This window comes from Salmo salar, chromosome 14 (genome assembly GCF_965601325.2).
Source record: "Salmo salar chromosome 14, fSalSal1, whole genome shotgun sequence".
NCBI classification, from domain to species: Eukaryota; Metazoa; Chordata; class Actinopteri; order Salmoniformes; family Salmonidae; genus Salmo; species Salmo salar.
Genome location: NC_138304.1, coordinates 36,900,034 through 37,110,000, shown reverse-complemented (window position 1 = coordinate 37,110,000; position 209,967 = coordinate 36,900,034). Strand labels below are relative to the sequence as shown.

General features: G+C 42.6%; 6 protein-coding genes across 13 annotated transcripts; 4 read left to right on the top strand and 2 right to left on the bottom strand.

Moving 5' to 3' along the window:
• Window positions 1–9,907: 9,907 nt before the first annotated feature.
• On the top strand, window positions 9,908–20,459 carry LOC106569364 (DDB1- and CUL4-associated factor 8). Its single transcript, XM_082960947.1, has 13 exons — window positions 9,908–9,931; window positions 10,760–10,830; window positions 10,992–11,081; window positions 11,375–12,003; window positions 12,178–12,318; window positions 12,623–12,717; window positions 12,888–12,998; window positions 13,092–13,222; window positions 13,469–13,576; window positions 13,731–13,861; window positions 14,039–14,158; window positions 14,290–14,406; window positions 17,526–20,459. Exons 2-13 carry the CDS (start codon window positions 10,794–10,796, stop codon window positions 17,631–17,633), a joined length of 1,818 nt encoding a protein of 605 aa, XP_082817073.1. The 5' UTR covers window positions 9,908–9,931; window positions 10,760–10,793; the 3' UTR covers window positions 17,634–20,459.
• A 678-nt stretch (window positions 20,460–21,137) lies between these two features.
• Window positions 21,138–64,777, top strand: LOC106569366 (complement factor B). 3 transcript variants are annotated; one of them, XM_045694265.2, is made up of 18 exons: window positions 21,138–21,306; window positions 21,644–21,835; window positions 33,561–33,746; window positions 34,454–34,627; window positions 34,747–34,839; window positions 34,965–35,107; window positions 35,515–35,647; window positions 35,781–35,921; window positions 37,815–37,910; window positions 55,990–56,127; window positions 56,236–56,345; window positions 56,467–56,590; window positions 59,750–59,891; window positions 59,977–60,053; window positions 62,732–62,832; window positions 63,189–63,312; window positions 63,704–63,753; window positions 64,056–64,777. In XM_045694265.2, exons 1-18 carry the CDS (start codon window positions 21,249–21,251, stop codon window positions 64,236–64,238), a joined length of 2,265 nt encoding a protein of 754 aa, XP_045550221.1. In that variant the 5' UTR covers window positions 21,138–21,248; the 3' UTR covers window positions 64,239–64,777. The 3 variants fall into 3 exon arrangements, with proteins under 3 accessions (XP_045550221.1, XP_013996149.1, XP_045550219.1); XM_014140674.3 differs by having other exon boundaries at window positions 21,644–21,847; window positions 35,781–35,906; XM_045694263.2 differs by having other exon boundaries at window positions 21,644–21,847.
• Window positions 64,778–73,254: 8,477 nt separating this feature from the next.
• On the top strand, window positions 73,255–129,612 carry LOC106569365 (complement C3). Its single transcript, XM_014140672.3, has 40 exons — window positions 73,255–73,406; window positions 85,704–85,881; window positions 86,691–86,853; window positions 87,137–87,207; window positions 91,103–91,194; window positions 94,211–94,296; window positions 94,415–94,502; window positions 98,815–98,926; window positions 100,284–100,407; window positions 100,920–101,035; window positions 101,843–102,196; window positions 102,292–102,489; window positions 105,252–105,413; window positions 105,498–105,624; window positions 105,827–105,901; window positions 105,987–106,181; window positions 106,329–106,440; window positions 106,836–106,924; window positions 115,414–115,553; window positions 116,125–116,331; window positions 116,437–116,497; window positions 117,168–117,248; window positions 121,134–121,337; window positions 121,729–121,807; window positions 122,229–122,385; window positions 122,599–122,691; window positions 123,053–123,215; window positions 124,255–124,412; window positions 124,552–124,725; window positions 124,832–124,891; window positions 125,055–125,139; window positions 125,290–125,347; window positions 125,710–125,797; window positions 125,961–126,050; window positions 126,584–126,695; window positions 127,739–127,828; window positions 128,437–128,517; window positions 128,912–128,998; window positions 129,114–129,255; window positions 129,360–129,612. Exons 1-40 carry the CDS (start codon window positions 73,336–73,338, stop codon window positions 129,463–129,465), a joined length of 4,929 nt encoding a protein of 1,642 aa, XP_013996147.1. The 5' UTR covers window positions 73,255–73,335; the 3' UTR covers window positions 129,466–129,612.
• A 14,337-nt stretch (window positions 129,613–143,949) lies between these two features.
• LOC106569367 (heterogeneous nuclear ribonucleoprotein C) lies at window positions 143,950–149,316 on the top strand. 2 transcript variants are annotated; one of them, XM_014140677.3, is made up of 9 exons: window positions 143,950–144,112; window positions 145,893–146,044; window positions 146,942–147,207; window positions 147,413–147,485; window positions 147,626–147,676; window positions 147,800–147,960; window positions 148,144–148,257; window positions 148,447–148,589; window positions 148,701–149,316. In XM_014140677.3, the coding sequence occupies exons 2-9, from the start codon at window positions 146,040–146,042 to the stop codon at window positions 148,803–148,805; spliced, it is 918 nt and encodes a 305-aa protein (XP_013996152.1). In that variant the 5' UTR covers window positions 143,950–144,112; window positions 145,893–146,039; the 3' UTR covers window positions 148,806–149,316. The 2 variants fall into 2 exon arrangements, with proteins under 2 accessions (XP_013996152.1, XP_013996151.1); XM_014140676.3 differs by having other exon boundaries at window positions 147,413–147,497.
• Window positions 149,317–149,745: 429 nt separating this feature from the next.
• Window positions 149,746–154,381, bottom strand: LOC106569421 (ferric reductase 1). The gene is made up of 7 exons (XM_014140765.3): window positions 154,237–154,381; window positions 153,933–154,033; window positions 152,321–152,527; window positions 152,031–152,135; window positions 151,805–151,943; window positions 151,586–151,693; window positions 149,746–151,448 (listed from the first exon to the last, which is right to left on the bottom strand). Exons 2-7 carry the CDS (start codon window positions 154,029–154,031, stop codon window positions 151,405–151,407), a joined length of 702 nt encoding a protein of 233 aa, XP_013996240.1. The 5' UTR covers window positions 154,032–154,033; window positions 154,237–154,381; the 3' UTR covers window positions 149,746–151,404.
• A 25,941-nt stretch (window positions 154,382–180,322) lies between these two features.
• On the bottom strand, window positions 180,323–196,423 carry apol1 (apolipoprotein L, 1). 5 transcript variants are annotated; one of them, XM_045694262.2, is made up of 13 exons: window positions 195,634–196,423; window positions 191,679–191,763; window positions 191,250–191,330; window positions 191,103–191,162; window positions 186,638–186,718; window positions 186,469–186,522; window positions 186,241–186,357; window positions 185,790–185,849; window positions 185,553–185,609; window positions 184,812–184,886; window positions 184,589–184,628; window positions 184,445–184,496; window positions 180,323–184,304 (listed from the first exon to the last, which is right to left on the bottom strand). In XM_045694262.2, exons 5-13 carry the CDS (start codon window positions 186,704–186,706, stop codon window positions 183,329–183,331), a joined length of 1,500 nt encoding a protein of 499 aa, XP_045550218.1. In that variant the 5' UTR covers window positions 186,707–186,718; window positions 191,103–191,162; window positions 191,250–191,330; window positions 191,679–191,763; window positions 195,634–196,423; the 3' UTR covers window positions 180,323–183,328. The 5 variants fall into 5 exon arrangements, with proteins under 5 accessions (XP_045550218.1, XP_013996153.3, XP_013996155.3 ...); XM_014140678.3 differs by having other exon boundaries at window positions 191,698–191,763; XM_014140680.3 differs by having other exon boundaries at window positions 191,698–191,760.
• Between the last annotated feature and the right edge of the window lie 13,544 nt (window positions 196,424–209,967).

The following is a 209,967-nucleotide window of genomic DNA, read 5'->3' as shown; positions in this document are numbered from 1 at the left end:
CCAGGAGGCAGGGCTACCGACGTGAAGGCTAATCTGAAGATGGTGCTGGCTAAGGCTAAAACTGGCGAGTATAGAGATATTGTTATCCACTTCGGCACCAATGATGTTGGATGAAACAGTCAGAGGTCACCAAGCGCAACATAACTTCAGCGTGTAAATCGGCTGGAAAGATGTGTCGGCATCGAGTAATAGTCTCTGGCCCCCTCCCAGTTAGGGGGAGTGATGAGCTCTACAGCAGTCTCACAACCCAATCGCTGGTTGAAAACTGTTTTCTGCCCCTCCCAATAGATAGAATTTGTAGATAATTGGCCCTCTTTCTGGGACACACCCACAAACAGTACCAAGCCTGGCCTGCTGGACGGACTCCATCCTAGCTGGAGGGGTGCTCTCATCTATGATCATAGACAGGGCTCTAACTCCTCTAGCTCCACAATGAGATAGGGTACAGGCCAGGCAACAGGCTGTTAGCCACCCTGCCAGCTTAGTGTAGTCAGCTCAGCTACCCCCATTGAGACCGTGTCTGTGCCTCGATCTAGGTTGGGCAAAATGAAACATGGCGGTGTTCGCTTTAGCAATCTCACTGGAATAAAGACCTCCTCCATTCCTGTCATTATTGAAAGAGGTTGTGATTTGTCACATCTCAAAATAGGGCTACTTAATGTTAGATCCCTCACTTCCAAGGAAGTTATAGTCAGTGAACTAATCACTGATCATAATCTTGACATGATTTAAGCCAGATGAATTTACTGTGTTAAATGAGGCCTCTCCTCCTGGTTATACTTGTGACCGTATCCCCCCCCGCATCCCCATAGCAAATTTCAATTTACCCCCCAAAAATGACTGCGTTTTCGTCTTTTGAGCTTCTAGTCATGATATTTATGCAGCCTACTCAATCACTCTTTATAGCTACTGTTTTACAGGCCTCCGTGGCCATATACAGGGTTCCTCACTGTGTTCCCTGAATTCCTATCAGAACTTGTAGTCATGGCAGATAATATTCACATTTTTGGTTACTTTAATATTCACATGGAAAAGTCCACAGACCCACTCCAAAAGGCTTTCGGAGCCATCATCGACTCAGTGGGTTTTGCCCAACATGTCTCCGGACATACTCACTGCCACAATCATACTCTGGACCTAGTTTTGTCGTGTGGAATAAATATTGTGGATCTTAATATTTTTCATCATAATCCTGGACTATCGGACCACCATTTAATTACGTTTGCAATCGCAACAAATAATCTGCTCAGACCCCAACCAAGGATCATCAAAAGCCGTGCTATAAATTCTCAGACAACACAAAGATTCCTAGATGCCCTTCCAGACTCCCTCCACCTACCCAAGGATGTCAGAGTACAACAATTGGTTAACCACCTATCTGATGAACTAAATTTAACCTTGTGTAATACCCTAGATGCAGTCGCACCCTTAAAAACAAAAAATATTTGTCATAAGAAACCAGCTCCCTGGTATACAGAAAATACCCGAGCCCTAAAGCAAGCTTCCAGAAAATTGGAACGGAAATGGCGCTACACAAAACTGGAAGTCTTCCGACTGGCTTGGAAAGACAGTACCGTGTAGTATCGAAGAGCACTCATTGCTGCTCGATCATCCTATTTTTCCAACTTAATTGAGGAGAATAAGAACAATCACCCCAAGAAATTTGAAACTGTCGCAAAGCTAACTAAAAAGCAGCATTCCCCAAGAGAGGATGGCTTTCACTTCAGCAGTGATAAACTTATTTGAGGGAAAGGTCATGATCATTAGAGGGCAAATTACGGACTCTGCTTTAAAGCTCAGTTGTCCTGGGTCTACACAACACTGCCAGGACCTAGGATCAAGGGAGAAACTCAAGTTTTTTAATGCTATATCTCTTGACACATTGATGAAAATAGTCTTGGCCTCTAAACCTTCAGGTTGCATATTCCAACTAAACTACTGAAAGAGCTGCTTCCTGTGCTTGGCCCTCCTATGTTGAACATAATAAATGGCTCCCTATCCACCGGATGTGTACCAAACTCACTAAAAGTGGCAGTAATAAAAACTATCAGCCTATATCGAATCTCCCATTCCTCTCAACAATGTTAGAAAAAGCTGTTGTGCAGCAACTCACTGCCTTCCTGAAGACAAACAATGTATACGAAATGCTTCAGTCTGGTTTTAGACCCCACCATAGCACTGAGACTGCACTTGTGAAAGTGGTAAATTACCTTTTTACCATCGTCAGACCAAGGCTCTGCATCTGTCCTCGTGCTCCTAGACCTTAGTGCTGCTTTTGACACCATCGATCTCCACATTCTTTTGGAGAGATTGGAAACCCAAATTGGTCTACACGGACAAGTTCTGGCCTGGTTTAGATCTTATCTGTCGGAAAGATATCAGTTTGTCTCTGTGGATGGATTGTCTTCTGTAAATTTCGGTGTTCCTCAAGGTTCAATTTAAAGACCAGTATTGTTTTCACTATATATTTTACCTCTTGGTGATGTCATTCGGACATTTGAACATTCAAACTTTCACTGCTATGCGGACGATACACAGCTGTACATTTCGATGAAACATGGTGAAGCCCCAAAATTGCCCTCCCTGGAAGCCTGCGTTTCAGACATAAGGAAGTGGATGGCGGCAAATGTTTTAATTTTAAACTCGAACAAAACAGAGATGCTAGTTCTAGGTCCCAAGAAACAAAGAGATCTTCTGTTGGATCTGACAATTAATCTTGATGGTTGTACAGTTATCTCAAATAAAACTGTGAAGGACCTTGGCGTTACTCTGGACCCTGATTTCTCTTTTGACGAACATATCAAGAATATTTCAAAGACAGCTTTTTTCCTTCTTCGTAACATTGCAAAAATCAGAAACTTTCTGTCCAAAAATGATGCAGAAAAATTTATCCATGCTTTTGTCACTTCTAGATTAGACTACTGCAATGCTCTACTTTCCGGCTACCCGGATAAAGCCCTAAATACACTTCAGTTATTGCTAAACTTGGCTGCTAGAATCTTGACTAGAACCAAAGAATTTGATCATATTACTCCAGTGCTAGCCTCTCTATACTGGCTTCCTGTTAAGGCTAGGGCTGATTTCAAGGTTTTACTACTAACCTACAAAGCATTACATGGGTTTGCTCCTACCCATCTTTCTGATTTGGTCCTGCCGTACATACCTACACATACGCCGCGGTCACAAGACGCAGGCCTCCTTACTGTCCCTAGAATTTCTAAGCAAACAGCTGGAGGCAGGGCTTTCTCCTATAGAGCGCCATTTTTATGGAATGGTCTGCCTATCCATGTGAGAGACGCAGACTCGGTCTCAACCTTTAAGTCTTTATTGCAGACTCATCTCTTCAGTAGGTCCTATGATTGTGTGTAGTCTGGCCCAGGGATGTGAACGGAAAGGCACTGGAGCGACAAACCGTCCTTGCTGTCTCTGCCTGGCCGGTTCCCCTCTCTCCACTGGGATTATCTGCCTCTAACCCTATTACAGGGGCTGAGTCACTGGCTTACTGGTGCTCTTCCATGCCGTCCCTAGGAGGGGTTTGTCACTTGAGTGGTTTGAGTCACTGACGTGATCTTCCTGTCCGGGTTGGTGCCCACCTTGTGTTCGTGCCGTGGTGGAGATCTTCGTGGGCTATACTTGGCCTTGTCTCAGGGTAGTAGGTTGTTTGTTGAAGATATCCCTCTAGTGGTGTGGAGGCTGTGCTTTGGCAAAGTGGGTGGGGTTATATCCTGCCTGTGAGGCCCTGTCCAGGGGTATTGTCGGACAGGGCCATAGTGTCTCCCGAACCCTCCTGTCTCAGCCTCCAGTATTTATGCTGCAATAGTTTGTGTCGGGGGGCTAGGGTCAGTCTGTTATATCTGGAGTATTTCTCCTGTCTCATCCGGTGTCTTGTGTGAATTTAATTTAATTCTCTCTCTCTTTCTCTTTCCCCTCTCTCTCTCTCTTTCTCTCTTCTCTCAGAGGACCTGAGCCCTAGGACCATGCCTCAGGACTACCTGGCCTGATGACTCATTGCTGTCCCCAGTCTACCTGGCCGTGCTGCTGCTCCAGTTTCAACTGTTCTGCCTGCGGCTATGGAACCCTGACCTGTTCACTGGACATGCTACTTTGTCCCTGACCTGCTGTTTTGGACCCTCTCTCTACCGCACCTGCTGTCTCTAACTCTGAATGATCGGCTATGAAAAGCATTTACTCCTGAGGTGCTGACCTGTTGCACCCTCTACAACCACTGTGATTATTATTATCTGACCCTGCAGGTCATCTATGAATGTTTGAACATCTTGGCCATGTTCTGTTTTAATCAGGTGGCCAGTCCTCAGAGCCTGGTTCCTCTCTAGGTTTCTTCCTAGGTTCCGTGCTTCTACATCTGCATTGCTCACTGTTTGGGGTTTTAGGCTGGGTTTCTGTACAGCACATTTGCTAAAATTTCTAAACCTTTTTTTGCTTTGTCATTATTGGGTATTTTGTGTAGATTGATGAGGAAAATATTAAATTAATCAATTTTAGAATAAGGCTGTATATAACAAAATTTGGATACAGGGCAGGGGTCTGAATACTTTCCGAATGCACAGTATATGAATGTGAATAGTGTGCATAGACAGTATATTAATAGAAAAGGTGTATGCAGCATTAGCTCTACATAGGATGAGCCATGACTAGAATACAGTATATGAAGTGGTAAAACAGAATGTAAATGTTATTGAAGTTACCAGTGTTCAATGCAGAGCTCCAAAAGTATTGGTACCATGACACATGCTTTCTTGTTTACATATACGTGAATTTGTCCCAATACTTTTGGTCCCCTAAAATGGGGAGGACTATGTACACAGAGTGCTGTAATTCCTAAATGGTTCACCCAATATGGATGGAAATATCCTCATTTTAAAGCTGACAGTCTGCACTTTAACCTCATAGTCATTGTATCATTTAAAATCCAAAGTGCCGGAGTACAGAGCCGAAACAACAAAAACTGTGTCACTGTTCCAATACTTTTAGAGCTCACTATACAGTTGAAGTCGGAAGTTTACATACACTTAGGTTGGAGTCATTAAAACTCATTTTTCAACCACTCCACAAATTTCTTGTTAACAAACTATAGTTTTGGCAAGTCGGTTAGGACATCTACTTTGTGCATGACACAAGTAATTTTTCCAACAATTGTTTACAGACAGATTATTTCACTTATAATTCACTGTATCGGAATTCCAGTGGGTCAGAAGTTTACATACACTAAGTTGACTGTGCCTTTAAACAGTTTGGAAAATTCCAGAAAATTATGTAATGGCTTTAGAAGCTTCTGATAGGCTAATTGACATCATTTGAGTCAATTGGAGGTGTACCTGTGGATGTATTTCAAGACCTACCTTCAAACTCAGTGGCTCTTTGCTTGACATCATGGGAAAATCAAAAGAAATCAGCCAAGACCTCAGAAAGGAAATTGTAGACCTCCACCAGTCTGGTTCATCCTTGGGAGGAATTTCCAAATGCCTGAAGGTACCACGTTCATCTGTACAAACAATAGTATGCAAGTATAAACACCATGGGACCACACAGCCGTCATACCGCTCAGGAAGGAGACGTGTTCTGTCTCCTAGAGATGAACGTACTTTGGTGCGAAAAGTGCAATCAATCCCAGAACAACAGCAAAGGACCTTGTGAAGATGCTGGAGGAAACAGGTACAAAAGTATCTATATCCACAGTAAAACGAGTCCTATATCGACATAAGCTGCAAGGCCATTCAGCAAGGAAGAAGCCACTGGTCCAAAACCGCCATAAAAAAGCCAGACTACAGTTTGCAACTACACATGGGGACAAAGGTCGTACTTTTTGGAGAAATTTCCTCTGGTCTGATGGAACAAAAATAGAACTGTTTGGCCATAATGACCATCGTTATGTTTGGAGGAAAAAGGGGGATGCTTGCAAGCCGAAAAACACCATCCCAACCGTGAAGCACAGGGGTGGCAGCATCATGTTGTGGGGGTGCTTTGCTGCAGGAGGGACTGCTGCACTTCACAAAATAGATTGCATCATGAGGCAGGAAAATAATGTGGATATATTGAAGCAACATCTCAAGACATCAGTCAGGAAGTTAAAGCTTGATCGCAAATGGGTCTTCCAAATGGACAAAGACCCCAAGCATACTTCCAAAGTTGTGGCAAAATGGCTTAAGGAGAACAATGTCAAGTCTATCACAAGCCCTGACCTCAATCCTATAGAACATTTGTGGGCAGAACTGAAAAAGTGTGTGCGAGCAAGGAGGCCATCAAACCTGACTCAGTTACACCAGCTCTGTCAGGAGGAATGGGCCAAAATTTACCCAACTTATTATGGGAAGCTTGTGGAAGGCTACCCGAAACATTTGACCCAAGTTAAACAATTGAAAGGTAATGCTACCAAATACTAATTGAGTGTATGTAAACTTCTGACCCACTGGGAATGTGATGAATTAAATAAAAGCTGAAATAAATCATTCTCTCCTATATTATTGTGACCTTTCACATTCTTAAAATAAAGTGGTGATCCTAACTGACCTAAGACAGGGAATTTTTACTAGGATTAAATGTCAGGAATTGTGAAAAACTGAGTTTAAATGTATTTGGCTAAGGTGTATGTAAACTTCCGACTTCAACTCTACATAGGGCAGCAATCTTTTTTTTAAATTTATTTTTATTTCACCTTTATTTAACCAGGTAGGCTAGTTGAGAACAAGTTCTCATTTACAACTGCAACCTGGCCAAGATAAAGCACAGCAGATTGACACATACAACAACACAGAGTTACACATGGAATAAACAAACGTACAGTCAATAATACAGTAGAAAAAAGAAAAAAAGTCTATATACAGTGTGCACAAATGAGGTAAGATAAGGGAGTTAAGGCAATAAATAGGCCATGGTGGCGAAGTAATTACAATATAGCAATTAAACACTGGAATGGTAGATGTGCAGAAGATGACTGTGCAAGTAGAGATACTGGGGTGCAAAGGAGCAAGATAAATAAATAAATACAGTATGGAGATGAGGTAGTTGGATGGGCTGTTTACTAATGGGCTATGTACAGGTGCAGTGATCTGTGAGCTGCTCTGACAGCTAGTGCTTAAAGCTAGTGAGGGAGATATGAGTCTCCAGCTTCAGTGATGTTTTGCAGTTTGTTCCAGTCATTGGCAGCAGAGAACTGGAAGGAAAGGCGGCCAAAGGAGGAATTGGCTTTGGGGGTGACCAGTGAGATATACCTAAAGGGAGCGCGTGCTATGGGTGGGTGCTGCTATGGTGACCAGTGAGCTGAGATAAGGCGGGGCTTTACCTATCAGAGACTTGTAGATGACCTGGAGCCAGTGGGTTTGGCGACGTGTATGAAGCAAGGGCCAGCCAACGAGAGCGTACAGGTCGCAGTGGTGGGTAGTATATGGGGCTTTGGTGACAAAACGGATGGCACTGTGATAGACTGCATCCAATTTGTTGAGTAGAGTGTTGGAAGCTATTTTATAAATGACATCGCCAAAGTCGAGGATCGGTAGGATGGTCAGTTTTACGAGGGTATGTTTGGCTGCATGAGTGAAGGAGGCTTTGTTGCAAAATAGGAAGCCAATTCTATATTTAATTTTGAATTGGAGATGCTTAATGTGAGTCTGGAAGGAGAGTTTACAGTCGAACTAGACACCTAGGTATTTCTAGTTGTCCACATATTCTAAATCAGAACCGTCCAGAGTAGTGATGCTGGACGGGCGGGCAGGTGCGGGCAGTGATCGGTTGAAGAGCATGAATTTAGTTTTACTTGCATTTAAGAGCATTTGGAGGCCACGGAAGGAGAGTTGTATGGCATTGAAGCTCGTCTGGAGGTTAGTTAACACAGTGTCCAAAGAAGGGCCGGAAGTATACAGAATGGTGTCGTCTGCGTAGAGGTGGATCAGAGAATCAGAGAATCAGAATCAGCAGCAAGAGCGACATCATTGATGTATACAGAGAAGAGAGTCGGCCCGAGAATTGAACCTTGTGTCAGTGTGAAGGGACCATTTCAGGTCGAGGAACTTGAAACTTTTGACCCTCTCCACTGCGGCCCCATCGATGTGGATGGGGGCGTGCTCTCTCTGCTGTCTCCTGTAGTCCACGATCAGCTCCTTAGTTTTGTTGACGTTGAGGGAGAGGTTATTTTCGTGGCATCGCTCAGCCAGGGCTCTCATCTCCTCCCTCTCGTCGTTGTTGGTAATTAGGCCTACCATTGTTGTGTCGTCAGCAAACTTGACGATGGAGCTGGAGACGTGCGTGGCCATGCAGTCATGGGTGAACAGGGAGTACAGTAGGGGGCTAAGCAGGCACCCCTGTGGGGTCTCTGTGTTGAGGATCAGCGTGGCGGAGGTGTTGTTGCCTACCTTCACACCCTGGGGTCAGCCGTCAGGTAGTCTAGGACCCAGTAGCACAGGGAGGGATTCCGACCCAGAGCTCTGAGCTTAATGATAAGCTGGAGGGCACTATGATGTTGAATGCTATTCTTACATAGGTACCCCCCACCCCCCCATCCCTTCTGTAATTTCCTTCAAAGGTACACACGCAGTTCACAGAATGCAATTGATTTATTCAGCCACTCGAGGTCGCCCTTGACCTGTTTACAACAGAAAGGAGAAGCTCAGAGTCCCGTTCCACCTAACCACCACTCTCATTGAGCGGATTTGATTAAGCTGACTCGGGTTATACAAAGCCATGGCCTCACGTGAACGGGCAAAGCTGGTGAAGCTGGTGTGGAAGGTTCACCCTGCACAAATCGAACAGCAATCTGTCATGTTGTCAACAAGGTAGCATGATGCATCATTCAGAAATGTACAACACCTCTTTTCCATAAAATCCTAACCTTTTCCTAACCTCAACCTAATTATCCTATCCTGCTAAGTTAATAATCCTACCCTGCTGTGTTAGTTATTCTAACCTGCTATGTAAAATCCTTTCAGACACAACCGTAGATGCCATTAGTTACCGAGAAACCATCAGTGTCACCACACATGTTCCAGAATGCAATCACTTCACCCGATGCAAACTACACCCAACCCAGTGCCCGGGTGAGATTAATCGAATACCCTCAATCTTCTCCGCCGCCTTAGACTGTTAATTTAAAGGTTGGTGGTTTGAAACCACCCAGGCCCGAAAGCTTTAGTTATTCAATTGTAATAATAAATGACATAACAATTGATAGGGTATAATTGGTATGTGGTTTAATCAATCATGCGTATAAGATGCCATTTTGAGTGTCCTACAGGTGGGAAACAATTTTCACCTAACTTCACTTTTTTACATTGTAATGGGAATTTTAATGTTTGTTCCTTTTCTTATAACTAATTTCTGTGTTCTATTCATGTGCTGTTCTATAAACCAATTTCTGTGTTCATGCAAGTGGCTGACTGAATGAATCCTCCCTATCAGTAGCTGCAATTTGGCAGTACGCCCAGACCTTGTTTTGAGAATGAAAGATATCTCAGTTTCAAGGTCTCAGCTTAGAGAGAAGCCTCTTGAGCTATTGGTCTGCCACATGTTATGAACCTGTATTGGTCGGACACATGAATTAAACAAAATGGTCATACTTAATTAATTATGCTAAATCATGCAAATATAGCTTGTCTGTTATAGCCATATATAAGGCAACTGCTGGGACTGCCCAGGGAGAGCTCCTGATTGACATGTGTACTATGGTGCATTGAGTTGGTTGGAACCTCTCCAGCGCGCTGACAAATAAACAATGATTCATTTCAGATTTACTTTGAGTGTCCCTGTGTAAGAATTTCCACAACAACGTATTCACAATATTTACATTAGATGACACGGTTCATTATTTATACACAGACCCACATTTCCGGCGAAAGAAATCCTTCGCCGGAAAAGGAATGACCGAAAACAGAAGCTGAACTGTCAAAACATAAACAGAGCTAGCACACACTCGTGAGCGCACGTAGGCTTTAATTTGACTGTTTCTTTTTGACACGCATTCTTCATGTCGTGTGTTTTTACTCCAAGATTTTATATCCAAGGTGCTATAGTTAGCTAAGTAACGTTAGTATAGTAGGTTGAAGACAATAAATCTGCGCCTAAGATTAGAACAAACGACGTACTGTTGCTAGCTACGCTCGTCGGGCCTACGACTTGTAGTTAGAGGTAACAGCTTTAGCTAGCAAGCCAGCCATTGCTGTTTACTTCTTTTAACTGGCGTGAAATTGGTCAAACTCCTGAACAAAGTTGAACTAAATGTACCAAAATGTGTACATTTGCTAATCCAATCAACTAACAGAATAGGTAGTTAACATTATCTCTACAGCAGAATGGACATGGTGGCCAGTCAGCTGTTTTGACTTTTGTTAAATGTCAGTGTTGCTGCAGCAGCTAGCTAAGATTAGTTTGACAGCTAACGTTAGCTAGCTAACTTACTTCCAATTCCAAACTACAGGCTGCAAGTCCTATGTTGGCTAACTAGAGACTGGCAGCTAGTTTCATGTGTTACTGTGCACTCGATTTAATTTAGTTGCTGATATGTTAGCTAACTTGGTTGGCTAGTTTGCAAGATTTCCAATCATACCGTGACTTGAGAACATAATTTGTTAATCAGTCACAGCTAGCTGACTTGTTGAGTGACATGTCTTGCTACCTTGCTTTAACGAAGGCCATGTCAGTTGTTTGGACATATTGCAATTATTGGCAATATATATATTTATTATTATTATTAGGAGTCTTCAAAAGCAGCCGGCAGACTAATTCATTTGACCCTGCCTCGGTTTCATTCCAGGCTCTCCTCCAATCCACACGAAGAGAGAAGCAGGATGGCTGAGGCAGATGGTAAAGCCAGTGAGCTTAATGGTGAGGGATCACGTAGCCCTCACTGATCACCCAGGCCTCACTGTTGGCCGACTGGGAATACGAACATACATTGTTGTTGAACTACTACTAGTAAGCCACGCTACCAGAGCTAGCTATGTAAGACTAATGTGAATGTGTCGCCAACTCTGTGTGTTTGTCAGGTGGGTCTGAGGAGCCAGATCCAGGAGAGGACCAGCGTGGGGAGGGAGATGCTTCCACAGCCACAGAGGGGCAGTCTGGCTCTCAAGCAGGTAATCATAGACTCACACCAGAGGGACAGTCTGGCTCTCAAGCAGGTAATCATAGACTCACACCAGAGGGACAGTCTGGCTCTCAAGCAGTTAATCATAGACTCAAACCAGTGTAGTATAAGAGGACTGTTGCTGTCATAGTCCAACATGTAGCCACAACACACAGGACACCATGACTTTGACATTATACACTCTACAAACTATTTGTTTTACAGTGGATAAGTTTCCTCCCTGCTTCTTGACAGTAGCACTTTTTTTGTCAATGTGTGACAACTTCCTCATCTTTCCCTCAGCTCCCAAAAAGGCAGGAGACAGCGCTAAGGACAAGCCAATGCCAGATGCAGAGGGTGAGAGGGTGCCTGGCGAGGGAGAGGAGGAGGAAGACACGGACAGTATGGACGGCAGCGGCCTCTACTCCCTGAACGAGGAAGGGGAGCGAGATGGTGAGGGGGGTAGAAGAGAGAGAGTGAAGGAGAGAGATGCAGTTAAGAGGGCCGCCAGAAAGAGGAACCGCCCGAGCGATGGCACCGCTCACCACTCCTCCAGCTCTGAATTGGAGGAGGAGGAGGAGGAAGAGCAAGAAGAAGAAGACGAGCAGGCCATGGACGTCTGGCTGGGGGCGGAGCTGCGTGATCTTGGCAGGCCATCATGGCGGGCGGTGCCCTCCCTGCGGTTGAGGGAGATTGGCCGTGGCTCGCACCAGTTTGTGAGACGTGTGTGTGGCGCGCGGGGGCTGGTCCAGAGGCTGGAGCTACAAGGGCGCCTGGAGAGACATACCGGCTGTGTGAACACCCTGCACTTCAACCCCTCAGGCACACGCCTGGCCTCTGGCAGTGATGACCTACGAGTGGTGGTGTGGGACTGGGCACGTCGTCGGGCTGAGCTGGAGTTTGACAGTGGGCATAAGAGCAATGTTTTTCAGGTGAGGAGGAGAGCACAATCAAGCTAGGCGAGGGTGAGACCGTAGAAAGGATGGGAATAATTATGGTGTTATTGATAACCATTGAGAAACCATGTGAAAAATAGGAAAAGAAAGCTAGAAATACGGTTCAGGACCTTTTGAGAGATGTTGAAATGTACCTTTCTTTCTCCAAAGGCCAAGTTTCTTCCCCACAGTGGAGACTCAACTCTGGCCATGTGTGCCCGTGATGGTCAGATCAGAGTGGCTGAGCTCTCTGCCATGCAACGCTGCAAGAACACCAAGAGAGTGGCTCAGCATAAAGGGGCAGCACACAAGGTATGGAGACCGTGTGTATACCACACAAGGTATGGAGACCGTGTGTATACCACACAAGGTATGGAGACCGTGTGTATACCACACAAGGTATGGAGACCGTGTGTATACCACACAAGGTATGGTTGTATCGAGTTAATGAGTCTGGCTACTGGTCTTACTGGCCCGACTTTGGCGGCGTCTCAAACAACACCCTTTCCTTCATACCTTGGGGAATGGGTTGTCATTTAAGATGCGGCCGTTGTAAGCCTTTTTAGCTGAAAGCTGAGTTGATTTAAGTGTGTTGTGTCTACTCTGTGTGTGTCAGCTGGCCCTGGAGCCAGACTCTCCCTGCTGTTTTCTGTCGGCTGGGGAGGATGCCGTGGTGTTTGGCATCGACCTTCGCCTCGACCGGCCTGCCAAGTGAGTGACATCACGTCTGTCTGATATGCAATTGTTAACGCCATTACTGCAAGATCACCTGGACGTTACTGGTGATCTGACCAGTCTGGGAAAAACTTAAGTCCCAATGTAGAACATAAGTCTTTTAACCCTTTTTCTACTATTTGTTTCCTCTTTTCCTTTTCTCTCAGTAAACTGGTGGTGGTGAAGGAGGGGGATAAGAAAGTGGGGTTGTATACCATCTTTGTGAACCCTGTCAACACACATCACTTTGCTGTGGGAGGGAGAGATCAGTATGTCAGGTTAGACTCAAATCCCTCTTGTGTCCGTAAAGCAGAGGAAGTGCATTGTCTTGGATTCTCTCTCTTACCTCTCCTCACCTTCTATCTCTGTAGGATCTATGATCAGAGGAAGATAAATGAGAATGATAATAATGGCGTACTGAAGAAGTTCTGTCCATCTCACCTGGTGTCCAGCGAGTCCAAAACTAACATTACCTGCTTACTGTACAGTCACGATGGAACAGGTAAAACACAAGGACTCAAGCACACTTTTATTCGAAGTCGGAGTTCCTCTGACTCTTGCTGTTATGACTGTCCTCATGTTTGTCCTCCCCATCAGTGACCAGGGATAGAAATGCCATGAATAGAGCAGAGGTGATTCCTTATTCTACATATGAGAGGAATGTTTGTTCTACATAGAAATAGCTTATCTGTACGTTCCAAAATGTTGCGTCCAGCTGAATGCGCCCCATGTCTGTCTATCTCTTCAGAGCTCCTGACTAGTTACAATGATGAGGACATCTACTTGTTTGACTCCAGCCACAGTGATGGTGCAGATTACTGCAGGCGATACAAGGGCCATCGCAACAACGCTACAGGTACTGGGTTAAAAGGGGAATGAATGATTATGAACTAGTCAATTATAAGTAACATGAACACTGGTGTTTTACCATGCTATAACTGTGACTTCCAGTATAATACTCTCTCGCTGTCTCTTTCCCTTCCCCTCTATTCTATTTTTCCATCTCACAGTGAAGGGGGTTAACTTCTATGGTCCTAGCAGTGAGTTTGTGATCAGTGGCAGCGATTGTGGACACATCTACCTGTGGGACAAGGTCTCAGCTTGCATAGTCCAGTTCATGGAGGGAGACAGAGGAGGAGTGGTGAGAGGGAGAGATGGTGTGTGGGTGGGAAGATGTATGATGGCCAAAGGAAATGGCTTGATAATGGGCAGGTGCAAGTAAAACCCTTAAATGAAATTGAACAGTATCAGTTTCACAGTTTTATGCTCACTCACTAATCTGTCTCTCATTTGACTTTATCTCAACCTCTTCTCCTAGGTGAACTGCCTGGAGCCCCACCCTCACCTCCCAGGTCTGGCCACCAGTGGTCTGGATCATGATGTGAAACTTTGGGCCCCCACTGCCGAGAACCCCACAGGGCTCAAGGGCCTCAAAGACGTACGGTGGTTCATACCATTGATTCCACACACACAAACCTCAACATATCCCAAACATCCCACGGCATATAGGCTTGGATTCTGCATACCAAAGCTGTGAGTTTTGATGTGACTGGTGTTGTGGTCGTTCAGGTGATGAAGAAGAACAAGCGTGAGCGTGACGAGGACACTGTTCGACATGGAGATCAGTACGACACACAGCTCCTGTGGTTCCTCATGAGACACATGAGAAACAGACGGTCCCAGAGGGTGAGTGGAACACACCATAACACTGCAAGGGGTGTGTATGCTAGAGCCAGACCGATATAGGATTTTTGGATCCGATTTTAGTGGAAATGTTTACCGATAACTGATCTATTTTTCTTAATATCACTGGATAGCACAAAATATGATTTTATTTTTTAATGGAAAAACTGTTACTCTAGTGAAAGGAGGATGAACTGCACTGATTCCAGCAAAAAATGAGCCTCTGAAGACTGAGCTGCCTCATGCTATCCAGCTGGAAAACGACATACCCATACATTGACAATGTGTACTATCTAGCTTCAGTATGTGTTAATCGATTGTAGGGCAGTAGCTACTGAATTCTGTTGTCACTTGAAAGGAAAAGCATAAATCAAGCGCTACTTTGAACCTGATATGTTTTTGTAGTGTCTCTGAAAACATTTGAATGACAGAGCTTGAGGATTACCCTTCGCAAAGAGCAAATATTTCACAGGCTTCACTAAAGGGTTGTAACGTTAACACTACTACAGAATTCAACGTTCTTAGCACGGCACTTGCTTTACATTTGGGCATAGCATCCATTGTTTGTCACGACGCCAACACCCTACTATTACATGTAACCGTATATGGCCAGTGCTAATTTTGGTCAGTTTGAGCTGACAAGCTTCTATCCTCTCAGCATTGACTAGAAGCAGTAACAGTTAGTTCACAGTTGTTCACTCTGACTGGTGTAGTTGTGTTGGCTGATAGTGTCCTGTCTTGCTGTAGCGCTCCAAGGCATGATCGCCTTATAGCCATGTAAAGTGTCCTCTCCTGGACAAATAATACTAACACATTTTTTTAAGTCTAATTCTGTAAGTGTTTTCTCTTTCTTATATCACTCCTTTTAGGTGGATTTGATATCAGTCAACCGATTAATCGGTCGACCTCTAGTACTTATAGTTGATTCTGGGTTGTCATTTATGAGCAACACTAAAATTGGTTCTTGGTTGTAAGCGGTGAAGAGGGTAGGGGACCTAAAGAAATAAGGTTGGTTAACAGGTCTATCAGTCTGCCCAAAATCTACATTAAGGAGGACAGATTTAGGCGTGTTGATAAAGATGTTATCAACGAGGGGTTTAGCGGAAAACAGTGGAAGCTGTCTGTTCAATGTCTAGAAAGGAAAAGGGCTAATCCCTCACACTTATTAGAAAACCGATCTCTCGCCTCAGAGTTGACATGGATTGGAGTCACTGCATTCTGAATTCAGTGAATTCACGCACATGTTTACCATCTGTACTTGGGCGTTGTCATGGGTCCTAACCAATGATGTGTATAAACCCTGGATGACTGACAGGGGGCGCTGTATTAAAGCCACAGGGCTGCCGTCTTGGCGGCACTCAATCGTTTTTGACATGTTTGTTCTACTTCAGACACCTTAATTAATGCATACATTTAAAATATATTGTGAGCTAAACATAAAAAATCAATCATTTTCCTGAAGGTATTTTTTATTTTTTTGTACTAATGTTACTGTTCTCACTACAACAACAAAAATAAATACATGTAATTTTGTCCTTAACATTTAATTGAAATAGTGTAGAATTCCATTCTTTCCCTTGGAGGACTGCTCATACTAGGGAGTGCCAATATGGCCAACCGGCACCTTCAATACAGAATCAGCAATTCAGGGTTTATATATGTCATTGGTCCTACCTCGACAAATTCTGACAGAGGGAACTTTGAGTGCTGAATGCAGGTTGACTACGAGGACCGTACCCTCAAGTTTTACGAACAAGATTAAAAGAACACACACAACCATTAATTATTTTATGCCTAACCAATACGATTCTGAGTCTACCTAAAATGCAGTTCACCCCGCTGGAACTCTTTCTGAGTTGCTTTGTAAAGGGTCTGTAACTGGTTAAAATGGGCAGCAAACTATGCAGCTTTTGCCTCTTTAGGGACATCTTGCGTCATCTGGCCAATGGTCTCTTAAGTCGTTCCTGAGAGGCTATACCCCTGCAAGAGTTGCTTGTACACATAAAAGAGCTTGTTGGCTCTGGGAAATACATATACAAAATGATGAATGGTTCTGCATTGGGTCTGTACTGTAAATACAAAGGGCTTTATGGGCTTGGAAAAGGTGTGCCCCAATTATATTGGGTGGCAGTAAGAAATCACTAATTGAGTTCCAGTCAGATGGTTGAAATCAAAAAGGGAAATTAGATCAATGTTAATAACTAAGACTCATATGGTATGCGTAGAGATTAGTGTTCACTTAAAGTCTACGCCTACAGACTGGGAAAAGAGTGGGTTATTAACCATATGGGTTAACCTTATCTGACCTGGGGCAAATTGGGTGACAAGTGGTGGTTGTGTACTCTGTGACGCATAGGTTTTGATCACTAACAATGCTAATATGGTCCTGAAACAAAAACAGTACGCCTTACTTAAAGAGCAGGGCACTTTCAGACATAATAGTGTTAGATTTTCACCTAATGTAATTGTCAATCTAAATGATGGCTCAAGATCAACTTACACTAGTATGGGCAATTGAGGTTGAGCAGTGTCATTTGCTAGCAGAAAACCATTAGCAATACCAGTGGACCTCGAATATTACTTGGGTAAAACAATGTAACACCTAATTCAAAGAGAAGGTTATCAAAATTCACAGCTTATCACTTTCTATTAGAACATTTTAATTATGACTTGGTCTACTGTGGTCTCTGTGGTCTCGGCGAGGGAGTTTTTCACTCAATTAGCAAGGGGACTGAAACGTTATCATTGGTAGGATCACACCACACGGGAAAACGTTTAAATAATAGCGTTAGCTCATTCATCACCAAAGCAACAATTTGATTTGTTATAGCAAGCCAAATCTTATGCAGTTTACAGACACAAAAATGATTAAGGATGACTAACTTCTAGGGTAAAACCTTAACACGTCACAAGAAAATGTAATGAGCCTACACTCTGGTAGGTGAGTGGCTGAGACGGGGAGGGAGGATCCTCCTCTGCACCACCCAGCACGTCTCTTCCAGTAATCAAACCAGTGCATCTCTCTCTCCAGGAGTATCTACAGGGACTTTTGTGTTGAGTATTCTGTCTCTCTTTCTCCCGCTTTATTTCTTTCCCTCTTTTTTTCCCTCTCTCTTTCCTAGACACGTCGGGAGGGTGCAGAGGGAGACACTGATGAGTCATGGAGCTCTCCAGATTCCTCTGATGAAGAGGATGGAGGGCCAGACCACGTCCAGTGCATGTCCTCCTGAGCCAAAGAGATAAAGCCAGCCAGCCACACACACACACACACACTGCATTGCCCTAGTATTGATGCATATATGCAGGCACTATTGGCTCACACATGAACACTGGGAGACCATGAAGTAACAGTAAAAAGGTACACACACACACAGACATACAAACAACTGAGAGGGAGGGTGACTAGTATAGACAGACACAAAACCTCACTTCTAATCAGACAGGGAGTGATTGTAGACAGTTGTGTTCATGCACAGTCTGAGGGGAGGGGGCTGATACACTCTCAACCCTGATTTTGTTCTAACCTGTGTTCTAGGGAGGCTGATAAGTGCTCACATCCTTACACAACCAGTTAGACTCATCTAAACCCACATGTATGCTCTGCCAAGCCAGAGAACACAAGAACTTCAACATCACACACATCTCACAATCAGTTGGCCGTCATCTGCAATGCACACGTTACTCCACTCTCTTTCCCCTCTACTTTTCTGTTGGGGGATTTGAAGAGAGGGGGGAAAGAAAGGGGTTGATGTACATTCTGACCTTTTGATCAACCCTAAAATGTGATTCACTCCATTTTTTTTTTTTTTTTCAAGGGCCAAACCAGAGCCCCTAACAACCTCTAGGGTTAGCCTCAGAACATCCGCATGTGGTCAATCAGCTTAGCCTGCAGATGGCTCATACCTGGTGACTGCATCCCTTATATTCTGCTGTGTTTTTTCACTCTCCCTCAGCCCAATGCCTTCCAACATCCCCCCCACCTCCCACGCTACTGAGTGCACTTTAATCAGGGATGTTTGGGTTTCTTAGACAAAGTATGCGCTGGGGGGGCCAACCATGCATTGTTATGAAACATTGGCTATGTTGACTCCCCAGAACACCTCAGTAAAGTAAAGGTGCGTTGTAAAATGAGACAGGTATTTGACTAGTTGTTTAGTTTGGGATATGCACTTAGCAGGAGTGTCTTGAACAGAGCTCCAGCTGAAAGATTCCCTTTCCTTCCACCAACTTAACCCCCTCCCTCCTTTACACTCCTGGACGAGCACCCTGACCTAAGCCTCTACCTCCCTAAAAGCCTTCCCACGCTGTACGTCAAAATCTGTATTTTACCATTATTACATGTCACACTGTGCGATGTTACCAAATTAAAATCTTGATATCAACCCGGCCAGATTGTACAATTTGCTTCAGTTCTGTCGTCACGTTCTGCGATTGGCTATTGCAACTGCAGCAGTGTATTTGATCTGTGCATGTACCAGCAGCGCAAGCCTCCCAAGCCAATTCGGAGAAAATTAAAGTATGCATCTTAGAAATAGTTTTCACATACAAACGTATATATGTCTGAACTCAGAATCAAATAGGCTTCCCAAAAATAACATGGTCGTTGTGGTGGAACCTTTATTTTGATTGGCGATTTTGTGCATTTATCAAAATCCCATCAAGTAGCCTGGTTTCAGATGTCATGTAAACAAGATTATTAGGGAAATCGTTTTTGCAAAGCATGTAAATGTTTAAATCAAACTATTATATTAATCTGACTTAATGTGTGCATAATCAGTGTCAGCCATGTTCTTATTAGTCGTTACAGCAGCCACACAACACGATAAAGGCCCAACATTTCTGACACGGCTAGAACTTTGTCGAAGCCATAGACCCTGTAACACTGAATGACCCAAGATGCCCGACAATTGTTTACGACCTAAGGATTTCACCACCATGTGGATATTTTGGCTGTGATTGCAATATTGTGGCATAAGACGGCTGAAATCGTAGTCTGTGCGAGCCTTAACCCATCTTTCTCTGAGAGTACACGTTATTGAGCTGGAGGGCTCCTGAGGAACACCTGAATGGTCTCATTGTATATACACAGTAAATCCTAAAGGATTCTCATCTTTTCTGTTTGAGGAACCCTGAATATACCTACATCCATGGCTCATGCCAGCTGTCAGTCTCTGCCAGAGTTCAGACTCCGTAAAGGAGAAGCGGGTGTTTGATCAGTCTCTGCAGATCAAAGCATCTGGGTAGCAGTGTTGATCTTGGATCTGTTCATATAATCTTATTCATTATGATCTGAAACTGATCCTGGATCCGCACTCTTACTTTAAGATGCTTTGTGGATACGGCCCAGATTTAGAGACGGCTGTTTGGCTCTCTTTGTGACCTTTGTGGGATTTAAGAAGCCGTTCCTCAATCTGTATTTGAGGCCATCTACCCTGTCAGACCTTCCGGGGGGACAGGAGGAGGGAGGATCGATCTGCTTGCCAGTTGTTTTTGTTTGAGAGCGATAAAGTCCAGCTTTTTCTCTTTTTGTATGAGATTATAAAAGTTTGATGAATTCATGTACATATATTAAAACTGTATAGAAATAATCTTTAGCAATGTTTGACTTAAGAAAATGTAAAAATATTTGATTGGTGTTGATGCAGAGGTTTATATTCTATATGAGGACGAAGTACTTTTAAAATGAAGATACGAGGATGGCTTTAGTTTGTCTTCTGTAAATGGCATCCCCAATTGTTACAGTATATCGGTAGGATTCAGTTAAACAATGAATCAAGTTTGGTTCCTTCTCATTTACAATTTTCTCTGTCCCGCTGGCTGTTTTTATTTGTTCTTGTGTATATATATATTTCGGCTTTTGATCAATGATTTATCCCACTGCTGCCTAATATTGTGTTCTACCGGTTCAGTTGGAAACATGTATGATTTGTGCAATAAACAGAAGACTGTCCCTTGTTATTTTGACATTGGTTGTTTTTAACTTGTTCAGGCATCAGGCTCTGTTATCCAACAACTGAAGACACTTTTATAAAGATTCTTTTAATGTATGATTTTAATGAGTTATATTGTTTTCATTCTGTCCTTGTTTATTACTTATTTTGTTTTATGATGTGAAGCACTGTTACTTCTTTTGAAAAGCACTGTATAAATGAAGTTAACTAGGAAGGAACTAAATTATTTAGAGCGAAACGGTAGATAATTTCATTAAAATGCTTACGTTACACATGATTGTATAGTGGCTTTTGCCTAAGCTTGCCCGAGGTATGGGGAACCAAACAAGTATGGATATATGATAGACCAGCTGGCTTCCAGTAAAGTTAGTCTGTGTGCTTTAGCCATTTCTTCTAACTTCTGTTATTTGTTGAACAGTGGAGGAGTTGCCTAATGCACAAACTGATCTGGCTAGTGGGCTAGAGACTACCCACATACTTGCTCAAATAAAAATCCACACACCCTTCAGCAAACCACTGGCTCTTTCTTGTCAGTAAGATAAAGACACAAATGAAGAAAATATTTGAATCAATATCTTCTTCACTGATGAATACCTGGGAGACTATGTTGGCAAATAACTATGGGTCATTACCTTGTCTCAGAGCTCTCCTTTTCCTGTAAAAGCAAATCAATGAGTGATGGGTCCGAGCCAAAGTCAAGTTTATTGCTGTGTGTGTATGTTTAACAGTGGCCTAGTTAAACAGTGACCGCATTATTGATATAATAGTGTTTGCTACCTTTTCGATTCTCAGCATAAAATCTCAGGCTCCATATTTATGCCCACAAATAACGCACATTCCCAAATGCTCAACTCTAAACCTTGTCTCAATTACTGCAACTCTTAAGACACAGGGATGGGACCTGAAATATTGACTTTGATATACTCCTTAATTCTCTGCCTTGTCTGCACTGGTAAGTCCTTGGTATATGTTTGTATTTATGTTAGGCTGTCTTACTCCTTAAGGTGTTGAGCAATATAATCATACTTTGATCGAAAATAAAAGTATAGCAATAGTGTGTATATGACTATTAGTAAAGGCAAGAGTGACAGTTGTTTTTTTCCTGAATCCTAGCTTTGCCTCAGACCTCTACAGAGCCATAGATACTTGCCTTTATGCTGTACCTATAATGTTATGTTCAAACTATCTTGCACACTTCTGCCAATTACACAAGCACTCTCTCTCTCTCTCTCTCTCTCTCTCTCTCTCTCTCTCTCTCTCTCTCTCTCTCTCTTTCTCTCTCTCTGTAGTCTCGTCTGGAGTTTCTGTCTGCAGTACTGATGGCATGTCAATTCGAGGAGGGGAGTACAGTCTCTCAAATGGATCAAATGTGGGCAGTGAGCTGTTGTACCACTGTCCTGATGGTTATTACCCTTACCCCAAACGTATGCACAGATGTCTGGGCCATAATCGCTGGTCCCCAAGCCCCAGTCGACGAGGCAGTGAGTGCAGGGGTATGGTGAATATATATGCAATTTGGATAACTTAATTCTGTACTCAGATCTTTCTGCTGTTCAAGATAACACACAACGTTGCACCTCCACCCCTGAGGGTCTTTGACAACCATCCCCAAAAGGTCCACCACCCTTGCCCAATCTGCCTTCTCATTCAAAGCAACAAAGAAATGGAATGGCCTTCCCTCCTCTCTGAAAGCGTGTAGTAGCTTCCAAGCCTTTCTTGTCTGAGGCAAAAAATGGTACATTCTAATCAGACATGCTCACATTGATCTAAACCTAAAAGGTCACTGACTTGTTTTTATGCAACAGAAGACACATTAAAACCAGACGACTCACTGGACAGACGTTTTACATTTTCAAATAAAATGTTTGTACCTCCAATAAGAATGTTATGCTCGGTTTAGAAATGCAACAATGGTATGGTTAATTAAGACAGAAATAAAAGTAGGGAGGTTGGTCGGGGAGGATGGTTGGGCGTGTACTGCGACCGTCTAGCAATCCAAAGGTTGCATGTTCGAGTCTCGTTGGGGACAACTAACAATTTAGCTAACCCTTCCCCTAGCCCAGGTTTTCCAAACTCGGTCCTGAGGACCTCAAGGGGTGCACATTTTATCATCAAGTTTTCATTGTTTTAATCAGCTGTGTAGTGCTAGGGCAAAAACCAAAATGTGCACCCCTTGGGGTCCCCAGGACCAAGTTTGGTGAACTTAACCCTAACCCTTATTCTAACCTTAACCCAATTCATATAACCTGCTATGTAAAATCTCCGTGCCTTTGTTATTAGTTCTCCTTAACCTTAAATTGTCCTTGTAATTCTCATTTATGACTCCACAAGCAGCCGGGTCTCAGAGAAAGACGTAAAATATTATACATCCTCCAAGACTCGAAGATGTATGATAGGTGGGGTCATCCAAGTAAAGGCCCTTTCTCACCAAGTCCATTATTTTCTTCAACTCATATTAGGAAGGTGTGCCTAATGTTTTGTGTATGTGTACAGTGGGTGAAAAAAGTATTTGATCCCCTGCTGATTTTGTACGTTTGCCCACTTACAAAGAAATGATCAGTCTGTCATTTTAATGGTAGGTTTATATGAACAGTGAGAGACAGAATAACAACAAAAAAAAACAACAGAAAACCGCATGTCAAAAATTGATTTGCATTTTAATGAGGGAAATAAGTATTTGACCCCTCTGCAAAACATGACTTAGTACTTGGTGGCAAAACCCTTGTTGGCAATCACAGAGGTCAGACGTTTCTTGTAGTTGGCCACCAAGTTTGCACACATCTCAGGAGGGATTTTGTCCCACTCCTCTTTGCAGATCTTCTCCAAGTCATTAAGGTTTCGATGCTGACGTTTGGCAACTCGAACCTTCAGCTCCCTCCACAGATTTTCTATGGGATTAAGGTCTGGAGACTGGCTAGGCCACTCCAGGACCTTAATGTGCTTCTTCTTGAGCCACTCCTTTGTTGCCTTGGCCGTGTGTTTTGGGTCATTGTCATGCTGGAATACCCATCCACGACCCATTTTCAATGCCCTGGCTGAGGGAAGGAGGTTCTCACCCAAGATTTGACAGTACATGGCCCCGTCAAATGATGCGGTGAAGTTGTACGGTCCCCTTAGCAGAAAAACACCCCCAAAGCATAATGTTTCCACCTCCATGTTTGACGGTGGAGATGGTGTTCTTGGGGTCATAGGCAGCATTCCTCTTCCTCCAAACACGGCGAGTTGAGTTGATGCCAAAGAGCTCCATTTTGGTCTCATCTGACCACAACACTTTCACCAGTTGTCCTCTGAATCATTCAGATGTTCACTGGCAAACTTCAGACGGGCATGTATATGTATTCTTGAGCAGGGGGACCTTGCGGGCGCTGCAGGATTTCAGTCCTTCACGGCGTAGTGTGTTACCAATTGTTTTCTTGGTGACTATGGTCCCAGCTGCCTTGAGATCATTGACAAGATCCTCCCGTGTGTTCTGGGCTGATTCCTCACCGTTCTCATGCTCATTGCAACTCCACTAGGTGAGATCTTGCATGGAGCCCCAGGCCGAGGGATATTGACAGTTCTTTTGTGTTTCTTCCATTTGTGAATAATCACACCAAATGTTGTCACCTTCTCACCAAGCTGCTTGGCGATGGTCTTGAAGCCCATTCCAGCCTTGTGTAGGTCTAGAATCTTGTCCCTGACATCCCTGGAGAGCTCTTTGGTCTTGGCCATGGTGGAGAGTTTGGAATATGATTGATTGATTGCTTCTGTGGACAGGTTTCTTTTATACAGGTAACAAGCTCGTTACCTGTATAAAAGACACCTGGGAGCCAGAAATCTTTCTGATTGAGAGGGGGTCAAATACTTATTTCCCTCATTAAAATTCAAATCAATTATTACATTTTTGACATGCGTTTTTCTCAATATTTTTGTTGTTATTCTGTCTCTCACTGTTCAAATAAACCTACCATTAAAATTATCGACTGATCATTTCTTTGTCAGTGGGCAAACGTACAAAATCAGCAGGGGATCAAATACTTTTTTGCCCCACTGTATATTAGCCTATAGGCCTGCTAAAGTGAATCTTTGGCGACCACCTGTGCTATAGGCAATCCTAAAAGACAGACAAAAAAGTATCCGCTGGAGTTTACCCTTATGAATAAGTGGTTGCACTGATTTAGATAAAGCACCCAACCAATTAAAATGTTAAAATGTCAAAATAACCACCCATTTCTTCACTAAAATGTAATAACGGCTGATCATTAGGCTATGGGCAGTGCTGATCATTAGGCTATGGACAAGTTGCATGCCTGTATTTCTTTTTTTTTAAATGGTTGTCAATTCATCTTCATATAGTCTATATCACGGCTTTGATGGAAACTTTTAGGTGGGTGGGTTTGTGTACGAGTTCGCAAATTTTCTATGTCCATTCAGAAAGTTTCCTAAAATAGGCCTAGCTTGTCTAGACTTCATCTCTTTAATCAGATCGAAATAAAATTATAGGCAGCAGCAAGTGGAATGATAGTCAGCATATATGTTCGAGGAATGACGACTGGTGGCAGTTTTGCATTTCCTCTCTTATTTAATGGGGTGCAACTGAATGAAAACGTAGCCTTTCATGATTCATCCTACAGTATAGAATGAATGGCCTATCAGAACTTTTTTTTACAGTAGTATATGATTTTTCTCTCATTACTGCGTCCTCTCTAGCCACTTTGAACAACATATTGCCACTGAGAATGAACGCAGCAGTGTTGGTGACGTTCTGCGAATTTGTCTGAGAAGTGGAGTGAAAAACTCCTAGGACTTGGTGTGAATGGTATAGTGCATCAAAATCGGAATCTGTATTCTTTCAGAATTTGAACGAAAGGATCTCAGCGCAGTTGTGAGTAAAGGCCTTAAGACTTATGACACTAATTTGTACGATATTGTATGACCGCTATTCCATTTGTAATGTAAAGTTATATATCATACTATACAGAGAGAATAACATTTACTTACCAAATCCTACAAATCCTTAGAATTGATTAAAACACAGTGCAATTTCAGTAGGTGCAATAACTGGGATATGTGTGTTGGTCAATTTCCTCAACAAATGATCAGGTCTATATAATTATCAAACATACATTAGTAATGGAAAGGAAACATAGACTCTTTGTTTAAGTATTAAAAAAAAGACTCCTTTAGTAATACAATTTGTAGGCAGAAGTTGGTACAGACTACAGTATAACAGTATATGATAGTTTCTCCCCCAAGTTCTGCAAAATGTCTAAGACATCCTGTAACTCATATAGCCTCCCCAATCTCCTTATGTAACTTTCCCTAGCAACAACATTTTAATAAATCTAACCTCCCCCTGACAGCAGGAACCACCTTATCAGCAAGTAAAAACTCAGAAATGGGTTTGACCGAAACTTGACCTTTCATCACAAGTATAGAGTCATAACAATGTGAACAAGTGTAAGCATCTTCTGACAGGTGGCTGGTTTCATCAGGTCTGTGGCAGCCTTGTGTTCTCAGAAAACCAGATAACCCCGGTGGGATCCAGACAGGAGTCTGAATTAGAGGTCGACCGATTATGATTTTTCAACGCAGATACGGATTATTGGATGACCCCCCCAAAAAAAGCCGATTCCGATTAATCAGCCGATGTTTTTTATTTCTTTGTAATAATAACAATTACAACAATACTGAATGAACACTTATTTTAACTTAATATAATACATAAATACTATCAATTTAGCCTCAAATAAATAATGAAACATGTTCAATTTGGTTTAAATAATGCAAAAACAAAGTGTTGGAGAAGAAAGTAAAAGTGCAATATGTGCCATGTAAAAAAGCTAACGTTTAAGTTCCTTGCTCAGAACATGAGAACATATGAAAGCTGGTGGTTCATTTTAACATGAGTCTTCAATATTCCCAGGTAAGAAGTTTTAGGTTGTAGTTATTATAGGAATTATAGGATTATTTCTCTCTATACGATTTTTATTTCATATACCTTTCACTATTGGATGTTCTTATAGGCACTTTAGTATTGCCAGTGTAACAGTATAGCTTCCGTCCCTCTCCTCGCTCCCACTTGGCCTCAAACCAGGAACACATTGACAACAGCCACCCTCGAAGATGTGTTACCCATGTAGAGCAAGTGGAACAACTACTCCAAGTCTCAGAGCGAGTGACGTTTGAAACGCTATTAGCGCGCACCCGGCTAACTAGCTAGCCATTTCACATCGGTTACACCAGCCTAATCTTGGGAGTTGATAGGCTTGAAGTCATAAACAGCGCAATGTTTGAAGAATTGCAAAGGGCTGCTGGCAAAACGCACGAAAGTGCTGTTTGAATGAATGCTTACGAGCCTGCTGGTGCCTACCACCGCTCAGTCAGACTGCTCTATTAAATATCAAATCATAGACTTAATTATAATATAATAAACACACAGAAATATGAGCCTTAGGTCATTAATATGGTCGAATCCGCAAACTATCATCTCGAAAACAAAACGTTTATTTTTTTCAGTGAAATACGGAACCGTTCTGTATTTTATCTAACGGGTGGCATCCCTAAGTCTAAATATTCCTGTTACATTGCACAACCTTCAATGTTACATCATAATTACGTAAAATTCTGTCAAATTAGTTCGCAACGAGCCAGGCGGCCCAAACTGTTGCATATCCCCTGACTCTGCGTGCAATGAATGCAAGAGAACTGACACAATTTCCCCTGGTTAATATTGCCTGCTACCCTGGATTTCTTTTAGCTAAATATGCAGGTTAAAAAATATATACTTCTGTGTATTGATTTTAAGAAAGGCATTGATGTTTATGGTTAGGTACAGTTGTGCAACAATTGTGCTTTTTTCGCAAATGCGCTTTTGTTAAATCATCCCCCGTTTGGCGAAGTTGGCTGTCTTTGTTAGGAAGAAATAGTATTCACACAGTTCGCAACGAGCCAGGCGGCTCAAACTGCTGCATATACCCTGACTCTGTTGCAGAGGTGACACATTTTCCCTAGTTGCTCCAACGTGTACCTAACCATAAACATTTACATTTACATTACATTTACATTTAAGTCATTTAGCAGACGCTCTTATCCAGAGCGACTTACAAATTGGTGCATTCACCTTATGATATCCAGTGGAACAACCACTTTACAATAGTGCATCTAAATCTTTTAAGGGGGGGGGGGGGGTTAGAAGGATTACTTTATCCTATCCTAGGTATTCCTTAAAGAGGTGGGGTTTCAGGTGTCTCCGGAAGGTGGTGATTGACTCCGCTGTCCTGGCGTCGTGAGGGAGCTTGTTCCACCATTGGGGTGCCAGAGCAGCGAACAGTTTTGACTGGGCTGAGCGGGAACTGTGCTTCCTCAGAGGTAGGGGGGCCAGCAGGCCAGAGGTGGATGAACGCAGTGCCCTTGTTTGGGTGTAGGGCCTGATCAGAGCCTGAAGGTATGGAGGTGCCATTCCTTTCACAGCTCCGTAGGCAATCACCATGGTCTTGTAGCGGATGCGAGCTTCAACTGGAAGCCAGTGGAGAGAGCGGAGGAGCGGGGTGACGTGAGAGAACTTGGGAAGGTTGAACACCAGACGGGCTGCGGCGTTCTGGATGAGTTGTAGGGGTTTAATGGCACAGGCAGGGAGCCCAGCCAACAGCGAGTTGCAGTAATCCAGACGGGAGATGACAAGTGCCTGGATTAGGACCTGCGCCGCTTCCTGTGTGAGGCAGAGTCGTACTCTGCGAATGTTGTAGAGCATGAACCTACAGGATCGGGTCACCGCCTTGATGTTAGTGGAGAACGACAGGGTGTTGTCCAGGATCATGCCAAGGTTCTTAGCACTCTGGGAGGAGGACACAAGGGAGTTGTCAACCGTGATGGCGAGATCATGGAACGGACAGTCCTTCCCCGGGAGGAAGAGCAGCTCCGTCTTGCCGAGGTTCAGCTTGAGGTGGTGATCCGTCATCCACACTGATATGTCTGACAGACATGCAGAGATGCGATTCGCCGCCTGGTTATCAGAAGGGGGAAATGAGAAGATGAATTGTGTGTCGTCTGCATAGCAATGATAGGAGAGACCATGTGAGGATATGACAGAGCCAAGTGACTTGGTGTATAGCGAGAATAGGAGAGGGCCTAGAACAGAGCCCTGGGGGACACCAGTGGTGAGAGCACATGGTGCGGAGACAGATTCTCGCCACGCCACCTGGTAGGAGCGACCTGTCAGGTAGGACGCAATCCAAGCGTGGGCCGCGCCGGAGATGCCCAACTCGGAGAGGGTGGAGAGGAGGATCTGATGGTTCACAGTATCAAAGGCAGCAGATAGGTCTAGAAGGATGAGAGCAGAGGAGAGAGAGTTAGCTTTAGCAGTGCGGAGAGCCTCCGTGACACAGAGAAGAGCAGTCTCAGTTGAATGCCCAGTCTTGAAACCTGACTGATTAGGATCAAGAAGGTCATTCTGAGAGAGATAGCAGGAGAGCTGGCCAAGGACGGCACGTTCAATAGTTTTGGAGAGAAAAGAAAGAAGGGATACTGGTCTGTAGTTGTTGACATCGGAGGGATCGAGTGTAGGTTTTTTCAGAAGGGGTGCAACTCTCGCTCTCTTGAAGACGGAAGGGACGTAGCCAGCGGTCAAGGATGAGTTGATGAGCGAGGTGAGGTAGGGGAGAAGGTCTCCGGAAATGGTCTGGAGAAGAGAGGAGGGGATAGGGTCAAGTGGGCAGGTTGTTGGGCGGCCGGCCGTCACAAGACGCGAGATTTCATCTGGAGAGAGAGGGGAGAAAGAGGTCAAAGCACAGGGTAGGGCAGTGTGAGCAGGACCAGCGGTGTCGTTTGACTTAGCAAACGAGGATCGGATATCGTCAACCTTCTTTTCAAAATGGTTGACGAAGTCATCCGCAGAGAGGGAGGAGGGGGGGGAGGGGGAGGAGGATTCAGGAGGGAGGAGAAGGTAGCAAAGAGCTTCCTAGGGTTAGAGGCAGATGCTTGGAATTTAGAGTGGTAGAAAGTGGCTGAAGGAGGCAGAGAGGAATGAGTCAAAGGTAGACGTGGGGAGGTTAAAGTCACCCAGAACTGTGAGAGGTGAGCCATCCTCAGGAAAGGAACTTATCAAGGCGTCAAGCTCATTGATGAACTCTCCAAGGGAACCTGGAGGGCGATAAATGATAAGGATGTTAAGCTTGAAAGGGCTGGTAACTGTGACAGCATGGAATTCAAATGAGGAGATAGACAGATGGGTCAGGGGAGAAAGAGAGAATGTCCACTTGGGAGAGATGAGGATTCCAGTGCTGGCTCGATGCTCTAGGGGTATGCGAGAACACGTGGGCAGACGAAGAGAGAGCAGTAGGAGTAGCAGTGTTATCTGTGGTAATCCATGTTTCCGTCAGCGCCAGGAAATCTAGGGACTGGAGGGTAGCATAGGCTGAGATGAACTCAGCCTTGTTGGCTGCAGACCGGCAGTTCCAGAGGCTGCCGGAGACCTGGAACTCCACGTGGGTCGTGCGCGCTGGGACCACCAGGTTAGAGTGGCAGCGGCCACGCGGTGTGAAGCGTTTGTATGGCCTGTGCAGAGGGGAGAGAACAGGGATAGACAGACACATAGTTGACAAGCTACAGAAGTGTTGTTTCTTGTATTATTGTCTCTTGTGTCTTTAGAGAACTGTTTCACTTTGATATCCTTTTTCTTCTGTCCTGATTTTCTCTTTCTTTTCTTCTGTTAACTAGATATTCTTTGTTGTTCTTCGTTAGCTAGCTAGCTTCTTCCAAAAGAGTCCCTAGCAACTGCTTAGCAACTGGTAAACAATTCAGCTAGCTAAGATAACTACAATTTTATGAAAAATAGTTATTTTTCAAAAGCCTATCTTCTTTGTTTGTTGCTTGTTTTTTCTCCTATTCAGTCTTGCAGTTTTCTTTTGCTTTTTTCCGATGTACTTCACTCTAAAAACCATGTAAATTTCAATATTTGTAGGAGCTCATTTTTCAGCTGCTGCTGCTCAAATTGGAGTTCCGCTGCTCGAGTTTTGCTGCTCAAAACATCAATGCCTTTCTTAAAATTAATACACAAGTATATATTTTTAAACCTGCATATTTAGTTAATATTGCCTGCTAACATGAATTTCTTATAACTAGGGAAAATGTGTCACCTCTGCAACAGAGTCAGGGTATATGCAGCAGTTTGGGCCGCCTGGCTCATTGCGAACTGTGTGAATACTATTTCTTCCTAACAAAGACAGCCAACTTCACCAAATGGGGGATGATTTAACAAAAGCGCATTTGCGAAAAAAGCACAATTGTTGCACGACTGTACCTAACCATAAACATCAATGCCTTTCTTAAAATCAATACACAGAAGTATATATTTTTAAACCTGCATATTTAGCTAAAAGAAATCCAGGTTAGCAGGCAATATTAACCAGGTGAAATTGTGTCAGTTCTCTTGCGTTCATTGCACGCAGAGTCAGGCTATATGCAACAGTTTGGGCCGCCTGGCTCGTTGCGAACTAATTTGCCAGAATTTTACGTAATTATGACATAACATTGAAGGTTGTGCAATGTAACAGGAATATTTAGACTTAGGGATGCCACCCGTTAGATAAAATACGGAACGGTTCCGTATTTCACTGACAGGAAAAACGTTTTGTTTTCGAGATGATAGTTTTCGGATTCAACCATATTAATGACCTAAGGCTCATATTTCTGTGTGTTTATTATATTATAATTAAGTCTATGATTTAATATTTGATAGAGCAGTCTGACTGAGCGGTGGTAGGCACCAGCAGGCTCGTAAGCATTCATTCAAACAGCACTTTCGTGCGTTTTGCCAGCAGCCCTTTGCAATTCTTCAAGCATTGCACTGTTTATGACTTCAAGCCTATCAACTCCCAAGATTAGGCTGGTGTAACCAATGTGAAATGGATAGCTAGTTAGCCGGGTGCGCGCTAATAGCGTTTCAAACGTCACTCGCTATGAGACTTGGAGTAGTTGATCCACTTGCTCTACATGGGTAACTGCTTCGAGGGTGGCTGTTGTCGATGTGTTCCTGGTTTGAGCCCAGGTAGGAGCGAGGAGGGGGACGGAAGCTATACTGTTACACTGGCAATACTAAAATGCCTATAAGAACATCCAATAGTGAAAGGTATATGAAATACAAATCCTATAGAGAGAAATAGTCCTATAATTATTATAATAACTACAACCTAAAACTTCTTACCTGGGAATATTGAAGACTCATGTTAAAAGGAACCACCAGCTTTCATATGTTCTCATGTTCTGAGCAAGGAACTTAAACGTTAGCTTTTTTACATGGCACATATTGCACTTTTACTTTCTTCTCCAACACTTTGTTTTTCATTATTTAAACCAAATTGACGTTTCATTATTTATTTGAGGCTAAATTGATAGTATTTATGTATTATATTAAGTTAAAATAAGTGTTCATTCAGTATTGTTGTAATTGTCATTATTACAAATAAATAAAAAAATCAGCCGATTTAATCGGTATCGGCCTTTTTGATCCTCCAATAATCGGTATCGGTAAAAAAAAAAAAAAAAACATAATCGGTCGACCTCTAGTCTGAATACTTCCGAATGCACTATATTTTGTCTGTTTGTATGTAATGTTTTCCTGTTTATATGTTCACCTGCCCAGAGAATGATGGAAATGAGCTGTTAGCTAAATCTGGTGCAAAGCATCATTTATCTGCTTTTTTTTTGTACTTATTTTGTTGTTGTACATTGTCCCTGTCCAAATAAATAATACAAAAATATATCACAGCTGCCCATCCCTTAAAGTTGATGATGTGGTTGTTACTGACAAGAAGCACATGGTTGAGCTTTTTAATCACCACTTCATTAAGTCAGGATTTCTATTTGACTCAGCCATGCCTCCTTGCCCGTCCAACATTTCCTCATCTCCCACCCCTTCTAATGCGACTAGCCCCGATGCTCCTCCCTCTTTTTCCCCTTCCCCTGTATAAAGTCAGAACATCTGCTATCTCACATCAACAACATAGCTCAGGCAGTAGGAAGCTCTCTCATCCATTTATATGCAGATGACAGTCTTATACTCAGCTGGCCCCTCCCCAGATATTGTGTTAAATCCTCTACAAAAAAGCTTTCTTAGTGTCCAACAAGCTTTCTCTGCCCTTAACCTTGTTCTTAACACCTCCAAAACAAAGGTCATGTGGTTTGGTAAGAGGACTGCCTCTCTCCCCACAGGTGTGATTAAGACCGCTGAGGGTTTAGAGCTTGAGGTAGTCACCTCATACAAGTACTTGGGAGTATGGCTAGACAGTACACTGTCCTTCTCTCAGCACATAACAAATCTGCAGGCTAATGTTAAATCTAAACTTGGTTTCCTCTATCGTAATCACTCCCCTTTCACCCCAGCTACCAAACTAACCCTGATTCAGATGACCATCCTACCCATGCTAGATTACGGAGATGTAATTTATAGATTGGCAGGTAAAGGTGCTCTCGAGCGGCTAGATGTTCTTTACCATTCGGCCATCAGATTTGCCACCAATGCTCCTTATAGGACACATCACTGCACTCTATACTCCTCTGTAAACTGGTCATCTCCGTATACCTGTCACAAGACCCACTGTTTGATGCCTATTTATAAAACCCTCTTAGGCCTCACTCCCCCTATCTGAGATATCTACTGCAGCTCTCATCCTCCACAAACAACACCCGTTCTGCCAGTCACATTCTGTTAAAGGTCCCCAAAGCGCACACATCCCTGGGTCACTTGTCTTTTCAGTTCGCTGCAGCTAGTGACTGGAACGAGCTGCAACAAACACTCAAACTGGACAGTTTTATCTCAATCTCTTAATTCAAAGACTCAATCACGGACACTCTTACTGACAGTTGTGGCTGCCTTGCGTGATATATTGTTGTCTCTACCTTCTTGCCCTTCGTGCTGTTGTCTGTGCCCAATAATGTTTGTACCCTGTTTTGTGTTGCTGCCATGTTGTGTTGCTGCCATGCTATGTTGTCGTCTTAGGTCTCTCTTTATGTAGTGTTGTCTCTCTTGTGGTGATGTGTGTTTTGTCCTATATTTCTATTTGTTTTATTTTTAATCCCAGCCCCCGTCCCCGCAGGGGGCCTTTTGGTAGGCCATCATTGTAAATCAGAATTTGTTCTTAACTGACTTAAATAAAAAAATTAAGAATATCCACTAATGCTACCAACTACACTCTCTCATTGTTGCTCCCTCTATCTCGCTCCCAACAGTCATGACATGCCCTGATCCCAGTGTGCTGAGAAATGGTGAGGTGTCTCCTGTCCTATTGCAGTATGTTGTTGGGGACCAGACCACTTATGAATGCCATGACGGTTACGCTTTCGCCGGCTCCGCCTCCAGAGTCTGCAAGAGTAATGGGAAGTGGAGTGGCGACACGCCTATCTGTGATCATGGCTGTAAGTGAAATGATCTCTTTGGTCCAACCTCTTACAAATCCCTTTACCAACCCCCAGAGATCCTGAAAGGCCCTGTGCAGTCAAAAACATTTTCCTGTCTTTTATGTATATTTCCACACTATTATGCTGGAATAACACTGTGAAATTGTGATAATGATGATGATGCCCTTTTAGTGTAATTGTTGATTGACAAAACCACCTGATATTTCTGCCTGTTTTGGTGGGATGGAGTTTTGGCCTTCCATGGTGACATCACCATGTGGTAAATTACTTAATAGACCAATAAGAGAGTTCCAAACCTCTCTGCCAATACCAACACATGTTTGGTTTTCCTCTCCCCACTCAGACCACTCCCAGACAGTCCTAGCAAAATTCTTGCTTGAGAAATTGCTCTTTGCTAAGAAGCCATTTGTGTTTATTTTTGACCATTTCAATTGAAAACAATCACACTAAGGTACTTAATTGTTACGGAGAAATTACTTGTAATGAGATAAAAATGGCTGCATCGGGCCTTTAAGGGTTGGTTAGGTCATGAGGACTGTAAGACATTGGGGACGTCTGCATGTCAGAGCTGACTGTGTTCCAAATGGCACAGAGCGTTAGTCTATTGGAATAACGTGTTTTCTAAAGGTAAAGTTTTTGTATGTAAAGGTAATTCCTCCGGTCCATTGTTTCCTTATCTTACTCCACCTTATCCCACACCCTAGCTGGACATTGCCGTGACCCTGGCGTTCCACCGGGGGCCAAGCGCAATGGAAATATGCTTGATATAGGTGACCGGGTGACCTATGAATGTTCTTTAGGACTGATGCTGCTGGGATCGAAGGAGCGGATATGCCTGGAGGGTGGAGACTGGTCAGGAACTGAGCCTGTCTGTTACAGTGAGGAACCATAAACCCATCCCTCACATTGTCAATAAATCCATGTAACACATAATACACAGATGCAGTTAGAAGCTGCTAAACTAGATACGTAGAGTTTGAACATTTACATTTTACAGGTAAACACTACTATGACACCCCAGAGGAGGTGTCCAAGTACTTCTCTACATCCCTCGAGAATCGTCTGGCAATATCTGGCCTGGATGACAATAGTGAGTTGCCAAGACCCATATGTAGTGAACGACATTGTTCCTCTTTTTGTTTTGTTTTATACACCCCATGCTACATTTGTTTTCCTTTGAAATCTGTACCATGTGAATTGAATATTGTTTTACAGCTGATGGGCAGCAAGTACAAAGGTCCATCCAGATGAGGCAGGGAGGCAAGCTCCACATCTACATTGCCCTGGATAATTCAGGGAGCATAAGCAGAGATAATTTTACAGTGGCCAAAAACTGCGTTAAAGCCCTCATCAACCAGGTACAGTATTACTAGTATTAAGACAAACAGAGAGCTCAGATCTGTTGTACAATCTTTACAATACATTTAGGGCCCTATTCAGACTTGAGGTAAGTTTACTTAACATGGATTTAAGTAATAAAATGTTGACTTGAGTCCATGTTTTATTGACTTAAGTCAATGTTAAGTCTACTTATCTCAAGTCTGATTAGGGCCCTTAGTAATATATAATAGTATATGCCATTTAGCAGATGCTTTTATCCAAAACGACTTACAGACTTGTGTGCAATACTTTACTTTCTAGTAACACTATTGCAGTACAAATGGTCAGTTATTTGTTTTGATATCAAGAAACTTTTGTTTTGTTATGCTTTGGTTGTGTTTCTTTTCTCTCTTACACTTCCTCCTCTCCATTTTTGACTGGGCAGATATCTTTTTTTGAAGTCATCCCGAGGTACGGAATTCTGAGCTTTGCATCTGAGGTCAATGAGATTGTTGATATCTTCTCTCCTTCCTCACACTCAGACATGGTTTTACATAACTTAAATAAGGTCACCTATGGTAAGAACATGGTTTTTATTATTTGACCATCACAATCTACAGTATGTAAATAAATTATTGTTTGTTGTTTTTTCTTTCCAAACATGTTGGTGGCAATGCATAGTTCTCAGAGTAAGATTTCCTCCTTCAACAGGTAAATTAAATGGTACTGGAAGTAACCTCTCAAGGGTATTTAAAAAAATCCATGAAAAGATGGCTGTCTTTAAGAAAAGAAATGAGCTTGAAGACACACAGCAGGCCATTATTATGTTTACAGATGGTAATGTTGTTGTGTGTGAGTATTTGGTTTTACTATCCTTGTGGGGAACATAAGTCCTCACAGTTAGTGGGGACATTTACCGGTCCCCACAAGGAAAAAGGCTATTTTAGGCTTAGGTGTTAGGTTTAGGGTTAGGTGTTTGGGGTTAGGTCTAGGGTTAAGGAAAATATGATTTTGAATGGGAATCAATTGTTTGGTCCCCACAAGGATAGTAAAACAAGTGTGTGTGTGTGTGTGTGTGTGTGTGTGTGTGTGTGTGTGTGTGTGTGTGTGTGTGTGTGTGTGTGTGTGTGTGTGTGTGTGTGTGGGGGGGGGGGGGGGGGGTCTGTGTGTGTGTGTGTTTGTGTGTGTGTGTGTGTGTGTGTGTGTGTGTGTGTGTGTGTGTGTGTGTGTGTGTGTGTGTGTGTGTGTGTGTGTGTGTGTGTGTGGGGGGGGGGGGGAGTCTGTGTGTGTGTGTGTGTGTGTGTGTGTGTGTGTGGGGGGGGGGGTGGAGTCTGTGTGTGTGTGTGTGTGTGTGTGTGTGTGTGTGTGTGTGTGGGTGGGTGGGTGGGTGGGTGGGTGGGTGGGTGGGTGGGAGTCTGTGTACAGGTGTGTGTCTGTATTGTACCAGTCAAAAGTTTGGACACACCTACTCATTCAAGGCTTTTTATTATTTTCTACATCGTAGAATAATAGTGAAGACATCACAACTATGAAATAACACATATGGAATCATGTAGTAACCAAACAACTGTTAAACAAATCCAAATATATTTTCGATTTGAGATTCTTCAAAGTATCTCTTTGCCTTGATGACAGCTTTGCACACTCTTGGGCCTTCTTTCAACCAGCTTCATGATGTAGTCACCTGGAATGCATTTCTATTAACAGGTGTGCCTTGTTAAAAGTTCATTTGTGGAAATTATTTCCTTCTTAATGTGTTTGAGCCAATCAGTTGTGTTGTGACAAGGTAAGGGTGTTATACAGAAGATAGCCCTATTTGGTAAAATACCAAGTCCATATTATGGCAAGAACAGCTCAAATAAGCAAGAGAAACAAGAGTCCATCATTACTTTAAGACATGAAGGTCAGTCAATACGGAAAATTTCAAGAACTTCGAAAGTTCTCTTCAAGTGCAGTTGCAAAAACCATCAAGCGCTATGATGAAACTGGCTCTCATGAGGACCGCCATAGGAAAGGAAGACCCAGAGTTACCTCTGCTGCGGAGGATAAGTTCATTAGGGTTTCCAGCCTCAGAAATTGCAGCCCAAATCAATGCTTCACAGAGTTCAAGTAACAGACACATCTCAACATCAACTGTTCAGAGGAGACTGCGTGAATCAGGCCTTCATGCTCGAATTGCTGCAAAGAAACCACTACTAAAGGACACCAAGACTTCTTATCATTTGTTTTTTCAACAATGACCCAACACACCTGCCGGTGTAATCGCTGTAAGGGCTATTTGACCAAGAAGGAGAGTGATGGAGTGCTATATCAGATGACTTGGCCTCCAATCACCCGACCTCAACCCAATTGAGATGGTTTGGGATGAGTTGGACCACAGAGTGAAGGAAAAGCAACGAACAAGTGCTCAGTATATGTGGGAACTCCTTTAACACTGTTGGAAAAGCATTCCAGGTGAAGCTGGTTGAGAGAATGCCAAGAGTGTGCAAAGCTGCCATCAAGGCAAAGGGTGGCTTCTTTGAAGAATCTCAAATATAAAATATATTTTGATTTAACACTTTATGGTTTCTACATAATTCCATATGTGTTTCATAGTTTTGATGTCTTCAATGTAGAAAATAGTAAAAATTAAGAAAAACCCTTGAATAAGTAGGTGTGTCCAAATTTTTGACTGGTACTGCATGTGTGAATGTATAATACAATTCAAGGTAGATTTAATGTATTTAATTCTCGCCATTCCTGCAGGCAAAACTAACATGGGGGGAAGTGCAGAGCCCACTGTTATCAGGATTAGGAACCTGATGGAAGAAATACATGGCAAAGACTGGCAGAAATATCTGGGTAAGATCAACTGCTGAACACTCTTGTCATAAATGTACTCTATTCACCTTATGTAGCCCCAGCCACTTGACCCAGTTCTTGATCGAACGCTTTTGTCTTTCAAACAAACAAAGCAAAATAAGCAAAACCATTGTTACAGTGCCTTCAGAAAGTATTCACACCGCTTGAATTTTTCCCCATTTTGTTGTTGTTACAAAGTGGCATTATCCATGGATTGAATTGTCATTTTTTGGTCAACAATCTACACAAAATACTCTTGTCATGAAAAATAATAAGAATATATCTTGATTAGATAAGTATTCAACACCCTGACTCAATACATGTTAGAATCACCTTTGGCAGCGATTACAACTGTGAGACTTTCTGGGTAAGTCTTTCCACACCGGGATTGTGCAAAATTTGCCCATTTATTATTTTCAAAATTCTTCAAGCTCTGTCAAATTGGTTGTTGATCATTGCTAGACAACTATTTTCAGGTCTTGCCATAGAGTTTCAAGCAGATTTAAGCTAAAACTGTAACTCGACCAAAACTAACTCAAACCTTCACTGTTTTCTTGGTAAGCAACTCCAGTGTAGATATGGGCTTGGGTTTTAGGTTATTGTCCTGCTGAAAGCTGAATTAATCTCCCAGTGTCTGCTGGAAAGCAGACGTAACCAGATTTTCCTCTAGGATTTTTCCAGCGTTTAGCGCCATGGTTTGTTTTTTTTATCCTGAAAACATCCCAGTACTTAACGATTACGAGCATACCCATCACATGATGCAGCCACCACTATGCTTGAAAATATGGAGAGTGGTACTAAGTAATGTGTTGTATTGGATTTTCCCTTAACATAACACTTTGCTTTCAGGACAGAAAGTTAATTGCTTTGCCACATTTTTTGCACTATTACTTTAATGCCTTGTTGCAAACAGGATGCATGTTTCGGAATATTTTTTAACCTGGACAGGCTTCCTTTTCACTCTGTCAGTTAGATTAGTGTTGTGGAGTAACTACAATGTTGTTAATCCATCCTCAATTTTCTCCTATCACAGCCATTAAACTCTCTAACTCCCATGGTGAAATCCCTAAGCAATTTCCTGCCTCTCCAGCAACTGAATTAGGAAGGAAACCTTTTGTCTTTGTAGTGACTGGGTGTATTTATACACCATCCAAAGTGAAATGAATAACTTCACCATGCTTTAAGGTCGATGTCCGTACCCCCGCAGAAATTGAATTAGCATAATAAAAAAATCCCCATAAAAATCTGTCAGTTTAAGATAGAGATATCTGCATTGCATGCGTCTCAATCCACCGCATCCGCCTATGTCACACTTCCGCGTCTGCGGTGAAAGGTGACAGAGAAAGAGGGTGTTTGTCAGACCATGAGTCATCCCAAAAATCGGTCTTCTTACAAAATCTGTATCGTGACCCCTCTCTTGAATGATGGGACTCTCACGAACACGATGGTGTTCTCCATGTTCGCCTACGACCCCCACAAGCTACTCGTCTGAAGTCGGTACAGACGATTTGCTAACTTCTGTCCGTATTGTCCGAACAGTGTTGTATACACACTAATATGAGCAAAGATGAGACTCTCACGAATGTGTCGGTTGTTTTGCTCTAAGACACCCACAGGCCTCACAAGACTTGTCTTAAAGTCCCCTGGTACCAGTTGAATGGAAGTACAGTGACTTCGGAAAGTATTCAGACACCTTGATTTTTTCAATATTTTGTTACAGCCTTATTCTCAAATTGATTAAATCTTCTTTTTTTTCAGCAGTCAACAATACCCCATAATGACAAAGCGAAACAGGCTTTTAGATTTTTTTGAAAATGTATTTAAAAGAAAATTGAAATACCTTTACATAAGTATTCAGATCATTTGCTATGAGACTCGAAATTGAGCTCAGGTGCATCCTGTTTCCATTGATCATCATTGACTGGAGTCAACCTGTGGTATATTCAATTGATTGAACATGATTTGGAAAGGCACACACCTGTCTATATAAGGTCCAGTGGTGGAAAAACAACCCAATTGTCATACTTGAGTAAAAGTAAAGATACCTTAATAGAAAGTGACTCAAGTAAAAGTGAAAGTCACCCAGTAAAATCCTACTTAAGTAAAAGTTAAGTATTTAAAAAAATATATGCTTAAGTATCAATAGTAAATGTAATTGCTAAAATATACTTAAGTATCAAAATGATTTCAAATGACTTATATTCAGCAAACCAGACGGCACGTTTTTCTTGTTTTTTTAATTTACAAATAATCAGGGGCACACCAACACTCAGACATGATTTACAAAAAAGCATTTGTGTTTAGTGAGTCTGCTAGATCAGAGGCAGTAGGGTTGACCAGGGATTTTCTCTTTAAGTGTCTGAATTAGACCATTTTCCTGTCCACCTAAGCATTCAAAATGTAACGTGTACTTTTGGGTGTCAGGGAAAATGTATGGAGTAAAAAGTACATTATTTTCTTTTGTAATGTAGTGGAGTAAAAGTGAAAGTTGTCAGAAATATAAATAGTAAAGTAAAATACAGATACCCCCCAAAAAACTACTTAAGTAGTACTTTAAAGTATTTTTACTTAAGTACTTTACACCACTGATAAGGTCCCACAGTTAGTTGACAGTGCATGTCAGAGCAAAAACCAAGCCATGAGGTCAAAGGAATTGTGCATAGAGCTCCGAGACAGGATTGTGTCGAGGCACAGATCTGGAGAAGGGTACCAAAAAATGTTACCAAGAACACAGTGGCCTCCATCATTCTTAAATGGAAGACGTTTGGATCCACCAAGACTCTTCCTAGATCTGGCCGCCTGGCCAAACTGAGCAATCGGGGGAGAAGGGCCTTAGTCAGGGAGGTGACCAAGGGCCTTCGTCAGGGAGGTGACCAAGAACCAGATGGTCACTCTGACAGAGCTCCAGAGTTCCTCTGTGGAAATGGAAGGACAACCATCTCTGCTGCACTCCACCAATCAGGCCTTTATGGTAGAGTGGCCAGACGGAAGCCACTCCTCAGTAAAAGGCACATGACAGCCCGCTTGGAGTTTGCCAAAAGACCACATTTTTTAAAATGTAATTTCATTTATTAAGTAGACAAGTCAGTTAAGAACAAATTCTTATTTACAATGTCGGCCTACCAGGGAACAGTGGGTTAACTGCCTTGTTTAGGGGCAGAGCCACAGATTTTTACCTTGTCAGCTCTGGGATTCGATCCAGCATCCTTTTGGTCACTGGCCCAATGCTCTAACGACTAGGCTACCTGCCGCCCCTAGATAAATACTCTCAGACCATGAGAAACATTCTCTTTGAACTCTTTGGCCTGAATACCAAGCGTCACGTCGGGAGGAAACCTTGCACCATCCCTACAGTCAAGCATGGTGGTGGCAGCATCATGCTGTGGCGATGTTTTTCAGTGGCAGAGACTGAGAGACTTGTCAGGATCGAGGGAAAGATGAACGGAGCAAAGTACAGAGAGATCCTTGATGAAATCCTGCTCCAGAGCACTCAGGACCTCAGACTGGGGCAAAGGTTCACCTTCCAACAGGACAACGACAAGTCTCTGAATGTCCTTGAGTGGCCCAGCCAGAGCCCAGACCTGAACCCGATCGAACATCTCTGGAGAGACCTGAAAATAGCTGTGCAGCAACATTCCCCATGCAACCTGACAGGGCTTGAGAGGATCTGCAGAGAAGAATGGGAGAAACTCCCCAAATACAGGTGTGCCAAGCTTGTAGCGTCATATCCAAGAAGACTCGAGGCTGTAATCGTTGTCAAAGGTTCTTCAACAAAGTAGTGAGTAAAGGGTCTGAATACTTATGTAAATGTAATATTTCCGTTTTTTTTATTTGTATAAATTTGCAAACATTTTTAAAAACCTGTTTTTGCTTTGTCATTATGGGGTATTGTGTGTAGATTGGTAAGGGAAAAAAAAACAATAATACATTTTAGAATAAGGCTGTAATGTAACAAAATGTGGAAAATTCAAGGGGTCTTTATACTTTCCGAATGCAATGTAAACTCAGCAAAAAAAGAAACTTCCCTTTTTCAGGACCCTGTCTTTCAATGATAATTTGTAAAAATCCAAATAACTTCACAGATCTTCATTGTAAATGATTTAAACACGGTTTCCCATGCTTGTTCAATGAACCATAAACAATTAATGAACACCACTTGTCACAGGCCGGCTCATAGCCTGTGGCAAAAATAAGGGGACATGAACAACAGGTATAGGCCAATCAAAAGGTTCTTTATTGTAAACCAAAAACTATTAACTTTAAACAAAGAAAAAGGAATGAGGTGTGGAAATGTCATAATGTAGGGTGTATGTAAGGTGCATGGATGCATGAATCTGTGTGTGTGAACATGACTGAGTGGAAACTAAGTAAACCTACAAAGGAACAAACAAAACAGAATCATACCTGGAGGAGCAGGGAGAGAGAGAGCGAGTGGTTAGTGAAGCAGTTTTATACCCTGAGCCCAGGTGGCTCCAATCATGCCAGCTCCAATCACTAACGACCCTCCTCTGCCTGCAGGAGGAACCACCCCTGCACTGCAGATGGGCCGTGACACCCCCCTCCTTAAAATGAGGGTCCCACCCTCAACCCAAATTACGACCCAACATATTTAAAACAATCCAAAATTCCCCCCCAAAAAACAGATACCAGTCCCAGCTCCTAGCAGTAGCCCCGTGTCCCCTAGCTGACTGTCCGCCCCTCAAACTCGGCAGCCCTGGTACCTGGGGAGCAATTTAAGAGGAAAGAGGCGCAGACAGCCCGCAGGGGTCAGCAGAGAGAAAATACAAACTAGGTTAAAGGAGCACGGGACAGAGCATCAGCAATGATATTATCCTTACCACTAATGTGTCTAATATCCAGGTTGAATGGTTGCAAGAACAAAGCCCAACGCATCAGGCGCTGGTTGGGATTTTGCAGGGACTTCAGAAAAATAAGTGGGTTGTGGTCAGTGAACACAGTTAAAGGGGTCAAACCAGAACCAACATAGACTTCGAAGTGCTGTAAAGCCCAAATGAGACCTAAAGCCTCCTTTTCAATTACAGAATAGTTTTGCTGATACTTATTACATTTCCGGGAAAATAAACTGACTGGACACTCAACATTGTCATCATTTTCCTGGAGAAGCACAGTCCCAGCACCGATTTGACTGGCGTCTACCTGCAATTTGAAAGGTTTCCCAAAATGTGGTGCTACCAACACGGGTGCCAAACACAAAAGAGCCTTAACTGCATCAAATGCCTCTTGACACTGGGTGGACCAGATAAATTCAGCCTTGGCCTTCAACAGGGGGGACACTACTACCGAAAAGTTCTTATAGAAAGCACGGTATTACCCCGCCATTCCCAGGAAGCGCATCAGTTCTTTCTTTGTGGAGGGCTGTGGGAACTGCTTCACAGCCTGAACCTTGGCTTCCATGGGACAGACAACACCCTGACCAACAACCTTTTCTAGGTATGTGACTGTAGCTTTGGCAAACTCACACTTTGCCAAATTGATAGTCAACCTGGCCCACACCAGTCTTTCAAACAGGGCTTGCACTCTACAGACATACTCCTCCCAAGAGTCTGAGTAGACGACCATGTCGTCCAAATACACGGCACACCCTTCCAGACCTGAGACCACCCGATTCATCAGCCTCTGGAAGGTGGCTGGAGCATTCCGCAACCCGAAAGGCATCACTGTATAAGAGAACAAACCAGATGGAGTTATAAAGGCAGCAATCTCACAAGCTCTTTTGGTAAGGGGTACTGGCCAATATCCCTTTAAAAGATCAAATTTGCTAACATACTTTGCTGACCCAACTTGCTCAATACAGTCCTCCATCCTAGGAAGAGGGTAAAGGTCTGCTTTAGTAACATTGTTAACTTTTCTATAATCAGTGCAAGGTCGGAAAGTGGAATTGGACTTTTTGACCAGAAGACAGGGTGAAGCCCAATTTGAACAACATGGCTCCGCAATACCATTGTCAAACATATACTGCACCTCTGTTTCCAATTGCAGTCTCTTCTCCTGAGATACACGATAAAATCTGTTTGATAGGCTTAGCATCTCCGATGTCTATGTCATGCTCAATTAAGTGGGTTTTCGATAGAGTGTCAGAAACTGTGGAACGGTCATTAAGACACTAGCAGCTTACAGACGGTAGGCAATTAAGGTCACAGTTATGAAAACTTAGGACACTAAAGAGGCCTTTCTACTGACTCTGAAAAACACCAAAAGAAAGATGCCCAGGGTCCCTGCTCATCTGTGTGAACGTGCCCTAGACATGCTGCAAGGAGGCATGAGGAGTGCAGATGTGGCCAGGGCAATAAATTGCAATTTCCATACTGTGATACTCCTAAGACAGCGCTACAGGGAGACAGGACGGACAGTTGATCGTCCTCGCAGTGATAGACCACGTGTAACAACACCTGCACAGGATCGGTACATCCGAACATCACACCTGCGGGACAGGTACAGGATGGCAACAACAACTGCCCGAGTTATACCAGGAACGCACAATCCCTCCATCAGTGCTCAGACTGTCCGCAATAGGCTGAGAGAAGCTGGACTGAGGGCTTGTAGGTCTGTTGTATGGCAGGTCCTCACCAGACATCACCGGCAACAACGTCGCCTATGGGCACAAACCCACCGTCGCTGGACCAGACAGGACTGGCAAAAAGTGCTCTTCACTGACGAGTCCCGGTTTTGTCTCACCACGGGTGATGGTCGGATTCACATTTATCGTCGAAGGAATGAGCATTACACCGAGGCCTGTACTCTGGAGCGGGATCAATTTGGAGGTGAAGGGTCCGTCATGGTCTGGGGCGGTGTGTCACAGCATCATCGGACTGAGCTTGTCATTGCAGGCGATCTTAATGCTGTGCGTTACAGGGAAGACATCCTCCTCCCTCATGTGGTACCCTTCCTGCAGGCTCATCCTGACATGACCCTTCAGCATGACAATGCCACCAGCCATACTGCTCGTTCTGTGCGTGATTTCCTGCAAGACAGGAATGTCATTGTTCTGCCATGGCCAGCGAAGAGCCCGGATCTCAATCCCATTGAGCACGTCTGGGACCTGTTGGATCAGAGGGTGAGGGCTAGGGCCAGGGCCATTCCCCCCAGAAATGTCCGGGAACTTGCAGGTGCCTTGGTGGAAGAGTGGGGTGACATCTCAAAGCAAGAACTGGCAAATCTGGTGCAGTCCATGAGGAGGAGATCCACTGCAGTACTTAATGCAGCTGGTGGCCACACCAGATACTGACTGTTACTTTTGATTTTGACCCCCCATTATTCCATTTCTGTTAGTCACGTCTGGGAACTTGTTCAGTTTAAGTCTCAGTTGTTGAATCTTGTTATGTTCATACAAATATTTACACATGTTAAATTTGCTGAAAATAAACGCAGTTGACAGTGAGAGGACGTTTCTTTTTTTGCTGAGTGTATATATATGGTGTGCCAAAACAAGAGGTTAAATAAATGTACAAAAATAAGTTAACTGATCTTTCTTATGTCTCTCACATATACACCACCGATCAAAAGTTTGGGGTCACTTAGAAATGTCCATGTTTTTGTCCGTTAAAATAACAGCAAATTAATCAGAAATACAGTGTAGACATTGTTAATGTTGTAAATGACTATTGAAGCTGGAAACGGCTAATTTTTAATGGAATATCTACATAGGCGTACAAAGGCCCATTATCAGCAACCATCACTCCTTTGTTCCAATGGCATGTTGTGTTAGCTAATTATTATTATTATTATTATATATTTTTTTGATTTAACCTTTATTTAACTAGGCAAGTCATTTGAGAACAAAATCTTATTTACAATGATGGCCTACACCAGGTTATCTGTAGTGATGTCTCTAGCTTAGACCACTGCGCCACTTGCGAGCCCAAGAGCCTAATCGAAGTTTATAATTTTAAAAGGCTAATTGATCAATAGAAAACCCTTTTGCAATTATGTTAGCACAGCTGAAAACTGTCCTGATTAAAGAAGCAATAAAGCTGACCTTTCGACTAGTTGAGTATCTGGAGCATCAGCATTTGTGGGTTCGATTACAGGCTCAAAATGGCTAGAAACAAAGAACTTTCTTCTGAAACTTGTCAGTCTATTCTTGTTCTGACAAATGAAGGCTATTCCATGCGAGAAATTACCAAGAAACTGAAGATCTTGTACAATGCTGTGTACTACTCCCTTCACAGAACAGTGCAAACTGGCTCTAACTAGAATAGAAAGAGGAGTGGGAGGCCCCAGTGCACAGATGAGCAAGAAGACAAGTACAGTCGTGGCCAAAAGTTTTGAGAATGACACAAATATACATTTTCACAAAGTCTGCTGCCTCAGTTTGTATGATGGCAATTTGCATATACTCCAGAATGTTATGAAGAGTGATCAGATGAATTGCAATTAATTGCAAAGTCCCTCTTTGCCATGCAAATGAACTGAATCCCTAAAAAACATGTCCACTGCATTTCAGCCCTGCCACTAAAGGACCAGCTGACATCATGTCTGTGATTCTCTTATTAACACAGGTGTGAGTGTTGACGAGGACAAGGCTGGAGATCACTCTGTCATGCTGATTGAGTTCGAATAACAAACTGGAAGCTTCAAAAGGAGGGTGGTGCTTGGAATCATTGTTCTTCCTCTGTCAACCATGGTTACCTGCAAGGAAACACGTGCCGTCATCATTGCTTTGCACAAAAAGGGATTCACAGGCAAGGATATTTCTGCCAGTAAGATTGCACCTAAATCAACCATTTATATGATCATCAAGAACTTCAAGGAGAGCGGTTCAATTGTTGTGAAGAAGACTTCAGGGCGCCCAAGAGAGTCCAGCATGCGCCAGGACCGTCTCCTAAAGTTGATTCAGCTGCGGGATCGGGGCACCACCAGTACTGAGCTTGCTCAGCAAGTATGAGTGCATCTACACGCACAGTGAGGCGAAGACTTTTGGAGGATGGCCTGGTGTCAAGAAGGGCAGCAAAGAAGCCACTTCTCACCAGGAAAAACATCAGGGACAGACTGATATTCTGCAAAAGGTACAGGGATTGGACTGCTGAGGACTGGGGTAAAGTCATTTTCTCTGATGAATCCCCTTTCCGATTGTTTGGGGCATCCGGAAAAAAAGCTTGTCCGGAGAAGACAAGGTGAGCGCTACCATCAGTCCTGTGTCATCTTGAGACCATTCATGTGTGGGGTTGCTTCTCAGCCAAGGGAGTCGGCTCACTCACAATTTTGCCTAAGAACACAGCCATGAATAAAAAATGGTACCAACACATCCTCCGAGAGCAACTTCTCCCAACCATCCAGGAACAGTTTGGTGATGAACAATGCCTTTTCCAGCATGATGGAGCACCTTGCCATAAGGCAAAAGTGATAACTAAGTGGCTCTGGCAACAAAACATCGATATTTTGGTCCATGGCCAGGAAACTCCCCAGACCTTAATCCCATTGAGAACTTGTGGTCAATCCTCAAGAGGCGGGTGGAGAAACAAAAACCCACAAATTCTGACAAACTCCAAGCATTGATTATGCAAGAATGGGCTGCGATCAGTCAGGATGTGGCCCAGAAGTTATTTGACAGCATTCCTGGGCGGATTACAGAGGTCTTGAAAAAGAAGGGTCAACACTGCAAATATTGACTCTTTGCATCAACTTCATGTAATTGTCAATAAAAGCCTTTGACAGTTATGAAATGCTTCAGTATACTTCAGTATTCCATAGCAACATCTGACAAAAATATCTAAAGACACTGAAGCAGCAGATTTTGTGAAAATTAATATTTGTGTCATTATCAAAACTTACGACTGTACATTAGAGTGTCTAGTTTGAGAAACTCCTCACAAGTCCTCAACTGGCAGCTTCATTAAATTGTACCCGCAAAACACCAGTCTCAATGTCAACAGTGAAGAGGCGACTCAGGGATGCCGGCCTTCTAGGCAGAGTTCCTCCGGCCAGTGTCTGTGTTCTTTTGCCCATCTTAATCTTTTCTTTTTATTGGCCAGTCTGAGCTATGGCTTTTTCTTTGCAGCTCTGCATAGAAGGCCAGCATTCCGGAGTCACCTCTTCACTGTTGACGTTGAGACTCGTGTTTTGCAGATACTATCGCCTGGAATGGCCTTCATTTCTCAGAACAAGAATAGACTGATGAGTTTCAGAAGAAAGTACTTTGTTACTAGCCATTTTGAGCCTGTAATCGAACCCATAAATGCTGATGCTCCAGATACTCAACTAGTCGAAAGAAAGCACGTTTTATTGCTTCTTTAATCAGAACAACAGTTTTCAGCTGTGCTAACATAATTGCAAAAGGGTTTTCTAATGATTAATTAGCCTTTTAAAATGATAAACTTGGATTAGCTAACACAACGTGCCTTTGGAACGCAGGAGTGATGGTTGCTGATAATGGGCCTATGTAGATATTCCATTAAAATCAGCCGTTTCCAGCTGCGATAGTCATTTACAACACTAACAATGTCTACACTGTATTTCTGATCAATTTTATGTTATTTTAATGGACCAAAAATGAGCTTTTTTTTTCAAAACAAGGAGATTTCTAAGTGACTCCAAACCTTTCAATGGTAGTGTTGGACAGACACTTAAGAACAAACTTCCTTTTACATTTTTTTGGGGGTGGACTATCTGGTTTTCCATGTCGTGAATCTGTTATTCAATGCGTTTATATGGGCTAATAGCAGTAAAATAATCATGAAATAGTTGTTTCATTTCTTTTTGGGATGATTCAAAAACAAATACCTAAATGATCCTTTGTATGACTTTCTTAAAACAATTCCATATAGCTTAGTAGAACCCCCCCCCTCCCCCTTAGATTTTTATTAAAGGGATATTCAATGTCTGCTTGTTATGTTATTTATACCCATCTACCAATAGGTGCCGTTCTTTGCGAGTCATTGGAAAACCTCCCTGGTCTTTGTGGTTGAATCTGTGTTTGAGATTCTCTGCTCGACTGAGAGACCTTACAGATAATTGTATATGTGGGGTACATAGATGAGGTAGTCATTCAAAAATCATGTTGAACACTATTATACAGAGTGAGTCCATGCAACTTATTATGTGACTTGTTAAGCACATTGTTACTCCTGAACTTATTTAGGCTTGCCATAACAAAGGGGTTTCAGCTTTACATTTTTTATTCATTTGTAAAAATGTGAAAAATAGATTTCTGCTTTGACATTATGGGGTATTGTGTGTAGGCCAGTGACATATTTTTATTTACGCTGGACTGGTATATGTGCAGATGAGGATGTGCAAGTAGAAATACTGTTGTGCAAAAGAGCAGAAAAACAATCAAATATGGGGATGATTAGGTAGTTGGTTGGATGGGCTATTTACAGATGGGGTGTGTACAGCTGCAGCGATCGGTAAGCTGCTCTGACAGCTGACGCTTAAAGTTAGTGGGAGATATGTCTCCAACTTCAGTGATTTTTGCAATTCGTTCCAGTCATTGGCAGCAGAGAACTGGAAGGAAAGGCGGCCAAAGGAGGTGTTGGCTTTGGGGATGACTAGTGAAATATATCTGCTGGAGTGCCTGCTATGGATGGGTGTTGCTATGGTGACCAGTGAGCTGAGATAAGGCGGAGCTTTACCTAGAAAATACTTTTAGATGACCTGGAGCCAGTGGGTTTGGCGACGAATATGTAGCGAGGACCAGCCAATGAGAGCATACAGGTCACAGTGTTGGGTAGTATATGGGGCTTTGGTGACAAAACGGATGGCACTGTGATAGACTGCATCCAATTTGCTGAGTAGAGTGTTGGAGGCTATTTTGTAAATGACAAGTGACGCCGTCAAGGATCGGTAGGATAGTCAGTTATACGAGGGTATGTTTGGCAGCATGAGTGAAGGAGGCTGATTCTAGATTTAACTTTGATTTGGAGATGCTTAATGTGAGTCTGGAAGGAGAGTTTACAATCTAGCCAGACACCTAGGTATTTATCGTTGTCCGCATATTCTAAGTCAGAACCGTCCAGAGTAGTGATGCTAGTCGGGCGGGCGGGTGGGTGCGGGCAGCGATCGGTTGAAGTTCATGCATTTAGTTTTACTAGCATTTAAGAGCAGTTGGAGGCCACGGATCAAATCAAATTAAATGTATTTATATAGCCCTTCTTACATCAGCTGATATCTCAAAGTGCTGTACAGAAACCCAGCCTAAAACCCCAAACAGCAAGCAATGCAGGTGTAGAAGCACGGAAATGCTTATTGAAATTCTCGATTATCGTGGATTTATACTTGATGTGGAATAGAGTTCCATGTATTCATGGCTCTATTTAGTACTGTGCACCTTCCATATTCTGTTCTGGACTTGGGGACTGTGAAGAGACCTCTTGTGGCATGTATTGTAGGGTATGCGTGGGTGTCCGAGCTATGCGCCAGTAGTTCAAACAGACAGCTCGGTGCATTCAACATGTCAATACCTCTCATAAATACAAGCAGTGAGGAAGTCACTCTCTCCTCCACTTGAGCCAGGAGAAATTGACATGCATATTATTAATATTAGCTCTTGGTGTACATCCAAGGGTGCTGCCCTGTTCTGAACCAATTTTTCGAAGTCCTTTTCTGTGTCACCTGACCACACGACTAAACAGTAGTCTAGGTGCGTCAAAACTAGAGCCTGTAGGACCTGCCTTGTTGACAGTGCTGTCAAGAAGGTAGAGCAGCGTCTTATCATGGAAATACTCCCCATCTTAGCTATTGTTGTATCAATCTGTTTTGACCATGACAGTTTAAAATCATGGGTAACTCCAAGGAGTTTAGTCACCTGAACTTGCTCAATTTCCACATTATTCATTACGAGATGTAGTTGAGGTTTAGGGTTTAGTGAAGGATTTGTCCCAAATACGATGCTTTTAGTTTTAGAAATATTTAGGACTAACTTATGCCTTGCCACCCACACTAAAACTAACTGCAACTCTTTGTTAAGTGTTGCAGTCATTTCAGTCGCTGTAGTAGCTCACGTGTATAGTGTTGAGTCATCCACATACATAGACACTCTGGCTTTCCTCAAAGCCAGTGGCAATTCATTAGTAAAGATTGAAAAAAGTAATGGGCCTAGATAGCTGCCTTGGGGAATTCCTGATTCTACCTGGATTATGTTTGAGAGGCTTGCATTAAAGAAAACCCTCTGTGTTCTGTTAGACAGGTAACTCTTTATCCACAATATAACAGGGGGTGTAAAGCCATAACACATCAGTTTTGCCAGCAGTAGACTATGATTGATAATGTCAAAGGCCGCACTGAAGTCTAACAAAACAGCCCCACAATCTTTTTATCATGAATTTCTCTCAGCCAATCATCAGTCATTTGTGTAAGTGCTGTGCTTGTTGAATGTCCTCTATAAGCATACTGAAAGTTTGTTGTCAATTGTGTATAGCTACGTTTGCTTGCTAGCTAGTTAGCAGCAAAATCTCCTCAACAAACTGCACTTTCAATTTAGGTGTCTACAATCTCATTATGTTCAACCTGTAGATCGATGTGCCTCACAGAGTGGAGTCTGACATTCATATCGGCACCATACAATGCACCTTGGACTGAAGAGACAGACAAATAGGAGAAATGTGTTTGACCCTCTGTTAAATTACACATTTCTCGAGGTAGGAATATGATCAGTGGCTCATTCGAGAGAAGACAACCTCCCGAGTTATGACATCGGGCAGTATTAAAATTTGATATGATGAGAGATGTTTTTGTGATCTAAAAGTCGTATTCCTATTAACTTCCAGTGTAGTGAGAGGGACTTTTCACAATGCTACATCATACGGGTCGAATTTCTGCCTGCTTGAAAGCCAATAACTCAGATACACATGAAGTCATGAAATGGCCCAGGGAATCAATAGAACACCACTCAGAGATGCACAAAAAACAATATAACATTTAAAATGGGTGAATGTTTCCTTTATGACACTGCTCAAACTCTGAGCCAGGAGTAAAATCCTCTCATAAAAGTTTATCTCATCTGGGAATCTCGACAGTTTGAGGTACCGAAAAGATAGTGATGATGCTCAATGACATTGTTGCAAATAATGGGGAATAACCAATTGCGATGAGGCATTGCCAGCTGTGAACTCTATAGCATGCTTCAAACAACCACAGTGACTGTCACTGTAAATCAAATATTGAAATGGTAAAACGTTTGATAACTAGAATTTTCGCCTGACACGATAACTTTGCCTACTCGTCATTTTTGCCTAATATGTTGGCATGCATAATGTTATTTAACCAATTCTGACATTTTGAATGAAGTGGTAGGCATTACGCTGAGTCATACAGTATTATACCGGTTGAAAGTGGAATTTTGATGATATTACCATTATATTAAAACACTTGTCACTCCTGTTCAACAACTTTGTAAATAGCTTTTGCATAAGCTCTAAAGGGATAAAGTGAAATAACATGATATAGGTTCATGAAAAAATTGGATTATTTATTAGCCTAGTGGTTATACGTATTTAGACATATGTGAATTAGGCCTCATGTAAAATCATTGTCAAAAGCGCAAGAGATACTGTTGCATGTAGGTCTAGGTTATTTATGGGTTGATCATATAGAAATATCAAAACATTATTTTAACAACTCCAAAGCAATTGCCTATTTGTGGTGCGGGAACCACTGACTCTCTGCCTTTTTCTATAGTCAAGACACCTGCTGGTTAGTCTGAACAGCTCATGAGATCTCCTAAATATCTGTCGACTAGGTGGAACTCTTATGAGAATTTTTTACCCATAAGAGTATGAGTAAAATGTCTTTATTCTCAGCATATACGACCAATTTTGTACTCTGAGACGCTTTGTGGATACGGGCCCAGGTTAGGATGTTTTTCGGACTTTCTCAGGACGTTCAGTGTATTAGTTGTCAGGATGTTACCTGATGGTCCCAGAGAAAGGTTCCCCCGAAAAAATAAGCTGACTACCTAAATTATTCAAATACTGAGCTATATTGTATGTTCAAAACTATTTGGAAATTATATAATTTTATACTAAAACAATTGCTCAGAGAAAGAAATTTTGAGGAAAAACAAATTACTTTTTAAACAAAAGGGTAGGGGTCAAAATGATTGACGCCCCTAAAGATTATTATTAATAAAGTAGTCAAAAGTTTAGTATTAGGTCCCATGCTCCTAGCACGCAAAGACTACATCAAGCTTGTGACTCTACAAACTTGTTTGATGCATTTGCAGTTCGTTTTGGTTGTGTTTCAGATTATTTTGTGCCCAATTAAAATGAATGGTAAATAATGTAAAGTGTAATTTTGGAGTCACTTTTATTAGAAACATATTATATTCTTATTTATAAACAGTTCTACATTCATGTGAATGCCACAATGATTATGGATAATCGTGAATAAATTGTGTATAATGATGAGTGAGAAAGTTACAGAGATTCAAAGATCATACCCCCAAGACATGCTTACAAGGGAGTTTAGCATGTCTTTGGGGTATGATCTTTGACCCTCTAACTTTCTCACTCATCATTATTCAGGATTCATTCAGGATTATCTGTAATACACTCACTATTGAAAGGAAAGAAGAGGGCGCTCAACCAATGTGAGTCGAGGTTCGACCAAAAAATTGAATCATCATTGCAAAGGAAAAGGCACAACACTCGCTTACCATTAGCACAACTTCCTCCAGCTAGACTAAGGTACTTAATGTTGGAACCAAAGCACAGAGAGAAAATCTGTCTGCACATTTTAATTCACAGGCAATAAAGATACATCTCTGTCTTATTATCTATTCTGAATTCAATTTCGAATCACACACTAGGAATGTGACCAAAATAGCTTTTTACCACCTGAGGAACATTGCAAAGGTTTCTCTCTCAGGCTGATACAGAGAGACTAATCCATGCTTTTATTACAAGCAGGCTTGACTACTGTAATGCTTTCCTGTCTGGTCTACCCAAGAAAGCCATTGGTCAACTGCAAAACATACCGAATGCTGCAGAACGGGTACTGACCAAGACCAGACGGAGAGCACATTTTACACCGGTTTTAAGGTCTCTGCACTCGCTGTCTGAGTTTTAGAGTACATTTTAAGATTCTTCAATTGGTTTTTAAATCAATCCATGATACATGTCAAACATGCTTTTAAGTTATGTACCCTGTAGGTCCCTCAGGTCCTCTGGCCTTTTAACTATCCCAAAGCCTACCAAGAGGCAGATTAACTGATTTAGCAATGCGGATGGCACTCTTTTGCTGCAGAAATGTGTTCTAGGTAATAAATGTGTATGGGACTTCTGAGAATGCTACAGACTCTGTGGTTCTGCAGAAACATCAGTGTACTCCAAATCCAGAGGTTGTGAGTTAAAATCCCAAGTGGGGTCATATTGAAAAGTCAGGTCCTCCAGAGAACGTTCCCTTAGGACCATCACGCAACGTCCTAATGACTAGTCAAATTACTGTCCTGAGAACGTCCTAAAAAAAGTCCCGACGCCTCAGAATCACCTTAGGTTGCCAAGAACATTTACACATACCCAGATTTTACTTGGTGATATGGTGCTGCTACTGATTAACAACATAAAGAGACAGAATACAGACAGTGGATTTTAAACAAAGTTTACATACATTATTTACAACTAGTGATTATACACAACTCAGTGACTTCCTGGTAACTTACAGGGAACTAGGTAATGGTCCCCCAGAGAACGTTCCCTTGGGACCATCATGCAACGTCCTAATGATTAGTCAAATTAATGTCCTGAGAATGCCCCAAAAAGTCCTGACATGGTCTTCAGTGACGTCCTGGTAACTTACAGGAAACTAGACAAAAGTATTCCAGAGAATGGTTCCTTGTGACCATCATTTGACATCCTGAGGACTGGTACAGAGTGTCCTGAGAACGTTCTAAAAACGTCCTTTATTTTAAAAAATAAATAAATTGTGGTATCCAATTGGTAATTACAGTCTTGTCTCATCGCTGCTACTCCCGACTCGGGAGAGGCGAAGGTCGAGAGTGGTGCGTCCTCCGAAACACAACCCAACCAAGCCGCACTGCTTTTTTGACACAATGCCCACTTAACCCGGAAGCCAGCCGCACCAATGTGTCGGAGGAAACACCGTACACCTGGCGACCGTGTCAGCGTGCACTGTGCCTGGTCCGCCACAGGAGTCACTAGTGCGCGATGGGACAAGGACATTCCTGCCGGCCAAACCCTCCCCTAACCTTGACGACGCTGGGCCAATTGTGCGCCGCCTCATGGGTCTCCCGGTCGCGCCCGGCTGCGACAGAGCCAGGACTCAAACCCAGAATCTCGAGTGGCACAGCTAGTACTGCAATGCAGCCTTAGTCCACTGCGCCACTCGGGAGGCCCCTCTAAAAACATCCTTGATGACATGTCTGGAACATACCCCTCTTGGGGACCATGACACAACGTCCCGGTGTAAGCAAACTAGGACATGCATGGAACATGCTTGTGTGGTCGTTGAATGTCATGATAAGAATGTCCTGTCAGAGCCAAACAGGGTTGTAAGGGTCATTCAAAGACCTTATTATAACATTCTATCGGAAGGAAACCAGGGCCTGTACTGGATGTCACCTTGTGTTTGCTGAATATCCTGAATATAATGTCCTATTGGAACCTCCTGGGGATCTTTTTGTAATATTCCCTAATGGTCATGCCACAACCTTAAGTGAAGTTCCAGCTGTAACAAGTCAGGACCTGTCTACAATGTCCCCTTGTGGTCATTGAATGTCTCAAGGACAACATCTTGTCAGAACCAAATAGGAACCTATTTGTAACGTTCCCTAGTGGACTTATTATAACGTTATACTGCTACCAAACCGGGACCTGTACTGAGCGTCCCTTTATGGTCCCAAGGTTAACTTCATGTTTTAATGTTCCTAGAACGTTCTCAGAATGGATGGGATAACAATGGGATAACTTCTCGCTGAATACCTAAAAGGAACCTCATGGGAACATGGCCTTAGGACGTCCCCTGTTTGCTGGGTGCAATGTAGGAACTCAACCAATGTGAATACTTAAACTCAAGGAGAAATTTTAAAAAAGATCAACACACAGGAAATAAGAGGTGAAGGACACGTGTCATAGATAACATAAGCTGCCTGTCGCTTCTCTTTCAGATATTTATGTTTTCGGTGTGGGTGCAGAAATGAACGAGGAGGAAATCAACAAGTTGGTGTCGAAGAAGAGTTCAGAAAAGCATTTCTACAAACTAAGAGATGACACCAAACTGACATCCTTGTTCAAGATGATTATAGGTTAGTGTAGAATAGCATTGGTGTTCATGTAGTCTGTACAGTTATAATTAGTGCACATTGCTGTACATGATCATAGGTGTGTTTTTTTCTCTCTCTGCTTCTCTATAGATGAGAGTAACAGTGTAGGCCTGTGTGGTCTATCCTGGGACCGTGATGGTGATGATTCCACTTCATCCAAACGGCAAGAATACCCTTGGGTAGTCACAATCTCTGTCGAGGTGAGTCGATGAAGAACAAATAAGAGATCTTAGAGACACATTTTACATTCAAGAGGAACTACTATGCAGCTAGTGTGTAGGTATGCTACAGTATTTATCTATTTCTCCTTCTTCCATTCAGGTCGGCAATGAGCATAGCTCTTGCATGGGTGCCCTCGTTACACCTAGATTTGTCCTTACAGCTGCTCACTGTTTCAGGGAGAAGCAGATAGATAGGATTAAAGTGAAAGTCTTCAACCAGGAAGGTACTGTGCTTCTCTGAACTTCTCTGGGCAATGTGTACAATTCAATAATGGTGCCAGAGCGGAGGGCTGCCGTTTTACAGGCTCCTAACCAACTGTGCTATTTTGTTAGTTTTTTCGCATTGCTGTAAACTCATTTTGTACATAATGTTGCTGCTACTATCTCTTATGACTGAAAAGAGCTTCTGGACATCAGTACAGCGGTTACTCTCCTCAAACTCAACAAAGATTTTTTCTTTAATGAGTCCGACGCGAAGGATATACTGCTTTGTCGAGACAAGGACCAAATCCCCGTCATCAGCGTGAAGAAAAGACAGAGAAAAAGGGGGAGGAGGGCGGGGTGCCTTGTAAGAATTTACAGACGAGTAGGTAAACCACCACTACCCTCAGTATTATTGGCCAACGTGCAATCATTGGAAAACAAACTGGACGATCTACCATTGACTATCTGACCAACGGGACATTAAAAACTGTAATATCTTATGTTTCACAGAGACTTGGCTGAACAACGACGCGGATAATATAGAGCTGGCTGGCTTCTCCGTGTTTCGGCAGGACAGAGCAGCTGCGTCTGCTAATATGAGGGGTGGGGGTGTGTGTCTATTTGTCAATAACTGCTGGTGCGCGATGTCTAATATTAAAGAAGTCTCGAGGTATTTCTCACCTGATGTAGAATACCTCATGATAAGCTGTAGACCACACTATCTACCAAGAGAGTTCTCATCTATATTATTCGTAGCTGTCTATTTACCACCACGACCGATGCTGGCACTAAGAACGCCCTCAACAAGCTGTATATGGCCATAAGCAGACAAGAAAATGCTCATCCAAAAGCGGCGCTCCTAGTGGCCGGGGACTTTAATGCAGGCAAACTTAAATCTGTTTTACCAGCATGTCACATGTGCAACCAGAGGAAAAAATCTCTAGACCATCTTTATTCCACACAGAGAGATGCATACAAAGCTTTCCCTCGCCCTCCATTTGGCAAATCTGACCATAATTCTATCCTCCTGATTCCTGCTTACAAGCAAAAACTAAAGCAGGAAGTACCAGTGACTCGCTCAATTCGGAAGTGGTCAGTTGACGCGGATGCTACGCTACAGGACTTTTTTTTAGCACAGACTGGAATATGTTCCGGGATTCATCCAATGGCATTGAGGAGTATACCACCTCAGTCGCCGGCTTTATCAATAAGTGCATTGACGACGTTGTCCCCACAGTGACCATGTGTACATTTCCTAACCAGAAGCCATGGATTACAGGCAACATCCGCCCTGAGCTAAAGGCTAGAGCTGCCGCTTCCAGACACTTATAAGAAATCCTACTATGCCCTCAGGCTTACCATCAAACTGGCCAAGCGTCAGTACAGGACTGAGATTGAATGGCTTTGACGCTCGTCGGATGTGGCAGGGCTTGAAAACTATTACGGACTACAAAGGAAAACACAACCGCGAGCTGCCCAGTGACGAAACCCTACCAGACGAGCTAAATGCCTTTTATGCTCGCTTCGAGGCAAGCAACACTGAAGCATGCTTGAGAGCACCAGCTGTTCCGGACGACTGTGTGATCACGCTCTCCGTAGCCGATGTGAGCAAGACCCCATAAACAGGTCAACATTCACAAAGCTGTGGGCCAGACGGATTACCTGGACATGTACTCAAAGCATGCGCGGACCAACTGGCAAGTGTCTGAACTGATATTTTCAACCTCTCCCTGGCCGCGTCTGTAATACCTACATGTTTCAAATAGACCGTCGGCATTTGCCCAATAAAGCAAAGTTAAAATGCCTAAATTATTACCGCCCGCGAAGCACTCACGTCTGTAACCATGAAGTGCTTTGAATGGCTGGTCATGGCTCACATCAACACCATCATGCCAGAAACCCTAGACCCACTCCAATTTGCATACTGCCCCAACAGATCCACAGATGACACAATCTCAATTGCACTCCACACTGCCCTTTCCCACCTGGACAAAAGGAACACTTATGTGAGAATGCTTTTCATTGACTACAGCTCAGCGTTCAACACCATAGTGTCCACAAAGCTCATCACTAAGCTAAGGACCCTGGGACTAAACACCTTCCTCTGCAACTGGATCCTGGACTTCCTGACGGGCCTCCCCCAAGTGGTAAGGGTAGGCAACAACACATCTGCCACGCTGATCCGCAACACTGGGGCCCCTCAGTGGTGCATGCTTAGTCCCCTCCTGTACTCCCTGTTCACCCACAACTGCGTGGCACATCACTAACAAATTGTCATGGTCCGAACACACCAAGACAGTTGTAAAGAGGGCACAACACTTTTTCCCCCTCAAGAGACTGTTAAGATTTGGTATGGGTCCCCAGATCCTCAAAAAGTTCTACAGCTGCACCATCGAGAGCATCCTGACCGGTTGCATCACCGCCTGGTATGGCAACTGCTCGGCATCTGACCATAAGGCGCTACAAAGCGTAGTGCGTATGACCCAGTACATCACTGGGCCGAGCTTCCTGACATTCAGGACCTATATACTAAGCGTGTCAGAGAAAAGCCCCAAAAATTATCAAAGACTCCAGTCACCCAAGTCATAGACATTTCTCTATGCTACCGCACGGCAAGCGGTACCAGAACGCCAATTCTAGGAGCAAAAGGCTCCTTAACAGCTTTTACCCCCAAGCCAGAAGACTGCTGAGCAACTAATCAAATGGCCACCCGGACTATTTACGTTGATCCCCTCCCCCCTCCTCAATTTGTTTTACACTGCTGCTGCTCTCTGTTTATTATCTATGCATAGTCAATTTACAAATGACCTCGACTAACTTTTACCCCCGCACATTGACTCGGTACCGGTACCCCCTGTATATAGCCTCGTTATTGTTATGTACTTTTCTTGTGTTACTTTTTGATTGTATAGATTTAAAAATATATATTTTATTACATCTATTTCTTGAGCTGCATTGTTGGTTAAGGGCTTGTAAAGAAGCATTTCACGGTAAGGTCTACACCTGTTGTATTCGGCGCATTTGACAAATAAAATTTGATTTTATTTGGTAATTCATTGTAATGCATTTGTTAAATTCAATTGTAGTTTATCCTCTGATGCCTTGATTTCAGCACATGGTCAGGTGTGAGGCTAACACCTGACTAAAAAATAAGATAATATATTTGTCTGTTGATTCAGATATGACGTTGGAGCAGAAACCTATAATTCATTCAGAATATGATGTCTTTAAGAAGAAGGACAAAGGGGTTTCAGAGTTTTATGACTACGATGTGGCACTCTTGAAGTTGAATAGTGATGTCCAAATGTCTAAATATACCAGGTAAGTCAGGACATGGCAAGCCCAAAATATGGCAGGGTTTATGAGGACAGAGGACAACTCTGAGAAATGTAGCTGTATTTTGCAGGCCCATCTGTATTCCTTGTACTATATCCTCCATCCGTGCATCAGGTCTCCATACATCAACAACCTGTAAGGCGCAAGGTGAGTGACATAATTTATCTAATGTAAGTGTGTCATAACTACCCAAACATAAGCACACAAAATGAGCTGAAACGATTTCTAGCACCAATTATGAATAGGCAGAGGCTGCGCATCCATATTGAACCGTCCCGTCCCACCCCCACAGGACACCTCTTTCCTTTTTTTGTTTTTTAAATAAATATATTAATTCATATAAATACAAATCTGTTTTCAATCAATACATGGGGTTCATTGTTAGGCTACTTAACATGATTTACGTATTTAATAGTGTCAATGGATGTTTTTGTAGGTCAACTTGTTGACCAGCTTCTTCTTTTTAATTCTGTTTTTAGTTGTTTAGTAGATCTTGTCTTCCAAATCTTATTGTCCACCATAGATCTTTAGTACGCCTCTTTCCCATAGCCAAACAACCAAAGTATAGCGTTTTGCGCATGTGTTTCTTTACGCACACATTTTTTTTACATAGCTCCTGCTCACCCTCCCCCTCCCCCTCACTTCTCGTTTCTCATTTTACTCCCACTGTTCTTAACCCTTCCTATAATCTTTAAATTCTTGCGGGTCTTGATTGTTGACCAATGAACAATCATCAGCATTGGCATGCAAAAGCAGTCTCACATATCCAGATTAGGGACGGATCGAAATTTACTGGGGGCAGGGGTGGTCCAAAATAGGGGAGGATGGTCGAACTTTTGTTTTTACTTTGGGAAGGGTTGTGTGATGTTTTTTATTGGGCACAGGGGACGATATTGCGTTTTTTCCCTAGTTTACGTTTGCTCTTTTGCCGGTTTTACTATATAATTTCTTCCATCCTATCCAAATTTCTCGATCGAACATTAATAGTAACATTGATTGGAGATTCTCTGAACTCTTTGGCCTGAATACCAAGCGTCACGTCTGGAGGAAACCTGGCACCATCCCTACGGTGAAGCATGGTGGTGGCAGCATCATGCTGCGGGGATGTTTTTCAGCGGCAGGGACTGGGAGGCTAGTCAGGATCGAGGGAAAAATGAACGGCGCAAAGTACAGAGAGATCCTTGATGTAATCCTGCTCCAGAGCGCTCAGACCTCAGACTGGGGTTAAGGTTCACCTCCCAACACTACAACGGCCCTAAGCACACAGCCAAGACAAAGCAGGAGTGGCTTCGGGACAAGTCTCTGAATGTCCTTGAGTGGTCCAGCCAGAGCCCAGACTTAAACCCGATCGAACATCTCTGGAGAGACCTGAAAATAGCTGTGTAGCAACGCTCCCCATCCAACCTGACAGAGCTTGAGAGGATCTGCAGAGAAGAATGGGAGTAACTCCCCAAATACAGGTCTGCCCAGCTTGTAGTGTCATACCCAAGAAGACTCGAGGCTGTACTTGCTGCCAAAGGTGTCTTCAACAAAGTACTGAGTAAAGGTTCTTTACTAGAATAACAAAACAAACAAAAACTTTTATTCAATGAACCTTTAATAACGCTAATCAAAATATTTACTAACATAATGAGAATGATCATGAAGAAGTAGGAAATAGAATGAAAGATAAGAGACCTGGAGATATCTGACTATTAGGAATGTTATATTCAATCGGTGAGGAAAGTCTTTGATCATTGTCTCTGGTCAGGCAACATGGAGGAGAACAAAGGCAGAAGATGGCTGTTTGTCCTTGGGTCCAGAGTTGAGTTTCCTCTGTGCTCTTTTTCCCCTCAGAGTTGGGGGCTCCTTTATCCTTCTTTGGGTTGTGTCCCTTGTTGCTCTGTATTTTGCTTACATAACAACCTAAACTAGCCTACATGTAGGGTTTGTACTTTCTAATGTAATCCATTACAGTTACTAGTTACCTGACCAAAATTCTAATCAGTAACTTTTGGATTACCCAAACTAGTACTGTAATCTGATTAATTTCAGTTACTTTTGGATTACTTTCCCCTAATGAGCATTAGAAGAAGACAAAAAGGATCCATCAAACACATTTGCTGTGTCATCATAGTGGTTTCAGGTGGAACAAACTTAAAAGTGCACCTTTTTTTAACACTGAAATTCATTGAGATAACAGAGGATACATAATCTATTTTTTTTCTGCAAATATCCTTTCTGAATTTAAAAGTAATCCAAGAAGTAATCATATACTTTTTCAAAAGTATCTGTAATCTGTTTAAAATATTTTTACTGGTAACGTAACAATTACAGTTACAGGTTTTTTTGTAAACAGATTACAATACTCCCCAACAATGCCTACATGTAGCCCAGCCCTGTCTGCAAATTGCATTGGGGCAGAACAATCTGCGATTTAACAATAAATAACATACAATTGTTAGTTCGCTTCTCAATGACCAAGCAACACTGCACTATTTGATGGACAGCACATCATTGAAATTCGCCAGAGTAGCCTACTGTTCCACCTCTGTGTAACATGTCAATCATGTTGTTTATTATCAACAGACAAAGGTTGTTTATAGTTAGAACAGACAAAGAAGTTTGTACAACATGTCAAAGTTTGAACAGCAGACAAAGAGATCATTGCCATGAGAGGTGAGGGGAACAGGAAAGAGGGGGAAGCAGCAGTGGAGGGATCAGCAGCTACGTGTAAAATTGTGTCCATATAGCAGCACATGCTCAGAAGGTACGGTTGTTTAGCTATCGTTATAATTATTCAATGTAGTATGCTATCTAATGGTAGTTGATCTTTCTTTGCCCAGAGGAATTCCTATTGAATCAGAATTCTGTACCTGCCAGATTCATGTCTGAGTGGAAGGGTCAGATGTACGAGAAGGATGTTCAAATCAAATTGAAAGAAAAGGTGAGAATGTTTGTGTGAAAACCGTCTCGCCAGCAGATTCAAACAGATTTTTCGAATCATGCTTTGAGATGGCCATGAGCAGGCTGGAATTCAATCAGACATCCCATAGCAATGTTTATGCAGTGTCTAGGCTTACAAACTTTCACCCAAACACATATCTACTTTTTATTCAGAAATCTGTAAGCATCTGCCTGTGAGGATGATCTACTTGGTAATAAAAGTAGTAGTGAGTCTAGAAAGTACTTTAAACAATTCCACAATCTGATTCGTCCATGGCTATAAGAATAAGAGTTACGATGTGAATACCACAATGATGGGTTCTGTGAACTCTGACAGTCTCTGTTACTTTTTCACAGAGGGAGAGCTGTATTAAGGATGCAGAGGAAGCTGAGGGCATTAAAAACTACAAGGAGGCTGTGACTAAGAACTTCCTGTGTACAGGAGGGACAGAAGACAAAGTTGAGGACGTTGCCTGCAAAGGTACGTTCAATCAATGTATCAAGGAAATGTATCACTATGGAAACTAAACACAGTATTACAGGAAAATTCTGCATACAGTCATTTTTATATTTTCTAGCACATCCCATTGCTGTGTAATATTTATGTGTGTGGCTCAGTTGGTAGAGCATGGTGTTTGCAACGCCAGGGTTGTGGGTTCGATTCCCACGGGGGACCAGTACGGAAAAAAAAAAAAAATGGATGAAATGTATGCATTCACTACTGTAAGTCGCTCTGGATAAGAGCGTCTGCTAAAATGTAAATGTACATTTAGAAATGGTCTTTTACATGTACGATGTCTCACCTGGCAGTGTGCACATACAGGTAGGCTATATGACATTGTATTACATGTACAGTATGTGTACATTTAAAGGTGACTCTGGTGGTGCCCTGTATCTGAAAAATCAAAAACGTCGGATTCAGGTGAGTGTATTTAACCTATACTTTCACGTTTAAATACTATGTTTCTTTTATCAGCATGGTGCTGGTTGTATCAAGATAAACAGGAAATCGCACCGGTGACATTCTCGTAAAATGTGCAGGATTAGGTTTCTCTTGAAATGTTGAACCTCTCTAGATATTTTAAGGCCTTTTTAGTTCAAACTCTCAATTTGTGATGTACTACTATTCCTTTGAATGTGTTTTTGGGAGTTAAACTTGGCCACGTTAAAATAACAATTCACTGTGTGTATATTATTAAAGTAATCAACTTATTTTTGTCTTAGGTGGGTGTGATCAGCTGGGGGGTTAAGGACCTGTGTATGGGTAATAATATCCCAAAGCCTCTTTCAACTGCAACTACTAGAGATTACCACATTAACCTATTCCGAATGCAGAAGTTCCTCAAGATGCACCTGGGAGAAAAAAAAAATGAAACTAATTATGAGCCTTTAAAATTTGTTGACTGAAAGTCATATGTGTAACTTGCATACATACGTGATAAATACAGTAGGCCTATATCAACAATTCAAATAGAATGTAGAAGTTGTGCCCATGCAGAAGTTGTGAAATGTGAAGAGTAGTTCATTATTTTCAGTCAATGTGATTTTGTTTGTATGTTTATTGTAGGAAAATGAAATTAATGTCTGCAATGGTTTAGATTTTTACTACAAATTAACAGGATTTGGTTTAGTTAAAATGTGTATTTGTTGACAGTTCAGTCAAATATCTAATGAAAATCTGCTGTCTTTGACCTGTTGTGTAATTGGTTACGCATCAAAACACAATGTTTGTCTTTGGACTTTACTTTGGTCAAGACCCAAAAGATAGTTTTACGATAAGGGGCATGTCCTGGTTAATTTTTAACCCAGTCAAGTGTTCCGAGAAATTATTATGAATTTTGCCAGTGGAGATGACAATGATGTTATGTGTGTCATTTTTAGATTACAGTGGCTTTTGGGCATGGCATATTTTTTAAATCCAATAAATGTTTCATTTTTTATTTCAATCTATGTGGGTACATCTTCTCATTCTAAATCAGGGACGGGCAACTTTGATGGGGGTGGGGGCCACAAATATCCGGAACTCATCATGAGGAGCCACAGTAGTTCGTGGGTCTGCATACCCACATCCATACTCCCCCCTCCACCTTGCGAGAAAAACATTTTAGCAGCCCCCCCTCATCAAATCAAATTTTATTGGTCACATACACGTGTTTAGTAGATGTTATTGCGGGTGTAGCAAAATGCTTGTGCTTCTAGTTCAGACAGTGCAGCAATATCTAACAAGTAATATCTAACAATTTCACAACAAATACCTTATACACACACATCTAAGTAAAGGAATGGAATTAAGAATATATAAATATATGGACGAGCATTGTCAAAGCGGCATAGACAAAGATACAGTAGATAGTATAGAATACAGTATATACATATGAGATGAGTAATGCAAGATATGTAAACATTATTAAAGTGACATTATTAAAAGGGACTAGTGTTCCATTTATTCAAGTGGCCAATGATCAGTTTTGTTAAATACTTTACTCTTCAGATTGTGCGGCTTTCCCCTCTTCTTGTAATAATTGCTCAACTAGTTTGTGACCGCAGTTGCCGTTCCGATTAACTTTTTTTTGTTTGAGCACATGCCCCTCAAAAGGTCTGTGCATGGCCCTGGACAAAATGGTGTTCTAAGAGGACCTGACTTGTGAGTTATTTTAATAATACTAATCTATTTTAATAATAATCTATAAGACTAAAATGTATAATAATAGTAAGAAATTTATTCATCTGATGGTATGAATTATTTGGTGTTCTTTACCAAAATAACAAAACAAACACTTTATTTTTTATTCAATCAACATTTAATAATGCTAATCAACATATTTACAAACATAATGAGAATGATCATGAAGAAGTAGGAAATAGAATGAAAGATAAGAAGAGACCTGGAGATATCTGACTATTAGGAATGTTATACTGAATCGGTGTGTTCTCCATGTGGCCAAGGATCGAAGGGAGAAGATAGCTGTTTGTACATTGGTCCTGAGTTGTTTCCTCTGTGCTCTTTTCCTCTTCCTCAGAGTTGGGGGCTCCTTTATCCTTCTTTGGGTTGTGTCCCTTGTTGCTCTGCATTTTGCTTACATAACAACCTAAACTAGCCTACATGCAGGGTTTGTACTTTCTAATGTAATCCGTTACAGTTACTAGTTACCTGACCAAAATTCGAATCAGTAACTTTTGGATTACCCAAACTAGTAATGTAATCTGATTAATTTCAGTTACTTTTGGATTACTTTCCCCTAAAAAGGCATTAGAAGAAGACAAAAAGGATCCATCAAACGCATTTGCTGTGTCATCATAGTGGTTTCAGGTGGAACAAATTTAAAAGTGCACCTTTTTTAACACTGAATTGAATGTCATTGAGAAAGCAAAGGTTGCATAATGTATTTTTTCTGCAAAAATTCTTTCTGAATTTAAAAGTAATCCAAGAAGTAATCATATACTTTTTCAAAGGTATCTGTAATCTGATTCAAGTATTTTTGCTGGTAACGTAACAACTACAGTTACAGGTTTTTTTGTAAACAGATTACATTACTCCCCAACAATGCCTACATGTAGCCCAGCCCTGTCTGCAAATTGCATTGGGGCAGAACAATCTGCGATTTAACAATAAATAACATACAATTGTTAGTTCGCTTCTCAATGACCAAGCAACAGTGCACTATTTGATGGACAGCACATCTGTAAGGTTCCTGTGTGTAGCTGGTGTAGAGAGTCAGGCGCAGGACAGCAGATATCAATGTACTTTACTCAAAAAGACAAATTTACAAAGTAACATCACGAGCCCACAAAGACAGATCGAATTACAATAAACAATCACTCACAAACACAACATGGGGAACAGAGGGTTAAATAATAAACAAGTAATTGGTTGAGTGAAGCCAGGTGTGTAAGACAAAGACAGAACAAATGGAAAATGAAAAGTGGATCGGCGGTGGCTAGAAAGCCGGTGACGTCGACAGCCGAACGCCGCCCAAACAAGGAGAGGGACCGACTTCTGCGGAAGTTGTGACAGTACCCCCCCTTGAGCCGCGCGCTGACACCGACCTCGAGGACGACCCGGAGGACGAGGCGCAGGGCGATCCGGATGGACACAGTGGAAATCCCGCAGCAACGAAGGGTCCAGGACGTCCTCCACCGGCACCCAGCATCTCTCCTCCGGACTGTACCCCTCCCACTCCACGAGGTACTGAAGGCCCCTTGCCCGACGCCTCGAGTCCAGGATGGCTCGAACAGCATACGCCGGGGCCCCCTCGATGTCCAGAGGGGGCGGAGGAACCTCCCGCACCTCAGCTTCCTGGAGTGGACCAGCCACCACCGGCCTGAGGAGAGACATATGGAATAAGGGATTAATACGATAATTTGGGGGAAGCTGTAACCGTAGCATACCTCGTTCAGTCTCCTCAGGACTTTAAATGGCCCCACAAACCGCGGACCCAGCTTCCGGCAGGGCAGGCGGAGGGGCAGGTTTCGGGTCGAGAGCCAGACCCGGTCCCCCGGTGCAAACACCGGGGCCTCGCTGCGGTGGCGGTTGGCGCTCGCTATTTGCCACCTCACGGCCCATTGTAGGTGCACATGGGTGGCGTCCCAGGTCTCCTCCAAGCGCTTAAACCATTCGTCCACCGCAGGAGCTTCGATCTGGTTCTGATGCTACGGTGTCAGAACCGGCTGATACCCCAGTACGCACTGGAAAGGAGAGAGGTTAGTGGAGGAGTGGCGGAGTGCGTTTTGGGCCATCACTGCCCAGGGGATGAACGCCGCCCACTCCCCCGGCCCGTCCTGGCAATATGACCGCAGAAACCTACCCACATCCTGGTTTACTCTCTCCACCTGCCCGTTACTCTCGGGGTGAAAACCTGAGGTGAGGCTGACCGAGACCCCCAGACGTTCCATGAACGCTCTCCAGACCTTGGACGTGAACTGGGGACCTCAATCAGAAACTATGTCCTTAGGCACCCCGTAGTGCTGGAAGACGTGTGTGAACAGGGCCTCCGCAGTCTGTAGGGCCGTAGGGAGACCAGGCAAAGGGAGGAGACGGCAGGACTTAGAAAACCAATCTACAACGACCAGGATCATGGTGTTGACCTGTGAGGGAGGAAGATCCATCAGGAAGTCCACCAACAGGTGCAACCACGGCCGTTGTGGAACGGGTAGGGGTTGTAATTTCCCTCTGGGCAGGTGCCTGGGAGCCTTGCACTGGGCGCACACCGAGCTGGAGGAAACATAAACCCTCACGTCCTTGGCCAAGGTGGGCCACCAGTACTTCCCACTAAGGTAACGCACCGTCCGACCGATGCCAGGATGACCAGAGGAGGGTGACGTGTGGGCCCAATAGATCAAACGGTCGTGGACAGCAGACGGAATGTACAGACGCCCAGCTGGACACTGGAGGGGGAATGGGCTCTGTTCGTAACGCCCGCTCAATGTCCGCGTCCAGCTCCCACAACACCGGTGCCACCAGGCAAGAGGCCGGAAGTATGAGTGTGATCCATGGACCGCTCCTCTGTGTCATACATCCAGGACAGTGCGTCTGCCTTAGTGTTCTGGGAACCTGGTCTGTAGGTTAGAGTGAAAACAAAACGGGTAAAGAACATAGCCCACCTTGCCTGGCGAGGGTTCAGTCTCCTCGCCGTCCGGATGTACTCCAGATTGCGGTGGTCAGTCCAGATGAGAAAAGGGTGTTTAGCCCCCTCAAACCAATGTCTCCACGCCTTCAGAGCCTTGACAACAGCCAACAGCTCCCGGTCCCCCACATCATAGTTTCGCTCCGCCGGGCTGAGCTTCTTCGAAAAGAAAGCACAGGGGCGGAGCTTTGGTGGTGTGCCCAGGCGCTGAGAGAGCACGGCTCCTATCCCAGCCTCGGACGCGTCCACCTCCACTATGAACGCCAAATAGGGATCCGGATGAGCCAGCACGGGAGCCGAGGTAAACAGAGCCTTCAGGTGACCAAAAGTCCTGTCCGCCTCAGCCGACCACTGCAGCCGCACCGGTCCCCCCTTCAGCAGTGAGGTAATGGGAGCTGCTACCTGACCAAAACCCCGGATAAACCTCCAGTAGTAGTTGACAAACCCTAGAAACCGCTGCACTTCCTTTACCGTGGTGGGAGTTGGCCAATTACACACGGCTGAAATTCGGTCACTCTCCATCTCCACCCCTGACGTGGAAATGTGGTACCCTAGGAAGGAGATGGACTGTTGGAAGAACAGACATTTCTCAGCCTTGACGTACAAGTCATGCTCCAACAGTCGACCAAGCACCCTGTGCACCAGGGACACATGCTTGGCGCATGCAGCGGAGTATATCAGAATGTCGTCGATATACACCACTACACCCTGCCCGTGCAGGTCCCGGAAAACCTTGTCAAGAAAGGCCTGGAAGACTGATGGAGCATTCATCAACCCGTACGGCATGACGAGGTACTCATAGTGCCCCGAGGAGGTACTAAATGCAGTCTTCCACTCGTCCCCCTCCCGGATACGCACCAGGTTGTAAGCGCTCCTGAGATCCAATTTTGTGAAGAAGCGCGCCCCGTGCATTGACTCGATCGCACTGGCGATGAGGCAGCGGGTAGCTGTACCTCACATTGATCTGATTGATACCTCGATAGTCAATACACGGGCGCAGACCCCCCATCCTTCTTCACAAAAAAGAAACTCGGAGGCAGGTGAAGTGGAGGGCCGAATGTATCCCTGCCCCAGGGATTCGGAGACATATGTTTCCATAGCCACCGTCTCCTCCTGTGACAGAGGATACACGTGACTCCTGGGGAGTGCTGCGCCTACCAGGAGATTTATCGCACAATTCCCCCATTGATGAGGTGGTAATTTAGTCGCCCTCTTCTTACAGAAGGCGAGAAACAAATCGGCATATTCTGAGGGGATGCGCACGGTGGAGACCTAGTCTGGACTTTCTACCGTAGTCGCACCGATGGAAACCCCCACACACCTCCCTGAGCACTCTCGTGACCACCCCTTGAGAGCCCTCTGTTGCCACGAAATAGTGGGGTCATGACAGGCCAACCAGGGTAAGCCCAGCACCACGGGAAACGCAGGAGAATCAATAAGGAAGAGACCGATTCTCTCCTTATGACCCTCCTGCATAACCATGTCTAGTGGAGCGGTGGCCTCCCTAATCAGCCTTGACCCTAATGGTCGACTATCTAGGGCGTGCACAGGGAGGGCATATCCACAGGAACAAGGGGGATCCCTAAACTATGGGCAAATGAACGGTCAATAAAATTCCCAGCTGCGCCTGAATCTACTAGCGCCTTATGCTGGGAATGCAGGGAAAACTCAGGAAATGAAATAAACACATACATGTGAGCAACAGGGGGCTCTGGGTGAGCCTGGTGCCGACTCACCTGGGGTGACACGATAGTGCCCTGCCTGCTGCCTCAACTCCCTGAGGAACCCCCCCAGCACCGACCAGCAGTGTGGCCTCTGCGGCCACAGATGGTGCAGGGAATGGCCCCTCCTCCGGTCAACCTAAGTGCAGCACCTCCCAGCTCCATGGGCGTCGGAGCAGAGGTGCTGGGGAATGGAACTGACAGACCCCTATCCGGACGGCCGAGGGCAGTCAGCAGGTTGTCCAGCCGGATGGACAGGTCCACCAGCTGGTCCAATGTGAGGGTGGTGTCTCGGCAGGCCAACTCCCGATGGACGTCCTCGTGCAGACTGCACCGGTAGTGATCGATCAGGGCCCTATCGTTCCATCCCGCGCTGGCAGCCAGGGTCCGGAAGTCCAAGGCGAAATCCTGGGAGCTCCTCGTCCCCTGCCTCAGGTGGAACAGACGTTCACCCGCCGCTCGACCCTCAGGCGGGTGGTCGAACACTGCCCAAAAGCGGCGGGTGAACCCTGCGTAATGGTCCATCGCCACGTTTCCCTCACTCCATACGGCGTTGGCCCACTCCAGGGATTTGCCTGAGAGGCAGGAGACGAGGGCGGACAAGCTCTCACGCCCCGAAGTGTGTTTGTGTGAAAACCGTCTCGCCAGCAGATTCAAACTGATTTTTCGAATCATGCTTTGAGCGGGCCATGAGCAGGCTGGAATTCAATCAGACATGCCATAGCAATGTTTATGCAGTGTCTAGGCTTACAAACTTTCACCCAAACACATATCTACTTTTTATTCAGAAATCTGTAAGCATCTGCCTGTGAGGATGATCTACTTGGTAATAAAAGTAGTAGTGAGTCTAGAAAGTACTTTAAACAATTCCACAATCTGATTCGTCCATGGCTATAAGAATAAGAGTTACGATGTGAATACCACAATGATGGGTTCTGTGAACTCTGACAGTCTCTGTTACTTTTTCACAGAGGGAGAGCTGTATTAAGGATGCAGAGGAAGCTGAGGGCATTAAAAACTACAAGGAGGCTGTGACTAAGAACTTCCTGTGTACAGGAGGGACAGAAGACAAAGTTGAGGACGTTGCCTGCAAAGGTACGTTCAATCAATGTATCAAGGAAATGTATCACTATGGAAACTAAACACAGTATTACAGGAAAATTCTGCATACAGTCATTTTTATATTTTCTAGCACATCCCATTGCTGTGTAATATTTATGAATGGTAATTTACATATATGGTATCTCACCTGGCAGTGTGCACATACAGGTAGGCTATATGACATTGTATTACATGTACAGTATGTGTACATTTAAAGGTGAATCTGGTGGTGCCCTGTAACTGAAAAATCAAAAATGTTGGATTCAGGTGAGTGTATATAACTTATACTTCCACATTTAAATACTATGTTTTTTTTATCAGCATGGTGCTGGTTGTATCAAGATAAACAGGAAATCGCACCGGTGACATTCTCCTGAGATTTGCAGGATTAGAAGTTATTTTTAGTTCATTCTGTTTACTTGTAACGTGCATGTATTATGTCTTTATGTAAGGTCAGGTACTACTGTTTTTTTTGTGTGTTAATCTTGGCAACTTAAAAGAAAAATGCAAAAATTATCTCTGTATTATTAAAGCAATCAACTTATTTTTGCTTTAGATGTGTGTGATAAACTGGGGTTTAAGGACCTGTGTACGAGTAGTATTCGGCAACCCCCTTCAAGTGCAGCATCTCGAGATTACCATATTAACCTTTTCCGAATACAAACGTTCCTCAAGGAGCATCTGGGAGAAATAAAAAGATGAAATCGAGTATGAGCCTTTAAAATTTGTTGACTGATAATTTTTGGTGTAACCTGCATACCTACTACAAACAATTGGTGCATATAACACTTCTGTCACGTCCTGACCATAGAAATATGTTATTTTCTATGGTAGAGTAGGTCAGGGCGTGACAGGGTTTTTTTCTCTATGTTTTTTATTTCTATGTTCCGGTTCTAGTTTTGTATTTCTATGTTGGGGTTTTGTTTGGGATGATCTCCAATTAGAGGCAGCTGGTCCTCGTTGTCTCTAATTGGAGATCATACTTAAGTAGGGTTTTTTTCCACCTGGGTTTTATGGGAGATAATCTTTGAGTCAGTGTATGTTTCACCTCTGCATCACGGTTTGTTGTTGTTGTCGTCATTCAGTTTATTTATGTATTGCATAGTTTCACAGTGTAAATAAAATGTGGAACGACACACACGCTGCACTTTGGTCCGCTTCTTCCTTCGACAGCAGTGACAACTTCAAATATTATTTAGCCCATGCAGAAGTTGTGAATTATTTTAAGTTTGTGATTTTGTATGTGAATTGTAGGAATATGAAGCAAATTTCTGCAACAGTTTCAGTTTTTACTACAAATCAACATTAGGATTTGGTTTGTTGACAGCTCAGTCAAATATCTCATTGAAATCTGAGATCTTTGACCTGTTGATTATGTGTCAAAACACAAAGATTGCCTTTGGACTTTGCTTTGGTCAAGAACCAAAAGATAGTTTTACGGTAAGAGGAATTTCCTTGTAATCATTATCCCAAGTAAGTATTGCGAGAAATAATTAGGGATTTTGCCAGGGTGAATGACAGTTGTGACAATTATCTTTTGTTTTACAAGCATCTTATTATGTAGACTACTGTGGAAATTGGATAAATACTTCTGTGTCATAGTACATCATGACACTGGTTGTAATGTGAAACCCACATTACAACCAGTTACAAATAGGCCTTACACTGTAAATATAATTATTTGTCAAATAAACTGTTTACCGGCATACAAAACTACTTTTTCAGTTTGTGTGTGTGTGTTAGTGAGAGAGAGAGAGAGCTGCTGCATCATTTGGGATTATACTTTTTGACAATCAACAGTGATTTTTGCAGTACGTGGTAGATAGAATGAATCCATCAGACTTCATTTTTGGACACGTAAGATTTTTTTGTTGTTGCAATTGTTGAAAATTGTGGGTGCATGTTTCTGTCTGTCTCAGTCTGGTCCAGGTCATTCTTCCCTTGCTATGGTAAACAGTCGTAGCTTAGGTTCTCACTCCAAGTTAAAAATTAACACTGACTGACTACATTAGAGGGGACTAGGCACTTCATCTGGACAGTGGTTACATTGCTGACAACATGGGGTGTTCAAAGCTCCTTGCAGCTCTCCTTCTCATCCTCTCCCTCTGCCGTTCATCTCTGGGTCAAACGTAAGTCTCTTGACCTTGTTTTGTCTCTCGGGTAAGTGGTTACATGATGACTTAGTTATGATCTTATACATTTCTATAATATATATAAAAAACAAAAACTAAGTTTTAAGTGAGAATAGGCATTGGTCTGAAGCCGAAAAAAGAAATACAATTTACACGAGCACCACAATGCCTACTAGGGTTTTACAGCACACAGCTTTGACCTACTACAGTAGCTATGTTGGTATTGTACTTCAAGCTATGTGTAAGCATGTTGCTTAGGATTCAAACCTTCTCAAACAGCCTAATTCATACTCTAAAGATGGATAATGGACTTTACAGTGTCCTGCTATTAAAATTATGTATACCTGTGTGTGTGTGTGTGTGTGTGTATATACACACACACACACACTACATGACCAAAAGTGTGGACAGGCTCATTGAACATTTCATTCCAAAATCATGGGCATTAATGGTCCCCCCTTTGATTTTGGAACATTGCTGTGGGGACTTGCTTCCATTCAGCCACAAGAGCATTAGTGAGGTCGGGCACTGGTGTTGGACGATTAGGCCTGGTTCACAGTTAGCATTCCAAATCATCCCAAAGGTGTTCGATGGGGTTGAGTTCTGGGATCTGTGCAGGCCAGTCAAGTTTTTCCACACCGATCTCAAAAAAACATTTCTGTATGTACGGGGACATTGCCATGCTGAAACCGGAAAGGGCCTTCCCCAACTGTTGCCACAAAGTTGAAAGCACTGAATCGTCTAGAATGTCATGCTGTAGCGTTAAGATTGACCTTCACTGGAACTAAGGGGCCTAGTCCAAACCATGAAAAACAGCCCCAGACCATTATAACTCCTCCACCAAACTTTACAGTTGGCACTATCCATTTGGGCAGGTAGCGTTCTCCTGGCGTTCGCCAAACCCAGATTCGTCCATCGGACTGCCAGATGGTGAAGCGTGATTCATCACTCCAGAGAACGCGTGTCCACTGTTCTGGAGTCCAATAGCGGCGAGCTTTACACCCCTCCAGCCGACGCTTGGCATTGCGCATGGTGATCTTATGCTTGTGTGCAGCTGCCCGGCCATGGAAATCCATTTCATGAAGCTCCCGACTAATAGTTATTGTGCTGACATTGCTTCCAGAGGAAGTTTGGAACTCTGTAGTGAGTGTTGCAACGGAGGACAGATGATTTTTACGCACTATGCGCTTCAGCACTCGCCAGTCCCGTTTTGTGAGCTTGTGTGGCCTACCACTTCGCAGCTGTTTCCACTTCACAAGTGGACTTCACATTTCCACTTCACAATAACAGCACTTACAGTTGACCAGGGCAGCTCTAGCAGGGCAGACATTTCACAAACTGAGTTGTTGGAAAGGTGGCATCCTATGACGGTGCCACATTGAAAGTCACTGAGCTCTTCAGTAAGGCAATTCTACTGCCAATGTTTGTCTTTGGAAATTGCATGGCTCTGTGCTCGATTTTATACACCTGTCACCAAAGGGGGTGGCTGAAATGGCCGAATCAACTAATTTGAAGGGGTGTCCACCTGCTTTTGTGTATGTATATATACACACATTACCAGTCAAAAGTTTGGAGACACCTATTCATTCAAGGTTTTTTCTTTATTTTTACTATTTTCTACATTGTAGAATAATAGTGAAGACAAAAAACTATGACATAACACATGGAATCATGTCGTAACCAAAAAAGTGTTAAACAAACAAATCAACATATTTTACATTTGAGATTCTTCAAAGTACAGTAGGCACCCTTTGCCTTGATGACAGCTTTGAACACTCTTGGCATTTTCTCAACCAGCTTCATGAGGTAGTCAACTGGAATGCATTTCAATTAACAGGTGTCTTGTTAAAAGTACATTTGTAGAAAGTTTTGTTAAAAGTGAATTTGTGGAATTTCTTTCCTTCTTAATGCATTTGAGCCAATCAGTTGTGTTGTGACAAGGTAGGGTTGGTATACAGAAGATAGCCCTATTTGGTAAAAGACCAAGTCCATATTGTGGCAAGAACAGCTCAAATAAGCAAAGAGAAACAACAGTCCATCATTACTTTAAGACATGAAGGTCAGTCAATACGGAAATTTTCAAAACTTTAAAAGTTTCTTCAAGTGCAGTCGCAAAAACCATCAAGCACTATGATGAAACTGGCTCTCATGAGGACCGCCACAGGAAAGGAAGACCCAGAGTTACGTTCATTGGAGTTAACTGCACCTCAGATTGCAGCCCAAATAAATGCTTCACAGAGTTCAAGTAACAGACACATCTCAACTGTTCAGAGGAGACTGCGTGAATCAGGCCTTCATTGTCAAATTGCTGCAAAGAAACCACTACGAAAGTACACCAATAAGAAGAGACTTGCTTGGGTCAAGAAACACGAGCAATGGACATCAGACCGGTGGAAATCTGTCCCTTGGTCTGATGAGTCCAAATTTGAGATTGTTGGTTCCAACCGCCGTGTCTTTGTGAGACGGAGAGTAGCTGAATGGATGATCTCTGCATGTGTGGTTCCCACCGTGAAGGCGTTGAGGTGTGATGGTGTGGGGGTGCTTTGCTGATGACACTGTCAGTGATTTATTTAGAATTCAAGGCACTCTTAACCAGCATAGCTACCACAGCATTCTGCAGCGATATGCCATCCCATCTGGTTTGCGCTTAGTCCCACTATCATTTGTTTTTCAACAGGACAATGACCCAAAACACATCTCCAGGCTGTGTAAGGGCTATTTGACCAAGAAGGAGAGTGATGGAGTGCTGCATCAGATGACCTGGCCTCTGCAATCACCTGACCTCAACCCAACTGAGATGGTTTGGGATGAGTTGGACTGCAGAGTGAAGGAAAAGCAGCCAACAAGTGCTCAGCATATGTGGGAACTCCTCAGCATATGTTGGAAAAGCATTCCTCATGAAGCTGGTTGAGAGAATGCCAAGAGTGTGCAAAGCTGTCAAGGCAAAGGGTGGCTACTTTAATATAGTGTAATGACCCTGGGTTTATAAGCGCAGATATCGACTCTGCCACTCGAGCATGCTTTTGGGGCACAGTCCATAGCGCGCTGGACTTCGGGCTAGAAGGTCAAGGGTTCAAGGCCTGCTCCCTGCCTGTTTCATTACAATATATTTTGCTTTAACACTTTTTTGGTTACTATATGATTCCATATGTGTTATTTCATAGTTTTGATGTCGACACTATTATTCTACAATGCAGAAAATAGTAAAAATAAAGAAAAACCCTTGAATGAGTAGGTGTGGACTGGAAACTGGAAACACTTATCTCCCTCACTAGCTTTAAGCACCAGCTCACAGATCACTGCACCTGTACATAGCCCATCTATAATTTAGCCCAAACAACTACCACTTCCCCTACTGTATTTATTTATTTTACTCCTTTGCACCCCATTCTCTATTTCTACTTTTCACATTCTTCTACTACAAATCTACCGTTCCAGTGTTTTACTTTGCCACCATGGACTTTTTTTGCCTTTACCTCCCTTATCTCACCTCATTTGCTCACAATTTTTTGTACATAGACTTATTTTTCTACTGTATTATTGACTGTATATTTGTTTTACCCCATGTGTAACTCTGTGTTGTTGTATGTTGTCGAACTGCTTTGCTTTATCTTGGCTAGGTCGCAATTGTAAATGAGAACTTGTTCTCAACTTGCCTACCTGGTTAAATAAAGGTGAAATAAAAAAATAAATAAAAAGGTGTCCAAACATTTGACTGGTACTGTATATAGTGTATATGTGGTTCATAACTAGCTTACGGTTTCTTAAACGCTATGGGCTATGTGGGACGCAAGCGTCCCACCCCTGGTACACCCTATCAACAACAGGTGAAATATCAAGAGCGCCAAATTTGAAAACAATTAAATGTCATAATTCAAATTTCTCAAACATACAACTATCTTACACCCTTTGAAAGATAAACATCTCCTTAATCTAACCACGTTGTCCGATTTCAAAAAGGCTTTACGGCGAAAGCATAAAGTTAGATTATGTTAGGACAGTACATTGAAAATAGCTGTGTGTAATGTTTTGTCAATGCAAAGACACGCGTCACCAAAAGCAGAAAACCAGCTAAAATTATGCACTAACCTTTGACAATCTCCATCAGATGACACTCCTAGGACATTATGTTAGACAATACATGCATTTTTTTGTTCTATCAAGTTCATATTTATATCCAAAAACAGCGTTTTACTATGGCGTTGATGTTGAGGAAATCTTTTCCCTCCAATACCGCCAGTCAAATCAGCACAACAAATTAAATAATTACTATTCGAAAACATTGGTAAAATATTATATTGTTATTCGAAGAATTATAGATTTACATCTCTTGAACGCAACCGGATTGCCAGATTTAAAAATAACCTTACTGGGAAATCACACTTTGCAATAATCTGAGCACTGCGCCCAGAAAAATACCCTTTGCGATACAGACTAACCGCCATGTTGGAGAGATCTAAAATCGAAAATACTATGTAAATAATCCATTACCTTTGATTCTCTTCATCAGATGTCACTTCCAGGAATCCCAGGTCCATAACAAATGTAGTTTTGTTCGAAAAAGCTCATAATTTATGTCCAAAAAGCTCCGTGTTGTTAGCACATGATCTATGCCTGCCGGACTTCTCTTCATGAACGAGGGGAACAAAAATATTTAAGTTCGTTCAAACATGTCAAACGTTGTATAGCATAAATCATTAGTGCCTTTTTCAACTAGAACATGAATAATATTCAAGGCGGACGATTGCATTCTCTTTTAAAACGTATTGGAACGAGAGTACCCAACATGAACTCGCGCGCCAGAGTCTAATCAGCCACCACCGTTCCAAGGCTCTTGTTCGTTCAGTTCTCACAGTAGAAGACTCAAACCACTTTCTAAAGACTGGTGACATCTAGTGGAAGCCATAGGAAGTGCTCAAAGATTAATAAGCCCCTGTGTGTTTCAATGGCATAGGTTTAAAGGTAATTCAACACATCAGGTATCCACTTCCTGTCAGAATTTGTCTCAGAGTTTTGACTGCCATATGAGTTCTGTTATACTTACAGACACCATTCAAACAGTTTTAGAAAATTCAGAGTGTTTTCTATCCAAACCTGAACAATAATATGCATATTCTAGCTTCTGAGTTGGTGTAGGAGGCAGTTAAAAATGGGCACATATTTCTTTCAAAATGCTCAATACTGCCCCCTAGACCTTAACAAAGCAAATTGTTTTCTCCGTTATGGTTTGTGTTGTAGTCTTGGTTGGTCTTAGTCGAGGAAATGTAGCGTAGCTAACTGCAATATCTTCCCTGTCACAAATCTGGCTACCTCGTCTTACCGTGGCTTGGTCTGTGCAATACAATTGAATGGGAGCAGCATGGCAGTTCCCCCAAGTTCGGTGGGTTTAAACTTAACGTAGCTAATGTTAACTAGCTATGTTTTGTGTAAGAAAGTATGATATATTGTGGTGCATACACGTTAGCTAAAGTTAGTCTTACGTTGGCTAACGTTACCTAGGTAGTTAACATTAACTTGCTTTCATAGCAGCCAAGGACATTCGCTATCATATTTGTTTGTGCTCTAATTTCAGGGAAGTGTCTAGATCAGCAGTTTACACATGGTGACTTCAGCCTTTATATGAAAAACGTTACTTGGCAAAAATATTGCTAGCTAGCTTTCCTTGTTTGTTGGTTAGCTACCTAGCCAACGTTAGCTCTCATCTGACTGGTATAAGGTATAATGTTACGTTCGCTAGCCAGCTAACTAATCAAAACAAAAGCACATTCATTGGCTTATTTGCCTGTTCGCTAGTAGTTAGCTTTCAGGTGACTGCTGTTTCCTAGCTACAGAGGCTAGCTGCTGGACTTTCTAACGTTCGCTAGTTAACTACCTAGCTAATTAAAATATATGGTGCATTTATTAACTTAAGCTTGAATACCACCATATAGCTAACTATATACAGTAGCCTAGGTTTGTTCGCAAACAATTCTTAAGACTGGCGGCATGGCGCAAACAGCTGTGTTGTTGCCAAGCAACCGACCCGGTGTTAGAACTCTGAGATTTGGCTGAAAATATGTTTCAGAAATGTATCAGAAATGCTACATAATGGTAGCACATTTTTGGTTCTTAACAGACAAAAATGAGAGAGAAATTATAAATGTAATCAAAATTACAAACGTATTCAGTCCGAAAGCTGGCAAGTCTAATGGTCACTTTATGGATGCTGTAGTCTCGACCGAGGTAAAAGATTCAGGTTGGATATTCGCCTGTAGTTTTCCTTACGTTCTCTAACAGCAGTTAGGGACCGTCAACATAGTGACAAATCTAATTTTTCAAATTTCAATAGCTCTAGCTAACCCAATGGCATAGACACACACTGCACACACTTTTTTGTTGTTGATTTACACCTCGCACTATTTTAAATCATTTATTTACATTTTTGAATTTCAGTAGCTCTTTGGTCATTTGACCTACTGACTTCAAACAAGGTTCAGAATGTATCAGTGGGCCTACACATTGCACACCCTTTAGTTTGTCCATTTTCTTCTCATGCAATTTTACATTAATTTTCTATGTTTTTCAATGTTTCTATTTTCAATAACTCCTTGGTCATGTGACCTACTGACCTCAAACAAGGTACAGAATGTCCACTGACTAACCTTCTGTATTGCACACCCTTTAGTTTGTCCGTTTTCATCTCACACGATTTTACATGAATTTTTCAAACTTTCGAATTTCAATAGCTCCTTGGTAATGTGACCAACCTACCTCAAACAACTTTCAGAATATCCACGGAGTGGCGGTCACGGGCTCATGAGGCATCCAGTGCGGTAACGTGACCGATCCCGGAGAAGCTGGCGGGAGCCCACGGGGAGAGTTCTCTTTTCTTTGTGAAGGGCAGGGCGCCATGGAATGGGTTCGCCCCGAGAGAGGGGCCCAAGCCCTGGAAAGCGTTGCGATTTCAGTGGCATCTGGTGAGTTCTCCCTGGCCCTTGAAAATCCGGGGGAGAGGGTTTAAATCTCACGCCGGGCCGTACCCATATCCGCAGCAGGTCTCCAAGGTGAACAGCCTCTGGCATGTTACAACAATGTAGGTAAGGGAAGATGGCAAAAAAAGATCCATAACTTCGGGATAAGGATTGACTAAGGGCTGGGTCGGTCGGGCTGGGGTGCGAAGCGGGGCTGGGCCAGTGCCGCGGTTAGGGGAGCAGTCGCTCCATCACCCTCCTCTCACCACCATTGGAAGTTTGTTGTGCGGCCCATCTCGCGGTCTCTCGTATGTGGTCTCGCAAGGGGCTGCGTGCGGGGGTTCATCGGAGTAGTGTCCGTCGGCGGGCCGAAGGCGGACCGGTGGGGTGTTGGGTCCGGCGGTTGGCGGTGGCAACTCTGGACGCACGCAAGGCCCTTATCAAAGAAAAAAAAAGCCAAATGAAACTAGTTCAGACAGGACAAACCGTTCAGTAAGGGAGAGCAATGGTTAAAAAAAACTAATCTCACTTAAAGGGAATGTTTTCGATTATGGGGGAGGGAAGAGCTTAATCTCCCCAGCTACGGCGTTCGCCGGCCCCAAACAATGTAGGTGGGGAGGTCTCCTCTACGCTCACTAGACTTGAGGCGGAGACTAAACCCATTGGCCCCGCATTGATAAGGCATTGCATGGATCTGGCTCATGCCCTACGAAGTGGGGAGGGGTATCTACAGCTTGTCTGGGGAGGGAGGCCTACATCTGATGTGGGTAGTACCATCCACGCCCATTGATTTGCTGCGGAACCATAAAACGGACGGAAGAAGCTTAGGTTCCCACTGGGCACGGATCACTGAATGTCAACTTGATGAAATTCAAAGGAGCGTACCCACCTGTTGCGGTCACACTCAAATCACCCATGGGGTGAGTGTGACCACCCCCCCCCCCATGTCAAAGTGAAGAATATCGATGAAGCGCTGGTAAAGGTGGTTCCTATGGTTCTGTCCCACAGGGCTAAATCATGCTCTTCAATCGATCGCTACCAGCACCTGCCCGCCCGTCCAGCGTCACTACTCTGGACGGTTCTGACTTAGAATATGTGGACATATACAAATACCTAGGTGTCTGGTTAGACTGTAAACTCTCCTTCCAGACTCACATTAACCATCTCCAATCCAAAATTAAATCTAGAATCAGCTTCCTATTTCGCAACAAAGCATCCTTCACTCATGCTGCCAAACATACCGTCGTAAAACGGACTATCCTACCGATCCTTGACTTCGGCGATGTCATTTACAAAATTCCTCCTTTTGGCCGCCTTTCCTTCCAGTTCTCTGCTGCCAATGACTGGAACGAATTGCAAAAATCACTGAAGCTGGAGACTCATATCTCCCTCACTAGCTTTAAGCACCAGCTGTCAGAGCAGCTCACAGATCACTGCACCTGTACATAGCCCATCTGTAAATAGCCCATCCAACTACCTCATCCCCATACTGTTATTTATTTTTTTGCTCCTTTGCACCCCAGTATCTCTACTTACACATTCATCTTCTGCACATCTATCACTCCAGTCTCTATTACTCCAGTGTTTAATTGCTAAATTGTAATTATTTCACCACTGTGGTCTATTTATTTCCTTACCTCCCTTATCTTACCTCATTTTCACACACTGTATATAGACTTTTCTCTCTTGTCTTTTTGACTGTATGTTTTGTTATTCCATGTGTAACTCTGTGTTGTTGTTTCTGTCGCACTGCTTTGCTTTATCTTGGCCAGGTCGCAGTTGTAAATGAGAACTTGTTCTCAACTTGCCTACCTGGTTAAATAAAGGTGAAATACCTTTTTTTTTAAAGGGCTGACTGGGCAAGCAAATTATTGAAAGGGGATGATTATTTTCTGTTGCTTCTTCCGACACCCGGTTGATGGTGCTGCTAGATACTGCGAGGGGTATTTGGTTCTCAAGCTTATAAGTATTGCGCTGGCACTTGATGTTGATTGGATGTAAAAACCCAGTTAAAGTCTGCTGAAGGTTAGTAGCGGCAACTGATGTCCAGTTTGTAAGACAGAAAAGCCTCTGATGATACCACCGGGCGTTACTCGGGCTGGGGTCAGCACTCAGGCTGTGGAGGTTGGGTTGGGGACTTAGTCTCTGAGCGGATAAAAGCGGAAAGGTCAACAGGTGCACAGAGCTTGTTTCAGGTTACCAGGTGCACAAGGAGGCCTCCATCAAGGCAGGGGGCACTCCGAGTCCAAGCAAGGGCAGCCGGACTCGGGGGCTGGGGGCAGCACTCAGGCCATGTAGGTTGGAGTGGGACTTAGACTGTGAGCAGAAAAATGCGGCCGGGTCACCAGGAGCACAGAGCCTGTTTCGAACTCCTGACAGCGGGACTATAGACATTTTAGTAATTCCAGGGAGTAAGCTATACTCCAAGGCCAAGGGAGAGGGGTGTTGACCGGATAGGGAGAGTAGAGGTGGAGGTCTGTAGTTCCAGGGAGTAAGCTATACACTCTCAGGCCCAGGGAAAGGGCAGGCAGGCGGGCAGGGAGTGTAGGCCTAGAGGCCAGGAATCAGAGGTCACCAGGTCAATGGGGGCCTGCCTGGAGGTCAGGAAGACCCCAGGGAGAAGGCCCAAGTGAATAGGTGTGTGAGTGACACTGCCTTTCAGGGGGGCAAAGCAGGCAAATTAATGTAAAATCATGTGAGATGAAAATGGACAAACTAAAGGATGTGCAATTTGTAGGCCCACTGAGTGTACATTCTGAACCTTGATTGAAGTCAGTAGGTCACATGACCAAGGAGCTATTGAAATGTTAAAACCTCTTACATCTAGACGTTCCGCTAGCGGAACACCTGCTCCAATATCCAATGATGGGCGTGGAGCGAAATACAAATTCCTCGAAAATCCCCAAACTTCAATTTTTCAAACATATGACTATTTTACACCATTTTAAAGACAAGACTCTCCTTTATCTAACCACACTGTCCGATTTCAAAAAGGCTTTACAGCGAAAGCAAAACATTAGATTATGTCAGCAGAGTACCCAGCCAGAAATAATCAGACACCCATTTTTCAAGCTAGCATATGTCACAAAAAAACAAAACCACAGCTAAATGCAGCAGTAACCTTTGATGATCTTCATCAGATGACACTCCTAGGACATTATGTTATACAATACATGCATGTTTTGTTCAATCAAGTTCATATTTATATCAAAAACCAGCTTTTTACATAAGCATGTGACGTTCAGAACTAGCATTCCCACCGAACACTTCCGGTGAATTTACTAAATTACTCACGATAAACGTTCACAAAAAAAACATAACAATTATTTTAAGAATTATAGATACAGACCTCCTTTATGCAATCACGGTGTCCGATTTTAAAATAACTTTTCGGTGAAAGCACATTTTGCAATATTCTGAGTAGATAGATCGCCATCACGGGCTAGCTATTTTGACACCCACCAAGTTTGGTGCTCACCAAACTCAGATTTACTATAAGAAAAATTGGATTACCTTTGCTGTTCTTCGTCAGAATGCACTCCCAGGACTTCTACTTCAAAAACAAATGTTGGTTTGGTTCCAAATAATCCATAGTTATATCCAAATAGCGGCGTTTTGTTGTGCGTTCAAGACACTATCCGAAGGGTGACGCTCCCGGCGTGTTTCGTGACAAAAAAAAATCAAAATATTCCATTACCGTACTTCGAAGCATGTCAAACGCTGTTTAAAATCAATTTTTATGCGATTTTTCTCGTAAAAAAGCGATAATTTTCCGACCGGGAGTCGTTTTCGTTCAAAGACTGAAAATGTAAACATGGAGTCGTCTCGTGCACGCTCGCACCAGTCTCATTGTTCTCAGATCGACCACTTACCAAATGCGCTACTGTTTTTCAGCCATGGCCTGCAAAGTCATCATTCAACGTTCTGGCGCCTTCTGAGAGCCTATGGGAGCGTTAGAAAATGTCACGTTACAGCAGAGATCCGCTGTTTTGGATAGAGATGACAAAGAAGGTCAAGAAATGGTCAGAGAGGGCGCTTCCTGTTTGGAATCTTCTCAGGTTTTGGCCTGCCAAATGAGTTCTGTTATACTCACAGACACCATTCAAACAGTTTTAGAAACTTTGGAGTGTTTTCTATCCAAAGCTAATAATTATATGCATATTCTAGTTTCTGGGCAGGAGTAATAATCAGATTAAATCGGGTACGTTTTTTATCCGGCCGTGAAAATACTGCCCCCTATCCATAACTAGTTAAAGATTTAAAAATTAATGTAAAATCGCGTGAGATGAAAATGGACAAACTAACTTGTGTGCAATGTGTAGGCCCACTGGTTGTACATTCTGAACCTTGTTTGAGTCCAGTAGGTCACATGAGCAAGAAGCTATTGAAATTCTAAAGTTTGAAAAATGCATGTAAGAACGTGTGAGATGAAAATGGACAAACTAAAGGGTGTTTAATATAGAAGGGTAGTCAGTGTACATTCTGAACCTTGTTTGAAGTCAGTAGGTCACATAACCAAGGAGCTATTGAATTTGTTTATTTTGAAAAATGTATGTAAAATGGTGTGAGATGAAAATGGACAAACTAAAGGGTGTGTAATGTGTAGGCCCACTGATTGTACATTCTGAACCTTGTTTGAAGTCAGTAGGTCACATGACCAAGGAGCTATTGAAATTCAAATGTAAAAAAAGTTTGTACTTTGTTTACGCTCCCTAACTAATGAAACTAGGAATACAAAATGCTGCTCACATTTCCGCATGTTTATTAGCTTTGCAAAGCGAATTAAGGTCCAAATCGTGAAAATAAGACCTGTGCAATTTTTCCAACATCATGACACTAATTTGGAGTCTGTGGCTCAAGTGGTTTGAAAGCGCGAATATCCGTCTGGCTTTACCTCGGTGTAGTCTCATTCTTATCCAAGGCTAGATATTGAGCTCATTCTGGGCAAAACATTGTCTGACAACCCTAACACTAAGGACTCTGTTTAAAAATCCGGTATTTGGTTCTCGGTAATGGACAGAAGGTTCATGACGAGAGGCGAGGAGTGTGTTGTGTATCTCTAATCAAGTTGATTTGCGAATTGTCATCAAGATTGGTGTCATATTGGTTTAGATATGATGGTAGGGAGATTTGAACACTGAGCTTCAACCAATGCCTATATTATTCACCATAAAGCAATGCTGAACTGATCAATGGTTTGCAATTATCATCATATTAAAAAAATGAATTGACAACATCTGTCAAAATGTCACAAATATTTTGCTGTTTTCATATTTTATTTCAAGCCCACCTACATTATAAACTATGAGTACTATTTTGGTAATGTGTCCGTTTGTTGTTGCAGGTACATAATGGTGGCCCCAAACATCCTTCGGGTTGGCAGTGAGGAGAACATATACTTGGAGAGCTCAGTGGGTGGTGAGGTGGACCTTACTGTGATGGACTTTCCTTTGAAAAGATCTAAGCTCTATGGAAAAAAACTGATCCTTGGAGATAACAACCAGGCTCTGCATCAGCTAAAGGTAAGATATTTGATTTGGATGAGTTTCACATGCTCACAACACAGACCTAAGCCAAATGTATACCTTACGCAAGTTAACATTTGTGCTGCTGCACACTTTGCATATTTTTGTGGCGCAAGTATGCAGGGAAGACATTTTGCATGGCTGTGTTCTTGCTTTGCTTACTTACAGGATGTATACATTATTATTTTAAATGCCATGCATTGTTTACAGTATATCTTTCTTTTTTCTTTTTTTAACACATCACTTCTCTCAAGGTAAGAATACAATTTAGATTGGGGTAAAAATCTCAAACTATTCCTTTAATTGTCCCTGTAAGGCTTTAAAGTAAGGCACCCTTTATAAAGGCTTCATACAAGATTTATAAGTGGTTTATAGATTGTTCACAATTATTTCATTTATAGTTTATAAATCAGTTATAAATCCTTATTACAGCATTTAGCAAACTCCTCAATGGGTGCTCATTTTGGGGTTTTGCCCAAGCACTACACAGCTCATTCAAATAATCAAATCTTGATGAGTTGATTATATGAATCAGCTGTGTAGTGCTAGGCCTTTGGGGTCCACAGAACCGAGGTTGGAGAAACGCTGCCTTATTACATATTGTTTAGGTTATTAACAAATGTGTGCTTGTCATTTTGGTCCTTTGAAATAGTGAGATAAAACATAATAAAGGGTACCTTATGTGTAGTGCTACTGTTACCATTGTGCATTTGGGGAAAGTGTTTTGTTAGCTATTAATAATTATCATGCTTTCGTACAAGATTCACTAACATCCATTCTCTCTCCCTCGCTCTCTCTCTCGGAAGCTTGATCAAAAAGACTTCAAAAGCAATGTTAGAGGCAATCAGTATGTGTACCTGAAAGCAACATTCAGAGGCAGACAATTGGAGACAGTTGTTTTGGTGTCCTTCCAGTCAGGTTATGTCTTCCTCCAGACAGATAAGCCTATCTATAACCCTGGAGAGGACGGTAAGTATGCAGCAAACCCATCCCGTGCCTCATTTAAAGTGCTCCATCATTTTGCATATACAATATTTGTTTTTTAGTTTATTCAGTCAACAATGGCAGAATGTCTTAACACATACATCACCATTTTATTAAGGTGTAATGTATACAAAAAATAATCATAGGCAGTTATGAAGCCTACAAAGGTAATTCATATCAAGAGAGCTTCACATTAGGTTTCATTTTAGACTTTACTTGAATAATCCTCCCATTTGTGCACAATAAAAATGTGGTTTCCCCTTTTCAGTTAAGTACAGGCTATTTGTCACAAACCTTGAAGCAAAGGCAGCAAAAGGTATTGTTGGTGTTGGTTTAAAGGTAAGATAAAATTATGCAATAGCCTACTTTACAGGTATCAAATATTTGGAAAAGCACAGTGAAATATACACTGCTCAAAAAAATAAAGGGAACACTAAAATAACACATCCTAGATCTGAATGAATGAAATAATCTTATTAAATACTTTTTTCTTTACATAGTTGAATGTGCTGACAACAAAATCACACAAAAATAATCAATGGAAATCCAATTTATCAACCCATGGAGGTCTGGATTTGGAGTCACACTCATAATTAAAGTGGAAAACCACACTACAGGCTGATCCAACTTTGATGTAATGTCCTTAAAACAAGTCAAAATTAGGCTCAGTAGTGTGTGTGTGGCCTCCACGTGCCTGTATGACCTCCCTACAACGCCTGGGCATGCTCCTGATGAGGTGGCGGATGGTCTCCTGAGGGATCTCCTCCCAGACCTGGACTAAAGCATCCGCCAACTCCTGGACAGTCTGTGGTGCAACGTGGCGTTGGTGGATGGAGTGAGACATGATGTCCCAGATGTGCTCAATTGGATTCAGGTCTGGGGAACGGGCGGGCCAGTCCATAGCATCAATGCCTTCCTCTTGCAGGAACTGCTGACACACTCCAGCCACATGAGGTCTAGCATTGTCTTGCATTAGGGGGAACCCAGGGCCAACCGCACCAGCATATGGTCTCACAAGGGGTCTGAGGATCTCATCTCGGTACCTAATGGCAGTCAGGCTACCTCTGGCGAGCACATGGAGGGCTGTGCGGCCTCCCAAAGAAATGCCACCCCACACCATGACTGACCCACCGCCAAACCGGTCATGCTGGAGGATGTTGCAGGCAGCAGAACGTTCTCCACGGCATCTCCAGACTCTGTCACGTTTGTCACATGTGCTCAGTGTGAACCTGCTTTCATCTGTGAAGAGCACAGGGCGCCAGTGGCGAATTTGCCAATCTTGGTGTTCTCTGGCAAATGCCAAACGTCCTGCACGGTGTTGGGCTGTAAGCACAACCCACACCTGTGGACGTCGGGCCCTCATACCACCCTCATGGAGTCTGTTTCTGACCGTTTGAGCAGACACATGCACATTTGTGGCCTGCTGGAGGTCATTTTGCAGGGCTCTGGCAGTGCTCCTCCTTGCACAAAGGCGGAGGTAGCGGTCCTGCTGCTGGGTTGTTGCCCTCCTACGGCCTCCTCCACGTCTCCTGATGTACTAGCCTGTCTCCTGGTAGCGCCTCCATGCTCTGGACACTACGCTGACAGACACAGCAAACCTTCTTGCCACAGCTCGCATTGATGTGCCATCCTGGATGAGCTGCACTACCTGAGCCACTTGTGTGGGTTGTAGACTCCGTCTCATGCTACCACTAGAGTGAAAGCACCGCCGCATTCAAAAGTGACCAAAACATCAGCCAGGAAGCATAGAAACTGAGAAGTGGTCTGTGGTCCCCACCTGCAGAACCACTCCTTTATTGGGGGTGTCTTGCTAATTGCCTATAATTTCCACCTGTTGTCTATTCCATTTGCACAACAGCATGTGAAATTTATTGTCAATCAGTGTTGCTTCCTAAGTGGACAGTTTGATTTCACAGAAGTGTGATTGACTTGGAGTTACATTGTGTTGTTTAAGTGTTCCCTTTATTTTTTTGAGCAGTGTAGATCAACGCAGAACAATATTTGAAAAAAATCTGATGAATGTAGGATTATTTTATGAGAGCGATTTTGTAAGTCATTGTTGTTACTTCTAAAATATGTTGAATCAGTTGTTTGGAATCAGAAAACAAATTGATTATCTACCTAGCAACTACTTAGCTCTATTCTGATTGGTCAGATGTTTGTTAATTGTTGCAAGAGAAAAGGAAGTAGGGCAGTTAATTCATGACTGAAACAGGGTATTGACTAGATGGTAGTGCTGAGCGATAAATGCTTTTTGAAGTCAGTATGGTTTAGGTTCGACTCAATAAAAAAATCTCGGTTTTCAATTTCGGTTTAGATTAGTATTTTTTAAATTAAATGCACTATCATTATGTGTGTTAAATTAATTAATAAAATCCCATGATGGTAGTGACTGCCCATTACTGTAAAGCACTTATTAACCATCATTTATTCACATTACTTTACTGTACTTTAATCAAATATTTCAGTTGTGTATATTACATTTGTTTTTTTTAATGACTTTATTTAATTCCAAGTCAACTTATCTCTGTTGAGCTGCTGCCTATGCTGTCTGAAAAATCACAATTTTAGAAGATCTTCAAAGTAAATAAGGCATACTTGACTGCTGAATGAATATAAATCACTTAGATCATGTATTTTCAGGTAGAGATACCTCGCGAAGCAACTGCTCTCTATCCCTCTTGATTTAAGCGTTCTTCTGTCTTCTCTATGTGTCTGCCCCACACAGACTGGACAAGAAGGCGCGCAATGGATTTTGGTCTTTGTAGTTAATTACCACATTTTTTTTGCACTGAACTATGGAGACTATTAGCCTGTTGGAAACTACAACTCCCTACTACATCGCACAGATCGGGCATAATCTTATTTACAGTGAGCTCTAAAAGTATTGGGACAGTGACACATTTTTGGTTGTTTTGGCTCTGTACTCCAGCACTTTGGATTTGAAATTATACATTGATTATGAGGTTAAAGTGCTGACTGTCAGCTTTAATGTGAGGGTATTTTCACTCATATCGGGTGAACTGTTTAGTCCCCGCCTTTTAGGTGACCAAAAGTATTGGGACAAATTCACTTATTTGTATTATGTGTGGCTCAGTTGGTAGAGCATGGTGTTTGCAACGCCAGGGTTGTGGGTTCGATTCCCACGGGGGACCAGTATGGGGAAAAAAATGTATGCATTCACTACTGTAAGTCGCTCTGGATAAGAGCGTCTGCTAAATGACTAAAATATAAATATAAATATAAAATATAAATATAAATATAAAAGTTTTGTATTTGGTCCCATATTCATAGCATGCAATGATTGCATCAAGCTTGTGACTACAAACTTGTTTGATGCATTTGCTGTTTGCTTTGGTTGTTTCAGATACATTTTGTGCCCAATAGAAATGAATGGTAAATAATGTAATGTGTCAGTTTGGAGTAACTTTCATTGTAAATAAGAATAGAATGTTTCTCAACACTTCTACATTAATGTGGATGCTACCATGATTACGGAAAGTCCTGAATGAATCGTGAAAATGATAAGTGAGAAAGTTACAGACCCACAAATATCATACCCCCCAGATATGCTAACCTCTCACCATTACAAGCAAAACATTTTTTGGGGGGTATGATATTTATGCCGGAGTAACTTTCTCACTCATCACTATTCATGATTGATTCAGGATTATCCGTAATTATGGTAGCATCCACATTAATGTAGAAGTGTTCCGAAGCATTACATTTACATTTTAGTCATTTAGCAGACGCTCTTATCCAGAGTGACTTACAGTAGTGAATGCATACATTTCATTTCATGCATTTGTTTTTGTACTGGCCCCCCGTGGGAATCGAACCCACAACCCTGGCGTTGCACACACCATGGTGGTGTTGCAAACACCATGCTCTACCAACTGAGCCACAGTTGGTGGACATCCCTGCAGTCAGCATGCCAATTGCACAACATTTTAGAGAAATACGCTTTTTGTGCGTATGGAAAATGTGTCTGGGATATTTTATTCCAGTTCATGAAACATGGTACCAGCACCTTACATGTTGCGTTTATATTTTTGTTCAGTGTTACACGAATATCACTACACAATTGTTCTGATCTCTGAACAGTTCTGAGCTCATTGTAACTGTCGGCCTACATATATATTGTTTACCGGATCAGCTGGTGTAAGAATCATTTCAAGGTGCTCCTTAAAATATTTTTGTAATGTTAATAATTTTATTTTCTGCTTTTCAACAGAGTGTTGATGGCACTATAGTCTCGCAGACCAAAATGGGTCTGAGTGTCAATGGACTCCTTGCCAAACAATTTTTGCTCCCAGATATAGTCAAGTAAGATTAATCACCTTGTGTGTGTGTTTGTGTGTGTGTGTGTGTGTGTGTGTGTGTGTGTGTGTGTGTGTGTGTGTGTGTGTGTGTGTGTGTGTGTGTGTGTGTGTGTGTGTGTGTGTGTGTGTGTGTGTGTGTGTGTGTGTGTGTGTGTGTGTGTGTGTGTGATGTATATATATAAAGTACTTAAGTAAATATACTTGAAAGTACTCCTTAAGTATTTTTTTCGGGTATCTTTACTTTACTATTTATATTTTTGACAACTTTTACTTTTACTCCGCTACATTCCTAAAGAAGATAATGTATGTTTTACTCCCAAAATTTTCCCTGATGCCCAAAATTACTTGTTACTTTCGAATGCTTAGCAGGACAGGAAAATGGTCCAATTCACACCTTTTCAAGGGAACACACCTGGTCATCCCTACTGCCTCTGATCTGGCGGAATTATCAAATTATTTGTTTGTAAATTATGTCTCAGTGTTGGAGTGTGCCATGGCTATCTGTAAATATATATATTGTTTTACAAATTCTGCCATCTGGTTTGCTTACTGTAAGGAACAGGAAATTATTCATATTTTTGCTTTTGATACTTAACTATATTAGAGCAATTACATTTAGACTTTTACTCAAGTAGTAAACTCAGCAACAACAAAAAACGACCCTGTCTTTCAAAGATAATTCGTAAAAATCCAAATAACTTCACAGATCTCCATTGTAAAGGGTTTGAACACTGTTTCCCATGCTTGTTCAATGAACTCATAAACAATTAATGAACATGCACCTGTAGGTAGGCAATTAAGGTCACAGTTATGAAAACTTAGGACACTAAAGAGGCCTTCTACTGACTCTGAAAAACACGAAAAGAAAGATGCCCAGGGTCCCTGCTCATCTGCGTTAACATGCCTTAGGCATGCTGCAAGGAGGCATGAGGACTGCAGACGTGGCCAGGGCAAAACATTTCAATGTCCGTACTGTGAGACGCCGAAGACAGCGATACAGGGAGACCGTCCTCGCAGTGGCAGACAACGTGTAACAACACCTGCACAGGATCGGTACATCCGAACATCACACCTGCGGGACAGGTACAGGATGGCAACAACAACTGCCCGAGTTATACCAGGAACGCACAATCCCTCCATCAGTGCTCAGACTGTCCGCAATAGGCTGAGAGAGGCTGGACTGGGCTTGTAGGCTTGTTGTAAGGCAGGTCCTCACCAGATATCACCGGCAACAACGTCGCCTATGGGCACATACCCACTGTCGCTGGACCAGACAGGACTGGCAAAAAGTGATCTTCACTGACGAGTCGCGGTTTTGTCTCGCCAGGGGTGATAGTCGGATTTGCGTTTATCATCGAAGGGATGAGCGTTACACCGAGGCCTGTACTCGGGAGCGGGATCAATTTGGAGGTGAAGGGTCCGTCATGGTCTGGGGTGGTGTGTCACAGCATCATCGGACTGAGCTTGTTGTCATTGCAGGCAATCTCAATGCTGTGCGTTACAGGGAAGACATCCTCCTCCCTCATGTGGTACCCTTCCTGCAGGCTCATCCTGACATGACCCTCCAGCATGACAATGCCACCAACTATACTGCTCGTTCTATGCGTTATTTCCTGCAAGACAGGAATGTCAGTGTTCTGCCATGGTCAGCGAAGAGCCCGGCTCTCAATCCCATTGAATACGTCTGGGACCTGTTGGATCGGAGGGTGAGGGCTAGGGCCATTCCCCCCAGAAATGTCCAGGAACTTGCAGGTGCCTTGGTGGAAGAGTGGGGTAACATCTCACAGCAAGAACTGGCAAATCTGGTGCAGTCCATGAGGAGGAGATGCACTGCAGTACTTCATGCAGCTGGTGGCCACACCAGATACTGACTGTTACTTTTGATTTTGACCCTCCTCCCCCTTTGTTCAGGGACACATTATTCAATTTCTGTTAGTCACATGTCTGTGGAACTTGTTCAGTTGATGTCTCAGTTGTTGAATCTTATGTTCATACAATGTTAAGTTTGCTGAAATGAAACGCAGTTGACAGTGAGAGGACGTTTATTTTTTTGCTGAGTTTATTTTGCTGGGTGACTTTCACTTTTACTTGAGTCATTTGCTATTAAGCTAACATGTGGAATTTTAAGATGGTCATACCAAAGATCATTTAGCTATTTAATTTTGAATTTTAAGACCCCTCAAGTTATAAAAGAAAATACATAAAAAAATGATTGGATGCAACATTGAATTTGGCATTACTGATATTAGCCAATAGAAACACATTGAATAACAGAGTCACCACATGGAAAAACAGATAGTTCCCCCCAAAAAATCTAAAGCAAGTATGTTCTGAAGTGTCTTTCCTATATCTGAGAGATATAAGATCAGGAAACAATTAAAACATTTATTTTTCAAAATGTATTCATCCCCTTATTTTAGTGCCTAAAATATCTCCATATATACTTCCATTCATTTTTAAACTGGTACCTGGACCTTCAGATTAGGTTTGTGGGCGTCCTAGTGCAAAATGGAGAACACCATCGTGTTCGTGAGAGTCTCAGCTTTCAATAGAGTGGTCATAGTAGGCAAAACCGTTTGTATGCTACAGACATGTTCGTGAGAAAAAAAACGATTTTCGGGATGTCTTATGTTTTGACAAACACCGCTCTAGCTCTGCCACCTTTCACCCCAGATGTGGAAGGGTGATATTGGAAGATGAGATGGATTGAGACGCAGCCCATGCAAAGAAAAAACATATCTCTCGCTTAAACATAGATTTTTAGGAGATTTTTTTTGTATTATGTTAATTCAATTTCCGCCAGGCGTGACCATTGTATGCCAATGGTTAAGGGTATCTTTACTTTTACTGAAGTATGACAATTGGGTAATTTTTCCACCAGTGTGTGTGTGTGTGTGTGCGCCCATGAATGTGGCAAAAAAGTGTTCAATTTATTTTGTTACTGCATTTGCAAATGTGAAATTAGAAGTGGAACATTATTTACAATGTGTAAATAATCTAATGTATTCTATTCCCTTCAGGGAGGAAGGAACGTGGACCCTGGAGGTGAAATTACAGAGTGAACCTGACAGGGTCTTTAACACCTCATTTGATGTGAAGAAACATGGTGAGACATCCATTCAAACACAACATTATAGATTATCGATCTAACAGCAGGAATTTTTTTTCTTCATTTTTTACTGTCCGCTGTCATTATGTCATTGTATTTTTTGTTGTTGTTATAGTGTTGCCAACATTTGAGGTCACATTGAAAACCAGGAAGCAGTATTTACATGTTCAGGACCATGACTTTAAAGTGGATTTAGAAGCTAGGTGAGTTTGAAAAACAATATCCAGCCTGGGGTGCTTGATCTGATGCCCTCTGGGAAATGTATTTTATTTGACATTTAATTTGACAGATAGTGAGCGAAGATAACAATGGGGAGAGATAGATAGAGGTTGTGTCAAAGGGCAGTAGGTGAGATTTGAACCTATGCTAACACTGTAGACATGTCAGGCTAATATACAGTGCATTTGGAAAGTGTTCAGACCCCTTGACTTTTTCCACATTTTGTTACGTTACAGCCTTATTCTAAAAATGTATTCAATTGTTTTTTTCCTCATCATTCTACATACAATAACCAATAATGACAAAGCAAAAACAGGTTTTTAGAAATGTTTGCAAATGTGTTTTTAATAAAAACTGATATCACATTTACCTAAGTATTCAGACCCTTTACTCGGTACATTGTTGAAGCATCTTTGGCAGCAATTACAGCCTCAAGTCTTCTTGGGTTTGACGCTACAAGCTTGGCACACCTGTATTTGGGGAGTTTCTCCCATCCTTCTCTGCAGATCCTCTCAAGCTCTGTCAGGTTGGATGGGGAGCGTTGCTGCACAGCTCTTTTCACGTCTCTCCAGAGATGTTCGATCAGGCTCAAGTCTAGGCTCTGGCTGGGCCACTCAAGGACATTCAGAGACTTGTCCCGAAGCCACTCCTGCGTTGTCTTGGCTGTGTGCCTAGGGTCATTGTCCTGTTGGAAGGTGAACCTTCGCCCCAGTCTGAGCTCCTGAGTGCTCTGGAGCAGGTTTTCATCAAGGATCTCTCTGTACTTTGCTCCGTTCATCTTTCCCTCGATCCTGACTAGTCTCCCAGTATCTGCCACTGAAAAACATCCCCACAGGATGATGCTGCCACCAAATGCTTAACCGTAGGGATGGTGCCAGCTTTCCTCCAGTCGTGACGCTTGGCATTCAGACTAAATAGTTCAATCTTGGTTTCATCAGACCAGAGAATCTGATTTCTCATGGTCTGGGAGTACATTAAGTGCCTTAGCAAACTCCAAGCGGGCTGTCGTGCCTTTTACTGAGGAGTGGCTTCAGTCTGGCCACTCAAATTAGCAACAATTTCAAAAAAACTGTTTTCTCTTTGTCATCATGGAGTATTGTGTGTAGATTAATGAGGAAATGTTTATATTTAATCTATTTTAGAATAAGGCTTTAACGTAACTAAATGTGGAAAAGGTCAAGGGGTCTGAATACTTTACGAATGCACTGTACGTTTTATATTTAAATAATCTGGTCAATGGTCATTTCAATTCTTGTTAATTACCCATTGATTTAAAAAATAATAATAAACTTGCCATGAGCTTAGCACACATTTCTTTCTCCATCATAACCCAAAGTAAGTCTTTACAACAATATGCCATTGATAATATACTGAAATAAACGTTGTTAATATTGAAGTATACATTATATGAAGCATTGGAATTGTATTGACTTTAATGAAATTCTATAATAAATAAAACATTGACATCCTATAGTATTTACTCTATTTCAATTTTAATTCAAGAAATAAATCTCAATTGACCCTTCACTAAGCCCCGCCCCAGACTTTTGGGAAACCAATCACAGTGCTCCAATACATACCAACTCTTGTCTAGTCCGACACCTCGAACAAGCTTATGTTTAAATCGCATAAAAGCTAGTGAGGGCTATGGCAAGAACGGAGTTTCCTTCAAAAAATAAAATGTTTAAATTACTAAATAGTTGAACAGTGCATGTTGTGGAAAATCTTGAGTCAAATACACTGCTCAAAAAAATAAAGGGAACACTTAAACAACACAATGTAACGCCAAGTCAATCACACTTCTGTGAAATCAAACTGTCCACTTAGGAAGCAACACTGATTGACAATAAATTTCACATGCTGTTGTGCAAATGGAATAGACAACAGGTGGAAATTATAGGCAATTAGCAAGACACCCCCAATAAAGGAGTGGTTCTGCAGGTGGGGACCACAGACCACTTCTCAGTTCCTATGCTTCCTGGCTGATGTTTTGGTCATATTTGAATGCTGGCGGTGCTTTCACTCTAGTGGTAGCATGAGACGGAGTCTACAACCCACACAAGTGGCTCAGGTAGTGCAGCTCATCCAGGATGGCACATCAATGCGAGCTGTGGCAAGAAGGTTTGCTGTGTCTGTCAGCGTAGTGTCCAGAGCATGGAGGCGCTACCAGGAGACAGGCCAGGACATCAGGAGACGTGGAGGAGGACCGCTACCTCCGCCTTTGTGCAAGGAGGAGCAGGAGGAGCACTGCCAGAGCCCTGCAAAATGACCTCCAGCAGGCTACAAATGTGCATGTGTCTGCTCAAACGGTCAGAAACAGACTCCATGAGGGTGGTATGAGGGCCTGACGTCCACAGGTGGGGGTTGTGTTTACAGCCCACACCGTACAGGACGTTTGGCATTTGCCAGAGAACACCAAGATTGGCAAATTTGCCCTGTGCTCTTCACAGATGAAAGCAGGTTCACACTGAGCACGTGACAGACGTGACAGAGTCTGGAGACGCCGTGGAGAACGTTCTGCTGCCAGCAACATCCTCCAGCATGACCGGTTTGGCGGTGGGTCAGTCATGGTGTGGGGTGGCATTTCTTTGGGGGGCCGCACAGCCCTCCATGTGCTCGCCAGAGGTAGCCTGACTGCCATTAGGTACCGAGATGAGATCCTCAGACCCCTTGTGAGACCATATGCTGGTGCGGTTGGCCCTGGGTTCCTCCTAATGCAAGACAATGCTAGACCTCATGTGGCTGGAGTGCGTCAGCAGTTCCTGCAAGAGGAAGGCATTGATGCTATGGACTAGCCCGCCCGTTCCCCAGACCTGAATCCAATTGAGCACATCTGGGACATCATGTCTCGCTCCATCCACCAACGCCACGTTGCACCACAGACTGTCCAGGAGTTGGCGGATGCTTTAGTCCAGGTCTGGGAGGAGATCCCTCAGGAGACCATCCGCCACCTCATCAGGAGCATGCCCAGGCATTGTAGGGAGGTCATACAGGCACGTGGAGGCCACACACACACTACTGAGCCTCATTTTGACTTGTTTTACGGACATTACATCAAAGTTGGATCAGCCTGTAGTGTGGTTTTCCACTTTAATTTTGAGTGTGACTCCAAATCCAGACCTTCATGGGTTGATAAATTGGATTTCCATTGATTATTTTTGTGTGATTTTGTTGTCAGCACATTCAACTATGTAAAGAAAAAAAAGTATTTAATAAGATTATTTCTTTCATTCAGATCTAGGATGTGTTGTTTAAGTGTTCCCTTTATATTTTTGAGCAGTATATTTACACAGATACCGGAACTTGTGAATTCAATTTAGACTTTATTACAAACGTAACAGAGCCGAGCCCTTCCATGGAAAAGACTAAATTGTCATATTACAGAGTCCTGCCTTTATAGTATTCTGTCTTTGCATAACGTATAGAGTCCCCTCCCTCTATATGAAAATAGCTTCCCTTGACCTTTCTCCACCATTATCGTTCCATCTCAGTTCTTGCTTGTTAACGCCCACATCTGACAGCTGTATAGGTTATAATGGTAGCAGGACCTGGTCCTGAATGTTCCATTCCTTATAAAGCCATTCTGTCTCAGCTCTTCAAAGTGGGCAGCCTAGATGCCGCTAATAATGGAAATGTAATCATAGTCATGAGTTTTGCTCCCATATGCACCAGAAGTACTTGCTCCTGTGATTCCTGATTCCTGAAATGCAGAGTCTGTTGGAGTATTTTTGGAATCCAAAATTATACTTTTGTTACATTACTTGCTAAGTCAGCTGGTTATTTAGCTAGCTCCCAGTCTCATTGACCTCCAAACATTGCAAACGCTAGCTAGCCACTTAATATAACTTGTTTTCTCAAAATGTATGTTAGCTAAGTTAGCAATGCTATGAATACAACTCCCATTTGCTGTCAACATCAGGATACAATTAGAGAGCACTAGTTAGCTCCTAAGTGGTTATAGCTTTGACTGCATGCATGCTGACGGTGAATTCAGAGCAATTCAGTGGCTAGCCACACTACAAACATAATTTGACAAGGTTCACGTGAATATATTGTAATGACAGTCCACCACAACATAAGCAAAAGTTTCCTGATTAGCAAGAGGTAGTCTGTGTTTAATTTCATTGTGTATTAGAAACACAGCTTGAGATCATTGGGAGGGCATTTCGTCAATGGTTGAATGGGGAATTGGGTTTCCCGGGAAAATGTTGTCTGAGGTTGCAACAGTAACTAAGGCGGCGGGGCTTAGCGAAGATTCAATTCCATTTATAACACTGCTACACACTTGTTTCTCAGGTACTTCTCTGGAACGGAGGTTGTAGGCTATGCATATTTCATGTTTGGATATGTGTGCAAAAATGGCATGAAAATCCAGTTACCCACCTTACTACAAAGGCACCAATTACAAGTAAGTTTTTCTTGAACTGTGCTTTACTGATGATGCCCTTACAGCAAAGTTATTATGATCCCTGAAATGTTTCCACAAGGTATGTTATGTATTATTTGGCAGCATATTATTGATCAAGTAATTGTAAGATCTCTCAGCAATTCAAAGCAGTGACTTAGGGCAGGATTTACAATACCATGAAAAGTATTTGCCCCCTTTCTGATTTTCTGTGTTGTTGCATATTTTTGATACTGAATGTTTTCAGATCTTCAACCAAAACCTAATATTAGATAAAGGGAACATAAGTTTACAAATAACACAAAAAAAGTATACTTATTTTATTTAGTTAATTAACAAAGTTATACAACACCCAATTCCCCTGTGTGAAAAAGTAATTGCCCCTTACACTCAATAACAGGTTGTGCCAACTTTAGCTGCAATGACTGCAACCAAATGCTTCCTGTAGTTGTTGATCAGTCTCTCACATCGTTGTGGAGGAATTTCGGCCCACTCTTTCATGCAGAAATGTTTTAACTCAGCGACATTGGGGGTTTTCAAGCATGAACTGCTCGTTGGATGACATTTGGCGAAAACCAAACACTGCATTCCACAGTAAGAACCTCATACCAACGGTCAGCATGGTGGTGGTAGTGTGATGGTTTGGGGATGGTTTTCTGCCTCAGGACCTGTACGACTTGCCTTAATAGAAGGAACCATGAATTGTGCTCTGTATCAGAGAATTCTGTAGGAGAATGTCAGGCCATCCGTCTGTGAGCTGAAGCGCAGCTGGGTCATGCAGCAAGACAATGATCCAAAACACACAATCAAGTCTACATGAAAATAGCTAAAAAGCAACAAATGTAAAGTTTTCGAATGGCCTAGTCAAAGTCCAGACCTAATCCCAATTGCGATGTTGTGGCAGGATTTGAAACGAGCAGTTCATGCTTGAAAACCCCCAATGTCGCTGAGTTAAAGCATTTCTGCATGAAAGAGTGGGCCAAAATTCCTCCTCAGCGATGTGAGAGACTGATCAACAACTACAGGAAGCATTTGGTTGCAGTCATTGCAGATAAAGGTAGCGCAACCAGTTATTGAGTGTAAGGGGGCAATTACATTTTCACACAGGGGAATTGGGTGTTGCATACCTACGTTTATGAAATAAATGAAATAAGTATGTAATTGTTATGTTATTTGTTCACTCAGGTTCTTTTTATCTAATATTATATTTTGGTTAAAGATCTGATAACATTTCATATAAAAATATGCAAAAGTAGAGAATATTAGAACGGGGGCAAATACTTCTTCACGGCACTGTACCCTTAGAATACTGATTTGTAGTTATTCTACATTTAACCATCTTTTTGATTTTGTCTCTCAGACAGGGACAACCACAGCCATACTGATAGTTGATCAAATCATTGCTGCCGCTAAAGACGTTAATAACATTTATGATATCCTTGAATGTTCTCTCTATGCAAGAGCTACTGTCTTCACTACCTCAGGTGTGGTAATACCTATTGTGAATACTATATGGATTCATCCATTCATATCCATCAGACCAAGGTCAAATACTTTTGCAAAATACTTCAAAATGCTAGAAAGTATTTGAGGTGTGCTTGAATTAGCTTTGTGTGTGCATTTTTGGAGGTACTCTATTGGTTCCATGGAAAACTAAATCAAGCACAGCTCAAGTATTATATAATAATTGTCATGTGTTCATAATCCCTTTATTACTGTTGCATGTTCAGTTTAATACGTTTTTTAAAAACATGGAAACACTTATTAAGGCCGCTTTGATTGTCTTTGTTTTTGGACGATAGGTAATTTAAAGAGCATCTTCAATCCAGCCTGTGATGGGCTGTTCTACTAGTGACTTTTACTAGTGACACCCATCTTTTTTTCTGTAAATATACATAAGAGCATTTGGAATGTGTATTTGACCCTAATATCCATAGATTATATTTGTTACATCCCATATAACACCTTGTTTTCTCCTGGTCCCTCTCTTTCCTAGGCAGTGACATTGTAACAGCAGAACTCACAGGCATCAAAGTGGTTAAATCTCCTTACTCAATTTATTTTACCAAATCCTCCAGATTCTTCAAGCCAGGCCTACCATTTAATCTTCATGTAAGTTGCATACGTCACAAGGGTAAACTTTTGTCTTTAGAAAGAAGCAGAATTATACCCTTACCAAGTCCTTAAATGTATATTGTATGTTAACTAAAAAAACAACTAAAAACAACACATTTACTTGTATTATATGTCTAGGAAACACTTTACTTGACACCCAGCGTCATAACACGTTATGACACTGTCATAACCATGTCATAATATGTCATAACAGCCTACATGTGTAATAACCTGTTATAATATGGTCATAACACTGTCATTACATATTTAGACCTGTTGTGACATATATTGCGTTATTATATGGCTGGTTATGACACATACATAAGAGTGTCAAAACTCACAAAACCTACCACACAAGTCAAAGCATTCCGTTACACCATAGCCTACGTATCAACAGTATGTTTGTTATATATACTTTTTTTATTTATTTACCATATTAAATTATAATTGTAATTGTGCAAACATTGATGTCAGACATGCACCTATCCCAATGCTCTGTTGCTGATGACTGAGATGAATGCAGGAGCAGATTTCAGGAGCAGGACAACAAACCCTCTTTCTGACTGATGACTGATATAGGGCATGTACGTGATAGGCCTATCTGGGTTATATGGTTATGATGGTCATAATGCTTCTTGATAGTGTATTTTCTTAGTCCAAGTAAAGTGACACAGGATGGTCATAATGCTTTATGACAGTGTCATGTAACTCAAACACATCAACACAAATGGTCATGCAACCTTTCTAACACTCATGCCCTCTCAACCCCTGTTAAACACACCATCTCTCTTTCTCTCTCTCCAGGTGTACCTGACTGATACTTCTGGCTCTCCTGTAAAGGACATTGAAATAGAGAGTGAGGGACAGAAATGCCACACAGACAGCCACGGAATAGCTGTCATCACCATTAACACTGTTCGCACAGACAAAATAAGACATATCCAAGTGACAACAGCTGTCTCTGATTTACTTAATTCTAGTCACCAGGCACGAAAAGATATCACACTTTTAGCATACGAGACAAAGACAGTCAAAGAGTACATCCACCTTTCTCTGGACAAATCTGTTGTGAAGAAGGATGAGTCCCTCTACGTTGCCATTAACTTCCTTGGAGAAAATGGGGTCCAGGTTTTTCAATATGATTTCATTTCATACATGGTAAAACAACTGTAAATTAACTGTATGTTTTTCTTTATCGTTTTGCAATTCTATATTTTTGAATTTATTACAGTCCAGTTTAAATGTTATATTAGGTGGTCAGCAAAGGGCGGATCATTGAAATGGGGAAGTGGAATTCAAAGGACAAAGCTCTCCTCAAAGAAACCTTGAAAGTAACTCCAGACATGCTCCCTTCCTTCCGCCTGGTGGCTTTCTACATTGTGCCATCGCAAGGTTATGACGTGGTGGCTGACTCACTGTGGGTGGACGTCGAGGACCAGTGCATGGGACAGGTAACTCTAAACTATAACTTTTTTAACAATATACAGTGAGCTCCAAAAGTATTGGGACAGTGACAAATTGTTGTTGTTTTGGAATTGAAATGATACAATGACTGAGGATAAAGTGCAGACTGTCAGCTTTAATTTAAGGGTATTTCCATCCATATCGGATTAACTGTTTAGAAATTACAGCCCTTTTTGTACATAGTCCCCTCCATTTTAGGGAACCGAAAGTGTGTGTGTGTGTATACAGTTGAAGTCGGAAGTTTACATACACTTAGGTTGGAGTCATTAAAACGCGTTTTTCAACCACTCCTCAAATTTCTTGTTAGCAAACTATAGTTTTGGCAAGTCGGTTAGGACATCTACTTTGTGCATGACACTAGTAATTTTTCCAACAATTGTTTACAGACAGATTATTTCATTTATAACTCACTGTATCACAATTCCAGTGGGTCAAAAGTTTACATACACTAAGTTGACTGTGCCTTTAAACAGCTTGGAAAATTCCAGAAAATGATGTCATGGCTTTAGAAGCTTCTGATAGGCTAATTGACATTTGAGTCAATTGGAGGTGTACCTGTGGATGTATTTCAAGGCCTACCTTCAAACTCAGTGCCTCTTTGCTTGACATCATGGGAAAATGAAAATAAATCAGCCAAGACCTCAGAAAAAAAACTGTAGACCTCCACAAGTCTGGTTCATCCTTGGGAGCAATTTCCAAACGCCTGAAGGTACCACGTTTATCTGTACAAACAATAGTACGCAAGTATGAACCCCATGGGACCATGCAGCCGTCATACCGCTCAGGAAGGAGACGCGTTCTGTCTCCTAGAGATGAACGATCTTTGGTGCGAAAAGTGCAAATCAATCCCAGAACAACAGCAAAGGACCTTGTGAAGATGCTGGAGGAAACAGGTACAGAAGTGTCTATATCCATAGTAAAACGAGTCCTATATCGACATAACCTGAAAGGCCGTACAGCAAGGAAGAAGCCACTGCACATCGGGACAAGGATCGTACTTTTTGGAGAAATGTCCTCTGGTCTGATGAAACAAAAATAGAACCGTTTGGCCATAATGACCATCGTTATGTTTGGAGGAAAAAGGGGGAGGCTTGCAAGCCGAAGAACACCATCCCAACCGTGAAGCATGGGGGCGGCAGCATCATGTTGTGGGGGTGCTTTGCTGCAGGGGGGACTGGTGCACTTCACAAAATAGATGGCATCATAAGGAAGGAAGTGTATGTGGATATATTGAAGCAACATCTCAAGACATCAGTCAGGAAGTTAAAGCTTGATCGCAAATGGGTCTGGGATTGATTTGCACTTTTTGCACCAAAGTACGTTCATCTTTAGGAGACAGAATGCATCTCCTTCCTGAGCGGTATGACGGCTGCGTGATCCCATGGTGTTTATACTTGCGTACTATTGTTTGTACAGATGAACGTGGTACCTTCAGGCGTTTGGAAATTGCTCCCAAGGATGAACCAGACTTGTGGAGGTCTACAATTTTTTTCTGAGGTCTTGGCTAAATTTCTTTTGATTTTCCCATGATGTCAAGCCAAGAGGCACTGAGTTTGAAGGTAGGCCTTGAAATACAACCACAGGACATCAAATGATGTCAATTAGCCTATCAGAAGCTTCTAAAGCCATGACATAATCTTCTGGAATTTTCCAAGCTGTTTAAAGGCACAGTCAACTTAGTGTATGTAAACTTCTGACCCACTGGAATTGTGATACAGTGAATTATAAGTGAAATAATCTGTAAACAATTGTTGGAAAAACGACTTGTGTCATGCACAAAGTAGATGTCCTAACCAACTTGCCAAAACCATAGTTTGTTAACAAGAAATTTGTGGAGTGGTTGAAAAACGTGTTTTAATGACTCCAACCTAAGTGTATGTAAACTTCCGACTTCAACTGTATATTTTATATATGTGTATATATATACATGTGTATTAAAGTAGTAAAAAGTTAAGTATTTGGTCCCATATTCATAGCAAGCAATGATTACATCAAGACTGTGACTCTACAAATGTGTTGGATGCATTTCCTGTATGTTTTGGTTGTGTTTCAGATTATTTTGTGCCCTATAGAAATTAATGGTAAATAATGAATTGTTTCATTTGAGTCACTTTTATTCTAAATAAGAATAGAATATGTTTCTAAACACTTCTACATTAATGTGGATGCTACCATGATTACGGATAATCCTGTAGGAATCATGAATAATGATGAGTGAGAAAGAGGAATTAATATTGTACCCCCCCAGAAAGCTAACCTCACCTGTTATTGTAATGGTGAGAGGTTAGCATGTCTTGGGGGTAGGATATTTGTGCGTCTAGCTTTCTCACTCATCATTATTCACGAAACATTCAGGACTATCCGTAATCATGGTAGCATTCACATTGATGTAGAAGTGTTGTGAAATATTTAAATTATATTCTTATTTACATTATAAGTGACTCCAAAATGACACAATACATTGTTTACCATTTATTTCTATGGGGGACTATGTACAAAAAGTGCTGTAATTTCTAAATAGTTTACCCGAAATTGATTAAAAAAAACTCAAATTAAAGCCGACAATCTGCACTTTAACCTCATAGCCATTAACCATTTCAAATCCAAAGTGCTGGAGTACAGAGCCAAAACAACAACAAAATTGTCACTGTCCCAATACTTTTGGAGTGTACTGTACATTCAATATGTCACATAACATTTTTTTGTTCTCATTAATGTTCTTTGCATCTGTCCATGTTCTGATTTTTAGCTAAAACTATCCATAAAGAAATCTAATAAACGTCCAGACTTCCGCCCAAGAGAAGAGTTCTCTCTGAACGTGGAGGGAGACCCAGGTGCCAAGGTTGGGCTGGTGGTGGTTGACAAGGCTGCTTACATGCTGAGTAAAAAGGGCAGTCTCAAACAGGCCAAGGTGACTCACTGAAATCTTGTTACATTTTAATATTCTGCTGCTTGAACCATTTTGACACCCCCCTTCCATCTCACTTTATTTCAGATCTGGGATGAAGTAGAGAGGAGTGACAAAGGGTGCACATGGGGAGGGGGCCGAAACAACATGGCAATTTTTTCAGATGCTGGCCTCCTGTTTGTTTCCAATCAAGAAAAAACAGCACCTAGACAACGTAGGAGCAATCTACATAATATTATTTTATATACTATTACTACATGCCAGATAAGCATACACTTGTTGAGATGCACTGATCACTGCAGCATTTGAATACTAAGCTACTGGACAAATACTGTAGTGATTTTCTCTTGGTTTCTTCAATTATGTTAAGATTTTACCCTTTTATCAGCTTCAGTTGCTTTTCAATTATCTCTTAGGATTCAGTTGTGACACAGAGGTACCTAAAAGGAGGCGACAGGCAGAGTCTTTAAAGGAAGCCAAATATGAGCTAGGTGAGTAAGGGCTGATGTAACAGATAATAAATAGAATGAGGGTGAATTAACCAATATAGCTGCGTTATGTTATCTACTTCCCAAGCGAGACAGTATGAAGAGGATGCGAAGAGGTGCTGTCATGATGGCATGATGGACTTTCCCTTGGACTACTCATGTGAGAAGCGCTCGCACTACATCACAGAAGGGCCGAAGTGTGTGGAGGCCTTTCTACGCTGCTGTCAAGGAATCCAGAAAGATCAGATACGCTTCACCACCCCAGAACTGATCCTCGCTCGCAGTAAAAGCATTCTTTCTTCTCTTTTTTTCAGTCTGTCTTTGTCTGACATACATTTCATAGGCAAATCGATAGATTGTGTAAATATAAATGTCTATCGAGTTCTCTCACTCGCTTTCTCTTCTTCAATCTTGTTTCATTTTCCTGAAGCAAATGAATATTTCTTTGATGAGGATGAGGAGGACATTATTATCCGCTCTAAATTTGATGTCAGCTGGATGTGGACCACCATACTGCTGAGTGGTAATGAAACTGATGCTGGGTAAAGACAACATTTAACAGACAGTAAAACATGATTGTTCCTCATGTGTTACTGATTATGTAAAATTGATGGATTAATCAGGTATGGGTTTCAGAATTTGGGAACCAGGTAGGTATCTCACATACTTGAGATCTGACCAACCAAAGATAAGATATTCAAAGGGCTTTCAAATGTAAGCGAAGCCCCAGTTCAATGCAATTGCATGCAAATGTTCTGTTTTCTATTAGACCTACAGCATGATGCACCATCTTCTAATGATGTGGAGGAAGTAGTAGTTTAGATACTTTTAATAATATATAATAATTTCCCACTGGTTCTGCTAAAGCAATCCCTCACATGTTAAATGCATCCAGCAGATAGAAATGTATATCATTCTCTCTCGCTCCCTTATTCAGTATTGTCACATATGAAAAGACTAACATGGTTCTTCAAGACTCCATCACACAGTGGATGGTCCTCGGTATCAGTACCTCTGAAACCAAAGGTGAGTGGCTCCAAGTACCATCTCAATTTCCAGCATGATGGTACGGTGTCACGTCCTGGCCAGTATAAGGTTAATTGGTATTGTAGTTTGGTCAGGACGTGGCAGAGGGTATTCGTTTTATGTGGTTTGGGGTGGTGTGTTTGTTGAAGGGGCATTTGATTTAAGTATTCCGGGGTTTTTGGGCACTGTTTGGTTTTCATGTATTCTATGTTTAGTCTAGTATGTCTGTTTCTATGTTTGGTTAATTGGGGTTGGGACTCTCAGTTGAAGGCAGGTGTTGTCTATTTGCCTTTGATTGAGAGTCCCATATATTAGGGTGTGTTTGTGTTTGTCATTTGTGGGAGATTGTTCTGCGTTTAGCCTTATGCTTTGCCAGACTGTTTTTGTCGATCGTATTCCTGTTTGTTATTTTGGTGTTCATTTGGTACTTATTAAAACGTCGAGATGAGCATTCACATACCTGCGCGTTTTGGTCCTCTTTAACCGACGACAACCGTGACATACGGTAAACATTTCAGATGGAGACAATGTTTTTTCAATGGGAGTCATCCATTATTGATGAATGACAACCGAGATGATGTCCAACAAAAAATCCACAATATGTCTGCCTTTAAAGGGTCAATCTGGTTATGCTACGTCCATTTTTGTATTTGGTAAAAAACATATGTATGAAAATACACTTAATTTTTACATTCATTTTTACTTATCTTATTATCGTTCATTAACCTAAAAATCAATGGTATGCCTATTTCTAACAATAAAGTAAATTATCATCTCTCAAGGTGTCACGTCCTGACCATAGAAAGCTTTTATTTTCTATGGTAGAGTAGGTCAGGGCGCGACAGGGGGTTTAGTCTAGTTTATTTATGTCTATGTTGGTTCTAGTTTCTTTTTTCTATGTTGGGTTTTTTGTCTAGTTTATGTATTTCTATATGGGGTTCTAGTTTCTTTATTTCTATGTTGTTTTTTGGGGATGATCTCCAATTAGAGGCAGCTGGTCATCGTTGTCTCTAACTGGGGATCATATAAGTTGTTGTTTTTCCCACTAGGTTTTGTGGGAGATTGTTTTGAGGTAGTGTATGTTTCACCTCTTCGTCACGGTTTGTTATTTTGTTTAGTAGTTTATTTGTATGTCTTGCATAGTTTCACAGTTATAATAAAATGTGGAACGATACACACGCTGCGCCTTGGTCTCCTTCGTACGACAACCGTGACACAAGGTTTTGATTTAAAATTGTTATTTAGTCACAGCATAAAATAAATGAAACATGAACCACCATGGCTACACAAATGTGGACTATATAATACAATTAAATAAACAAGTTATTAAGAACCCAGCAATTATTATTTTCGATTATTACTATTCTCCATGAGAATTAGAGTGAAAAGTGGTTGATCAATCCCCTTAGTCCTCATAGGTAAACATGCCTGTTACATGTTAAGTACACTCAGCGACTTTAAAACATCCAAGTAATAAAATAAACTACCATAAGAGACTATCATATCTGTCAGTTTACCATCCTGCAACCTCTAATCATGGTCACAATGATGTAAAAACTAAACAAATAAAAGATGTCAATACCATTGACCCTCTCTATTCACATATTAACCTTCAAGAGCTAACTTTCTGCTGATTCATAATCTCAATCAGTCTTGACACTGGTTTAAATAGTCTTCTTGACCTAATATGACCCAGAGTACCTTCAACTGCATAAGGAGTGACAGTGTTGTGTACTGTTGCAATAGTGGGTCTGTCAACACAGTCAGTACGTAACTGATCAGGCAAGGAATGGTCAGAGTTTGGTAGGTCAGTACGGATATTGTACTGGTGGTGACAGTGTTTCCTATGCAGTGGGCAGCTGGGAGGAGGTGCTCTTATTCTCCATGGACTTTACAGTGTCCCAAAACTTTTTGGAATTAGTGCTACAGGAAGCAAATTTCTGGTTGAAAAAGCTAGCCTTAGCTTTCCTAACTGACTGAGTATACTGGCTCCTGACTTCCCTGAAAAGTTGCATATTGCTGGGGCTATTCGATGCTAATGCAGAACGCCACAGGATGTTCATATCATTTGGGATGTTTTTTTGTGTCCTTCCATTTATTTTATTTTACATTTCATATGATATTGCCCTAGTAACCCATCAACTTACTGTCTCAGTTATTTTTAGCCATATATGCTTGGGGACAATGGAAACTTGAGCCCCGGTATCAACTAGTAGATGAGTGTCCCACCCACCTAGTTTAGCATTGTGGTACACCAAGGAAGTGTTCTTCTCACATGGAGAGACCAGTCTACTGGGGGGAGAGGCTTGGCATTATTTTTCCTCGATGTGCAAGGATTTGACCTCTTCTCGAAGCCCTTCTACTTCCCCAAGCAAAACCTCCATTTGAGCATCACTAGTTGACTTGTGATCAGACACGCCCGAACCCTGGCATCGGGGGTTATGTGACTAAGTTCTAAACTCCCGATGACTTCCATCTCAGAAGCAATACTTATTGCCTGCTCCAGCGTAGCGGCCCTAGCAGACTGGAGACTGATTCAAGAGTCTCCACTACATACATATTCAATAAAACGATCATGTGTAAACAGATCTACAGTAGTGGCATCTGCAGTTGGGTACGCTTTCTCCATTAACCAACAGAGCATTGCCAAATTCCAGGCTGTTTCATTTTGCAGCCTCCTAGCTAGAAAGTTAGCATGGTACCCATTGTGACTGTAACAAGGGTATAATCATTTCCCCATAGCACTTTTCAACTGTGTGTAGTCACTTCTGTTCTCAATGGAGATGCCGCTATAAATGTTTCAGCCTGCTCCAATAGCAACAAAGACATGCACCTCGTTGTCTGTATTACATTTACGTCATTTAGCAGACGCTCTTATCCAGAGCGACTTACAGTAGTGAATGCATACATATTATACTTTTTTTTTTTCCCGTACTGGTCCCCCGTGGGAATCGAACCCACAACCCTGGCGTTGCAAACACCATGCTCTACCAACTGAGCCACACGGGACCACCCACGGGGAGAAAATATGGTGTCTGTAACTGTATTTCAACATAGCCAATTTAAAACAAGTTGTTTCGCTTTTATTAGAATTTGATTAGAATTATACAGTCTTTTTTTTGCTTTTTGACTACGTTTGGCATGTCCATGTCAAGACTGCAATTTACAGTAGGCCTAGCCCATATATCAGTGTGAATGCTATGGCTGTAACGTCCGTCGTTCAAGGTAGACCAAGGCGCAGCGTGAGTTGAGTTGATCATCTTTTATTTTAAAGGTGAACCAGCAAAAAAAACTATAAACAACACAATGAACGAAAAGCTTCGTAGTGCAAAATACATGCAACCAAGACAAGATCCCACAACTGACTGTGGGGAAAAAGGGCTGCCTAAGTATGATTCCCAATCAGAGACAACGATAGACAGCTGCCTATGATTGGAAACCATACTAGGCCAATCAAAGGAAAAACCAACATAGAATTACAACACATAGAATGCCCACCCCATGTCACACCCTGACCTAACCAAACAGAGGAAAACCGGCTCTCTCAGGTCAGGGCGTGACAATGGCCTATGTTTAACAATACAGTGCCTTCGGAAAGTACTCAGATCCCTTGACTTTTTCCACATGTTGTTAGGTTGTAGCCTTATTGTAAAATTGATAGAGTTCTTTCCCCTCTCATCAATCTACAAACAATACCCCATAATGACAAAGCAAAAACAGGTTTTTAGAATTTTTTGCTAATTTATTATGAATAAAATACTGAAATTGTCAGTGTCAGTATAGTGGAGATGAGGAATAGAGTCAAGCGCAGGACACCGAACTGAGTAAAAATAACGCATTTTACTCTAGAAAAGCTCATCAGTCAAAATCCACGCAGGGATAAAACAATATTGACAAAACGCAACTAACACGACAAACAGGAATATAATAACGCACAAAACATCATGAGAACCAGAGGGTTTAAATAGGGAAATAATCATAACGAAATGGGAACCAGGTGTGAACAATCAAGACATAACAAATGGACAAAGAAACATGGATCGGTGGTAGCTAGACAGCCGGTGACGATGACCGCCGAACGCCGCCCGAACAAGGAGAGGCACCAACTTCGGCGGAAGTCGTGACAGAAATATAAAATGTACATAAGTATTCAGACCCTTTACTCAGTATTTTGTTGAAGCACCGTTGGCAGCGATTACAGCCTCGACTCTTCTTGGGTATGACGCTACAAGCTTGGTACACCTGTATTTGGGGAGTTTCTCCAATTCCTCTCTGCAGATCAAATCAAATGTTATTTGGCACATGTGTAACCGATGTGAAATGGCTAGTTAGTTAGCGGTGGTGTGCGCTAATAGCGTTTCAATCAGTGACGTCACTCGCTCTGAGACCTGAAGTGGTTGTTCCCCTTGCGTTGCAAGAGCCGCAGCTTTTGTGGAGCGATGGGTAACGATGCTTTGTGGGTGTCAGTTGTTGATGTGTGCAAGGGTCCCTGGTTTGAGCCCAGGTTGGGGCGAGAAGAGGGACAGAACCTACACTGTTACATTGATGCTGTTGACCCGGATCATTGGTTGCTGCGGAAAAGGAGGAGGTCAAAAGGTGGGTGAGTGTAACCGATGTGAAATGGCTAGTTAGTTAGCGGTGGTGCGCGCTAATAGCGTTTCAATCAGTGACGTAACTCGCTCTGAGACCTGAAGTGGTTGTTCCCCTTGCGTTGCAAGAGCCGTGGCTTTTGTGGCGCGATTGGTAACGATGCTTCGTGGGTGTCAGTTGTTGATGTGTGCAAGGGTCCCTGGTTCGAGCCCAGGTTGGGGCGAAGAGAGAGACGGAACCTACACTGTTACACATGCACCGAATATAACAGGTGTAGACCTTACAGTGAAATGCTTACTTACAAGCTCTTAACCAACAATGCAGTTTTAAGAAAAATAATTGTTAAGTAAAAAATAGATAAGTCAAAAATTGAAATAAAAAGTAACAAATCGGGTTGGATCGGGTTCAAGTCCGGGCTCTGGCTGGGCCACTCAAGGACATTCAGAGACTTGACCCGAAGCCACTCCTGCATTGTCTTGGCTGTGGGCTCAGGGTCATTGTCCTGTTGGAAGGTGAACCTTCGCCCCAGTCTGAGGTCCTGAGCACTATGGAGCAGGTTTTCATCAAGGATCTCTCTTTACTTTGCTCTGTTCATCTTTCCCTTGATCCTGACTAGTTTCCCAGTCCCTGCCACTAAAAAACATCCCCACAGCATGATGCCGCCACCACCATGCTTCACCGTACGGATGGTGCCAGGTTTCTTGCAGACGTGACGCTTGGCATTCAGGCCAAAGAGTTCAATCTTGGTTTCATCAGACCAGAGAAGCTTGTTTCTCATGGTCTGAGAGTCTTTCGGTGTCTTTTGGCAAACTCCAAGCAGGCTGTCATGTGGCGTTTACTGAGGAGTGGCTTCCGTCTGGTCACTCTACCATAAAGGCCTGATTTGTTGGAGTCCTGCAGAGATGGTTGTCCTTCTGGTAGGTTCTCCCATCTCCATTTACATTTTTACATTTTAGTCATTTAGCAGACGCTCTTATCCAGAGCGACTTACAGTAGTGAATGCATACATTTCATATAATTATTTTCCTGTGCTGGCCCCCCGTGGGAATCGAACCCACAACCCCTGGCGTTGCAAACACCATGCTCTACCAACTGAGCTACAGGGAAGGCCACAGAGGAACTATGGGGCTCTGTCAGAGTGACCATCAGGGTTTTGGTCACCTAACTAACCAAGACCCTTCTCCCCCGATTGATCAGTTTGTCCAGGCGGCGAGCTCTAGGAAGAGTCTTGGTGGTTCCAAACTTCTTCCATTTAAGAATGATGGAGGCCACTGTGTTCTTGGAGACCTTGGATTCTCAGAAATGTTTTGGTAGCCTTCCCCAGATTTGTGCCTCGACACAATCTTGTCTCGGAGCTCATGGCTTGGTTTTGCTCTGACTTGCAGTGTCAACTGTGGGACCTTGTATAGACAGGTGTGTGCCTTTCCAAATCATGTACAATCAATTGAATTTACCACAGGTGGACTCCAATCCAGTTGTAGAAAAAATCTAAATAAGATATATATATTTTTTTTTATACATTTACCAGAAAAAATTTAAACCTGTTTTTGCTTGGTCATTATGGGGTGTATTTTGTGTAGATTGATTTTTATTTAATCCATTTTAGAATAAGGCTGTAACGTAACAAAATGTGGAAAAAGTGAAGTGGTCTGAATACTTTCCGAATGTACTGTATATTTCCTTATTGAAGCAATGCAATTAGAACAATACTGAATGCAAACATGTTCAACATATTTAGCAAATATGGGGCAGGCTATTTAACGAATTTGGCTATAGACCTAACGGACTAACATTGAAATTGGAGTTGATGACAATGCAATACATAAAAGACTGTAAATACACAACTTGAAGCAACCACAGTGGTGTAGTAGAGGGTATACGCATATGCCATATACCCACTTATTTTGCAGTAGGGATAGCATATACTCTCTTCTTAATCCCCACAATGCGTGTCAAAGTAGGGTAGTGGAGGTAAACACCGTATCAATTAATAGGCTAAGGCTGATGGAACAGATCAGAATGTTTAGCTTAAAATGTTGATAAACTATTATTTATTCACATTTTAGGAGCAGCAATGGAAATATCCATTTGAAATTTAGAAAGAGAGGAGATCTAAAGATGCAACAACTATCATGGGTTACTAAAATGACTAGGATAATGCCTTTGTCTTCTAGACAATGAAAGAAGGTTGAAAGAAAACCAATAGAACAGGAGAATGCATATGAGGAAGTCTTTATAAAATAATTTCCTCCATGTTTCTATGGTCAGATTTTAGCTATAGGCTACTTTGAAGCAAGGGAAGACATGCCTCATAATATGAATTAAAATGTCCAGGTTTCAAACAACTAAGAAACAGGAAAAATATAACGATGCTAATAATAGGCCTAACCGTCTTCTGGTAGAGGAAAAGGCTTTCCCAAAAACCTTCTCAATTAAATGTTAACTAGCTACCGATGCCTTTTGCAAACTCAATATTATGTGCAGGCACATGCACGGAAAAAGTACTCAATTGTCATACTTTAATAAAAGTAAAGATACCTTAATAGAAAATGACTCAAGTAAAAGTGAAAGGTACCCAGTAAAATACCACTTGAGTAAAAGACAAAGTATTTGGTTTTAAATGTACTTAAGTATCAAAAGTGAAAGTATAAACCATTACAAATTCCATATATTAAGCAAACCAGATGGCACAAATTGCTTTTAATTTTTTTTTACAGATAGCCAGCGACACGCTCCAACACTCAGACATGATGTATAAACAAAGCATTTATGTTTAGTGAATCCGCCAGATCAGAGGCAGTAGGGATGACCAGGGATGTTCTCTTGATAAGTGTGTGAATTGGACCATTTTCCTGTCAAAATGTAACGAGTGCTATTGGGTGTCAGGGAAAATGTATGGAGTAAAAAGTACAATACCACAAAAAACTACTTAAGTAGTACTTAAAAGTATTTTACTTAAGTACTTTACACCACTGGCAGAGCACATGTCCCTTTGCCATTCCAGTCTCCAAAATGCACTTTTCGGTGGTGGTATAATTTCCACTAAAATGTTAAATTGTTTGTCTACATTTTTTGTCATTGTTGTTCTGAATCCACTGCCCGCAAGTCGTAGTTAAATTCTCATCTATGCTTCAGAAGCAAAACGTTGTGTCTTGATTGTTGAACAAAGTCCAGTCATCAGCATTCATGCGTAAAGGCAGGCTCACATTTTGCGTTATATGACCACGTATCCTCCCCGACCAACCTCCCTCCTTTTGATTCTGTCTTAAGTAAGTATACCAAATATAACATATCATAGGAATTGGAGGGACACAAAAAACATCTACTCAGAGCAACCAGGCTGAATATTTATGTATTACTCAGTTTACAAAACCGTAGTTAAATAAACACCACTGTATAAGTTATAATGCACATTGTCGAAGAAAAGTTTCAAATTATGTCACACTGTGAGATTATAATGAGGTTAAAAGTATTTGTTGCACTTTGCACAATTATTTTGCACTATGACAATGTTTCACTTATTTTATTTTGAAACCATACAATGCTGGCTTAAAGGACAAAAAAAAGGTAGCAGGTTGCATTTGGGCCTATTTTAATTATAGTTTATTCAGATGTTAAATGCACCACCAAAAGCTTAGGTAAATGTTTGCCCAAAAGGTTTGAGTTTGAGTTATGATGAAGTAAGACAGTTGTACTGCATAAGCTCATGAGGGACTTATGTTATATTTTTCAAGAATCAAAGGATTCATTGAAATGACCATCGAGCAGCAGAAAATATCACAGGTTGTATCTCTTTGGCCATTATCAAACAACCTCAGTTGACAATTAACAACTTGTTATTAATCATGACATGATCAGTCTGAAATACAGTCGTTAAAACTATATTTTTCTGTTTGCAGGTGTATGTGTTGCAGAACCTGTAGAAATGACTGTTGTAAAGAACTTCTATGTGGACCTGCGCCTACCATACTCTGTTGTAAACAGAGAGCAAGTGCAGATCAAAGTAGTAATACACAACTATGATGAAGAGTCTCAAAAGGTAGATGTCTTGTTTGAAGTCACTTGATCAGTAAGGCAGTCACATTAGGCCGATGACTATATATATATGAATGGACAAAGCCATCGATCACGTGACACCATTCATTCCTATGTGAAGACTCAATAGCGCATTGAAGCCAAATTAATTCGGTTAAGGTTAAGATGGCGACATAACATGCGCAGTTTGACCTACTCCAGGAAGTGATGTTGCAGGCCATCTATCTCAGTGCTGCCTGCTCTCATTGAGTAACTCAAGTTGAAGGCCGACTGGGGTAATGCAGAATGCCATTATCAACTGAATGATCCTTATAACTTCTGTATGTGATTTAAAAACAATCAGTTCAAGGACATACATCTGGTGTATTAGAAGCCATTATTGGTACCATCATTGTCTTCAATTTGTATTTTTACACAGATTGTCATTTTTCCATTCACTATAATGGGGGATCCTATTTACTGCAAACAAGGCCTGCAGTACCGCGGTCGGCGTTGAACTTCCGTGGCTTCAATGAGAGGGGACATTCTCCCCTGCTTTAGGCACAACTAAAATAACTTCTCATCTCTATTTGTAGGTCACAGTTTTGTTAAAGGCCAGTGAGAATCTGTGCACAGCAACGAATTACAGAGGATCCTACAGGGAAATAATTAATGTGGACAAAAAGTCACAGAAAGTCCTGTATGTCACTGTCATTCCCATGAAACCAGGCAAACACCAAATCACTGTAACGGCCCGGAGCGAGTATTATAGAGATGGCATAGAGAAACAACTTCTTGTTGTGGTGAGGCTGCCTGCACCTGCTCGTGATGCTCACAGTTTAGTTGAGGACACATAAAGTGTTTCTTTAAAATGTTTCTCTCTCTCCCCGTTTCTTCTCATATCATAGCCAGAGGGAGTGGAGAAGACCATACTAAAGGAAAGGCTGTTGCAACCAAATGTTATGAATGGTTTGGACCAAAACAGCTGTTGTACCCTCCATTAGATCTTAAAAAATAACATGGCTGAAAGGTGTGGTTCAGAATTTTACAACTTCATGTTAGATGGTTCCTCACCTTGAAAGTATTCTATGGGCGAGAGAAACTGTAATCCATGGTTCGGCTTACTTTAAACAGCCACTAGAAAATTCAGCTAACTTCAGCCACTACAAACTAACAATCAATGGAAGTATGGCCAATGTATGTTTTTACATTAAAATGGCCATATCACCTGTAAGTAAGATCAAACCAAATATGGAGTTGATTTAAGTTGATTTCAGGCGATTTGTTCTGAGAAAAAAAAACATGCTCAAATGCCTCCATCACATCCATTGATTGTTAGCTTGTGGTGGCTAAATTTAACTGAAGTTTGAAGTAGCCGTTTAAAGAAATCCGAACTATGGATTACAGTTTCTCCTGGCCCATAGAATACTTTCAGGTTCAGTCTCCATCTAACATCAAGTTGTAAAATCCTGAACCACTCCTTTCAAATATATTAAGGCTATTGTCGAGAATGTGCCAGAATGTCCTCCTGAGATTACACAGAGGCCTAAATCTATGATATCAACAACATTGGTTGATATTATGTAGGTGTGAACATATAATTGGTTATTTTTGTGTTGTTCCCTCTGAAATGAAACAGGGAAGCAGAAAGGAGAAGTTTACATTAACCTGAAGAACATGCTTCCAGACACAGTGTCAAGTACTTACATCACTATAGAAGGTATCCTCAACCTAACAGATTGCTTATTCTAATAATAATAAAAGTGTGTTGTGACTACTATATATTTAAAAGAAAACATTAATGAAACAATCCAATGCTTTTTGATGTTTTGCTGTCAGTGTGTAGCCTGGTGGAACCAGCCTCATCGCTGAGTTTACCATTCTGTTTCATTTCATGTATCAGTCTGGCCTTCCTCCAATAGATGGGTATTTGGAATAAGTTAGCAAATGACCGGTCAAATCACCATCCTCAGAAGCAATGGGTGGGTTTAGGACAAAATGCCACGTGGCTAAACACTGTGCTTTGAATTAGGCCGTCCTCTGATTGGTTGATGGTGATCCAATTGCAGACAAGTTCGTTTTGAATAATGCCCCTCATTACAGACGTTGGCTCAAAACAGAAGTAGGCCAGACTGATATGTGAAGAGAAATGGAGTGGTGAAATCCAATCCAATCAAATAAAAATTTTCACATGCGCCCGAATACAACAGGTATTACAACACCTTACAGTGAAATGCTTACTTACAAGCCCTTAACCAACAATGCAGTTTTAAGAAAATACCAACAACAAAAAAAGTAAGAGATAAGAATAACAAATAATTCAAGAGCAGCAGTAAATAACAATAGCGGGGTTATATACAGGGGGTACCGGTACAGAGTCATAGTCAATGTGCGGGGGCACAGGTCTCGAGGTAATTGAGATAAAATGTACATGTTGGTAGAGTTATTAAAGTGACTATGCATAGATAATAACAGAGAGTAGTGGGGGGGGGGGCAATGCAAATAGTCTGGGTAGCCATTTGATTAGCTGTTCAGGAGTCTTATGACTTGGGGGTAGAAGCTATTTAGGAGCCTGTTGGACCTAGACTTGGTGCTCCGGTACCGCTTGCCGTGCGGTAGCAGAGAGAACAGTCTGACTACGGTGGCTGGAGTCTTTGACAATTTTTAGGGCTTTCCTCTGACACCGCCTGGAATAGAGGTCCTGGATCGCAGGAAGCTTGGCCCCGGTGATGTACTGGGCCGTATGCACTACCCTCTGTAGTGCCTTGCGGTCGGAGGCCGAGCAGTTGCCATACCAGGCAGTGATGCAACCCGTCAGGATGCTCTCGATGGTGCAACTGTAAAACCTTTTGAGGATCTGAGGACCCATGCCAAATCTTTTCAGTCTTCTGAGGGGGAATAGGTTTTATCGTGCCCTCTTCACGACTGTCTTGGTGTGCTTGGACCATGTTAGTTTGTTGATGTGGATGCCAAGGAACTTGAAGCTCTCAATCTGCTCCATTACAGCCCCATTGCTGAGAATGGGGGCGTGCTCGGTCCTCCTTTTCCTGTAGGCCACAATCATCTCCTTTGTCTTGATCACATTGAGGGAGAGGTTGTTGTCCTTGCACCACACGGTCAGGTCTCTGACCTCCTCCCTATAGGCTGTCTCATCATTGTCGGTGATCAGGCCTACCACTGTTGTGTCATCAGCAAACTTAATGATGGTGTTGGAGTCGTGCCTGGCAGTGCAATCATGAGTGAACAGGGAGTACAGGAGGGGGCTGAGCACACACCCCTGAGGGGACCCCGTGTTGAGGATCAGCATGGCGGATGTGTTGTTACCTACCCTTACCACCTGGGGGCGGCCCGTCAGGAAGTCCAGGATCCAGTTGCAGAAGGTGTTTAGTCCCAGGGTCCTTAGCTTAGTGATGAGCTTTGAGGGCACTATGGTGTTGAACGCTGAGCTGTAGCCAATGAATAGCATTCTCACATAGGTGTTCCTTTTGTCCAAGTGTGAAAGGGCAGTGTGGAGTGCAATAGAGATTGCATCATCTGTGGATCTGTTGTTGCGGTATGCAAATTGGAGTGGGTCTAAGGTTTCTGGGATAATGGTGTTGATGTGAGCCATGACCAGCCTTTTAAAGCATTTCATGGCTACAGACATGAGTGCTACGAGTCGGCAGTCATTAAGGCAGGTTACCTTAGTGTTCTTGGGCACAGGGACTATGGTGGTCTGCTTGAAACATGTTGGTATTACAGACTCAGACAGGGAGAGGTTGAAAATGTCAGTGAAGACACTTGCCAGTTGGTCAGCGCATGCTCAGAGTACACGTCCTGGTAATCCGTCTGGCCCTGCGGCCTTGTGAATGTTGACCTGTTTGAAAGTCTTACTCACATCGGCTGCGGAGAGCATGATCACGCAGTCATCCGGAACAGCTGATGCTCTCATGCATGTTTCAGTGTTACTTGCCTCGAAGCGAGCATAGAAGTTATTTAGCTCGTCTGGTAGGCTCGTGTCACTGGGCAGCTCTCGGCTGTGCTTCCCTTTGTAGTCTGTAATAGTTTGCAAGCCCTGCCACATCCGACAAGAGTCGGAGCCGGTGTAGTACAGTTCGATCTTACTCCTGTATTGACGCTTTGCCTGTTTAATGGTTCGCCGGAGGGCATAGCGGGATTTCTTATATTCTTCTGGGTTAGAGTCCCTCTCCTTGAAAGCGGCAGCTCTACCCTTTAGCTCAGTATGAATGTTGCCTGTAATCCATGGCTTCTGGTTGGGGTATGTACGTACAGTCACTGGGGGGACAATGTCCTTAATGCACTTATTAATAAAGCCAGTGACTGATGAGTTGTACTCCTCAATGCCATAGGAAGAATCCTGGAACATATTCCAGTCTGTGCTAGCAAAACAGTCCTGTAGCTTAGCATCTACTTCATCTGACCACGTCTTTATTGACCGAGTCACTGGTGCTTCCTGCTTTAATTTTTGCTTGTAATTTTTGCTTGTACGCATTTTGCTTGTACGCTGTGTGTGGCGTAACGGTGGTCTAGATTTTTTTCCCCTCTGGTTGCACATTTAACATGCTGATAGAAATGACGTCAAACTGATTTAAGTTTCCCTGCATTAAAGTCCCCGGCCACTAGGAGCGTTTTCCTGTTTGCTTATGGCACTATACAGCTCATTGAGCATGTGTTTTAGTGCCAGCATCGGTCTGTGGTGGTATATAAACAGCTACGAAAAATACAGATGAAAACTCTAGGTATATGATAAGCTGTAGACCACACTACCTCAGGCGAGCAAAACCTCGAGACTTCCTTAGATATCGTGCACCAGCTGTTGTTCACATATATGCATAGGCCTTGTCTTACCAGAGGCTGCTGTTCTGTCCTGCCGATGGAGTATATAACCCGCCAGCTGTATGTTCTTAACGTCGCCGTTCAGCCACGACTCGGTGAAACATAAGATGTTACAGTTTTTAATGTCCCGTTGGGAGGATATACATGCTTTCAGCTCGTCCCATTTATTTCCCAGCAATTTAACATTAGCTAGCAGGATGGAAGGCAAGGGCAGATTAGCCCCCCGTCGCCTGATCCTCACAAGGCACCCGGATCTTTTTCCATGAAATCTCAGTTTCCTTCTCCAGCGAATCACAGGGATCTGGGCCTGGTCGGGTGTCTGTAGTAGTATATCCCTCCCATCTGACTTGTTGAAGAAGAACTCTTTGTCCAGTTTGAGGTGAGCAATCGCAGTTCGGATGTCCAGAAGCTCTTTTTGGTCATAAGAGACGGTAGCAGCAACGTTATGTGCAAAACAAGTTTAGAACAAGAGGGAAATGTTTTTTTAAAATAGCATGGTTGGTTGAGAGCCGATAAGACGGCAGCCCTCCCCACCGGCACCATTGTGAACGCAGCGATCAGTCTGGCTCTACCAGGTCCAGTGTATATATGACAAAATAATGTACATGTGGGCTAATAAGCATAATCCAGTATAGGCTACATATATCGGGGAAACCTGATCATTACAATTTTGTAGCTAGCATGAACAGTGTCAAATAGATTACAGTATTTGGAATTTGCCTTTCTAAAACAAAAAAACATACAAGTTTCAAATGTTGTCTTGGATTAGGGGACTCCCTGGCAGATACAGTAATCAACTCCATTGGTGGCGCAGTACTGAGTGAACTCATTAAGATGCCGGGTGGCTGTGTAGAGCAGAACCTGGTTTCAATGACTGCCCCCATCATCGCCACACACTACCTGGACCACGCCAATGCCTGGGAGGAGGTGGGAGTGGAGAAGAGAGCTGAGGCGCTTCAATATGTAAACCTAGGTGAATATACTGTACCATAGAGGCATCACCTGCTTTCTTTGGTGGACATGTGTACATGTTATACCCCTGAAAGGAGGAAATAGATCACATGGAGATGTAGTTTCGGCTTCAAGTCGCTTGTAATGAGTGAGCTGGGAAGCCCTGTGCGCCCCTATAGGAATTCCTAGGTATAACCAATCGAACTCAGATCAGACATCAATTGAGTACACAGATCGCATTATCAACATTCAGATAAATGAATAGCTTATTACTTACTGGTACGCATTATGGTTCTCTTATTATTTAGTTATTATTAAGGCACTTTTAATTCTATCACATATAATCAAATGTCCTTTTCTCTTCCTCTCTTTCTCCAAATTTCGCCCCCACTCTCTCATGTTGTTTTCCATAGGCTATCAAAGACACCTTGGTTACAAAAACTCTGATGACACGTATTCTCCATATGGAAAGGACGGAAAACCAAGCACATGGTAAGTGAATTTATCAGTTTCGTCTCACTGGGCCTCATTTGTCATTGGTGCATGCAGTTGCATGAATGGTTGTGTATCATTGTAGATTGTCTATATACTCATCAGGTCTCAGATGGCTTGACCTGCATTATGGTGGTTAGTTACAATTGTTAAACACATCAGCCTTCTCTTGTGAAACAGAGAGCCACACATCAGCGTTCTGATTCCTAAACTTATGAAAATCAACCCTATGGATAATCACATTTTAAAATGACACGATTTTCAAGTTTTTCAGTTATTTTAAGAATGTTCATACAATACAATTTAGTTCTCAAATTTAAGCTCTTACAAACTGAGCCACACAGGACTGCTTACATCAAACGTACTGTATGATATGACTCATCAGGCTCCAGAATAGACAATACTGTGTCTTGGTCCCCAGGGTGACAGCTTACACTGCCAAGGTGTTTGCAATGGTGCATATGTTTGGGGGAGTGGAGGATGAAAGAGTGTGCATACCTTTGAAGTTCCTTGTAAAAAAACAGAACTCTGCAGGAATCTTTCAAGAAGAAGCTCCAATCAATAGTTGGAGGCTCACAGTAAAGTTGTTTATCTCATTTATACTTTTTGTCCACTATTAGAAATATAAAACATAAAATCATGTCAAGCAAACATGTTTGTTAAATCCCTTTGAAATGTACTATTTGTCCTGTAGACATTTGTATATTAAGCACAAGTTTTAGCACAAATATTGTACTATGTTCAAAGCTATAATTTCCTTGACTAAAATCTGTTCTTCCATCTCCACTCAGGGTGGGATATATGAGGAAGGAGATGTGGCAACAACTGCTTTTGTTCTGATAGCCATGCAAGAGACCCTCGAGATCTGTAAGGATACAGGCACGGTAAATTAGGATAAATAACTTTTAAGGGGATGCATTGTTGATGGTTTGAGTAGCCTAGGTTTTGACTTAATTAGCAAAAATCTGTATTGATTACTACATTTGTAAGTCTGTGGGATGGTCTGACAAAAAATTAGATCCGTTTTTTTTCTGCAGTGGACAATTGGGGCTAAGCTGTAATAGTTGGGTATACAGTAGCGTCAGTGAAGACTAGTGTGCTGCTCAGTAATGTGGACCTCTATTCTGCGATGAGTATGGAATTGTGGTTATTGTTACAGTGTTAAGATTAAGAGGTCAAACTGTTAACAAATTATTAGTCTCATTACAGTGTCATTCTTCTCCTGTGTATGTGGGTTTCTCATAGGACCAAGATGGAGCCATGAAGAAAGCCTCAGAATACATATTTAATGCACTTCCTGCTCAATCCAGTCCCTACTCTGTAGCCATATCTTCCTATGCCCTGGCACTGACTAAAAAATATGAATGGAAAGATAAACTCTTAAAAGAATTAGATCGAACAAGCACAGGTAATATTTTCAGTGCTAATGTTAGTGTTTCTTTCATCCACTGTTTCCTCCAGTTATCTCTTAAAGCCATTTTACTGTGTTCTCTCAAATACACTGAGTCTACAAAACATTAGGAATACATGTGTAGGCCGTCATTGTAAATAAGAATTTGTTCTTAAGACTTGCCTAGTTAAATAAAGGTAAAAAATAAATAATAATAATAATTCCATGACACAGACTGACCAGGTGAATGCTATGATCCCTTATTGATGTCACTTGTTAAATCCATTTCAATCAGTGTAGATTAAGGTTAAAGAAGGATTTCTAAGCCTTGAGGCAATTGGTTTGAGTGTGTCTAGAATTGCAACGCTGCTGGATTTTTCAGGCTCAACAGTTTCCTGTGTATCAAGAATGGTCCACCACCCAAAGTACATTCAGCCAACTTGACACAACTGTGGGAAGCATTGGAGTCAACATGGGCCAGCATCACTGTGGAACGCTATCGACAACTTGTAGTCCACGCCACGTTGAATTGAAGCTGTTCTGAGGGTCAAACAGGGTGCAGCTCAATATTAGGAATATTAGTTTTATTAGTCTTGTCTGTAATGCCTGTTAGTCTTATTAGTCTTGTCTGTAATGTCTTTTTTTGTTATGTGTCTGACCCTGGTAAGACTAGCAGTCGCCATTGGCGTCAGCTATTTATTTATTTTTTATTTTACCTTTATTTAACGAGGCAAGTCAGTTAAGAACAAATTCTTATTTACAATGACGGCCTACACCGGCCAAACCCGGACGACGCTGGGCCAATTGTGCGCCTCCCTACGGGACTCCCAATCACGGCCGGTTGTGATACAGCCTGGATTCAAACCAGGGTGTCTGTGGTAACGCCTCTAGCACTGAGATGCAGTGCCTTAGACCGCTTCGCCACTCAGGAGCCCAATAATGGGGATCCTTAAACATCAAATTTGTATTTCTTTGACATTAAATCTCTCTCTGTTAGTTCTTTTTCTGTATCTATCAGACTTTCACCCTGTACCTGTCTCTTTCCATCTTTCCTCAGGGGGCACTCATTGGGGTGGAAATGATGATAAAGGGGTGGAGGCAACAGGGTATGCACTTTCAGCCCTCGTGACACTGGGTGAGCTTAAGAGATCAGAGGCTGTGAGTGACTGGCTGGTGGCCAAGAGTCGAGCAAATGGCCAATTTGGGAACACACAGGTAACAACACAATATAGACAGAAAATGGTACTACTCATGAAAGTAAACACAGTCTGTCATTTCAATGGTTTACGCTCTTGTCTCCCTCCCCCTCATCCCCACCCCACTCCCTTCTATCCCCTCTACTCGCACTCTCCAGTGCACCATAGTGGTGTTCCAGGCCCTTTCTCTGTTCCAAAAACAGAAGGCTGCCCCACCGGGTAATAGCATAAGTGTAAGCCTGTCTGTCAACAGCCCTGTCCGCACGGGCGAAAGCAGCTCTATCAAATGGAATTTAGACCAGAGATCCAGGTTTATGTCACGATCTGAAAGGGTGAGTTACATTGGACTAGCAAACGAATTTGAACAACACAGGCAAATATGGTGTAGTGGCTTTTGCATTCTAGTGGCTTTATTTTATATGCACTTGATTACTGCAGATACCACAGCTGACGGATTTCACTTTCGAAGCAAAGGGGTCAGGGAAAGCAAAATTAAAGGTGTGTGGATTTTCCAGCTGTATTTGGATATTTGTGCACAATAAATATTTCAGTTAATGTAGTATACTCGATGTGTTTGAATATTCTTCCCATACTCATGATAAAATTATATCTATGACGTACTGTAATAATTCAGATACTGTCATCATTGTGCTCTTTTCAGGTCCTGACAACGTACTACACCATGCTTGTGAAAGAGAAGTCAGTTTGCAAAGGATTTAACATGAGCCATTCAATAGAAAAGATCAGTATGTTCCTGTTTTTCTGAAGAATAGCTTTACTCAACCCCTTTTGTCCAAGTGTCTTTATGTTATCGCTGTTATTTGATCATGCCATATTTTAATTACAACCCTTTTTTTGCCAGTACACTTTGGATGTAACTGCTCTGTTTGTTGCAGATGAAGCAAAGGCTCCAGAGGGTGTTGTCGGTGTCTACAAACTGACCATATGTGTTAGGTGAGAACTAAGGGGAGTTACAGTATACTGTAAGTGCATGTACATGTGAATAATATGATCCTGTTATGTTAGCAGACAGTAGAGAGCAGACACTAGAGAGGAAAACTACATAATCACACATTTATCTGCAGCTACATACAACATATAGGAAACCTCTCATAGATTGAGAACACAGATATTTGAGGATCTCAGAATTTTCCTTGTTGTTCCCTTGTGCATATGCTTACAGTATGTATTGTGGTAGAAGTTTTGGAAGTGACTGATGGGTATCGAAGTACTATATGTAAATGTATTTACAGTAGTGTTGGTGGTGTGGAAGATCTGAATTAACATTAAATATGTATCTCTCTCTCTAAATGTAGGCCTCTTGAAGGGACCTCCATCAAGATGGCCATTCTGGATGTATCTCTTCCTTCAGGTTTTGTGCCTGACTATACAAGTCTTAATGAGGTACAGTCATCAAAACAAAGTAGAAAAACAAAGTAGCAGTATGTAGAAAGTATCCTTTTCATGTTTAGTATCTACACTATACACAATAAAAGGATATACTCCTTCACTAATTGATCATGGAACTCTGCGCTACAGAACATTCCATATTTTTCTGTGTTTGTAGTTGTTGTCTCGCAAGGACAAGTTGATTGACTTCTACCAACTGGACAAGGAGCTTTCTGATAAAGGATCTCTCATTATTCACATATACGATGTAAGTAATTGGGAAATCTATTGAGAACACTGGCAAAGGTAGAGAGTAAGGGGCATTCTAAATTAGATAAAAAAACTAAAGAAACTATTCTTTATTTTTAAACAACCTGCGTTAGAACTACAACAACTAAGAAAGCACCATAGAGCATTATGGATGTAAAAATGTGATGTATTGGCGTGCAAATTGGAAGGTACAGGTTACTTGACCAGGAAAAACACTGGGCCCTAAGGTAAGACAAGTTTCTCCTGACCATGTGAACTGATCAGTCGAAAACTTTGTGTCATAACCATAGCCTATACACTGAGTGTACAAAACATTATGAACACCTGCTCTTTCCATGACAGCCTGACCAGGTGAATCCAGGTGAAAGCTATGATCCCTTATTGGTCACTTGTTAAATCCACTTCAATCAGTGTAGATGAAGGGGAGGAAAAAGGTTAAAGAAGGATTTTTAAGCCTTGAGACAATATTAGGAAGGTGTTCTTAATGTTTTGTACAGTGAGTGTATGCCTTTTTTTCCCCATTCTCTTCAGCTATCTCCTAGTCCTAACTCTGATTACTGCGTACCAGTGACTCTGTATCAAGAATTTACTGTGCGCCTCCTACAGCCTTCTTCAATTAAGGTGTATTCCTATTACGAACCTGGTAAGATCCTTTCAATGTACGGGTTGTCCTTGGTTCGGCCACAATTGATTTGGGAGTTCAACACAACTGTTTAAAAAAATGCTCTCAATTTATATTTGAAGTTCTTGTGTCCAACCACTTATGTATCTTTATATTCCCAGTTTTTTTAAATAAAAACACTAAGTTGATTGTGTGCCCCACCAGTCAAAAACCTGGCATGTGCGGCTACTTTCCACCGCACTGATAGGGGACTTTTGAATCCCCTGGAATTTATGTAAAAAATCTTTATTTACAACATCGTGTCAACATTTGAGTCTGATGTAAAATTTTGACTGTACAATTATTAAAGGTGCACTGTGCAGAAATCGCTCTGCCATTTCCTGGTTGCTAAAATTCTAATAGTGGTGGTGTTGGAGGGCCAGTAGGAGGCACTCTTTCCTCTGGTCTAAAAAAAAATATCCCAATGCCCCAGGGCTGTGATTGGGGACACTGCCCTGTGTAGGGTGCTGTCTTTGGGATGGGACGTTAAACGGGTGTCCTGACTCTCTGAGGTCATTAAAGATCCCATTGCACTTATCGTAAGAGTAGGGGTGTTAACCCCGGTGTCCTGGCTAAATTCCCAACCTGGCCCTCATACCATCACGGCCACCTAATCATCCCCAGCTTACAATTGGCTCATTCATCCCCCTCCTATCCCCTGAAACTATTCCCCAGGTCGTTGCTGTAAATGAGAATGTGTTCTCAGTCAACTTACCTGGTAAAATAACGGTAAAATAAATAAAATAAAAAATTGTTTGCCTAATTTCTGTTTGTGACGAAATATGTAAGTATAGTGTAGAGAATCATTGTACCATCTAAACCTCTGTGAAATATATTTTCCATAACCAAAAATATTGTTTTTTCAACTGTTAAAAGCTGGTGTAAAAAAAAAGAATTTGGTTGGGTCGCCCAAAAAAGTCACATATTGTAACGTCAATAAAACGCTTTCACTTATAGTCATACAGCCCAGCAACAGATATGGAACTCAAACAATATTGACGGAATGATATTCCTCTGTGTTTCAGAAAAGAGCTGCACCAGATTCTACAGCCCCTTTAAGAATAGCACAGACGAGGACATTATCTGCAGCAAGAATGGATGTGCGTGCATTGACAGTAAGACACTTATTTCATACCACCACTGTATATTGGTGGATATTTCAGGGATCTACTGTAAGATAACTATTGAGTGGCCATTGTTTAGCTTTACAACTGTACAAAATTAAATTAGCAACATCATTTTTTACATGTATTTTATTTAACCTTTATTTAACTAGGCAAGTCAGTTAAGAACAAATTCTTATTTACAATGACGGCCTACCCCGGCCAAATCCTAACCCGGACGATGCTGGGCCAATTGTGTGCCACCCTATGGGACTCCCAATCATGGCTGTTTGTGATACAGCCTGGAATCGAACCAGGGTCTGTTATGACACCTCTAGCACTGAGATGCAGTGCCTTAGACCGCTGCGCCACTCGGGAGCCCAAATCATTCCTACTAACAATTCTTTGCAGCCATTCATTATTTTTATAGTTTCATAAATTTCACGATGGTGATTATTTTGCTTTTGTAGTATGCACATGTACTATGTTTTCACTTCATGTTTAGCATCTCTGCCTAAGCTTGACTTTTATGTTGCCTGCTTGCCAGTTCTCTTAAGCATCAGCCAACTCTATTGTTTTGTCGCCCCAAGATTGTTTCCAACCTTAATTTTATCTGACAGAAAATTGTCCATCCGTGAAGAAGGCTGAGTCCTTAACAGCTTCTGACCGTGAAGAGGAAGCCTGCGTTTGGACTAACCCTGGTAAAACGGCACTCACATTTCTCTGACTTTCAATAAACCCTTCTGACACATATTACAACCATGGTCACGGGAAGTAGAAGTGCTGAGGGTGCTGCAGCACTCCCTGATCAATCAGAATCATTTATAGAAAAAAAAAATATATATATATATATATATATATATTTTATACAGAAGTAGTGCGCTAGGCCTTTACTAGTCCTGTATGAGCGGACCTAAATATCCGACAGCAGCACAGGGAGAGAAAATATTCTCAGCAGCAGCACCACCCCCACCCCTAATCATCCTCCCGCGGCCATGACTATACCTACAATAGAATAGGGATAGCCACAGATGTATGTTTACCAAAAAAGATTTGATCAAACCCACTTATTTTCACCCTATTTTGCGTCTGCAGTTTACAACATTCAAGTAAAACATATTCAAGAGGATGAGAACACCCTGATCAAATATAAAATGGAGATTCAAAAGGCCTATAAACTTGGTAAATACTACAGTTTTTCCCAAAATCATTATTTGTGTTGCCTCGAGAGAATAAAAAAGTAAAGAGAGAGTGATAGAGGAATCATGTAATGGATATTGCTTATGCTGTCTTACAGGGAATGATTTAAAAGTGGATGTTAAAACGGAGAGAGATTTCTATGCCCACCGCATGTGCCAGACGTCTCTTGGGTTGAAGAAGGATAAATTGTATTTATTCATAGGCAATCCAAAAGACATAATACTGGGTGATGATGGCAGGTTAGGATCACAATTAATCTGTTTGATTTGTTTCTTACATTACATGCCACAATTAATTTTTAATTAATGATTTGTTTGATTAAACAATTTCTGTTGTTTTTAAGTTATTCTTATGTCCTGTCGGGAAACACATGGCTGGAAGAATTTGAATCTGGGGGAGAACAGGCGACATTCCTGAATAAGCTTGAGACTTCTGGCTGCAGCACTTGAACACAGTGGTCCAGTTTGCTGGTTCATCCCACATCTGTGCATGTGGATGACCCACACAGTTAACTTAACTAACTTTGAAACATGATGTTTATCCTATATCGCAAAGTAAATGAAAATTAAACTGAAATATCACATTATTATCACAAACATATGTCCTTGTTTTACTTGATCACAATTTATGACATGGTCAGTAGGCTACAATTTATTTTGTTGATCACCTGAATTACCACTTAGAAAAGGAGAAGTCATGTGTCATACACCAGTCAACCCATTTGCACTGTGGGCGTCAATCAATATACTGTGTGCAGTTCACAACCTTTTTCAGGATTTTCAACTGCATGAATGGCGAAAGGGCGGGCCAGCAAGGCAAGTTATTCTGCGTTCACGTGCTAGTCAGAACTAGCACGTTCCGCGTTCAACCAGATAGCTTGTCGGAAATTTCAGAGTTTCCTGGTTCCGACTAGCAAGTGAACGCGTCATAACTCCAGGTAACTCTGGTCCTGGAGAATGGCATAGGTTGACCAGCAAACTGATTAAATGAAGGGTTGACTCTATATTCAATTGTGAAGGTGTGTAGAAGCTGGCCTAGTAAAGTAGCCTTGTACCATTACACAACCAATGGGAATTTTTCACCTATCAGAAGCTGTAATCTTTGCTAACTACACCTCTACAGCCTACATGAAGCCTATACTATCTAATTTATTCATCACCTACACAGTTTACAGCAGGTGTAAAAGGTGCAGCGAAATGCTTATGTGCTAGCTCCCTCAATGCAGTACATTAATCAATAATAACAATGAAAAGAGTCAAGTCAAAAATAACAAGTGGTAACGTTAGAAGTAATAGAAGAGGTAATAATAGACTGTATATACACTGTATTTACAAATACAAAGTGGGTAGTGGAATCAACAGTATATGCTGAAACCAGAGATATGCCTATATAACGACGTGCTCATGTCTCCGCCCTAACAGTGTGAGTCATTGTCCCAAAGGTGGGAATGCAGGCAACAAGTTTCGGTCTGCATATTATGTCCATAGAAACGCATTGGACTTATTCAGGACAGATTTTGGCAAGAGTGAGCCCTCTCGCTTCACCTCTTCCTCTCTGCTAAAACTAACGAGTGAAACAGTGCTCCTCTGTCTTACTATATGTAGCCCATGTATCTGATGCTGTCTGGCCAGAAAAAGTATGACATGTCATACTCCTTTTGTCCAGACAGCGTCAGATACATGGTCTACACATACGGAGACAGAGGGGTGCTGTTTTGCTCGCTCGGATGCTTTATCTGAGATGGATCAAATTGTATTGGTCACATACACATATTTAGCAGATGTTACTGCGGTTGTAGTGAAATGCTTGTGTTCCTAGCTCCAACAGTGCAGTAGTATCTAACAATTCACAACAATACACACATCTAAAAGTAAAATAATAGAATTAAGAAATCAAATCAAATTTTATGTCACGTGACGAATACAACAGGTGTAGACCTTACAGTGAAATGCTTACTTACAGGCCTTTAACCAAAAACGTAGTTTTAAGAAAATACAAACCAAAAAAAGTTTGAGATAAGAATAATAAATGATTAAAGAGCAGCAGTAAATAACAATAGTGGGGCTATATACAGGGGGTACCGGTACAGAGTCAATGTGCGGGGTCACCGGTGTCAAGGTAATATGTACATGTAGGTAGAGTTATTAAAGTGACTATGCATAGATGATAACAGAGAGTAGTAGCAGCGTTCCAGAGGGGGGGGGGGGGTGACAATGCAAATAGTCTGGGTAGCCATTTGATTAGCTGTTCAGGAGTCTTATGGCTTGGGGGTAGAAGCTATTTAGGAGTCTCTTGGACCTAGACTTGGTGCGCCGGTACCGCTTGCTGTGCGATAGAAAAGAGAACAGTCTAAGACTAGAGTGGCTGGAGTCTTTGACAATTTTTAGGGTCTACCTCTGACACCGCCTGGTGTAGAGGTCCTGGATGCCAGGAAGCTTGGCCCCAGTGATGTACTGAGCCATACGCACTACCCTCTTTAGTGCCTTGCAGTCAGAGGCCGAGCAGTTGCCATACCATGCAACCCATCAGGGTGCTCTCAATGGTGTAACTGGAAAACCTTTTGAGGATCTGAGGACCCATGCCAAATCTTTTCAGTTTCCTGAGGGGGAATAGGTTTTGTCGTGCCCTCTTCACGACTGTCTTGGTGTGCTTGGACCATGTTAGTCTGTTGGGGATGTGGATGCCAAGGAACTTGAAGCTCTCAACCTGCTCCACTACAGCCCCGTCGATGAGAATGGGGGCGTGCTCGGTCCTCCTTTTCTAGTAGTCTACAATCATCTCCTTTGTCTTGATCACGTTGAGGGAGAGGTTGTTGTCCTTGCACCACACGGTCAGGTCTCTGACCTCCTCCCTATAGGCTGTCTCATCGTTGTCGGTGATCAGGCCTACCACTGTTGTCATCAGCGAATTTAATGATGGTGCTGGAGTCGTCCCTGACCATGAAATCATGAGTGAACAGGGAGTACAGGAGGGGGCTGAGCACGCACCCCTGAGGGGACCCCGTGTTGAGGATCAGCGTGGCGGATGTGTTGTTACCTACCCTTACCACCTGGGGGCGGCCCAGCAGGAAGTCCAGGATCCAGTTGCAGAGGGAGGTGTTTAGTCCCAGGGTCCTTAGCTTAGTGATGAGCATTTGAGGGCACTATGGTGTTGAACGCTGAGCTGTAGTCAATGAATAGCATTCTCACATAGGTGTTCCTTTTGTCCAAGTGGGAAAGGGTAGTGTGGAGTGCAATAGAGATTGCATCATCTGTGGATCTGTTGGTGAGGTATGCAAATTGGAGTTGGTCTAGGGTTTCTGGGATAATGGTGTTGATGTGAGCCCATGACCAGCCTTTCAAAGCATTTCATGGCTACAGACGTGAGTGCTACGGGTCGGTAGTCATTTAGGCAGGTTACCTTAGTGTTCTTGGGCACAGGGACTATGGTGGTCTGCTTAAAATATGTTGGTATTACAGACTCAAACAGGGAGAGGTTGAAAATGTCAATGAAGACACTTGCCAGTTGGTCAGCGCATGCTCGGAGTACACGTCCTGGTAATCCGTCTGGCCCTGCGGCCCAGTGAATGTTGACCTGTTTGAAAGTCTTACTCACATCGGCTGCGGAGAGCGTGATCACACAGTCATCCGGAACAGCTGATGCTCTCATGCATGTTTCAGCGTTACTTAGTTATTTAGCTCGTCTGGTAGGCTTGTGTCACTGGGCAGTTCTCGGCTGTGCATCCCTTTGTAGTCTGTAATAGTTTGCAAGCCCTGCCACATCCGACGAGCATCGGAGCCGGTGTAGTATGATTCGATCTTAGTCCTGTATGCTTTGCCTGTTTGATGGTTCGTCGTTTGAAATAAATTGCAATGTCCGTACTGTGATACGCCTAAGACAGCGCTACAGGGAGACAGGACGGACAACTGATCGTCCTCGCAGTGGCAGACCACATGTAACAACACCTGCACAGGATTGGTACATCCAAACATCACACCTGCGGGACAGGTACAGGATGGCAACAACTGCCTGAGTTACACCAGGAATGCACAATCCCTCCATCAGTGCTCAGACCGTCCGCAATAGGCTGAGAGAGGCTGGACTGAGGGCTTGTAGGCCTTGTGTAATGCAGGTCCTCACCAGACATCACTGGCAACAACGTCGCCTATGGGCACAAACCCACCGTCGCTGGACCAGACAGGACTGGCAAAAGTACTCTTCACTGATGAGTCACGGTTTTGTCTCACCAGGAGTGATGGTCGGATTCGCGTTTATCGTCGAAGGAATGAGCGTTACACCGAGGCCTGTACTCTGGAGAGGGATCGATTTGGAGGTGGAGGGTCCGTCATGGTCTGGGGCGGTGTGTCACAGTATCATCGGACTGAGCTTGTTGTCATTGCAGGCAATCTCAACACTGTGCGTTACAGGGAAGACATCCTCCTCCCTCATGTGGTACCCTTTCTGCAGGCTCATCCTGACATGACCCTCCAGCATGACAATGCCACCAGCCATACTGCTCATTCTGTGCATGATTTCCTGCAAGACAGGAATGTCAGTGTTCTGCCATGGCCAGCGAAGAGCCCAGATCTCAATCCCATTGAGCACATCTGGGACCTGTTGGATCGGAGGGTGAGGGCTAGGGCCATTCCCCCCAGAAATGTCCAGGAATTTGCAGGTGCCTTGGTGGAAGAGTGGGGTAACATCTCACAGCAAGAACTGGCAAATCTGGTGCAGTCCATGAGGAGGAGATGCACTGCAGTACTTAATGCAGCTGGTGGCCACACCAGATACTGACTGTTACTTTTGATTTTGACCCTGCCTTTGTTCAGGGACACATTATTCCATTTCTGTTCACCACATGTCTGTGGAACTTGTTCAGTTTATGTCTCAGTTGTTGAATCTTGTTATGTTCATACAAATATTTATACATGTTATGTTTGCTGAAAATAAATGCAGTTTACAGTGAGAGGACATAACTTGTTTTGCTGAGTTTACGTACAGTCACTGTGGTGATGACGTCCGCGATGCACTTATCGATAAAGCCCAGTGACTGATGTAGTGTACTTCTCAATGTCATCGGAAAATCCCAGAACATATTCCAGTCTGTGTTTGTAAAACAGTCCTGTAGTTCAGCATCTGCTTCATCTGACCACTTTTTTATAGACCGAGTCACTGGTGCTTCCTGCTTAATTTTTAGCTTGTAAGCAGGAATCAGGAGGATAGAATTATGGTCAGATTTGCCAAATGGAGGGCGAAGGAGAGCTTTGTACGTGTCTCTGTGTGTGGAGTAAAGGTGGTCCAGAATTCTTTTCCCTCTGGTTGCACATTTAACATACTGATTGAAATTAGGTAAAACTGATTTGTTTCCCTGCGTTAAAGTCCCCGGCCACTAGGAGCGCTGCCTCTGGATGAGTGTTTCCTGTTTGCTTATGGCAGTATACAGCTCATTGAGCGCGGCTTTAGTGCCAGCATCGGTCTGTGGTGGTATGTAGACAGCTATGAAAAATACAGATAAACTCTCTAGGTAGATAGAGTATCTCATGATAAGCTGTAGACCACACTACCTCAGGCGAGCAAAACCTTGAGACTTCCTTAGATATCGTGCACCAGCTGTTGTTCATATATATGCATAGGCCCCCGCTCCGTGTCTCACCAGAGGCTGCTGTTCTTTGCTGCCGATGGAGTGTATAACCCGCAAGCTGTATGTTCTTAACTTCGTCGTTCAGCCACGACTCGGTGAAACATAAGATATTACAGTTTTTAATGTCCCGTTTGGAGTATATGCGTGCTTTCAGCTCTTCCCATTTATTTTCCAGCATTTAAACATTAGCTAGCAGGATGGAAGGCAAGGGCAGATTAGCCACTCGTTGCCTGATCCTCACAAGGCACCCAGATCTTTTTCCTCTAAATCTCTGTTTCCTTCTCCAACGAATCAAGGGGATCTGGCCCTGGTCGGGTGTCTGTATTATATCTCTTCCGTCTGACTCATTGAAGATTAACTCTTTGTCCAGTTTGAGGTGAGCAATCGCAGTTCTGATGTCCAGATGCTCTTTTCAGTCATAAGAGGTAGTAGCAGCAACATTATGTACAAAACAAGTTACGAACAACGCAAGAAAACAAACAAAATATCATGGTTGGTTAAGAGCCGATAAGACGGCAGCCTTCCCCTCCGGCGCCATCACTACCAAGCCCAAACTGAGGGAGGACCCAGTTGACTATTGGATCAGGCTCAACAAAGTAGCAAATTTAGCTGATGACAGTTTATGCAGACACGGTGGGAGGATGGAAAACTTAGGTCAGCAAGTGGCCCACGTTTGTGAAACATTCCCCTGATCCTGAGCTCTCCTGCAGGTTCAGCTACAAAGCACTTCATAAGTGGAGCTCCAGAGATGTTCAGGTGAGGATAGACGTGTACCAGAGGGAACAGAGAGCCTTAATGAAACAAAGCGGTGTTACACAACTGAAGAGTCATGCCACTGCTCTGCAGGACAATGTCCCAGTGTCACACAACCAAGTTAACAATGAAAAATGTAATGCCTCACACTCCTCTTTTGCTCCTGTTTACTACTCAAAGTCAACAGTATCACGTTCCACATACTTCCGTAACTCCTGCCTTGGTTCAACATGCACAGCAGCATTCAGACAAAACAGTGGTTCCTGTGAACACAACCCCCCTGCACACAACCCAAGGTCTCAACATCGTCCCAGAGACCAGGCCTGCAGGGTCTGTGATGATACTAGGCACTCAACACAGTCTCATTGCATGGGAGAGCATCTGTGCTTCCTCCGTTTCACTCCTGGTCACACGAGACATGCATGCCCCAGGCTTTTGTCACAGTCCAGCCTGGCTGAGGGAAACTAGCCGACCTGTATTCTGAGGGAGGCAGTACAGGTCAAGATGAAGATACTCCCAATGCCGAAGCTATATACATGTCAACCAAAGACTCTAGTGACATGATTGGAGATGTTTTGTACCAGTGCACACTTGTGATAGGAAGAAGCGACATCCTTTTCTACACGCATGTGATTGTTGGTAACAAAGTGACTAGGCGCTATGCTTGACAGTGGCTCAATGGCGTGCACAATGAGTAAGATTGCAGAGCTGAAGTTGATAGATGCTGGGGTAGTTGATGTGAAAAAACTGTTAAACTCAGATGTCATGCTTGTTGGCTATGGAGGACGCCTTGTGAGGCCTAAGTCTGCATTCAACATAAACATGGAAGTCTATGGATGCAACTTTGATTAATACTGGGAACCAACGTGATCAAGCACATCCTTCGTGAATCAAAACAATGTGACAATTATTGGAAAGCAGTCTCGGCCCCCTGCATCACAGATGACATGGAATCTGAACAGTTTCTGACCATGTTCGCTGGAATGAACCGCTGGAGAGGTGACGACATCCCTGACAATTAGGAACCCTGAGATGTAACTCAGCATTTGCCTTGACCCTGGTCACGAGTATCTGGTTTGGGGTAAGCTACCGAAAACCACTGTTGTGTCTCTTGGCAGTGCGGTGATGACAGAACCTACTACGTCTCACTCAGCACCACAGGGATCATGGTGGCAAGGATTGTTATGCCTCTGTGGGGAGACAGATGGGTCCCACTAAAGCTGATCACCACGTCTGGCCGTCCTGTGTGTCTGAAGCGCAATGTGAAGCTTGCAGACATCTTCCCATGTGTAGCAATGGAGGATATACAAGACGCCGAACCAGAACCGAGTGTAGTCCACCTGGTCAACTGTCCTCAAGCCACGTCTGAGGCCGATGTGACGGGCCACATGAGAGAGACATGTTCCATGGAAGAGAAGCTGAGACTGCAGGAGTTGAGTGCTTTGGACCTCAGCTCCTGGGATGTGTCGGAGAAGTGCAAGAGTCAGCTGGCTGACCTAGTAGTGCGCTATGAGGATATCTTCTCACGTCACCATCTTGATGGTGGAGAAGCTAAAGGAAATAGTTCACAGATCACAATTTCATTTTAGTCATTTAGCAGATGCTCTTATCCAGAGCGACTTACAGTAGTGAATGCATTTTCCTTACATTTCGAAGAGTGCCTCCAAGTCAATACCAAAAGTTGTGCCAGGTCTTGAGCGAGATGGAGGAAAAAGATCTCATCTGGAAATTGACAAGTGAGTGCGCATCTTCCCTGGTGCTAGTCTGGAAGAAAAATGTAGACCTTTGAACAAGAGGACCCTGAAAGATGCACATCCTCTCCACACACCAGGTGGACTGCTTGGCTACGCTCAGCGGCAATGCTCTATTCAGCACAATGGATCTCACCTCTGGGTTCTATAACATGCCACTGCACGAAGATGACAGGATAGTATTCCGCCTTCACAACACCAAGGGGGCTCTTTGAATACAACCGTCTATCTCAGGGTCTCTGTAACAGCCCTTGAAGCTTCATGCGCATGATGACCAATATCTTCAGATCAGAACTTCATGAGTTTTCTGTGTTACTTGGATGATCTGTTGGTCTTTGGTGAGAAGATGAGAAGGAAGCCTTTGAATGCTTGGAGAAGGTCTTCAGCAGACTTCGTGGTCACAACATGAAGTTGGCCCCAGAGAAGTTCTTCTTTCTCAGGAAGTCTGTCAAGTTCCTTGTTCACATAATTGATGAAAATGGTGTTGCAGCGTCGAAAATTGAGCATTGCAGACTGGACACCCGAACATGAGCAGGCCTTCGAAAAGTTGAAGACATCTCTAGTAGACACGTGGTGTTGGCACATCCTGACTTCTCCCGTCCGTTCATGTTGTCGACAGATGACATAGGTGCTGTCCTGTCACAGTTGCAAGACAGAGAAACTTGTGCCAGACCCATTGCATTTGCTAGCAAGTCTCAAGTCTCAGAAGAACTACCCAGCTCATCGGTTAGAGTTCCTGGCAATGAAGTGGTCGATCTGCGATAAGTTCAGTCACTGGTTGAAAGGTTGTGTCTTTACTGTTTGGAGTGACAACAATCCACTTACTCGCATTATGAACCAAGCTGAGGCTGGACTGTTGCGAGCAGCGCTGATTGGCCAAGTTAGCTAGTTATGATTTTGACATCAAGTATGTTCCGGGTCCTCAGAATATGGTTGCTGAAGCTGAGGCGAGTGCCCTTTGTCAAAGGTATTGGCAACAGACTGCTTCGTGAGCCCCACGAAAAACTCCTTAGTGACGTTCAGGCAGTGTCAAACTCTTCAGTCCAGGATGCCTTCAGGTGGTCAAGTGATCTAAAAGACATCCCCAAATGTGTAAGCTAACAGAGAACTTCCACTTCTGTTTACATGTGTTCTCAGTCCTTGGCAGTGGATGAGGTGTCAGCCATACTCCAGTCACATGACAACTGGGAAACAGGAGCTATAGCATGTGTTGTGGAAATGGTGCATCATTTACCTCAACTGATACCTCCTGGTCAAGACACCTTACCTGCCTACTCTGAGAAGGAGCTCCGTGATGAGCAACTCAACGACGGGACCCTTTCTTGTGTGCTATTCTATGTGGAGAGAAAACGCAGGCCTTCTAGAAGGGAAAGAGCAAGAGAAACAGTTAGTCATCAGATACTTGAAGAGCTTGGAGAAGCTTGTTGTCAGTAATGACATACTGTACAGAGTCTCACGAGATCAGATATCAAAGACATAGCAGTTCCAGTACGTAGTTCCTGAGTCTCTCAAAGCAGAAGTCCTGAAGGGTGTTCATGATCACGCGGGTCATCAAGGTCAGTTCAGAAGCCTCGGTTTAGCTGGACAGAGATTCTTCTGGCTGCACCTTGACAGAGATGTTAGGGATTACCAACATTGCATCGTCAGCAAGACAGTTGAGCCTGAGGGCCACTGGAAAGTAATACCTTGACTAGGCCGCTACAACTGGTTTGTATCGATTTCTGGTCTGCTGAAGATTCAAGCAACAAGTCCATTGACTTGTTAACTAGTGTTAACAGATCACTTTAAAAGAATGGCTCAAGCGATTCCCTGCAGAGATCAATCAGCTAAGCAGGGCGCAAGAATCCTGTGGGACCGATACTTCTGTGTGTATGGATTTCCTGAGAGAATTCACAGTGACCAAGGAGCAAGTTTCGAGAGTCAGTTGATCAGCGAGTTACTCAGAGTTTCTAGTGTGAGGAAGTTGCACACGACACCGTATCACCCAATGGGAAATGGCAGCGTGGAACGTTTCAATCGGACGCTTGGCAACATGATCCGAGCTCTAGCACCTAACACTAAGTAAGACTGGCCGAGACACCTGCAAACATTGACGTTCATATATAATTGAACCACTCATGAGACAACAGGGTTCGTCCCCTTCTACCTGATGTATGGAAGGATCCCTCGTCTGCCAGTAGACGTGCTTTCAGAAACACTCTGAATGATCCAGCTTTTACCGGTTATGACAAGTATGTGTGTCGCTCTCCAAGGATCTGAAGGATGCTATGGTGATAACACAGAAACAAAAGAACAGAACCAACAAACTGAGATTTACAACAGGAAGGTCAAGGGGCCCACCATAGAAGTCGGCAATCGAGTACTGTTGGCAAACAAGAAAGAAAGCGGTAAGAGGAAAGTGGCAGACCGATGGGAATCGACAATATACACTGTGGCGGACAAGAATCTAGGCACTCACACATACATAATATGTAATGAAGCCACTGGACAGGAAAGATTTGTCCATCGGAACCTGATCATGTTTGTCAACTTCCTCCCAGTGGACGATGAAAGTGCTGTTTCTGGCCCAACCTCATCCATGTCCGTTTACCTGATTCCAAGTTCTGGTGCTCACAATGTGATGATGGATTCAGTATCAGATATGAGACACGGTCAAGATTCGTTATCTGGAATGGAGCAGGATGTGTCTGTACAAGGTGTCACGCAGGGAGAACCAGATCATGGAGAGGAAAGAGGAGAGTACATGCCTGAGGGGGAGATAGAATACCTACCTGCTGAAGAGAGAGTGGATTCCATTTCTGAAAGAGAGAGAGAGAGGACTCCTTACCTGATCCGGAGCTTGTGGACTGAAAGAAGAACTCGAGATTGGATAACACAGCTACGAAGTAGAAGAGATGAGCCTGAGGAATCTCCAGGTGTGACCTCAGAACCCCTGGTCTCTCAAGACTCAGAGATTCAGAAGAGATCCAGTGAGCAAACACGCTCTTCTGTCGCCATTGGACAGTCTGAACAGCCTAGTGACTCACAGTTCACTGACACACTAGCGACTTACACTCACACTGAGAATCATAGTGCAGTTATGCAAATCAGGACCCATGTTGGTCGAATCATCAGACCTGTCAACAGATTGATCTACTCTATGTCTAGACAAGATATTCTAAGTGACACTAAGCTTAATATTCAAGCAGTTTGCAAGACAGTGATCCAAGCCTTCAGAGATTAAGCAAAACTAGTTGTAATTTACACATAATCATTCAATGAAGATCCCAGTTTCCATTATTTTACATGGGCATTGTATTTTATTGGTGGGGTCCAGTAGTACACAGTAGGTTGTGTGGGGTGTAGAAAGGCATCATACAGCCAGTAGTTGGTTTTGGCCAATTCTCATTCCAGTTTGTCCTTTTGGGATACTTAAAATCTTGTAAATGGACCTTATATGTTGTGTAATTTGATGTATATGTGTGCTTAAGTTCTGCCAAAATTCAGTGGGTGTGGGTGTAACTGGGTTGAAATGGACATCCTTAGCGACCTGATGATCATTAGCGAGTTGGGTATTACTAACACATGTCCAGAGTGCATAAGAGGAGATTACCGCGACTCAACGATCACGTAGAATTTTACTGCGGTCATGACTACTAGTGTGGTGGTAATATCTCAGGGCAAACGTTGGAAGACTCTACCACACTTGTCACCGCAGGTAGGCCAACTACATACCGGACTGGCTGAACTTCAGAGCGCTCTTCACTGCCGACTGACTCCATTTAGAGATCATCAAGGTTCTCAAGAGAGCATGAAGACCCACTACTACTACTACTCTTGCACGCAAATTTCACACCGTTGACGAGTGTCTCTCCGTGTGACTTTGGCTTAAGGAATAATTGTTCACTTCTCTCATTGAAACTCCAAACCCCAGCATGGTCTGCTTTGTCTGTTTCGCAAGTGTTCCCAGAAGTCTTGCGATGTTGCCCCTCTGGGTTTAGAAACTCTGTGCATACGCATTGTTTTAGTGACATTGTCAACTAACCCATCTATCCAGGTGCCCATGAGTTGAGTAGGGACTATCTGCAGACAGCGTACATCATGCTGCGCCCACTACATGCTGCGCCCACTACGCGTCACTTACAAAAAAAGATTGCAGTTTTGAAACTGCAGTAAAAGTGCAGTAACCGCAGTCGACTGTGGTATTTTGGATGCAGTAATTGCAGAATAACTGCAGTTATACTACACTCTTAACTGCAGTTACATTGCAAAATTACAGCAGTAAAAAAAACGGTGTTATTTTGGACGCAGTATTTGCTGCATACTGCAGTCTGCCTGCAATCGTTTTTCGTAAGGGTCCCACAGCCAGAGGCTGCTAGCTAGCTAGGACACCGACACAGACTGTCCTATGTCCCGCCAGCCGAGCACTGCTTTCTCGCAGTTATTTTAACGGTATGGTGAGGGTAATCACTACCCGGTAGTGCCACGTGAGAGTTGGGTTGACTATACTAGCTTCCCTAAACATATTATTAATAGAACTGCGGAAGAGAAGTGCTCGGAAGGCGGGGTGGTCGAAGGACAATGTTTACCGGTATCCCCTAGCCTAGCTAGCTACCAGCCTCCTCCTTCGGTGGGGATTTTCGGCTAGGTGAACCAAACAAGTGTGCTTGCCTTTTCCCTTAAAAGACCTTAGCTTGGAAAACAGCGGCAATATTACGGTTTGTCCATTTTGAGACACCATAGCCTCAAAATAGTCCAAATTATTCTAAGATTACTCCAGAAATCTGTCATTAATTTTGACGTTTTTGCAGAGGAGATCTTAGTCGCTCAATTATACATCTAACTAAGATGTTTGGTGCAGTATTTCTCAATGAAAAAATGTGCATGAAAGTGAGTTGTCTCTCGTTGAAAAACAACAAACTTGATTGAAGAATCCCTACTGTTGACCAATCACTGACGAAGGGGCGTAGACTTCAGCTACCTACTTCGGCTTGCCTCCCAAAAAAATGTGTGCCGAACAGCCAAAAAAAACCTTACCTATCTCTAAAATGAAGTTCTTAACAAAATTATTTCATAACATATGCAAGAGCTCTTTCGAACCGTTTCCGCTGGAAATCATGCAGATGCCTTAAGGCGGAGTTAATACAAGTCTTGGCTATCGGGTGGAGTAGTGACGAGAAAATGGCCGAGTGAGTGGCTTGCGCGTTGCTAGGTATGTTATTGATCTAGGGTCGGGAAGCATGTAGAGGCCAGAGATAGCCAGACTTGTAAAATTGGGCTAGGGAACGGAAGTTGGGTTTTGGGGAAAAAAAAGCCATCACTGCGTGCTCTGCAAGCAATACAGTGGATGAAGGCACGGCAAGAGTGTGGTGAACGGATAGATGTGGTTATGGACAGCAAGGAAGAAGGAGAAGAGTCGATTGCAGAGGGAAGATGTGTGTTGAGGAAGAATGGCGCAAAGTACAAACCATATTCTGCTGTCTCTGATGGCTCAGAAAGTGAACCTGACAATAGTGAGGATGAATTACCTGTGGTGGCAGGTGTGGTGAAGACCTCAGAATCCGAGCCTTGCCCTGATGGTCATGCAAAGGATGATTCGGGCCTAGTGGGAGTGACATTTTTGGAGAAAGTGGATCACTGCCTTTTGGCTGATCCATATGTGGTCTCAGGCTGGATTAAAACGAAGTTGGGTACTGTTAAATAGGTGAAGGTAGCTGAAGAGGACTTCTTCCATCCAGAGGGAATGGGTGCTTTGTGTCACATGATTAGGGACAAGACCTGTGACTTGCTCTCCGGAGCAGGGCACCTTTGAAAGTAGTGATTACTAGAGTGGCGTTAAGTGTGAAGGTGGAGCAACTGAAATTGAAAATTCTCTTGTCCTTGATGCCTGCTATTTAGTGAGATGCAGACCTGGTGGCGAGCGTTGTGAAACTGAGAAGACATTGTCTGTCTGTTAAAACGGCCAGCTCATCACCTTTCCCAGACCCCAACTTTATTTTGGTTTTCCTATTGGAATAAGGTCACGCCAATCATCATAATTTTATTAGCCAATAAGCAGCCTTCTTTCCCAGGACTTAGGGTAATACCCGACCAGGCAGGGCCTCAGGCAGTGTATAGTTTCCATTAAGATGATCAACCTGTTTTTCTCCTGCTTATTTTACCTCCTTAGAAGAAATTGCCTAGTTTATGATCATGTTGCAGAAGTGTGTAGGAGGGAGATTCCGAGATGTGAGAAGTGTGCAGGAGGGCATGGGACAAAGGAATGTGTAGTATCGGTGGAAAAACTGTGTGTGTCAATTGTGGGGGTGTCCTGTGAGAGAGGTTGAGATTGCCAGGGTCTGAGGCAGTGACGAGAGTGGATGATGGGTCAAGGATGAGTTGTAGGCCTAGGCCAATACAGAATGTTACAAATTTGTGCTTAAGTAAGATTCTTACTTTTGCGTTCATTGCAATGGTTATCATCTGTACTGCAGAAATGTAACGTAAATCATAGAAAATAGATGTTGTGGTGGCAGCTGCAGAGAAGTACTTGGGCGTATCGGAAGTTTTACTGCAGAAGAGTTACAATGTATGTTGAACGAAAGACTCCCCTCCTCCCAGGCTGTCAGCCTGGTGTAGAATCAGTTAGGGGGAAAGTGGTGGAATGGGGTAGTAATTTTTTTATTTATTCATTAAATAGTGACATATATGTGTATGGTTAGTTGGTGGTGCAAGTTTTCCCTTTTCCTTTTTGCGTAACAAAATGTAAGATGATTCAATACACACTACCGCACAGTAGGTGGCAGCATGCATTAACTAAATGTGCGAACGCCATTATACCAAAGAAGAAGTAGAAGAAGAAGAAGTAGTCTTGGCTACCTCCCCTTTGTTGGGTGCTGCGCCATTTCGTGCAGGTTTGAAACAGCTTATTTTAGCCGCAAGAAGACGACCGTAGTACTAGCACTAGTGACTCATTTAGCTGAAATATTAGCCATTTAAATCTTTAAGCTCCCGGTGAGTATTTTTATTCAAGGCTGTTTTAAATTTTTTCCTCTGACTTTGCAGTATCTTTGGAGTTTTCTTTTTTAACGCTATGTATTTTTCTATTTGAGCGAGCGGCTAGCTAACTCATTATGGTTCCATTTCTTAAAGCTAGGTAGATGGCAAGTTGGCCCAACAACATCCTAACTAGCAGGATCCCATCGTTTTTTTTATACAGTTTCTGCCAGCTTTTGTTGTCTTGCAAACTGAGTTGTATAAGCCGAGCTTTTTAAGACCCTATCTGCGAAGACGGCTTTCTTTGTTGACGATAACTTCAAAACGGCTGCAGTTCAATGTATTAACTTTGCTGGTTGGCTAGCATGTAAGCTAACTAGCTAACCTTGTGGATTTTATCTCTAGCGTGCTAACCCTGTTGAATTTATTTCGATTTTGACCGTTTTTTTGTTCGATATCCATATTCCGTTTTGCACATACATTTTGGCTTGTGGTGTTTTTATTTTATTTGTGTGATTAGCTGGTTTTGGAGTCCGACCGGTACAGGAACGCTATTTTTGCGGGAATGTTTTTTTTCTGCAAGAAATACTGGTTGTCCATTGTTTTTCTCAACGTTACGTTAGCGAATAGATTCACGTTATTTTAGGTTCATAACCGTAGAATTAATGTAACCGACGACAGAAGGACAATTGCTATTTTTGTTACACTAATTAAAAGTTACTTTATGAATGATGCATTTATGTACTTTTTCCTTGCTCAGTCTCTTTGCTAGACCCAAAAGCAATAAAACGAGCTAGGTTCATCTAATATAGTAGTATAGTCTTTGACTACTAGTTAGCTAGATGGTGCAGATTAAGGTTATTTAGGCTGCCTTGGCAAGGTGTTGACTGGTAAAATGGTGTAGTCTTTAATGAACCTGATTTAATTAAGGTGCATCTTACAATAAACAATAGTGTTAAAGATATCAGTAAGTGCCATTCAAAAGCGATTCTAGCTACTAGCATTTACTTTGGAAGTCAGGTGGTGAATCATGAATGTTAAGAGTTGTGGTGCTGTGCCTCAGGCCCCTCCCTGCCAGAGACCCCAGCACTGATTGATTAGCTTGTTAGATGTCACTCATCATTAGGCTGCTAATAATCACGTTTTAGTTTGGTCTGGTCTCATCTGTGGAGCATGCTTAGTACACTGTCTTATTTTCACTTGTATCATATCTGCACACTTGAGTTCTATAAAATAAGGGAGTCGGGACATTGAACTCTGCAGTGCACAGCTCCCGCCTCCCAAACACCACCCCATGCGGTGCTGCTGTAGGCCCATAAGCAGCTTGAGTGTTCTGGTGGCCCCTGTGCAGAACATACACTGCTTGTGAAGTCCTCAAAGTAGGCGTAGTACTACCTTTTAGCAACTCTATATGTTCATGCAAAACAACATCCCAATGTTGTTTCCCTGTGTGCATCACAAATGACTATTATAGTAAATCTGAAGACTTGTCAGCCATTACCACATTACCTACTACGACTTATCCCTGTAGACCTGTAATGGATGCCTGAACGGTAATAACACAATCTATCAACATAGATACATTTGCATAATGTGCAACTACAAGTACTTGAAGCATATTGCAACTCTGATTGGCTAGGCTGCTCCTAGTCTTAAACATTTGTCCTCTATAGGATGCCAATAACCTTGTTTTCCCTCTGTATTTGACACATAACTGAATTATGTACAAAACCCAACCAGGTAAGACTAATAACCCTGTACATTGTCACTGAGATGTGTTCTCTGTCGCCCGCCTCAGTATAAGTCGTGGGGTGAAGTTCTGCATTCTGAGGGTGCTGCTGGAGTTGTAGTTTTTGCTGAAAGCACCCAAGACACCTGCCCGCACACACTGGCCTTGCCCTCAGTGTCAAAGAACTGACAGACGACCGCCGTGCACACAGACGCTATGGAGTGAGTGATGGTTATTTAACCCCCATCGGTTGTTATTTACGCTTTTTTGACACTGGTTGTATGCGGTGCCATTGAGATTCTCACTCCCCAAAGTCCAATTGTGCCCAACCTCCTGTGCTTAGCCTTCCTCAAATTACCACATGTGCCACTAATATTATGAGCACCAAATTCCTCATTTGTACACACGTGCCTTTCCCTGCCCGTAGGCTTAGAGCGCTAAATAGTAGCCTGGTCCTGTTGCGTGACATCTATTTCCTACTCTTAGACGCTTGTTAACTGTGACCCCTGCCCAGGTTTGCAATTCAGGCAATATAAAACAAACTCTGCTACAAAACCTGCCACAGGTGGATTGCAACATGCATATTGCCCCCTCCACACCATTCTAATATCCTGTTGTCTGAACAGTCAGTGGACACTCGTGTGCATCCATTTATTCGTAAAAAAATATAAATTGTATTGAGTTTTGGTTTGTCTATTAATTGAAATTTGATGTGCAGCTCCAGTACGATATTATGGTGTTTTTATATATTGTGATGGGTGTTGTCTTTGATTATTGCTGCTTATTCAGGGTCTTTATTACAGTAGGACCTTCTGGATTTGCACCAGACTAGATATGAATATATATACGCTACCAACACATAGACATCTGAAGACTTAAGATGCTACACAATCACAAAACAAATAATTTGCGGAGGTGACAGGGCTGGAGCATGAGATGCTTCAAAACGATTTTCGATATCTTGGTGATGCTGTTGATATAGGATCTGAATAAGGTCAACAACCGTGTTCATTAGGAACATTCCCTGCCACTCGGTTATTTAAATAAAAAGATGGTTGAGTAGTGTTATCTTGCAGTGACACAGTTGATAATTGTGGTTTCATCTGTCTCTCCACCAGTCGGTCCCCCACCACCAGCGCCCTGATGGCCAGCAACGTGACCAACAAGACGGACCCTCGCTCGCTCAACTCCCGGGTCTTCATCGGAAACCTCAACACGCTACTGGTCACCAAGACTGACGTGGAGGCCATCTTCAGCAAGTATGGCAAGATCGTGGGCTGTTCTGTGCACAAGGGCTTTGCCTTCGTCCAGTTCGTCAACGAGAGATGCGCCCGGGCCGCCGTAGGGGGTGAGGACGGACGCATGATCGTGGGACAGGTGCTGGGTAAGAACTAAAGCCAGCTTCTGGGGCTGGTAAGCAATGCCTCAAATTGGCCTCAGGGTTCTTTGGGTAATGAACAAAACTGACATTTTAGGGTACAGTATCTTGCCTGCTTGGAGGATAACTGTTTTTAAAGGTGTTTCTGTGTGACTACTGAATATGGATAAAGATTGTATTTCCAAGACCGACTCTATCCTCTCTTCCTCAGACATTAACTTGGCCGGAGAACCCAAACCCCACAGGTCAAAGACCACAAAGCGCTCTGCGGGAGACATGTACAGGTCTGATTCAATGTAAAGAACCACGTTTTTAAATACCTAATATTAAAATGTCAACATGGTCTTTCCTCCTCTCCCAATCTTACTCTTCTCCACTGCATACATGTATCTTTTTTTGACAACTAATTTTCTTCTCCCCACAGCAGTCCCACATTTGATCTGGACTACGACTTCCAGAGAGATTACTATGACCGGTGAGTCCAGTGCTTTGTCTGTTCCCACATCCTGTTCTTTTAGCTTTAGTTAACTAAACTTAATATGCAAGAGGAATTAGAGTAAACAAAATAAAGTTGGTTCATTCATTACTCTATTCTCAGAGTGTACTCGTACCCGTCCCGCGTGCCCCCTCCTCCTCCACCCCTGTCCCGAGCAGTGATCCCATCCAAGCGCCCGCGTGTCAGCATGACTGGAGGGGGCAGCCGCCGCACCAAGGCCAGTTTCTCCTCCAAGAGCAGCCAGAGGGCATCCTCAAGAACAAGTTAGTACCCAGCCCTCTGCTCTAACCACTCAACTGACATACTACTCGTAATACACTTGCACGCTAGCAGAGTTATAGCACCCTGGTGCAGTACATGCTGTCAATGCTTAAGATGAATCACGTGGCTAATGACACTTGTCAAAAAGCTCTCTAAAATCTTTATCTCCTCCCGCTTCCTCTCAGTGAAAACAGATGACCTGCAGACCATCAAGAAGGAGCTGACGCTGATTAAACACAAAGTAGACTACCTGCTGGAGAGCCTAGGCCGCATGGAGAAGGACCACGGCAAGAAGTCAGGTAGGGTGCAGGAGGGTCACCTGAACCATGTGGCGTTCAAAGTTTAACAAACACATTCATGAGCTGGTTTGTACTGTTTATGTATACCCGGCAATCTCCGTATTCAGCAGACTTGTATACACAGGTGATGGATTTCATCTTTCTTTGACACCTTTTTATCTGTCTGGTTTGACCTGTTTCTCTGGGCAGAGGGGAAAGGTACCAAGCCTGAACCTGGAGCGGTGTCCTCACTGCAGCACTCCAGCAACAAGAAGGAGGAGAGCATCAAGAGGGAGAGGGAGAACCAGGAGCTCAACGACTCTGAGGAGGAGGGGGACCTGCTAGAAGAGGAGGTGAGATGGAGGGGGACGAGGAGAAATGTCATGATGCTGCAAAAGATGAATGGCGGTGTATTTATGCTTATTGGATTGTTTGTACTCGCCACCTAATCGTTGGTCTCTCAGGTAAAGAGTCAAGAAAGGGATGATGATGATGATGATGAAGAGGAGGAAGGAGAGCATGTGGATGGAGATGATGGTGACAGTGTCAACGGAGATGAGGACTCATAGACAGACGGATGCACACTTGTACAGACAAACACAACTTCCAGTGGGACCTCCGACTCCTATTTTAATTCCCACACTATGAAATGTCAGTCACCTGCCCCCACTACCACCCTTCCATTGTCCCACAGGTATTTTTTTCTTGACACAATTTAGTTTGTCCCCATTTCAGCCCCCTCCTATCATTGTTATACATCTAGCATTGTCCTGCAGCCAATTACATTGGAACTAGCTGTAGGTAGCGAGCAGTAATACGTGATTTGCTGTGCTGTTCCTTTTTTTGACCAGCAGAGAGCAGAAATGGCTGTTTATTCTCTGACCTGAGCCACAAGTCAAATCACCACATTGGCATTACTAGGATTGGTAATCGAGAGATGACCCAACTTTAAAGATCTGGTTAAGGTTTGAACTTGATTTTTAGAAATGGGCCCACCTGAGTATTTATGTTCCTTATATTCATGTCATTATTTTTATACTAAGTTGTACTGTAATAATAAATTGCAATTAAATACTCTGATTAATGCTTTATTGAATTGAGGCAGGTTTTCAGATGCAAGCCTTATCAGGATTGGGTGATGAAAGCATTACATGTACTGTGGATCTCCGGATGTCAGATGACGGGCCCTTGTGTGCTTTATCATGGTTACACTTAGACCCAACCAGCCATGCAAACAGATAGGTAGTAGGAACACAATTGTCATGGAAACAACGGCTTATCAAACCATGGTCCTCTCCTTGAAATCCAATAATGAGCTTCATGTTTAGTACACATTGAGTGCATCTATTGGAGACAATATGCTTATTTCTGGGCTTTGAGCACTTCGTGTAGGTAACTGGTGGTGAGAAATGTCATGTTGAAAGAATGCAATCCTTCAAGTAAATGCAGTGTGATGGCATGTTTTTGGCTACAAAATGCCTCTTAGCTTACCAAAGTTATGTCGGTGAGTATTGTATGAAATAACAATATTTATTAAAGGATCCAAAACTACAAAATTGTCACAGTATTTAGTGTTATGCTGGAAGTTTACATACACTTAGGTTAGAGTCATTAACTCGTTTTTCCAACCACTCCACATTGCTTGTTAACAAACTATAGGTTTGGCAAGGACATTTACTTTGTGCATAAGTAATTGTTCACAGCCTTTAAACAGCTTAGAAAATTCCAGGAAATTGTCATGGCTTTTGAAGCTTCTGATAGGCTAATTGACATCATTTGAGTCAATTGGAGGTGTGGATTTATTTCAAGGCCTACCTTCACTCAGTGACTCTGCTTGACATGGGAAAATCAGCCAAGACCTCAGAAATAAAAATTGTAGACCACAAGTCTGATTCATCCTTGGGGGCAATTTCCAAACGCCTGAAGGTACCACGTTAATCTATACAAACGATGGTATGCAAGTATAAACATCATGGGACCGCTCAGGTAGGAGATGCGTTCTGTCTCCTAGAGATGGAATGTACTTTGGGAAAAGTGCAAATCAATCCCAGAACAGCAAAGACCTTGTGAAGATGCTGGAAACGGGTACAAAGGTTTCCACAGTAAAACGAGTCCTATACCGACATAACTTGAAAGGCCGCTCGCCAAGGAAGAAGCCACTGCTCCAAAAAAGACAGACTATGGTTTGCAACTGCACATGGGGACAAAGATTGTACTTTTTGGAGAAATGTCCTCTGGTCTGATGAGACAAAAATAGAACTGTTTGGAGGAAAAAGGGGGAGGCTTGCAAGCCGAAGATCACCATCCCAAACGTGAAGCACGGGGGTAGCAGCATCATGTTGTGGGGGTGCTTTGCTGCAGGAGGGACTGGTGCACTTCACAAAATAGATGGCATCATGAGGATGGAAAATGATGTGGATATATTGAAGCAACATCTCAAGACATCAGTCAGGAAGTTAAAGCTTGGTTGCAAATGGGTCTTCCAAATGGACAATGACCCCAAGCATACTTCCAAAGTTGTGGCAAAATGGCTTAAGGACAAGAAAGTCAAGGTATTGGAGTGGCCATCACAAAGCCCTGACCTCAATCCTATAGAAAATTTGTGGATAGAACTGAAAAAGAGTGTGCGAGCAAGGAGGCCTACAAACCTGATTCAGTAACACCAGCTCTGTCAGGAGGAATGGGACAAAATTCACCCAACTTATTGTGGGAAGCTTGTGGAAGGCTACCTGAAACGTTTGACCCAAGTTAAACAATTTAAAGGCAATGCAACCAAATACTAATTGAGTGTATGTAAACTTCTGACCCACTGGGAATGTGATGAAAGAAATAAAAGCTGAAATGGGAATTTTTACTAGGATTAAATGTCAGGAATTGGGAAAAACTGAGTTTAAATGTATTTGGCTAAGGTGTGTGTAGACTTCCGACTTCAACTGTACATTATGAACCAATTAATTCCTTTTACTGTAGCATACGTACTTTCTAATTGTTCCCTTTCACACACATTTAAATGACCAAGATCCCACATTAGCAGTTGTACTAACAGTAGCATTTCATTGCACGTAACAGTAATTCATCTGAGATACTGAGTCAATTTTCCTTCAAATATTTAGGGTAAAAGGGTTATTTTTCCACTGGTGTTGAAGCTGGCTAACCTTCAGGTTCTCTTCAGGAAAGACGATACATCAGCACACTGAGCAGGACAATCACAGCTGAAAGGGAAGGGTGGATTGACTGGATGTTATGGACCCGACAGAACACTGGGAAGCACTAGAATAAGACATGACCCCAGCAGATCTATGGTTGATTAAGGGCAAGCTCAAGTCTAGCTCAAGCCTGACTTGCTTACCTTGGGATGTGAGTGCGCTGCTGCCTGCTGTTGCAACGTTGCTGGTAGGGTCAGCCAGGTTCAATGGCTTATTGGTCAAGCGTATGTTGATGTCACCAATACCCATACCTGAATAAGTAGGGATGAAGCAGAAGGCAGATGTTTAGAAGATAAAATGATTACAGAGAGAGAGAGAGGGTGTGTCTGTGCCTGGTTCTAATATCAGGTCAACACACTTACCGTTTGTGACATTTCCCACAGCGAGGAAGGTGGCGAAGGTGGTGACGTGACTGGTCCTGGTCGGTGCATTAACCGCTGGCACTCTGAATTTACACTGGATGACAGTCCCATTGACTGAGCCAGTGATGTTTTTCACAATCTGGGAACACAAGAAAAAATGTTACATTTGCCTACAGTCAATAACCAACCTCAATAGTGTCAATTGATTTGATGAAAGCCTCTTCACCCTTTGTGTCAGAGAAATTGTGTTGTTGAGGTTGTTGCGCTGGGCAGAGCGGAAGAAGAAACTGCCATTTCTGTTCTGGGCACAGATAAAAACCATAGATGTTCCCTATTCATAGAGGAGAGGGAGAGCATGGGTTACAGACAATCATTATTACCTCTACTACAACAGCAATTGAATGTCCAACGAAAGGTCCCTTAATGTCTTGTCTTTGGGAAGAAGTCCAAAAAGTTATAATTATGTGGTTATGGGTTCACCTTGTTTTTCTGATTGTGTGTGTGCGCATGTGTTACCTCTGTCTCGTTGGCAGTCAGTCCTAGAGCAATGTATCCACTGGAGTCCCCAACGAGCTCAACTAACAGGTCTACTCCATTAGGAGAAGAGGGGGCGGTGGTGACTATGGAAGCGAAGAGGCAGCCTGTTTCTCCTGTAGGATCACATTGTTCTGGGGTCTCTACACACAGTTTAATTAATCCACAGCCTGTCCGTGTGATATGCACCTGTCAAACCACACACAGCAAATCTAGTTCAAGTTATGCACACACACACATAAGTTAATTTCAAAATCTACATTTGTGGGCTGTTGACTCATTGACATACCACTTTGACTTCTAAAATCATCTGACAAATTTTGATTTGGGAGTGAACTATGACTTTAAGTTAGGATCTGGGGCCGGATTCACAAAATGTTCTTAAGAAACGTATTCTTAACTGCCATTTTTTCCTTAACTATAGACTTAAGAAGAAAATTAAGCAAAGTTGCTATTCCTCAATAAAGTAATTGGAAATGTTCTTAAGGTTTTTCCTAAGTTTCTTCCTAAGAAAAAAGTTAAGAAGAAATGGGATTCTTGAAAATAATGCTTTAGGATTTCTTATTTGAAATGTACTGAACTTTAGGACAGCTAAACCCTTGTCTTGAGACGACTAGATACTTTTGTAAACAGCTGGTATGTAAATACAGCAAGAAAACAAATTAAACGTGCATTATCTAGCTAGCTGGTAATTAACAATATATTACAATATTCTATAAGTGTTAAATAGCTAGCGTTATCTCGTCAATTTGCAAAGAACTTAGCTAACGTTAACGTCGTTAGATATGTTGTTGGCTATAATGCCGGGACGCTTTGGGTAGCGAAGGTAGCTACCTAACTTACCGGTTGCGCAGTCCCTCTACCACCTTCTCCTCCAGCTGGTCCACATTAATGGTCTCTCAGCTCCCTTCTTCTAAGCAGCCGACTTGATGTCGGACCACTTATTTTTTACGGCGTCACTGTCCTTTGCAATACCCCCGACAGCATAGACAGACTCGGCCACTCTCGCCCATCCTCTCTTTTTTGTCTGCAGTGACCCCGCAGTTATCAAGTCTCCCCAACAGCAACCTTTTCCTGGCTGCTATTTCCTCCACCATCACTTCAAGCTCTTGTTTGCTGAAGTTTTTATTACGCTTTCCTTGGTTATTCATTTTTTTATGTTGATGTACAATAGCTAACGCTAGTCTTGCTATAATGTGTGAAAAATAAAGTTTTTTGTATGCGCGTATAAAGGGTTCGCGATCCAACTAAAACATTTTTATTCTCGAGACATAAAGCAACAAAAATAAATGTAATAAAATGTAAACATCAACACTATTATAGTGGGCCAAATCCGATCATTCCTGTCACATAGGCTTATTTATTAGTTTCAAGCACGTCACTAATGTCAATGACACATAAGACGATATTTACGAAGTTTAAGAAAACGACGAATTCCCAAGACCATTTTGAGGAATTGCATTTACGAACTATCTTATGAACTTCTGATTTTTTGTCTTAAGCAGCTTCTTAAGTTTTTTCGTAAGTAATGTTTTGTGAATCCGTCCCCTGGTCCATAAAGGTGTTGCTGGAAAGAGTAGATTGAGAACCTTACCTCCGTATTATTGGCAAACGAGAGATGTCCGTTTCCACTAACACCTGGAGCCAGACAGCCCATCACCATAGAGACCACAAAGAGAAGTCCTCTGTCCATTCCTACATGGGAACATGGTACATGGTGGAGAAAATAGAACAATTATCAGAAATAAAAAATGTTTTACATAACTTTAAAAACACGTATTGTTATCATGTATCTTTTCTGATAGTAGAGAAATACATTTGTCATATTTTAAGAAGCCATCAACCAAATGTTTTAAATCTAAATGCAGAGTATTCTTAAATACAAATACAAGACTTACTTGGTCCTGTACTTAGTAAGCCTATCCTTTAGCCAATACACTGTCTCAGCAGGATTAATACTTTCTAAATTCTGTAATATGTTTTTTACTCCTTCTTATCTACATGTTCATGTGGAAGGAGGCAGGGCATGGATTACCGGTAGAGGTGAATTACCACGCAATGGAATAATACTATATGTACGTATGAATGCAGAAATTCAGTTCCTTGTTTGCCCTGTCACATTGTGTGACAGGAAGGAAACTATTAGTCTAGACCAGTGGCTCTCAATCCTGGTCCTATGGACCCAAAAAGATGCACATTATGCTTTTTTCCTTAGCGCTACACAACTTATACAAATCATCAACTCATCATCAAGCTTTGATGATTTGAATCAGCTGTGTAGTGCTAAGGCAAAGGTCAAGGTTTGAGAACCACTGGTCTAGACCAATTGTTGACAAAAGATCTGGTCTGATTGGTCAAAAGACCAATTATTGGCAAAAGATTTTGATGCAATTGGTCAAAAGACCAATTATTGGTGTAAATGGTGTAAGCAGACATAGAGAACTAGTGGGCTAAGTACTGATGTCAATTCAATTCTTCAACTGACCAACCCTATATTGATAGATACAGACCTACATGCATCCTCTCCATTAGGCCTGGGTGGTATAACAATGAGTTATTGTGAAATCAAGTTATTATTTTTAAATATATTCATATGTCACCAAATAATTGATTAAAATACACTGTTTTGCAATGAAGGTCTACAGTAACGTAAACAGCACTGTCTGGGGTAGCACCATGGTGTAGCCAGAGGACAGATAGCTTCTGTCCTCCTCTGGCTACATTGACTTCAATACAAAACCTAGGAGGCTCGTAGGCCTCCCCCTTCCATAGACATACATGGTAATTATGACCACTTCCGGAGGATGTCCTCCGACCAATAAAAACTTTTGCATTGCTGGATAGAGATTAAGAGTGAAAAGTGAGCATTTTTTAAATATTATTCAAATCAAATTGGTTTTTTCAATTTACAGGAGTCGATTGAAGTATATTATAAATAGTTTTCTTGGTTTTAGAACTTTATTTTTGTGTCCAGTTAGTGCAACGTATTTAAATTTGCCTTGCTAACTTAAGTAGCTAACTAGCTACCAGTGTGAGTGTGCAGTTTTCTCCGCCAGAATGGTAGAATGGCCAACGCTGCCGAAAATGGTGTGGACTTTTTGTTGAAGAACGCTTTTCATTTTCTGGGGTACACGGTACGAATTAAAAGTGAGGGTGGACCTCTGCCTGAGATCAGTGTCATAATGAAGGATGAAAAGGTTCAATACCAACTGGTATCAAAAGTATAGGAGCCTTTCATCAAGCCGCCTGTATTGCTTGTCTTGCCTGCTTTTTTGAAAGTGTAAGCCTTGGTCGAAAGGTGGGTACAGTGACCCAAAGAACATCGATCGTTCAGCAGGCAGCATATAAATGCCCACATCAGATACAAGCTTCTGGGAAAAAGATGATGACGAAGGTCTGCGTATTCAAACTACGTGACAGAACGAGAAGAAACAGGGATATTCTCAAGCGGCTTATCAACACCACTGCGTTTTTGGACATTTTATTTTATTTAACTTTTATTTAACTAGGCAAGTCAGTTAAAAACAAATTCTTATTTACAATGACGGTCTACCAAAAGGCCTCCTGCAGGGACGGGGGCCTGGGATTTAAAAAATAAATACAATATAAATATAGGACAAAACACACATCACAACAAGAGACAACACTACATAAAGAGAGTAGAGGTCGACCGATTAATCGGAATGGCCGATTAATTAGGGCCGATTTCAAGTTTTCATAACAATCAGTAATCGGTATTTTTGGCCACCGATTTGCAGATTCATTTTTTTTTTTTTTTTTTTCATCTTTATTTAACTAGGCAAGTCAGATTAAGAACACATTCTTATTTTCAATGACGGCCTAGAAACGGGGGTTAACTGCCTTGTTCAGGGGGATTCGGGGATTCGTTTTTGCAACCTTCCGGTTACTAGTCCAACGCTCTAACCACCTGTCTTACATTGCACTCCACGAGGAGCCTGCACGGCAGGCTAACTACCTGTTACGCGAGGGCAGCAAGAAGCCAAGGTCAGTTGCTAGCTAGCATTAAACTTATCTTATAAAAAACTATCTTAACATAATCACTAGTTAACTACACATGGTTGATGATATTACTAGTTTATCTAACGTGTCCTGCGTTGCATATAATCGATGCGGTGCCTGTTAATTTCTCATAGAATCACAGCCTACTTCGACAAACGGGTGATGATTTAACAAGCGCATTTGCGAAAAAAGCACTGTTGCACCAATGTACCTAACCATAAGCATCAATGCCTTTCTTTAAAGGCCGTAATTAATTTGCCAGAATTGTACATAATTATGACATAACATTGAAGGCTGTGCAATGTAACAGGAATATTTAGACTTAGGGATGCCACCCGTTAGATAAAATACGGAACGGTTCTATATTTCACAGAAATAATAAACGTTTCATTTTCGAAATGATAGTTTCCGGATTCGACCATATTAATGACCAAAGGCTCGTATTTCTGTGTGTTATTATGTTATAATTAAGTCTATGATTTGATATTTGATAGAGCAGTCTGACTGAGCGATGGTAGGCAGCAGCAGGCTTGTAAGCATTCATTCAAACAGCACCTTCATGTGTTTTGTCAGCAGCACTTCGCAATTCTTCAAGCATTGCGCTGTTTATGACTTCAAGCCTATCAACCCCCGAGATTAGGCTGTTGTAACCCATGTGAAATGGCTAGCTAGTTAGCGGGTGCGCGCTAATAGCGTTTCAAACGTCACTCGCTCTGCGACTTGGAGTAGTTGTTCCCCTTGCTCTACATGGGTAATGCTGCTTCGAGGGTGGCTTTTGTCAATGTGTTCCTGGTTCGAGCCCAGGTAGGAGCGAGGAGAGGGACGGAAGCTATACTGTTACACTGGCAATACTAAAGTGCCTATAAGAACATCCAATAGTCAAAGGTATATGAAATACAAATGGTATAGAGGGAAATAGTCCTATAATTCCTATCATAACTACAACCTAAGACTTCTTACCTGGGAATATTGAAGACTCATGTTCAAAGGAACCACCAGCTTTCATATGTTCCCATGTTCTCAGCAAGGAACTTAAACGTTAGCTTTTTGACATGGCACATATTGCACTTTTACTTTCTTCTCCAACACTTTGTTTTTGCATTATTTAAACCAAATTGAACATGTTTCATTTATTTATTTGAGGCTAAATTGATTTTATTGATGTATTATATTAAGTTAAAATAAGTGTTCATTCAGTATTGTTGTAATTGTCATTATTACAAATAAATAAAATAAAAATCGGCCGATTAATCTTTTTGGTCCTCCAATAATCGGTATCAGCGTTGAAAAATCATAATCTGTCGACCTCTAAAAGAGAGACCTAAGACAACAACATAACAAGGCAGCAACACAGCATGACAAAAACATGGTTCAATCATTATTGGGCAAAGTCACCAGCACAAAGGTAGAGACATCAATACATCATACAAAGCAGCCATAACTGACATGCAAGAATTTGCTTTTAGAGGACACTACAAGCTGGTAAATTCCGGCGAACAAGGGAAACTATAACGAGCTTGCACGTAACAATGCTTTACTTGCTGAACATATCAAACTTTCGACTGTCTTTTCTGGGATGTCGAAATCAATTCAGAGTGATTTGATAGCTTCCATCGCATCAGCCATTAAAATATTAAAAAGAGGTTGACGCAGCGCATTTTTTCGTGTGCGCTTTCCACTTTCCTCCGGTATTCATTTAGCAAAGATTAAAACACATAATCACTCCGGACAGACACAAGCAAACACTCATGCTATAAATGTTGCAGCAGCCTAGGCTACACCTAAACATTAGAGCTCTGACATGTTATATGGGATGAAAACGAGACCATTTTTCAGTCTGATCAATTGTAGGCTACTAAAATGAGCAGATGCATACAGCCTATGTTCGCTGTACATTTGGTCAGGGTAAACTAATTAGTAACGTTATGTATTTATAGTCCATTTGTGTGTCAGGAGAAAATGTGAATGTGATCAAATTTTGTTTATATTCCAAATCGGGCTGGCTAGGCTGCCAATACGTTTTCAATGGTGTTGAACGCTGAGCTGTAGTCAATGAATAGCATTCTCACATTGGTAATCCATCTGTCAGGGTGGGAAGGGGCTTTGTGGAGTGCAGTAGAGATAGCATCATCTGTGGATCTGTTTGGGTGGTATGCAATTGGTGGGTCTAGGGTTTCTGGGATAATCGTATTGATGTGAGCCATTACCACCCTTTCAAAGCACTAGATGGCAACGGACGTGACTGCTACGGGTCTGTAGTCATTTAGGCAGGTTGCTTTCGTGTTCTTGGGCACAGGGACTATGGTGGTCTGCTTGAAACATGTTGGTATTACAGACTCAATCAAGGACATGTTGAAAATGTCAGAAGACACCTGCCAGTTGGTCAGCACACGTCCTGATCTCGACGATCAGTCAGCGTTTTCTTTTCAGAAGACTGTCTGGTCTTGGCCAGTGTGAACTATAGCAAACATAGACAACACAAACAATCAAGCAGAATAATAGCTAAAAGCACTAAATGCTTCATTCTTCAAACATGGTTTTACTGGTTGTGTTCCACATTTTCTGAGTTTGATGTCAACAGTAATACCCATAGTCATGCCCATGGAAAGAGAGGGAGAGAGAAAGAAGGGACTTTTTGTCTGCATTCTTGAATCAAGTCCACTTGGATTCGTTCCACCTGAGAGCAGGTGATCATAACAGGGATCATGGGACAAAAAAACAAAACACAATCAGCTCCAGTTACTGATGCAGGTTCAATTGACACACCTTCCTGGCTGTAGTTCATTTGTTACGTGGTAACCTTTAAATTATTTATAGGTTGCATTGTGTTTCTGCTGAAACCGACAGGATACTTCCTCCTGTTGTGAAACAGGTTCCCCTTCAACTTTTATTGGGTTCATTACCAGCAGGTTAGACTCAGGTAAAAATAACTACACATACTCAAGTTATGCTGGACAACTTTTCTGCTCAGATGCTGATTGAAAACCAGATACAAAAGGGGATCAACAATCAAACTTTATTGATTGATTGTAGCCTCTGTGGCTAATGCCTGGAGTTATCGCTATTATTACTAAGGGCTATAGCACGATAAAAGTTTAAAGACAATGTTCAGCGTTTGCGGAGACTGCATTCTTTGTAGGCCTAAACGCTGCATATGTCAACTCGATACATTTTCCTTACATTTCAATTGCGATATAGTGTGGAAGATCACCCACTGGGGAGCCAGGCCCACCCAATCAGGTTGAGCAAAACACATTTTTTGGGGGTGTTTTTACCTAAACATGCAAACACCGTCAGATAGAATTAATAGTAAGCAGTACACTGGAATGACATACAGATTAACTGGAATAACATTCCCTCTCATGGGATGGATGGCCAAAAAATAACTAAATGAAAGCCACACCCCCAATAAACCACAAATATCATCGCATTGAGGCATACAGTGAACTCCAAAAGTAATGGTATAATGACACATTGGTTAATTTGGCTCTTTATTCCAGCGTTTTGGATTTGAAATGATACAATGATGAGGTTAAAGTGCAGACTATCTGCTTTATTTGAGGGTATTTTCATCCATATGGGCTGGTGGCCCTAAACGACCGCTGATGTTGCATATGCCTGGAAACGGCCCTGCAAACAAGACAGCTCATAATCCAGTGCCTGTATCACAGTCAACAAACATATAGTGCCTTCAGAAAGTATTCACACCCCTTGACTTTTTACTAATTTTGTTATGTTCCAAAATGGGATTAAAATTGTCATTTTTTTGTCAACGATCCACACACAATAGTCTGTAATGTCAAAGTGGAAGAAGTATTCTATGTTTGAATTTTTTTAGTAATGAAAAATAAAACAAATATATCTTCATTAGATAAGTATTCAACCCCCTGAGTGAATACATGTTAGCATCACCTTTGGCAACAATTACAGCTGTGAGGGTTTTTGTGTAAATCTCTAAGAGCTTTTCATACCTGGATTGTACAATATTTACCCACTATTCTTTTAAAAATTCTTCCAAGTCGATAGAAGTCAAAACTGTAACTAGGCACTCAAGAACATTCAATGTCGTCTTGGTAAGCAACTCCAGTGTATACTCCTGGGGGCTGGTCCAACTCAAGGTTTCACCCCAAAAAAAAATCCTCCCCATGTACTGTAAGATAAATTGAACACCCTCCCCCTCAAAGAATTAACTCAAAATAATATTTACGATCACAAATAACGATAACTGTATCGACCTTGTGTTTATAAACGTAGACATCTATGCATTTTGTGGCACAGGGCACGATTTTACTGAAGAAGAATGTTTTTTTTATGATTTGATTTTGTTTTGTTTTTGTGTACTGTTGTGTATATTAAGTATATTCATGTGTATATGGATGTGACGTTTTAATGCGTTTATTGTATTTTGATTTCTGTTGTGTTATACAGGGCTCATCTGAAAAAGAGACCTCTAGTACTACAACTCTGTCGCCCTCAAGTGGTAAGAACATGGCTGTATCTGCTTTAGTTTTAAGCCGTATACTAAAATACAGCGAAAATTTTTTAGATCATTTCAGTGTGGCAAAACAGATTATGTTAGAAGTTAGCTCTATTTTTTCCCAGAAACCAACACCTGAAAAAACATAAACCTATGTTTATGGAATTTACATTTTAGTAATTTAGCAGACACTCTTATCCAGAATGACTTACCCAAGTAGGATTTAGTGCTTTGTTCAAGGGCACATCAACAGATTTTTCACCTAGTCAGCTCAGGGATTCGAATCAGAGACCTTTTGATTGCCGGGCCAATACTCTTACCCTCTAGGCTACCTGCTGCCCACATGTGAATGTGACCCACACCAAAAGTAGTTTGAGGCCAGCATTCAAATTGTGCAAAAAACAGCTGAGTTAGAGACACACTGATCTCTGACATTGGAAAAGTGGTCATGGCAAACATTTAAACAGAGAAAGAAAACCCTGAGGGTATTCACATGAGCAGCAAGCGTTGTTCTTTTAAGTGATTTGAGTCAGTGTGAATCCGCTACCAGCTTTCGGACAGCGATATATATTTTAATACAACAATCTCTACAATGACCTTGTTTAAAAAAATCACTTTAAAAAAAGTTTCATGACAAATGTGTATAAAAGCACCATTTGAAGTTCCATTGCTCTAGTTTCAAAGAAGGAGCAAATATTAGCAACACAATGACTGGCTTTTGATTTGTCCCCAAATAAATTATCTAAAAACCAAACACCATGTCAATCCATTTTAGAATACTTAATCACATTTTCAGTAGTTAATAATGCATAAATTGTAATATTGGACTTTAAATATATAGTCTATCCAGTTAGATGGCTTTGGAGCGTGGGCGAGAGCCTTGGCGGAGAGGCTTTTGCTCAGCATCGCCCTCTATCCTGTCCCTTTCATCATCACCCAGTCTCTTGTCCTTCTCCCTCTGATGAACCTCTCCATCTTAATTTCTGATGCTCCCCTCCCCACCACTTTCAAATGTTCTCCTCATGTTTTCAATCTTACTCCCTTGCTTTTCCTCATCTCTTTCCCTCTTACTCCCCAAGTCCATGTCAATTTTTTCTCTTCTGGACACTCACTCCTTCCTCTTTCAAGGCCCCTTTAGCTGTCCCTCTCTCAATCCCACTCTTTCTTTTCACCTCAGTCTCCCTTTAAGTCAATACTGTACTTAACTTTTGTATTTGTATTTATTATGGATCCCATCAACAGCTACTCTTCCTGGGGTCCGGCACAATTAAGGCAGTTATACAATTTTAAAAACATTACAATACATTCATTTCAGAATTCACAACACACTGTGTGCCCTCAGGCCCATACTCCACTACCACATATCTACAACACAAAATCCATGTGTACGTGTGTGTATAGTGCGTATGTTTGTGTTACTTCACAGTCCCCGCTGTTCAATAAGGTGTATTTTTACCTGCTTTTTAAATCGGATTCTATTGCTTGCATCAGTTACATGTGGAATAAAGTTCCATGTAGTCATGGCACGCCTCCCATAGTCTGTTCTGGACTTGGGGACTGTGAAGAGACCTCTGGTGGCATGTCTTGTGGGTATGCATGGGTGCTCGGTACCTTCAGCTTGTCAACACCTCTTACAAAAACAAGTAATGATGATGTCAATCTCTCTTCCACTTTGAGCCATGAGAGATTGACATGCATGTCATTAATGTTAGCTCTCCGTGTACTTTTAAGGGCCAGCCGTGCTGCCCTGTGCTGAGCCAACTGAAATTTTCCCAAGTCCCTCTTTGTGGCACCTGACCACACTACTGAACAGTAGTCCAGGTGCGACAAAACCAGGGCCTGTAGGACCTGCCTTGTTGATAGTGTTGTGAAGAATGCAGAGCAGTGCTTTGTTATGGACAGACTTCTCCCCATCTTAGCTACTGTTGTATCACAATGTTTTGACCATGACAGTTTACAATCCATGGTAACTCCAAGTAGTTTAGTCACCTGAACTTGCTCAATTTCCACATTATTCATTATGAGATGTAGTTGAGGTTTAGGGTTTAGTGAATGATTTGTCCCAAATATAATGTTTTTCGTTTTGGAAATATTTAGGACTAACTTATTCCTTGCTACCCATTCCGAAACTAACTGCAGCTCTTTGTTAAGTGTTGCAGTCAATTCAGTCGCTGTAGCAGCTGACGTGTATAGTGTTGAGTCATCCACATACATAGACACACTGGCCTTACTCAAAGCCAGTGGCATGTCGTTTAGTAAAGAATGAAAAAAGCAAGGGGCCTAAACAGCTACCCTGGGGAATTCCTGCTTATACCTGGATTATGTTTGAGAGGCTTCCATTAAAAAAAGTTACTCTTTATCCACATTATAGCAGGGGGTGTAAAGCCATAACACATCAGTTTTTCCAGCAGCAGACTATGATCAATAATGTCAAAAGCTGCACTAAAGTTTAACAAGACAGCCCTCAATAATTTTATCATCATTTTCTCTTAGCCAATCATCAGTCATTTGTGTAAATCAAATCTGATTTTATTTGTCACATGCACCGAATACAGGTGTAGACCTTACAGTGAAATGCTTACTTACGAGCCCCTAACCAACAATGCAGTTAAGAAAAATATGGATAGGGATAAGAAATAAAAGTAACAAGTAATTATAGAGCAGCAGTAAAATAACAATAGTGAGACTATATACATGGGGGTACTGGTACAGAGTCAATGTGTGGGGGCCGGTTAGTTGAGGAATATGTACATGTAGGTAGAGTTATTAAAGTGACTATGCATAGATGATAACAACAGAGACTAGCAATGGTGTAAAAAGGGGGGGGGGGGGCAATGCAAATTGTCTGGCTAGCCATGGATTAGGTGTTCAGGAGTCTTATGGCTTGGGAGTAGAAGCTGTTTAGAAGCCTCTTGGACATAGACTTGGCGCTCTGGCACCGCTTGCCGTGCGGTAGCAGAGAGAACAGTCTATGACTAGGGTGGCTGGAGTCTTTGACAATTTTTTTAGGGCCTTCCTCTGACTGGTATAGAGGTCCTGGAAGTGCTGTGCTTGTTGAGTGTCCTTCCCTATATGCGTGCTGAAAGTCTGTTGTCAATTTGTTTACTGTGAAATAGTATTGTATCTGGTCAAACACAATTTTTCCAGAAGTTTAGTAAGTGTTGGTAACAGGCTGATTGGTCGGCTATTTGAGCCAGTAAAGGGGGCTTTACTATTCTTGGATAGTGGAATGACTTTAGCTTCCCTCCAGGCCTGAGGGCACACACTTATCTAGTAGGCTTAAATTAAAGATTGGGCAATATCATCCGCTAATATCCTCAGTCATTTTCCATCCAGATTGTCAGACCCCAGTGGTTTGTCATTGTTGATAGACAACAATAATTGTTTCACCTCTTCCACACTGACTTTACGGAATTCAAAAGTACAATTCTTGTCTTTTCATAATTTGGTCAGATATACTTCCCCTATCTGTCTCTGCTCTCCAGTTCTTAACCCCTCTCTCTATCTCCCCCTTTTCAGTCTTACTCCTTCTCACCTGTTTTTTTTTTTTTTTCTCCCTCGCTTCAGGTCTTTACTGTGTCTTATCCCCGGAGCAATCTCTGGTATTTCGTCTCTACTACTGCCTCTATCCCTCTCACTCCTCTGGTTTTGCTCTTTGTCACTTTTGCTGCCATGTCTGCTTGCTTTCCCTGTCTCAATCTTTTTTCAGAAGTATTCCTCACTACCACCTCTTGAGCGCAGTGACGCTGACGGCCTGGGCAGCTTTGGCGGCCCCTCTGGCCACACCCAGAGCCTGCACGGTGCTGATGAACTTGTCTGAGTTGATCATCAGGGCCTTCCCAGCCTGACCCCCCCCTCCTTCATCACATGCTTAATGTTGTGATTCAGAGCCTTCTTGGCTGTACTCTGTGTACTTTTCAAAGTTCCACTCCCACATAGCTTCCTATCCCAGTCTGCTGTCCCCACATGCTTCAATATGGCCACCATTGTTCCTGTACCCAAGAAGGCAAAGATAACGGAATTAAATTACCTCCGCCCCATAGCACTCACTTCTGTCATCATGAAGTGCTTTGAGAGTAGTCAAGGATAATATCACCTCCACCTTACCTGTCACCCTGTCACCCTTTTTGAGGATTCCACTGAATATACCCATTTTTCCTTTGAGGAGAATACAGTGTAATTTGAATAACCATTTTAATGAGTATAAACATGTGTACTTATGTCATGTTCATAATGTTGACAATCTTTTCTGACCCAGGTGGTTTTGTCGAAGTCTAATTGCAGTAACTCTGCCACCCCAGGGTTGTTGTTGTCAGACAGACTGTGATTGCTGGCTGAGAGTTCACTATGTGCAGAGAGGTTTTTCCTGGAACACAAAACAGTAGAGCAGTTAGAAAATGAACAGACTCTTACTGTAAGTAACTAAAGCAAACAAACACATTTGTTTAACAGATGATCTTAGAATCACCTTTTACTGAGGATTCCACTAAACATCCCTCCTTCCTCCTGATAGAAGAAAACTGTCATTTCAATTGATTGTAAAGCACATGTATACTCATGTTCATAATTATTAGAATCTTTCTATGCAGAAGACCCAAGTGTTTTTTTCAAAGTCTTGATGCAGTTACTCTGCCTCACCTTAGGGTTGTTGTTGTCAGATTGACTGTTGTTGCTGGCTGACATCTCACTGTGTAATGACTGCTTTTCCTGAACAACAGTTACCTTAGCAAGAGTGCTTCAATTTAAGATGTCTCCTTCTAGTAGTTGCTGGCTGATAGTTCATTGTGTAATGTTTGGTTGTCCTGAGAAACAGATCGAGATACCTATTTGGCCAGTAAGAATGCATAATAACATTTGCTATGGGGTACATGCTATTCAAGTCAGCATATTTATAGGTAGGTTGGTAACAAAATGGTGCTGGAAGCAAGGGCGGAAATCCCGGGGGGGGACGGGGGGAACACGACCCCCCCCCCCCCCATCCTGGGAAAAATATGATTTGTCCCCCCCCAATATATCACTGAAACATAACTATGTAATTTAAATAATATTAATAATACGCAATGAAAGCAATTGTGCTGATTATAGACACTTAATAGCGCGTTTTTAAGTTTCAAAAGATTGCGACCCCCCCACCCTTTGCCTCACAATGGTTTGATCCACTGCCAGTTCCTTAGTTGGCAACAGAGGGGTCGTGTCTACTGTCTGAAAGGCACTCAATGAACGTAACTGACGTGAGGTTAATCTAGTCAATCACGCACACACACTAGCTGAATATGCAGAGCTAGCGCGCAAATATGAACTATTAAGCTAGCTAGTACCTATTCCATTTATGTGGCGTCGTCAAAGATGGAATCTTTGCTATCGTCAATTTATTCCAAGATCAGCATACAGATGATGTAAGTTAGTGCTTCAAAGTCCCTGTGATAAGGTTAGCGATAAACTGAAGTCCAAACTGAACAGAACTACACTCTCTTCTACCATTGTCTTAAATATATTTAATGGTCTCGTTGCAAAAGCTAAATTGTCGCAAGGGAACTTTTATTTATTTTATTTCACCCTTTATTTAACCCGGGTAGCAAAGATTATAGCAAACACCACTGAAAATGAATTGGTACTCGCTAGCTTTGCAAATTCAGCTATTGTTGGAAGCCAGCCAATATGAAACAAACTATTAAAATTACAAAAGGTTGCAGCATATGTTGTGTAAATGGTGAACTCATACAGCTGTCAACTCTTGTCATTTTAATCCGTTTCACATGCTAGCTACCTTTTAGATCGAAGCCCATATAGAATGATAGAAGATGATAGAAGCCCATCTCCTACTGTAAATAACCTACACACTGTGTGTGTGTGTAGCCAGCCAGCCAGCCAGCTAGAAAACTGGCAGAAAAATAAAAGACGGACATCAGAGTATTTTTCAATACACCAAAACGCATAGTAAGAACCCTAGTAGCCTAATATCTCAAAGACTAGTTGATAAAATGTTCATAAGAAAGAAATGAAATTCTAATGGAAATGTTTCACAATGATGTCATTAGGCAGAGCAGGCAACAGATGGCACACAGACAGCAGTGTTGGGGACAGATATGCAGGGACAGACTGGCAGAGACAGGGAGTCTCAGGTAAGTTTGTTGAGTCTTTGTTTGACAACATTATGAAAGGTTCTCAATTTTTTTAACTTGTAAAATAGGAACATAATTGGAAAATGCCATGGATACCCCCACTCTCAACTTAAACTGGTGACTGAACTAAGATTTGTTAAAGGCAATGGTATTGCTGTTGTGATTAGTTGTGTAGTTTTGGGTACCGGTAGTTAGGAGTACGGCAAACACCTTATTTCTTTGGTTCCTCAATATACATTTACCATATTACAATGTAGGCTATGTGTTACAGCACTACTTTTGGTGTCCCCCTCAGGAATTGCTCTTGAGAAAATTTCATGTAATTGTCCCCTCCAAAGTTGATATCAGATTTTCGCCCCTGGCTGGAAGAAATGGCAGCAGTTTTACGGGCGCCCAACCAATTGTGCTCTTATGTGGGTTTTTTTTGTGCATTATTTGTAACTTATTTTGTACATAATGTTTCTGCAACCGTATCTTATTGCAAAAAAAGACCTTCTGGATATCAGGACAGCGATCACTCACCTCGGATTAGACAAAGATTTTTTCTTCAACAAGCAGGACGCACAGGACATTCTCCGAACACCCGACAAGACCAACATCCCAGTTATTTGCAAGAGGAAGAGACGCAGGTACAGAGGACACAGAGCAGGATGCCTCGTTACGGATCCGCAGAAGGTGAGTGGAAAGCTGCCGTTACCGTCAATATTACTCGCTAACATGCAATCATTGGACAATAAATTAGACGAGGTACGATCACGAATATCCTACCAACGGGACATAAAAAACTATAATATCATATGTTTCACGGAATCGTGGCTGTATGATGACATGGATATTCAGCTAGCGGGATATACGCTGTACCGGCAAGATAGAACAGCACACGCCGGTAAGACGAGGGGGGGCGGTCTGTGCATATTTGTAAACAACAGCTGGTGCACGAAATCTAAGGAAGTCACTAGATTTTGCTCGCCTGAAGTAGAGTATCTTGTGATAAATTACAGACCACACTACTCACCCAGAGGTGGCGCTCCTAGTGGCCGGAAACTTTAATGCAGGCAACTTAAATCAGTTCTACCTAATTTACATTTACATTTACATCATTTAGCAGACGCTCTTATCCAGAGCGACTTACAGTAGTGAATGCATACATTTCATACATTTTTTGTTTTTCTGTGCTGGCCCCCCGTGGGAATCGAACCCACAACCCTGGCGTTGCAAACACCATGCTCTACCTACTGAGCTACAGGGAAGGCCGAATTTCTATCAACATGTTAAATGTGCAAACAGAGGGGGAAAAAATTATAGATCACCTGTACTCCACACACAGAGATGCATACAAAGCTATCCCTCGCCCTCTATTTGGTAAATCCGACCACAACTCTATCCTCCTGACTCCTGCTTACAAGCTAAAATTAAAGGAGGAAGCACCAGTGACTCGGTCTATCAAAAAAGTGGTCAGATGAAGCAGATTCTAAACTACAGGACTGTTTTGCTATCACAGACTGGAATATGTTCCGGGATTCTTCCGATGGCATTGAAGAGTACACCACATCAGTCACTGGCTTTATCAATAAGTGCATCGAGGACATCATCCCCACAGTGACTGTACGTACATATCCCAACCAGAAGCCATGGATTACAGGCAACATTTGCACTGACCTAAAGGCTAGAGCTGCCGCTTTCAAGGTGCGGGACTCTAACACGGAAGCTTATAAGAAATCCTGCTATGCCCTGCGACAAACCATCAAACAGGCAAAACGTCAATACAGGGCTAAGATTGAAACGTACTACACAGGCTCCAATGCTCGTCTTATGTGGCAGGGCTTGCAAACTATTACAGATTACAAAGGGAAGCACAGCCGCAAGCTGCCCAGTGACACGAGCCTACCAGACGAGCTAAATCACTTCATGCTCGCTTCGAGGCAAGCAACACTGAGGCATGCATGAGAGCATCAGCTGTTCCGGACGACTTTGTGATCACGCTCTCCGTAGCCGACGTGAGTAAGACCTTTAAACAGGTCAACATTCACAAGGCTGCGAAGCCAGACGGATTACCAGGACGTGTGCTCCGGGCATGTGCTGACCAACTGGCAGGTGTCTTCACTGACATTTTCAACATGTCCCTGATTGAGTCTGTAATACCAACATGTTTCAAGCAGACCACCATAGTCCCTGTGCCCAAGAACATGAAGGCAACCTGCCTAAATGACTACAGACCCGTAGCACTCACGTCCGTAGCCATGAAGTGCTTTGAAAGGCTGGTAATGGCTCACATCAACCCCATTATACCAGAAACCCTAGACCTACTCCAATTTGCATACCGCCCAAACGGATGATGCAATCTCTATTGCACTCCACACTGCCCTTTCCCACCTGGACAAAAAGAACACCTGTGTGAGAATGCTATTCATTGACTACAGCTCAGCGTTCAACACCATAGTGCCCTCAAAACTCATCACTAAGCTAATGACCCTGGGACCCATAAACACCTCCCTCTGCAACTGGATCCTGGATCCCCCAGGTGGTGAGGGTAGGTAGCAACATCTGCCACGCTGATCCTCAACACGGAGCCCCCCAGGGGTGCGTGCTCAGTCCCCTCCTGTACTCCCTGTTCACCCACGACTGCATGGCCAGGCACGACTCCAACACCATCATTAAGTTTGCAGATGACACAACAGTGGTAGGCCTGATCAACGACAAGACAGCCTATAGGGAGGAGGTCAGAGACCTGGCCGGGTGGTGCCAGAATAACAACCTATCCCTCAATGTAACCAAGACTAAGGAGATGATTGTGGACTACAGGAAAAGGAGGACCGAGCACGCCCTAATTCTCATCGATGGGGCTGTAGTGTAGCAGGTTGAGAGCTTCAAGTTCCTTGGTGTCCACATCACCAACAAACTAGAATCGTCCAAACACACCAAGACAGTCGTGAAGAGGGCACGACAAAGCCTATTCCCCCTCAGGAAACTTAAAAGATTTGGCATGGGTCCTCAGATCCTCAAAAGGTTCTACAGTTGCAACATCGAGAGCATCCTGACTGGTTGCATCACTGCCTGGTATGGCAATTGCTCGGCCTCCGAACGCAAGTCACTACAGAGAGTAGTGCGTACGGCCCAGTACGAGGCTGTAGTGTAGCAGGTTGAGTGCTTTAAGTTCCTTGGTGTCCACATCACCAACAAACTAGAATGGTCCAAACACACCAAGACAGTTGTGAAGAGGGCACGACAAAGCCTGTTCCCCCTCGGGAAACTTAAAAGATTTGGCATGGGTCTTCAGATCCTCAAAAGGTTCTACAGCTGCAACATCGAGAGCATCCTGACTGGTTGCATCACTGCCTGGTACGGCAATTGCTCGGCCTCCGAACGCGAGGCACTACAGAGGGTAGTGCGTACGGCCCAGTACATCACTGGGGCTAAGCTGCCTGCCATCCAGGACCTCTACACCAGGCAGTGTCAGAGGAAGGCCCTAAAAATTGTCAAAGACCACAGCCACCCCAGTCATAGACTGTTCTCTCTACTACCGCGCGTGCCAAGTCTAGGACAAAAAGGTTTCTCAACAGTTTTTACCCCCAAGCCATAAGACTCTTGAACAGGTAATCAAATGGCTACCCGGACTATTTGCATTGTGTGACCCCCCCTCCCCCCAACCCCTATTTTACGCTGCTGCTACTCTCTGTTTATCATATATGCATAGTCACTTTAACTATACATTCATGTACATACTACCTCAATTGGCCCAACCAACCAGTGCCCCCGCACTTTGGCTAACCGGGCTAGCTACATTGTGTCCCACCACCCGCCAACCCTTCTTTTATGCTACTGCTACTCTCTGTTCATCATATATGTATAGTCACTTTAACCATATCTACATGTACAGTCGTGGCCAAAAGTTTTGAGAATGACACAAATATTAATTTTCACAAAGTATGCCGTCTCAGTTTGTATGATGGCAATTTGCATATACTCCAGAATGTTATGAAGAGTGATCAGATGAATTGCAGTTAATTGCAAAGCCCCTCTTTGCCATGCAAATGAACTGAATCCCCCAAAAACATTTCCACTGCATTTCAGCCCTGCCACAAAAGGACCAACTGACATCATGTCAGTGATTCTCCCGTTAACACAGGTGTGAGTGTTGACGAGGACAAGGCTGGAGATCACTCTGTCATGCTGATTGAGTTTGAATAACAGACTGGAAGCTTCAAAAGGAGGGTGGTGCTTGGAATCATTGTTCTTCCTCTGTCAAGCATGGTTACCTGCAAGGAAACACGTGCCGTCATCATTGCTTTGCACAAAAAGGGCTTCACAGGCAAGGATATTGCTGCCAGTAAGATTGCACCTAAATCAACCATTTATCGGATCATCAAGAACTTCAAGGAGAGCGGTTCAATTGTTATGAAGAAGGCTTCAGGGCTCCCAAGAAAGTCCAGCAAGCGCCAGGACCGTCTCCTAAAGTTGATTCAGCTGCGGGATCGGGGCACCACCAGTACAGAGCTTGCTCAGGAATGGCAGCAGGCAGGTTTGAGTGCACCTGCACGCTCAGTGAGGCGAAGTCTTTTGGAGGATGGCCTGGTGTCAAGAAGGGCAGCAAAGAAGCCACTTCTCTCCAGGAAAAACATCAGGGACAGACTGATATTCTGCAAAAGGTACATGGATTGGACTGCTGAGGACTGGGGTAAAGTCATTTTCTCTGATGAATCCCCTTTCCGATTGTTTGGGGCATCCGGAAAAAAGCTTGTCCGGAGAAGACAAGGTGAGCGCTACCATCAGTCCTGTGTCATGCCAACAGTAAAGCATCCTGAGACCATTCATGTGTGGGGTTGCTTCTCAGCCAAGGGAATGGGCTGACTCACAATTTTGCCTAAGAACACAGCCATGAATAAAGAATGGTACCAACACATCCTCCGAGAGCACCTTCTCCCAACCATCCAGGAACAGTTTGGTGACGAACAATGCCTTTTCCAGCATGATGGAGCACCTTGCCATAAGGCAAAAGTCATAACTAAGTGGCTCGGGGAACAAAACATCGATACTTCTTGTCCATGGCCAGGAAACTCCCCAGACCTTAATCCCATTGAGAACTTGTGGTCAATCCTCAAGAGGCGGGTGGACAAACAAAAACCCACAAATTCTGACAAACTCCAAGCATTGATTATGCAAGAATGGGCTGCCATCAGTCAGGATGTGGCCCAGAAGGTAAATTGACAGCATGCCAGGGCGGATTGCAGAGGTCTTGAAAAAGAAGGGTCAACACTGCAAATATTGACTCTTTGCATCAACTTCATGTAATTGTCAATAAAAGCCTTTGATACTTATGAAATGCTTGTAATTATACTTCAGTATTCCATAGTACCATCTGACAAAAATATCTAAAGACACTGAAGCAGCAAACTTTGTGAAAATTAATATTTGTGTCATTCTCAAAACTTTTGGCCACGACTGTACATACTACCTCAATCAGCCCGACTAACCGGTGCCTGTATGTAGCCTCGCTACTGTTATAGCCTCGCTACTGTTATTTTTCACTGTCTTTTTACTGTTGTTTTTATTTCTTTACTTACCTATTGTTCACCTAATACCTTTTTTGCACTGTTGGTTAGAGCCTGTATGTAAGAATTTTCTGTAAGGTCTACACCTGTTGTATTCGGCGCATGTGACAAACTTTGATTTGATCTTATGAGTCACGTGTCATTCTCCAGAAGAGGTGCCCAATCGAGGAGGTTTGGGGGATTGTTTTAGGATTTCACTGAAACGTCTTCCTTAATGACATCAGAATGGTTCAGGTTGTCAACTATTTATATGGTAATATCCATAATACTGGAGTCAAGCTTCAATGCCATACAACACTCCTTCCGTGGCCTCCAACTGCTCTTAAACGCTAGTAAAACCAAATGCATGCTTTTCAACATTCGCTGCCCGCACCCGCCTGCCCGACTAGCATCACTACTCTGGACGGTTCTGACCTAGAATATGTGGACAACTATAAATACCTAGGTGTCTGGCTAGACTGTAAACTCTCCTTCCAGACTCATATTAAACATCTCCAATCCAAAATCAAATCTAGAATCGGCTTTATATTTCGCAACAAAGCCTCCTTCACTCACGCCGCCAAACTTACCCTAGTAAAATTGACTATCCTACCAATCCTCGACTTCGGCAATGTCATCTACAAAATAGCTTCCAATACTCTACTCAGCAAACTGGATGCAGTCTATCACAGTGCCATCTGTTTTGTTACCAAATCACCTTATACCACCCACCACTGCGCCCTGTATGCTCTAGTCGGCTGGCCCTCGCTACATATTCGTCACCAGACCCACTGGCTCCAGGTCATCTATAAGTCTATGCTAGGTAAAGCTCCGCCTTATCTCAGCTCACTGGTCACGATAACAACACCCACCCATAGCACACGTTCCAGCAGGTATATCTCACTGATCATCCCCAAAGCCAACACCTCATTTGGCCGCCTTTCCTTCCAGTTCTCTGCTGCCAGGGACTGGAACCAATTGCAAACATCGCTGAAGCTGGAGACTTATATGTCCCTCACCAACTTTAAACGTCAGCTATCTGAGCAGCTAACCGATCGCTGCAGCTGTACATAGTCCATCTGTAAATAGCCCACCCAATCTACCTACCTCATCACCATACTGTTTTTATTTACTTTTCACTCTTTTGCACACCAGTATCTCTACTTGCACATCATCTGCTCATTTATCACTCCAGTGTTAATCTGCTAAATTGTAATTCTTCGCTGCTATGGCCTCGTAATTGCCTACCTCATCATGCCTTTTGCACACACTGTATATAGAGTTTTTACTGTGTCATTGACTTGTTTATTGTGTTATTGGCTTGTTTATTGTTTATTCCATGTGTAACTCTGTGTTGTTGTCTGTGTCACACTGCTTTGCTTAATCTTGGCCAGGTTGCAGTTGTAAATGAGAACTTGTTCTCAACTAGCCAACCTGGTTAAATAAAGGTGAAATAAATTAAAAAGTCAATCTTTTTACTGAACTGGTGAATAGTTCTCAACTCTGTATCACCTTAATGTTGTTGTTTTCAGAGAGACTGGCTGAGAGTTCACTGTGTAATGACTCCTGTATGACAAGAGAAGCTAGTTTGGTACAAATTACAGGCAACACAATGATCAAATGATGTTACCTGCACAGTGACAATTGAATTATGAATCGGTTTGCTTTACAGTTCATTGATATAAAATCAAGTTTAATGGACTCATGAAAGCACCTTTTCCTTTGCTCCGACATTTAGTTCACACGTTTAGAAATCATATCATACAGGGCTACTTCACCTCTACTTCTTGAGATGGTTCTGTTGAAGTTTGGAAGACTTCTTGAACATTCCACTGAAGATGCCTTCTTCCTCCTGAAACATACAGAGGGCCGTTTACACAGAACATCAACATGAAGTTATCAGAGAATCAAATAAGTAGAGTTTAAAGCTAGAATCCTTAGTTGCTACATCCATTATCAGACTTATAAATTAATGATATATTATTCAAGAATCAATGGGTATATAACTTGGCAACCATGTCCTGTGTATGTTTGGTAGGACGTTGATGGAATATTCTCCTAACCCTAAAAAAACTGGACGCATGAATGTTCTTGGAACTCCAATGAAACGTATCTAAAACATTCAAATCTTATATTCAGAGAACATGGTAACCAAGTTCTGTGTATGTTTGGTGGGACGTTGATGGAATATTCTCATAACCCTCAGAAAACTGGACACATGAATGTTCTTGCATGCAAATTCGATCGTGGACTGTTCTTACTGGAGAGGGTCACTGCAGACCCCATGGATCGTGTGTCTGTGACAGACCATCGAAGTTTCGACGCGCATATTGAGAGGTGTGCTGGAGACGTTCTTCAGAACCTCCAATATCAACTGGCGGCAGCAGCCTCGACCAGTTGGATCAGGATGGCAAATGACAGACGAGTAGGTTGTTTTGCTGTTGTTAGCTAACTAGCCATATAAGCTCTATTTTTACACGAAGCAGTGTTGTTCAGTATAGTGATCGATTTTGTGATCAATTCGGCCATAACGGGGCTAGCTAGCTAACGTTAGCTAGCTATAATAAATCAAATAAATGTTATTGGTCGCATACACGTTTAGCAGACGTTATTGTGGGTGAAGCCTAATGCTTGTGTTCCTAACTCCAACAGTGCAGTAATGTCTAACAATACATATAAAAGTAAAATAATGGAATTAAGAAATATTAGGATGAGCACTGTCGGAGTGTGTGTATAGATAGATAGATAGATAGATAGAGAGATAGAGAGATAGATAAATAGCTCTGGAAAAAATGAAGATACCACTGCAAAATTATCAGTTTCTCTGGTTTTACTATTTATAGGTATGTGTTTGGGTAAAATGAACATTTAATTTTATTCTATAAATTACTGACAACATTTCTCCCAAATAAAAATATTGTCATTTAGAGCATTTATTTGCAGAAAATGACAACTGGTCAAAATAACAAAAAGATGCAGTGTTGTCAGACCTCAAACTTTTTTTCGAAAGAAAAGTCCGTATTAATTTTTAAACAACACAATACTAATGTTTTAACTTAGGAAGAGTTCAGAAATCAATATTTGGTGGAAAAACCCTGATTTTCAATCACAGCTTTCATGCGTCTTGGCATGCTCCACCAGTCTTTCACATTGATGTTGGGTGACTTTGACACCTTGATTGACCTGGCTGTGTGGCATGGAGCATTGTCCTGCTGGAAAAAACAATCCTCAGAGTTGGGGAACATTGTCAGAGCTGAAGGAAGCAAGTTTTCTTCCAAGACAACCTTGTACGTGGCTTGATTCATATGGCCTTCACAAAGACAAATTTGCCCGATTCCAGCCTTGCTGAAGCACCCCCAGATCATCACAGATCCTCCATCAAATTTGAAAGTGGGTACGAGACCTGGAGAGGCCTACAAGCCACAGTGTCTCGCACCCACTGTGAAATTTGGTGGAGGATCGGTGATGATCTGGGGGTGGAGATCTGGAATAAAGTGAGATAGAAGAAGGGTGTAAAAATGGTTCAAGCAGCAGAATATTAAAATGTAACAAGATTTCAGTCAGTGACCTTGGCCTTTTTGAGACTGCCCTTTTTACTTAGCATGTAAGCAGCCTTGTCAACCACCACCAGCCCAACCTTGGCACCTGGGTCTCCCTCCACGTTCAGAGGGAACTCTTCTCCTGTGCGGAAGTCTCAACGTCTATTTTGTATGGATATATTTAGCAAAAAATCTGAACATGGACAGAAAAATCAAAATGTGATGTGGAATACATACTGAGTGTACAAAACATTAAGAACACCTGCTCTTTCCATGACATAGACTGACCAGGGGAATCTAGGTGAAAGCTATGATCCCTTATTGATGTCACTTGTTAAACCCACTTCAATCAGTGTAGATGAAGGGGAGGAGACAGGTTAAAGATTGTCTCAAGACTTAAAAATCAATTGAGACATGGATTGTGTATGTATGCCATTCACGGGGTGAGTGGGCAAGACAAAATATTTAAGTGCCTTTGAACGGGATATGGTAGTAGGTGCTAGGCACACTGGTTTGAGTGTGTCAAGAACTGCAACACTGTTGGGTTTTTCATGCTCAACAGTTTCCCATGTGCATCAAGATTGGTTCACCACCCAAAGGACATCCAGCCAACTTGACACAACTGTGGGACGAATTGGAATCAACATGGGCCGTCATCCCTTTGGAACGCTTTCGACACCTTGTAGAGTCCATGCCCTGACAAACTGAGGCTGTTCTGAGGGCAAAAGTGGGTGCAACGCAATAATGTGTTCCTAATGTTTTGTACACTCAGTGTACACTGCAGTTTCTTATCAAGACAACATTGAATGTTACGGAGTGGACCAGTTACAGTTTTACTTAAATTGACTTGAAAATCTATGGAAAGACTTAAATGGTTGTCTAGCAATGATAAACAACCAATTTGACAGAGCTTGAAGAATTTTAAAATTAATGTGAAAATATTGTACAATCCAGGTGTGCAAAGCTCTTAGACATACCCAGAAAGACTCACAGCTGTATTTGCTGCCAAATGTGATTCTAACATGTATTGACTCAAGGGTGTGAATACTTATGTAAATTAGATATCTGTATTTTATTTAAAAAAATAATAAAAAAATATTGAAACATGTTTTCACTTTGTCAATATGGGGTTTTGTGTATAGATAGGTGATACATTTTTTAAATCCGTTTTGAATTCAGGCTGTAACACAACAAAATGTGAAATAGGTCAAGGGGGATGAATACTTTCTGAAGGCAATGTATGTAGTTTGAGAAAATAAATATCTATGTAAAGAGTTGATGATTTTATGCAATTCATCATTACTGAACAGTTGCTGATGCTACCTGTCAGTGTGAATCATTTGCCATATTTCCCCCCTTTCAGGGATATAACCTTACAGTTGTATATCTAATAGGCTATGTTTTTGTAGGTGAATGAACCTACAGCAGCCAAGGTGATAATGGCTGGGGTCATTTTGCTTGTTTTTACTGTTCTCCAAATAGCATTTAAGTTCTAACTTCAACTTTTAAAAAATTACCTGTGTCCCTTCCGGACCTCATTAAAACTCAAACCCTGGTTATGGCCCTGTGTTCATGCAAACCTTTCTCACACTCATGCCCTCTCAACCCATTAAACACACCCTCTCTTTCTCCAGGTGTATCTGACTGACACTTCTGGCTCTCCTGTAAAGTGCATTGATATAGAGAGTGACGGACAGCCATACCTCACAGACAGCCACAGAATAGCTGTCATCACCATTAACACTGTTCGCACAGATCCCCAAAAATATGTACAAGTGAAAACTGCTGTGTCTGATTTACACCGGGGTGTGAATACTTATATAAAAGAGATATTTCTGTATTACCTTTTTACTGAGTTAGGAAGGACGCCTGTATCTTTGCAGTGACTAGGTGTATTGATACACCATCCAAAGTGTAATTAATAACGTCACCATGCTCAAAGGGATATTCAATGTCTGCATTTATTTTTACCCATCTACCAATAAGTGCCCTTATTTGCGAGGCATTGGAAACCTCCCTGGTCTATGTAGTTGAATCTGTGTTTGAAATGCACTGCTCGACTGAGGGACCTTACAGATAATTGTGTGTGGAACAGAGATGAGGGTAGTCATTACAAAAGTCATGTTAAACACTTATTGCATAAAGAGTCTATGAAACTTAAGCATATTTTTACTCCTAAACTTATTTAGTCTTGTCATAACAATGGGGTTGAATACTTATTGACTCATTATGGGGTATTGTGTGTAGGCCAGTGACACAAAATCTCAATTTCATTCATTTAAAACTCAGGCCGTAACAACAAAATGTGGAAAAAGTCAGGAGGTGCCCAATAGTGTCCAGGTCAGTGTCAGTCGTGATGAGGATGCTGCCATAGAAACTGTACTGTGCTTCTGATCCAATGTTCTGTTAAACATAAGGCCAGATGATCCACAGACCTATCTTAGATTTTCAGAAGCAGAACATAATGAAAACAACCACCTGACTCTTTAACTTACAGTTGAAGTCGGAAGGTGTCATACACTTAGGTTAGAGGAATTAAAACTTGTTTTTCAACCACTCCTCAAATTTCTTGTTAACAAACTATAGTTTTGGCAAGTAGTTTAGGACATCTACTTTGTGCATGACAAGTAATTTTTCCAACAATTGTTTACAGATGTTTACATACACTAAGTTGACTGTGCCTTTAAACAGCTTGGAAAATTCCAGAAAATTATGTCATGGCTTTAGAAGCTTCTGATAGGCTAATTGACATCATTTGAGGTGTAATTGTGGATGTATTTCAAGGCCTACCTTCAAACTCAGTGCCTCTTTGCTTGACATCATGGGAAAATCAAAAGAAATCAGCCAAGACCTCAGAAAAAAAATTGTAGACCTCCACAAGTCTGGTTCATCCTTGGGAGCAATTTCCAAACACCTGAAGGTACCACGTTCATCTGTACAAACAATAGTATGCGAGTATAAACCCCATGGGACCACGCAGCCGTCATATCACTCAGGAAGGAGACGCGTTCTGTCTCCTAGAGATGAACGTACTTTGGTGCGAAAAGTGCAAATCAATCCCAGAACAACAGCAAAGGACCTTGTAAAGATGCTGGAGGAAACAGGTACAAAAGTATCTATATCCACAGTAAAACGAGTCCTATATCGACATAACCTAAAAGGCCGCTCAGCAAGCAAGAAGCCACTGCTCCAAAACGGCCATAAAAAAGCCAGACTAGGGTTTGCAACTGCACATGGGGACAAAGATTGTACTTTTTGGAGAAATGTCCTCTGGTCTGATGAAACAAAAATAGAACTGTTTGGTCATAATGGCCATCGTATGTTTGGAAGAAAAAGGGGGAGGCTTGCAAGCTGAGGGAACACCATCCCAACCGTGAAGCACGAGGGTGGCAGCATCATGTTGTGGGGGTCTTTTTGCTGCAGTAGGGACTGGTGCACTTCACAAAATAGATCGCATCATGAGGCAGGAAAATTATGTGGATATATTGAAGCAACATCAAGACATCAGTCAGGAAGTTAAAGCTTGGGTCAAAAGTTAAATGGGTCTTCCAAATGGACAATGACCCCAAGCATACTTCCAAAGTTGTGGCAAAATGGCTTAAGGACAACAAAGTCAAGGTATTGGAGTGGCCATCACAAAGCCCTGCCCTCAATCCTATAGAACATTTGTGGGCAGAACTGAAAAGGCGTGTGAGCAAGGAGGCCTAGAAACCTGACTCAGTTACACCAGCGCCGTCAGGAGGAATGGGCCAAAATTCACCCAATTATTGTGGGAAGCTTGTGGAAGGGTACCTGAAACATTTGACCCAAGTTAAACAATTTAAAGGCAATGCTACCAAATACTAATTGAGTGTATGTAAACATCTGACCCACTGGGAATGTGATGAACGAAATAAAAGCTGAAATAGATCACTCTATTATTCTGACATTTCACATTCTTAAAATAAAGTGGTGAATTTTTACGAGGATTAATTTTCAGGAATTGTGAAAAACTGAGTTTAAATGTATTTGGCTTAGTTGTATGTAAACTTCCGACTTCAAACCATACATGTCCCCTTTCTCTGCAGCCACTAAATCAATGGGTTATCTTTTTACAATCTTTGCCTTTCAAGTCCAACACACAGAGATATACATACTGCCTTCCACCTTGCTACAGAAAACATTGCTATAGAGGACAATTTGATAAATGAGCTTGGCCATTTGTTGAACAAATACAGTATCTAAGGCATGACACAGCAGCAGAGGCAGAACGAGGGAAATGTCTGCAACCCTGTTCCTTAAAATTAAACAAATTCAACTGTATAATACGTAAGTTTATTAGCAACTTATTACATTTTATATATACAGTCCTTAGATAAATACTACATTGCAAAACAAAAACTGTTACTAAAGTTGACCAATGAAAAATAATCTCAGACCCTGCCCTTTGAAAGAGGCATTTCCAGTTTGTCAGTGAGTAAAAGAGATCACTTATCCAGCATCAGTACCACACGCAAGTGAAGGAGACAGGGGAGACACAGGGACTGAATTGCATAGCAACTGAGACCTTTCCAATCTAAGACAGGAAAATAGAATAACCCTAAAGTTAGACCTCAATTATATAAGACTTCATATAAATGAGTAAGGCACTACTCAGTAATAGAACATTCATTCCTAATCTAAAATAAAAGTTAGACTTAATTAAAAACCTGAATGCTTCAATATGAATTAATATTCCCCGACTGACCTAAAAATGAAGCAATGCAATAAAGCAATGTTTTCTTAGGAACAAAATCGTGACTAAACCCCTACCCCGCAGAGAAATACAGTGCCTTCGGAAAGTATTCAGACCCCTTGACTTTTTCCAAATTTTGTTACGTTACAGCCTTATTCTAAAATGAATTCAATAAAACAAATTCCTCAGCAATCTACACAGAATACCCCATAATGATAAAGTGAAAACAGGTTTATACATTTTTGCTAATTTATTAAAAACAAAAAACATACCTTGTTTACATAAGTATTCAGACCCTTTGCTATGAGAATCGAAATTAAGCTCAGGTGAATCGTGTTTCCATTGATCACACTTGACATGTTTCGACAACTTGGAGCACACCTGTATTAAATTCAATTGATTTGACATGATTTGGAAAGGCACACACCTGTCTATATAAGGTCCCACCATTGACAGTGCATGTCAGAGCAAAGACCAAGCCATGAGGTCGAAGGAATTGTCCGTAGAGCTCCGAGACAGGATTGTGTTGAGGCACAGATCTGGTGAAGGATACCTAAAATATTCTGCAGCATTGAAGGTCCCCAAGAAATCAAATTGTATTGGTCACATACACATATTTAGCAGATGTTATGGCAGGTGTAGCGAAAGTGCATTCTAAACAGTTGCGTCCATCTTTTTTAAATGGAACCACCAAGACTCTTCCTACAGCTGGCTGCCCTGCCAAACTGAGCAATCGGGGGAGAAGGGCCTTGGTCAGGGAGGTGACCAAGAACCCGATGGTCACTCTGACAGTGCTCTAGAGTTCCTCTGTGTAGATAGGAGAACCTTCCAGAAGGACAACCATCTCTGCAGCACTCCACCAATCAGGCCTTTATGGGAGTGGCCAGATGGAAGCCACTTCTCAGTAAAAGGCACGACCGCCCACTTGGAGTTGGCCTAAAGCCACCTAAAGACTCTCAGACCATGAGAAACAAGATTCTCTGGTCTGATGAAACCAAGATTGAACTCTTTGGCCTGAATGCCAAGCATCACGTCTGGAGGACACCTGGCGCCATAACTATGGTGAAGCATGGTGGTGGCAGCATCATGCTGTGGGGATGTTTTTCAGCAGCAGGGACTGGGAGACTAGTCAGGATCAAGGAAAAGATGTACGGTGCAAAGTACAGAGAGATCCGTGATGAAACCCTGTTCCAGAACACTCAGGACTTCAGACTGGGGTGAAGGTTCACCTTCCAACAGGACAACGACCCTAGGCACACAGCCAAGACAACACAGGATTGGCTTTGGGACAAGTCTCTGAATGTCCTTGAGTGGCCCAGTCAGAGCCCGGACTTGAACCCGATCGAACGTCTCTGGAGAGACCTAAAATAGCCATGCTCCCCATCCAACCTGACAGAGCTTGAGAGGATCTGCAGAGAAGAAATGGGAGAAACTCCCCAAAAACAGGGGTGCCAAGCTTGTAGCGTCATACCCAAGAAGACTCAAGGCTGTAATTGCTGCCAAAGGTGCTTCAACAAAGTACTGAGTAAAGGGTCTGAATACTTATGTGATGTTTTTTATTTTTAATAAATTAGCAAAATGTTCTAAAAACCTGTTTTTGCTTTGTCATTATGGGGTATTGTGTGAAGATTGGGGGGGGGGGAAATGAATACATTTTATAATAAGGCTGTAACGTAACAAAATGTGGAAAAAGTCAAGTGGCCTGAATACTTTCCGCAGGCACTGTATGCATAAACAAATCAAAATATATTTTAACACTTTTTTTGGTTACTACATGATTCCATATGTATCATTTCATCGTTTTGATATATTCACTATTATTCTACAATAATAGAACATAGTAAAAATAAAGAAAAACCCCTGAATGAGTAGGTGTGTCCAAACCTTTGACTGGTACTGTATGTGTGTATGTATAGTACCATAGATATGTATAAAGATGGTGTGTGTGTGTGTGTGTGTGTGTGTGTGTGTGTGTGTGTGTGTGTGTGTGTGTGTGTGTGTGTGTGTGTGTGTGTGTGTGTGTGTGTCTAGCTCTACCAAAAATCGAAACCATCAAAATATTTGGCTGAGCTTTAAAATATTATGTTTTGCTTTTTACATTAGTCTGTATTAGAAAATATAGATACAATGATCCCTTCTATAATGAGCATGAGAATGTATTTGTAATATTTTTTTAAACATTATTCGCATCTGTGAACTGTTTCCTGCCCCCATGAACAAACAGATTTAACTTACAACCGTTACTTTTCATAAAGTCCTGTAGATAATATTGTCGAGACAGGCACAATGCGCACAACTACAATACAACTCTTTGGGGCAAGACAAGGGAAAATGTGGACATGGGCGCGTCGTACAATATACTATTTTGCTAGATATTACAGAAGTAAGTTTTAATAACAGTTCTTAACCCAAGCCAGTGATGACTGGAGATATCATCTGGCTCTATTTTTGCAGTCTGTAACAAAAAACATTTCAGGCACGGGTGCTTGTCCTATCAAAGTGAAACTTAGAAATCAGAGCCTCAACGTTGCTACTAGTAGTGTGAATGCTGACAGGATGTGTCGTTGTAGAGATGGGTTGGAAATACAGTTTAGGATTTTCTAGCCTTATGGCTGTTATCTGAAGTATTGCTGTTATCAACAATGCTTTTGTTTTCAGAGGTTTTATAGTTGTCAATATCGTCATCAGAGACATCTGTTTTTTTGCTGTAATTGGTATTATCTGTGTTTTGGGTGTTGGTCTCATTGGTGTTGCCTGGATCTGAGGACTGCAGCTCAACCCGTATGCCATTGAGCTCCACCAGTCCATCATGCAGCTGGGTCGCCACCTCCCTGATCTTGGCTGCAAACTCTGACTTGGCTCCCTTCTTCAGCTCCTTGGAGTCCTTGGCCACAAAGTAGATGTCCATGCCCACAAAGAGGCCGGTGAGCACTCCGGTGGCCATGCTGGCAATCTGGACAGCTCTGGCCGCGGTGCTGCCCGCCACGTTGGCTATCTGCACCACACGCATCATCTCATTGGCGTTAATGAGGATGGCCTTCCCGGCCATGGCGCCATCCTCGTAGATGTTGTTGAGGCCCGGGAAGTCGCGGTTGTACGCATGCTTCTTCATCTTCAGCAGGTCGAACCTGCGCAGACTCTCAATCCCCTGCTTGATGAACAGCATGCACTTGTTGATGTCGGTTATCTTCTCCTGGTAGTCCGTCACGATGGCCTCCACCTTCTTGCGGTCCATGGAGTTGTTGACCGTGTTGGAGATTCCGGCACCAGCTGTGGTGAGACCGCCCGCCGTGGCCACGCCCAGTCCCACCGCCGTGACAATCAGGGAGGTTCCGAAGGTGACGGGGGCCAGGGCGAGGCCTACAATGGTACATACGCCTCCTACTGCGCTGGTGGAACCGCCAGTGATTTGGGCGATCTTAGTCTTCTTGTTGAAACAGTCGAGGGCGTCTGCAATGCTGTTAAGGTCAATGACGTGCTGCCACAGGCTCTCTGCACGCTCTGAGAACAGCTTGTTGAACACACGGATACCTTTCTGCACCTTCTCAGCTGTCACTGCAAACACCCTGGAAAACAAGTTTAGATGAATTAGTATTATCCATGCTTACTTAATATAGTATGATTTACCCATTTACCAGCTTAATAACATGGCTGTTCTATAAAGGTGCACGCACACAAGGTAACACCCAACTGTAGAATCACTTACTTGGCCTCCTCTTTTTCAGTCATGTCATCCTCTTGAGGCATGTCTTCCCACTCTGCAGCAAAAGAGAAAGGGCATTATTTGGATCAAGTTTAAGGAATACCCCTACGCCAGTACTGTGTGTATGTGTGCATGTTTCAGACTCACGCTCCACTGTGCTCCACCACTCCATCAGGTCATCCATATTCTGCCGAGACACACATTTTCCTAAATCAGCTTCAGAAAGTCATACTTTTCAATCAAAAATCTATTTAAATCAAATGCACAACTCCGTGGCAGTTAGTGAGAGGAAACCAAGAGTGAAAAGTAAATCTGTGTGGGTATTTAAGAGCACAGATTGATATTATTAACATTATTTACAGAAACCAACCTGCTGCTCTGGCTCCGCTGGATTAATACGGAATACCTCCAATTGGTCGAATAATGATTTATTTCCATCTTTGTTCTGAGGGCAGGGGTGATAAATGACATGCTATTATGTATACATTCTACACACTAAAGAAAAGTTGAATATTTCTTGGAAAACCAATGTTTGTGCTGCTAGTGTAGCAACCAAGATATGGAGACAATTACTCAGAGATCAGATTCACAGGCCAGAAATGAGAAAATACGTGGTTAGTTTCAGATTTCAAGTTGCGATTTTGGAGTTCAGTTCCTTTTTCTGCTGTTTTGCAGAAGTGGAGCATCTAAAATCTTCCAGGGTTCAAAGAAACAGGAAGCAGGGGAACGTTTAAGCAAATAGCAATCTAATCAATTCACAATGCAAAGTAAAGGGCGAGGTCGTGTGGCTGGGTGTTTGGTAGGTAGAGATGGAAAGAAAAAAAAACAGAAGATAAAAAAAACCCCATCATTTTCTTAGTTGGGAGTCAGAGAATAGCGTGTGGGAAAATCCTTCCAGTGACCGAGAAAAAAAGAGCTAGTCATCTAATAGACCTCATGTGGCGGCCATTTTGCAATCCTGGGCCACTTTACAGTCTGTTAGCTGTGGCAGTCAAGCCATCGCATACACAAACAAAACCTCAGGAGTGACGGTTGTACAGTAGATATCCATTAAAACAGTACCGGTATCTGGCAGAACAGTGTTAGTAGGAGTGTCAGGGTGCAGAGCTACCTCTGTTGAGTCACTGCCTGAAGCTCCCTGCTGGGGTTCACGCTTCTTGGTTTTACCCTGAAACAGACAAATCAAATATAACAACTTTTACACTAGAGGACTATAACAGTTATCCCACAACGGAACCATAACATGCATATTGTAAACCATAGTTAACACCTGGAGGAAGGGAACTACAATGTACACAATGGGAGATCAACAGATGTGTGTGCATGAAAATAGAGGTTTGAACGTTACCTTGCCTCCAGCACCGCGTGGCATGAAAGGATTGTGTCTCGTGGGTTCTCGCATTTTGGCCTAAGAACAATAGAATACAAATCAATACATTAACGCAAAGGGCAAGTAAAGGGAAGTGTTAATTTGGTTACCTCATAGTGTCTGTTAGAAACATTGTGAGAAAATCTGGCAAATACCAGCATTTAATCATGGAATAATCTTAACTGAATTGAAGTGAAACCCTGATATTTGCATGGACACAGCAAGGATAGAGTACTGTGCCCGTATTCCTAAAGCGTATCAGAGTAGGAGTGCTTATCTAGGATCAGGACCCTACCTGTCAATATAATCATATTCCTTACGTTCTAAAAGCCCAAACTGATCCTAGATCAGCGCTCCTACTCTGAGAGGCTTTGTGGATACAGGCCGAGGTCTAGGTGATGTAGAAAATAAGATGAAAACAAACTCTTACTGATGTGCTATCTGTAGGTTTAACCACGGCCTCTTCTCCGTCCTTGTCCTCTCCCTCTTTTACCACCGGGAAGAGAGATTCACTCTCTTTAAGGCATTCATCATCATCACATTGGGCCTAGAAAATAAATTACAGATAAGGAGTGAGTGAGTGAGTGAGTGAGTGAGTGAGTGAGTGAGTGAGTGAGTGAGTGAGTGAGTGAGTGCGCACGCATCTGCGTTCACTTACCGGATTGTCTTTTTTTGTATTTTGCTGACCACGCCTGGCTGGTCTGTTTATCTCCTGGAAACATAAGACAAAATCCTCCTATATGAGCCACCATGACACAGGATAACTGATAGACACAGATCATTTAGATATGATTATAAATCCTGATCAGTCAATCATCCAAGCCTACCTCTTCTGTGGGTCTAGGAGGAACCACTGGAGTTTCAGCAGTTTTCCCTTTCCTCTCACTCGGCATCATATTACAGTTAGACTGAAATAGTCAGGACGAATATAGTCACCATCTCAATTGTGCATTAATTAAACAGAGATACCGGTACGCTACATATACAGAGGGGACAGAAATGATTGAGATCCTTTATAAAGACGAGCAGTAATAACTGTATTAAATAAACAATTCAAATACTGAGCTATATTGTATGCCCCATTATAATATTTTATACTAAAACAATTGCTCAGAGAAAGACTGTTAACAAGCAATACTTTTTTTTTCTCAAAAAGGGTAGGGGTCAAAATTGACACGCCTGAATATTCTTATAAATAAAGTAGTCAAAAGTTTAGCATTTGATCCTAGAATGCAATGACTACATCAAGCTTGTGACTTTTATTATTTTAGTTGTGTTTCAGATTTAGTGCCCAATAGAAATTAAATGGTAAATAATGTATTGTGTCATTTTGGAGTCATTAATATTGTAAATAAGAATAGAATATATGTTTCTAAACACATGTGGATTAGGGCTGACCCCAAATAGTCAACGGGTCGATTGGTTGTTGGTCGACCAAGATTTTCTTTTGTCAAGCAGTAGCGCGCATATATATACACAAACAACAAAAAAAGTAACGTCCCTTTTTCAGGACCAGGTCTTCCAAAGATAATTCGTAAAAATCCAAATAACTTTACAGATCTTCATTGTAAAGGGTTTAAAAACTGTTTCCTATGCTTGTTCAATGAACCATAAACAAATAATGAACATGCACCTGTGGAACGGTCGTTAAGACACTAACAGCTTACAGACAGTAGGCAATTAAAGTTAGTTATGAAAACTTAGGACACTAAAAGACACCTTTCTACTGACTCTGAAAAACACCAAAAGAAAGATGCCCATGGTCCCTGCTCATCTGTGTGAACGTGCCTTAGGCATGCTGCAAGGAGGCATGAGGACTGCAGATGTGGCCGGGGCAAAAATTGCAATGTCCGTACTGTGTGTCGCCTAAGACAGCGCTACAGGGAGACAGGATGGACAATTGATCGTCCTCGCAGTGGCAGAACACATAAAACACCTGCACAGGATCCGTACATCCGAACACACCTGCGGGACAGGATGGCAACAACTGCCGAGTTACACCAGGAACGCACAATCACTCCATCAGTGCTCAGACTGTCTGCAATAGGCCGAGAGAGGCTGGACTGAGGGCTTGTAGGCCTGTTGTAAGGCAGGTCCTCACCAGACATCACCGGCAACAATGTCGCCTATGGGCACAAACCCGCCGTCGCTGGACCAGACAGGACTTGCAAAAAATGCTCTTCACTGACGAGTCACGGTTTTATCTCACCAGGGGTGATGGACGGATTTGCGTTTATCGTCGAAGGAATGAGCGTTACACCGAGGCCTGTACTCTGGAGCGGGATGATTTGGAGGTGGAGGGTCCGTCATGGTCTGGGGTGGTGTGTCACAGCATCATCGGACTGAGCTTGAACAGCAAAGCACCCCCACACCACCTCCTCCATGCTTCACTTTGGGAACCACACATGCAGAGATCATCCGTTCACCTACTCTGCGTCTCACAAAGACACGGCGATTGGAACCAAACATCTCAAATTTGGACAGATTTCCACCTGTTTAATGTCCATTGCTCGTGTTTCTTGGCCCAAGCAACTCTTCTTGTTGGCGTCCTTTAGTAGTGGTTTCTTTGCAGCAATTCGACCATGAAGGCCTGATTCACGCAGTCTCCTCTGAACAGTTGATGTTGAGATGTGTCTGTAACTTGAACTCTGAAGCACTTATTTGGGCTGCAATTTGAGAACTGGTAACTCTAATGAACTTATCCTCTGCAGCAGAGGTAACTCTGGGTTTTTCCTGTGGCAGTCCCCATGAGAGCCAGTTTCATCATAGTTTTTGCGAATGCACTTGAAGAAACGTTCAAAATTCCTGACATTTTCCATATTGACTGAGCATGTCTGAAAGTAATGAACTGTAATTTCTCTTTGCTTATTTGAGCTTTTCTTGCCATAATATGGACTTGTCTTTTACCAAATGGAGCCATCTTCTGTATACCACCCTTACCTTGTCACAACACAACTGATTGTCTTACATGCATTAAGGTAAGAAATTCCACAAATTAACTTTTAACAAGACACACCTGTTAATTGAAATGCATTCCAGGTGACTACCTCATGAAGCTGGTTGAGAGAATGCCAAGCGTGTGCAAAGCTGTCATCAACGCAAAGGGTGGCTACTTTGAAGAATCTCAAATATGGACATTTGTTTAAAAAAAAAAACTGCTTACTACGCGATTCCCCATATGTATTATTTCATAGTTTTGATGTCTTCACTATTATTCTACAATATAGAAAAAAGTTAAAATAAAGAAAAACCATTGATTGGTACTGTACGTATTCAGACCCTTTGCCTATGAGACTCGAAATTGAGCTCAGGTGCATCCTGTTTCCATTGATTTACCTGTGGTAAATTCAATTGACTGGACATAATTTGGAAAGGCACACACCTGTCTATATAAGGTCCCACCATTAACAGTTCATGTCAGAGCAAAAACCAAGCCATGAGGTCAAAGGAATTGTCCGTAGAGCTCCGAGAGAGGATTTTGTCGACGCACAGATCTGGGGAAGGGTTCCAAACAATGTCTGCAGCATTGAAGGTCACCAAAAACACAGTTGCCTCCATCTTTCTTAAATAGAGGAAGTTTGAAACCACCAAGGCTCTACCTAGAGTTGGCCACTCAGCCAAACTGAGCAATCGGGGGAGAAGAGCCTTGGTCAGGGAGGTGACCAAGACCCCGATGGTCACTCTGACAGAGTTCCAGAGTTCCTCTGTGAAGATAGGAGAACCTTCCAGAAGGACAACCATCCCTGCAGCACTCCACCAATCAGGCCTTTATGGTAGTGGCAAGACGGAAGCCACTCCTCAGTAAAAGGCACATGACAGCCCACTTGGAGTTTGATTACACTTAAAAGTAGGCCTGTAGGCTACCTGGCCTGCGTACAAATGTAGGAATAGTAATGTGCCCATTTGGAGATCTGATAGTATATCTAATTGGCTGTAGAGCTTCTCAAAGTAATGTTTTCTTCACCTAAATAGCAAGCAAACAAAGTCTGTTTTTACATCCATTGAGAATGACAATAGTTCCTCAATGTATTTTTAAAATCTTTCCAGCTCTCTCCCTTCCGTTTCCACTGCTCCGGTCCAGTGGAAACGTCATCAAATAGGCCTACCTGATAACTTATCAGTGCTTGACTTAGACAAATAGGTTCCGGTTCTCATTTTTGGTGCTGGTACTGTTTAAGTGCAGGAGCTCCACAATACTTTTGAGCTAATATTCTATTAGAGGAACAGGAGCTCAAGCAGTAGAGCATTTGAGGTGTCGGTACTCAGCTCTAGTGAGATCCTGCCCAAGTCAAGCACTGCTTCTTATCCCTTGCGTAAATAGCCTACAGCTGTGTCTGTCCTGAGCTCACTGGCACAGAAACTGAGGGCACAGAATATTTTATACAATGTTTCAAGTTCGTTGCAGACAGGCCATGCATATCCAATGTGATTTATAGGTTATTTATTTTTAAAATCTGAATATTTTCTACTTGCAGGTTGCAATGTTTTTATTTGTTGTCTTTATGTAGGCAATTCTTTTTTTACATAGTTGGCAATGGGAGTCACTTTTTAGGTTTGTATGATTTTTATTCAAATTTGGATAGAATTTGGTTTAATCACATGACAATGATTGAGATACGAAGACGTTATTATAAACAAACTGTTCCACAAAAATGTGCTTATGAAAACCATAACTGGCACACAGATCGGTAGAAATAGTAAGATCAATTGGCATTCCACATGAGAAAGGTTGCCGACTCCTCATTTAGCCTATTACTGGCAACTTCAGGAGAGTAATGGCAGAAACTGCAAAAGCCAGCAGGAGAGGGAGGAGAATGGTTGGGTCAAGTTTAGGTTTTTCTTCGGATTATCTAGATCTCTGGCTCCCTCGAGTCATTTGTGTTTTATTTCATCAAACAGTAAGCTTAAAGCCTTAGACAAGCTCAATGCATATAGTTGACTTTATTAAAACACAGTGTCTATATAGGGAAACATGCTCAAACAAAAACAAAAAATTGGGCGAATCGAACAGACAACTTTCGGGCAACTAAGATGTATTTATTTTTTTGTCCCTGACAGCCCTAATGTGGATGCTTCCATGATTATGGATAATCCTGAATGAATCGTGAATAATTATTAGTGAAAAGTTACAAGAGGATCAAAGATCATACCCCCAAGACATGCTTACCTCCCCATGTTAATGGTGAGAGGTTAGCAAGTCTTGGTAGTATGATCCTTGACCCTCTAATTAAATTCAGACCTCACTATAGATAACACACATCCAAAAATGAACATGACTGGTGTAAACCATACCTGATTGTCATCGGTCTCTCTCTTCTTCAGTCTGCCATGTAAGGCTGTACCCTTCAGCTCCTGTGGAGAGGTGACAGACAACCTCAGCAGAGATATATAAAACATTTGACATACGGTAAGGAGCAGCAGTTTGAGCCGTTTGCCTACCTCTTCAGTGGGTCTGGGAGGAACTGCTGGCTGTGTTTCAGTTCTCTCCTTCCTCTCTCTCTGGATCAGATTGCTTTTGACCTGACAAGGACACTCACAGTCAATCAGTTCTGTTCCTGTGACTTTGTGGGAGTTAGAGAAGCAATGGCTGGTGGGAACTTTAGGAAAAGGTGGAGACAAGGAAGAGGGGGGACTTTCGAAAGAGAGATGCAACTTTGATTGTGTGTATGGTCTTGTTCTTCTATCCTCCCCACAAGGATAGTAAAACAAAGAACATTTCCAATGTCCCCACAATCACAAAGGCTATTTTCAGTTTAGGGGTTATGTTTAGAATTATGGTTAGTGGTTAGGTTTAGGGTAAATAAGATTTTGAATGGAAATAAATTGTAGGTCCCCGCTAGGATAGTAGAACAAGTGTGTGTGGTATACATTATGTAACAAAACAGACTGTTTTTTGCTTTTCCTCTTCCTGCCTCTCCTTGTCCCCGAGTAACTTTGTATCTTCAGTGTCCTTCTGAACAAGGAAAGTCATTGTTATTTTAAAGGGATCATCCTTCTCACCATATTCATTAACACATCTCTGCAGCATCACCACTTGCACTGAACTCAAAAACACCAACACAAACCGCCACTATCAAGACTTTGAAAACATCACACCATCATGATCCTAATGAACATTTCGCAAAAATCATCGATACAAGCACCACCACCAAGAGTTAAATTCATTGGAATCTTAACTGTAGTTAAAAAGTGTCATACATTGTGTCACATAACAGCATTACCCTCTTTCTACACTAGGCTGCTAATTGTGGATTCATTCACAGAGGATTTAGAAAAATACACAGAAGGATTGGTCAATGGTCATGGTTCTTGTATTAAAGAAAACCTATTGTAGCAAATTCGGGGGGTAGCCCAAACCGGATCTCGAGCCCGGATCCGGCGACTGTCAAGCCAACACCTTATTAACCGTTATGCCAAGAGGTCTTGACGAGGTTGCTCACTACATTATACTCTCTTCCTTTGGGAAAGAATGTCCCCGCGCTTTTCAATACTATACCAAGTCCCTCGTGTGCACGCCTCTCTAATTGCCTAACGGGCACCCTCCCACTTCCGACACCAGTGTAGTGAATTCGCGGGGTAGCCCCGACCAGGACTCGAACCCAGGTCCAGCAACAGTCAAGCAAACAGTTAACCCCTTGACGAGGTCGCTAGGTGTTGGGTTGTTCGTATCAATATGTAGGCTACTCAGTTTCACCATAATTTAACTCTCGAAAACTTGCCCACGGTTGGCTCAGTGTGAACTACAATTCCGACGCTAGGTTTTATCGTTTAGAAAAACGCGTCAATCATAGCTTGCAAAGCGGTTTTCGAAACATATGATGATATGCCCCTTATCTTTCACATTCATAACAGCGAGAAAGAATCTTTCAAATAAAAATACACACTTCCTGTAGCAGTTTTGCACAGATCCATATGCTCTGTGTGCCTCCAGTTAACGAACTACACTCCCTGCCCAGTTAGTGCATTCAGAAAGTATTCAGACCCCTTCACATTTTGTTACGGCCTTATTTTAAAATTCATTCAATTGTTTTCCTCAAGCTACATACACTACCCCATAACGACAAAGCGAAAACAGGCTTTTAAATTGTTTTGCAAATGTATTACAAATAAAACAGAAATACCTTACATAAGTATTCAGACCCTTTGCTATGAGACTCGAAATTAAGCTCAGGCACATCCTGTTTCCATTGATCATGCTTGAAATGTTTCTACAACTGGATTGGAGTACACTTGTGGTAAATTCAATTGATCGGACATGTGGAAAGGCACACACCTGTCTATATAAAAAGGTCCCACAGTTGACCGTGCATGTCAGAGAAAAAAAAAAACAAGCCATGAGGCTGAAGGAATTGTCCGTAGAGCTCCGAGACAGGAATGTGTTGAGGCACAAATCTGGCGAAAGGTACCAAAAGCATTCTGTACAATTGAAGGTCCCCAAGAACACAGTGGCCTCCATTATTAAATGGAAGAAGTTTGGAATCACCAAGATTCTTCCTAGAGCTAGCCGCCAGGCCAAACTGAGCAATCGGGGGAGAAGGGCCTTGGTCAGGGAGGTGACCAAGAACCCGATGGTCACTCTGACAGAGTTCCAGAATTCCTCTGTGGAGATGGGAGAACCTTCCAGAAGTACAATCATCTCTGCAGCACCAATCAGGCATTTATGGTAGTGGCCAGACAGAAGCCACTCCTCAGTAAAAGGCACGACTGCCCACTTGGAGTTTGCCGAAAGGCACCTAAAGGACTCTTAGACCATGAGAAACAAGATTCTCAGGTTTGATGAAATCAAGATTGAACTCTTTGGCCTGAATGCCAAGCGTCACGTCTGGAGGAAACCTGGCACCATCCCTACAGTGTAGCATGGTGGTGGCAGCATCATGCTGTGGGGATTTTTCGGTGGCAGGGACTCGGAGACTAGTCAGGATCAAGGGGAAGATGAACAGATTAAAGTTAAAAAATAAAAATAAATACTCCAGAGCGCTTAGGACCTCAGACTGGGGCAAAGGTTCACCTTCCAACAGGAGAACAACTTTAAGAAAACAGCCAAGACAATGCAGGAGTGGCTTCGGGACATGTCTTGGAATGTCCTCGAGTGGCCCAGCCACAGCCCGGACTTGAACCTGATCAAACATCTCTGGAGAGACCTGAAAATAGCTGTGCAGCGACGCTCCCCATCCAAGCTGACAAAGATTGAGAGGATCTGCAGAGAAGAATGGGAAACTCCCCAAATACAGGTGTGCCAAGCTTGTAGCGTCATACCCAGGAAGAATCGAGGCTGTAGTCACTGCCAAAGATGCTTCTACAAAGTACTGAGTAAAGGGTCTGAATACCTATGTAAATGTGATTTCAGTTTTTTATACGTTTTCTAAAAACCAGTTTTTTTTCTGTCATTATGGGGTATGTGTGTAGGTTGATGACAAAAAATTTAAAAAATATTTGTTTTGCCTTATTCGAAAATGGATTAAAGGGGTCTGAATACTTTCCGAATGCACTGTATGCTTACACACAGATGTTCAGAGCACGCTAGATAGCACAGATGGCTGCCTCGGTTTTCCGTTAACACGCGCTGTAACATTAAGATACGGCCGCGCGGAAACCCTAAAAGATGTGTCGTACTATACCCTCATATATATATATATATATATATATATAGGATGGAGTTGAGAAGCAACTATTGAAGCTCCGACATCACAATTTTGTTTTTATAAGAAACGACTGGTTTCAGCGCCCAGAGAATAGCCCCCAATGACGGAAGACAGACTGGACTACCTGTGCTAATTAGCCATCTGCGTCTCTGAACACTAGTGCGTAAACGGAAGACTGACGCCACAGAAAAATATTGACGGCTGCAAATGTTTTAAAACAATGTATTGTAACGACCCGGTATTGTGTCCTGTGTTTGTGGGTGTGTTATTGTTCTCATGGCTACTAGCAGGGGTTAAATATGTCAGGACAGAGGGAAAAGTTGGGGGGGTATGATGGGTAATCCCGCGGGATTTGGAAATGCATAAAGAGGGATTACTGTCTCATCTTCTTTCTCTTTTCTGTTCGGGGCCTTGATCTGTTCCTATGGGAGTAACCCTTAACTCGACATGGTATAATTGTGTACGTTCGGCATTTAGCGGCGTGGGCTGTGGCCTGAACAATAGCCCAGTTTAGGAATAAACCTGTGTTCTGACCTGCACACCTAGAGTCCGTCTCTTTTTCCTTTATGACCCAGCCGGGTCATTACAGTATTTTTTTGTGAAGTGTAGCTGTACCTGCCATGGATATTATAATTTGTAAAATGTTATTTTGTTTTTAAAACAAGAAAAATGGTCGTGTCTTGTAAGCCCATGTGGGCTGGGCACCGGTAGGTGTATGACTCTTAGATAAATCATATAAATCAACCATGTGTGTATTTTGCATTTGTGAAATGATTTTGATGTGATTAGAAAGTCGAGGGATTTATGTTCATAAAACCGTAAGGCAATTGAGAATCGATTAAGGTTTAGATGGAGTATTTAGCGGGTTTGGCTTCCAGAGCCATTTCGCCTATTAAACGGAACATTTAATGTCCTTTGATGAGGAGTGACTTTAGGCTTCTTTAGTCCATTATTAGGCTATGATGGGCTAACCATGACTTCTCCCTCGCACTCCAAATACACAATGGCACCGCCCTTTCCGATACTGTCAACACAAATGTTAACTATCTCTCATTATACAGGAGCAATTTATGGTCAGTTTAAAATGTACACCATTGTTTTCCAACACATTGTTGCGGACACCACAGATCAAAACATCACTTAAACGTATAACCAAAACAGTTCCAACGTGAATCTCTTACCATTACAACTGCCTACTGGTTGTTTGTCTGTGATCTTAAAGCAATATACGCGTTGCCAGCCTTTTTCGATCGTAAAAGAAGTTGCTGAAATGTAGGCTGTGCTGAATAGTTGTTCGTCGGTTTCGACTCGCACTGACGTCAGTTTATTAGACTACCAGTTGGCTTGATTCTTTACCAGTTGTTGAACTTTTCTTTCTAGTCTGTAACACTAGCTAAAGTGTGTTACGTCACATATGTAATAATAACTATGTTTGCGTCCATTACTTTTTCTTCTTTAAGGTTTATTGGCAGAGTACACCCAAAAAGCTGTATTGCTGCCACCTAATGAGCGGGATGAAAACAAAAAGATCCCAAAAATGGGAACATTCTTGGATTGGGGGGAATATCCATACAAATTACCAACAACAAAAACGCTTAAAAAAAAAAAAGGGTGACATCTTCCATTGCCAATACCCCTTGTAGATCTTCCGCTGTGAACTCCTGAAGTCCCAGATACTTTTCAGCTGCAGCCACATTGATGTCCAACTTCTTCGATATTTATGCCATACAGTTAATAGCAGTTGCAATGAATGCTACAAAATCCACCTTTTTAAACCCACAGCGTATCCGATTCTCTTGTTGTAGTGTTAAAGTTGCGTCAATTCGTTTCTGGTATCAGAACAAAATAGTCAGCACATAGTAACTTCTGATTTAGCTGTACTTTAATTAATGCAAACACGTGTATGGTAAATATGTCGTTCGTATACGGTCTCTCTGTGACACCTCGCAGGGCAGACAGAAGAAGAGGGCGTCACATTCTATTGTTCTCTCTTTTATACTCTGACAGAGACAGTTCCCGCTCAATGCTGGCCTGTCAAAGGGAGGAGGAGCGTGGTTTAAACTTGCTCCTCCTATCGTCGGCGTGCAGGCTGGTCCCAGCCTCGTGACGCACTTCCTGTTGCCGGTTGTAGTTCTTCTTGTCTTCAACGGTTGATTTATCCGTAGTTTATATACTTAATATTGTAGCATAGCTTCCCCGGTATATTATAAAGGTTATGCATACAAATAGCCAGTTCAACCCTAACATTAGTCATGTCAGACAAAATTATGACACTAGCTTGCTAAAAAATGTATGTAGATGAAATTGATTGTAGCGTTTGCAAATTGGCTTAGTTTCATACTGAGGAGCCTATAAAACATAGCTAGCTTCATAGACATGTTTTTTGGAATTCTGACATTATTGGAATAAATGAGCAAACTATGAAACTAGCTAGCCAGCTATGTTTAACTGTAGCTAGCTAACTCCCTGACAGGAGTGCAGGCTAGCTACGTTAGCTTGCTAAGTACATTCATAGCTTCAGGTTGGTTGTTTTTATGATCAATTTCAATATTTTCACCAAGGACGTTGCCTCTCCGATCATCACTCTCCCTCGCTTGGGCAAGGGACATTTAAGGTATATTCTGATGTGACGATGTGAAACGTCATTCAAGGGCTGAGGGTTTAGGGCCGAGTCTGGCTGTCTACTTTGAGTTTGGACTGCAGCCCATATCTTCAACACAGTAATTTGCTTTCAAAACTATTTTGGTTGCCTCCGCATAGGACAGGGGTGGGGGCCACAAAAAATCTGAACTCATCATAAGGGGCCGCAGTTGCTCCCAGGTCTGTGTACCCACAACCACGTTTCAAATACTGAACTTCATAACAAGTATTTTTTTTATAACTAACCCAAGATAAACCACAGCCTGTTGTTTCCAATGGGAGCAAATTAATCAGTGGGCAGAGCCAAGCACGAGCTAGTGAGATCCTATTGGCGCATTCTAGCATTCATTCGCCTTTTCCCATTAGGGAATGCCTACTCTGAAGTGCACGTGTGCAATAATCAATTCGCCCTTGCGCTCCTTCTAAAAAACAAAATGTTTTGAAACTTTGGCAAAGGGTAAAGTCTGCAAAACGCAGTCCACTCTGTTACAGATTCTAGTTTTGGAAACAGAAAACTGTATGGAGATTAAATGTTTAATCGATGAGAAAATGAGCAGACGTTCATCTTGCTCCATCTTCTCCCACTGCCGGCCACTGGGCTTCCTCTCATAACCATATTTGGTAGTGAGAGGAAACGCCAACCAGATGCTTCACATGTATACATCCGGTGAAATATCTTGCTCATTCTTCTTTCTATCTGTGGTTATTAGGTTAGTTTATACAAAACGTCTATGAGACTGGTTGCCTGACAACATCACAAAAATTATGTGCGTGCATTGATGGGGCCAGAAGCCTTGCATTGTTATGATTCTGAACGGTCTAGCAACAATGAAAATAAGCTACCATGTGGGGAATCATAGGTGGCTCGTTTTATCTTGTTCTTGATACCAGGCATGTATTCAGGTCCATTCTAGCACGGTCAGATAGAAGCCCTCCCACCCGGGTCATCACTATCAGAAGTAGGACGAGGAAATGGCAACTGTGCTCGAGTCTGAAAGTGTGGCAAGTGAATTGTGTGACAATTAAATGGACAATAGTGAAATCAAAGAATGGAACAAAACGAGCAAAAATTGTAGAAGAAGACAAGGACCGGTGCAATAATGCATTTCTTATTGGACTGCGTTTTTGGGACTAGGAGATTCATTTGGGAAATCCATTTTTAATATCGAGGACTGTGAAGAAAGCAGTGGGAAAGTTGGATTCAATCAAGGTGACTAGAACTGCCTTGTTTTGGTTAATTGTGTTGATGAAGAACAGAATCTGTCAAAATTGCCACCTCAGAAGTAATGTGAAACTATGAAAAAACACATATGGAATCATGTAGTAACCAAAAAAGTGTTAAACTAATCAAAATATATATTATATTCTTCAAAGTAGCCACACTTTGCTTTGATGACTGCTTTGCACACTCTTGGCATTCTCTCAACCAGCTTCACCTGGAATGCTTTTCCAACAGTCTTGAACTAGTTCCCACATATTCTGAGCATTTGTTGGCTGCTTTTCATTCACTCTGCGGTTCAACTCAACCCCGAACCATCTCAATTGGGTTGAGGTCGGGTGATTGTTGAGGCCAGGTCATCTGATGCAGCACTCCATCACTCCCTTTCTTGGTCAAATAGCCCTTACAAAGCCTGGACATGTGTTGGGTCATTGTCCTATTGAAAGACAAATGATAGGCCCACTAAGAGCAAACCAAATGGGATGGCGTATCGCTGCAGAATGCTGTGATAGCCATGCAGGTTAAGTGTGCCTTGAATTCTAAATAAATCACTGACAGTGTCACCAGAATAGCACCCCCACAACATCACACCTCCTCATCCATGCTTCACAGTGGGAACCACACATGCGGAAATAATCCATTCACCTACTCTGCGTCTCACGAAGACACAGTGATTGGAACCAACAATCTCATATTTGGACTCATAAGACCAAAGAACATATTTTCACCGGTCTAATGTCCGTTGCTCGTGTTTCTTGGCCAAAGCAAGTATCTTCTTCTTATTGGTGTCCTTTAGTAGTGGTTTATTTGCAGCAATGGCCTGATTCACGCAGTCTCCTCTGAAAAGTTGATGTTGAGATGTGTCTGTTACTTGAATTCTGTGAAGCATTTATTTGGGCTGCAATTTCTGAGGCTGGTAACTCTAATGACCTTTCCCCTGCAGCAGAGGTAACTCTGGGTCTTCCTTTCCTGTGGCGGTTCTCATGAGAGCCAGTTTCATCATAACGCTTGATGGTTTTTGCGACTGCACTTGAAGACATTTTCTGTATTGACTGACCTTTATGTCTTAAACTGTCGTTTCTCTTTGCTTATTTGAGCTGTTCTTGCCATAATATGGACTTGGTATTTTACCAAATAGGGCTATCTTCTGTATACCAACCCTACCATGTCACAACACAACTGATTGGCTCAAACGCATTAAGAAGGAAAGAAATTTCACAAATTCACTTTTAATAAGGCACACCTGTTAATTGAATTGCATTCCAGGTGACTACCTCATGATTGAGGTACTGGTTGAGATAATGCCAAGAGCGTGCAAAGCTGTCATCAAGGCAAACGGTGGCTACTTTGAAGAATCTCAAATATAAAATATATGTTGATTTGTTTAACACTTTCTTGGTTACTACATGATTCCATATGTGTTATTTCATAGTTTTGATGTCTTCACTATTATTCTACAATGTAGAAAATAGTAAAAATAAAGACTGGTATTGTAGATGACGAGTATCTTAGTCAGAAAATCCCAGTAGTGGTCAGTGCACGTCGCCTGACCCATATGGTAAATGGAAGGAAGGAGAAAAACCTATTGATATTTTTGTTTGAGGAGACTCTACCTGAATATGAAGCTTGGATTGGTGAGGTATGTGGTGAGAGCATTTGTGTCCAAACCATTACAGTGTAGGAATTGTAAAGGATATGGTCACGTGTCAAACGTTTGCAGACGGGAGAAGTATATTACTGAAGAATCTGTCAATGGAAAATGTGGCAACTGTGGTGGGGGTCATACCCCGGACTTCCTTGAGTGCCCTGTTAGACTGAATGACTTCCTTGAGTGCCCTGTTAGACTGAAGGATGTCAAGGTGTCAAGGATCAGGGCTGTGCAGCACATCTCCTATGTGGAGGCGGTGAAGAGAGTCGAAGGGGCAAGAGACAACGGTGTTGAAGATATGGTAGTGGATGCATTTCAACCAGTTGCTAGTGTTTAAAGTCAATCGAGTGATCTGGATACACTCATTAGCCACAGTGATTAATTGTACAGCAGAAGTGTCTAAGAAGTCGAAGAAGCTGGACATCATTACATCTGCGGCCGATAAGTTTTTGGGGCTCCAAGACTTCACTGCAGAAGCACTTTACCCACATTATTTCCTTTTATTATCCTTATTAGTTGTATGTGTCAACACAAACTCATCTTCAAGGACTGCATATTTCTCAAGAGTGAGATCCTTGTGCTCATAAATGTAGGTAGCAACCCTTTTTTAATTGTTGAACGGCACAAGAAGTATGAGTGTCTTTAAATCCTCAAGGTCCTTGACCTCTTGACAACCATACCAAACACTGTTGATTAAAACTCTTACATCTAGACGTTCCGCTAGCGGAACACCTGCTCCAATATCCAATGATAGGCGTGGCGCGAATTACAAATTCCTCAAAAATACAAAAACTTCAATTTTTCAAACATATGACTATTTTCCAGCATTTTAAAGACAAGACTCTCCTTTATCTAACCACACTGTCCGATTTCAAAAAGGCTTTACAGCGAAAGCAAAACATTAGATTATGTCAGCAGAGTACCCAGCCAGAAATAATCAGACACCCATTTTTCAAGCTAGCATATAATGTCACAAAAAACAAAACCACAGCTAAATGCAGCACTAACCTTTGATGATCTTCATCAGATGACACACCTAGGACATTATGTTATACAATACATGCATGTTTTGTTCAATCAAGTTCATATTTATATCAAAAAACAGCTTTTTACATTAGCATGTGACGTTCAGAACTAGCGGCACAGCCAGGGACGCCCGCCAGCCAGGCGCCGCCAGGGACGCCCGCCAGCCGGGCGCAGCCATCGCCGCCCGCCAGCCGGGCGCAGCCAGGGTCGCAGCCAGGGTCGCCCGCCAGCCGGGCGCAACCATCGCCGCAGCCAGGGTCGCCCGCCAGCCGGGCGCAACCATCGCCGCCCGCCAGGCGCAACCATCGCCAGCTACCAGCCGGGCGCAACCATCGCCAGCTACCAGCCGGGCGCAACCATCGCCAGCTACCAGCCGGGCGCAACCAGGGTCGCCCGCCAGCCGGGCGCAGCCATCGCCGCCCGCCAGCCGGGCGCAGTCAGCGTCGCCCACCAGACCTTCGGTGCGGCCAGGTGTGCCACCTAAGAGGGCGACGCCAAGGGTGGAGCAGAGGCCACGTCCCGCACCTGAGCCGCAAGAAGGCCCACCCGGACCCTCCCCTTCAGAGTCAGGTTTTGCGGCCGGAGTCCGCACCTTTGGGGGGGGGGGGGGGGGGGTACTGTAACGCCCTGGCCATAGAGAGGGGTTTTTTGTTCTTTATTTTGGTTAGGCCAGGGTGTTACATTGGGTGGGCGTTCTATGTTCCTTTTTCTATGTTTTGGTATTTCTTTGTTTTGGGCCGTGTGTGGCTCCCAATCAGGCACAGCTGAAGCTCGTTGCTGCTGATTGGGAGTCACACATAAGGAGCATGTTTTTCCTTTGGGTTTTGTGGGTAATTGTTTCTGTTTAGAATATTTTCCTAACAGGACTGTTTGCTGTCGTTTTTTGTTCATTTTGTAGTGTTCTCTTGTTTGTTGAATTAAAATTCTAATGATGAACACATCCTCTGCTGCACCTTGGTTCCCTCTTACAGACAGCCGTTACAATTTTCTTATTCTTTTGCCTCACCCTCTCAACCACACTTTGCGTCAGACTCATTAAAGGAAAAATCTTCTTCCAGTTCTGTTCTGCTGACTGTATATTATCTGTGTCATCGTTCAACCACGACTCAGTGAAACATAAGATATTACAGTTTTTAATGTCCTGTTGGTAGGAAAGTCTCGAACGGAGCTCATCCAGTTTATTCTCCAGTGATTGCACGCTGGGCAATAGAACGGATGGTACAGTTGGGATGAGGTTTTAATGTTGGTGTGCTGTGCCTTTTTTCTCCAACCTCATCCCAACTGTACCATCCGTTCTATTGCCCAGCGTGCAATCAATGGAGAATAAACTGGATGAGCTCCGTTCGAGACTTTCCTACCAACAGGACATTAAAAACTGTAATATCTTATGTTTCACTGAGTCGTGGCTGAACGACGACACGGATAATATACAGTTAGCTGGGTTTTCCGTGCATCAGCACGACAGAACAGCTACGTCCAGTAAGACGAGGGGTGGGGGGGGGATGTCTACAGTGGCAAGTATAGAAGTATGCGAACCCTTTGGAATTACCTGGATTTCTGCATGAAATTTGATCTGATCTTCATCTAAGTCAAAACAATAGACAAAACACAGTTAAACTAATAACACACAAATAATTATATGTTTTCATGTCTTTATTGAACACACCGTGTAAACATTCACAGTGTAAGGTTGAAAAAGTATGTGAACCCTTGGATTTAATAACTGATTGACAGTTAACCCTCCTTTGGCAGCAATAAACTCAACCAAACGTTTTCTGTAGTTGCGGATCAGACCTGCACAACGGTCAGGAGGAAATTTGGACCAATCATCTTTACAAAACTGTTTCAGTTCAGCAATATTATTCTTAGGATGTCTTGTGTGAACCGCTCTCGAGGTCATGCCACATAATTTTAAATCGGGTTGAGGTCAAGACTCTGACTGGGCCACTCCAGAAGGCGTATTTTATTCTGTTGTAGCAATTCTGTTGTTGATTTACTCCTGTGTTTTGGGTCGTTGTCCTGTTGTATCACCCAACTTCTGTTGAGCTTCAATTGGCGGACAGATAGGCCTACATTCTCCTGCAAAATGTCTTGATAAACTTGGGAATTCATTTTTCCATTGATGATGGCAAGCTGTCCAGGCCCTGAGGCAGCCCCAAACCATGATGCTCCCTCCTCCATACTTTACCGTTGGGATGAGGTTTTAATGTTGGTGTGCTGTGCCTTTTTTCTCCACACATAGTGTTGTGTGTTCCTTCCAAACAACTCAACTTTAGTGTAATCGGTCCATAGAATATTTTTGCCAGAAGCGCTGTGGAACATCCAATTGATCTTTTGTGAACTTCAGACGTGCAGCAATGTTTTTTTGGACAGCAGTGGCTTCTTCCCTGGTGACAGCCACTCCTAGGGAGAGTAGCAACAGTGCTGAACTTTATCCATTTATAGACAATTTGTCTTTCCGTGGACTGATAAACATCAAGGCTTTGAGAGATACTTTTGTAACCCTTTCCAGCTTTGTGCAAATCAACAATTCTTAATCTTAGGTCTTCTGAGATCTCTTTTGTTTGAGGCATGGTTCACATCAGGCAATGCTTCTTGTGAAAAGAGAACAAAAATTTTGTGAGTGTTTTTAATAGGGCAGGGCAGTTCTAACCAACATCTCCAATCTCGTCTCATTGATTGGACTCTAGGTTAACTGACTCCTGACTCCAATTAGCTTTTGGAAAAGCCATTAGCCTAGGGGTTCACATACTTTTTCTAACCTACACTGTGAATGTTTAAATTCTGTATTCAATATAGACAAGAAAAATACTATAATTTGTGTGTTATTAGTTTAAGCACATTGTGTTTGTCTATTGTGTCACGTTTGTCGTAGGAAGGAGACCAAAGTGCAGCGTGGGTATCGTTCCACATTCTTTTATTTAAATGTGAAACTTTGCAAAACAAACAATAAACTACAAAAAAAACACAAACCGTGACGAAAGAGGTGCAACATGCACTAACTCAAAATAATCTCCCACAAACAAAGGTGGGATAAACAACTACTTAAATATGATCCCCAATTAGAGACAACGATGACCAGCTGCCTCTAATTGGGGATCATCCAAAAAACCCAACATAGAAAAACAGAAACTAGAACCAAACAGAGAACTAAATAAACTAGATAACCCCCCCAGTCCCACCCTGACCTACTCTACCATAGAAAATAAGAGCTCTCTATGGTCAGGATGTGACAGTACCCCCCTCCCAAAGGTGCGGGCTCCGGCCGCAAAACCTGAAACCAAAAGGGAGGGTTGGGGGGTGTCTAGTGTTGGTGGCGGTTCTGGTGCAGGACGAAGAACCTTCTCATTCCACGGATCCTCCCGCATCGGAGGCGGTTCTGGTGCGGGACGAAGAACCCTCTCTTCCTGCGGAGCCGCCAGCATAGGAGGCGGCTCTGGTGCAGGACGAAGAACCCTCTCATCCTGCAAACCCGCCAGCATCGCTGGAGGCTCCGGGACCGTCTCAGGAGGTTCCGGACTGGGAACTGTCGCCGGAAGCTCCGGACTGGGAACTGTCGCCGGAAGCTCTGGAACGGGAAGGCGCACTGGAGGCCTGATGCGTGGGGCTGGCACAGGTGGCACCAGACTGGTAACACGCACCTCAGGGCGAGTGTGGAGAGCAGGCACAGGACGCACAGGACTGGGCAAGCGCACTGGAGGCCTAGTGCGTGGAGCAGGGACAGGTGGCACCAGACTGGTGACACGCACTTCAGGGCGAGTGCGAGGAGCAGGCACAGGACGTACTGGACTGAGGACACGCACTACAGGGAGAGTGGGAGGAGGAGGCACAGGACGTACTGGGCTATGGAGGCGCACTGGAGACCTGGTGCGTAGAACCGGTACAGGATATACTGGACCGTGGAGGCGCACTGGAGGTCTGGAGCGTAGAGCTGGCACAACCCGTCCTGGCTGAACGCTCACTTTAGCCCGGCAAGTGTCGGGGCGCTGGCACAGGACGAACTGGGCTGTGAATGCGCACTGGTGACACAGTGCATAGAGCTGGCACAGAATATCCTGGACCGAGGAGGCGTACTGGAGACCAGGAGCACTGAGCCGGCACAACACGGTGCCCGACTGGTCACACGCTCCCCACGGTAAGCACGCCCGCTCTGCAGCGCTCTCAACGCCAACACCTCTCTCCGGAATCTTTCGTCGAGTTCCTCACTCGACTCCCTGACTGGCTCTGGTTCACCCCTCGGCTCCGCCGACCACTCCGTGTGCCCCCCCAAACATTTTTGGAGCTGCCTCTCCGGCTTCCATTGTTGCCGTGCTGATTCCTCGTAGCGTCGCCGTTCCTCTTTTGCTGCCTCTATCTCCTCCCTTGGACGGTGTTATTCCCCAATCTGCGTCCAGGGCCCCTTGCTGTCCAGGATCTCCTCCCATGTCCTCGCTGCTTGGTCCTCTGGTGGTGGGAGATTCTGACACGTTTGTCATAGGAAGGAGACCAAAGTGCAGCGTGGGTATCGTTCCACATTCTTTTATTTAAATGTGAAACTTTGCAAACAAACAATAAACTACAAATTAACACAAACCGTGACGAAAGAGGTGCAACATGCACTAACTCAAAATAATCTCCCACAAACAAAGGTGGGAAAAACAACTACTTAAATATGATCCCCAATTAGAGACAACGATGACCAGCTGCCTCTAATTGGGGATCATCCAAAAAACCCAACATAGAAAAACAGAAACTAGAACCAAACATAGAACTAAATAAACTAGATAAACCACCTCCAGTCCCGCCCTGACCTACTCTACCATAGAAAATAAGAGCTCTCTATGGTCAGGACGTGACATATTGTTGTGACTAAGATGAAGCTCTGATCAAATTTTATGACTAATTTATGCTGAAATCCAGGTAATTCCAAAGGGTTCATTCACATACTTTTTCTTGCCACTGTATTTGTCAATAACAGCTGGTGCGCGATGTCCAATATAAAGGAAGTCTCGAGGTATTGCTCGCCTGAGGTAGAGTACCTCATGATAAGCTGTAGACCACTCTATCTACAAAAAGAGTTTTCATCTATATTTTTCGTAGCCGTCTATTTACCACCACAAACCGACGCTGGCACTAAGACTGCACTCAAGAACCTGTATAAGGCCTTAAGCAAGCAAGAAAATGCTCATCCAGAAGCGGTGCTCCTAGTGGCCGGGGACTTTAGTGCAGGCAAACTTAAATCTGTTGTGCCTAATTTGTATCAGCATGCCACGTGCAACTAGAGGAAAAAAAACTCGAGATCACCTTTACTTCACACACAGAGATGCGTAAAGTTCTTCCTCGCGCTCCATTTGGCAAATCTGACCATAATTCCATCCTCCTAATTCCTGCTTACAAGCAAAAACTAAAGCAGGAAGTATCAGTGACTCACTCAATACGGAAGTGGTCAGATGACGCGGATGCTACGCTACAGGACTGTTTTGCTAGCACAGACTGGAATATGTTCCGGGATTCATCCAATGGCATTAAGGAGTATACCACCTCAGTCACCGGCATCATCAATAAGTGCATCGAAGACGTCGTCCCCACAGTGACTGTACATACATATCCCAAACAGAAGCCATGGATACAGGCAACATCCGCACCGAGCTAAAGGAGGCTGCCGCTTTCAAGGAGCGGGACACTAATCCGGACGATATTAAGAAATCACGCAACGCCCTCAGACGAACCATCAAACAGGCAAAGCATCAATACAGGACTAAGATTGAATCCTACTACCCCGGCTCTGACGCTCGTCAGATGGGGCAGGGCTTGCAAACTATTACGGACTACAAAGGGAAACCAAGCTGCAAGCTGCCCAGTGACGCAAGTCTACCAGACAGGCTAAATGCCTTTTATGCTCGCTTCGAGGCAAGCAAAACTGAAGCATTCATGAGAGCACCAAGGCAAGGCAGCAGTTACTCTTACTGGGGTCCGGCAAAATTAAGGCAGTTATACAATTTTAAAAACATTACAATACATTAATTACAGAATTCACAACACACTATGTGTGTGCTTTCAAGCCCATACTCTACACGATCACATATCTACAACGCAAAATCCATGTGTACGTGTGTGTATAGTGCATATCTCTGGTGGCATGTCTTGTGGGGTATGCATGGGTGTCTGAGCTGTGTGCTAATACTCTGCTCAAAAACATAAAGGGAACACTTAAACAACAATGTAACTCCAAGTCAATCACACTTCTGTGAAATCAAACTGTCCACTTAGGAAGCAACACTGATTGACAATAATTTTCACATGCTGTTGTGCAAATGGAATAGGCTGATGTTTTGGTCACTTTTGAATGCTGGCGGTGCTTTCACTCTAGTGGTAGCACGAGACGGAGTCTACAACCCACACAAGTGGCTCAGGTAGTGCAGCTCATCCAGGATGGCACATCAATGCGAGCTGTGGCAAGAAGGTTTGCCGTGTCTGTCAGCGTAGTGTCCAGAGCATGGAGGCGCTACCAGGAGACAGGCCAGTACATCAGGAGACGTGGAGGAGGCCGTAGGAGGGCAACAACCCAGCAGCAGGACCGCTACCTCCGCCTTTGTGCAAGGAGGAGCAGGAGGAGCACTGCCAGAGCCCTGCAAAATGACCTCCAGCAGGCCACAAATGTGCATGTGTCTGCTCAAACGGTCAGAAACAGACTCCATGAGGGTGGTATGAGGGCCCGACGTCCACAGGTGGGGGTTGTGCTTACAGCCCAACACCGTGCAGGACGTTTGGCATTTGCCAGAGAACACCAAGATTGGCAAATTCGCCACTGGCGCCCTGTGCTCTTAACAGATGAAAGCAGGTTCACACTGAGCACATGTGACAAACGTGACAGAGTCTGGAGACGCCGTGGAGAACGTTCTGCTGCCTGCAACATCCTCCAGCATGACCGGTTTGGCGGTGGGTCAGTCATGGTGTGGGGTGGCATTTCATTGGGAGGCCGCACAGCCCTCCATGTGCTCGCCAGAGGTAGCCTGACTGCCATTAGGTACCGAGATGAGATCCTCAGACCCCTTGTGAGACCATATGCTGGTGCGGTTGGCCCTGGGTTCCCCCTAATGCAAGACAATGCTAGACCTCATGTGGCTGGAGTGTGTCAGCAGTTCCTGCAAGAGGAAGGCATTGATGCTATGGACTGGACCTGAATCCAATTGAGCACATCATGTCTCACTCCATCCACCAACGCCACGTTGCACCACAGACTGTCCAGGAGTTGGCGGATGCTTTAGTCCAGGTCTGGGAGGAGATCCCTCAGGAGACCATCCGCCACCTCATCAGGAGCATGCCCAGGCGTTGTAGGGAGGTCATACAGGCACGTGGAGGCCACACACACACTACTGAGCCTAATTTTGACTTGTTTTAAGGACATTACATCAAAGTTGGATCAGCCTGTAGTGTGGTTTTCCACTTTAATTTTGAGTGTGACTCCAAATCCAGACCTCCATGGGTTGATAAATTGGATTTCCAATGATTATTTTTGTGTGATTTTGTTGTCAGCACATTCAACTATGTAAAGAAAAAAGTATTTAATAAGATTATTTCATTCATTCAGATCTAGGATGTGTTATTTTAGTGTTCCCTTTATTTTTTTGAGCAGTATATAATAATTTTAAACAGAGAGGTTGGTACCTGCAGCTTGTCAACACCTCTTACAAAAACAAGTACTGAGGAAGTCAATCTCTCTTCCACTTTTAGCTATAAGAGATTGACATACATGTCATTAATGTTAGCTCTCTCTGTCCTTTAAGGGCTAGCCGTGCTGCCCTGTTCTGAGCCAACTGAAATTTTCCCTCTTTGTGGCACCTGACCACACGACTGAACAGTCGTCCAGGTGCGACAAAACCAGGGTCTGTAGGACCTGCCTTGTTGATAGTGTTGTTAAGGCAGAGCAACTCTATATTATGGACAGACTTCTCCCCATCTTAGCTACTGTTGTGTCAATATGTTTTGACCATGACAGTTTACAATCCAGGGTAACTCCAAGCAGTTTAGTCACCTGAACTTGCTCAATTTCCATATTATTCATTATGAGATGTAGTTGAGGTTTAGGGTTTAGTGAGTGATTTGTCCCAAATACAAAGCTTTTAGTTTTGGAAATATTTAGGACTAACTTATTCCTTGCTACCCATTCCGAAACTAACTGCAGCTCTTTGTTAAGTGTTGCAGTCTTCAAATCGCTGTAGTAGCTGACGTGTATGGTGTTGAGTCATCCACATACATAGACACAGTGGCCTTACTCAAAGCCTGTGGCATGTCGTTAGTAAAGATTGCTTTTTTCAATGGGCCTAAATGGCTACCTTGGGGAATTCATGGTTCTACATGGATTATGTTTGAGAGGATTCCGTTAAGAACACACTCTGTGTTCTGTTCGACAAGTAACTCTTTATCGACGTTATAGCAGGGTGTGTAAAGCCATAACACATCAATTTTTCCTGCAGCAGACTATGATTGATAATGTCAAAAGCTGCACTGAAGTCTAACCCTAACCTTACCCCCACAATCATTTTATCATCAATTTCTCTCAGACAATCAGTCATTTGTGTACGTGCCGTGTTTGTTGAGTGTCCTTCCCTATATGCGTGCTGAAAGTCTGTTGTCAATTTGTTTACTGTGAAATAGCATTGTATCTGGTCAAACACACATTTTTTCCAGAAGTTCACCAAGGGTTGGTAACAGGCTGATTGGTCGGCTATTTGAGCCAGTAAGGGGGGCTTTACTATTCTTGGGTAGCGGAATGACTTCAGCTTCCCTCTAGGCCTGAGGGCACACACTTTCTAGTAGGCTTAAATTGAAGATGTGGCAAATAAGAGTGGGAATATCGTCCGCTATTATCCTCAGTCATTTTCCATCCAGATTGTCAGACCCAGGTGGCTTGTCATTGTTGATAGACAACAATAATTTTTTTCACCTTTTCCACACTGACTTTATGGAATTCAAAAGTACAATTATTGTCTTTCATAATTT

Bases quoted from the DNA above. Each gene is read 5' to 3' on its own strand.
- LOC106569421 (XM_014140765.3), bottom strand. From the start codon at position 154,031: ATGGACAGAGGACTTCTCTTTGTGGTCTCTATGGTGATGGGCTGTCTG. The intron at 152,136-152,320 runs GTAACACATGCG...CTCTATGAATAG, and splicing joins TGACTGCCAACGAGACAGAG to GGAACATCTATGGTTTTTAT. The intron at 151,694-151,804 runs GTAAGTGTGTTG...CTACTTATTCAG, and splicing joins TGTGGGAAATGTCACAAACG to GTATGGGTATTGGTGACATC.
- LOC106569365 (XM_014140672.3), top strand. From the start codon at position 73,336: ATGGGGTGTTCAAAGCTCCTTGCAGCTCTCCTTCTCATCCTCTCCCTC. The intron at 106,925-115,413 runs GTGAGTGGCTCC...TTCTGTTTGCAG, and splicing joins CAGTACCTCTGAAACCAAAG to GTGTATGTGTTGCAGAACCT. The intron at 116,498-117,167 runs GTTTGGACCAAA...GAAATGAAACAG, and splicing joins GCAACCAAATGTTATGAATG to GGAAGCAGAAAGGAGAAGTT.
- apol1 (XM_014140678.3), bottom strand. The intron at 186,523-186,637 runs GTAGGCTTGGAT...TTATGTTTCCAG, and splicing joins CTCCTAGACCCACAGAAGAG to GAGATAAACAGACCAGCCAG. The intron at 185,610-185,789 runs GTAACGTTCAAA...TGTCTGTTTCAG, and splicing joins CACGCGGTGCTGGAGGCAAG to GGTAAAACCAAGAAGCGTGA.
- LOC106569364 (XM_082960947.1), top strand. From the start codon at position 10,794: ATGGCTGAGGCAGATGGTAAAGCCAGTGAGCTTAATG. The intron at 12,718-12,887 runs GTGAGTGACATC...CTTTTCTCTCAG, and splicing joins CGCCTCGACCGGCCTGCCAA to TAAACTGGTGGTGGTGAAGG. The intron at 13,577-13,730 runs GTACTGGGTTAA...TCCATCTCACAG, and splicing joins CCATCGCAACAACGCTACAG to TGAAGGGGGTTAACTTCTAT.
- LOC106569366 (XM_045694263.2), top strand. From the start codon at position 21,249: ATGGGACCTGAAATATTGACTTTGATATACTCCTTAATTCTCTGCCTT. The intron at 63,313-63,703 runs GTACGTTCAATC...GTACATTTAAAG, and splicing joins TGAGGACGTTGCCTGCAAAG to GTGACTCTGGTGGTGCCCTG. The intron at 63,754-64,055 runs GTGAGTGTATTT...TTTTTGTCTTAG, and splicing joins ATCAAAAACGTCGGATTCAG to GTGGGTGTGATCAGCTGGGG.
- LOC106569367 (XM_014140676.3), top strand. The intron at 147,208-147,412 runs GTAAGAACTAAA...TCTCTTCCTCAG, and splicing joins GATCGTGGGACAGGTGCTGG to ACATTAACTTGGCCGGAGAA. The intron at 147,961-148,143 runs GTTAGTACCCAG...GCTTCCTCTCAG, and splicing joins GAGGGCATCCTCAAGAACAA to TGAAAACAGATGACCTGCAG.